The 288,358-nt window shown below is 32.6% G+C and overlaps 14 protein-coding genes across 46 annotated transcripts in view; 5 read left to right on the forward strand and 9 right to left on the reverse strand.

Annotated features, from left to right (window-relative positions):
* Positions 1–1,011: 1,011 nt before the first annotated feature.
* On the reverse strand, positions 1,012–33,993 carry LOC148630129 (dystrophin-like). Of its 2 annotated transcripts, none has more exons than XM_088561373.1 (18): positions 33,870–33,992; positions 26,646–26,706; positions 26,093–26,154; positions 25,658–25,732; positions 22,423–22,630; positions 21,500–21,585; positions 14,154–14,233; positions 12,971–13,045; positions 12,297–12,408; positions 11,720–11,774; positions 11,098–11,209; positions 9,519–9,649; positions 9,084–9,222; positions 8,359–8,498; positions 7,573–7,660; positions 5,509–5,621; positions 4,748–5,013; positions 1,012–2,584 (listed from the first exon to the last, which is right to left on the reverse strand). In XM_088561373.1, exons 1-18 carry the CDS (start codon positions 33,889–33,891, stop codon positions 2,484–2,486), a joined length of 1,926 nt encoding a protein of 641 aa, XP_088417499.1. In that variant the 5' UTR covers positions 33,892–33,992; the 3' UTR covers positions 1,012–2,483. The 2 variants fall into 2 exon arrangements, with proteins under 2 accessions (XP_088417499.1, XP_088417510.1); XM_088561384.1 differs by lacking the exon at positions 1,012–2,584 and adding an exon at positions 5,128–5,193 and having other exon boundaries at positions 4,882–5,013; positions 33,870–33,993.
* Positions 33,994–34,000: 7 nt separating this feature from the next.
* On the forward strand, positions 34,001–66,201 carry LOC148630130 (kelch-like ECH-associated protein 1). Of its 5 annotated transcripts, none has more exons than XM_088561395.1 (5): positions 34,001–34,112; positions 58,314–59,662; positions 61,571–61,776; positions 62,380–62,556; positions 63,835–66,201. In XM_088561395.1, exons 2-5 carry the CDS (start codon positions 58,410–58,412, stop codon positions 63,972–63,974), a joined length of 1,776 nt encoding a protein of 591 aa, XP_088417521.1. In that variant the 5' UTR covers positions 34,001–34,112; positions 58,314–58,409; the 3' UTR covers positions 63,975–66,201. The 5 variants fall into 5 exon arrangements, with proteins under 5 accessions (XP_088417521.1, XP_088417539.1, XP_088417547.1 ...); XM_088561413.1 differs by lacking the exon at positions 34,001–34,112 and adding an exon at positions 43,875–43,990; XM_088561421.1 differs by lacking the exon at positions 34,001–34,112 and adding an exon at positions 46,812–46,926.
* A 6,220-nt stretch (positions 66,202–72,421) lies between these two features.
* Positions 72,422–90,949, forward strand: LOC148630131 (uncharacterized). 9 transcript variants are annotated; one of them, XR_015918566.1, is made up of 4 exons: positions 72,537–72,624; positions 72,809–74,799; positions 77,504–89,077; positions 90,417–90,949. XR_015918566.1 is itself a non-coding variant. In XM_088561444.1 (3 exons), exon 2 carries the CDS (start codon positions 72,816–72,818, stop codon positions 74,526–74,528), a length of 1,713 nt encoding a protein of 570 aa, XP_088417570.1. In that variant the 5' UTR covers positions 72,537–72,624; positions 72,809–72,815; the 3' UTR covers positions 74,529–74,566; positions 77,504–90,949. The 9 variants fall into 9 exon arrangements, 2 of the variants coding, with proteins under 2 accessions (XP_088417570.1, XP_088417560.1); XR_015918567.1 differs by having other exon boundaries at positions 77,504–77,600; XR_015918571.1 differs by having other exon boundaries at positions 72,809–74,566; positions 77,504–77,600.
* Positions 74,539–80,602, reverse strand: LOC148630132 (uncharacterized). Of its 2 annotated transcripts, none has more exons than XM_088561521.1 (2): positions 80,503–80,602; positions 74,539–76,052 (listed from the first exon to the last, which is right to left on the reverse strand). In XM_088561521.1, the coding sequence occupies exon 2, from the start codon at positions 76,048–76,050 to the stop codon at positions 74,653–74,655; it is 1,398 nt and encodes a 465-aa protein (XP_088417647.1). In that variant the 5' UTR covers positions 76,051–76,052; positions 80,503–80,602; the 3' UTR covers positions 74,539–74,652. The 2 variants fall into 2 exon arrangements, with proteins under 2 accessions (XP_088417647.1, XP_088417637.1); XM_088561511.1 differs by lacking the exon at positions 80,503–80,602 and adding an exon at positions 79,129–79,254.
* Positions 83,977–102,751, reverse strand: LOC148630133 (sodium-dependent lysophosphatidylcholine symporter 1-like). Of its 5 annotated transcripts, none has more exons than XM_088561474.1 (14): positions 102,642–102,751; positions 102,131–102,301; positions 101,870–101,991; positions 100,954–101,080; positions 99,852–99,930; positions 96,783–96,913; positions 96,412–96,502; positions 95,967–96,079; positions 94,947–95,030; positions 92,434–92,517; positions 91,327–91,442; positions 90,057–90,194; positions 88,847–89,023; positions 83,977–84,294 (listed from the first exon to the last, which is right to left on the reverse strand). In XM_088561474.1, the coding sequence occupies exons 1-14, from the start codon at positions 102,663–102,665 to the stop codon at positions 84,282–84,284; spliced, it is 1,470 nt and encodes a 489-aa protein (XP_088417600.1). In that variant the 5' UTR covers positions 102,666–102,751; the 3' UTR covers positions 83,977–84,281. The 5 variants fall into 5 exon arrangements, with proteins under 5 accessions (XP_088417600.1, XP_088417591.1, XP_088417617.1 ...); XM_088561465.1 differs by having other exon boundaries at positions 83,977–84,299; XM_088561491.1 differs by having other exon boundaries at positions 88,821–89,023.
* A 5,554-nt stretch (positions 102,752–108,305) lies between these two features.
* LOC148630134 (ribosome production factor 1-like) lies at positions 108,306–129,424 on the reverse strand. Its single transcript, XM_088561534.1, has 9 exons — positions 129,251–129,424; positions 118,134–118,190; positions 117,737–117,817; positions 116,479–116,574; positions 114,321–114,474; positions 112,904–112,986; positions 111,204–111,382; positions 110,777–110,903; positions 108,306–109,167 (listed from the first exon to the last, which is right to left on the reverse strand). Exons 1-9 carry the CDS (start codon positions 129,395–129,397, stop codon positions 109,126–109,128), a joined length of 966 nt encoding a protein of 321 aa, XP_088417660.1. The 5' UTR covers positions 129,398–129,424; the 3' UTR covers positions 108,306–109,125.
* A 3,924-nt stretch (positions 129,425–133,348) lies between these two features.
* On the reverse strand, positions 133,349–140,025 carry LOC148630135 (mitochondrial import inner membrane translocase subunit Tim29-like). The gene is made up of 2 exons (XM_088561547.1): positions 139,867–140,025; positions 133,349–135,583 (listed from the first exon to the last, which is right to left on the reverse strand). The coding sequence occupies exons 1-2, from the start codon at positions 139,964–139,966 to the stop codon at positions 135,060–135,062; spliced, it is 624 nt and encodes a 207-aa protein (XP_088417673.1). The 5' UTR covers positions 139,967–140,025; the 3' UTR covers positions 133,349–135,059.
* Positions 140,026–143,443: 3,418 nt separating this feature from the next.
* On the forward strand, positions 143,444–157,521 carry LOC148630136 (protein YIPF1-like). Of its 2 annotated transcripts, XM_088561565.1 has the most exons (9): positions 143,458–143,516; positions 144,240–144,369; positions 145,427–145,451; positions 146,584–146,681; positions 147,684–147,858; positions 148,154–148,270; positions 149,147–149,301; positions 150,256–150,438; positions 155,862–157,521. In XM_088561565.1, exons 2-9 carry the CDS (start codon positions 144,337–144,339, stop codon positions 156,177–156,179), a joined length of 1,104 nt encoding a protein of 367 aa, XP_088417691.1. In that variant the 5' UTR covers positions 143,458–143,516; positions 144,240–144,336; the 3' UTR covers positions 156,180–157,521. The 2 variants fall into 2 exon arrangements, with proteins under 2 accessions (XP_088417685.1, XP_088417691.1); XM_088561559.1 differs by lacking the exon at positions 144,240–144,369 and having other exon boundaries at positions 143,444–143,516.
* A 1,929-nt stretch (positions 157,522–159,450) lies between these two features.
* LOC148630137 (small ribosomal subunit protein eS28) lies at positions 159,451–162,394 on the reverse strand. The gene is made up of 4 exons (XM_088561576.1): positions 162,316–162,394; positions 160,672–160,719; positions 160,267–160,385; positions 159,451–159,529 (listed from the first exon to the last, which is right to left on the reverse strand). Exons 1-4 carry the CDS (start codon positions 162,346–162,348, stop codon positions 159,526–159,528), a joined length of 204 nt encoding a protein of 67 aa, XP_088417702.1. The 5' UTR covers positions 162,349–162,394; the 3' UTR covers positions 159,451–159,525.
* A 5,132-nt stretch (positions 162,395–167,526) lies between these two features.
* Positions 167,527–180,369, reverse strand: LOC148630138 (spermatogenesis-associated protein 6-like). 7 transcript variants are annotated; one of them, XM_088561737.1, is made up of 14 exons: positions 180,229–180,369; positions 177,945–178,082; positions 177,574–177,622; positions 177,099–177,271; positions 176,220–176,318; positions 175,878–175,939; positions 174,838–174,922; positions 173,996–174,113; positions 173,235–173,383; positions 172,041–172,098; positions 171,289–171,494; positions 170,922–170,942; positions 169,956–170,059; positions 167,527–168,959 (listed from the first exon to the last, which is right to left on the reverse strand). In XM_088561737.1, exons 1-14 carry the CDS (start codon positions 180,274–180,276, stop codon positions 168,812–168,814), a joined length of 1,458 nt encoding a protein of 485 aa, XP_088417863.1. In that variant the 5' UTR covers positions 180,277–180,369; the 3' UTR covers positions 167,527–168,811. The 7 variants fall into 7 exon arrangements, with proteins under 7 accessions (XP_088417863.1, XP_088417872.1, XP_088417847.1 ...); XM_088561746.1 differs by lacking the exon at positions 173,235–173,383 and adding an exon at positions 172,428–172,477 and having other exon boundaries at positions 174,838–175,000; XM_088561721.1 differs by having other exon boundaries at positions 174,838–175,000.
* A 34-nt stretch (positions 180,370–180,403) lies between these two features.
* On the forward strand, positions 180,404–188,899 carry LOC148630139 (protein FAM32A-like). The gene is made up of 4 exons (XM_088561774.1): positions 180,404–180,544; positions 184,569–184,725; positions 186,562–186,615; positions 187,603–188,899. The coding sequence occupies exons 1-4, from the start codon at positions 180,474–180,476 to the stop codon at positions 187,669–187,671; spliced, it is 351 nt and encodes a 116-aa protein (XP_088417900.1). The 5' UTR covers positions 180,404–180,473; the 3' UTR covers positions 187,672–188,899.
* A 6,908-nt stretch (positions 188,900–195,807) lies between these two features.
* LOC148630140 (something about silencing protein 10-like) lies at positions 195,808–221,074 on the forward strand. The gene is made up of 16 exons (XM_088561590.1): positions 195,808–195,915; positions 201,907–202,051; positions 203,523–203,573; positions 203,822–203,966; positions 206,849–206,923; positions 207,509–207,630; positions 208,360–208,446; positions 209,930–209,986; positions 210,341–210,450; positions 210,775–210,871; positions 211,347–211,474; positions 214,844–214,952; positions 216,253–216,350; positions 217,807–217,894; positions 220,514–220,621; positions 220,919–221,074. Exons 1-16 carry the CDS (start codon positions 195,905–195,907, stop codon positions 221,009–221,011), a joined length of 1,524 nt encoding a protein of 507 aa, XP_088417716.1. The 5' UTR covers positions 195,808–195,904; the 3' UTR covers positions 221,012–221,074.
* Positions 221,075–227,444: 6,370 nt separating this feature from the next.
* On the reverse strand, positions 227,445–251,127 carry LOC148630141 (tyrosine-protein kinase Src42A-like). Of its 2 annotated transcripts, XM_088561603.1 has the most exons (9): positions 250,597–251,127; positions 246,039–246,160; positions 243,945–244,108; positions 235,557–235,725; positions 232,636–232,794; positions 231,945–231,956; positions 230,685–230,863; positions 229,972–230,128; positions 227,445–229,356 (listed from the first exon to the last, which is right to left on the reverse strand). In XM_088561603.1, exons 1-9 carry the CDS (start codon positions 251,007–251,009, stop codon positions 229,145–229,147), a joined length of 1,587 nt encoding a protein of 528 aa, XP_088417729.1. In that variant the 5' UTR covers positions 251,010–251,127; the 3' UTR covers positions 227,445–229,144. The 2 variants fall into 2 exon arrangements, with proteins under 2 accessions (XP_088417729.1, XP_088417737.1); XM_088561611.1 differs by lacking the exon at positions 231,945–231,956.
* A 9,106-nt stretch (positions 251,128–260,233) lies between these two features.
* Positions 260,234–288,358, reverse strand: part of LOC148630142 (regulator of G protein signaling 22-like) — a 50,837-nt gene continuing 22,712 nt past the window's right edge. For 3 of the 7 annotated variants that reach the window (XM_088561625.1, XM_088561646.1, XM_088561655.1), the window contains 20 exons: positions 285,364–285,594; positions 283,829–285,096; positions 281,847–282,008; positions 281,163–281,340; positions 279,216–279,418; positions 278,377–278,782; positions 278,002–278,103; positions 275,335–275,529; positions 274,897–274,980; positions 273,874–274,206; positions 273,193–273,420; positions 272,682–272,846; positions 271,897–272,076; positions 271,080–271,241; positions 268,652–268,669; positions 267,813–267,851; positions 265,974–266,205; positions 265,750–265,858; positions 264,250–264,290; positions 260,234–263,030 (listed from right to left, as the gene is read on the reverse strand). In XM_088561625.1, the coding sequence (XP_088417751.1) occupies positions 262,885–263,030; positions 264,250–264,290; positions 265,750–265,858; positions 265,974–266,205; positions 267,813–267,851; positions 268,652–268,669; positions 271,080–271,241; positions 271,897–272,076; positions 272,682–272,846; positions 273,193–273,420; positions 273,874–274,206; positions 274,897–274,980; positions 275,335–275,529; positions 278,002–278,103; positions 278,377–278,782; positions 279,216–279,418; positions 281,163–281,340; positions 281,847–282,008; positions 283,829–285,096; positions 285,364–285,594 (4,482 nt within the window). In that variant the 3' untranslated portion in view covers positions 260,234–262,884. The remainder of the gene's footprint in view (positions 263,031–264,249; positions 264,291–265,749; positions 265,859–265,973; positions 266,206–267,812; positions 267,852–268,651; positions 268,670–271,079; positions 271,242–271,896; positions 272,077–272,681; positions 272,847–273,192; positions 273,421–273,873; positions 274,207–274,896; positions 274,981–275,334; positions 275,530–278,001; positions 278,104–278,376; positions 278,783–279,215; positions 279,419–281,162; positions 281,341–281,846; positions 282,009–283,828; positions 285,097–285,363; positions 285,595–288,358) is intronic. The other 4 variants (XM_088561631.1, XM_088561637.1, XM_088561661.1 and 1 more) reach the window with 4 other exon arrangements.

Genomic DNA, 288,358 nt, shown 5'->3' on the forward strand with positions numbered 1-288,358 from the left:
CTTTTTATTTTGGCAATTTGTCTTAAATGCTATCAATATATAAAGAATGAAATTATTGTTTTGCTACTAGTTACGTTGCTACACAATTTTAAGTCATCACAACTAAAGTTTTATGGTAGTCAACATGAGAATCATTATATTTTTACCATCTTCACCATGGGAGTTGTTTACCATGTCATCATTTTTCTTTTCTCTTTCGTGACATTTCATGAAAAAAAATTGATGAGTGTACCAGTGCTCTCAATTTTTAGTGGAGTATAGGTTGATCCTTTACTTTTGTTTCTATGTATGTATTATTTCATGTATTTATTTTCATTGTAAGGTCATTGTCCCTGGATTATGTTCATTGTAGGGTCTTTGTCCCTGGATTGTGTTCATTGTATGGTCTTGGTCCCTGGATTGTGTTCTTTGTATGGTCCCTGGATTGTGTTCATTGTATGGTCTTTGTCCCTGGATTGTGTTCTTTGTATGGTCCCTGTATTGTGTTCATTGTATGGTCTTTGTCCCTGGATTGTGTTCATTTTATGGTCTTTGTCCCTGGATTGTGTTCATTGTATGGTGTTTGTCCCTGGATTGTGTCCATTTTATGGTCGTTGTCCCTGGATTATGTTCATTGTATGGTCTTTGTCCCTGGATTATGTTCATTGTATGCTCCCTGGATTGTGTTCATTGTATGGTCTTTGTCCCTGAATTGTGTTCATTGTATGGTGGTTGTCCCTGGATTATGTTCATTGTATGGTCTTTGTCCCTGGATTGTGTTCTTTGTATGGTCCCTGGATTGTGTTCACTGTATGGTCTTTGTCCCTGTATTGTGTTCATTGTATGGTCTTTGTCCATGGATTGTGTTCTTTTTTTTTAATAATGTCATAGTTCCCTCTATTTCCCTAATATTACAATGGAGCATCATTTCAGTAGATTGTTGGATCTTTCTGAATGAGAAATTACGATGTGGGATACCTAACATATAATTAAGGTAGTAAGCAAACTTGACAGTCCACAGAAAACAAAAGAAAATGTCTAATTTTATTGTAAACTCATTAAAAATTTGAAATTGTACATGTATAGCTATGCATGAATATATTAATGGCACTTAAAATATGTTTCACAAGGATTTCAAAAGTTAAGTATCTTATACCAAATGTTACACAAGGATTTCTACAGTTGAGGACCTTGTATCACATTTTATGCAAGATTTCAATAGCTGAGTACCTTATACCAAATGTTACACAAGGATTTCAACAGTTGAGGACCTTATACCAAATGATAAGCATGGATTTCAATGTAAAAAAGAAACATGGTAATTCAAAATATATAAAACTGCATCAATCAATTCTGCACAAATATTTAGGAGTTAAAAAACTTGAAGGAATAAAACTGATGGTTCATACCCATTTAATCCAAAAATAATACTTCATTTGTATACTTCAAAAGTGTGAACCTTTGTATTACATCATAACTATAAGGACGACTAGAGTTATTCATGAGGTAGGTTATCTGTAATTTATTATCTACATTCTAAAACTATGTCATCTAAAGCTTGTAATCAGATAAACATCTATACTCTGAAACAATAACAATTCAATCCAACACAAAAATGTTAACACTTACACTGGCTAAGTTGAAGCATTGAGGCTTATCTTATATATTGGGCATCCTTGGAAGTACAGTTATATTAATTTACAAGTACATGTAGTAACAAACAAAAAAGATACATGTACAACATTATGTAGATTAATCTTTCTATGAAATTCTAACTCTCATCATGATCTGTAGTGAAATGAAGGCCTAAAGAGATGTGAAAGTTCACAAAACTTGTTCATAATCAAATGAAGAGGGAAACCTCTACACTTTCTGCCCTATTTCATGACCTACAGTATGATTAAACTATATGACAGTAAGTGAAATACATCAACACCTAAATATTTACAAAAATACTCCAAAAATTAATTAATAGGAAATACATGTAATAAGTAGCAAAAGAAAATATAATAAACCATGCAACAGATAAAAATAAACACTCAAAAGTAAATTCACATAAACTACAACAAATTATACATATATTGCACAAAGAAAAAAATATTGATCACAACAATCTATTACTACTGAGATTCTTCAGAACAAACCTGACTATATATGAAAATCTTTTAACATGTGTATTCAAAGTACCTTATGAAAACAAAACAGTTCAACAATGCTGACAACACAGGTCCATTCAACACAATGATGGATACTCAGATTGATGGCATCACTAACGTCAGACATGGTTGTTCAAATGGTTGATATTCAGTAGTATGTATGGACAGCCTAACAAAGTTGGACATGGTTGATATTCAGTAGTATGTATGGATGACCTAACAAATGCAGACATGGTTGATATTCAGTAATATGGATGGATGGCCTAACGAAGTCAGACACGGTTAATATTCAGTAGTATGGATGGATGGCATCAGTAAGTCTGACATAGTTGCTCCAATGGTTAATATTCAGTAGTATGTATGTATGGCCTCACTAACAAAGTCAGACATAGCTGCCCCAATGGTTGATGCTGCTTGCAGCATGTCATCATTAGCAGCTGTTGAGTATGCTAAAGTAAAAAGAAAAACAAACTTCATCTGCCCTAAGTGAAAGATATACAAGCACTTGCAACCAAGTGGTGTAAAATCAGAATTTTACCACTCCTATCCTAAAAAAATTCTATACATTTATTTTTGATATGATGTACATCTCCTGAACATGCGTGATCTATCATGTAATAACCATATCTTTCAGACTACAAGTCATTTTTTTTTTTCAGGAAGTTATTAGTCTCAACTTATTGTCCATTTTGACTTATGTAAGGAATTTCCAAGAAAAATGTTTATCTACAATGTATTTCATTTATAACAACAGTGTCAGTCAGTGTCAGTCACGTTTTACAGACACAATTGTTTATTAAATGAAGATTATTTAAATCAAGTCAACTATGTATGGACCCAAAATTGTTTTGGAGACCTCTGAACTTTAAAATCTATTTTTTTCCTAACCTTACCATAGGACCTTGCATTGTAAATTGATATCATTACAATATACATTTATACGTAAGTTTGTGCCACCTTCAAAACAATAGCCATCATTTAAATCAGCAATTAGATAAATGATCAGTGCAGATGTCCATTTATGAATGAAAATGACAATATTATATACAATAATCCCTCAGTGCTATATCCTTATCTGAATATGATAATATTATATACAATAATCCCTCCGTGCTATATCCTTATCTGAATATGCAACTTCAAAACTGTTAATATATGTAAACAAACTCTGACAGTCAAGATATGTTAACAAAATTCTTTAATGATAAATACAAACAGTTATCGGTTCCATAATACGCAAATTATTGCCTATCTACGATATGTTGAAACACATTCACACATGGTACAAACTAAAATCACTTATAAGTGTGACCTTATTGAGTTATTGCACCCAGATTAAAAGGTACCAAGTTTTGTTTGTAGTTTAAAATACCAGGTTCTATTGTTCATTAATTACTGGTTGTAATTATGACTGATTGATGAATTTATCAGACTTATTTCACACCATAGTGCCCACACTTGACATGTTTAAAATTCCATATGCCAATCTAAAGGCTTCAGGGCAGTTGACATGCAAATGAGTAAAAATAATAGATTTAATTTACAAATTACACTTTATCAAAAATATAAACAAAGTTAACTATACTAATATGTTTTTAGGTCTATGATGGACGGATCTTAATGAATCTATACTAATATGATTTTAGGCCTATGATGGACGGATCTTAATCTCTATACTGATATGATTTTAGGCCTAAGATTGACGGAGCTAAATGTATGCCTTCAAAGTACCTTTAAGACATTCATTAAGGAATGTCCTAGATATTGACTTTAGCAGAACCTTAATCTATCATAGTTTTCAAGATATTGACTGAAAACTGTTAAGAAAAAGATCATTTTCCCCTTTAAAGCGCAATAACTCTTACAAAGAGTCATCTGACAACTTTTATCCCTGAAGATTTTTGTAGTCTTAATAATATAGATCTTTTCAGCTATTCAAAGAATTTGGCTAAACCTAACAGTTTTGGAGATATATACGAAAAACTTATGTCTGACTATGTTCTATTTTTAGTAACGGCTGCCATGTTTTTTTTACGGATAAAAAATCCCAACATCAGTTCTATGCAGGATGCCCCAAGGAACATTCATACCAAGTTTGACTCCAATTAGTCAAGTAGTGTCAGAGGAGAAGAGTTTTGAAAATTTTTTAATGACGACGACAGACGCCAAGTGATGGTACATGTAATAGCTTCTAAGCATTTGTGTGTTTTGTTACTTCCATAAGAATATTTTTTAGATTTTCATAGTTCTGGTCTTGCATTCTACATATACAGGACATGGCTGATGCTCTCTCCATATTAAATTCTTTAATTCATGGATACCAATTTTCGTGGATTATGGATGAAACACAAGTTCATGGATTTTTGAATTCGTGGTTATGAAGTCTTCAGGATACACATCAATGGGAATCTTCTTTTCGTTGGGAACTAAATTTCATGGTTTGGTCTACCCACGAAAACCATGAAATTTGGTACCCCACGAATAATAGTACTTTCATAGTATTCCATCTCTCAATAATAGGGCAGGTTTAATTTTAATAGTAAATAATATTAGTACATGTACTGCTTAATTTTTTTTTAACAATTAACAACAATATATACAGTAAAGGATACCTGAGTAAGATAAATTACTGGGGAAGACTCTCTCCATCTTCTGAACCAAGTTATCCATCTCAGCTTCCTCATCAATATATGCTCTACTGTGGGCATAGGATGGCAGTGTAAAATGTGAAGGGCTGACATCAACATCATCTAAACTATCATAGGACATCCTGTGTCTACTATCATGGCTTGGTTCTGTTACAAATGTATCAGAATATCGATGTGAAGCTTTAAAACCGGCCTGATCTGGATCACTGGGAGATGACAGAGGACTGTATCTGTAAGACAATTTTAGACACAAAATTTAAGTCTATATCATATCAGGATCACTGAGAGATGACAAAGGCCTGCATCTATAATATGTCTTATAGATTTACAAATAGTCTACCTACTGTAAATTGCGAAATTTTCATGGCGGTTTTATTTTCACTATGTGAAAGTAGATTGATCGCAGAAACCTGCAAAAAAAGACAACCAGTAAATTTCATGGTATTTAGTGACCATTGTTACAACAAATTTATCACCAATATCTAATGACATACAAGTCAGCCCTTGTTAACCCAAAATGTAAAAAAGTAGAATCTTGATTTTTTCTTTCAAAAATGACAAATGGAGCAAACTATGCCAAACATGTTGATGTTATTCTACAAAGTCCAGCAGTATACTTATTGCATCATACCTATAATTAGTATCTTTTTACCCTGTTTTACCTGGACTTATGATTTCAAAAACTTTGCCAACTACAAATAAGACTTTACTTATTGTCTACTTACTGTTCTGTACGACTGCGGTACTGAAGGTAAATATGTGACATATCAGGCTTTATAGGACTAAGTCTGGCTGGTCCTGTGTTATTTGTATTACCTACTGGTGACAAAGGTAACCCCTGGAAATAAAGCACTTCATAAAAGTATGATACATGCACCACAAAGGTAAATAACAACTAGAAATACTTAGAGTATACCTCCCCTTCAACTTAAATGTTAAAAACTTGATGAATTATCTCCTTTTGAGGTCATCCAACAGAAATCATATTCCTTTATGCACATCTACATGTGCATGAAGGAACCCATATAGATGATGGTAAATTAACAGGTGTATTATTTATTGACCTATTAAGCAAGGCCTTTGATACTGTGAATCATAAAATATTATATAAGTTGAAATCTGTTGGTATTTGTGATAATTCACTTCTATGGGTCAAATCATATATATGTAATAGACAACAAAGTGTTTCTTGGAATGGTATTTTGTCATTTCCTAAAAATATATATACAGGTGTCCCACAAGGTTTCATACTTGGACATTTACTTTCAATATTAAATATAAATGATTATCCAAAATGTTTAAAATATTCACATGTTACAATTTATGCAGATGATACATCCCAAGATGTGTCAGATAAATCAATTGATACCATTGAATACAAATTAGAAGCAGATCTGGTTAATTCCATGCAATGGATGAAAAGAAATAAATTGTAAATGAATTAAAAAAAAAAAAAAAACACAATGTATGTTAAAATTGGAACAAAACAAAAGTTGTCAAAATGCAGAAAAATATTTATTGAAATTAATGATGTTATTCTTGAAACTGTTGATGTATCAAAACTTCCAGGAGTTAATATAGATTATTCTTTGACAGGTTTCACTTTAGATGTTTTAACTGAGAAAATATTGAAAAAAACTGGATGTGTTACATACATTAAAAAGTTTTATGTCTAGTAATACTTTACTTCAAGTTTAAAACTGTAATTTTTCCTCATTTTAATTACTGTTGTACTATTTGGTCTGGTGAAGAAAATGTTCCTTATATTGATAAGATTTTTAAACTTTAAAAAAAAAAGAGCAGCTCGGATAATTTTAAATGAGCAAAATGTCATAACTCCATCTTCTGCACTTTTAAACAAACTTAAATGGACGCCTGATTATTCTTTATATAGAAAAGCACTTTTAGTTTTGAATAATAAATTTATTGGTTTCAACATGAAAAACCCTCAATTTCTTAATCTGGATTGTCTCTCATTGATGTGCTCTGACAGTAATCATATTCCTTCACACATATCTGCATATGATAACCAAACTCCCTAAAAAATTTCATCAAAATCCCTTGAGGGGTTATGGAGGAGTTGCATTTACAAGATTTTGCCATGTAAAACTCTTAATTTGTTTATGGGGGTATACATACTGAAATTATCTATAATTTACATAGCTTTACTTTTAACTATAAATGTTACAACCTAATGTGAGATTAAAATAGGAAGGAACTGCAGAAAGTGGCACAGTATAAAGAAAGAGTTTAAACTAATTGTATGAATCTCTATTTCAACTAACTACAAGATGATACATATTCATACATTACAAAAAATGAAGACTCAATATCATCCCACCTTTAAAATTTAAGAGATTTATGACTATTTTATCCATTGGATGAAGGTCAACTGGCAGACTGCTCTCTGTAACAGCTTACTTTACCACAACTTACTTTTTTTCTAGGATGATGGTCACCAACAGATAAGTTACTCTCTGTATCTGAAGATTCTCTTTAATCAGTCTACTTTACCACAACTTATTTTTTTTCTAGGATGACGGTCACCACCAGATATGTTACTCTCTGTATCTGAAGATTCTTTGTAATCAGCTTACTTTACCACAACTTACTTTTTTTCTAGGATGATGGTCACCACCAGATAAGTTACTCTCTGTATCTGAAGATTCTCTGTAAGCAGCCTACTTTACCACAATTAATTTTTTTTTCTAGGATGATGGTCACCACCAGATAAGTTACTCTCTGTATCTGAAGATTCTCTGTAATCAGCCTACTTTACCACAACTTACTTTTTTTCTAGGATGATGGTCACCACCAGATAAGTTACTCTCTGTATCTGAAGATTCTCTGTAGTCAGCTAACTGTTGATGTAATTGTCTACAAACAAAAACTCGAAAATGATGCAACAGTAATGCAAAAAAAAAAAAACAAATATAAACTCTAAAATGATGCAACAGTAATGATAAAAAATCAAACAGAAATTCAAAATAATGCAACAGAAATGATAAAAAAAAACAAATAAAAATTCAAAATAATGCAACAGTTCCACAACCTTGTGTATATATTATCTCAAGGAATCACTCATTTTTCTGTCTAGAGAATGCATTTGAATGGAAAAAAAAACTTGTTAAATATCCTGACAAGATGCCTATAAAACTTGTCTTCAAGCTACCATAAAATACAGGGCCCATCTACCATTTATGTCGCCCTATGCCTAATAAATGAATTGAAAAAAAATGTGGTGTAATGATACATAAAATCACAACTTTAAAAATTAGAATAGAAACAGATAATTTTTAACTATACTATAGGAATTGTATTCATATATGAAACTCAATAAGAAATGGAGTCACCAACCACTAAAATTCAAAGAAAGATGTCCAACAGGCAAATGATTTTTGGAATAGTTAGTTCCTCACACTATACAAACAATCATGATGAAGTTTCATACTAGATTTAATCCTCAAAAAAGGTTATAAAGCTGAATCTGATGAGTATTAAAGAGACAAATACAGACAAGTGTGAACAGCAGTTAAACTTCATGTTTCAATCATTAAAAGTTGATTGTGAAGTACCTATTTTCTTCCTCCAACTGTTTTACAAACTTTTCTAATTCATTTCGTTGTTTAATTAAGGCATCTGTTTCAATATCTTTGACAGGACTTTCTATGGACCTCCCCTCAGCATGGACTTTAACAGTGAAAGTCATATTCTCCTGTAATATAATCATTATCATCTTAAATGTATAAAAAAATGTATTGAAATATTTTAACAATGTACAATCCAAATGATTAGTCTTAACTTAACAAGAACACTTGTGAAAATAACTATTGCTAGAAATGCAGTTACCAAGCTCACAAACAGAATACTGGTACTCCTCCTGAAACATCAAAAAAAGTAAAAAATGTTTAACTCTTAGATGTCTCCCAAGCATCTCACAATAGTTCCTCCATGCACATTTACATATAATTTCTAACCTTCTTACAAAATTTTATCAAAATCCTTTGAATGGGTACGAGAAGTTGTAAGAGAAATAGTGCTTACAAGAAATGTGGAAAACGAACAAGTGCACAGACATACTGACAAGGTGATTCCTATATACGCCCAAAACTTTGTCATCTGGAGGTAATTAAGAAGTATTTAATATTTGATTTTTCACCATATATATATGCCATTGTTAAGCTTGTATCTTAGAGCTTCATTTCAACACAACTTCTTGTTTTTCTTTCCACTATATTATAGTATACAAATGCCAAATGTTTCACTTTCATTATTTTTTTTCAAACAGTAAAGTACAAACTTTGTTTTCTTCTTCTGGTGTGAGAGTATCTTGTGTAAGGTCATAAGTACTTGGGTGTCGTTCTGCTTCAGTGAGTTTCTGGGCAAAAGTGGTCATGGTAGAGTGGATATCTGGGACAGGAGGTTCAACTCTATTGTTCCTAAACAAGAATTAACAGTAATAGTGTTATTTTACAGATGATTATAACCAGAAACATGATCATTGTAATACATCTAGTAAGATTATCTCCCTTTTTTCTGACAAGGGAAAGAAGTATCTGTTAAAGGACTTTCCTGGTACACACATGTATTGTCTTATTGTTGATTTACATATTTTTTTAAGATTTCATCTTAAAGTGTCATTTAAAAATTTGGGCACTAAAAAGAAAGATGTGATGATACTCAGTTAAGAAATTTCAAAACATGCCTCTCTGTGTCAAAAACCTCATCAACTTACCATGTATTAGTAGAGAACTGATTCTCAGACATTATCGGTAGATACTTTAACTTTGACTTCTTCCGATGCTTCTTACTTAGTTTGTTTCTCATTGTTGTCAGAAATGCCTTTGTGTCTTCTTTTGCTGTAGTCTTAAATTATTTCAAACTTAGAAATTAGTACTTAAAAAAAAATAGAAAAATACTTATCATTGACTGCGTCAAGCAAACAAATATGGGTTCCTCTCTTTTTATTTATGAAATATTTACTGTAATTTTCCTATAAGAACAGATTTTTAAGAGGAAAGCTTTGATATACAAAATGTATTTATTACTGTCAGAAGAATCAATTTTTATCATAGTTGAAAATAAATATAATGGGAACTTGAATGATTCCCAACATCACTGTAGGGCAATGAACTATGCACATGGAAATCACAAGTAGGGGAATGCAAAATGTAAAACAGCACAACTGAAGAACAAAAAATGGGATTGTGCAAAAAACAAAACATAAATTTTATCTAAATAGTACCAAACAATGGTGCAAGGTTTGAATAAAATCCTTAGAGATATGTTTTTGTGTTGTCCTTTGGATAAGGAAACAAAAAGAAGGGAATACAAACAATGGCATAACTTGATCTGTACCTAGAAATAATAAACAATTTTGCAAATTTCAAAACAAGAGGCTCCCAGGAGCCTGAATCGCTCACCTAGTTAAATTTTTGCCTTTCAAGGGCAATAACTCTAAAAGAAGTTGTCCAACAATTTTGACTGCATGAAGACTTTGGTAGGACTTATCATGAGGATCATTTCATCAATCGGAAGTTTCATTCAGTCTATTATAGTTTTCAAGATATTGACAGAAAACTGCAAAAACTTTTTTTTTCTGCCTTTCAAGGGCAATAACCCTTACATGGAGTCATCAGACAACTTTTGATCCCTGGAGACTTTTGTAGGCCTTATAATAAGAATCATTTCAGCAATCAAAAGTGTCATTCTATCTATCATAGTTTTCAAGATATAGGCTGAAAACTGTAAAAAAAAAAATGTTATTTTCCACCTCTCAAGGGCAATAACCCTTACAAGGAGTCGTCTGACAACTTTGATCCCTGAAGACTTTTGTAGGCCTTATAATAAGGATATTTCAGCAATTGAAAGATATTGGGCAAACCTAACGGTTTTGGAGATATATGCAAAAATCTGCTGTCTGACTCCTATGCTCTATTTTTAGTAATGGCAGCCTTGTTTTTTAACCAATCAAAAATCCAAACGGTCGTTTTGTGCAGGATACTCTTAGAAACAATCACTATAAGTTTCATGCAAATCTATTCAGTAGTTTCAGAGGCGAAGACGTTTTACAAATTGTCAACAACGACGACAGATGACGACGACAACAGACGCCAAGTGATGGCAATAGCTCACATGGCCTATTGCCAGGTGAGCTAAAAAAGGTCAGGTTATTATCTGGAAATCACCAGGGGCAAACTTACTGACAGACAAATAGAACATACCTATCAATTGAAACTGACGGTATAAAAATACCACACTACTACATTTAAATGATTTTAATTTAGAACATAATACTCTTAGTGTTTACTTACCACCATACAATACTCCTGTATGGGATGCTTTAACTTGTGGTTCTTCTTTGTTCTGCCAGTATAGAAACAGTTCTGACACATGTCAAAGTTGAAACATTTCAGACATTTATACCTGTGAACAAAATTTTTTTAAGTCAGCAATCTGCAAACTTTCCTTATCAGAAATATTTTTACTTTGAGGAAGGCACTTCTTTTACTGCCAGAGAAGGATATATACAAGTCTTAAATAAGTCAGTATAATTGTATAGAGTTGTCCTTTTTTGGTCATCTGACCAACAATAATCCATGTAAATTTTAAATCAAATGTAATGCCACCTTTCAGGCTAAATCTTTTTCAGCAGTACCAGGTATACCTAGTTTTTCATCTTTACAGCATTACTGAATAAATTGATATTTTTACGCCTTTAACAGTTTTACATGAAATAAGATCTTCAGAATTAAACAAAATCTTAAGATGAGAGTTATGAACATTTAGTTTTTGTTAATGATACAAAACTAGTAAAGTTCCTTACTCGGTATTATAAAATAACTTCCTTTCAGATTAATATATCAGGCTCTCAGTGCATCTATTAAGGTCATAGGTCAAATTAATACTGATTACCAGTATGATGATTTCATTTACCTGAATCCAATGATAGGACAACTTTTACAGATGTTACACTTGGCTTCATGCTTTACTATAAATACATGCAAGAAAAACAAGGAGGATTATGATAACATATGTGAAACATTTTTAGTAAGAATGCACAAAAAATGTAGTTACAAAGTTTTTTTTCCCTTTTTTCGGTCACTCCATGTACATAAGAAAACAAAATGATGTAAATTAGTTAAATTAGTTAATAAATCCTTTGAATTACATTTAAGTGTGAAATTCAGTTTGTGGCAGTGAATCAGCTGATCAGTAAACAAAAAGATTACATCTAATATAAACAGAAGTTTTTGTGTTGTGCTCTAAACTTGTTGAAATGACAATTTTTCATCCTGTTTATTTTGTTTTTAGAAAATGTAGGTCCTGCTTTTTTCACCACATGGCACAGAATTTTTTGTTTTGAAACATAAACAATAAAATATTTGGACAATAAGAGATCCTGCCTTTATAGTTTTTAGAGCCTTTTCTTCTTTTTTTAATTCAGTAAAAATTTGGATCCTTCCTTTTTCATCCCAGTCCTCTCATTAAAATTAAATGGAGGTTCACATACTTGATTCAGAAGCAGCTACTCTGTGAAATGTTGGTAACCAAACCAAAGTTTGTGGCTCTTTCAGTAGCCATCGAAAAAACACGTCCTCTGAAATTCCTACACCATTACTGTTCTGTTAAACATAAAATATTACAAAAGTACTTACCCTGGAAGTCAAAGTATTAATAGATATGTTGTTACTGTTACAAACTATGGCCAAATCAGTGTTTTGGTGACTAAAATATTTTGTAGTAATAATTTGTAATTTTTGTACTTATTACAGTGCAGAAATATGTATAATATTCATTTTCAATTTTGATACTGAAAATATCATTTCAAATTTCTTGACAAGCATGTCAGTGCATGTCGAGATGTTCCACATGATACTGACAGTATCAAAATCGAAAGTAACTATTATTCTGTTTATCAGTAATCTAATAATTGCTTCGTTGATCATTTTCATGTACTTTTAGCAAACAATCTAGTAGTGAGACTACTAACCATTGGTACATGAAGTCATTTTCATTCAAAAAGAAGGTCTAATGACGTCAAAATCACTCCCAATCTTTTGACAGATATTTTTGAACAATAGAAAAATATCTATCAACATGATCAAAAGAAAATAGTACAGATTACCTGTAACGAGTTTATCACATTTACTGGGTATACAAATATTACAAATATCATATACCTACCATTTGTATGCAGTTAGTGACTGCAGGAGTTACATCTTTACCAAAAGCACTAGCTTCATGGAGAACATCAGGTAACTAAAGTTACATAATAGGATTTGATATAATAACAGGCAGTATAAAGTCACATTGTTAGAATAAACATCTATGATTAAATTATTTGTAGGGCACAGCTTTATACCACTGAAGATTCATCCTTAAAAATTGTGGTAAGTATGGACATACAACTCAAGCACTGAATTTTATTAGCAATTAAATATTTGAAACAGAGTAAGAATCAAAGTGGCTCCTTTCTGGCTCATAATTCATAAATGATTCCATTCTTCTCTTAGTGATATGGCAACTTGTAGTCATAAAAAGGGGCAGGAAGTAAAAACGTTCACAAAAGGAGTGGCTATACCTCCATTTTACTTGAAATTGCATCTCTTTATAACAATATAAAAATGATTATTTCATTCTTGCACATCAGTTTATATCAAAACTTAAGTTGGATGATCTCCCCTTGGAAGCATCTGATAATTTATATATCATTGTTTTATGTACATCTTTATCTGAACCTCATCCTTCATTTAAAGTTTAATCTAAATCCATCGAATGTAACAAGGACTTACAAACACCATGTAAAAACCCTTGAAGTTTGAATACTTTCCTTACAATTAACATTTTATTTCACTTCCAACCATCATATAAAGCAACCTCAAGACACACTGAGCTCAAACAAGGTATTATTCACAGAATTTTACTTTAATGAAATTTCAAACGAAGTTTTTAGACTAAAGTACAAACACAAAATAAATGAACTAGTAAACGAACCAGTTTTTAAATATTGACATTCATTAAGTTATCAGTTTTGTTGGTAAACATTATCTTAATTATAAGCTGGAGATGGCAGTAACTAACACATACCATTAGTATTGGTTTAAATATCAATAATTTTATTTATGATAATGCAATAAACGTACTTTAATTAAAGTGCTACCACATAAAATTCTTTTTATTTGATACTATTAGTAAATGCACTTAGCAGATTAAAATTGGTAATGTTTATTCATTTGAAACTACATGTATAAAAAAACACAGCATGTATATGCTATGGATAAGATTATTTTGTACTTTTAAAGTTAGAAATGTTTCATCTTACCTACATTACCTTTATACCAGTCTATTAATTTGTCTTCGCTCTTACCTGTATTAGATCTTCAAGAAATAATGCAAAACTAGTACTGCTTATAAATGTACTGGGATCATGGATTTCATTGTAGTAGGCTACAATTAAAATCAAATAGTATTTATAATTATTACCTCAGAACATTCAAACTTGATAACCCCCCGATTTTGTTTGTGATTAAATACAAAAAATATATAATAAACAGCTGTGCAACAAGTGCATGATACACCATCATCTTGTAAAAAAAAACATAATAAATGTTTTTGGAATAACACAGAGTTGTACAGGATGTCATGCTAATTATATCATGACTCAACCCTTATTTTTGCTCAATGAGAAGTTTATATAAGAAACTGACAAAACTAGTTAACAACATGTTTTATATGATACCAAACTGAAGCAATAATTCTGATTTTTGCAACAAAAATTTTGCATGTCAATACATAAACTGAAAATTTCAAGGTTCCATGAAACAGAAAGTTGAAATAAGAGAGAAACAAAAATTGTTACAAAATGTATCATGGTATGTTTCTCTAAAATAAATTCCCCATTTTGGTTCTTTCTGAGGGCTATTTCATCAATAAATTTATGGGAGGGTTGAAAGGCAGTTTTTTTGCCACCAAAACACTCATACATATTTTTAAGGATTAATGCACTTCATGAATTCCCCTCATACAGTGTGAAATGTGAAAAAAAAACGACCGTTTTATACAAGAAAACTTAAATATAAAATAAAAAGTCATCACTAAAAAGTATACAAATCTTCAGATTAATATAACTAACAAGTGTGTAAAGTTTTAAGCAATAATTATAGAGCATTTTTGAGATATGGTGTGAACATGTAAAACACCCCCCTTCTATTTTAGTTACAAAGTCCTGTAACTCAAAAAGTTTCAATCTGAATTTCACCAAAAAGTATACAGACTATTTGACTATCATAATAAATAACCATATTAAGTTTCCAGAAATTTGGATAAACTGTTCTCAAGTTAAGTTGCAACATGTGAAAATTAAAAACGTTGCTTTTTTTACAAAAAACTCAATAACTTGAAAATAAAATACTGAATCATCACAAAAAAGTATTCAGATCTTCAGATTAATAAAACCAACAAATGTGTAAAATTTTAAGCAATTATCATAAATGAGTTTTGAGATACTGTGTGACATGTAAAAAAAAAAACCACACACACCCTACTTTAGTAATAGTCCTGTAACTCAAAAAGTTTTAATCTGATTTTCACCAAAATGTATAGAGATAAGTATTTCTCAAGTTATAATGCAACATGTTTATGATGGACAGACGGACCATACATTACTACTAAAACAAAAAAACAGTTCAACTAAGTTACATGAAAATTGCTTGAAGCGTTTTCAAGTTATTGAGAAATTTTGAGAAATCCCCCCTTTCGTATGTCCAAAAACTCGAAAAATGGAAAATCAGACATTTATAACAATTAAAGAGAGAGCTAACATCAAAAGTAATAATCTATTTTTCTAAATTCCAGAAAATGGGTGTAATCTCTGTTGAGGTATAGTAGAAAAACTTTTAAAGTCCCCTAACTCTACATCGTTAAATAGGAAATTTACAAAAATTGCTAGAGTTTTAATACACCAATATAAATAAATAATACATCATAGTTTCATAGACAATGATAAGAAGGTTTTTGAGTTATAAAATCATCCCATTTTTGTATGAACGAAGTCCCACAATTCATAAACAAAAAAGCAAAAATTCATAGAAACAGAATGAAAGTCCACATCAAAAGAAATAAACAATTCACGAAAATTTCACAAAAAAATTGATGGCAGATTTTGAGTTTTTGTGTGAAGTGTAAACCACAGACAGATGAACAGACATTGGTAAACCATAATATGTCACATCTAAACAGAAGAGCTTATAAAAATTACCGGTAAGAAATTATCCCATAAAATTTCACTCAAAACATTTTCTATACATTAGATAACTAAAGAGTTTTTAATTTTTTTTCTTATATATAATAACTGAAAGTCTTCAATTAAAGCAAAACTTTAAAGAGGCAAAAAATCTACATCCTTTTCCATTAGTGAGTTTCCTTATTTAAAAGATCTTCATGTCATTTTTGTCATGAAACGGTTCAATTACAACAAAATAAATATGAAAGTCTTATGGAAATATTTATGAAAGTTATCATCTAATGCACAGGGAAATATTTCATTTCAAACTATATGCACCAAGATTAATAGAGTAGCTTTGTTACCAAGTATAAAATGTTAATTGATCCTGCAGGAGAATAATAATATGAGAAGTTTTATAACAGAAAAAATCCTCTGATATATATGATAACAGTAGCCTGATGTCTATCTAAACCAGAACATTATAACAAACAATACCACTTCCCCATGGGTATCAGTTTCATTTACTTTTAATTAGTTGTGTCCTTTACCAGATGTAAATATTCCTAAAAAAAAGTTTCCAAGTTAAAACTGCAGGCTGCATTTTCTTTAAAATTTTGTTTTAATGACACTAAATCTATTATCATAATTTTGTTAGTAATATAAAAAAGTACATGTAAAGTTAATCTTGTTTGTGAAGCAGAATACATGACAATTTTGGTAACTGGTTTAAGCTGCTAAAATATTTGCCATAGATATAAAACTTAAAAGTGAAGAGTGATGGACAAATTCTCTAACACAGTGGCATGTATAACTACAAAGAAAAATATCGCACAGGACTATAGATGAGTGGCTCAATTGGTCATGTGTATACAGATTATAAAAATAGAAAGTGTCACACAGGACTATAGATGTATGGCTAAACAATGTGTATACAGATCATATAAATAGACAGTATCACACATGACTATAGATGTGTGGCTCAACAATGTGTATACAGATTATATAAATAGATAGTATCACACAGGACTATAGATGTGTGGCTCAACAATGTGTATACAGATCATATAAATAGATAGTATAACACAGGACTATAGATGTGTGGCTCAACAATGTGTATACAGATCATATAAAAAGATAGTATCACACAGGACTATAGATGTGTGGCTCAACAATGTGTCTACAGATTATAGAGATAGATAGTATCACACAGGACTATAGATGTGTGGCTCAACAATGTGTATACAGATTATATAAATAGATAGTAAGTAGATATAGAAATAGGAGCATGTTCTACCTAGATTTTAAAAGTGCTTCATCTAAAAAGAAAAAAATATTAACTTCACATTTATAGGTATTAAACATTGATATTATAAATAAGGGTATAACCAAACCAAACATGAAGTTAAATCCAGGTCTGGCTATTCCACATACCAAGAAGTTGATATCCCACAACAAAAAAACATTTACACATTGCCCATTTATATAAAGCTGCATACCAATTTTAAAATCAATCCATCCATTGGGAGTCTAGACAATTGCTATAAATTTTTGACAGACAGTGATTACCCAGTGTGGAGGTAGAACTAGATTGTGATTCCAATACATTAACCAGTGTGGAGGTATAACTAGATTGTTTTAATTTGTGGCAGAGTAATCAAGGAAACCAAGATTTAAGTGGAAATCAAAAAAATATATACATTCCAAGGATATTCTTTGGGGAATGTGTCAAAGAGGCAACATCCTACCAAACAGTAAAAAAAACTGCCAGTCAATGAGCCTTCAATAAAAAATGAACTAGAGGCTCAAAAGAATCTTAAACACTCACCTGGTTTACCATTTGTTTATTTGAAAAACTTGAGGAATGAGACAGGCTAAGTTAAAATCAACTGAATTGTCAAATGCAGGAAATGCTTTTAATAGCATTTTTATGACCTGAACCAGAATTTTGCTAAAAGCAACAGTTTTTGAATTATTTAAAAAAAAACAAAAAAAAAACTGTCTTCTGACCTCTATGTTTCGTTTTTAGTATAGGCAGTCATATCTAATCATGGATTAAAAATCACAAGTCATTTTGAGCACAATACACTAAAGAACCAATATGCTTGTTTTCATTAAATGATCTTATATGGTTTTAGAGAAGATTGTCAAAGTTGTACATGTGGGAAAAAAAGTTTAAGAATTATTTCAGGAGCCATAAATCATTTCGAAAATTTTGGCATTGGTTGGTCTCATGAAGCTAAACAATATTACCCCATAAAAATTTTGCTATGTTCTATTTTTAGTAACAGTGGCCACACTTTTACATGGATCAAAAATCCCAAGAATCTTTTTGTGTGATATACCATAAGGCACAATTATGCCAACTTTCATTGAATTCTATAAAATGATTTTTGAGAAGATTTTCAAAGTTGTACAAGAAAAAAATGCCAAAAAAAACTGTTTCAGGGGCCATAACTCCTACATCAGTTGACAAATAGTTCATTATTATCCTATGCCATAATTTTGCTAAAAACAACAGTTTTTGAATTATTTTTTAAAAAATGCCTTCAGACCCCTATGTTCTATTTTTAGTAACAATGGGCATATTTTTTCATGAATCTTAAATCTCAACAGTTATTTTGTGCACAATATTCTAAGAAACAATCATGCCAAGTTTACATCCTGTCAGTCTGGTAGTTTCAGAGGAGATCTTCAAAAATTTGTCCATGACGACGACAATAACTGATGCCAAGTGATGGCATAAGCTCACTTAGCCTATGACCAGGTGAGCTAAAAAATTCTTAACACAGGGTCTGCCTGCAATTGGCAAAGTGCTTCAGCAAAAACATACTTATCATAGTTGTAAATAGTTAAGACCACTAATAGTTGACATTACAGGTAAAATTAAGCATTCCATAACAAACATTATAGGTAAAGTTGAGCATTCAATACCAAACATGACAGGTAAAGTGGAACATTCAATAAAACATGACAGGTAAAGTTGAGCATTCAATACCAAACATGACAGGTAAAGTTGAACATTCAATACCAAACATTACAGGTAAAGTTGAGCATTCAATACCAAGGCTACAGAAATTTTGACAGCCAATGTCTGTCATTTTATCAAACTTAAGCAGACATTTGTGTCAGTCTTTTACATGCTCAGATCGAGAATAGACTTTAAAAAATAACCTTTTTGTAGTTATTTAAAGATAAATATTGGAATTTGTGTTATTTCATTATATACTCTGTCTTTTCTGTCTTTTACAAAATATCTGAACGAGTGAATCAGTTGGGTAACAACCACACGTGGATGTTCTAACATGTAATCAAAACATTGTATCCCTCAGACCTTTTCATCATAGGCAAACAGCCGAAAAATCCTGAGTGATGAAAAATGTAGATTATTTATAAAATAAAATTGTGAATACATTTTGCATATTGATTTAAATTGTTTGTTGACTTCTGTCTTAAAAAGATTCAATTGATAAATTAATAATTACAAACTATGACTGATTTGTAGTTTCAGCGCCATGTGCTTTCATTACTACTGAAAGATGGGCAAGAAAATTATGGATTTGTCAATCTTTTTCTTTCTTTTTAAATTAAGTAATAAATGTATGAAAATTCTCCATGTCACTTCAATTAATTCGAATATGCAATGGTGCTGCACATGTACTGTTAATTTAACTATGCAATCAACTAATAAGTTACAGGTAATTCACAGTCACAGGTGGCTGCACATCGGCCAATATTCATGCACCCCTGTCAATTAATTTCCAATAAACAATTAAGGACAGGTAGAAAGGATGTGTATACACTAATAAATCCATGCAGACTGTAATTTATAAGGGTTGACAATTTTTGATGTCCGATAATGGATAATGATCGTCGGTTATTTGCAAAATTTGTTGGTCACTGACTGGCATTTTTTAACAATTCCGGACTCTTGTTCAATACCAAACATTACAGGTAAAATTGAGCATTCAATACCGAACATGACAGGTAAAGTTAAGTACTTTATATAGACACTGAATGTAAATACATTACAGCTTAAGTTAAACGAGACATGACTGTTTTCTTACATTTTGTTTCATTGCTTTAAAGTATCAATAAAATATGAAGGCAGTACCGCTTGGAGTTTTAAACATTGTTTACTAAAAGAATGAGTTGTTTTGAAATCATCAACCAGCTGTCAATGACCCAAGCCATACAAATTTAATTAGCCTTGTGTCATGTGACTGATGCATCATTGGTTTGCAATTTTCAGTGGTTGAAATTAAATAGGTATATCCATATCATTGCAGAAATTCTTAGAGAGCTGAGATAGTTAAATTTCCTGCTTTCCAACTTATTTTCACATTTAACCATACCAATTTGATCCCCTTAGGAATGAAAAACACATGTAATATAAATATCAGAAAAGGTAATTTTTATGTCAGTCCCTGTAAAACCCATCATTTTGATAATGTAATTTGACTATTTGCACCATCAAAATCAAGGAGAACTGACAAGATTTTGCATATCAATCTGGATCAATCTGGAGTTACAATTTCATTGAAATGCACTGAAAATGAACACTTCAAGGGCAGATAACTCTGTCAAAAAACTTAATTTTTCTAACATTCTATTGAAAAATTTCTGAGCAAAGCTAGTGATGCAGAGATTAAATAGTGTTATTTTCAAATAGATAGAGCATCCTTGAGGGATATTACATTGTCAGATCTGTGGGTTTTTGACATGCATGTTTCTGATTTTTCCCATTTTGCCTGATTCTTACAAACACTTACTCTTAATTATGTATTTACAGTAAGTTGACTTTGACCTGTGACCTTCTTGAACTGGAATAGTAAATACCAGTTTTGCTAAATGAATTCATCTCTGGACTTAGTAACAATAAATAACACTAAGCACATCTTTTATTATTTGTACATAAAAATAAGATTTACAAAATTTGCAGTAGGATGGTCACATTATCCATAATGAGTCATGATTTATTTTCCTCTTAAAATATGATTACATGTAACATAATCTTCTAGAAAACTATAACAATTGGGGAAACAGAATATTTTCTTCTAAATTAAACACTGATTTCACCAATACAGGAGTATTTATTCCAGTGTCACCTACATATGAAAGAAAAATTCTCCTACAGCAGTTTAACTGACCACAGAGTTTAAGCTCCAATGGCATTGTTACTAATTCAATAGATGAATTCATTTAGCAAAACTGGTATTTGCCTTGGGCTATTCCAGTTCAATAAGGTCAAAGTCATAGTCAACTCACTGTAATACCAAATATCACAGGTAAAGTCATTCTTCACATTTAACAGGGATGAAATAGGAGTAACAACACAGAGGCAGAAATTGGCATTTTCCGTTAAAATACAGATTTGTAAAAGCTGAAATTTGCAAATCTGAGGATAAATCACATTGCTAAACACATTATATTATCATTTTCAGGTAAAGCTAAGTATTTAACACTATACATTACAAATAAAGTAAACAAACCTTTATATTTCTCTGCCAATCTAGCAGCACACATAGTCACCAACAACAACTTGACAGACATCAACTTTATAAACCCTGTTCTGTTCCTAAAACAATACATGAGAAAGTCTATAGACACAAATAAATATAGAATTTAACTGGATGTATTAGTGGGACAAAAGTGTCCTTACCTTTAAAGTCAAGCCCAGGACAATATGGTCAATTATATGTTGTCTATATCCCTTACAGATTGCTGACTTTGGACCATTATTAGTGATTGATACAGTGTAAATTTGATTTTAGAAAAGAAACATGTAAATAGAAAAATATCCCCCATTGCAGAACCATAGAGGCCATTATTCCCATTTTTAATAGTAAGCTTCCTTAAGCAGCAAGTAACATAATATCAAAATTTCATGACATTTGTTACACTAACAACTAAAGTTATTGCACAAAAATGAAAACATTAACAATGCTGAAGACATCGACAAAAAGGACAAAGACGAAATCATAACATAAATGATTATGACCGCAATCTTTTGGGGTCGTATAAAAGCCCTTACATTAAATCATCTGCCCTTGCAATAATTGTACAATAATAATTTTTACTGGCAACTTTATTGTTTTTCCATTGTTCTTAATGCCTAATATCAGGCTACTGTCAGGATACTAAAAAATATGGGAAATTTTCAATGAGTTTTACATCAATTCACTGTGACAAAACCAATAAATTGAATTATTCACATTCTGAATGACTCAGTAGAACATCATTTTTTCCCTATCAGGCTCATTACAAGAAATTTATACAGATAAAAAAACAACAGACAGACAGATTGGGCAATTTCTATCCATGTTTACCTTACACTGATTTTTGTGAGGGGATATATAAGATTTTGAGAAGAATACAACAAACACAAGCTTGTAGTACACAACAGATACATTACACATCAAAAAGGTTCATCATAAAATTCTGCAACAATTCTCCCAATATTTCAGCCTCCTCTCTTGCCAGAGAAACTCCTTTATCCAGACAGAGATAGAGATTAATTAGAACATTGAGGAGTTCTGTACAGCTGATTGATTCATCATATCCATCACCATAACCATGGTTCTCAAAAGTTGTCCACACAGTGGAGATACATATCTGGTCCACTGTAAATATACACAGAAAAATACATTTAATGGAATACATACATTTACACCACTACAAGAAAACTTCAAATTCAATAACGTTATTAAGTATGTTAACGGTTACCATATTTGTTTACTCTTTTTAAGGGGTGGGGATTTGTAAATGAGGTATAATATGAATTTATTTTTGTTTTCTCAATACAGTTGTTTAATATAAAAAAAAAACAACTTATAAATAGGTCTTATATCTGATGTGAGTTATAAAATCAGCAAACTATACAGTTACCAAATATGTTAACCATTAACATAACCAATGATATTGTATATGAAGGTTTGGATTATCACACAATGTACTCATACTTTCCAATATAAAACTGTGATATGAGGAAAACATGCCAGAAAAAGGTCGAAATAATTTTGGAACAAATTTAAACATCAACTATCAGGAAAAATATCAAATCATTCAGGGTCTGTTCCAGAAAATGCTGTTCCCCCTTTCCCCAAGGTAGCACTTTTTTTTATAAAGGAGGTAGGGTAAATACCCAAAATTTCTATATAGTCTAGCTTACGTATTTTTTTAAATATGGGTGGTGGGAAGGCAAAGAAAACTGCTTGTCTGAAGAGAAGGGCATAACATTTTTTGAAATAGTCCTTACTTATGCAACTTTCTCTGCCTTAAAAATATCATACACTGCAAGCAAATTACATAATACAAACATATGTATGGATTAAAATTCACACTTGTTATATTATCAGCAAAGTAAATCTAGATACTTCTCACCTTACCTGTCTCGACTTAAAGTTTAAATTGATTCTTGTTTGTGTTTTGTTATGAAATTTCACATGCCATGATATTAGTTATAATTAATTTTGCAAATAAAAAATTTCTTACAATAATTTTTAAATAAAAAAGAGCATTAATCATATCTTAAAGACAGTTTTGTGGTACATGTAACTTGTATGAAGTAAAATAAAAATCCTAATCATAAGAAACTCAATACACAGATTATTGACTTTACAAAAGTTTGAATCCAATACCAAAGTTGTTTACGAAACATATCAGCAATAGTTTATAAGAAATTTCTTTTTTTTTCTGAAATATATATTCTTGAAACATCATTTTATAAAAATAAAGTTAATCATATGGTAAACAAGTATTTCAAGAATTTCTTTAAAGAAAGTATGCTCAAAGAATTTATTGAAGTTTTATATGTAACATGAATGTGTCTTCTTCAAACAGGTTTATTCTATGAGGCTTTTTTCCATTGTCTTTGCTTTGGTCCTCATTGTTTTATTATATCCTATCATTTAAAGAAATCAACATTCTTTTCTCATAATCTTTTTATTGCAGGACTTTAAAAACTTTCCATAAGTAGCTGTCTATTTACTAGAATGGAAAATCTGGTAAAGAAGGAGGCAACAATTTAGATGTAGCAGGTAAAATAGCTTCCTACTACATACTTTTGAAAGTACTGTTACAATATATGAATATATGATAACCAGTTCCTATCATGGACCTGACAGACATCTACTTCTATTTCTTGAGCTACATTTGTTTACAAAGAATGACCAAACAAGAGGCTCCCAAGAGCCTGAATCGCTCACCTGGTTAAATTTTTGCCTTTTAAGGGCAATAACTCTAACAAGGAGTTGTCAGACAATTTTGACTCCATTTGATTCATTGGACACATTGGTAAGCCTTATAAAAAGGATCATTTCAGCAATTGAAAGCTATTGGCTAAACCTAACAGATTTGGAGATGTATGCAAAAATCTGCTGTCTGACCCCATTTTTTTTTTAGAAATTTTTAGAAATGGCAGCCATGTTTTTCAGTGATGAAAAATCTGTCATTTCATTAAGGATACCCTATTAAACAAAAATGTCAACTTTCATCGAATTCTGTAGAGCAGTATCTGAGAAGATTTTTTAAGTAATAACATCATAAACAGAAAAAAAACGTCCAAAAAGGGCAATAACACCAACATAGGTCAACAAATTTTCACCAAAATTTGACCACAAATAGATCTCTACAAGCTGAATAATTTTACTCCTGTCATATTTTGGTTAAACCTAACCGTTTTGGAGATATATGCAAAAATCTGCCGTCTGACCCCAATGTTCAATTTTAGTAACAGTGGCCATGCTTTATAACAGATCAAAAATCCAAACAGTCATTTTGTTAAGGATGCCCTTTAAAACAAAAATACCAACTTTCATTGAACTGTGTAAAGTAGTTTCTGAGGAGAAGATCTTTTAAAATAATAACATTAAAAACAGCAAAAAAACGTCCAAAAAGGGCAATAACTCCAACATGGATCAACAAATTCACCAAAATTTGACCACAGATAGATCTCATCATGCTGAATACTTTAACCCAGTCAGAATTTGGCTAAACCTAACGGTTTGGGAGATATATGCGAAAAACTACTGTCTGACCCCTATGTTCTATTTTCATTAACGGCGGCCATGTTTTCAGTGGATCAAAAATCCTCACATCAATTCTATGCACGATACCCAAATAAACAATCATACCCAGTTTGGTTCCAATTGGTCAGAGGAGAATAGTTTTGGAAGAAATAACATTAAAAAAATAGCAAAAAACGTTGAAAAAGGGCAATAACTCAAACATGGCTTAATAGATTAAAATGAAAATTTGACCACATACAGATCTCATCATGCTGAATACTTTTACCCAGTCAGATTTTGGGTAAACCTAACGGTTTTGGAGATATATGCGAAACACTACTGTCTGCCCCCAACGTTCTTTTTTTAAGTAACAGCAGCCATGTTTTTCGACGGATCAAAAATCCCCACATCAGTTCTATGCAGGATACCCCAAGAAACATTCATACAAAGTTTGGTTCAAATTGGTCCAGTAGTTTCAGAGGAGAGGAGTTTTGAAAAATTGTTAACGACGACGACAACGGACGACAACGATCACCAAGTGATGGCAATAGCTCACATGGCCTTCGGCCAGGTGAGCCAAAAAGGATCATTTTAATTCTGAACATTAAATAAACATGTTTTTTTTTTATTTAGTTAACTCACACTTAAACTTCTTCTGAAGATGTCTAATTTTGAATGCAGTTCTGTAGGCAGCATATTTAATTCCACTGTAATCAGCTACAAACAGCAATAAAAAGTAAATGCAATTAGAATCAAGAATATTAAATAAGCTTCCAATAACGTTTTTTGTTGAAGATTTTTGCAATTTGTAGTGACTTAAGGTCATGACAATTTGCCTACCAGTAATTACTTAGGTACACACATCTTATTGTTTTTTGACAGACTGTCTACACTTTAATTAATCACATATTTATTTATTTCATTCATTAAATTTAACACTATGTTTTCTTATTATTATGAAAACAATTATATCTGTACAATCAATACTGTAATTGATAGTGAGATGCCACAGAATGGAAACCATCAACTGAATCTATTGAACTGATACCATAAAGCCATGTTGTATATGAGACCTACCAAGCTCTTCCATTATCTTAAGCAAGTAAGGATGGTCCCATGTAGTTCTTTGTAATTTGTGGCTAAAGTAAAATAGAAAGAATTTTTAAAATCTGCCTGTCGATCTTGTCAATTCTTTAGGCCTTTGTTGAAAGTTTTACTTGTTAAACATAAAATATGAATTTTTTTTTTTTACAATTTTTGTTCTGAAAAAAAAAAAGACTGCATATACACATGTACTATGAAAGTACTTTTATTTGTGGATACCAATTTTTCTTTGTTTAGGGTCATAGATTTTTTAATTTTTGGGTTTTATGGTTTACCCAATCTACGAAAACCACGAAAATTGATACCCACAAACAAAAAACTTTCACAGTATATATTTGACATGTTTGACTAAACTTAGTAGTATTTATGTACAAATATATGAAAATGTAAAATTTAGTTTAAATATTTATAACAGTCTAACATTAATATTATTTCATATCAATTGCTAACCAATTTAATACAAAGCAAGGGTATTATAACATATTTTAAGACATTTTTTTTGTTTTTAATACACAAAAAACTTTACCAAACATAATAAGGTACTCCTGTTTTTGTTTCTGTTCTTTCCCAACCTTCAACTATTCTTTCTGCAATTGTAAGTAAAATTTACATGATAAATATCACAAATTCACTTTGTAGTAAATAAAATGCTTCCTGGAGCACAGCTAGACAAAAATATTAGTAATTCCCCTTTATTATGAATATATTCTGGTAACTCTAAAACGAAAAATCATGAATTTTATAACAGTTAAAAATAGAGCTAACATCAAAAGAAATAAAAAAATTTTCAAAGTTTCATGAAAATGAAACAACCAATATGGTGTTAAAGTCTGAAAACTGCAAAATACCTCTATATGCTGAAATCGGAAGCTTACATCAATATAAATATACAATTCAATAAAATTTTCTTGACATGCTGCAAGGTTTTTTAGTTATAATCTGAAAACAGAAAATCATGCCAATTTTGTCAAAATAAACTCCCAGAACTCATAAACCAAAAATTAGAAATTTATAAAAATTGAAAAGAAACTCACATTAACAGAAAGAAACAATTCACCAAAGTTCCACATAAAGTTGAAGGCATCATCTATGAGTTATTGTGCAAATGAACACTGATAAACCATAATATAACGAAGAAAAGAACGAAAATATCATAGACATTCCTATGCGTTTACCGGAGTTACATGAAACTGTTTTTATATAAATGCTGATCATTTATTCAAAAAATACATGTAAGTTAAACCAGAATGACAACCTATTGATAGGTCTAATTTATAGATGGGTCTAATACGGGTATATAGATCACCATCTAATAAAACAAGTGAATATAACAATGAACAGCAATCATTAACAATAGAGACCAACAACCTTGGAAACTCTCTTATTATACTTATGGGTGATTTTAAATACCCAAAAACTAGAACACAAAGGGAGACAATAGCCAAGAGTACAAGTGAGGTGAAGCCGAGGGTGTCAATGTTTTTTCTAGGGGTAACCAAATCTATCACCCTCTTAGCTATATGTTATTTATTTTATTATACTGAATGTTCCAATGTTATTCTTTTTCAAAGTAAGTCCTAACAACCAGTTTTGTGTGTTTGTCTTTTGTTTTTATTTTCTTCATTAAAATTGTTTTATTTTCTTTCATGAAAACTGTAGATGACAGCCCTTTTTGGGACCTTTATTCAATGTATCGGTGGGGACCTTTTCTCTCCTCACAAACACAAATGTCAATAAGATGTTTTTTTCGCTTTTGTTGTTTTTGGTTTTTGTTTAAAGTTTTCTTGTATATAGCCAGCACTCCACAGTATTGTAGAACTGCCTTATTTTGGTCTTGTAATCTGATGCTTTGTAACATTTATCACTTTAAAAAATTGTCAAGCATCTGTAAATCTATATACCTAGAAATAGCTCAAGCTAAGGCCTTCATGATGCAGAAAAAATTTTCTGGAAAAAAATTACCCACAGCATATAGGGTTACCATAGAAACCATGCAAAAATATGTGAAAATTTGCAAAAAAGTTAAAAAAAACAGGTTTAAAAATATCAAATTTCCCGCAAAATATCTGAAATTTTTATTTCATCCCCTGAAACTGTTCAAACTTTTTCCTTCGAAAACCCCTTCCTCATATGGGCATCGCCGGTCAAATTTTGAGCTATTTCACTTTGTAATCCACTTATTAAATTTAGCATGGTGAAAAATTGACTTACTTTCATTTTCACAATGAAGTCAAATTGTCATTGAAAAAAAGCCCCTTCAACATTGAAAATATATTTTGTTTGGATTCTTCGTTTGTTTGGGTTTAACGTCCGAGCAGCAATATTTCAGCTATATTCAGACGATGAACATGAAGTGGATGATAAAATGAACATGAAATGATGAAATGAAAAAGGTATGGGACACAAGGGCAACAGGGTCAACAAATTTAGATTACCACCAGAAAAAGGGAGGGATGGGTAGGGTCGGGCAATTTAGCCTCCTGTGGCAGAGCGCAAAGGTTGCTACTCATATCGAATACCACAGCAGGGTTCTTTAACGTGCAAGGAACATGGCATCTTTCCCAACACGGTGCACCACTATGGTTTGCGGTCAGGTTTTCCGTATTATAGCCTGACAACCCCAGCATGTAACACGCCAGGGGTACCCCATTCCACCACCTGGGGCACACATCCCAGTTGCTCTGTGGGCAGAGCGCCTAGCCCCTGGCTAGGTTTCTGAGCACTATTTAGTCACCTTTTACGACAAGCTTAGTGCTGCTGCAGGCCTATTCTTTTGACACCCGGACCTGCACGGGGCTTGAAAATATATAAAACATTGCAAAATACTTTTAAAAGTCCCCTTTTTTCAGAAAATGTTTTATCAACAATAGATTCTTCATTTTTAATCACTATAGCAACCACCGGTTTCCATTTATGTCATTTTTCATCCCTAGCCAAAAGTGCGAAACTAAACTAAACTGTGGAGTACTGGCTTAAATAAGTTATTTTACCCAACTGTTACAGAATTAACAACAACAACAAAAAAGAAAATAAAAACAAACAAACAAATACAAAAAAGTCAAGAATGCAGTGTATGGACATTTAACAACAATGACATAAATTATCATTTGAACACTTTCTTTTCCAGTTCCAACCTCAGTCACTTTTTAATTCGACTTTACAATTAGAAATGTTAAGGTACAGGTTTGTAGTAAATTTTGCATCATAAGTAAAGCAAAATAAATAGTTCTATTAATTGATGTTATATCAGTTATTGATATGGGCGTTGCACATATTGGTTCTCCATCAAACATAAAACTGACTCAGATTGAACTGGTACCTAATTTTTACTAGAACCAGTTTAGCTTTTCATGAGTAGGTAATGGACAAAAAAAATCGATCACCCTCTGAGCCATGTGATAGAGAAGAATATTACCCTCATATTGAACCAATCAAAATTCAGCAAATTGACATAAGTATGATAATCACTATTAACATCTTCATCAGTTTCAAAGGATTGGAAATAAACCCAAGTATAAGGGTAACAAAGCACAAGCCAAAAATTACAGACCCATCAGTTTAACATCAATTGTATGCAAATAAATGGAGAAAATCATCAAGCAACACATGAACAATCACTCGAAACACAACACCTTGTTTTCAAACAAGCAACATCAGGAAGATCTACTTCCCTAAATGGACTGCAGTGGTTGGATCAGGGTCTACAAGTAGAATGAATCTATACATATTTCCAGACAGCGTTTGATAAAGTTACACACAGGAGGCTTATTAAAATGATTCAAAATTACAGCATTAAGAACCAAATCTCAGAATGGATTAAAAATTTCCTTACAAGAAGATATCAGAGAGTATCTATAAAAGGCAAGTCAAAATAAAAGAGAGGTAACATCAGGTATTCTGCAGGGATCAGTACTGGGACCTCTACTTTTTTCCCTACTTATCAATGATTTGCCACAAGCAGTGGAATCAGATGCATACCTATTTGCTGATGACAATAAGATCTTCAGAATAATAAGAGATAACAATGACAGGCAGATACTCCAAAGCAATTTAGATGAAAGACTGGAGGGATACTTGGTTGCTTGAATTCCATACTGAGAAGTGTAAATATATGAATATACATAGAAGGGGACGATGCACATTATACCCTACTTCACCACAGCTTGAGCAAATTATAGACAAAATTTACTTAATTGACAAGGAAATTACATTCGAGAAACATATCTGTGAGAAGGTGAACAAAGCAAATGCAACATTTGCACAGATAAGAACTTTTAAGTCTATGTCAGCAGATATGTTCATTTCATTGTACAAAACCTTAGAGCATACACATCTCGACTATGCTAGTTCAGTCTGGGCCCATATAAAAAGAAATACATTGACAAAGTGTGCAAAATCGAATCACTTAGCAAATATCTGGTGTCATATGATATTTTGACCCCTGCCAAATATTGACCCTGGGATTAAAATATCAAATGATACATTTGTATCTTAACTCCAGGGTCAACACTGGTATTAAAATGATGATGGTAACAAAAATTATCATCATCCTAAATTGATGAAAGGTTCGTTTTTCGTTTATTATTTCTCTTTGTGTTAGTCTTTTGTAAAAGTTCTATAGGTAAGGATCAATCAAAATGGTAGAGGAATACAGGCATTACATTTTATTTCATTCATCATGCCTTGATAGACGAATATAGCCAGATTACCAATATCACTAAACTGATATTATGGGAAAAAGGAAATAATGACAAGAAAAAACATTTTCATCAAATTGTGCATTTCTCTGAAATATGCCATGATTAAGCTTATGGTCTCACTAACTACTTTACTTTACATGTTAAAAAAAGTAATTTTCAAAGTTTTATGCTAATTCCCAGGAAAAATTACATCTAAAAGATGCATACCATTGTGGAACTAGGAAAACAAGGCTTTCAAACTCATTATGCTAATGGTACATTAATCGTAGAACTAGAAATTCTTCACAAAATTTACTTGAAAGAGTAATCAAGGAAGCCAAGGTTCTAGCGCTAATCATAAGAATGTAATCCAGGGACAAAGACCAGACATGGAAAACATACACAAAAAAGAACATAAAGTAACTAAAATAATACACACAAAGTAACAAAAGCAAATGAGCAACCCGGACTCCACCAAAAACTGGAAGCATGGACCAGGTGAACCAGCAGGGTAAGCGTTCTCTGCTTTTCTAGAAACACCTGTTGAGTTCAATTGCCCATAAAAAATTGATAAATATTAAAAATGCATATTTTTACATTTTCTGTAATTGACAGCATGGAGGCAAATTACTCACACATGCAAATGTAAACATCAATGTTGCATGCATACACTTTTGTAGAAAATTACAAATATGATTTTAAAGTACACATTCTCAGATTTATTTTGATTTTTTTTTATCAGAAAACACACAAATAATGCTCTTTTAATGCATATACCTAGGTTTAGGGTATTTTTTGGTACTACATAGGGGGTGGCCATTTCACCTGGAAGTGGTAAGAGTGACCTGTGATATTTTAATCCTCCTGCTGCAATATTTTAATCTCCCTGCTGCTATACATTAACCCTACTGCTGCAATATTTACCCTCCCCCTTCCCATTGTGATATTTTGCCTCTCCAGCTGCTACGTTTTAACTCCCCTGCTGCAATATTTTATTCCCTGTCCTGCGATTTTCAAACCCCCCTATTATGATATTATAACTCCCTGCTTGGATATTTTATCCCCCTGTTGTGATATTTTAACCAATTTGTTTCATTTAACTTGTAGCAGGGGGGTCAATATATGGTATTAAACAGCATTCAAAATCTAAGTTATGCTGAGAGACATAAAAAACTCAAATTACTAACTGTAGCATACAAGAGAATCTGAGGAGACATGATCTAGGCATACAAAATCATACACCAAAAATAAGATACAGAGGCTAGTACCTTTCTGAAATTACAGTTAAACACAGATATTAGATATAGTACCAGAACAAACAAGAGCAAAATAGTTCTCCAGATTTAATACAAGCACAAGTAAAAAGAAGCTTTGCCAGACATAGAACAAGAACGAGGAATAAACTTCCCGAATATATAACAAATGCCTCCTCCTTCAATGATACAAGCACAAGAAAAAAATAGTTTTGCCGTACGTATAACATGGACTAAACTTCCAGGACATATAACAATGTCTCCACCATGTTAGGAATTGTCTTGATAAACACTGGAAAAGTGAGGAGCTCTATTATACAAGTAACTATCACAGGCACAGAGCTGAAATCACAAATTAAACCTGAAACAAGAGAATTATGAAAGCCTGAAGCAGTGGAACCATAAGTTGAAGGACACAATTTCATGGAATCATCATGAAGCATCATTAAGAGAGTTATACATTGTACAATTTTTTTATTACTTACTTACTTACTTACTGCCCTTTGTCCCACTGGCATGTAGGGCAGCACAATTTTTTTTTATAGAGGCAGAATATTAGACTTCGTGACTTTAGAAGAGTAGATTTCCAACCTCTTTTATTGCTACTTAGAAATAGTACTAAGATATAATGGAAAATTCAACTTAACCATAACCACTTTAATGGAAAAAGCTTGAAAAGCCTTTTTCAAGGTAAAGAAAACTAAAACTTTACACAACTCATGTAAATTATTGGAAAAACTTTTTGATCATTTAATATCACCAATTCTTTTATATTGTAGTGAAGTTTGGGGTATGTTTTATCACTTAAGTGACAGTGATTCATTTGAAAATCTACATTTGAAATTCATTAAAGAAATTTTTGGAGTTAATTGCCAGACATCTAATGAAGCCTGCCGGGCAGAACTAGCCCGGCTCCCTTTTAAAACCTTAATTCATATTACAGTTATAAATTATTTAGATCACATCTATTCTTCTGAAGGTACATTGCTATATCAAATTTTCAATGCAATTAAAAATCACAATCCTTTGGTAAAAAACACTAAAGAATTACTACATGTAAATAGACTTGGATATTCATATATACTTCCAATAAGAATATGTCTTTCAAAAAAGAAAATAGAAGTGTAAAACAAAGTATAATAGATCAAAATTTGCAAGAACAAAACTTTAAAATACTTCAATCTTCAAAACTAGACTTTTTCAGAACCACATGTAAGATGGGACAAAAACCAACATATGTAGAAATTGTTGTAAATGTTTCACAACGTGCGGCTATTTAAAAAATGTGGACAAGCTCCCATTATCTTATGATAGAAAAGGTTCAACAAAGTAATGTACTTGTTTCAGAAAGTTTGTGTAGGGTATGCAATTTAAGTCATGTCGAAAATAAAGAACATTTCTTACTCCACTGTCCTCATTATGAATGAGAAAGACAGAAATTAATCGATAAAGTAAATACTTTGCTTCCTGGCTTTACAGATTACAATACCATATCCAAAATCAATATTTTTTAAATAGTAAATCACAAACTATTTTGAGAATGTCCTCCACATTTACACTGAACTGCTTTAAAATTGGAGATATAAGTCTCCAATAATATTGAATGCGACAGAAATATTCACCAATTATTATGTTATACCTTAGATTTATCATGTTTCACTGTAAAGTACATTTATTGTTGTAATAGCCAAATAGGCCATAAGTTGGCATAACCATCCACTGTAAGTGTATAAGTTTGTGCCAATAAAGTATTTGTATTTAAACCTTAAAGGAGTGTAGTAGTCGTTTGTGACATTAGAATACAATTGTTATATATACCATAAACATCAACAGATTCCATTGTTTTGAAAAATATGAGATAAAAGTTGAAATTGGAAAATCGCTTCGTCCCATATAGGTAGCCCTGATGCTTGAAAGAAGCCCATAAGTCTTAGTATTACCAAACGCGTACAAAACCCAGACAGCTCGATTTCCGGTATGGATAGTGATAATAATGTTGTGAAAAAGGTTAACAGAAAAAAGGTTCTATTTCAAAATAATTATCATGTAAACTATGTTCAGGTATGTGGTAATAAAATATTTAAGTTCTTTGCTACCACTTTCGTATATACATCTATGTGTTTGACTCCACAATCCGGCATTCGTTCAGTCTGAAAATGTTTAGCCGTTTAACATTCTTTCTCTGATTTTCCTCTTTCGTCATATTAAAGTAGATGCAACTTTTAAACATGGTGAAACATGTCGAAACTGGAATGGAGAAAAAAATGAGCTTCCTACTTGTTTAGTTCAGTCATTTTATTGTCTGAATTTCCTCTGACCCTGCAACCCTCCCCATTTGGCTTTTATATTTTGTCTTAGGATATTGATATGTCGGGTTGGGGTCAGAACGATGTGCCATACAAAAAGTTAAAGATTCAGCAGTACCGCAGAGTACCTTCAACCACTTCTAATGACTTCCAAGTTAAAATCTTGCACATCACACATACCTACAATGTAGTTTGATTAGGAATTATTTTTCTGTATGCTGGTACCATATTTGCTACAAAATTTACTTTTATTGAAGTTTTGATCATATTTCATGAGAGACCCTGCATTGTTTACTTTTTGAAGTGGCGTGAGATGAGACTTGCGGGTGTTACTTTTCTTTTGTAACAGAGCAAACAGGATTTTGAAAACCCGAATCTTATAGACAATTTCATAATTCTAGTGAAAAATTATGTGTCTGCTACCATCTGTTCTTAAAGTAACAAGCTCCGCCAGTCTCATGAAAATATGGTACCAGCATACAGGAAAACAGGAAAATGATTCTGGAATTGAACTTAGTAGGTGTGAAGTGCATGATTTTAACTTTAAAGTGGTTACAAGCGGTTTAAGGACAGAACTCTGCGGTACCGCTGAATCTCTGACATTTTGTATGGCACATCATTTGACCCCAACCCCACAAATCAATATCCAAATAAAAAAGAGGAGGGTTGGAGGGTCAGAGGAAATTCAGACCAGTCATTTTAGTGTAGTCCCTGTAACAGTGTTAGAAACTGAATTTTTTGTCGACAAAGACCCATCATAAATTTACATAGACAGCACACTACATTTTAAAGCAACTTGAGTCAATTTCATCATAGACCTGCTTGATTTTACATAGACTCGGTCCGTAGGTCTTCTGCTAATTTCTTTCATTGCCCTGTAATATAAAGTCCCTGGTTCATTATTTGAAAATTTAGAATCAAGTAAAGATGAAAGTGGTGATAATGTTGTCAATTGAAAAATTATACATGTACTGTATACAGTGCAGCTTGCAGCCTAATTTGTCATATTTTCAACAGAAACAACGAAGCGTAAATATGTAATAACTGGTCATAAGTATTCATTCATGTGGTTACCCTTAGCAGAGATTGAATTTCAGAATTTTCAGCTAAATTTAGTGAGTCCTGAAATTACACTCACTAAATTTAAGTTTTCTGGGTTATTTCTGGACTTTATGACATTTAGAATTCTACTGGCAAATTTTAGCAAGTGGAAATAATTTCTACTTGCAAAATTGAATTTTAACTTGCGTTCCCTTTAAATTCGATCACTGCTCACATGTAGTTGAAATAAGCCTGTATTTAAATTACTGGATAGATACATATGTATGTATTTGTATGTTATGGTGATTCTTAAAGCTGCAGATTGAACATTTATTAATACAATTCCCTATTTTCCCAATTTACTGTAGTCATGTAAGACATTTTTCTACAAATTTTTTCTATGTATACAAAAACAAAGATTTAGAATGATGTACAGTTTCATTATGCAAAAACTGTACATTTGTACCTCCAGTCTGCATTATAGTATACAAAATTTTTCACTTGTCCAAAACAAAAAAAAATACTTAAAAGATTTACATTTTTATTTATTCAATTAAATATATCTTATGAAAACTCAACGATTGTTTGATTACAAGAATAAGTTTCTGATTATGATCTGTCTATCAAAGCTAAAAGACATCATTAGAATAAAAAAAAAAACAGGAGGTATTTTTTCTACTAGTCCAATCAGACCAGTGGCAAAACAAAATTAGTCTGAATCAAAGTCTACTGGTCTGGGGCATCAGACAAGTGGCTAAAGTCTCTGACTGTTTCTCAAGCCTTTAAAACAAAATACTCTCCTTAGAAAGTGTTACCTTTGGCTGTTTCAATACTTAAATTTGTTTCCCCATGAGACTGCTGCTTAATTATAACCTTTAATGCTGTCTTATTATGTTTAAGTTGCATTTCATTCTATCAGATTATATGCTTTCTATATTTATGTGTGTGTGTGTTTCCATTAAGGAAGACTAGTTCTTCACAGCCCTTTTCAATAAAAGAACCCTTATCATTTGAAACTGAGTTTGTCAGAGAGGTAAATTTCAGAAGAAGTAGAATTTGATTTTAATATGCAGATGACCCCAGACACTTGGCCATATACTTGTATTTGTACTGTACATAAAGCAGCAGTGGACATTTTCTTTCAAATATTCAGTAAACAGCATGCATACATTTTTTAATCTTTTAGGCTATCATTAGGCAATCACAAGTGCAGCAATCAAATTTATGAAAAATAACATATCTTAGATATTACATTGGTCAGTTAATTTACTGATTGTTTGTACTGGAGGAAAATGGTTTTGTATATGCTGTGCAGTTGTGAAACGAGCATGGATATGATTTAATTTGAATTCAATTTCATCATGTAAAGTTTACATTTTGTACCTACATGTACAGGATTCCAATTTCCACTTTCCTTAGGAAAGTGAAACAGTCAAGTGAAAGTAATATTTGACAGATTTGTACTGTGCCTGAGTGGTTGGAAGTGTTTTCTTACTGTAAAATTTGTCTCGGAAAATGCAAATTTAAAGAAAAATTCTAGAGCACTGAATACACATGTACATAAAAATGTATATCATAAATATGGAACTCTGAAGAAAAGAATTTCTTAGGATTAAATGTAAATTTAGGATTACTTTTAAAGATAAATGTATATTACTGATATTTTTGATAAGTACTTCATCTGTAAGAATCAGGCAAAATTGAAAACTAATTAATCAGAAAAAAAAAACCATGTAAATTTGATAATGTTGGCACATAGTTTATGGTCTATTAAAGATGAATTGACAGTTTGTTCATCTTAGAAGTGTCAAAGGATGTGGAAAAGCAAGTTCAGAGTTATAATAGAGGGAAAGGGGAAAAGTGAGTTATTTCCCTTTGATTATGAAATTGCAATGCATTTGATTTAATTTTTTTATACCTCAAATTACTGACACTTAGAAAAGAAATGAATGCCATTTCTGCATTTCAGTAAGATTTCATAGAAAGGCTTGTGTTTTTTTTCCACCATGATTCACCCACTGCCAGATTCTGGTCTTTACAACTAACTTTCCTGTTCATAGGCCCAATAAATTTTTCAGAAATTTTTATATGGTGACTGCTGGCCTGTAGTAGTTAATTTTACAGGCCCACCTCCATTTTGACAAGCCTTGGGCTTCAGACTACTGCTTAACTGTAAAGACTGGGATTCTTACAGACTAATACATATAATTAATAGGGTTTGTAAGTCTTATTCTAGTTTCATTTTCCTTTCCAGAATTTCCAATGTATTTGTACATATGTAGAACATATCAAAATCAGAAGACCCATCTGCATTTTAATGTTTACTTCCTGGATCTTGAAATGCTGCATTACAATGAAAAAAATCTTCTAATTTATGCTTTTCTTTACATTTTTTGTCATGTAAAACTAGATACTTATTATTTGTAACAGTATATTTACACAAAAGGATGTTTAGCTTTTATATACTGAATTCAACAATTTTTTAATGATGAATCTCCATGCATATGAATGGCAAATGAGGATCCATTCTCACGAAAGCACAGTCACACGACAAGACTTACATACCCTATAGGAAAAATCAAACTTCCTTTAGAACGGACTTGCTAGATGCATCAGTTCACATCATGTCAGACAGTTGCTTGTTAGCCATCTCTAGTACTACACTTCATAGTATCACAAATTAACCAATGTTCACTTTGCTAAATCACAACAAATGGCTGACTCTCATATTGCTGATTATAAAAAATGTGAAATTATAGTTATTACATGTAAGACGATTCATCCAGCAAAGTAAGTACATTTTGCATTAATGTAACTACATGTTTATTGGTTATCTTTGTTATGTTCTGTTCAGATTGTTCAACATACATGCACCAAGGAGTTTCCATTAATGATTTTGATACTGTCATAATGTCATAATGTCAAGGGTAAAATTTCAGATATTGATATGATATGGAATGTCATACAACCATTGCTTCAGTCAAGATCAAAAAGTGAAGAGATAAAACATTTAAACATTTCACAGGCAAAGGTGACTTGAAAGAATTTACATACTAGATGTTGTAAAAAAAATACTGAAGTGCCAGGAGTGGGATATTTCAAATTTGTCAAAATCCAAAAACTTGGCCTAAAAGTGAAAACAGCGTTGATCTACATACACGATGTAGCAAACCAAATAAAATAGATTACTTATAAAAACTGAAGATCAGCAAGATGTCACACTATAAACTAAGGAAACTAAGGCACAAGTGATATGAACTCCCACAAATACACATTTTTTAATTTAGTATTTTGCTACGATTTTGGATTTTTTTATACTTGAATTAAATCTGTATTAATAGTAACAGTTAATATTCAGTTGTTCAGACAGTCATATCATTTGCTCCCCCTTATGGAAGTTTTTGCCTAAATATGGCTTTAAGTTATTCATAATCAGAAAAATCATTGGCCATATAGTAGTCAAAGTGATAACTTGTTTTTTTCTTGGTATTATTTATATTACATGTGGAAATTAAAGTAAAAATTAAAGTTTTGTACTATTTTTCCTATTCAAAAATAGGTCACATATTTTCCCATTTTAAGTTAGTTTTGAAACAGGCCAACAATGCCACTGGTTCTTTTTATGTTCAGGGTGAGCATCAGCATTGTATTTGTTCTTTTATTAGCTATGCAATTAATTTTGATAGTATATACAAATGGAATTACGGAAGATTTACATGGCATTATAGGAATCAACAAGAGGGGATTTTGATATCTGGTACTAGATTTTGTAATGCCTGTAGCCTGGGATTTACTATGGTTATGTTCAGATTTGTATCTTGGCTAATCATAATAGGGTATAGGATAGGATAGAACCTGGCTGCTCTCTACTCATGAGTACAGGAAGCCACTATACATGTATGTTTGTACTTGTATTTTGAAAGATCAAGTATTAGTGAAATTTTATAGGAAATTGACAATTAGACATTGAATAAGTTTTTTGTCATTTAGATTATTTGTTTAGTGACGCCAATTATATGATTGTTAAGTATACCGGTATCTGAATACAAGCTAGCTTCAACCTTGTAACTATAAGTGATGCACTAATTATCAAGTTGTCAGTCTTACCTTGGTTCCCTGTTTGATCATCAATTTTAAGAACTAATTTTTAGGTCACCTGGCCATAGGCCATGTGAGCTATTGCCATCACTTGGCGTCCATCGTCATCGATGTTGTCATTAACAATTCCTTCAAACATCTTCTCCTCTGAAACTACTGAATAGATTTGCATGAAAACTTTAGTGATTGTTCCTTAGAGTATCCTGCACAAAAGGATTGTTTGGATTTTTGATCGGTTAAAAACAAGGCTGCCGTTACTAAAAATAGAACATAGGGGTCAGACAGCAGATTTATGCATATATCTCCAAAACAATTAGGTTTAGCCAAATTCTGACTGGGTAAAAGTGTTCAGCATGATGAAATCTATCTGTAGTTAAATTTTGGTGAAAATCTGTTGGCCATGTTGGAGTTATTACCCTTTTTGGACGTTATTTGCTATTTTTGATGTTAACACTCGCCATGCTGAATTGTTTGAAAAAATGTCTAGATTTTGATATTTTGCAAACTTATGCAAATTAGTTGCATCATGGTGCTGATGCTGATTGTTTTTTTTAAGTTAAAGGTAGGTGATCACGGGGTGGGTTGGATGGCGTTAGGAGGTGGTGCGATGGTTGGTGGGCATGGGTAGGAAAATGGGTCTATTGCCTGAAAATGGTCATTTATGGTGATTTTTGGTCATTTTTCATCGGATGTGGTGCTCACCAGGGGTCCAAAGTGCAATTTTTCCAATGCTTGTTCCCTCTGATGATAATTCAAGCAATAAATTGTTCATTACAGCTGTAAGTGGAAGGTCAGGGGTCCCCAGAGGGGTCACTCATGAGAAAAAAATGAGGATTTTTTGCAATTTTTGGCTTCAGATTGGCCTTAAAATGGAAGTGGTTAGTATATGGGGTTGACATCATGGGAGTGGTGAGAGACGTCATTGTTTTGTAGAAACCAGGTGAAATGAAGCACTATGTTCTGCTGTTGTTCGAGGCCGAGAATTGAGGTCTACCCCTCAAAAACTCACAATTTTTGTGGCCTTTTTAACTCATGACCCTTTGTTCAGCTGTCAAGTCACTATTTTTGCTAAAACTCAATATAATATAGCCTCATTTTAAAGCACATTCACACTGCTTGCATATGAAATCAAATTGTGGTTTCCAAAGCCAAAAATAAATTGCCAGAACTCAAAAGTCAGAAAACAGCCCATGACTGTAATATTACGGTTTCCACATGGTAAGGGTTAATACTTTCAAAAATCTTCTCCTCAGAAAGTACTATAAAGAATTCAATGAAAGTTGGTATTTTTGTTTTTTTAGGGTATCCTTTACAATATGAATGTTTGGATTTTTGATCGGTTAAAAAACATGGCAGTTGTTACAAAAAATATAACATTGGGGTCAGACAGTAGTTTTTTGCATATATCGTCAAAACTGTTAGGTTTAACTAAATTTTGACATACAGTACACCCAGAGAGTATAGATTCTCAAACTCCCATTTTGGTGTCCAGTGGATCACAGAGTTTTACTAAGTCTACTCCTAAAATCCTATTGTCTGAATATAACTGAAATATTGCTGCTCGGACGTTAAACCCCAACAAACCTAAAATCCTACAAGTGATTTCTCCCATCTGGGAGTATTTTATTGTCTTTTTGGGAGTACTTCGGTGTCACTCCATGTATTTTATTACCATGTATTGTAATTATGTTCAACTGACAGGTAAGACAGGATGTAGATGGTACTTCAAAGGATAATCATGACTCCAGCTGGGAGTATTTTATTGCCTTTTGGAGTAAATATGCCAAGATCACTCCAGGCATTTTGAGGAATTTCCTGGAGTCACTCTGAAAAGTGACACCAAAAATTTGAGAATTGATACTCTTTTGGTGTACTGTAGGGTAAAAGTATTCAGCATGATGAGATCTATATGTAGCCAAATTTTGGTGAAAATCTGTTGAACCATGTTGGAGTTATTGTCCTTTTTGGACGTTTTTTTATTGTTGTTTTTTGATGTTATTACTTTCAAAAATCTTCTCCTCAGAAACTGCTATACAGAATTCAATGAAAGTTGATATTCTTGTTTTTTAGGGTATCCTGCACAAAATCATTGTTTGCATTTTTGATTGGTTAAAAATTATAGCCATTGTTACTAAAATTAGAACATAGGGGTCAGACAGTAGTTTTGTGCATATATCTCCAAAACCTTCAGCTAATGTCTTAAAAACTATGATAGATAGAATGAGACTTTCAATTGCTGAAATGATTCTTATTATAAGGCCTACAAAAGTCTGGAATTATCAAAATTGTCAGACAACTCCATGTTAGAGTTATTGTTTCTTGAAAGGCAAAAAATTATGTTTTTAGCAGTTTTCAGCCTATATCTTGAAAACTATAAAAGGCAGAATGAAAGTTTCAGTTGATGAAATGGTCCTTATGATAAGTTCTAGCAAAGTCTTCATGCAGTCAGAATTGTCTGACAACTCCTTGTTAAGAGTTATTGCCCTTGAAAGGCAAAAATTTAACCAGGTAAGCGATTCAGGCTTCTGGGAGCCTCTTGTTTTCCTATGCTTTAAGTTTTTTTTTATTTTGAATGTATTATTCCTGGGAATTATAGCTGAAATGGTAAAATTACAAAAGCCATGTTAAATTTTGTAGCCGTATATTGAAAAGCACCTTACATGTCCATAGCTTTTCTAATTAAAATAGGCCCATACAGTATATGTACATGTATCTATACATTCAAAATATAAATAGAAAACAATTCTTACAAGAAGGTTTATGTCATTGTTAGGTGAACTTTGCTTTCTTGAAATACCTAAAAATAAATGGGCTTATTTTAATCAGGAAAACTACGGACACAGAAGGTGCTTTTCAAAATACTTTCTACAAAATCCATGATACTACAATGCGTATGTATTCAGTCAGAGTTAAAAACCTCTTGCAAGTGCTATAAACATGGTATTATTTGAATTTGAAATTATTTTAGATTTTAGAAAATGAATAAAAAAAGATAATTTGTGAAACTTATTCCTACGATGGGAGTTAGTCATAGGGGTAAGATAAGTTGGATAACAGAAAAGTAAAGAAAACTTACTCACCCCCTTAGTCATAACGGCATGACATCTCATTAAAAGAGGTATTTTGTATATCATTTTTTTACTTATTTTATAAAATCCAAAACAATTCCAATTCAAATATCTAAAACCTTGTTAATATATACATTTTACATGTACTTCCCTTTAGTTACCTGCTAAATACATCATATATTGCTTTTTTTTAATCCATGTTCCTGAAAGGACCAATCATGGTACATGTATTTGTTCATTAAAATAATAACTTTTTTTCACAGATATAAAAATTATTGTGTAGTGGGAATGAAATATTTTTCACCTTTTTATTCAGAATTATTAAACTTTTGTTCATTCATGTAATAAGTATTGTAAGTACAGCTGTTAATTATGTGTATTATATTAGTTTAAGGCTGTTAGATTACTCCCAAAAAATTCCACTGATATTTTTGGACATGGTGTGATCATATCAAGCTCCACCTGTAGAGCATTTTGTTGTCATAAAAAGAGAGCTTGTTTGCATTAATATTATACAAATAAAGTAAAATTGAATATGAATACTGGCAAAGCCCAAAAATCCTTTTGCATCATTCCTAATATGTAGAGAATTGAAGCTCTATATGAAGTATGTGATACTGTTTGTGTCATTAGTGCGGATGATACTGAATGCTGTTAGTCTTTGTTGGAATAAGTCCATCTGCTTTTTTTCTACTTTGGCTTCAAATACCGTAAATTTTTATTCAAAGTAAACCTTGACTCTCAGCCATCATTAGGGACAAGGAATGAGGTACTTTTGATACAGTTGAAAAATATTTTACAGTTAAACCTTTATGTGGTTTAAAGGTTGTCAGTGTGGTTTTTCCTGATGCATATGGCTGATTGCATGCATGTGTATATATATTATATATTACACCAAAAGATTTTCTATACAATCAGGTATAATCTGAACCAATTCAGCAATTATTTATCATAACCTGACGATAGACAATCCTACAACAAACATTCTTTCAATTTATTAACTCTACCACTTCATGACAATATTGTCTTTCTTAATGAATTCCCAGGATGACTTGGTATTCTATTATTTTTTTAACTTTATAATATCTCACGATTATCAAATAAAACATTTTGAAAGGATTATGGATATTTTAATGATATGTTTTTGTCTCTCATTACTTTTCTATTGTAATGTTTTTATGAGATGTTTTTTTAATGAATATATGATAAAGATTGTGATTCTTTATAAAGTTGAAACAAAGCCCAAAGAAAAAAATGTCAAGTCATTGGATCTGTTAATCAGGTGTGTTGTACAATATACTACTTTTTGTTTACTTTGTTACAAAGTTGGATGTCTTTTTTTATGGAAATAATTACCATGTTAATGGACTGATTGTTTTTACTGTCTAACTGATGTATTATAATTAACCATTTATGGATTATGAAGGTAATTATTTTTTTTCTTTTTTTTTCAAACTGTATACTTTAAGCTATAATTTGCAGTTTCTTGAGTATTTATCGGTATTTCATCCTGGTAATATTTTGATTACAGTTTACAGTACACATGTATATTTTGATTACAGTTTACAGTACACATTAAAGATGCATTAAGCTTTGAATTTGCATGTTTGACAAATATTTCATGCAATTTACTACTTAGTTTGAATTTTTATTGTTTATTGTTATGACTTACTATCTTTTTGTTATCCTGTTGGTGTAATGTTGTAGTGTATGAAGATTACCAGAAGATGAGTCTCCTTTGATGTTTCATATTTATTTTTGTGATTTGGATATTTTAATCCATGGATTCATTGTATATTTTATTGGTAAAACATTCCACTAAATATACTGGTAACTACAGACTTGTGAGGTGTAAAGCATTGGCTTTGGATATTGTTTAAGGAATATCAAAAGCTATTAAAGGGCATTCAATCAGTCTTCTCCTAATGGTACTGTGCTTTACAATGCTAAATATTTTAGCAGAGTATATAATTATTAGATTGCACTATGGCAACTGTGCTTTAATTTTTTAGGGAAAGTCTTTTGAGCTGTGCTATGCCTGTATGTTCTGCCCTATCTATATTTAGGATATATTACAAAATGTATAATCATGCTTACATTTTTTATTCAGTTGTATAATGGTATCCTGTTGTTGTCATAGTAAACATTTGGTTTCTTTGACAGTAACTTGAGAAAAAGTGAATGAATTTCTTGGATTGTCTTACAACAAAGAAAGTTTTAGTTGATCTTTGTTTTTGTGACTAGAACCATTATGGACTTTTGGACTTAAAAGGGACCAGAAACAAGTATTTTCCTGATGTCCAGATATTACTCAAATGAAAGAGTATATGGTTCTCTTTGACCTGCAGTACAACACCATATTTCTAGCTGGATCAGTGAAGATATCTGTCCAACATACTTTTATAATTTAACATTGTAATTGAAGTCTTTGGTTTCTATGCCGCATCAACGATGCACTATGATTCGGCATATCCTGTTTGCACTTTCTTTTTAATCAAACCTTGACACTTTATCAGTTAAACATAACTATATCCACCCAACTCACCACACTTTTGTTTGTTGCCATGATACTAATGATATTCTTTGTAATAGTACCTTTCAACACTTGGTGCTTCAATACTTTTATTTTGAGTTGCTTCTATCATCATGTATTTATTATGTGTAAAGTTTTCTGTGTGTGTCATTGGTAAGACGATATAGGAGAGCTGTTATCTATCATCTGATACTTTCTGCTTATCTCACTCGGATTCAAAACTTAGAAAAAAAATTACATTGTAAATGTCATCATTAGAGTGCATTAATTGTAATGATCCAATAACTTATATGAATTAATATGAGATGGGTGAAACCTGATACCCTACTGCAGATATATAAATCTTTTAGGTACTTGGTCCAATCGATAATTGGTCCAACATTTCACCTGATCGGTTGTTACATTATGATATTGCTCGAGTGGTATAAAATTTATACGCTAGAAACCCCATTTCTGCCATCTTGCAGAAATTTTTTGGGCCACAGTATATTAGATCCATTTTATTTTTTTTTACTTCTTCTGATTTTGGATTTCTCTACCATTTGATATTAAAAAAAAACATTTTGTATGGCATTCATTTCAGATAGTTTCTGATAGGCTATTTTTGCATTTATGATATTTGAATTTTAATCCATGTGTAAGCAATATAAATAGACATATGTGTATTTAACAGTTGAACTAGCTACGGCTATCTTACAATTTCTATCACCATTTGTTCATTTAAAAGACTTTTAGATAGTACATAGAAATATCAGATGTTCATACATCATTAGTTGATTTGCTTATTCATCAATGTAGGATGTATTAGCAGCATGACACAGCAAATTGTTGTTTATTGATCTTCTGAAAGGAAGGCTTAAAAGGTATTATATTATTAAACAAGTGGTGCAATGCCCACATGGATAAAAGCAGCCAACCAGTGACTTTAGATTGTAATTATATTTTAATAGGGATCATAAAACAGAAAAATGTCAATAATTATAATATTTCTGTACATGTTATTGACTGATATTAAGTAAAGCTTATTGGCTTCTTTGTAACATTTTAAAGTACAGGGAGTTATAAGTTTTGAAGGTTAGACCTAAAACCTGGTACCCTGACCACAAGGTTTAACGATGATTGTGCAGACCATAATTGATTCATAAATAATAAGTTTAAGCAGAAGAATGACTTTGCCGATTTCCATGTCTTGAATTTTGTAACTTGTATTTCTTAAGGTTAAATCCAATAGTTATATTAAAACATAAAAGATTATGAGAGTGTTAAGTAGTCCTGATAAAACCATCCAGTCTTATATGTGAACGTGAGCGCAGACGGTAAAAGAATGTTTAATGATTAGTGAGTTCCTCTCTCGCTATGGTACTAAAGAAAAACCTTTAAAAACAACATGATAAAGCTGTGGAAATGATTGGGTCATGTCTACTGCGATACTTGGTCAGGGGAAAACAATGATAAAGCATTTAAAGAGACAAGATCACGTTCACACTAGTTATTACCTATACTAGTGCAAAACAAAATAATATTAAATCCCTCTACAGATGGTTAGCTTTCATGCTCTATTGATTTCACCTATTAATAGATCCACAATGATGTAGCAATGATCGGAATCATATCACGTCCACATTAGAAAGTCTGATTATATAGTAGCAAAGAATCATGATTAAGCATTTGACCCAAACTTGTCACGTCTGCAGAAATTGTCCACAATAAAATGAATTTATTATAATCAAACAAGTCGATAAGTTCCTTATCCGTTTTGTTTATTGTTTATCTTTGATGTTTGTGGATCCACATGTCTGTTATGGTCTAAGTTGGATACAATATGCAAGGTAGGATTGTAACACCTGTCTTAGACTTTTTACAGTTAGTTTTGTTTTGTCTGTGTTTACTTTTATAATTCTTTTTATGGAACAGGTCTCTAATACATTTTTATGCATATAATTTTGTTGATTTATCTTAAACTGTTGCTAATTATTTCCTAGAAACCCATTGTAGTGGCTTATTAAATTTACTAGAGCTGCTAAGCCGGTATTTTTCTCCTGTTTTATTGTCAGGTTAGATTGATATTGATGGTGTCTTGATACACAATGTCTGCACACACATTGCATATATCAATATATTTCAATGTTAAATATCTTTTTTTTTATGTGCTTTACAGCATTATAGCTCATATTGTCATACTTGTACATGTGTTTTTAGAATTGTAAAAAAAAAAAAAAGAAAATTTCTCTGTTTTGTATAAGTAATGACTTGATAATGTGTCTATAAAAAATAGCCTCTTTGGGTCTTAGAGTTTTTATTTGTTGGAAAAAATAACACACTGATTGGTATGGTTAACTGTTTTCCTGTTCATCAATGTGCTGACATTTACTGATGTTGTACCCTGTTCATTACTGTGCTTTCCTGACATTTACTGATGTTGTACCATGTTCATTGCTGTGCTGTGCTGACATTTACTGATGGTTGTACCCTGTTCAATGATGTGCTGACATTTACTGATGTTTTAACCTGTTCAGTGCTGTGCTTTGCTGACATTTACTGATGGTTGTACCCTGTTCAATGCTGTGCTGTGCTTTTGATTTTTGTCTGGAGTATATTTTATAATGTGGTTGACTGTGAGGTGTTTCATATGTATCATTGTGCTACACTGTTTTTATGTACATTGTCAAACTCTTCTGTCAGATGTATATTTTCAATCACTGCACATCATGTAGTTGACTGTCAGATATATTATGTCCACCACTTTGCTGTACTGTAGTTGACTGTCAGTTTTGCATTTTCCATCACCTTGTATCGCCATAGTTGACTGTCAATTGTACATTGTCAGTCACCTTGTATCAACATGGTTAACTGTCAGTGGTACATTGTCCACCACTGTTTCACGATAGTTGACTGTCAGTGGTACATTGTCCATCCATGTGTATCATCGTAGTTGACTGTCAGACTTACATTGTCCATCCCTATGTATCACCATGGTTTACTGTCAGATATAACGTGTCCACCACTTTGTTGCATGGTGGTGTTTATATGATCATTTCATTATCTGGTTTGACATTTATCGCCTTTTTTCTTAATTTTTTGTTTATCACTACTTAAGTATGATAAGAGGTTTTTGCAAATAATTGTACTCAAAGACATGCATAACCCAGTAAAGGTATTTTTCTAGCATGGATTTTCCAATTTTTAGAAGTTCAAAAGTATGTTTAGTATCTTCTGTTGATGTGGAGACTGATCTCTCCTTAAGCTTTCTTTTAAGTTTAAACTTTATATATAGCAGTTCTTATAGACATGTCCTAAATGTAACATAATCTAATTACCATTGCCTTTTGTGTATTTAATGATTGTGTACTAGGATTTAGAAGAATTCTAATTCAATTACAGCATAAAATGCAGACATTATTCTGTAGCTGTGGAGAAGTAGGGCAAAGTTCTCTTTAAATTAAAGAGTAAAGAAGGAAAAAAGTAACTGTTCCCATTTGCAACTGTTTCATTGTTTTGAGGAATGCATCACCTTAGTTACAATGTTATGTCTAGCTAGTTACAAGTAATGTCTATCTAGTTAGTTACAATGTCATGTCTATCTATTTAGTTACATTGTAATGTCTATTTTGTTAGTTACAATATAATGTTTATCTAGTAAAGTACAATGTATTGTTTAACTAGTTAGTTACAATTTAATGTTTAGCTAGCTAGTTACAATATAATATTTATCTACAGGGGCTTGCTCCCACTATCAAATATGCAGCCTGCTAGACAAACTGCTGAGCACTTATTATGTTGTTTGTGATAATACAAGAACACAAATTTTCCTGTGCTTTCTAGCATCCTAGTAGATCACAATTCATAAGATAAGTTCTGAGCAAACCTGGTTTGTCTAGCGATGTCAGAGGTTGCAGCAGTTTCACTTTTGGTCCAAGCAATTGCAGAAATATGGAGTTATGGATGTATAAATCCTTGTATTGATTTGATTATAAGTATTTGATGGTGATACTTATGTTTATTTATTAGATTCATCATTTGTCATGTAATTACTGAGCAGTAAATAGTAGTGTATTCATTTTTTTTTAATTGAGTTGAAGCAAGGTACCCCCATTTCTGGGATCATCCTATTCATGTTATGTACTTGTCATATAGTGTGAGAGCAAGCCGGTCTGTCCATATAAGTTACAAAATAAAAATAGTTGATGTGGTATCATTGCCAATTGGACAGTCATCCACCTAAAGCAGAACAAAGACTAATTAACACCACACTGTATTCAATGTAATGTCTATCTAGTTAGTTATAGTGTAATGTCTATCCTGTTTTGGTTTCTTCTTGCCTACAAACTACATTAGCATAGAATGTATGTAAACTCATTCCCTATTACAGTCTATTTCATATCAGAGGAAGGTGAGCTATTCTTATTGGTTAAAATTTTGTCATGTGGTGTTCATTGATATATTTAAATGTAAAGAGGGCATTATCACATAGTTATGCCCTCTTCAGATTCTTCAATGAAATAAATACAATATTTGCTTATGTATAGGGAGGGCATTATTGATAAATTGAGCATTTCAGGCAATATCACTGTCCCTTGGGCAGTCAATTTATCATGATAGTTCCCTCTACATATGCAAGTATTGTTAGATACACACAAGAACCTTCCTAATTTTGATGTCAGTCTCTGAAACTTCTGTTAACTAGGGATTTGAATGAAACTGGCTTATGCCCCACCCCTACAACTTGGAAAAATTGCAAGTTTAGGTAGATTTACCAGACTCTGTCAGTGTCAATCAGTTCACTGTATATCTGCAGTGATTTGCTATATATGCTTGATAGTATTGATATGAAACTTTGCCAATTTGTTCAGATGTATTGGGTCAAGTCTTTAATTTTACATGCAAAAAACAATAATTTCACTGTTACTGATATTGACATTTTCTCCTGTTAGCTTTTTGAGTGGGCTCTTATGATAACAATCAATTTATAAATTTTCTGATAAACCTAAAAGAAGGAAAATTGGTGTATAAAAATTGGACAAAAATAAATCTTGAAGCCATACATGTACGTTTATAAGTCTTAGAATGTTACCATTGTACTGAGTGCACTTAAATATTTATTTATTTTTTTTATAAAAATGAAATGAATGAAATCTTGTGTCATCAATCAGAATATATTTTCAGTTATAATGAAAAAGCTGAAAGGCAGTGAATTGTCGAGTCATGTGAACGTGATAGTGAAAGTCTCTGGAATGTTGGCTATGAATTTAAATCTGAAAATCAATCATAACAAGTTCTAATTCAATGATTACAATAGAAATATATATTAACTGGAAATTTAAATGTACTTTATTTTATCTATCTTAAATTTATTTTTGAACAATTTTGTTTTTTTTTAAGTTATTGTTTGGCTTTTTTACATTAATTTGCATGTAATTTTTATTTCCTTTTGAAAGAGAAGCTCTATGAAGACTACACTGTATAAAGCTTTACACTAAGTAATCTAGTGTCATTGTCATGTTTTGTTTCCTGAACCTTTCAGGGTTTTTCCAGATTGTTTTTTTTTAAGTTTTGGTAGTTTTCACCAACCATGCTTAAATGAAAGAATTTGGGTATATTGATGAAAACCAAATTGCATAATATTTGTATAGACGCTAAGTTCTTTCAAGTTTGTAAGAATCTGTATCTCTTCCATTATTGATTCCAAGAAGTATACATAGCAGCACCATCGACAGACGATTCTTAAATCCCGAGTAGTATACATTGAAAAAGGTACAGACAGACAGTCCATATATCCTCAGAAGTGTATATCACTGCATAGACAGGAAAAAAGACAGATCTTGTGATTTTGAGAAGGAAACCTCAAATGGCCTGAATATACTCAAAAGAAATTAAAAAAAAAAAACAGGGCGAGACACCGATGAACAAGGCTATTATGATGTCTTTATTTACAGTTAATGAACATTAATAATAATTAGTTATTTTGTCACTTAACCCTTCAATGGTTTCTCTTGTAACCACCAGAAAACTTTGGTCCTGTTTTGGTCCTTACTTGAGTCTTTCCGAAGCCAGGAACAGAAAGATACTTCTCAACAATAGTCAAGTAATTAATCATTTTAATTCTAGCAAAACTCAGAAAACAGAATCTTATTTGGTACTGCTGTTATTTTCTCAGTATATACTATGTCATAATATAGATTGTATTTCAAGTTCAGTATTTTCATTGTGCACCTTTGAAGGACATTTGAAACAGAGTAAAGAATCACAGAAAAAAAATCCCTTAATTGGGATAATGTTGTCAGAACATTGTAGAAATATGTACCTGTCCAATTTAAGCTTTGAGGAAGAAACTAGAAAAAAATATTTTTTGTTGAAATTTACTTGATTTAGGAGAGGAACCAGGAATGTTTGTTAAAGAACTTAGTGAAGGGAAATGATAATCGAGGTTCTGTTTCTCTTACAGAAGTTTTATAAGTTATATTACAAATACTTCTTTTTTATTTTGCTTTGTTTATAATGTTTTTTGTTTCTTCAGTTGTAAATCTACTTAATCAGCCATTGGCTACATTTTGAGAATGAGTTATTTCAAGGCTACAAAATGTCACTTCTCATAAAATGTTATACTCATGAAATACATATTTCTATTGACTTCTTTTTTTTCATGACCTTTAAAGATTTACTGCTTTGTTTTGATCTTTAGAGTTGTATAGTACACAAGTCAAAAGGTAGTGACTCCAAATTATAAGGAGTGATTGTATACTATTAAGCTGTTGAGTTTTATTGAATATACCTTGCAGGTTAAGATAGTAATTTATGGTTTGGACTAATTATGATTGAATTGAACTTTGACATTTCATGGTGATACCTTTATTGTTATGCTTTATCTTGTTATGGTTTCATTAATTCATCTTCACTAATGCACCAATATACACTTTGAAGGTCACTCTAACTTCATATGATTTTTTTATTAGGTTTAAATTGCAATTTGACTATAAATCTGCTTACTTTCAAAACACAATTCTAATGTTGACACCTGTTTATAGAATGTAATACTGATTTTTGATTATATGAAAGATTATTCTTGAGTTCTTAAAGCCCTACAGTAATGAAATGCTTTGATTGTTGTCTTATTTTGGTTGGAAAATGACATGGAGTTCATTTCAATAGGTCCTAAGTTTCATTGATTAAATTTACCTGAGACAGACTGTAGTGAATGATGATTACTCAGGTAGAAATTCGCTCTCACGTTTACCTTCCACTGAGCATGCGTATGAATCAGCAAAATATATATCTATTATGACCCACTTATATTACTTTTATTTTCGTGGTTTGCTGACCTCATACCTTTAATTGCTTTACATTCTTCCACGGAAGGTAGTCACGTTCACATAGGTAATCATCAATAGGTAGAGAATTGAGAAGACTATACAATCAAAACCAGCAATATTTACATGTATGAGAGATTATTACAACATGCAAAATAATTTTGATAGTTTTATAGGAATGATACTCAACAATTTGAATAGTTCTTTAAAACTAAGCTTTTAAAATGTCAAATTAGATAGGCATTAAATAGGGACTCTTGTACCAAATATGGAATTGAAATAACGGATAAAAAATTAATTACAGAAAGACGATTGTGATTCATTAGTTTTGGTGTGGAAGGTTATTTCAATTAAACTTTCTAAAGACTTTCTGGTGTGGTCCATTATACCAGTATTATCAGAAGTTACACACTACAAATATGAATTAATTTTTTATTAAAAAAGAAATAGTTCCTTATTTCAGTTGAGAAATAAATTAGGGTTTTTTATATAAAATTACATTTTAGGGAATTGTTTGAGGTAATTATTTATACTTTTCATGTGAATTGGGGAATTAAAGAACAGTCTGTTGTAGATTATGGCAAGTTGAAAACCAACAACTATGCTTGCAGCAAATTTATTATTTTGTACTTTTTCATTTTTAAACTCTTGTTATATTTGTTCAAAGAACTTCAAACCCTGATCTCTGATTCATAAACTATGTAAAAAAGGTGGGTACTTTATAGGGGAATTAATCCTATTTGCAAAAAATGTAGTTAGAAATATGCTGAGTCATCCTTGTCAATGAAGCTTCCTTCCCTTAACAATAAGCCTGTGGAAATATAATCTAGAAATACTTGGCTAAGATTACTATCTGAAACAATAAAATAAACCTGACTTAAGAAACTCATTTTGTCAAATATTTTAACTATCCCGATTATTATGGACTAGACATTACAAGGCTATTCAAGGCATCCCCTTTATTAAGCTGAAGTAGATAATAACATATTTGGCTTGTGGATAGGTAGATGGGTTGAAGCTGCAATTGTTTAGATCAATGATATATTATTGATAATGCAGTAAGGCAACATTTGATCAAGGATTTTTTTTGCTTTATCATACATACTAGATTGTATTTGGATTAACCAACCTAAATCTATTGTCTTCCTGGTAGATATTGTAAGTGTGTCTTCCTCTGTTTCATCAATAAATCAACACATTTCTAAAATTTGAAATTTACTTCATTATAACTTGTATCAGGTTTTATATTTTATTCTAAGGTGTATTACAGCTATAGCAGCCATTGTATTGAATCACTGATCTTCATTGTAACCAGAGGTTTTTTTTTCATTTTACTGTGTTGTGATAGAATTATGTGTATTAACAAAATGGTACGTATTACTTCACACGAAAACTGGCAACATGTGTTTTTCATGTGCTTAAGACCGCCAGGAAAAACATATGTTGAGGACTAACACTTTAATTCATGAAATATGTAAATATATAATCCTACATTAATTATCTGTAATCCATAGGACTTCCTGTAAACATGAAATCATTCATTAATTATCTGTAATCCATAGGACCTCTTGTAAATATGAAATCATTCATTAATTATCTGTATTCCATAGAACTTCATTGAGTATGTTTTGGCACCTCATACTTTACTCTATTGTACCCTGCCCAAGCTTCACTGCCCCAGGTTTACATCTCATTATTGCAAAACAGTTCTACCAAACTTCAGTAATTTAGTGAAATAAATAGAAAGTCAGGGTTTTTATTTCCTTATACAGCTAAGTGTTTGAACAATCATAGAAAAAAAGTTATAAAGCACATATATTATGAGGAGAACTATTTACTATCTGATACATAGGCAAACAGTTTAACTATATTAAGTTGTGGGCAAACACTTAATTAGAGACATGGTCATTTTTGCCAAGTCATTGTTTGACTTTTGATAGGTTATCTGTTTGATTAGCTGAATTGTTAATACATGTAAATCTATTTTATCCAAGAACTTGACTTCACTGGAGACTTTATATTTAAGTATCACCTCTGACCACCAGTATGACTCAGCTAGTTTTCACTATTGACCAGTCATATTATACAATTGATCTACTTAATCAAGCATGAAAAGTGACGTGCATGTCAATAATATCGTACTTTTCACAGTCTAGGATGTAGATTTCTACCCTGTTCACTAACCATGGATGTAAGAATGTGGTGCATTTATGGTAAGATTCAAACATTAGCATTTTGATTTGTTATTTTGACATTTGAAGGAAACATATGTAACTCTATGTTTTTACTATCAAGTTCTAAGTCATCTCTGATAAAATAAGAGTTTAGATTTTAGGATTGTTAAATAAGTTGAACCACACTGTATGTTGCATTCAGTTGATATAATACTGCTTCATAAAGGTCAGTGGACTTTTTCTACTTGGGGAATATAATGTCAAAAAATGGAGATAAGTCCAAGTTCAATGAGCCATCTTCAAGTTCAAGCAAACTTATTTAGATGCAGTTTAGGCCTTGTACAACCTGATACTATTAAACCCTAATGGAAAATTGCAACTTCATTCAACACTTTACGTAGGACATTTAAATGGTCATGTGATCTAAACTTTACGGGTAGCAGTATTCAGCCAAATCATTGAAGTTTTTACTGACAAGTTAACTTATCAAAAATGGAGTTCATTCCATGGAATGGTTGTTATCAATCTAAACAAGGAGATGTCAAATTAAAGAGGGAAATTACAGATATTTTCAGTGCTCTTTTAAGGATTTTATTTAATTGAATGTATTTTATACCTAATTCTCTTTGGTTTTATGCATCAAAATAATCATTTGTGACTAATTTGGATAAGAAACATTATCAGTAAGTATTTCATTATAATTCTTTATTATTCCTGCATATGAATATATTTTTCCAATAATTGTAATTTTCACGGAGTGTTAATAATGCTATAAAAGCAGTTTATTGTGTATCCTACTGATGTCAATGTTGTACTTCGTAACTAATGTAGTAAACATGTTTATCAGTTGTGCTGATGTGGGGAAGCATAGCAGGATGGCCACAGTGCCTGTTCTGTTGAAGCATGGCAGGATGGTCACAGTACCCATTCTGTTGATGCATTGCAAGATTGTCACAGTGCCCGTTCTGTAAAAGCATGGCAGGAGTGTCACAGGGTCTTTTCTATTGAAGCACGGTAGTATGGTTTCAGTGCTCGTTCTATAATTTTTTCCATAATTAATAGTTTTCTTCTGAATAATTCTATTCTATAATACATGTATTACACATTAACAACTTTGACTTATGTGGTACTTGTATCTGGTTTCAGTTATTGTGGCTTATTTATTTTGTTCAAGAATATTTGATTAACTGTCATGAATTGTTAGACATTAGTCTTGGTTTTCAATTTTTTTAGCATCAAATGCCTTTTTTTATTTATACTACCATTTGTGTAACTGTCATGATAAAATTCAGTGTAATCGGCTTGACAGGAATTTTTCTGTTACCATTGTGGGCACGGAACTCAAATGTGATACAAGTAATCATATTTGTATCCTTAAAATCATATATCTTTTGTTTATAGGTTTTTTCCTTGTTATGAGTCTCTTTTAAAGCCAATAAAGTTTTTTAGAAATATGAAAATTCCTGCTTTCCAAAAAACCATAAGTGGTGAATACCATATGAAAGAAGATAATATGAAATAAAAACAAAATGTCAGAAAAGAATTGCCTCTGTTTTAATTTTCTATAAAAAAAGAATTGGTCATTTCAGTGTCATAGTTTAAACTCAAACTGATTTGTGGTATTTTAATCTTGGATAAGTACACAAAATGAAGGTGTTTCTATTGTTATTAAAGAATTTATAATTTTCAATAGTCGGTTAAAGAACTTTTCCAAATGTTTTCCCTAATTTTCTCCATATCTTGTTCAAAGTTGTTGTTTTTCTTCATTTCTTCCATATCTTTTTTTTTATTATTTTCCCCTCATTCTTTATTTCTTTGAGAAATCAATTTTCATGTAGAATTGTTTTTTGTTTGTTCTTAGTCCTAAAATTAAAGTATATAGATGTCATGATTGATTCAAACTTATTATAGATTTTTAGGTCATGCAATAATATTTAATTAAATACTCCCTAAGATCTTGTCAGTTTGGAATTACAACAATAGTTTCTACCTATTGTTTCCAAGTTGTTTAGATAAAGCAACTATATAATGATTGTGACATTTTATATGTTATTTGTAGCTGAAGCCAAGAATTTGTACTATAGGATACAATAGAAGACATTTATAGCTGATAATTGACTTATTGTGGAATCATTTCTCTCAGGTTCTTTGTTGCTTGATCATCATTTTGGGGGTTTATTTTAGTATCTTTTTCACATCTGAAATTTTGAATTGTGTATGTATTACAAATTTTAATTGCTTCTCGATGTTTTGAATTTTGAAATATTTTGTAATTGACTCCATCTCACTTTGTGAGTGTTGTCTCCCTGCTGTCCTACCTCCATTTTGAGTGTTGTTTCCTTGTTATATGGACTTTTATCTGGTGTTAAAGTAAGGCAAAAAAAATAGAGTAAATGTGACAATGATGACGTTGATGTCATTGATTCTCTATAATAAGTTCCATATAATCCTGCTTATTGATATTGATGTAAATGAGATGTCATGAAACAAACATGAAGGTCTCTAATTAGCAGAATGACTAAGGTATTTATATAAAGTAAATATCTCCCAGAAACCTTCATTACCATGTCATTTAGGTGGAAAACAAATGTGCAATGTAATGATTCTTATAAGGTAGGAAAATTGAAAATGAAAATTATTGGTTTGAATTGTTTTTCATTTGGTATGAGTTAAATGATGAAGGAGCGTGAATGGGATATCCTCAAAGCCGCATGCTAGTATCATATTTATCAAACTGTCATGAGCTGAACTTTTGTAATAAAGGGAGATGTTTTTATTTTCTCTATTATGTTTTAATCCTACGTGACACTATTCATGATTTTTGTAACATCATTGGATTCTGTTCAATAACATGATACAGCAGAATTTTATCATTTGCATCTGATGTATTGATTTATTTTTTTAAGTGCAATTTAAACCATTTATATATATATAAAATTAAAACTAAATTTTTATTGATCTGGAAACAGCTGCTACCACGTAAATATTCTTGAATTATTTATAAACAAATTAACAATTTTGTGTAGATTTAGTATTGGTCATTATTTCATTCATATGCATATTTATTTTATTTTTTGCTCAGTTTTTTTTCATATTTTCAATCATCTGAGACAGTGTTATTAGCATTTTGTGAATAACTTGTGAGTTTAACATGAATTGGTAAATAAACTGCTTTATTTAGCTGAAATCTATAAGCTTCAATTAGAAAAAAAGATAAAATTATCCTGAAATGGGAAATTATTGCAACTTAATTACCTCTAAACCATTGGACACAATTAACTGTTGTATAGATTACACTCAATCTATGCTAGTGAAAGTACTAAAATTAATATGGGGAAATATTAAATAACACACACACATACAAACAATTCAGGGGTCTAAGGAGCAAGAAAATCTGTAATGTCCAGGGTCTATGGATAAATATACTGTTTTGATGTATTATGTACTTTATATAATGAGATCAGTACTTGGTTGATGATCACTAAATCTAATTGTGCCATGTCATTATCTGTCATAGGATGACATTGTTCTCCAAACATGTTGTGATATTTCTGTTCTATAATGTTCTACATAAAAAAAGTTGGTAAAATATCAAACTTTGGAAGTCAAATACATGTATATATTGAGTATGTAGTGTGTGACATTTAACTTACAGATTGTGGAAGTGTCTGAAATTTTGCTTTGTCATTTTTGAAAATGATTGATTTGTGAAATGATTATGATATTTGTCTTTTTCAGGTACTATCACAACTACAAGACTTTTATCAAATATAGACATTGTAAAATTAACATGTTGGATCCAATGTAACAAAGGGCAAGACAAAAATTACAAAAATGTCTGCAGAGGAAGTTTATGAAACAAAAATGAAAACAGAGAGTTCCTCCTGTTATCGGATTCAACCGTTAACTACAGAGAAGCCAGCAGATGGTAGTATGAACTTTACCATCATGAAACATCCAAAGGAAGCACTGGATGTTATGAGCACTCTTAGAAGATTAACCAAATTATGTGATGTGACTTTGGTAGTGGGTGAAGACAAATTTCTTGCTCATAAAATTGTCTTGGCTGCAGCTAGTCCATATTTTCGTGCAATGTTTACTGGAGGAATGAAAGAGGAAGGAATGACTACGATTCCCTTACATGGAATAAATGCTTGTACTCTTGCTGTTCTCATAGAATTTGCATACACAGCTGAAGTTCGTGTGAATGAAATGAATGTGTGTTATCTTCTACCAGCAGCTACAATGTTTCAAATGAATCATGTTGTTGAGGCGTGTAGTGTATTTTTAGAACATCAACTAGATCCTACAAATTGTATAGGAATAACAGACTTCGCCAGTGAACATGGGTGCCATGAGTTAGAAACAAAAGCTAGGGAATATATTTTTAAACATTTTTCAGAAGTTGTTAGAAATGATGAATTTTTGACGTTAAATCCTTGCCAGTTAATAAGTCTCATAAAACATGATGAACTTAATATTCGATGTGAATCGGAAGTTTTTGATGCTGTGATACGGTGGGTGCAACATGACTTAGAGAAACGAGCATGTAAATTAGAAGGATTACTTTATGCTGTTCGTTGTCACTTTTTAGCACCTCACTTCTTAGAAAAACAATTAAATAGTTGTAATGTTTTAAAGAAAATGCCTCAATGTCAGGAATATTTGACTAAAATTTTTGAAGGTTTAAAACTTCATCAATCAATTCCAGAAAAACCAAGAAAACCTTGTTCTCCTCTTGTGATATATACTGCTGGTGGTTATCTTAGACAGTCCCTTAGTAACTTTGAATATTATAATACATGTACAAAGCAGTGGTACAGATTGCCAGATCTACCAACACCTCGGAGTGGACTAAGTGCTTGTATTGTTAAAGGTGCTTTTTATGTTGTTGGGGGTAGAAACAATTCTCCTGATGGAAATATGGATTGTAGTTCTTTAGAAATGTATGATTCATTACGGAAACAATGGCTGACAAAATCTCCTATGTCAGTACCTAGAAATCGTGTTGGAGTAGGAGTTATAGACAATATGATATATGCAGTTGGTGGTTCTCAGGGACAGCAGCATCATTGTACTGTAGAAAGGTAGGTTGTAACCTGAATAGGTTGTAACACAATGGGTTGGATTAGATGGACGTACTTTACAAAACTCAGTCAAGATTCTTAACAATGTAAAGCCTACTAATAGTTGTCGTCCACTCTACTCATACAATTAATTCACACTTGAAAATGGCAATAACAAAAGGCCTTCATATGTTGTATGTTTATGATTTGTTTTGTGGCCTAAAGCAAAATGTTACCAAGTTTTGGTGACCTTTAAGTAAGCTATTGGACAGTTTAGTGATTATGCATATTGGATCAGTAGACCTTTCTGACAACTATAGTTTTTCAAAACAGAGTACTTTGAAGTATTCTGGAGAAGTGTGATAAGTTGTACATGTACTGTATATCAGCTAGGCTACATGGAGGTCATTTTGATATCATGTTACATAATATGGTTTAACCCATTAATTATTGGGTACTTAGGCATGTAGAAACCAATTCATTGGGTGTTAAATGTATGCTGGGTCTGCATCATAATATAATGAAAAATTTTTAATTAACAAAATGATACTTAGATATACATGTAATATAAACATATATATATACATTAAAAATACAGTAATGTGATATTTATGAGTGGCCAATTACAGTGGATTATTATTACAAAAAAATACAAAATTATATTAATGTCAAAGTGTGCAATAGTAGATGCTAATGATAAGAATTGACAAAAACTTTGTATTATTGAACAAGATGATATGGCCAGATTTACTGTAATAAAACCTTCTGGTAACTTAAGTAATAAAATTTCCAAAATGACTCAGAGATTTAAAAGAAAAATTACAAGGTTTCATATTTTATTTTAGTCTTAACGGTTCATGAATTACTGTATCATAGTTATTTTTTTTTAGCATTGTCATTCAGAGGCTTCTGTATAGTAATCATTGATGAACAGTATCATTAACAGTAATCATTATTTCTATATATAAAACTTTAGTCTTCTTTTTAATTTATATTTAGTACTTTTATCAAATTAATCATTTTTCATGTTAGTTCATAGTTGCTATTGTCTCTCACCATATCTGTATTTGTTCTGTAAGGTCAATGTAACTTATCATTGATCAACTGTGATTCGACAAATTTTGGATATTAAACATTTTACTATGTTTATTGTGTAATGGTACTTGCCAATGTAATCAAATATTGGACAGCTAAAGATTTCTATTGTTAATATTGAATTGTCATTGTTGGCTAAACTATTTAAAATCATAAGGGTCTAACTGGGGGTATTAAAAGGTCATATTTAAAGAGATTAATTAGAAATATGTATATGCTTAGTGAAGCCTTGTTTTTAGTATGGGATGTACATGTAAGATATTGGTATACAACTTTTGAGACAGGTTCAGATGTACTAAACATTTCACTTGATGAATTAAATTCCTTTAGCTTTCACTTTACAAGTTAACATTTTTATACTGAATTAGAAGTCTTTATTTTTTCTTGTAACATCAGAGATGTTTCAAAATTCTTGGGCTTTTTTTTTTTATTTTTGAAAATGATAATCAATCTTGTTTAACTGTACTTTGTAGTCGCTTGTAATGTGCAAGTTTGTCATGTCTATAGGACAAAAAACTGGGATTTACCATATGACAAGTTATTTTGGTGTCAAATTTAGCAGTTTGAAGAAAAAAGGTATATGAAAAATTGTGATGTTTTGTAATTTTGAGGGATGATAAGTGGTGCACAAGTATTTAAGCCATGAGTATTAATTTTATGGGAATTTATTGAGGCGTTTTTAGGCAGACCCCTAAAATGCACCAAAATTATCAAGCCACAAAAACTAGCCACTATACGGTATATACACATATGACCAAGAGAAACAAGCTAAAATACCATCTGAATATACATTCAACAGATCACACTGATACCATTTATTGATGTTTTCTGCAGATATGATCCTGACAGTGATAAATGGATGAATGTAGCACCTATGAGAACGAAACGAATTGGTGTTGGTGTGGCTGCTTTAAACCGGTTATTATATGCTGTTGGTGGTTATGATGGGAGCAATCGGTTACAGTCAGCAGAATGTTATGATCCTGAAATCAATGCTTGGTCCCCTATCGCTCCAATGAACACGGCTAGAAGTGGTGCAGGTAGGGTCTAGCTATTCATCTTACTGAATTTTGTGGCAAGAAGGCATTGTTTCTAAGAGTGAACTTTCAACAATTGAAATAAGAACATTTCAGTATGCTTATTCCTTTCAGAAACTTTGTGACATATTTGAGGTTATTTAAGTCAACATTAACAGCAAGTATCAATATTTTTTTTAATTGCTATATAAAAAAAATAAATATTAAAAACACAAGTTGTGCTTCAAACATAAGTAAAAAGTACATTGTTAAACACACTGTGAAGCAAGGTTAATCTCAGCCTTTATTCCTTTGTTTTAATACCACATGTTTACATCTTATTTAATCCCTACATATTCTGGGGACATCCCACTGTCTAAAATTCTGTACACCTTTTCTATTGTTTTAAATCCAAAACCCCATTTTCCATATACATACAAATGATGTGTTGATTCTAATTATCTCTTTTAATATCCAACAAACTAGCATAAGGTAGTGATCATTAAAATTTTTTAGATAAAACTAAGCAGAAATGACTAATTTTTTATTTTTTTTTATAAACTGCTAGAATTTCAATATCGTAAAATATTTTCACAAAGCTGATTATATTTTTTTGATTATTTTCAGGAGTTGTAGGTATGGACAACCACATTTATGCTGTAGGTGGCTATGACAGCAATTGTCAACTCAAGTCAGTGGAACGTTACAATACCTGTACTAAAACCTGGGAGTTTGTAGCACCCATGCGTAGCCCCAGAAGTGCTTTGAGTGTATGTGTCCTGAGTGGCAAGCTGTATGTTTTAGGTAAGATAGCTTTATCATGTTCCCATTGCATAATATTCAGTCCTGACATGTAAATATTAAACCCTTATCAGTATATCTAGTTCTCGTTTACATGTAATCTGATGGTAAACAGTTTCTAAAAAAGGAAATAGTAAAAAAATCACCTCTTGTTGATGGAGACAACACCCTGTATAAATAGAGTTTGTAAATGTAATGAAGATGTATTAATCTCAAGAAATGTTTCAAATAATCTTGCATGGCATTGCCTACAATCCTGTCCTAAAGACAAGATTTTACACACAAAAGAATGTAAAAAAGCAATGTTTATAAAGCCACAAAAATGTGTCGTGACTAGTTTATATAACACAGACCAGTTTCTTCCGTGAATTAATTATAAATGATGAATTAAGAATATGCTTAAGACCTGATTCTGAAGTGATGATAGCTGATTCCTATATGACGGTCAGTACTTTTATCTTAAACCTCATACATGTAGGACAACAAAATGCCAACAACTCATTGTTTTTTTTTCGTTACTTGTATATATACATATATGTCAGCAAAATATTCCTGATCAATTTATCTTGAAGCCCCATCCCCAACCTTCTGATATGACAGAGTGGACAACTCTGGCAAAAGTCACTCAGTAAATCACATTTTTCAAATAAATTTATTAATAAAAAAATTATATCATCTTAAACAAAACAATAAAGCTATAGACATGGAAGTAAATAACTGCTCTGAGACTGATAGATGACAAACCAACTTTCTGTAGATGTGATAACAGATGATATATGTGTGAAAGAAAAACAGGTGCTATAAATAAATGACTAATATTTGTACATACAGATCTATAAAGCACAAGGGGTTTTATGTGATGATGAATATTTCCATTTAAAAGAAGGAAACATTTTGAATTCTTATATGTTACCAGTAATTACTAGTTTTGTACTGTACAAAACTTTGAAGAATACTGGTACATCATTTACTAAGGCTCTTAACTGTGACTTTTGATAAACCTTAGTATGTTGCATTTTTTTGCTGTTTTGAGAAGCCACCTGTCTGCTATAATACTTGTTCTCAGAGTGTTAGGATTCATACTGAAATCTTATACTGGAAAGAGATTAAAATGGAAGTGCCCTTCATATAGTTTATAGTGTAATTAAAACTACAGCCTTAGAAACTGATATGGTATTTTTTTTTCAACAGATGTCTTTTGATAGACATGAGGTTTTTTTTTTAATTTACATGAATAAATATGAAATATGTACTTGACACATGTCTGTTTTTTTTTTTCAGGTGGCTATGATGGAAATGACTTCTTGTCAACAGTAGAATCTTATGACCCAGATAAAAATGAGTGGACAGAAGTAACTAACATGACCTGTGGTCGCAGTGGCCATGGAGTGACTGTTGGTGCAGAGCCTTATCATAGCTGATAATGGCTTAAACCGGTGCAAATATTTAGTCAGTGTGTGAATGTGATATAAATGTGCCAGTATGGACAAGTGCACTGCAAGTCAAAATAAACCATGCAAGAATATGATGTCTACCACAACATATATCTGAAGAATTATCAAGAGAAAAATCTGAAAACTTATTAACATTTGGTACTATAAAGTTTAAATTTGGTTTTTTTTCTTTCCTTTTTTATTTTGTCATATTTTTTTTTTATAATGAGTCTGTTAAACATGTATTTATAACAAATATATTTTTACTAGGTAATTAATTTTAATATGACACTGCATGGATTATTTAGTTAGGAGTGGTAATTGATTTGAGATCAACTTATTAATAGAATTTCCATTGTGTTTCCAATGCTTAACACCAACCTTCAAAATTTGGACACAATCATTCCTTTCAGATTCATATAAGATGAAATATGATTGGTAGTATGAACAGAAAGATTTGTATAAGCTGAAATATGATTGGTTGTACCTGCTGAAAGCCAATTATACAGTGATTGGTTCAGATGGGCATAATTTGTGTGTCAAATCTTGTTAAATTAGTTGTAGTGAACTCTGCATATCTGTGATAATTCAGTGAAGCTCAAGAATCAACATATACAGAACTATTTGTTTAAAGTTATTCTGTACTCGTTTCAAAACCAGGGAAAACTTTAACAATGAACTAATTACTATTACAAGTACCTATACAGTATTTGTGAAACATGGTATAAATTCTGGTATCTATTCTGTACATATAGATCCTGCTTGATAAATGCATGTTATCTTTATACGATCAAGAGGAGACAACTTAGTTTTAAGTGAAGGTTTAAAATCCTAACAACAAGATACCTCTGCTCAAAAGTCCAGAATTTGTCTCTTTTTTTTTTCAATGATTAGTGGCTTATCTATTAAAATTCCTAGGTTTGATACCTAAAGAAAGCCAACTCTGTACTGGTAACCAGGCTGTGACAGTGTTGTTTTCTTTCTAGGTTTGATGCCTAAAGAAAGACAACTCTGTACTGGTAACCAGGCTGTGGCAGTGTTGTTTTCTTTCTAGGTTTGATGCCTAAAGAAAGCCAACTCTGTACTGGTAACCAGGCTGTGACAGTGTTGTTTTCTTTCTAGGTTTGATGCCTAAAGAAAAACAACTCTGTACTGGTAACCAGGCTGTGACAGTGTTGTCTAGGTTTGATCCCACCTTTATTTCTAAGTTACTGTATAACAGCTAAAACTAACTGTCAGGGTTTCAACTGTATTTTTATTCATTTTTGTTATATGCATTTGTTATTATTTTTGTAAGAACCATAGACATAAGACAGGGCTTTCAGTATGTTGTAAATAATCAAATAATTGTGTTGTAACAATCATTGTAAATGTTGTGTGGATTATAATCAAAATGAAAACCCAATGTTTTCACCACACCAAAGGTGCTATATAGTTAAATCATTTGTGTTATTTTTTCTGATTTATTTATTCTTTCTTATTTTTATATCTTGTTTTGTTACAAATGACAGAAAAATATATTTAGTTCTGCATTTTTTTTTTGTCTGAAAACAAAATATTAATTAATTTGGAAAACAGAGGAATTTAGATTTTTATTATTCAGTGATAATCTTAGAAACAGAAAAGTGATTACTGAACCCTGAAAGGTTGTATATGTTTTCTGTCATTTAAAGGGGTATTGTCAAGTTTTTTACTGAAATAGATTTTTCTTTCCAATAATTACTAAGAAAACTTTAAAATGTCTCAAAGAGAAGTTAGTTATTGTTAATTTCCATGTTTGACCAAATTCTACTTCCTGCTTTGAATAATTTAAATTTTAATACAAAAAATTCTTTAGGAAAAATTGCGAATCATGCCTAAGATTTATTAGGTATTTTGTAATAATGTTTTAATACTTTTTCTATTTACAGTATGATAATGCAGTTTTAAAGGTGCATAATAATTTTTTCAAGGTTCTATTTAGAGAAAAAAAAATTATTTAATCAGTACTTAATTTGATTGATGGCTTTAAAAGGAAGTTAAATTTGTTCAAGCATGGAACTTCTGTTATTTAATCTCTATATTATCAGTATTCCAGCATGTAATGCTATTGTAAACACTCGTTTTTTTGCCAAATTGAGAAAAGTTGTGACTAAATGTCATTATAGGTCTTGTTCTCTACAGAGAGTCAAGTGTTCATAATTTCATTTGAAAAATAAAATATTGTTGAACTTTATTCTTCTTTTTTATTGTAACTAGTCAATCCTCATTTTAAACATTATAGAAGAAATGATCACATTCCTGCCTTCTGTAAATTATGATATAGAAAATCATAAACTTATAGCAATCAATAAAGCTAGAGAAAGTTACAGTCTTATAGCAATCACTCTAAAGATTAATAGTTTACACTAAGTCTGACCCAAGTTCATACCAAATTACACGGAAATTTCACTGAGACTCACCCAAATTCATACGAAATTGCAGGGAAAGTTCACAGACTGACCCAAGTTCATACCAAATTACAAGGAAAGTTCACTGAGACTGATCCAAACTCGTACCAAATTACAGGGAAAGTTCACAGAGACTGACCCAATTTCATACCATATTATAGGGAAAGTACACTGAGATCAGTGGTGGATCCTAGGGTATGGCTGTTGGCACCCCATTTTATGGAAAAATTATCATTTTCATGCATAAAAATGGCAAATAATGTCCTAGCACCCGCTTTTTCTGAGGTACACGGGCTGGCACCAATCCTTTTCAAGGTGTCTGGAGGCTGACTCAAGTTCATACCAAATTACAGGAATAATTCACAGGCAAGATTTGTTTATATACCACAATTTTAGTGATAGGCACATATATATATGCATACTGAACTGACAATCAGTAATAAATCAAAAAGAAAATGTCCGGCCTCTATTATTAAAAATAAAATCTTTAGTTCCCAGAATACCTCAATTTTAAACAAAACCTCACTGACAGAGAAAACCGTCATTCAGTACATAGCTTCACAGCAATTATAACAGAAAAAATAAAATCTCATGAAGTAAATGCTGACTTCTTGAAACTTATCATTCATGGGTACTTTATATGATTTAAATACCAAACAAAATGCCAGCATTTACTGCTTAAGCTTAACACAAATTGACGCACTTTACGATTTTTGACAGAATGAAATCAAACATATCTAAGTGACAGAGCTGAAAACCATAGACAACATTTCAACTTATTTAGAACATTCTTAAATTGCGCCTGAACTACAGAAACATGAAAAAAAGTATTCCATAAAAATGATGGCGACGGTAACAGGATTAAACTTTTGGCTCATATGAACGGCTATTACTAATGAGCCAAGTTTTCCTGGTTACATTATAAGTAGTTGCTCATATTAGCTAATTTTATTTATGAGTCCAAGTTAATCTCGTAGTTGTCCCGAATGCACTTTGCACGTGTATTTCTTGAGACTGTGTGAATACGAGTTTCCAGACATTTTATTTTCAGATAATGTATCAAAATGCCACTTTTTGCAGAAATTATGACTGCTCAGTAAATCTCTTTCGAGATTTGAATGCTGGCTGCTTTTTTCTCAAGTCAAATAAAATCAAATAAGCCTTATTTTAAGTCGACAAGTTCATTACAAAAATACAACATAAGCTCTTAAGAGCTTTTATAACCGACATAAGGCACACAGATAGCTATACAGTGCATGCATACATGTAAAATACATTAAAAAAGCAATAAGACAAACAGTTATTATAAGACAGACACATACAGTATACAGACATAAATAGAATTTTAAGAGGAGCAATGCAAGCAAGGAACTAAAAGCAAAACAGGCAGAAACAAAACAAAAATAAAAAAAATTAACAAAAATATGGTTTCGGGGTCTCTGCTCCAGGAGGCATAGATTAACAGTCGCCACAACCCAGAACATTTTCCCTCCCAGCTTGAAATCATGGCTCTGAACTGATTGAAATTCGAGCACTGTCTAAAGTTTTCGGGCAGAGAATTCAGCTTACCTGAATGATTGCTTCCCATATTTTGTTGTTTTAACATGTGGTATCTTTAATAAGTTGCTGTATCTAAAATTGTACGAATGATTTTGATTACATATTGAATCAGACAATACAGGTGAAGCCAGATCGTATAATATTTTAAAAGTTTATCATGCCATTACTCTGATACGTCTTGCGTGTGAAGTAGGCATCTCGATCTTTGCTATAGGCTAAAAACCACTAATTCCACTTTCCATAGGCTTCTATGCTAATTTCACAATATTCAATGGCTTCTCTGGACTTTACCTTAACTTTAACCTGCAGAGGACTATATATCAGCATGATTCTACATATGTCAGCTCACAATCCTCAGAATGGCATGTGGGGTTAGCAGACTTGCAGTGCAGTACTGGTCACCGGAAGTGAAGGGTCTATAAATAGCATGGGAAATCCCAGTGTTTTCACAAGACAGGGGTATATTTAAAAATCATTATGGAGATTAGGCTTCACATCACAAGAAGCAAAATGCACCTATAAAATGTACAGAAATGTTTTTCCTTTCAGAAATTGTTTAAATTTTTTAAATAAGATGAGAACTTTTTTCACAGCACTATGAGGAACAGGGGTAATTTCTGCGTAGGACTATTTTTGCGTAGGTTCCAAATGCTCATTGGTTGAATTGGTGGTCTGTAACCTAAAGAGTCACTTTTTGTCTTAGAAAAAATAAATAACTATACAGGTATCTTCCTACACACATACTGAATGCATTTGCAAAGTTTCAGTGAAATGTGACAAGCACTTTTTTAAATATTTGATTTTTAAATATAGGGTAACCAAGTTGTACAAGCAAAAAAGTGACAATATTCTACCATACTTAAATGTATTAAATATTTGCAAAGAACTTTTTCTGACTTTTCAAATAAAAAATATCAATCACAACTTGTTTTTTAACAATATTAATAAAGAAATAGTTTTAAAAGTAATCATTTTCTGAGAAATTGGTCTATTTTTAAAAATTTATTTCTGACATGCCTCCCCCTTTTTCTTGATCACATGTCAAAAATCCTAAATCTTTAAATTTTCACAAAAGGTGATATATTTGGCTTTAAATTTATAAATACAGTGTTTTCACATTAAAACATGACCAGTAAAGGGCACCTAAAGCAAAAAAAGTACTCAATAATGGATTTTCCATGTTGCCATAGGGGAATGCTGATATGGCCTTAACCGCAGTAATGAAAGTGAGTTTTCCTCATTTCTAACCTAATTTTTGCTCAAATCTACACAAAACTTGATTTCAAGTGCTTATTACCACCATATTTAGGTAAATATAGCCCTCAAAGTTTAATATTTGATATTTTTACTAAATTTTCTACACTTTTTACAAGATAGGACATAAAAATCAGCCAAAAAGACCAATTTTCCATAATTTGGACCTATAACTTAAAAAAATGCATATTTTGAAGGATTTTTGTAGTGTATTCCTCTCATGGCAAAGTTAACAAGATCTTCAAGTAGTTTAAAGCTATTTTTGAATCTTTGATGTGGCTTTACCACCTATTGACCTATTAGGCTATTAAGAACATCGTGACGCATGTTTCAAGACATGAAACTAACGTCTTCCTTTTTCCAATTACCTATTCTATGTAAAAATCCTCCTCATGCAAGAAGACGGGTGATATATTTTCTGTGTGACAAATACTGACGTTTATCTGTTGGTTAAGTACGTATGAATATCGGTGGCAATCGCCCCGATGTTAAAAGCATTGGGTGTCGATTTGGGATTTGATATGATGATAGGTTGTACAAAAATCAAGTACATGAAAACTACACAACGAAGTTAAAAAGGCGAAGCGAAAAGAAATAATCTTTCAAATCGGAAACAAAATAAAATTAAACTAAATTGTGATTTTTGTTAAATTTTCGAGGCTCAAAACTCTGAAGGTCCATCAACACACGTTTGAAATAATAATAATAAATCCTATATACATTCTTGAAACTCGTGTAAGTCATACCGAACTTGGCAATATTATTGTGATACGTATTGAAAATCGAGCGCTGGTTGTAGAAGCAAAGAACGAAGAAGGGTGATGATTTTATTACTAAATAAATAACTTTTCAGTTAGCAGCTATGGACCAAGGGAACCAAGATTCTAGCGCAAATCAAAAGAATGTAATCCAGGGATAAATACCAGACACGGAAAACAGACACAACAAAGAACGTAAAATAACCAAAAATGATACATACAAAGTAACAAAGGTAAATGAGCAACTCGGACTCCACTAAAAACTGGGAGCATGGACCAGGTGCACCGGTAGGGTAAGCATCCTCTGCTTTTCTAGAAACAACTGCCGAGCTGCTCATTAAAAAGTAAAGTAAAGGAAAAGTATGACACGTTGAACAAATCAGTTTTCATGGTGCAGATGGATATACAACCGTGGAATATCAAGAATGCAGGACGATGAGATAAATTGGGAAACTACTTTTGCCACAAACAGTATAGATGAGAATTGCATGAAAAAAAAAATTGCAAATAAGAGAAGATAAGCCAATACCTACTAAGAAAAATAGACAACTCGAAAAAGAAACGCCTTTCCAATAGATGAGAAAACAAGAGAGAAGGTAAAAGAGAAGAATAGACTGTCAAAAAAGGCAACCATGTGTCGAGATCCTGAAATTAGAAGGAAATATAACAGAAATCAGGTCAAAAGCCAAATAAGAAAATTGAGAGAGAAATATGAGAGAGTCATAGTAGAAAGAAATCAAAATATTATACAGAATTATGTAAAATAAAAATCGAAGGCAAGAGATGGAGTCGCCGACCGTCATATAAATCCAGCAAATACAAATTACCCAAATACAAACAATGACAATGAAAAGGCAGACATATTAGCCAACTACTTTTCAAGTGTTTTCATTTCAGAACTAGATGGTACAATTCCAAACCTTGACTTAAACATAGTACCAAGCGAAGAGCTCCAGATAAATGAGGAAAATATATTCAAGTTGCTGAGCATCCTGAAAGTAGACAAATCACCAGGACCTGATTAGTTACATCCAAGATTGCTATATAAAAAGAAATGTATAAATTGATAACAAAACCTCTGTGCCTAACATTCAAACAATCACTAGGAGAAGGGAGGCTTCCAAAAGAATGGAAAACAACTGCAATAAGCGCAGTTTTTAGAAAAAAGGAAATAAAGCATTATCACGCATTTACAAGTCAGTGAGCCTTACATCAGTTATAAGCAAGACAAAACTAGCTAATTCCTAAAGTTAATGAAAGACACTAGTTTTAGAATCAGCTAGCACAAGGCATAACACCAATAGATTCTCCACCAAATTTCAAATACAAACATGAGGAACATTCATTTGCTGTTAAAATAGTCTAAACATGGAATAGACTACCAACAAAGCCATCAATGCAACTTCAGTCAACTCATTAATAAAAAGACGAGACCAATACAGGAAAAAACAAGAAGTAGTTACAATTCAATGGGATTGTCACGTGACCAACGAATGTACGATAAAACGGAAGAGTCCGGCGCAGTGGAATTTAACTAATCCAGAACTGGAAACAGTCCTATGTATCACTATATGTGTAAATTGAATGTCATTCGTAAATTAATTTTAATCAAAGAGTTTAATATTAACAACAAGCTTGAGTAAAGATCCGTTTGATTTCGATTCCGGCTCTTTCTACTAAAAAGGGGCTTTTTAACGTCCTTGACTACCCAGTCGGGTATCGCAAGGACGGCATCCGATTTTTGCCTTCCATCCAATGTCTTTTAGAAGGATTTTTAATTTTAAACGAGGAGGGAAACCGCCCTCGAAGGCGGGGCTGCGCAGTCAAGAGTAAAAACAAAGGCATATAAAAAATATTGATATCAGAAAAGCAGGAAAAGCTACGGCTATATAACTCCTTGTATAACACCCTCAAACCAGTTCTGATCAATTCCATGGCGAATAATAGGGTTAGGAAGAAGGAGTTTTCTTAAATGAGGAGAGAAGACCGCCCTCGAAGGTGGGACCAGGTTGAAAACTTGATAAGAGATTAAGATCTCGAATCGAGATATTGATCAAAACAAAACATTAAAATAGTCTGGAGGCAACTTGAGCCGGGGGGGGGGGGGGTAGTTTAATTTTTTTATAAAACCATTGGGATCAGAATACTTAAGTTTTATCGTAATGAAATGTTGAAGCGGTGGAAATCGTCCGCCATTGACAGAGCGCGTTCAGTGGATAATCTCGCATGTTAATCCCCCACGCAACATATTCATTAACGTATTATGTAAAAGTGCGCGAGATTCCTATCCTTTTATATTTAACTCATTGCTCTATCATATCTCTATTCGGCAATTTGACGAATTTTTAGGCATAAAAATTCAAACAATCGATATAAATTGATTCAGTACATGAGTACTTCGATTTTACTATTTTACGTATCAATGAAACTAGAACAGAGGATACCTGTATATATTATTCAATCGTCGAAAATTTTCTTTTATTTCGTTTCCGATTTGTTTCGTTACGATTGATTTCATTACCTTCGTTTCTTTTTTATTTCGTTTCGCAGTCAACAGGTACGTACACACACATTTTCAACTCCTTATCATTCTTATCAGAACTTATTTAAATAATGACAACGGAATATACGTACTACGTAAGTAAATTGTATTTATTAATTTTGCTATGTTTAGATTTAAAGATATAAATTGAGTGCCGTGTACACATATATTTTTCTTCCTCGATGTTTGCGTTCACGTAAAAGGTTAATTACTATCATTTACTATGTATGTCGATCTATTTTACTAGTACCGATCGTAATGGTGTAATTATTTTTCCAGGTCCAACATGGCTTTGACAAGAGAAAACAGAGTTTGTAAAACAGAGATGAGCAGATTAGAAATTGACGCCATGTTCAAATTTTGCTCACTGGGCTCAAACTCAGGTTTGTTTTACCCGATGCCGGTTGCTGACGTACTTCGGAAAAATGCCATCATTGATGAACCATTTTACCTACACATCAGGCAATTACAATTTTCGAGATGTTCTAACCTTGTTATTTTTGAAAAAATACTCTATGAGATTATTCACAAATGTAGTCTAGAGCATCTTATCAAAGTTCTCTATGACAATGATTTTAAAGAACTAAGCAAAGGTCTATACAGAAGCTATATAGAGAGAAAAAATGCTCTGGCCATTTGCAGGGTTCATCGTTCAGATACTAGCAACAGACAGAAACTTGGAGAGTATTTCAAGCACATCAAGCAGCAGGTACATGCTTTGTGCTTCAATAATCCTTACTATGATATGCAACACATCAGCAATATAATGAAAAGCCGCATTGCCCAGGCAAAGGACCCATTGGATAAAATGCGCAAATGTGATAAATATGTAGCGCTGAAAGCAGCAGAAATGGATGCATTGACAAATGTTGCTGGCATAGTTAGCAAAGATCATCCTGGATACAAAGAAATTAGTCGATATATCAATAGTACCACAAACCCTGCATTAACATCAGTGTTGTTGTATGGGAGACAGTCCGACGTGGTATCAACTACTGGTAGATTCGACGAAGCAGAAAAACTAATGAAACTTGCTCTCGTCAACGCAGATAATACAGGATCTTGTGTTGAGGTTACTGACATGATTTATAAAAATGTGGTTGTTAAACTGTCAAAATTTGAGAAAAATCCACAAGATGAGAATTTAAAGCAATCTATCCTATATGAAGCTGACCGAGGATTATGGACACTTGAAGATGAAAAGGAAGATTTGCGAATATTTTGGACAAAACTTTTTTTGCTAAGAATGATATTTGCACATCTTGGGATTGGAAAGTTCTGTGATATCATTAAAAATTATGTTCCTACAAAAAGATCATTGAACGAAGCTGAAAGGCTGTTGGATTTAAATCCATTGAAAAACCTAGAACACAGACGACAAATGTTCATAGCCGTTGCAAGGGCAAGGCTTTTCGAGTGGAAAGGCGATATAACTACAGCTGAATGGCAGTTAAAACTAGCAAGGGTGCTAGCAAAGGAAGGAAAGTATGCTGAAGCCAGAGCATTAGAAAACTACGAAAAACATTTATCTTGTAAGGTTATTCAATGTCAAAGGATACCACAAGTAACACCAACAAGAACAGAGGAGGTTGGTATTGTTACATCGAGCTCCTCTTGTTCGTACCCAGTATCAGTTTCATCTGAAAGGTCATACATCAGCACATCTGAAGAGCAGACTGATATAAAAGGTGGTACGGATGAGACAGAATTAAAACTAGGCGTATCATTCGAAACAAGCGCTGCATTGTCAAGCCCAGAGAGAAGCGCAAGTTTTGAACATTTAGACCCATACTCATTAAGTACGAATCAGACATCATCTTGGGACGACGCAGATTTGTCGTCAATTAACCCATCGGAAACAACTGAACCCGTTTCCTCGGAGTTTGAGCATTTAGACCCACGAAGCTTCCACGACAGTCAGTCGTTCACGAACACATTTTGGGAAGTTAATGAATCTTATCCCTCTGTAGAACATTTACGACAGTCATCATTCGATTGAACAGTCGTGGTGAACGTAGATGTACTTTAATTAACAAGGTAATATGTTACTCAAGTATAGGATAGATCTGCCTACTGACCAGGATAGCGTGTAAATATGTTTGTTTTTGTTGCTGTTTTCTGATCTATGCGATGGGTCTTTTAAAATTGACGAGTTCGAATTCAGTGCCAAATTCTCCTGAACAAACTTCATCATCTGAAAAGGAGTTAAGCGGTTGAAACGGTTCAGACGAGTGATTTCCATCTCCATGGTAGGTCGACGCATTCCAAGGGTTTGTTTTTAATTGATGTTCGTACTCTTTAAGTCCTTCATTTTCTGCGTACTGTCCATCGTCAGCAAGCTTTCTTGCTTCAACTAAATGACACAGTGCTGCATCCATTTCTCCCTTCCATTGAAACAGACGAGCCTTAGCTATTTCCAAAAACATTTGTCTCCTGTGTTCAAGGTCATCTAGGTCATGGTGTTTTAACAGTTTCTCTGCTTGAACCAACGATTCCATATTTGGGATGTAGCCATTCACCATTTTACAAAATTTTCCGATGCCCAAATGAGCGAAGGTCATACGCAATAGCAACAGCTTTGAATAGAATATTCTGTTTTCTTCTTTCTGATCTTGTAATGTCCACAAAGCTATATTAGCCTCACGGAGAACGGCGTTTAGGGCTTCTATACTCGGATAATTTTCGAATTCAGACAATTTAATTACTACATGTTTGTACATCATGTCGGTGACTTCAATGCATGGTCCGCTAGCATATGCGCTGGTATATGCTTCTCTGATGTGGTTCTTTGCAGCGTCAAAACTTGAAACAGTTGATAGAACGTCTGCTATTCGTCCATGGAGTAACACACGTGTCAACGCGGGGTTGGATGAAAGGTCGACCATGCCTTGTATTTCAATATATCCTTTGTGATTATGACTTACAATGCCCTGAATATTTGTCACGGCGTCCATTTCTGCAGCTTTTAAAGCCACTAACTCATCATAAAGTTTCATTCTTTTTATTTCATCCTGTTCTTCTTTTATTTTTTTCCTTTTTTTCCTGCATAATTCCTTGAGAAAAGCATACCCATTCTCAAAAACTAATGCATGAACTTGGCTTTTGATAGTTCTGAAACGGTCGGATGTTTTGGCTTTGTCAGATAAATCCGGTCTATGAACCCTTGAAATGTAATCTTCTCGTAGACAAATAGTAAACTCGAAAGACATATCTTCGGCTAATTTTGTATGACCATTAGAAAACAAAATAGTAATGATGTCTCTTAATGAACCACCGGTTTTTATCTTTTGTAAAAGAAGGATTGAAACTTCGGTTTTGCTATTGGTTTTGTGTTTCTCTCTGAGTTCTTCTATGTCAAATTCATTGATAATGCAACCACGTCTCAGAACTTCTGCAACTTTCAACGGTTCGATATTTTGCAAGTTTGTTCTGCAGCTAAATCTACGAAGTACTTCGATTTCTGTGCTGTTCATTAATATTGGAGCAACTAATTTACTGGGAGCGATTATTCTCTCAGTCATGACTGAAAATAAACCAATACAAATTCTACAATAAAAAGCTTGACTGTTTTCTAATATTTTATATCGTGTCCACGTAGAAATCAGGCAGTTCCTATGATGGTGAATTTTATCCTACTGAATTTTTTGTTCCAATGTAATGTTTTTATATCATATGCATGTCAAATTTCAAATCAACAATGGATGGCTCAGAAAATAATATTGAAGTTCCATAAGAAAGCAACTAAATTTGCTTATAATAAAAGAGTTATCTCTCTTTATCAACGAATTTCAATGCTTCCTGTTTAATTTATTTCGCTTTAACCTTTGTAGTTAATAAAAAAAACAACATTCACCTTTGATAGGGTTGCATGGATGCAACAAAATTTAAACAAAATTTGTCGTGCCAACCATGCACTGCAAGGTTTTTGCCTGGACACCATCTTAAATGTATATTATTTATATTTGAAACTCATTTTATGGCATTAGAAATTAATTAACTTTATAATATTAAAATGCAAATTTCTTACAATAAAACATATTTGTAATACAAAGTGCATTTTAATTGTAAATGTAAGTGACACGGAAGGATTTAAGAAAATAGTTCATTTTGAGTTATGACAACAATGTAAGTAGCACTCCTTAGTGACTTTTAATGAAATAGAATATCCATGATATTATACAAGAATGTAGAAGACATTTTTAAGCACGAATTAAGAATAAAGACAAATTACTTTTTAAATTGTATTAAATGTACCCAATTCATATCGATAAGTTTATGTACCTAATCTTTGATATAATGTCGTTTTATTAAAGTTTCTGTATACAGTGTCCCGATATAGCTACAGAACCGTAGCTCTTTTAACAGATTCATAGTTCCGCTAATAAGAACCTTAAGAGGTACGATTCGGGAGCCATATCCACATGTTTTTCTTAGATCAAATGTGTTTTCTTCCATATAAAACCGTCGAACAATATGCGTCTGTGTCCACACTTGTTTGTTATATTAAAAAAAAGATATGCAGGAATTTTTGATAACACGATATATAACCTTCCGAAATTTTCTTTTAAAATATTACAAGTGTGGACACAGACTGGTTTTGCCCGAAGGACAAGTATTGATGCCGACTAGTATTGCCCGAAGAGCAAATTTGAACATACATGTACATACGTTTTGTCTTGAATGTGTGCATTGTCTAGAAAACTCCTCTATTTATTGATATCAATAATTGAATTATGCATATGTTGACAAATATCCATTAACACATGTTACTAAATATCTACTGACATCAGTAAATTCCACTATGACTTGCTATAACCATAAGACAAGTCATATACATATAACAATGCTTCTTTCTTAAATGTGTACTTGCGTGGATGTATTGAACTTGATATGTCATGTTAAGAATTGACAATTTCGCTTTATTTACGTTAACTTGGTAAAATTCTGGACTTTCAGTTTTTTTTAAATTAACAGAAACCAACAGTGTGGTACCTGTCAGTTACAAGGATGGCACTAATTTGAAAACAGTAGGGGTCATAAACTCAAAATAAACAGGAGTATTCCTTTAGTAGTAAGTAAAATCATATCAAAATCTCATAACAATTAATCACCCATAACTAAAGTCATCGCACGAAAACCAAGTGAATATGGACGACGATGAAACGGACGCCACCGACGGTGTCGCCGCGTTCAGCACCATACCAATTTACGACCGCAATTTTTTTACATATATAAGGTCTTTGTTTTTACATTAGTCCTAGTTAAACAGTTCTCTATCAAAAGAGAATAAAACTGCATAACTGTAAAGTTTTCCGACTTACAGTCATGTACTCAACAGAAACCATTCAAAATTCTTATGAATCAAAATTACAATACCGGTATATGAAGGACGTTAAGGCTAAATCCATCAACACTGGCTCACAGTTATCACTTCAAAATCAATAGTTCAACAAAATCTTGTATCAAACAATTTTATCAACTTCTGAATTGCCTAAAAAAATGCTTCCTATACTATAGTACTTGTGTTGCAGTTGTATAAAATATATCCAGAGACACTGCCAGTATTTTTTGGTTTCAGAACCAACAGAACGCATATGAACATTCAGTACTTCACAACAATGTCATTAACTTTAGAATCTCTATTTCATTAAATCCAGTAAATCTTCTTTACAATTTAACAAAACTTAGTTATTTTTACGTGTGAAGTATTAATGTCTTGATACTTTATAAATAAAAGCCCCACCCTTATAACAAATGTTCAAGTATGAATGCGACTAAAATTATATAAATATATGTACAAACTTTACTTCATTGGCATGAAGTCATAAACAAAAAAATGTTTAATTAAAAATCATATTATGAGTTTCAGTTCATGCAGTCTGACATATACATATATAGCAAAACTAAAAATCGTTGGAGCTCTTCGGGAATGTACTTATATGTACACTGTACTTTTACCGTGTACATAATGTCTATATGTATAATCTAGAGTCCCCGAAACTTCATGCTACAGTAATGGGTAGCTAATTGGACTACCCCAACTCAAAAGATTCCTCAATGCCACGTGTTTTGCAACAATATAGCTTGCAGGCAACCTCTAGCACAGCTGGAGTAATAAATAAACCATCCTATTAGGCCTAAAATATGTTATGTTTCCGGTCACCCTACCGACCTCCTTCAGACCACCTACCCGAAAGGTTTTATTTGTTATTTTGAAAAAAAAATAATTATAAAGTCTGCCGATTGTCTTTCAGAAAAAAAATTAGAAAATAAAGCCATAGATGTTTTTTTTCTATCTTAGATGGAAAAAACAATGAGAAATATTGGTTGTTTATATTTAGTTTCGACTGTACTCACATGCCATTAGTGTGTTCTTGGTCGTGGATAATCCCTTTTAGGATTCGGCACTTTAATTAAATGTTTTTTTGTTATGACCACCGCCATCAAAAAAAAAATATATCTCGAGCGCCGAATCCCTAAAGGGATTAGGCCGTGGATTAAGTCTGTTAGTTTTTGCATATTCGGTTCAATATGTTCTAAGTTTGGTGTCACTATGACGTATTCCATTTGAACAAGTTTAAATAAAAATAAATCCCTACCGACAAAATTTTAGAATGGTGGTCGGAAACATAACATTATTTTTTCTGCCTTGGAGATTTCTCATCAATTGACTGGGGTGCACCATTTTCTGTCTTCCATGCACTTGGATGTGTTGATTTTATCCTAAAAAGTATTTTGCATGATCAAAGATTCAGCAAATGCTGTAGGTTGTAAATATATAGCGTACAGATTAGTAATTGGAACATTAGGTCACGGATCGACATTAAATCACGTGATAATGCATTTAATGAATTTAATGAATGAACGTGGTCACAGGACAACTAATTTCCCCGAATACACCATGACCCACATTCACGGGTATGACTATGCTCGGGGACTGTGCAAACGTTTCAATGCTTTACACCGCCCGTGAGAAACCCCAAATGATAGCAAAGGGCAGTAAGAAACCCTCTGGTCGTCTAGTATTACAGATATCACATGTGAGTGCAAAGCGGGTCTAACAGTTTTGAGTATATATATAGCACGAAAACGAAAATCAAACCAAGTATAAGAACAGTCAGCTGATGGTCGACGTCAATCATATCGTGCAAATTATTGGCTAACACTGTGTTAAGAAAGATTTTCTGGGATTTTAGTGGTTTATTTCCGCAAAGACAGACGAATTATCAGCTCAAAGTAACGATGTCCTAGCTGTATAATGCACGAAATGAAGGGTGTTACGGATATACGGAAAGTGCTATCGTTTTCAACTTTATTGTTATAGTGTTATTTAATAAATGTACTAGCCAAAATTGACTAAACTGGGTATTTTGTAATACGTCCACTATGACAGCAGAAGAAATACAAACTATTCAATTTTGTCCACTTTGGCTTGCCATATTATTCCATAAGCGCATGAGGATGTCAGACATGCTATATTCTGACTTGGTGTGGTTCCAACCTTGGAGTATGAAGAATTGTTTCGAGTTTTTTTGCATGGACATTGTAAACTCAAACAAAACTGTTCTCTTTACTTAGTTCCTCTTAAAATTATGTGGACGGCCTTAGGACGGATTGTTGCCGAAGTTGTACTTTGAATACTTCCGGAGTCGTCTTGATTGTCTTGCGCTTTTTTGTCAATATCCACGTTGAAATCGTATAACTTCTCATATTGTAATAGTAAAAATTAAGGCATAATGGAATTATGAGAGTATGTGTATAATACTCAGACAATAACAGAAGAATTCAGGAAGCTTAAAGCCAAATATAATAACTTCATTCATCGTATTCCAATGTAGAGGAAAGACTGTTATATTCGTGTGTATCGATAGCCCATCTTCATTTCGTGTCCCATTCCCGTAATTTTTAGATGTGTATTTTTTTCAAATGATTGATATTAATTACAGACTTCTAATGGAGTAAAAAAATCCTACCTTGCTTTTGTTTCTCTTCATTCAGACAAATATCTCATATTTCATTAGAATTATATTTAAAAATTTATTTTATAATGCTGGATTTCCATTGTTACTATATTTGTGCACAAAAGGACACTTTTTTGTTAATCTTATCAACTTTTTGTAGGTTTAAACTTGTGTGGGGCTGATATAACAGTTTAACTGCTAATAGTTCTTTTTGTTTGTACATTTGTGAAACGTATAATTAATTTCTGTATTTCTATTTTAACAAGGATTGATTTTCATGCGTGTTTAATTGTGCAATATTTTTTTACAGTGGCCAGATTTAAAAGGGGGAGGGTTGTAATCACGCTTTGAGTACGTTAACCCTGTCCCATTTTTTCGCCTATTTCTGGTCTCTGCATGTATTTTTTTCACTTTCAATAATATTCACTCTTATATTGCTGAAGTATATCTGGGCAGCTATTTAGCTGTATTCTGTCCTGTTGGGTTAGGGTTTCCTCGTCGTTCATTGAAGAACCATTGGTGGTCTCAAGCTGACATGTTTCATCCCGGTGGGGTTGTTGTCTCTTTGAAATACTCACCATAACTTTCTAGTTATTAGAAGAAAATATGGAAAGATAAACTTTTTAACGATTCTAGAAAAAAAGCACTGGAACAAATTGTGTACATTTTAAGACCAATTTTCAGTATGAAACATATTTAGATTTAGAAAAATTTTGTATATATAAGTATTTTGATTGAAATCAGAATTGGAAGCCACAGTTTGGAAAATTGGAAAAAGCTGACAGAACAAAACAAAAAAAAACATGCCAATCAAAGAATATATCAACTATGTAGAGATAGTACAGAAAATGACATTCACCTCTTACTACAATGTGAATATCATAAGAATCTCAAAAAAATGTTTATGGAAGATTTGTTTAAGACTATGATGTACCCAAACTTAGTACAATGTCTGTTTATTTGGATTATACGTTATTAGGACATGAAAATACCTATGATCTCTGTAAATTATTAGATGCTCTATTGAAAGAGAGTAATCATGGGAACCAAGGTTATAGCGGTAATCCTAGTAACTAGGATATCTTTATTTTTACAGTAAGTTGTTAATGAACTAAACTGAACAGAGGGTAAAAGAGTAATCAAGGGAACTAAGGTTATAGCGGTAATCAAAAGAGTGTAATCCAGGGACAAAGATCAGACATGGAAAACAGACATACACAACAAGGAACACAAAGTAACTAAAATCATACCTACATGTAACAAAAGTAAATGAGCAACTCGGACTCCACCAAAAACTTTGAGCATGGACCAGATGCACCGGTAGGGTAAGCGTCCTCTGCTTTTCTAGAAACACCCACCGAGTTGCTCATAAAAAGTCAAGTCCGGGGTAGACAAACGAGGGAAGGAAAACTATGGCCCGTTTAATGAATCAGTTCTCATGGTGCTGATGGATACGCCATAACTATCCACGCGTTCATGAGGTAATATTGTCTTTTTAAGATGATTTTATATGGAACGCCTAAACTGTCTGATGTGATACACATTTGTTTATGTGTTGTCAATTTTATATTACTTGCAGTGGTTTTATAATTACATGTGGTCATTTTGTATTTACGTTATATAGGAATATCTTTACATTATGTCGTTTTGTCTTTACCTTATGTCGTTTTATTATTACGTTATGTCAACATATATTTACGTTATGTGGATTTATCTTTACGTGCAGTTGTTTTCTTATAACGTGAGGTCGTTTCATCTTTACGTTATGTCGATCTCTAAATACTTAATGCGCATTTTCTTTTCTTTACGTGCAGTGATTTCATCTTTACGTGATGTGGACAAAAATTTCATGATGACGTGTGACCCCGGAAGTCTTTAATCGTGTAAACAACGCCGATTAGAAAAATGCTGAACGAAATACACTTGGGTAGTCTATCCAGTCACCCTAGAGTATTTATTCTACACCTGGGATTCTGTTAATGACTTATGGAGATATTCGTAGTCAGAATATATTTTTTTAATTCCAAAAACATGGGAATTTCGACTCCCGCGAAAATTTACATAAATTCGACTCTACAAGTTATTGCGTGACTAAATTTAATTTTCTGCATTAATTTAAACTACTAAAACCAATTTTCAAGAAAGAATTTTTAAAAATGTTAAAAATATTACCCCTACCCCTAGAAAACTGGTCTCTGTATCAAACATAATTCTCATTCACAGCATACGGACACTGTGATATTTTAGGCATTCATAATTACGATAATGATTTACTCAACATATCTGATCAATTCAGGCGTTTGAATTTCTTTATAGGATTGCATTTACTATAAAATCAAGAAAAGGGGAATTTACAGAATTTCATTATCACCTGTTATTATCTTTCTACAGAATACTGTAGTTTAAACAAGTGTTTGTGTGATACAGTGCACGTATATAGTGCCTAAGCTTTCAAATGAGCCAAAGTAATTAATAATTTAACTTTTCCAAGTCAAATAAGGTGAGAAATTATTACCCCTACCCATGAACAAAAATACCACAACAAGAACCAAAATGTTAGTTTTAAGTTTATTAACGGTGTGCAATAGGCATGCTTGGTGCTATTGTTTTCATCATTGATATATCCAACATCACTGCTCATTTTATGAGCGTATTATTTTAGTTTCAAGGCGACAATAATGTGTTTTTTTAAAAAGAGGAATTTTCGGAATTTCACTTTTCTTCCATTTCACTTTTAATTGGCATATTTAAAAAAAAAACGTACTTCAAAAAAGCTTTTGTGAATAAATACTACTTTATAGTTTAGTAGCATTCTTGTGAGCCCAAGTTATAAATATTTGAACTTTTCCAAGTCAAGTTAGTACAAGAAGTACCCCCTACCCATGAAAAAAAAATACCTCAACATGAACCAAAATGTTTTATTCAGCATAAAATCGATGATAAAAAGACATGCTGGGTACTAGTGTCTACTCATTTCAGAGGCGTTTTGTTTCCAGTTTCAATGTGCAAATACAGTGTTTTTCATAGTAAAGAGGGGATTTTGTTTTTTAATTTCATATTTTCTTTCATTTTAAAACCTGTTATGTGCATTTTTTTTAAGTACCGTACTTCAAACATGCCTTTGCATATCTAAACATATTTATTTAAGGATTCTGTAAACTAATTTGCATACAAAATTAAATTTTGTCTCACAGAATTGAATTTTGTGACACAGAATTGAATTTTATGACACAGAATTGAATTTGTAACACAAAATAGACTTTTGTCTCACAAAATTGATTTTTGTGACACAAAATTGATTTCGATTACAAAAAGATCAAGTCCCATTCGGCGCCCCATAATCTGTGTCATTTTGCTTTCTCTCTATCGATACTCTTAAACTTTAATTCATTCTTCTGAATGTTATCTTCAGTTGCTGTTTGTTTTTCTTGTCAACATCCTGAAGGTTATACTACCGTGACCGTAAATACATATAAAGAATAACTATAACAATTCATACCATTTAATAGATATCTACAATTATCGATATGCACATTGGAAAGGTTCTAGATCATACAATATATATGGTCTGACTGCAACGAATGGCGAATTTTGAAGTCTTCAAATTTAACTATTGTATGAGCAAATTGAATACAAAAGAAAACAACGTCATACAGGATTACTTGTGGAGAACAAACTTCGGATTTAGGCCGGTTCAGCATCTGCTACTTGTACTGTCCATTAAGCTCTGATAACTCCTGTTGGACTGTCCCATTTCATCGGGTGGGGGAGGGTCTATGTCTTCATCAGATTTACATTTTTGTTCTATTCTGAAAATAAGGTTGTGTTGATTGGTTGCGTTTAAGACAGTAACTGGTTATTACCTACGGTAACTGGTTATTACCTACAGTAACTGGTTATTACCAACAGTAGCTGGTTATTACCTACATTAACTGGTTGTTACCGACAATAACTGGTTATTACCGACAATAACTGGTTATTACCGACAGTAACTGGTTATTTCCTAACATGCAACTCTTACATTATATCTAAACAAGACAAGCTTTTAAAAAAGCTGTGATCATCTGCGCAGTCGTTTACTACCTGGTTTAGTTGCATATAAGATTGGCAAAATTATTCAAGGAATTTTGGCATGTATAGACCTTTATGTAATTTCTGTAAGTCGTTAATATAGATTATATTATGTTTGGAAAACGCTTTCTCAGATAATCGTTCTGTTAATCAAGTTTTAAATTTAAAATGGACAGTAATATCACCTCTTAGAATTTGTTGAAAGAACAATATATAGATATAAATAGAATTAATTCTATCAAAAGAATCTATAGTTTTGATACGTAAATGTATGTGTTATTTATGATATTTTATAAGTTTCGATAAGAATTGAGGCCAACCGTCTAAGCATATGATGAATTAATTAAGACCGAGTTTTAAAAAGTAAACCGGATTTGTATTTTTAACGCTTTCGTGAAAAACAAACCTTATGTTTTTTTATTCATTGTAGTAAAGAGTAGGACCGTTAATGACCAACGTAACAAAGCGGCAACGCAATGATAATACACGCAAAGAACTGTATTAATAAATGTTGACTCAACAGAGCTCCCCAACTACCAAAAAATCATGTCGAAAAGATAGAGATGGGGGGGGGGGTAAAAAAGAGGTGGGGATTTGTTGTCTATGTTAATGAAAACATTCATGCTATCAGACGTTTTGACTTAGAAGTGCCTGAAGTTGAAGCACTGTGGATTCAGTTCAAGATTTTTCAGAAAAAGGTGCTTCATTGTACATTTTATGTGCCACCCAACAGTAACATTGAGGTATGGAAGTTGAACGCTCTTTTGAGTCAGCAGTGAATGATGTTAACTGTGATCATGTTATAATTACTGGCGATTTTAATGATAATTAATGATATGTAAATTCTAAGGTGAAACAGTTCTGTATGTCATATAGTTTGGAGCAGATGATTGATGAACCAGCTAATTTCACTGAGCATTCGTCGTTTACCATTAATTTTATCATGACCATTAGTTTAGATTTAGTCCCTAATACTGGCGTGCTGCCCCTTTTATTGGGCCAGATCAATCTTTGGAATTATAAATTGCCCCAAACCAGTTTGTAAGTCATTTAAACGTAATATATGGCTGTACAACCGTGGTGATTATGACGCATATAGACGCATCTTGTCAGATGTTAACTGGAACATTTTCGCGGTACCTATCAAATGCGAAACGAAATCGAAATGAAATAAAACGAAACGAAACAATTCGAAACGAAGCGAAATCCTTCGAAACGAAAATGTAAAAGCGAAACGAACAGTAAAATGCGAAACAAAACGGAACGGAGAAATTTTAGCAATATACATATATATGTACTTGAAATAAATCTTTAGAGGTATATAGCGATAAATATTCAAAAAGGATTCACCAAGATTAACGTATGTATATGTATGTGTGTATGTAAGGATGTACTATTATTCATGTCCATAGCAGAGTGAATGTCCTCTTCATCTTCTGCTCCGCCACAGGAGGCTAAATTGCCCGACCATACCCACCCCTCACATTTTCTTGTGGCAATCAAAATTTGTCGACTCTATTTCCTTGTGTCCCATCCCTTTTTTCATATCATCATCATCATTTCATGTTCATTTTATCATCCCTTTCATGTTCATCACCTGAATATACCTGAAATATTGCTGCTCGGGCTTTAAACCCTTACAATCAATCAATCAATCAATCTTCTTCTTCTCATGCCCCGTGCAGGTCCGGGTGTTAAAAGAATAGGTCTGGAGCAGCGCTAAGCTTGTCGTAAAAGGCGACTAAATAGTGCTCAGAAACCTAGCCGGGGGCTAGGCGCTCTGCCCACAGAGCAACTGGGATGTGTGCCCCAGGTGGTGGAATGGGGTACCCCTGGCATGTTACATGCTGGGGTTGTCAGGCTATAATACGGAAAACCTGACCACAAACCATAGTGGTGCACCGTGTTGGGAAAGATGCCACGTTCCTCGCACGTTAAAGAACCCTGCTGTGGTATTCGATAGGAGTAGAACCTTTGCGCTCCGCCACAGGAGGCTAAATTGCCCTACCTTACCCATCCCCCTTGTTCTAGTGGCAATCAAAATTTGTCGACCCTATTATCCTTGTGACCCATCCTTTTTTTTCTTCATTTCATGTTCATTTTATCCTCCATTTCATGTTCATTGTCTGAATATAGCTGAAATATTGCTGCTCGGACGTTAAACCCCAACAAACAAACAAACAAACATCTTCTTCTCATTTAGAGTGTAAATTCAAAGTAGCACCCGGGACATAGCTAAAAGCCTCGCATTTACAACTTTAAAACCAAATTATACACAGGTTAAAAACATGGCCTCTTGCTGGGCTTATTCGTCGATATAGATATGATTATCTCGCTTAGTTAAGAAAAATGTTGATAGTAAGCCGACGATTAAAAATTGGTGGAAGACCTGTAATCAGATCTCTGGAATGAAGCAGTTGAATATCGGTGTCCCCTCTGCTTAGAAACGATGCGCTCATTTTCGATGATAACGAAAAGGCTAATGAATTTAACCGGAATTTAACGGTAATTTTTTTTGTTTTGCTTTGCAAACCTTGCTCGACGACTCTAATACTGCTCTCACTGAGCGATATCTCGCTAGATAATACATGCATTTCTGAGACAGATGTTGAGGGTGGCCTGCTTAACCTGAACATTAGTACGGCTTGCGGTTCGGACCTTATAAACCCTTGCTAAATAAAAGCTGCTGTTCTGGTATTAAAAATGCAGCTATGCAGACTTTTTAACTTGTCGTTGTCTGAGGCAGCATTTCCTACTGACTGGGAAAAAGCGAACGTTACACTGGTTTATAAAAATGGAAATGCCAACGAGGAATAAACTACAGGCCGATTTCATTGTTAAATATTATTTCAAAGTGCATGGAACGATGCGCCTATAAATATGTGCACAACTACCTTTTACGTCATAAGGTTATAACAGCTTATCAATCGGGATTTACGCGCGGCGATTCCGCTATAAACCAGCTTACTGATATATCGAATACTTCGGTAAAGCTTTGGATAATGGGAATGAGATGAGAGTAGTATGTTGTGATATAAGCAAAGCGTTCAATCGCGTATGGCACACGGATCTATTGTTTAAGCTAAAAAAAATATGGCATTTCGGGGAGGCTTTTGGATTGGTTTAGTGATTATTTGAGTGGAAGAAAACAACGCGTTTGTTTAAATGGATGCTTCTGTGGGTGGACTTCCATTAATGCGGGAGTACCGCAGGGTTCAATCTTAAGACCTCTATTATTTATCATGTTTATAAATGACATTGTTGCAGACACAGATGAAACAATAAAGTTGTTTGCCAATGACACTAACCTCTTCGTATTCGCTGGCTATCGCCGCGAATATTTTAAATAGCGATCTCGAGAACACCCATCAATGGACAACTACATGGCTAGTTGAATTTAATCCACGAAAACGGAGACAATACTTATTTCGCGGAAGGCAGCCCCAGTGGTGCATCCGGTCTTGAAGATGAACAATTTTAGTATACAAGAAGTGACAAGTCACAAGCATCTCGGTTTAATATTTCAGATAACGGGTTATGGCATAATCACATAGATAGTATTGTTAAAAAAGCGTTTACCCGCGTTAATACACTTCGTCAACTGCGGGTAGTACTTGATAGATTTACACTTGAAAAAATGTATTTGTCGTACATCAGACCTTTATTGCAATATGGTGACGTCATATGGGATAATAAGAAAACGAAAGTAAGTTTCATTATTATAAGTCGTCCTCCATCGCGAATGACAATAATTCTCCTTTATACTGCAGCTTTCCTTCAGCTAAAGGAAGACTACGTTTTATTTAAAAATCACATAACCATCTCCAAAAGAGAAACCTTGTTTATTTATACATTACTATGTGTTTTTTTCTACGTGCGATTTTGGTCATCACTAATCATATTATCTGAGGGGACACGTTTTAGAGATTTTACAAAACAAAGGGGTAGACAGCACTTAACTACTTGACTAGTACTTCCAGGGACGGATCCAAGATTTCATGTTGGGTGGGGTTACATAGAATCAGACTGAGCAGAGCAATTCAAGAACATTTAGGGGTAGAATTTGTGAAAACAAACAAGATTTCAAACCTAAAAAATGTTTTCTCAAATTTAGGTGGCGTATTCCGTTTCGGCCCCTTTGAATATGCGCCTGATTGCAATGCATCTCATCAATGTAAATATATTTTTTGCGGTTCTAGTATAAAATAACAATATTAAAAAGTAATAATATGAACCAAAGAACTAGTAACAATGCCTACTATAAATCGTCTACAAGCTCTCTCACTTTAATTTTTCCAATTCTTCTCTTATTTGTCGTCTCCTATTCTCGTCTATAGGATATTTCCGTAAAATAACTAGACCTATAAGGGTAAAAAGAAATGGACCAGGCACTACCAGTATTCTCAAGGCAAGCCCAACAGATGCAGGTTGATCACATTCACCTGTCTGGTATCCGCCAACTCTACAAAAGTAAAAAGAAAATCAATTCATCATACATGAACAGGTGTACCAATCGGTGAGGTTTGTAGGTCCTTGTAGGTTATAAACGGTTCAGGCTGTATCACTCGAGTTTCTTTTGGCTGGTGCGACAAACTGTACCAATTTTTTTGATAATGATGTTATAACTTGAGTCCATCTCCTTGCTCGTAGTTGGAGTAAATAGAATAATTGGAAGCATATCTAAGGCACCAATATAATATGGATTTTATGGGAAACACAAAAGACGGATTCTAAAATAATTCAAAATCTTAAAATAAATAAGAATAGGATATTGTAAACATACATTTGTTTAAAAAAAAAATCTGCAGATATGAATTCTGCAGTGTTCACGAGGATATTATGGAAATAATTAGTTCCATCGACTATGCATAACTTTCAATATAATTTTGGTTCTACAATTTTTAAAAGAAGTTATGTACCTTTTAAAATCGATGGCTAACGAATAACAGTTTGATAGAATAGCGAAGAATACAATAGACCCTTTCGTGTTAAGCGGGGTGGTAGATGTGCATGCTTGATAAATACACTTCCGCGACGATAATTCTTTTGTTCTATCCCAAGCCCTACCTCGCGGAATACATATTACGCATGGTCATCGAGTACCCCCACAGTAATCATGAAGGGGTCTATTAAACCCTTAAACTTGTTAGTATTAGAACAAAAGCGAGAACAGGAGCCACTGATATAAAATAAACAGTAAGAACTGAACTAAAGACGAAACATTCTAAGTATTTTTATCTTGCATCAGCTATGAACTATTCCTGCTTTGATATGACCAGTTCTACTCATACTGTTAGTTTACCAAAGAGCATAATAAATCCTAACACTTACTCCCGTGCTCATGGCTGTGATACAACCAGTTCTACACACACACTGATAGTTTACCAAACAGCATAATCAATCCTAAAACTTACGCCCGTGCCCACAGCTGTGATACAACCAGTTCTACTTATACTGATAGTTAACCAAAGAGCATTTTAAATCCTAAAACTTACGCCAGGGCCAGTTGTGAAATACCCAGACCTACTCCAACTGACAGTTTACTGAAGAACACATAGAAAGAGTAAAATATAGCATCCTGTCTGGTACCAGTCTGTAACATAAACTCATCTAATACGTCTGGCAGCATCGACCTGTAACCCAACCAAATCATAGATAGTAAAAAAAATCATATATAAACACATTACTAAATAGTTGATTCGTGCAAAAAGAGTGGTTAGTGAACTTGAAAACATTTTAAATGGGAAAATGTCTCTCATCAAATGATTTAAAATTAGAATGTTCTCGTCGATTTACTAAGTCCGTAGTTTATTTAAATATTCTTACTATAATATCATTCTTTTTTTATGCACAAGACCACTTGCACGAGGCACGAAGAGGAATGCATCAATAGTAATTGTACTTCCTTAAACATCGTTCTTCGGTGCCACTTGCAGATAAACGACTAGACTGTGGTGACCTGTAGTAGTTGAATTGTTCGTTGCTTGACTTTTGGTAGATGACTGTCTCATTGGCAATAATGCGACATCTTCTAGTTTTATACAGAACAGTGTCATTCAATCTCAGTATTGCTTGTCCTATGATGGAACATAACTGTGTGGTTCCTCTGCTTCACTGGTCTAGGTTTCAAAAAAATTCTCAAACTGAGATTTTCCTCAAATCCTGAAGTTTGTCCTCAAATCTTTGACTTCGAGTGATTTGATTGGTTGATATTTGAGTTGGGAAAGGATTTGACAATTTGATATTTTTTTATGAAACCAGTCCCACTTTCTGACAAAGTACACTATCACATGAATGAACCATTTGTTAACACTTGCTATAATGATCTTATGGTATGTCTGTATACATGTATCTGTGTATTAGACCATAAATGTTGTTTTGTTCTTGACTTAGATTTTCATTTCACACCTCAATAGTCATCATTTACTTTAACTTAGATAGAATACTCAGGGCAATTTACATATAAAAAAATCCCAGTTATGTTTGACAGATATCCTGCTTTCTTCCAGCTAACAAATCAAATTTGGTACAAACATTGTAAACATACTTTAAAACACTGTTTAAGAATAAAGGACCCTAGTCAAGAATCCATATGTCTGCTTCAGGTTTCATAAAGAATCTGAAATTGAGATTTTCCTCAAATCCTCCATCAATTCAAATTTAAACCAATCAAATCACTTAAAATTGAAGATTTGAGGAACGTGTCAACTTTAAAAATTTTTTATGAAGCCTAGGCCAGTTCATTTACATCGAATATTGACTTACCAAGGAAGCAGCAACGCTACAGCGCAACTAGCTCCAGCGATCACCAATATTGGATAAAAAACCCAAACATTTTTTCCTGGTATATATAGTTGTGACAGTAATACTGGTAAAAACATCTGAAAATATACAAACACTTGATGAATTTTGAATTCTCCAGTATATTTCATTGAGTTAGACACATTGGTAATAACTAACTCATCGAGCTACAAATCTAAAGGGTCAATGTTCAAACTAAAACATTTTATGTTTAATGCTTTTTAAGTCGCTAATATTGTTAGCGACGTCTTGCACTCGTACTTTCAGCACTTAATATTCGCATATGATTTGCATAATACGCCACTTGTGCTGAAGATCCTCGCCGTGTTTACCACCATAACGTCATAGTTCTAGCTTCATACGAGATGAAAAATATACCTCTTTAGTGTCATATACGTGTGTTCTACGTGTGTTTCCTGCTTGTATGAGAACGGGAAGTTTATATGAAATGATCGGTTCGCTGTGAACATTACCCAGTGTACGATTCAGGCACTGGGGGGGGGGGGGGTTCATTACAAGACAAATAGGTCATATACATTAGCACACCCCGATATTTATGAATATTCATTGCCAGTTGCTTAATTTGGTTCCTAAACTGGTTCCCTGGTCAATATCATAAGCGACCCAGTTGTTCAATCTTGTTCCGGATGATTGAAAAAAATCCTTCAGGTAACACGGTTACGAAAGAGTACGCAATCACATCAAGGGAACCAAGATGACGTGTTAGCGGAAGTAACCCGATTTAAGAGCATATCGCATTCGTACCATTTCAAATGTTGAAAGTAAACCAAAATCAGTGACTGTAAATTTTTGACGATTAGCGACTTTGAAGACTCCAGTCTTTGATTTTAAAAATGTACGCTAATCTGCCAATCAATATGGGTTGAAAAAAAAAATTACTACAGAATACAGAGAAAAGGGAAAGCAAAAAAAAAAAATCTACTTGTGTGCCATGAAATAGCTTTGGTAAAAACTGAGAACTCATTTTTGAATGAGGAACAAAATCTTCCAAATTCGGAGACAAAAACAGACAACACATCATAAATAACACACTAATTTAATTATACTCACACTCATTCCTATTGCGAATGCTGTTTTCTTTCCTACTTTGACAAGAATAATTTGCCATATAGGTATACATATAATGGCCGAAACCTACAAACAAAACATACGACAGCCTCGTTCTTTAAAAAAACCCTTCAAATGACTACGTATTAGATGCTAATATGTGACATGATTAGTTGCATAAAGGAGATCTTTAAACAAAATATATGTAATATACGCTAAATTATGCAAAATCCCAAAGTATTTACACGGTAACTGAACGATGACAATTCTTCAAAATCTATAAAGTAATATCATGACACAAAGATACCATAATGACCAATATCTGACGGTTGTCCGCGGTGGGCGGATGCGGAGGAAAATCCATGTACATAATATAGTTCATGTACGTAAAACGGTACTATTTATTTTCCCATCGGCGACAATTGTGAAACTTTTAAAAAAAATAACCCTCTTAAAATAATGACAAAGCCGTTAACAAAGAATTTTTATACACATTGTATTACCTACCCGAATCATTTTTTACACTTACGGATACGATATTCATCAGAGATCGGAGACGGGCGTAGAACGAAAAAGTCAGACGGGTGTAAAAAAATGACCCGGTGTGTTTATAGTAGATTATAAAAATCTTTGCATAAACTGACTTTTTCAGTTATATCGTCATTTTCCTAGCCAAAAATGTGAACAAAGTCATAGCAAAACCATTTACTTTTTTTTCTATTTGAAGGAGTAATTAAGGGAACCAAGATTCTAGCGCAAATCGAAAGAATGTAATCCAGGGACAAAGACCAGACATGGAAAACTGACAAACACAATAAAGAACATAAAGTAACTAAAATAATACATACAAAGTAACACCAGTTAATGAGCAACTCGGACTCCACTCAAAACTGAGAGCATGGACCAGGTGCACTGGTAGAGTAAGCGTCCTCTGCTTTTCTAGACACTCGCCGGGTTGCTCATAAAAAGTCAAGTCCGGGGTACATGAAAGAGGATTGGAAAACTAGGACACATTGAACAAGTCAGTTGTCAATGTGCAGATAGATATACAGTAACGATCCACGAATTCATGATGACGACCATAAAACTTATGAAGAGATGAATTCAATCTTGTAGCAACATAACCCTGTTCCAGAAGCCTAATTGTAAGAAGTCTAGAGCGGTACAAAAAATCTGGCATAACGTATGAGTTGTGATATGAAAACCATACACAGGTGCTGAAGGGATGTTGCCACAGATAAAAGGAAGACTGACAATTCTGAATAAAAAGTCATCACGTTTGTCATCAAGTTTGGTCAATAGTTTTCCTTTACCATCGATCTCTAAGTGTTTGGTCAAGATATGAGGCTGACTTCACAGTGTCTGTAGTATCCTTTATCTCAAGTGCTTTGGGTAAGATGTGACGTATCAAATACGTCATCTATATAGCGGAAACTGAGATTAAAGGATCTAGATAAACGATGTCATTTCTTTCGGATCAGGTCAGCATTAAAGTCGGCCTCATAAGAGTGAAGGAATAGGTCAGCAAGTAGAGGAGCACAATTTGTTCCCAATGTTGAAAAACGCGTCCACCACGCTGGACAAATATGTTGTCGATAAAAAATTACAGTATTTTGAAAACATCTTCTGTATATTTGAAAGATGATTTCGAATTTTTTTTTTTTACAAAGTATGAAGAATCTCTACCGAAAACTATATATTTTTATTTATCCAGATGTACCATCTTTTTTTCTTGAAAAAAAAAAAAAAAAAAAAACAACGATGTGTAATGTTTTTGAGTCGGGATTTTAACTGAGTATGGGGAATAGAAGTATAAAGTGTTGAAAAATCATAGGTTTTAATGCTATTATATTCTGATAATAATCTTGAATTGAGGGTCTCCAAAAGATCTTTCGATTTTTTCAGGATCTACATTGAATTAATACCACTACAGCAGTAACAAGGGTTGTGGTAAGACAGGAGACCTTCTTTGACAGCTGTGAGTATAGAAGTTAAAAGTTTTGAAAAGGTTTGGTGGTACATTTTCCATCTCCAGCTATGTAATTTTGTTTGTATGGATTATTGTGAAGTTCAGGAATCTTGTGTTTGGGTTCAAGGTCCACCCTTTCTGCTGATGGTACACGCATTTATTCGAAAATCATAAACATTATATAAAATGGTTTTCAAAATACAAAGTGCATTTTTTACAAGAAGAATAATGTTAAAAAATAATGTTAGAATAATTAAAATATTTTGAACATCATCACATTTTGTCGAATCACAGTATCCAGAAGTATTACTGGCCAACCGAAAATAATGAGAAATAGTGCCGTTCTACCTCATGCGAAATATTTATTTCAGTGTTTCAATGATCGGTTGAAAACTGAGACAGTTTTCATCTAGTATAGTTCTAGATCAGTTAAAGATATTCTTATGAAAAATGAAAATCATACTTGGTCATTTTGTAGCGAACTGCCTCACTTTCATTAATGGATGTTTCGGCCCCGACAGAACCAAAGTGATAAATTGATACTTACCAATAACACAGTGATGAATTCATTAAAATACTCTCCTAAATCTAAACTGTGTGTACAGTATAAAGCGAGATTCCCTTGCACAATCTATAAAATAATCAATGTATATAGTTTTAAAATGTTTGTATGTGTAAGCTTGATTAGTTTCAAATTTCCGTTTGAGCACCTCCGATGAGCATTCATATCTTAAATTACTGGTCTGCACTCTAATTGCACATGGTGGAACCTCTCGTTGATGGATTTGGCTTCTTATTTCGATATAGTTTTAGTTTTGAGTACTTCTTTAATAAATTTTTTTTATTTAAATCTTCCTATATATTTGATTCTAATGATGCTGATGAGAGGTTTACTCCTTTAAACACGTGTCTAGCATAGCGAAATTTGCAATATACAAACATAATGTATATGATTGGTATTTTAATATTTCAACGATTTGGAATTGGAATTAGTAACTTTTGATTGCATGCAAAAAGAAACGTTCTTTTGCGAATAATTAAAACACATATTTTGTCCAGTTCAACACGGTCAGAAGTAAAAGCCAAATGGAAAAGTACTGTAAGATTCAGTAATGAAACATTACTGAAAGTAATAGTACTGTAATGTCACTGTAAAATACAGTACTGTTTTAGTATTCATTACAACAGTACAGTTACAGTACAAAATAGAAATGTATAAGCCCAACGTTGGTAAATTATTGGTAGTGTATGCGTACCCCACTCGTACAGGAAGTTGACATCATAGAGCAACTAATTGTTTACAACATATGTCCCATCTATATGAAGCCGCACACCAAATTTGAAATCAATCCATACATTGGGAGCCGAGATAATTGCGACGAAAATTTGGATGGACGGACGAACAATGTGATTCCAATATGCCATCCACTCGATGAGTGGGGTATAATTTGAAAGTATGTACACCAAAAAAACCTATCTATCTAAAATTAGGAAAATATATGAGAGAAGTTGTAAGTATGATTTAATTTTAGCAGAGCAAACGAAACGAACGCATTTCAATACTTACTGCAATTCCTAATGACAAAAATAAAAAAGTTAATGACAATAATTTGTATGGTCTGAAAGACAGTGTCAACTTTAAACCTTTGAGCAGTCCACCATGACTCTCACTAACAACTCCTGGAAATAAAAATACAACGTAACAGTTTTTTAATGATAAGCTGGTGACCTTATCAGAACACATGGTCCATTTGGAGTAACTTGTTTCTTGTAAAAACACAGTTCAAGCAATGATCTTCATTCTTGAATTTGGTTTTGCTTATTAATTATATTTGTTTATAAAAGTCAGTTCAAAGTGACAATTTTGAAATCGTACCACAAATATCACATTCGTAGGGTTTAATTGACAACCGTATATTATATATATCTTCAACGAGGCTTTTTTCATACATGGTCCAAGATTAATTCCAACTACTTAAGAATTGACTTCTTGATCAGTCAGTAATGATTACCAATTCGTTCCTTTGTTCCTAGGAACACAATGACAGAAGACAAGAGGTAGACAGCTACCATTACTGCAGCACCAACATTATAACTCCATTTCTGAAATAAAAAAAATACTTTAAATGCCATAGAGTCGGCAATGAACTATAATATCGATTGGTACATGTATATGCTGAGTTTAAAACTTTGCAAAAGAACAACAGCAATAACAACAAAACAACCAGAAATTATACGACAATACATGTCCACGAAACTTTCAAAAACGAGGCAATTAGTGATAAATGAATGCCAACCTTCTTATGATATTATTATGCGTGTATCCGAAAAGTTACATGCAAATAATGATAACAACAAAAAAAAAAATGCTAAGAAGGATTACTTGATTATCTAGCTGCATATTCGTGGCTTTATTTTCTCCTGCTGTACATTCCCCGGCAGTACGATACTTCTCGACAAAATAGCCCTGTATCACTGATGCTGATAGAACACCTATCGCCTCTGCACCCATCCCTGTAATATAAAATACCAGTTTTAACTACTTGAAACCGAGCATCGGACTGATCGGACACACATGAAATGATAATCATCCCAATAGTTAGCTCTACCAATCAATCAAAATGCTGTTAGCACTGTGGGTTTCTGATTCTTGTGAAAATTGTAGCATCAGCAAAATTACATGATGTAAAACAAAACTTTAATCACACATTTCAATTTCCCATGTTATTTAGACCTGTTTTTCTAAATATCTCTAAACTGCATAACAATTAATTACTGAAGTAAAAACAGTAATTCATAGTTAAACAGTATCCACACACATTACAAATTTTGTTCGGTTTCAACTTTTTCCCAACTTTATAAACCTGTCCCAAAAAGTTGATTTGCAATCATATTCCAAAGTATTTCAACAGAGTATTGTCCTACACTGTAATAATACTCAATTGGAACATTTTCAGCTTAAGGAAACAATTTCCTAGATCAACATATTAAGATTTTCAACACTAGATACTTTTTTTATCAATTCGTATTTTTCCGCCAATTTTACTTCGTTTAAATCATGCTCGTCACTTCCTGTTTATTAAACATAAAATATTAATGATAGGATGGAGATTTTAATTGATAATTATATTAAATGGAACAGGCTTAGCACATCTAATGCTTCTTTGGCATATTACTACAAGGACTTAATTCCCTACATGCTTATTTTTTTTTACTAAACATGCATCCAAAAAAGGAATCCCTCAAATCTTTAGTTTATTTGAAGACTAGGTCTTGATTTTATTTCCAGAAATAATAGAATCATTGAGATGAATAATTACCAGATACATATCTACGGGTTATTAAAGATGTACAGTACTGAGTAGAGTATTGAATGATATAAAAGAAAAAAACATTTGGACTATATTTTTGTGTATCATTTAGAAAGAGTAGGAAAGTTCCAGGTATAAACTGGCGACATAAGGTATTTTGATAACTCAAAAACCAAAAGAGCCTATCTGTCATGCAGACTCAGTAAAGAAACTGATCAATGATTTCGAAAATAAAGATGACAATTTTAGTTGAATTATAGTTAGTAACTAGGATATCTTTATTTTTACACTAAGTTGTTAATGAACTAAATTGAACAGAGGGTAAAAGAGTAATCAAGGGAACTAAGGTTATAGCGGTAATCAAAAGGATGCAATCCAGGGACAAAGACCAGACATGGAAAACAGACATACACAACAAAGAACATAAAGTTACTAAAATCTTACATACAAAGTAACAAAAGCAAATGAGCAACTCGGACTCCACTGAAAACTGGGAGCATGGACCAGGTGCACCGGTAGGGTAAGCGTCCCCTGCCGAGGAACACCCGCCGAGTTGCTCATAAAAAGTCAAGTCCGGGGTAGACAAACGAGGAAAGGAAAACTATGACCCACTGAATAAATCAGTTTTAATGGTGCAGATGGATACCCCATAACGATCCACGAGTTCATGATGACGACCATAAAACTTTCTGTAGTGATGACCTCAATCTTGTTTTTTTAATATAGTATTGGATTTAAAAAATTACGGGTATGTTTTTTTACAACATAAGCTGATCTTAAAGTCATCTGTTTTACAAACATTTGGGTGATATGCATATATTAATTAATTAATCTTATCAGTTTTCTTTCCCAAATAAGGTACAGTTGAACAAAATTTGTCAGAATGAAGTTCCATGTAAGAGACAAAATACCTGCAATATATTTGGTACCTTACAAATTACAATACGTAGTCAAAATTTCTGATATTTATTTACGGAAATAAAACTTATCACAACAATAGTTTTACATTCCTGGTCACTCGATTTCAGAAAGACATAATTTTTCAAAGATGTTTAATTTTGTGCGAGATAGAAAGCTGTTCAGTGTTTGATTAAATTAATGTCAATACAAGTAATTTCAACATAACCCTGTTCCAGAGGCATATTTGTTAGAGTTCTAGCAAGATACAAAAAGTCTGCGTGGTTTCGGCAAGCTCTGGCATTACGTATGAGTTGTGACATGAACACTCCATACGCAGGTGCTGAAGGGATGTTGCCACGGATGAAAGGAAAGTTGATAATTCTGAATGAAAAGTCATCACGTTTGTCGTAAAGTTTGGTCAATAGTTTTCCTTTACCATCGATTTCTAAGTGTAGGTCAAGATGTGAGGCTGACCTTACAGTGTCTGTGGTATCCTTCATCTCAAGTTCTTTGGGGTAGATGCGATGTATCAAAACCCCGAAATTAGGATTGTTTAAAGATAATACGTCATCTATATAGCGGAAACTGAGATTAAAGGATCTAGCCAAACGATATTTTTTCTTTCGGATCAAATCAGCTATAAAGTCAGCCTCATAAGAGTGAAGGAATAGGTCAGCAAGTAAAGGAGCACAATTTGTTCCCATTGGAATGTTGAAAAACACGTCCACCACACTGGACAAATATGTTATTGATAAAAAATTCCAGCATTTTGTAAACATCTTTCTCTGTATATTTGGAAGATGATGTGGAATTATTTCTTACAAAGTATGAGGAATCTCTATCAAGAACTTTATATTTGTATCTAGGTGTACCATCTTTTTTGGAAAAACAACGATGTATAATTTTTTAAGTCGGGATTTTAACTGAGTACGGGGAATAGAAGTATTCAGTGTTGAAAAATCATAGGTTTTAATGCTATTATATTCAGATAATAGTCTTGAACTGATTGTCTCCAAAAGATTTTTCGAAATTTTCAGGATCCACATTGAATTAATACCACTACGGGAGTAACAAGTGTTATGGTAGGACTGCAGACAGTTGTGAGTATAGAAGTTGCAAGTTTTGAAAGAGGTTTGGTGGTACATTTTGCAGATCCAGCAATTTTGAAATTAATGATTAGATACAATTTTTCAGGTTTTTTACACTAACGACACCGATAATGATTTTCACGGGTTACATACTGTATGCAGTGGCCGAGTCTCTGTCTTTCTGGTTATTACTGATCACCATCGTAAGTGACGTGTATGGCACGTGTAAACCCTGCAAGTAGTCATATAATTTATATAACAGTTTTTATTCAACGAATACAGTAGGATCGAAGATGCAGAATTTGGTTCGTATAATGACATGGAGGAGACAGCACAAAGAAAAATTACCCCAACTTCCCATCCCCAGGCAAATATTCAAGTACGAATCAACTTCGTCTTGTCGATTAGGACGAACCATATACGTCTTATTGTATTGAAAGTGACAAGTGAAGCTTACTCCGTGTTGAAGATGACACGTGAAGCCTACTCCGTGTTGAAAGTCCAGCCGTCTTATTGTATATCAAGTGCAGCCTACTCCGTGTTGAATGAGTCGTCGTATTGCATGTATCAATTGTAGCCTACTCCGTGTTGAAGGCACCGTCTTATTGTATATCAATTGTAGCCTACTCCGTGTTGAAGGAGCCGTCTTATTGTATATCAAGTGAAGCCAACTCCGTGTTGAAGGAGCCGTCTTATTGTATATCAAGTGCAGCTTACTCCGTGTTGAAGGGGCCGACTTACTGCATATCAAGTGTGCCCCACCCCGTGTTGAATGAGCCAACTTCCGATATATCAAGTGCAGCTTACTCTGTGTTGAAGGGGCCGACTTATTGTATATCTAGTATAGCTTACTCCGTGAAGAAGCCGACTTACTGTATGTCAAGTGTAGCCTACTCCGTCTTGAAGGAGCCGACTTACTGTATGTCAAGTGTAGCCTACTCCGTCTTGAAGAAGCCGACTTACTGTATGTCAAGTGTAGCCTACTCTGTCTTGAAGGAGCCGACTTACTGTATATCAAGTATAGCCTACTCCGTGTTGAAGGATTCGTCTGATTGTACTTAAATGAAGCATATACTCCGGGTTGAAAATGCCGTCTTATTGTTTTTTTAAGCCCCGGAATTATTGACATTTCCTCATATATTTGTATCTTTTTCCCCATATATTTGTATCTGTACTAAACAGATAACAAATAAGTAAACATTCATAGAGTTGGATACAAGTAAAGATGAATAACGTCAATTCTAGAAATGCTTACCGACATTAAACACTGGAAGAGACAGTAAAAAACGAAGTACCATCCTAACTTTCCTTCCTCTGAAAAGTCCGGCACATACCATAGAAAGAAATAGGCTACACAAGCAAAAGGTGCTGAGAACAATATCCTTAAATACAAATAAAATAATTAAAATACATGTATTGTATAAAATTGAGGTTTGTGCCGAACTTCTCGACTTTGGATCTAAGAAAACTTTTTAATTTGTGGTTTTTCTTGGTAGTTTTGCCAAAAAATTGAAGAGGATGTTAATCATACAGTTTGGGTATTACTCAAAATGTAGAAAATTACTTAATTATTGTTGCATCTTTATCGTGTACGTCTTCGTGAGAGAACTAACCCTGAATATATATATAGTATTATACTTTTAGTGAAACAAGTGGCGATAATATTGGACGAAGTATTTTCCCTAACTTGTAAGAAGTGTAGCTTAGTGTGGTGATATGATAGAGATACTCATATCACATGCCTCAGTATCACATTCCACTTCCGAAAACACGCTTCCTTAGTTGTTCCTGTATTTGCTTAATGGATCACTATCACAAATAAAGCAGACGATGTTTGTGATCATAAATCATACATGTCATTTTTAAATCACATGTATCTCCAGCCTATGGTCATTGTCATCCTTTCAGCCCGGTGGCTCTTGAGCTAATATGCCGTAGGGCTGATACTAAGATACGAAGTGTACAATGCAACATGCTATACATAATAAACGATGAACACTTTTTTACTTTTGTGATAACATCAAAGTTGTCAACGTGTACGAAAGTCAATTCGGTCGGGCTACATATGTAATAATGCCCCCCTCCATATTTTACGCCCTGTTGTGGCGTCACTGTCTTGAGATAGAACTTTGTTTGTAGTGAACGCAACAAGTAACTATCCAATAACTAACCATGGTCTGAACTTTCCAAAGCTGGTATTTGTCTTACTGATCAGGAAGCCACAAAGAGGATCAGTACAAGCATCCCATACCTTCCCACCAAACACAATAATTGATGCATAGGATGGCCTTATCTGAAAATGATTCAAAGTTGTCGAAAAGGTTGAAATAATAAAAAAAAAATCTTATTCAACAATCGGATTATGATTATCGTTAATGAAAAGTAAATACCAGTATAAACCTTAATTATCAAAAAATTGCAATCGCACTCACCTGTGCAACTTCTAACAGGAATATACTGAAGAAGAAATTTATGACTGTGTTGGTCATCTGGTACGGTGCTCCCCCAATGGCGAAACAAATCTTTCTCCATACTGGGAGATGGTCCTTAATATCAAAGTCGTCCTGTATCAAAATGACCTTGTCATCTTCACCGTCTTTGTGCTGCATGAATACAATGTTAAAAGGATGACTTTTTTTATATTTTGAATCCCTCTTTATGACGATGTTAATTGCATAAACGCAGTGAGGGTTAAATGAATATTTAACAGATTAGGAAGTTTTTTTTTTGGTTTTTGTTTTCATTCTAAAATTGTTAATAGTAATTTATTTTCTGAAATAAACGTTTATGTATACTTGTATCAAACATGATCTCTCATCAAAAGGGTAACAGTTTAGCTCATTTTATGAAACAAGGAAGGACAAGTAAGAAAATATTTAAACTCCTTAACAATTAAGAAAACGAAGAAATATGAAATCCAAGTATTAGTATTAAGTTAAATACCTTCCTGTATTTGGACATAGTCATCCTTTGTCACCCATCTTTCATCACATCCACTTGTTGAACTTTGGTAACTACATATTACTGTTATTATCATTCAAATACAAATATTTAGATATTTTATCACGTTATTGAGCATACAATCGCTATCAGACGAAGTTCACTGGCTTAACATTTTTTCGTGTATTTTCGTGGATTTCGACAAAGGTTATTTGAACGAAGAAAGTTTTGTTGCCATCGCATCTATTTTTGTAATCGACATTTTTAGATGAAATAGTTACAATATGTAAGACTGTGAGTGTCTAAAACGACTTTTTTTAAATGACGCCAAAAAGCATGTCAGTTACAGAAATATTTTGGTCAGATGTTACTGAAGTTCTTAAGACGGAAAGCGGAAAATGCTACGGGAATGCAAATCAAACTCACGATCTCGACTTAGATATACAAATGTACCCGTTTGTAATCGGGAATAATAAATAGGACGATTTATGGTGTATTTACACTCGTTAGATCCATTGGATTAATTTAAGCTGTACATGATAAGCACGAAAAACATAAAATGGTGCATTCCTTCGACTTGTCCAAATTCTACTCTGTGACTTAATGACAGTTAGATGGTTGTTCGAACGCAGAGGTCGAACTCTGAACAAGGAATGTATGGACACACCATTCAAACTTGATACGGCTTTGACTTTTGATTGTGATTAGACATTTGAAACAGTGTAGGAATTTGACTCCATTTTGGCCCCTAATTCCTAATTGGTTCCAGTCACTACCTCTAAAACAATCCCAACCTTTCTTAGAGGATATGGTACATTGTAGTACAATTTCAAAGAGACCCATTTACTTTTACTCAAATTATTATCCATAAATAAAAATCCATGTTTATGGTCCCTGATTAATCCGCTCAAGTCACAACCACAACAATCAATTCCAGTCTCCTTTTGAAACATGGCATCTTGTAGCACAATTCGAAAAAACGTTCCACTCATTTTAACTCAATTCGTCGTGTGGACATCGGGATAACGTTCGTTTCTCTAATTCCTAATTGGTTCAATTCATAGCCCCTAAAATTGACCGAAACATTCTTTTTCTGGTATGACACCTTGCGGTACAATTAAAAAAAATATCCAATTACTTTTAGTAAAGTTATCGTCGGGATATCAAGAAAATGCTTGTTTCTGGTCCCTCATTTCTAAATGGTTCAAGTCTTAACCTCCAAAATAAATCCACGACAGTGCCATATTCCAGTATACAACCACTTTTTTGCCGTAATTAAAAAAAAACCAACAGTGGGCTCTAGATTTAAATCACCCAACCTCCAGCGATGGTAGAATTATCTCGATGACATCGTGGAGAGGAAGTAAATCCCATAGACTTCGATAATTTAGCCGATGCGTCTTTCAAATTATTTACGTTTCTTTAAAAAAGTGTGGCTAAGACAGAGGTATGAGGTTGTAGGCCCCTTCCACTGCCACCATGAGAGAGATGAGAAGTATGAGGTTATATGCCCCTTCTATGCCACCATGGGAAAGTTGGAGAAGTGAGAGGTATGAGGTTGTAGGCCTTCTATACCATGGGAAAGTTTGAGAGGTGAGAGGTATAAGGTTGTAGGCCCCTTCCACTGCCACCATGGGAAAGTTGGAGAGGTGAGAGGTATGAGGTTGTATGCCCCTTCTATGCCAACATGGGAAAGTTGGAGAGGTGAGAGGTATGAAGTTGTATGCCCCCTTCCACTGCCACCATGGGAAAGTTGGAGAGGTGAGAGGTATGAGGTTGTATGCCCCCTTCTATGCCAACATCGGGAAATTTTATCAGAGAAACATAACACCGGTGATTTATAGTTGTCTCTTTTAGATTTCTGTTAGTACAATATAAATAGTCATTCACTTCACTTATAACTCAAACGAGAATTGGATGTGTTAATATATCTTTGTTTCACTAAAATTCCTCTTGCAATTAGTCAAGTTTAATACTAATAAAATGAAATAGGCATTTCAGGCAAATGGGGAAAATCCTACTGCCTGTTCAGCAAGACTGTCCGTAATATATATAAAATGCTTCATAGGGCACAAGACCCTATAGGTAGAACCATGAACATGTAAACTTGACATTAATTTTTATGTGATGACCCCATTCAAACCTTAATTCATATGCTATACAGCATAATCCCTTTAAATCCATCTAAACGTTCATTCTTTTGTATAGAACTTATTAGTATAATATTCATGGAGATCCATACACCTTTAATCAAGTACCTACCTAACAATCAGAATGTATATAATCCCTTCATGGATAATCAACAACAATCGCCAATTCTTGTTATTATGACTTATTATTACAGTTGCATATATAGACTTCCATACACTTAAGTATTATAGTTTAGTTATAAAATACATGATTCTGGTCAACTTCTCACCAGGAATAACCCTAAAAACCAATTAAAACCTTCCTTTTGTGGTATGGAACCGAATAAGATCAATATTCTTGTACTCCTGTCATTGTTCTGAGACCAGTAAAACTTGTTTTTTTTTTATTTTCTTCGGCCTAATTTCCAAAATGTGGAGCTAATATTCCCCCAAAAAATTATTAATTCCAGATTAGAACATTTTGTTACAATATTATAGAGATCCGTGTCCTTATACTTGAGTTTTGTAGATAAAATCTACTGTTAGCACTGGGGGGTTTTAATTCTTGTAAAAATATTTGCAAGAACAAAATTTAAAAGATTACATGATGTAAAATAAAACTATGATCACACATTTACATTTCCCATATTATTTAGAACTATTTTTCCTAATATGTATTAACTGAATGTCTGAAGTACACGTCAAACAAGTAATCATTAGTTAACAGTATCTAACTTTACACACATTTACAAATTTTTTTCTGTTTCACCTTTTTCCCAATTTTTTTAAACCTGTCCAAAAGTTAATTTGCAATCACATTCATAATTATTTTAATAGAATATTATTCTACACTGTAATTATAGTCAAACAGAACTTATTTTAGCTTAAGAGAATAATTTCCTTGATCAATACTAGACTTTTTTTTATCAATTTTAATTTTCCTGTCAATTTTACTTGATTGATGATAGGATGAAATTTTGACTGATAATTGCATTATGTAGAAAATGCTTAGCACATTTAATGCTTCTTGACACATTACAGCAAGAACTTCATCCCCTTAATGCTACTTTATTACTAAATTTGTTTGTTGGGGTTTAACGTCCGAGCAGCAATATTTCAGCTATATTCAGACGAACATACAAAAAGTAGTCCATCGAATCTATTGTTCATTTGAAGACTAGATCTTAACTTTATTTGCAGAAATAATAGAATATTATTAAGCTGAATAATTGCCAGGTTATAAAAGATGAATTGAATGATATAAAAGGAATTACTTTTGGACTATGTTTATGTGTAGCGTTTAAAAACAGTAGTGAAGTTCCAGGTATGAACAGTCAACATAAGGTATTTTGATACATCAAAGACCCAAAAAAGTCAATATCAAACTTCCCTTTCTAGTTTGGGACCTTGCTGTAAAATTTTATCAAGAACCATCAACTAATAAGTTATTGTACAAAACCACATGCTTATGGACATAGACAACAGAGCTACACCATTATACAACCACACACTGATCCAATTGTATTAGTGCATACTTTCGTTTTTTAAACACATTGCCTCAATTGCATATTTTTTTCACAGGCAGCTACGCAAATGAGAGCATGAAATCTCGGTTTAGAATCTAGTCCACATTGTATGAAAACCATGTTATTTTTACTATTTGAAAAATGCAGGATAAAAATAACTCTATTTTTATATACGTATCAATATTAATAAGTCTGTTGGATGCAGCTTAATAAACTGCAGAAGTCGAACCTTGAACAGTATGGTACTCCAATCAAACACGATACAGCTTTGAATTTTGATTATGATTAGATATTGGACACGAGATAAGCATTTGATCAAAACTTTTTGGGACGTTATTCAAAAATGGTTGAGGTAGGAACCTCCAAATTGAACCCAGATCTTCCTTTGGGGTATGGCACTTGTGGTATAATTTCAAAGCAATTCATTCTTTTTTACTCAATTACCCTTCTTCTTAACTGGCTTGCATAATCCACAAAAATTAATCCCAGTCTTCCTTTGGTGGTATGGCACCTTGTAGTAAACGTTGTATGAGATCCATTCATTTTTTTTGCCTGAACATAAAGAAAATGCATTTTCAGGCCCCTTTATGACCCCTAATTCCAAACAAAATACTCACAGGAGCCTAAATTACTCCACTGGTTAAATTTTTGCCTTTCAAGGGCAGTAACTCTGACAGAGTTGTCCAACAATTTTCAACTCAAATAAGACTATGGTAGGCCTTATCATAAGAATCATTTCATCAATCGAAAGTTTCTTTCTATCTATTATGGTTTTCAAGATATTGACAACGACGGACACCATGTGATGGCAATAGCTCACAAAGCCTTCGGCCAGGTGAACTAAAAAAGTTCTAGTCTTAACCCTCGAAATCAATCCTAGCTTTCCTTGGGTGGTATGGCACCTTATTTCTAAGTTGTTCAAATCTTATCCCCAAAATCAATCCCAGTGTGACCATTGTGGTATAGAATATTTTAGTACAGAAACATTCCAATGCTTTTAGTAGAGCTAAGAAGTGCTTGTTTTTGGCCCCTCATATTAAAACTGTCGAGGCTCATTATCAACCTTCCTTTTGTTGTTGGAATCTTTTTTAAAATTTTATTAAGATCAATCAACTAATATTCAAGTTATCGTACGAAAAACCAAGAGTCTAAGGACGACAACCATAGTGTCATACCATTATACAGCCAGGACTAACCTAAGGACGACAGCCACAGTGTCATACCACTATACAGCCAGGACTAACCTAAGGACGACAACAACAGTGTCATACCATTATACAGCCAGGACTAACCTAAGGACGAAAGCCACAGTGTCATACCATTATACAGCCAGGACTAACCTAAGGACGAAAGCCACAGTGTCATACCATTATACAGCCAGGACTAACCTAAGGACGACAACCAGTGTCATACCATTATACAGCCACGACTAACCTAAGGACGACAACCACAGTGTCATACCATTATACAGCCACAATTTTTTTGCAGTTATATAAAAATCAAATACTACTAATTATTTCCGCACTACAAAACCATTTGTTTAATTCCAGACAAATAGATACACCTTTGCCATCAAGCAATGGTTACAATATATAGCATTTTGTAATTAAAGTAAAAAACTACTTCAAGAGCATCTGACTTCCCCATCCTTACACTTCAAGAGCATGTGACTTCCCCATCCTTACACTTCAAGATCATGTGACTTCCCCATCCTTACATGGAAGCAAAATGAACAATTACTTTTACTGGTGAAGAAAAAGAAAAGATTTTCATCAGAAAAGTTATAGATTTTGAGAAGTTGAGATCATCATACTTAACAACTCTGTGAAGTTTGAGAAAATTCATTTCCAAAATTTAATGGTACCAGTATCGTATTGCATATCCATGAGCGGTGTACGTCAAAACATGGATGCTATAAAAATATAGTGCATTTTCTTTTTGTCTCTCTACAAACTAATGTTTTGTAAAAAGATATGAACAATGGCTTATAAAAAAGAGCAAACATCACACTGTAAGATGAAGAACTTTTTTAAAAGAAAATCTAACATAATATCATAAAAATGTTCCACTGAAAAGGTTGGTTTGGTGAGTGCAAAATGAAAGTGAAAGTAGGGAAAATGGCTATTAATAGTTCAAGACTACTTTTCTGTCCGATCTTCGTGGACTCACCCTATTTTCTTTGCGGGAAATTATTTTTTCACATGTCCATAGAAATGCTACATAAGTGAAAGTTTTATTGAATCAATTTACATATTTTTTAAAAAATCCTAAAAACATGCACTTCACTATAGAAGTCTATAGGAAAATTAATATGATACTGAGATCTAATGTGAAATGTGACAAACACACTTTTTTAATTGTTGATAACTCACCAAAAAGTACACAACTCACGAGACAATGAAGAATTAAAATAGCAAAAAAAAAAACCAAATTGAAACAATCTAGATCAGGTAATTTGGGTCAAGAAGAATAATAGCTATTCTATTCTGAAAATTTTTATTAAAATCTGTTGAGGAGTTAAGGAGTGGCACTTACAAGATTTGTGGACTAAAGAAAGACAGGGTGATTCCCAATAAACTCTGTTTAGTGGGGTAAATAATAAACAGATGTAACCTGAACTTTGACAAATGATTCTGTAATGACATTAATACAACAATATTGTTTTTTTAATTTTCAGCACCATAAGACACATCAGGTCTACATAAGACAAGCGCTTCCTCATTGTTTGTATAACTATTGTTTTTCAGTCCTTTAATAATAGTTGAAACCATATTACAAGGAGTGTACAGGTTCTTTACTGGGGGTCTCACAACAATTATTTATTGTTGTCTATCACAAATGGAATTTTCTCCGGCTTGAGTCCATTTCATGTCGCTATAAATAAAAAATAACAATTCATTACAGTATGTACATCCCCGTCTGGTTTTATTACATCCCAAAAGTTTTATATCAATACTGCAAGCTGCTAAGAAAATATTTTGGACAGATCAATGGAAAGAAACACAGACAAGGTGAAACTTATATACCTCTAAACTTTGTTTGCGGGGGTATAATTAAACAAGAGAATCCGAGTAGCCTGAATTGTTCACCTGGTTAAAGTTTGTCTTACAAGGGCAATAATTTTGACTCAAGAAGATTTTGGTAGGACTTATAACGATCATTTCAGCACTTATAAGCTTCTATCTATCATAGTTATCAAGATATTAGCTGAAAACTGTAAAAAAATAAAAAAAAATAATAAAAAAAAAAACATTGTTCTTCATCTTTCAAGGGTAATAACTCTTACAACGATTTGCCAGTAGTGATGGTCTCACTAACCACTTCCGGGTCAAATGGCCACCCCCCTATGTAGTACCAAAAACACACTGAACCTAGACATATGCATTGTAAGTGCATTATTTGTGTGTATTATGATTAAAAGTAGTCAAAATAAAGCTGAGAATGTGTACTTTGAAATCATATATGTAATTAACTACAAAAGTGTATGAATATTGTTTACATGTGTGAGTAATTTGCCTCCATGCTGTCAGTTAGCAGAACAGGTAAAAATGTGGATTTTCAGTATTATTTATTCAAACAAATTTTGTGAAGAATTTCTACTATCATCGTACCATTAGCATAATGATTTTGGAAGCCTTATTTTCCAAGCTTCGCAACGGTATGCAGCTTTAAGATGTCATTTGTCCTGGGAATTCACAGTGAGACTTTGAAAATTACTTTTTTAACATGTAAAGTAATGGAAACGTTAGAAGTGGTTAGTGAGACCGATCCCTGAAGACTTTTGAAGGCCTTACAATAAGGATCATTTCAGCCATTGAAAGAGTTTGGCTTAACCTAACAGCTTTGGAGATATATGCAAAAAACTACTGTCTTGCCCCATGTTCTATTTTTAGTAATTCTATGCAGGATACCCTAAGAAACATGTATATGCAAATAGACCATGAGCAAGTTAATGTTCACAATCTATAATATATAACACATATCTTTGTAAATTCAATATATATATAGAAATTAGCAGGTATTTTCCCAAGTGATAGAGACTCATAAAAATATGAGGCTGCTCAAAAGCATTTGATATCATATTTTTAAAATAGATAAAATGCAGTATTGTAAATGGAAAACAAGAACACTTGTGAGTGATACTCACGCATTCAATCACAATTTAAGGGAAATAAACAAAGCCCTCAGTAAACATGATGAATTTTTCCGAAAATAGACCCCACCATATGGTATACCTACAGGAAAAAGGTTTTAAAATTTTAAGCCACTGTGATGAGTAGTTGCTAAGAAAAGAATGATGAAAAATTTCAACTTTTAAAAAATATAAAGTAAAAAAATAAACAGTCCTCAGTAAACAGGAAGTTGTTGTAAAAGTTTAAAAAGGAGTGACTGTAGTGTGTAAAAATCATTAAAAAAGAAATTCTTATATAATTGGAGGTGTAAAATTGTACAACTGTCATTTAATCCAATTTTATAAACTAACCTTGTGTATCCATTCATATTCTCCAAACTTAGAATCAAATGTTCCTTTTTGTAAAGATCTTAATTTCAGTGTAAATTTAGGACCAAGCTGTTGTAACCCAACTCTTTTACCATTCCTGAACATATATCTGTAGAAAACAAAATCTGATCATGACGTGTCATTTCGAATTTATTTTCAATAGCAATAACAATTTTTCATTATGATAAAAAAATGTTTGAAATCCGAGTCTGCTTGCTGATTTATTTTCTCAGTTTTCAATGTCTTTCAACCATATTCTACAATTTAATTAAAAAATTACTTTTCTGCAATCAGTCATATCCCTAACAAATCAAATATATATGTTTAAAATATGTGATTAAACAAATATAATCATATATGTATACTAACTACCATTATTCTGAGGCCAAATATACTTCAGTGCCTTTACCTGTGATGCCGCACAAAGATAAAGTCTCTTTGATTGTGAAAGGTGACAACCCTACGTCCTTCGAACTGTGGATCATGTGGAAATAATGAAGCGAACATTCTACCAACACTATGCCCTAGTCTGGTGTTAAAGTTATTTAATATCAACTCTGGTCTGTGGGAACTCATTCCACCAGCTCTCTACAGAGAATTATAATAACATGCAATAGACATAATTCTAAAAACAAAATAAAAGTCATTGCGCAGAACATCATAATTCTACCGCAGCATGCTGAACTCTGTTCACTTTGGGCAAGTGTAGTCACAAAATTAGTTTTTGACAATCTTAAGCATAGGGACTTACAGTTCATCATAGTAACAACAATAGCAAAATTATAAACTTATTTGAATCCCTAACTACCCAATGAAAATGCCTTTCATTGCCTTTTTTTCTTGTACCTTATTTCTTCACAAGGATCATATACAATGTACTTTTGAAAAAAAACAACTTGGAGCCTATTTACCAACCCTATTCTGTGATGTTTGGATGGAGAGGAAAAACAAATATATTTTTGATTGTGGCCCAGTTGGTTTTGACACAATATAACACAAAATTTGAAATTCAATTAAAGCTGAAAAAGTTCAGCAATCAGGGTTACAGCACCTTGTGGTACAATTTCAAAGCAATCCATTCCCTTTTACTGAAGTTATTACCCAGAACCAGAACTCAGAAAAAATACTTCCTTCTAGCCCCCTTGTGGTCCATTATTCTTAAGTCACAACCCATAAAATCAATCCCAATTTTCCTTTTGTGAAACGACACCTTGTCATACAATTTCAAAGAGATCCATTTACTAACAGTCAAGTATAGTTTTGACATCAGGAAAATGCTGGTTTCTGGTCTCTCTTTTTGGCCACTAATTTTTAAATGTTTATGTTAAAATCAAACCATTGTGGTATAGAATATATGAACAGTATCGAAGACACTCCTAGCTTTTACAGGAGTTATGTAGTAAAATTCAAGTTATCACACTAAAACAAAGTGTCTACGACAACGATGACAACAATGCCATGCAATTATATGAACACAAATTTTCTGTGGTACAATAAAAAGCATAATTTTTTGGAGCATGCCCCTTTATCATCTTCTAATGAAAACCATTACAGATAACTGAAATCTGATTGGAAAAAAAAACATAAGGAATCCAATAAAAAAGTTTTCATAATCAAATTACCAATATACATTTCCTATCAACTCTAATGACAACATTTATTTATCCGCATACGAAGTTGAGCAAAAACCCTCCAAAAACTATAGAGCTCTTAAGGCCCTAAGCAATGTCCCTAAGAACAATGCATTCAAATATCAAAAAGGTAAGTTCTACTCATGTTGTAAGTAAATGAAAGTTAACAGCACTATTGAAAATGACAGGGTGATACCATTACATAACTTGTAATACCCTCAAAACTATACTTTAAATTACCAATAAAAGACAGAAATTAATATTTCATTCAAAGTAGCAGTATTATATTGTACAATATAATTCTAATGTAAAATTTCATATCCATTCTAATTATATTTATACCAGGTAACTTTCTTGAACATCATATTTCTAAACAGCAAGATGGTATACATTATCATCAGAAAACACCCAAACTTTCCTTGTTAGTGTTAACATCACTTTCAACTAGACTCAAAATAACAATAAGAAATCAACTTACTTTTATTTCTGTAGACAACCTCATGTTTGACAGTTTAAAGTGTGCTGTAGGACCATCAGGCAAATGTGATAACACTAAACCATCTATTATAGAGATAAGGATGTGATTCCATGGGTTTCTGATGAAAGAATACTTCTTTAACTATTACCGTTTTACCCAGGACATACAACGAAAATATCATAATCAATAATACATCAGTCAGATCAGCAACTATTTTCCTGCAATTAAACTATTGTGTAATAGGAGAGTTCGCCACTCTCATTAGTGATGTCATATTCACTAATTTGCATATCATTAAGTGCCAAATTGGTCGGCAAATAAACAACTAAATAAACAATTGACAATTTCATGATTAGAATCCCAATTTTCAAAACTTTATAACTTAGTTATTTAATATCCAATTTTGGTTCTGTAAAATGTTTCAATTAGATAAAATAATTCATATTATATATGTGAATTTATAACTCCTTTACTTGAAAAATAAATTTGTAGTGACATTTATATGTCAACCTCTGTTTTTGTATAAAATTTTGATTAAAATCTTATGTACATATAGTCGAATTACTGAACATTTATTTAAAAATTCCATGGATAAAAAGAATTTTATTTGCAATGTTGGGAACCAAAAGAATTTTTCAATTATCTTTCAAAATAAAAAAGTTATGATGATTTAAAGTTGATGCCCCTTGACAATCAATGGATATTTTGCCAACCAAAACCAAATCACAGGTAAGTGATGACATCACGAAGAACTCTCCTATTGTATACTCTGTAAGTCCTTCGTTTGGAATTTTGTCAGTTGATTTATCAGTATATCCACTACTAAAATAAAAACAATACTTCTTAAAGTATCCATATGTCCAATCCCAATCAGATTTGAAGTTTTACAAAAGCTATTTGAATCATAATGGAGAGATCCTTTGTGCATCCACACTACATTACAATGCATCCTATAAAATAAGGAAGACAAAAAAGATCATACTCTCAACTCTTCCACATTAGGGGGTGAAGGATCCCACAAAATCAGTGAAAACAAAATTTAGAATCTTCTACATAAAAATATAAGATTTATGGGAGGTCTTGGTTAGTTTTTCTTTGTGAAAATACTAAATCATTGAATTTATACATCAAAACTTTGCTTTTAGTGCAAAAATCTCTCACACGAGACAGTGTCAATGGGGAGAATCTCCCACATGAATTGTTCCAAACATTAACAAGTTGACAATGTCTTCACTACCTTGAAAACAGATCACAAAACATGTCAAATCTAATTAACAGTTTAGTATGTTAACATGTTGACATATGCATCTTGTCTATAATCAAAATAGCAGCATGGTATGCATATTTACACTTCATTTAATACTAATGTCATTCTAAATAATCAGAAAAATTGACTGAGTTTAACAGCAAAGGATACTTGGTTCTTTTCTATCCTCATTTACAACTAAAAGGTCAGTGAAATTTTTCTCTAATGCTTGTGGAATGATCTTCTTTAAATCTAAACCTCTTCTGTAGTAAATTTCTGCATTTGGCAACATCTTCTTCAGCTCTTTACAAAACATATTTGTCCTCTGCAATGAAACAAATAGATAATAACCTCTTATCTTAGAAAAGGGAAATAACTCAAAGAAAGAAAAGACTCTAAATTAGGACACACTTTGATATATCAGCACTTAATCTAAACATGATAGATTCTGATTAAATTTTAAGCACAAAGTAAGTTTCTAACACAGAATGAAATGGTCAATGAACTAAAACATTCACTTGTTGTGGTAAGATATCTAATAAAATGCTTCCAAGGCACAGCTTGATACAACCGCAAAAGTCAAACCCTGTACAGTTGAAGGAAGTATGGACACATTATACAGCTCTGAATTTTGATTGTGATTAAATATGTGACACAAAATAGAATTGACCCAGAATCCTCCCCATAAAATAAATCCTGGTCTTCCTTGGGGAGGAGAGGGGGTGGTTGGAACCTTGTGTTACATTTTCAAAGAGATCCATTTGCTTTTACTTGAGTCATTTCCTGCATATCAGGAAAATGCTTGTTTCTGTCCATATTTTCCCCCCTCAACCCTTATCAGTTCATGAGACTATTCCCAAAATCAATCCCAGCTATCTTTTTGTGGTACTGTACTTTGTTAAACAATATCAAAGAGATCAATTGACTTGTATTCAACTTATTGTCACAAAAATGCCTGTTTCTGGCCCCTAATTTATCAGTGGTTCAAGTAATAACGCCAAAACAAATCATTTACTTATAGTCAAATTATTGTTGGGATATAAGGAAGATGCTTGTTTCTTGCCTCTTCTTGGCTATGAATTCTTTTTAAAAAAAATCGATCCCAGCTTTCTTATGTGGTAAAGACACCTTGTTGTACAATTTCATAGGGATACATTCACATTTAGTTAAGTTATTGTCAATTATCATGAGAATGCTTGTTTCTTGCCCCATTCTTCAACAGTTCACATTGCCACCCTCCAAATCATTCTAATGCAGCTAATTCTTAATCCACTAAAGTCACAACAGAAGTGTCTACAAAAGACAATGATGTCGGCAATACACCAGGGCCATACCATCATGACTGCAATAGCATAAAAAAAAATCAATCCCAATCATCTTTTCTTTTTATGGTATGAAACCTTAAAGTATAATTTTATAGTTATCTATAAGTTTATACTCAAGTTACTGTCCAGAAATTAAACTCTACATCCACATGCCAAAAACATTCCATTAAGGTCTATAACAGGTGGTTACCAATAATTTAGATTATTTACTTTTAGATTTAGGACTATCAAATATGATAATCATGAATTTGGATCACAGATTAAGGTCTACCACGTTTGTAATCATTAGCGCAAGTCATGAACTTACAGACTCAAGTCTATCACAAGCAATAATCAGTATTCTGGGCCACATACTTACAGATTTGGGTCTATCACATGTGTAACTTTTAATCAAGCCCTTTACATAGAGTTGGGCCACATACTTACAGATTTGGGTCTATCACATGTGTAACTTTTAATCACACCCTTTATATAGAGTTGGGCCACATACTTACAGATTTGGGTCTATCACATGTGTAACTTTTAATCACACCCTTTATATAGAGTTGGGCCGCATACTTACAGATTTGGATCTATCACATGTGTAACTTTTAATCACACCCTTTATATAAAGTTGGGCCACATGCTTACAGATTTGGCTACCATATGAATAATCAAAAGTTTTAACCGTACCCTTTATATAGAGTTGGGCCACATACTTACAGATTTGGGGCTACTACCGGTACATGTATAATCAAAAGTTTTAACCACACCCTTTAGATAGAGTTGGACAACATACTTACAGATTTGGGGTTACCACATGTATCATCCAATGTTTAAATCATGCAATTTATAAAGAGTTTTAATATACTTTATAAGGAGCAAATGTGATATGTAGTACTCAATATTGGTTATGTACTTATAGATTAAAGTGTATCATATGTGATAATCATTAGTTATAGTATTGCAATTACAGGTTCTGTTTTATCACATGTGAATATCAGTAGTTTCAGTATTACACTTACAGAGCCAGGCCTATCACATGTGGTAATCAAAAGTTTAGGTAATGTCTCTCTGTTAAAATAGGATGCCAATTCATCTGTAGCCTCATCTAACATCACCTACAACAATATTATATGTTAGTACCACTAAACGACAAACAATTATACTGAGTAAGAAAAAAAGATAATAAATGTACCAGAGATAGGTCCGATTACTTTCAATGTAATTGATTAAATTACAATTATTTTGCCAAATGTATGATTAAATGAAATTAATGATTACATTGGTAAGTAATCATGATTACATTTGATTACAATGAAATTGCAAATAACTATGAATTAATTGAAAGGTTTGGAACATTTTGTTTGTTATTTGTATTTTTCATAAAGCCTTAAATTCTTTGAATTTAACAGGTAATATTATTTTTAAAGTATGGTAGAACATTAACCTTCACCAATTTATTAAACCACATAGATCTATAAAATATATACAAGTTCAATATAACAGACTATCCCTAATTTCTAAATGGTACGAGTCATACCCACACCCCCCCAATAGACGCCAGCCTTCCTTTTGTAGCATGAAAACTTGTGGTATAATTATATCAAGATCTATATACTTTAACTCAAGTTGTTGTCCGACTTAAGAGCCTATAGATGATTACAACAGCATCACACCATTATACCACCACTTTTTTGGGGGTTGTAAAAAAACTTCATATCCTTAATAAAAACTACTGTGAAAGTACTATTGGTTGTGGGGAACCAATTTTCATGGATTATATGGGTAGACCAAACCACAAATTTTGTTCCCAGCTAAAAGGAGATTCCTATTGATGCGTATACTGAAAACCTCAAATCCATGAATTCAAGAATCCAAGAACTGGCATTTCTTTCCTAATCCATGAAAATTGTTATCCACAATTAAAGTACTTTCACAGTAGTATGACTACACAGACCTCTTAGTCTTAATAAAAAGTAGTCAATATTACTATACATACCTCTCAGTCTCAAAAGACAGGATTTATACATCAAAATATGACTATAAAGATAGAGTCACTATGGCTTCAAAGACCTCTGCCTCAACATAAAGAGTTAGTATGACTACACAGATCTTGACCTTTCAGTCTCCTTGATAGGAGTTAGTATGACATCACAGACCTCCTAGTCTCTATAGACATAAGTAAATTTTTCTATACTTTATAGAAATAAGTCAGTGTTTCTAAACTTTATAGAAACAAGTAAAGATGACTACACTAACAGTAACAATGGTAACACTTACCTCTTCATCTTCAGGGTTGACCATGGTCTCATCATAAACTCTCATATTCTCTATTGTTTTGGGCACTTTTTTTGGTGGTGCCTAAAGATTAAGTCAAATCACCAAAGATTTTTTTTTTAGAAAACAAATATGATTTAATGACATGCATTCATTAATATGATTGTGCATATTGAGATTGTTTAATAAAAGAGAGTTGCTCTTGCCTTCTAAGAGAATCAACCTGTTTAAACAGAATAACTTGATTAGTACAAGTTTATATGATGACACAAGTTTTACAAGAACAGTTAAAGCTGAACAGTTATAAAAGGAAGAATTTGAATGTTTAAAATTGCCATACTTCATTAACATCTTTACAAAATATCAAGAAGAAATGTTTCAATATATCACAATAAAGTACCTCCTCTCCCATGGCTTCAGATTCTTGTTTTCTTTTCTTCTTTTGATCTAATTTCATCTGCACAAAATAAGTGACACAATTTAAAATTTACCTTAAACACAAAAGCACAAAACAAGCTTATAAGAAAAAATATAGAACTTGGCTGAGTGCAGCACAATATGACCACAGTGGTGTAACCCTGAACTGTTGGGGCAAATGTGGACACAATATTAGTTTTTGACACACTTAAGCACAGGGACTTACAGTTTATTATGGAAACAACAACTAGTTTGGACACAATATAGCACAAAATTTGAGAAATAATAAAAAATTACCTATATCGGACCAAAATTTAAAAAAGTTGATTTTTTTTTAAAGTGGCCTCTTTGACTGCTTATTACTCGAAAAGACAAAAGGTATCTGAAATCTGATTGAAAAACACAGACAGGGATTTCCATTAGGAATCCAATGAAAAAAATCTAATTTCTGACCTAAAATAAACACGAGGCTACTAGGAGCCTGAATCCCTCACCTGGTTAATTTTTTGCCTTTCAAGGGCAATGACTCTAAAAAGGAGTTGTACAACAATTTTCACTCAAAGACTTTGGTAGGACTTATTATAAGAATAATTTCTTCAAACTAAACTGCTAAAAACATCATTTTTTGCCTTTCAAGGGCTAAAACTCTAACAATTTGTTAAAGTTTTGTCCCGTACTCTAGGTCTACCTCCTTAAGGTAATTTGATGCTTTAGGATAAAAAAAACCCAAAAAAGGTAACAACTCTCATTGTAATTTGAAATACCTGTTCATGTTTTTATTATTAATCATTATTAATTGCCAGTCATAATTATGACCAATTCATCAGGACTTAATTTCATGCTTAGATGCCCAGGTTTGACATGTTTACAATTTCATTCACCTGATCTAAGGGCTTCAGAGCAATTGACATTCAGTTGAATAAATTTGTTGCAAAAATGCTGGGGAAACATGCTCAACTTGATCCCTAATGACACCTACAGTTTGTATACTGATGATGAACATGGCCAAATACAAGAGGCTGATCTTCATTTTTCAACAGAGGATGTGGCCACTGGTAGCATAAGAGGGGTGGCAGTTTAAAAGGGGTCAATTTGCACAAAAAGTTGTTGATGCAATTCAGATGCGGTCGCATAAGACGGTGGTCGTTGGTCAGGGGGGGCTACTGTAAATGCATTCAAGAAGCATACCAGTCTCAAGAGAACATAGCTAACTCGATGATTAAATACAAATCAAATCTTAGCCTTTTTTAAGATAGAGATGGTCAAAACATGGTACCCAAATTTTACAAAAATGACATAATCAGCTTACATTTATCAATACCAGACAATTCAACCCAAAGACATTACAAACCACGAGAACCCACAGTTACTTACCAAGCTGGACATTCTGGCCCATACATATTTCAGACCATAACAATAGGAGAATGCATAAGGACACAAAAAAACATAAACATGAATCATGACAAGTTTTACCATTTTGGAAGTTAATAATAACAGGACTAAATAAAAATATGTTTCTTCAGTGTTTTAAAGTTTCACCAAAGGGAGCGTAAATAGTTGTATTATCAACTTGGTTCTGCATACTTATGGCCAAAAAAGCATCATTTGTGTATACTTGTAAATGTGATTGAAAACCAAACCAGTCTCTGAAAATATTTGCTAGTTTCGATGATTAAATGTAAATCAAATCATAGCTATTCCAAGATAGGGTTGACCATAACAGTCTGCGGTATGGCACCCAGATATTTAGGAAAATTACGTAATCAATATTACCCTTAATTCTTTGGTACTTTAAAATTGCAAAACAAAAACGATACGAAAAGAATTAATAAAAGAAAGAATCAAAATAAAACAATTCGAAAAAACGAATCAAAAAACAAAATTTAATGATACAAATCGAAACGGAATGAAACAAAACTAAATTAAATAAAACAAATCTTTTAAGACGTTAGCAATTTATATGAACCATAATGTTTACCAGTGCCATACAATTCAAACAAAGACATTTCGGACATACCTGGTAACCTAGTCTAACCTAATTATGGGAGATCTCCTGCAATCCATCATAAAATTGCAAGAGATTTTGTGTGACAACATTATTGACATATTTTGTTATGTTATATATTAAATAATAGAGGATTTCAATTATTTTATCAATACCATAAATACATGATATATATACACTGTACAAATGAATCAACAATATGAATTATATGTGTAGTTCACAGAAGTGATGCCTGGTACTGCATAAAATAGACTTTGCCCGGTTCCAATATTCACCCCGTGGATGTCAATGATCTGTTTCCTTCTTTAAAAAAAAAATGCAAGCTAGAGTAGCAAAGAACTTTTTGGCACCCCTACTATTGCTTTCATCACATAAAATACTCAATGGATTCTGTTTACAGTTTTCAATCACTGTATGTCTGTAGCCTCAAGACTTGGTACGATAGCTTGCTCTATGATTTGGGTGCATTTAGTCCTTTTACATTAAATTTCTCTGCAATTTTACTGTCAGGGAATGTTTTTTTTTTTCACTAAGTCAGTAAAATGATCAGCCACAAGGAATAGTAAGTTGTGTTCGACCACAAAGTTCGATCATTTCTTGACATAACTAGCCATTCAAAATTGTAAATCATGGTATTTGTCAATATGAACAAAGGTAATTCTAGAAAGACTAGTATGTCTATCAGCTGTTCCAAGCATTTTGACTATAAAGTGCTTTCACGACCCAAGCGGTTGTTGAAATAAACAAAAATATGGTGGACAGTAAATGACAAAAAATTGATATATTCAATTATTGCTATTTTGTTTAAAATCCCTTTGATCTTGCTATACGATAATTTTCAATCTCTCGCCAGTCCAATGAGAATGAAAATTATCGCTAGTTTCTATGTCCTCATGTGACATACTAGCAACAGCATAGGAATATTTGATGACCCAAATAACCATCTGTTTGTATACTGCGTATGAAATTATGGCTAATTTGTGGCAATATTTTCTAGTCTACAATGGAAAATGATTAAATACAGTAACTTGCCCGATTAGAATTAATAAATCCCAAAATTATTTCACAAATTCCAAACGCAATCGTCATAGTTAACCAATTTTTTTAAAAAAATGTATATGAAACTCCCTCTCATTGAAAAAATATTAAATAATCTAATATTACAGGAAGTTTTTTTGGAAGGAATTCTTGAAAATGGGTGATACATGCATCCCACACGGGAGACTTTTTTTTGTGGGGTATAAGTTAAAATTACGGGAAATTCCCGCAAAAAAAATGGGAAGGTTAACACCTATGATTTCAGACCATGACAACCAATTATTCCTTAGTTACGAATGCTGGACATTTCAGCCAACAGAAATATCAGACCATGACAATTAGTATAATGCTTCAGGACAATTAAAACCATACATCATTACAAAATTTGCCATATTGGAAGGTTATAAGTACAATATACCAAATCACAGCTGAAAATTATCCAAGGTGTTTTTATTTAATGCAGAGTTAGAAACAGTAACCTGTCTGCCAGCCCAAGACTGGCTATTTTTTGGCAGGGCTGGCTAATTTTAGCAAAAAAGTATACAGCCATTATTCAGGACTGGCTAGGGTCTCACTAACCACTTCTAACATTTCCATTATTGTACATGTCAAACAAGTAATTTTCAGTGTTTCACTGTGAATTCTCAGGATAAATGACACCTTAAAGTTGCATACCATTACAAACCTTGGAAATATAAGGTTTTCAAAATCATTACTGTAATGGTATGATGTCCATAGAAATTCTTCACAAAATTTCACTTCAATAAAAAATACTGCAAATCAACATTTTTACCTTTTCTGCTAACTGACAGCATAGAGGCAAATTACTCACACATGTAAACAATATTCATACACTTTTGTAGTAAATTACATATATGATTTTAAAGTACACATTCTCAGCTTTATTTTGACTACTTTTAATCAGAATACACACAAATAATGCACTTACAATGCATAGGTCTAGGTTCAGTGTGTTTTTGGTACTACATAGGGGGTGGCCATTTGACCCGGAAGTGGTTAGTGAGACCTAGAATTTAAGTGAGTTCCCTACCCTGATTAATGTTTCTTCAGGAGCGTTACAAGGTTTTACCTTCATCATATTATCCAAGAAGACTTTAATAAGACATACAAGTACATTTTTGGGCTCACTAACGGCACATATATGTTAACAAATTATTTCCTAACGCATATATTCTTGCCAGCAGACAATGCTAAATCAAATGCCGCATTCCAATCTAGTTCAGAAAATTCAAAAAAATTTAAAAAATGCCTACATTTACATTTACGGTGGGCATACCTGCCAACTTTTGATAATTACTATGGGGGTTTTTAGGTGAGACGTGTGAAAGGACATTTTCAGGACATATTTTGCAAACTGCAGGGGTTTTACTGTAGTAATATAAGAGTGAGACAACTATTATAGTATTAAAGGGCCTTTTTCAGTTGAACAACATGTGCATGCACTGTAATAGATTGAAGTTTGTTAGTCCATTTTTTTAGGTGGATTCCTCCAAACCAATTTGAAATTCTTAAGTTTTAATTAAAATTTAATTGTGTTTTCACGATTTTGACCATTTGTCCCGCTAACACAATGTTTCAGGTTATAAAATAGTGGTAGATCCAAACGGGATTCATTTTCTAATTGTCAATCATCATTGATAACCCTGTTCAGCTGATGGCTCATCAGATATTATTTACACGTACACATGTACCTGTCATAAAACATACCCTCGCTTGTTTAACACCTTTTTTCAGATTTATAACTTTTCTAATCAAAGAAATGAGACTGAAACAGGAATTTTGGGGTTCGAATTCGCAGTTTTACAGGTTATTTTGACTAAATTGGGTTTAAGGACAAATTTGACCTGTACAATCGTGTTGGTGGGACAAATGGTCAAGATTAAATCGCGTAAGTTGGCAGTTATGGGTGGGGCAACATATTTTGATGCTTACCTAAGCAGCACAGGGGCTTCTGTACATTGAGTATTCAAGATTACACGACACACCCTCTCTCTAAAGAGGAGAAAGTGTGTCTAGCGATCTTGAATACTCAGTGTACACAAACCCTGTGTAAGCAGTTTCGTGGTTTACTTTTCAATTTCTCACTTCTTAGTTATCACATTAACCCTTTGCCTGCACTAGGAACACATATGTCCATGCAGGCAGACTGCACTAAGGACATATATGTCCTTCCAAAGTGGTTTTCAAGGTCTTCACATTAATGGTTATTTACCATATATTTAGAGTGCATTTGGTAAAAAAGTTGTTGTAGAATAAAATCAAGATGTTTTTCCAACAAAAATGATGACGACAATATATCTATGACGTCACTATAACAACGATGTCACATATATTCAGGAAGCGTCTTTCTTCTGGGATATAGCAATTGGGAACGACTTAGATCCCGCCTCAGACATAAGTGCAATCGAGGAGAGTAGTGATGACAATGAAGATGAAAGTGATGATGAAATTGACATTGACTTTCTATGGACTGTTAAAGATTCTAACAGCTTCGAATTCCCGTATGAAATTAGACCTCTTTCGGAACAAAGTGGACCGAGGAATACTCCGGATAGAAACGCACCTCCATTAGCATATTTCAATTGGTTGTCGTTGGATGAAAATGAAAATGTGATTGGTATTTTAGTGGTGGAAACAAACAGATACGCTCATCAGAAAAATGCAAGTAGTTTTGAACAGATGAAACCAAACTCACGTTTGAAGGATTGGATCAATGTTACAGAAGAAGAGATGTCAGCTTTCTTTGGCTTATGGCTTGCCATGGCTGTAATTTGCAAACCCACAATTGAATCGTATTGGACCGAGAACCAGAAATCTTGGCTGTATAGGCTAAAAACCACTAATTCCACTTTCCATAGGCTTCTATGCTAATTTCACAATATTCAATGGCTTCTCTGGACTTTACCTTAACTTTAACCTGCAGAGGACTATATATCAGCATGATTCTACATGTCAGCTCACAATCCTCAGAATGGCATGTGGGGTTAGCAGACTTGCAGTGCAGTACTGGTCACCGGAAGTGAAGGGTCTATAAATAGCATGGGAAATCCCAGTGTTTTCACAAGATAGGGGTATATTTAAAAATCATTATGGAGATTAGGCTTCACATCACAAGAAGCAAAATCACCTATAAAATGTACAGAAATGTTTTTCCTTTCAGAAACTGTTTACATTTTTTAAATAAAATGAGAACTTTTTTCACAGCACTATGAGGAACAGGGGTAATTTCTGCGTAGGACTATTTTTGCGTACGTTCCAAATGCTCATTGGTTGAATTGGTGGTCTGTAACCTAAAGAGTCACTTATTGTCTTAGAAAAAATAAATAACTATACAGGTATCTTCCTACACACATACTGAATGCATTTGCAAAGTTTCAGTGAAATGTGACAAGCACTTTTTTAAATATTTGATTTTTAAATATAGGGTAACCAAGTTGTGCGAGCAAAAAAGTGACAATATTCTACCATACTTAAATGCATTAAATATTTGCAAAGAACTTTTTCTGACTTTTCAAATAAAAAATATCAATCACAACTTGTTTTTTAACATTTTAATGAAGAAATAGTTTTAAAAGTAATCATTTTCTGAGAAATTGGTCTATTTTTAAAAATTTATTTCTGACATGCCTCCCCCTTTTTCTTGATCACATGTCAAAAATCCTAAATCTTTAAATTTTCACAAAAGGTGATATATTTGGCTTTAAATTTGTAAATACAGTGTTTTCACATTAAAACATGACCAGTAAAGGGCACCTAAAGCAAAAAAAGTACTCAATAATGGATTTTCCATGTTGCCATAGGGGAATGCTGATATGGCCTTGACCGCAGTAATGAAAGTGAGTTTTTCCTCATTTCTAACCTAATATTTGCTCAAATCTACACAAAACTTGATTTCAAGTGCTTATTACCACCATATTTAGGTAAATATAGCCCTCAAAGTTTAATATTTGATATTTTTACTAAATTTTCTACACTTTTTACAAGATAGGACATAAAAATCAGCCAAAAAGACCAATTTTCCATAATTTGGACCTATAACTTAAAAAAATGCATATTTTGAAGGATTTTTGTAGTGTATTCCTCTCGTGGCAAAGTTAACAAGATCTTCAAGTAGTTTAAAGCTATTTCAAGAAACTTATCATTTTGCCATGGCTTCATCTTAAGGATAAAAACCACTAATTCCACTTTCCATAGGCTTCTATGCTAATTTCACAATATTCAATGGCTTCTCTGGACTTTACCTTAACTTTAACCTGCAGAGGACTATATATCAGCATGATTCTACATATGTCAGCTCACAATCCTCAGAATGGCATGTGGGGTTAGCAGACTTGCAGTGCAGTACTGGTCACCGGAAGTGAAGGGTCTATAAATAGCATGGGAAATCCCAGTGTTTTCACAAGATAGGGGTATATTTAAAAATCATTATGGAGATTAGGCTTCACATCACAAGAAGCAAAATCACCTATAAAATGTACAGAAATGTTTTTCCTTTCAGAAACTGTTTACATTTTTTAAATAAGATGAGAACTTTTTTCACAGCACTATGAGGAACAGGGGTAATTTCTGCGTAGGACTATTTTTGCGTACGTTCCAAATGCTCATTGGTTGAATTGGTGGTCTGTAACCTATAATACACTAGAGTTCAGTAAAATTATGTGCTGTGATCTATTTCAGTTGATTTTGCAGTGCCTTCATGCAAATGACAATAATTTGCTGATTCCGCATGGAAATTAACACCATGATCCTGCCCATAAAGAAAGATTTGCTGAATAAAACTTTCAAGGACAATTATGATGCAGCACAGGATTTACCCATAGATTAAAAGCATTGTGGGACATAAAGTAAGACACTATAGGGTTCAGTACATGCCGGCAAAGAAGGCCCATCGCTGGGGTGCAAAACTTTGGGTCCTGGCAGAATCTGACACTGGTTAAACTCTTAGTATGGATCATTTAAATCAAACTTTTGATATATCAATTATATAATATGTAGAAATCAAACTTAGTAATAAAACAGTATGTTACATTTTCTTGCTATAGTGATCCATGTAATAAAACAGCTGTTACAAATTGAAAGACGGGAAAATGCATTTGTGCATTTTAATATGCCGTTTTAATTCCATTCAATGATTGGTAATGTACCCCTATTTTTTAGGGAAAAGAAATATGGCTAGACAAAATAGCACACATGGAATGGGGTATGATGTTGTAACAAGTTTAGTGGAGCCTTACTATGGGAAAAATCATCACGTATTTGTAGATAATGGATTTACAAGCCCTCTTTTATGTTGTACCATGTACGAAAATGACACATATCTAACCAGGACAGTCAGAGACACTCGAAAAGGAATGCCAAAAAGTTTCAAAAAGATTAAAGTGGCAAAAGGTGACCATTTAGTAAGACAATCAGGACAGATTATGGCATTGAGATATAGTGATAGAAAGACGGTCAATTTTTTGTCTACTATGTATACTCCAAACTTATGGGTGGAGTAGATTTAGCTGACCAGCAAATTACTACAAGTATCAAGTCTGTGAAGCTCTGGAAGAAACTTCTCATTAAATTCTTGTTAAGAATAGTTGGTAAGATTTTCTAATGTGAAGTTCTGCTATTATCCGGGTAATACTTTGGTCATACTTATCTTTGTTGATCTTCTTAATTTTTTTTAGAAAATCATTTAACATAATTTTTTCCCATCAGCTTTTCTTTTTATAAAATATATCTTTAATTAAATTGTTCACACGTACTATTTTTGTTAAATAGTCTATAACCTGTCCATCTGTTTATTTGTTCGGAAAAGTCACCTACATCTATATGAAAAAAATATCAAAAATCTACATTATTTGAACATCTGATTCTTCTTCTCGGCTTGAAAGTGTTTCACTTTCTTTTTAGTGAATAGCTACATAGTTTATCTTCAAAACAGAGGTTTAGTCAGCAAAATGAGTCGTTTAGAGTTTACATGCAGTCTTTACCAGGAGCTGATAGGGAATTACCCTTGTGAGAAGAAAAGAACAGGAAGACCAGCTGTTCATCCCATCCCATTAACATTGACTGAACGTCATTTTATACATTATATCCCAGGTACATGATTATTATAACACTATAATTTATGATATGAATGTTCAGGCAAAATAACTATAATTATAGATGAAATTGCATTTTTCATCTCAAGAATCACTTTCCCCTGTTATTATATATAAAACTACATGTAGATGACTTGTTATAACTTAAAAAACTGATTTGTTCTCCATCCATTTGTCATAACATTACTTGCCTTTCTCATCTCAAGTATATTTCTGAGTTACATGAAATATCTTAGTTTTTTAAGCACGGTAATCTGTAAAAAAAACCCAATTATACTGATGATGAACTTGGTAAAAGATCGGTCAGAAGATGCAACCAAATATCTACGGTGCTAATATGCATTCCCGGTTTGCGGAAATGCGGTAAGTTTGCCGTATGTCATATTTTATTTCAGATAAAAAGAGAAAAGTCTTTAAAGTTTGCAGTGCAAAAGTGAGAACTTGGTGCCTGGATAACCATTGTAATGCAGGACTGTGCTCAGGGGAATGTTTTGAACGATTTCATACCTGAAGGGCAGATACAGAGGAGTAAAGCAATAGAAAATCATGAATAGAATAAAATTGGCTAATTTCAGTTTCTGTTTCTTTATTCCATCTTTGTATTTTAGTGAAGAACACTTCACTTAAAGTAAGATAAAACATACATCTGAACCTACTGGCAGTAGTTCAATTCTACCTGAATTAGAAACTTCCTACCGTTCTACTGTTGAAACAGAAAATCTATCGCTTTCTGAGCTTTATACCGTAAACAAATTTTGGACGCCATTTTTTTATTTACTGAAGGAAAAAACCCGAGGGGATCGAATAATGACATTTCCAGTTGATCTCAGGTAGACAGGTGAACATGTTAATTAGGGTCATAAACAGTAATTTAGAGCTTTAGTGGTTATTGACGAGATGTAATTTAAAAGGTGTGATGATTATAAAACAACAGAAGATGATTGACAATTATCCCAAGTTTTAAGTGGCACACGCTTAAATGATTAAACAATTTATTTCCGACGATTGGGACTCATTGTGTAAATATTGATGCGGGTCATTTGAACTTTTGATGGTTACGGAAACATTGACCATGCATCCACTGAAACTTAAATTGACTCAAAGTATGGCTTGTTTTGTTATCCAAGTCAATGGAGGAACTATGTGATTTTTTCAATTTGGAGCACTCTCATCAACGGTCAAAATGCCAAAACATAATATTTCAACTTCAGCACCTCCTGCCATGAAAGCAAAGTACTATTCCAAATTCAATGCTGCATGAAGTCGAAGTTGAAGTGGTGCCAAGCCAGTAATGACTATTTGAAATGATATCATTTTGATGCATATTTATGCAATTGTAGTGACAATTTTAAATGAAAATTATTTAATTAATAGTAGCTATTAAGTAATGACACTTATTTATATTTATCATGTTCTTGTTATGTAAATATTGTCAATAATTAATAAAATCATAAAATTTTTAAAGTGTTAATCCATCAAAAGGGTCATTCCAACTATTCAAATTGAGTATTTTCTCATGGAAATAGACTTAATGCAAGGTTTTCCTTAGGTTTCACACATATTTGACTTGTTACACCACGAAAAAAAAACGCAGATAAAAAACCTCCAGTTTTCAAACCAAATCTCCAGCTGAAAAATGACAAACCTCCAGTTTTGAAGGAATGATTTTATCACATGTACATGTATGATAAAAGCAGAAATATACAATGATCATGGTAAGTGTTTTAGGTATAGATTCTTTATCCGTGTAGATTACATGGTTGTCTAGAGTGCTCAATTAATTAACAACGCAACAGGTGCCTGCCACGTTTAATTATGACGTCATAACAAAGGAAAAGTGACGCTTGTGACGTTACCGTCAAATAACGTCGTGTACGGTAAACAAACAACTTTCAAATTAACAAGGAATATCACGCAGGCAAAAGGTTAAACTAAAAAAAGTCTCACCTTTCTTTTCTCTTTTTTAAGCTTTTTATACGCCTCATTACGTAGTATTTTATTTCTTATATTCGATATGTTTCTTTGAGGCACAGTTTGGACATGTTCTTCTTCATCAGACTCCTCCACGTTTTTCTGTTTACGTTTGTCAGCCATATTTATGGTAAAATTTTCTTCAGAGGTCAAGTGACACCAACCTCAGCTCGTCCCTTTCAGTCGTGATACCGACAAAATGTGACAACTCGGTCGTCGGTGTTCATGGTCCAAGAAAGTATGCAGATAAGAATTAAATGCATGGCTTCATTTGACAGCAGATATTGAACCCTTAGAGAGCAACCATTTGATTTTATGGGGCAGGATCAAATTTGAAATAAAAAGACGATGGCGTATGAAAACTTTTTAATCAAGTCGAGGGCAGGATATAGTTTTTTTTAACTAAAAAATATAATTCGTATTTTTCATTTATTGAACACATAAAAAGCCTGACTACGCACGTTTAACCCGTTTTTTTTTATTTTATGTATTTAGCATCTTTGGTACATACCCTTGTAGTTCTCTGTTATAAAATCGAATGTAACTATCAACTATATAATAGACAAAAAACCTTTTCACATGGTTACTTCATTCATTATTCGCCAACTCCTACAAAGTGTAAGTTGTTTGAATTTTGTACCGACAAATGAAAGACGTGATGTCCAGCACTTGGTCGGACCTTTATTCCCAGTTTTCCACCCAACAGTGACTCGGGAAATGGATGGATGATTCCTCATACTTTGTGAATAATAATTCCAAATCATCTTTCAAATATACAGATATTTTCAAAATGCTCGAATTTGTTATCGACGGTCGGCATTCCAATGGGAATAAATTGTGCTCCTCTACTTGCTGACCTATTCCTTCACTCTTTTGAGGCTGACTTTATAGCTGATCTGAACCGAAAGAAAGAACATCGTTCAGCTAGATCCTTCGATCTCAGTTTCCGCTATATAGATGACGTATTATCTTTAAACAATCCTAGTTTCGGGGGTTTGATACATCGCATCTACCCCAAAGGATACTACAGACACTGTGAAGTCAGCCTCATATCTTGACCTACATTTAGAGATCGATGGTAAAGGAAAACTATTGACCAAACTTTACGACAAACATGATGACTTTTCATTCAGAATGGTCAACTTTCCTTTCATCTGTGGCAACAGCCTATGTTTTCACATCACAACTCATACGTTATGCCAGAGCTTGCCGTAACTACGCAGACTTTTTGTATCGCGCCAGACTTCTTACAATTAGGCTTCTGGGACAGGGTTATGTTGCTACAACATTGAAGTCATCACTAAAGAAGTTTTATGGGCGTCACCACGAACTCGTGGATCGTTACGGTGTATCCATCTGCACTATGAAAACTGATTTTTTTTCAATGTGTCATAGTTTTCCTTTCCTCTTTCGTCAACAAACAAATTTAAAATGGGGTAAGCATATCAACAACATGACTACAAAAGCAAATCAGTCTTTAGGCTTCCTCAGAAGAAATCTCAAAATAAAATCAGAAAAAAAGTTAATTAAAAAGCAGATGCATTCAAAGCTCTAGCATGACCAAAATTAGAATATTGTGCAACCATTTTGGACCCTCATCAAAAGCAGCGAATGGCACAAATAGAACAGTCCAAAGACGAGCAGCCCGCATCACCTGTAACCGGTATCACAGCACAAGTTCAGTCACAGACATGCGCATACTTTCAAATTTAAATTGGTATTCTTTACAAGTCAGACAATTAAGATATGGATTGATTTTCTTTCACAAAATTATACACAATATTGTAGCAGTACCAACATTAAATTTACTCATTTCATATCAAACAGTAGAGTAAGACACAGCAGTCCATAAAACTATAAGCACATTCAGATACCAACAGACTGCTACAAGTACTTGTTTTTTTCCTCACACAATTACACAATGGAATAAACTTCCAATGCAGTACAGTTCATCCAATACAGTAGAAGGATTCAAGGCGCTGGTCACAGAACCAGCCCTTATCCCTATCTTCTATCCATAACCTACACAAAATAGTTATCAAATGTAAATAGTTTTAAACTGTATATATGTTTGTTTTCCATCATCAACTTGTTTAAATTTATTACTATCATCATCATCTTTTTGAATATTCATATTAGACTCTCGGCGTATGATCTTCGACAGCGAAGGAATGCTAGAAAACTGAAAGTGGATTTAAAGAGTTTGTAATTCTTGAAAACTGATGATAAAATTGTCCTTAATATGATTCTGATCACTAGTAGGGTAATACGTGCTTTTGGGTGAAAATTGATTTTCTTTATATTGTACATCTTTAGATTCGACAGATCCTTTTTATTGCCCTGCACTCATGGGAACAGGCATCTTTTTATATACACATGGTCTTGTATTTTTTTACTTTCTTTTAATACTCTATCCTATCCTCCACTAGTAATACACCTCTTTTAATATAATACTTGAAATACTTTTTCAGCAAGGTCCCATTGCACCGTCCCTGGGTGTTTTTTGCCTTTAAGAAAATCTTTTACTGTATTTCTCATTTGCATAAAGCACAAGAGGGACCTTATTAGAATTATTTTTTTTGTATTAAACTCTTGCAAATATTGTTATGCAAAAAATATGTTTTTATAGGTCCTATTGCATCGTCCCTGGCTGTATTCTGCTCTTGGGAAACTCTTAACTGCTTTTCTGAAGTTCATAAAGCACAAGGAGAACCTTATTGTTTTTCGTCTGGTTTTTTTTTCTTTCTTCCGACATTTAATTCGACACTGCCGTTTCGTAAAAGGCTTCTGAAACAGGGTTATGTTGCTACAAGATTAAGTCATCACTACAGAAGTTTTATGGTCGTCATCATGAACTCGTGGATCGTTACGGTGTACCCATCTGCGCCATGAAAACTGATTTGTTCAAAGTGCAATAGTTTTCCTTTGCTTTCGTCTACTGCGGACTTGACTTTTTTACGAGCAACTCGGCGGGTGTTTCTAGAAAAACAGAGGACGCTTACCCTACCGGAGTACCTGGTCCATGCTCCCAGGCTTTAGTGGAGTTCGAGTTGCTCATTTGCTTTTGTTACTTTGTATGTATGATTTTAGTTACTTTATGTTCTTTGTTGTGTGTCTGTTTTCCATGTCTGGTCTTTGTTCCTGGATTACATTCTTTTGATTACTGCTATAACATTGGTTCCCTTGATTACTCTTTCAAGAAATCATTACAAAATTTGGACAATCGATAGACATCACTTGAGACTTTTACAGGATTTCATAATCCGTTATAGAAGTGTTCTCCCCTTTATTGGCGTTTTGTTTTCAACATGTCCCAGCTATTCATTTTAAAGGATATCATGATCATACTTAATTATCGTGTATACGTCATCACGATCTGTAAGCAGATGACCTTGCTAAGAATTTCATGATCTTCTTTAAGAGTTATGTCCCTTTAAAACAATTTCTTTCAATCACTCATATCTTGAAAAACCATAATAGACTATCAGTCTGAAAACGGTTTAACTACCAGGCGCGTAGCTGCCGTTAGGCAAAAAAGCTTTTGCCTGCACTTAATTTTGCCAATTTTTTTTTGGAGATAAAATACATCCAGGAGAGACATAAATGATGCTCTAAAACTCTATCTCCGCGGAGCTTCGCCCCCTGGACCTGCTGGAGGCCTTAAGCGGCCCCAGACCCCCTGCCGCAATTTTGCCTACGCTTCAATTTGGCCTCAGCTACGCGCCTGGAAAGACATGCTCAAGTACAACTGTTTGACACAATACCAAGGACCAAAATAAAAAATCAATGAAACTACAACAATTTTAATTTTTCATATTTCAGAATGGTTTTGTATATTTCATCAATATATTCATAGGTTTGATATTGCATCATTCTTTCAACTTCGTCGAATGGGATGGGGTCATGTGATAAGTTGTTTTAAAGATCTAACTGAGCACATTTCAAAAATCAAGGTTTCAACCCCGATTTTTCATACGTTTGGAGGGTAGGGTCAATAAGTGCAAATATTGAAAGTTCTTTGAAGGTAAGATTGCAAGGTCATCCGGTATGATCCGAAATATCGATGTTTTGTCCCCCCCCCCCAAAAAAAATGGGTAGGGTGAGGGTCAATGAGTGCAAAAATAAACTGTTTTACATGGTCATGTTGTCGCATATCAAATGAAAGATCGTAACATGTACTACACAAATATAAATTCCGTTTTCAACGAAAGAAGATCTGATTGGGTTAATAAGTGCGAAATGCTAAAATTCATAGAAAGTAGGGTTGCTGCATATCAAATAAAAGGTTATCAAGTGTACATAACAAAAAAAACACAATGAAAATATCGACAATTGCATTTGGAAAGGTCACCAAGTGCAAAAAGGAAGTTATGTACAGTAAACATATCACTGTGATAACACTGTTCCTTCATTCTCTTCCACAGGCTTATCGGTCCTTTCTCTCCCTTACATAGTTGTATTTAATTTAATTCTATTGAAAAAAGTGTGACGTTACCTGCACATAACCTGTAGAAGTACAGTGCATTAATTGGTCAATAAAAGAACATATACCCACAATAGTCCTGTAGAAAGAAACAAGGTCATGCCCATTCATAGGCCTTCAAACAAAAATGGATTGGATGAACCAGCTGTTTCCCGTGAACCTCCACCATTAAACTGCTTACTGTACCTAAGGACATAGTAATTACTGTGTATACCCGGCCATTGACTGCTTCCTTTTTTCTAGTTTTATTAGACTGACAGAAGGACCAAGTGACTCCAGTTTTATCTCTTTTACTGAAATGAAACCAATAGTTTGAAAGAATTATTTTATTTACATAACACTTATGTTGGATAATTTCCCTTTTAAGTGCTCCAACATTTATTGTATTCCTTCATGGACATCTACTGTTGAGCACACAATTGACCCAGCCTAATTTTGTAAAACTTAAAAAATAAAAAGGTGAAACTTGGTAGAAATATTGATTGTGGGTAGTAGAACAGTTGTACATAAATAGATGCAATACTTGTGAAGGTAAAGTGGTGTAAAATGTATGCTTTAAACTTTCCAGAAAGATTCAGGTCCTCTGCACCAACTGGCTATTTTTCAAGAATGCAATATTTCACACAAACTTTAAGAATTAAAATCATGAACAAATGAGTAGAAAAAGGTACACTTTTTATTTTTTTTCACAAAGACACCAAGCCTGCTTTCTTTTTCTGGTAGTTTTAAAGTGCCTGATATTTTAGAAAACCTGTTTTTTGACAATAAATTTTGGGAAGGCACCCAAAATTTGTTACAAAAAATGATACAATGTATACATATACTTTATTATGTTATCATGGCTACAGATTTTCATGACAAAATAGAAAAGAATATGTATCTTTTTTCATGGATCTCCATAATGTAAGGTTTTCGAAAAATATATACTTTTTACAGGAACAAATATCTGGATTTGCTTGTTCAAGTACCTCAATATAGCTTTCTTTCCACAAATTGTCATTAAGTTATCTGCAGTGACCTATCTATATAGTGGAACCTAAATATGATGCCTTACCTTCCTATAAAATTTCATCAAAATCTCTGGAGCAGTTTAGGAGGAGTTGCACTTACAAGAAATGTCAACAGACAAAGGGATGGACAGACAGGGTGTTCCCATATACCCCCAAACTTTGTTTGAGGGATATAATACCATTATACATGTATGACTGCTAAATTTTTTGGTTCATGTAAAAGAGTCAATATGGATCTGGGTTAGTTAATAATAATTGAAAGACTGACTTTTGATATATATCTTATATAAAATTAATCAGGTGAAAGAATTCTTGTTTTGATCTTAGGCTGCCCATCTGGTAACCATTCATCAGGATTCACATCATAGTCCTTCATGGCTTTGTTCAGGTATATCCAGTTACCAAAAACTCCAACATCCACAACAGATTTGTACCATTCAGTCCAGTGTGGTTTCACATATGAGCAATTTGCTTCAAACAGAGCAGAATGAATAGGATATTCTCTCAAAAATACCAGAGTGATAAACCTAAAGTTCCATACTTTTAACATGTTGTCTTTAACAGCAGTCACCATGGTAGTCACATGTTGATCTGACTGAGGGTTTCGTACTGCTTCTCCAACTGTCGATAGCAAATTGGAGCATTCTATCACTTCAGATTTAAAATTGTCTTGTGATGGATTGGTCTTCACCATTATAAACCCAGTCAACAGTAAAGATCCATAAAAAGAAGCTTTCAGAGGACGGTCCTTACAATCTTGTATGGTTTCCCAAAATACAATTTGGTAATCACTATAAATGTTGTGAAAATAATTGCCTAAAAATAAAAAAAAATATAAATAAATAAATCATCTCAACTGACCACCAGTCTTGTTATCATACATGTATATATATATTTTACTGGGGTGGGGTCTATGGTTAATACATGTATATACCACTGGGGTGGGGTCTATGGTCAATACATGTATATATCACTGGGGTGGGGTCAATGGTCATTATATGTATATATCACTGGGATGGGGTCTATGGTTAATACATGTATCTTAATTGCCCTTGTTTTGTTTTCAACAAACACAACATGATATAACTGCAATGTTGAACTCTGTTGACTTAGGGCAAATGTACTTTAAGAGTAATCAAGGGAACCAAGGTTATAGCAGTAATCAAAAGAATGTAATTCAGGGACAAAGACCAGACATGGAAAACAGACATACACAACAAAGAACATAAAGTAACTAAAATCGTACATACAAAGTAACAAAAGCAAATGAGCAACTAAAAACTGGGAGTATGGACCAGGTGCATTGGTAGGATAAGCGTCCTCTGCTTTTCTAGAAACACCAGCCAAGTTGCTCATAAAAAGTCAAGTCCAGAGTAGACGAAAGAGGAAAGGAAAACTATGGCACATTGAACAAATCAGTTTTCATGGCAGAGATGGATATACCGTAACAATCCACGAGTTCATGATGACGACCATAAAACTACTGTAGTGATGACTTCAATCTTGTAGCAACATAACCCTGTTCCAGAAGCCTATTTGTTAGAATTCTAGCGCGATACAATAAGTCTGCATAGTTTCGGCAATCCCTGGCATAATGTACGAGTTGTGATATGAACACTCCATACACAGGTACTGAAGGGATGTTGCCACAGATGAAAGGAATGTTGACAATTCTGAATGAAAAGTTATCATGTTTGTCGTAAAGTGTACATAGCAAAAGAGGATAGGAAGTTTACATGATGAGAGTGTTACATTGCATTTAATGTTGTCCCCAACTCTGGTCCAAAGACAAACAGTATTAAAATAGTAAAATTTTAGATAAATGGATGATTGCATAATTATGCTGTTTGACACATACACATACACACACACACACACACATGTAACAGGGCAAATTGGAATCCAGTAGGATCTGGAATCCCCCTGGGGGAATTTTAATTTCTCCTAGGACAAATTGGAATTCCACTTTGCCCTAGATTTTAACCAGTGCAAATAGGAATACTAATTTGTCCTAGGAGAAATTATAATTCAAATCTGCACTAGAGGGATTCTGGATCCTACTGGCTAAAAGTTTGACAATATCAAAAGTAAAGATAAAAAGTATTTTATGCGATTAAGGCAATTTCCTGGTAAATTAAAACTTTTTTTTTCATTATTTATTGCCTTTTTCATGATTTTATAAGTTAGACAGTCAACCTAAAGATTTTTGTGTATTTCATTATCTAAGGGTTTTAAACCAATTATCTTTTATGGTTAGTTTTCTGTAACAAGTGTAACTGGATTAACCTTCTGGCTTAATTCTTTGATCATATATCAAAAGTGTTACTCACATACTGGTATTAACCTTAAACTAAAATGAAACTTGACATGGATGAATACAAAAAAACTTATTGGAATATTAAAGTCACCTCATCGTGACCTGCCACAGAAAAATGACAGAAAGAAGTTTGTTCTTTCTGGAACAAAATACAATTCTAAATTAAAGTGTTTGGAGACAGAAAAGGGGAATAAAATAGCTGAAGGAGCAAAATTCAAACACTGGGCTGTAAATAACTTTAAGAAAACAACAATTGGTGAAAAGGAGATTCTACGTTGTCTAAAAACAGACTGCTACTAGGAATGAGGTTTTTATTGTTATCCATAAATGTCATCTTAGAACAGACCATTCAGGTCTAGACAAAACATGGCATGAAGTTAAAACTAGTAACACACCAACTAATTAGTCTGTTTATAGAGACTTGCTCTAACATGTATTTCTTTTGGATAAAAATAACAAAATGAGATGTCAACGTTCTGATATTTTATTGTTTTAATTTTTCATGATAAAATTTGTAGATCGATGTAATAACTTGCAGTTCATTGAATTAAATATGTCCAAAATGCAGTTCATTGAATATAATATGTCCAACAACAGTCAACATTTTCATAAATCATTAGTATCTTTTACTTTCAAAATGTTCAGTAATATCCAGAATCACCCTAACCTTTAAATCTAATGTGATTCCAGATCCTACTCAAATTTAGTAGGATTTGGAATCCTCCAAGGGCAAATCGAGATATCCCTACTTGTCCTAGGACAAATAAGAATTCCAATTTACACTGCTTAAAATATAGGTCAAATTGGAATTCCAATTTGTCCTACGAGAAATGAATTCCAGTTTGCTCTAAGAGGATTACTGATACTGATTTCTAATTTGCCCTATAACATATACATGTACAAATAAAAAATCATATATACAAGTATTAATGAGAACTTTATTTTAAATAGATATGAATAGTCAACATCCTCTGCTGGCTAAGTAGTGCTTACGCATGTGCCTACAACTATTTGTCATTTACAGTTAAACCTAATATTGGTAAAAAAGTAATGCTGTGTCCACTTACAGTATCAGTAGTGCCTTCTCCTATTATGTTTACTTGGGATATTCTTTTTTTTTTTTAAATAGAGGGCAAAGGCAAAGTCCTTGTAATGGTTAACAATAATGCAAATTTAACCTATGACCTTAGAAGCATTGACAGCCTGATTTCAGTCTGACAGGATGTTTTAAGGTGTAATACCACTATTTCATGAACCTATTACCGGTACTGTACTTCATATGTTAAATTCAACTACATGTATTTATCAGGCTCATAGGAAATTTTACATTAGTACAGATGACGCTGGAATAGACATTCTTTACCTTAACTCTCACAAAAATATTAATGTGTTCCCAAAGGGAGTGTTTATGGTTGTATTATCAACTTGGTTCTGTATACTTATGGCAAGAAAAAGCATCAATATCCAGTTTGTACCTTCATTTTCAGGAGCTGAAAAACAGCATAATGGCAGCTTTATTTGCGGATACTTGTATATGTGATGGAGAGCCAAACCAGTCTCGGAAAATATTTGCTAGTTTCGATAAATACAAAGTCGAATCATAGCTTTTCCAAGATAGGGTTGGCCTTAATAGTCTGCAGTATGGCACCCAGATGTTTATGAAAATTACGTAATCAATATTACCCATAATTCTCGGGACATAAAAATTGTGAAATGCAAAACAAAATGAAAATAATTGATAAAAGATAGAATTGAAACAAAAGAATTCATTAAAATGAATCAAACCATAATAAAAACATAATTAAACGATACAAATTGAAACAGAATGAAGTGAAACTAAATTGAATAAAAGAAATCTTTTAAGAATTTTGCTAATTATAAGAACCACAATGTTTACCAGTGCTGGACAATACAAACAAAAGACATTTTGGGCCATCATCACTGTGCGTCCTCTTTAGGGTTAATTTTTAGTCTGTCCTCTTTATTTACCTTGCCAGTGCCGTCTATTTAAAAGCCGTATTGTTTTTGAAAAGTGCTATTGCATAAATTACTTCTATTTTTGAAACATTTACACAAACTTTGTACATTGTTGAATTGGAAATATTTATACTGATGTTTACAAATGTTGATGTTCTGGTATATAAAATATGAAAACTAATAAAGTCTTGAGTCTTGAGTCTTATTGCCATTTAAAAAGCTCAGATTTCAGTGGAACGAACTAGTCTAGAATGCTGCAACATTATGGTACACACTGTCGTCGTTAACTGTTGATATAAGGTCTGTCGTCTGTTGTTTCGTTTGAAGGTTCATATAGAGTACTTTACAGGTTTTCTTTCTATTTGTTCAGACAGATATTTACAGATATAAAAAAAACAATTCTAGACCATTCTAGTACACAGGGGGTACGGATAAGCATATTGTCTGAACCCGCCCTGTTACACAAAATTTACCATATTTAAAGGTTATAAGTACAATATATCAAATCAGTGCTGATAAAAACTATCAAATTTGTTTTTAATTAATGTTTCTTCGGGAGCGTTAAAAGGTTTCACCTCCATCATATTATATGGTACAATGGATATGCCCCCAAAACCCTAGCAGGTTCAGCATGGATCACGGGCTTCACACAGAATACCTGGTCCCCTAACTTTTGATCTGGACTAATGTAGGGGCTCATGTGGCTACTAGTACTAATAGTATTAGTAAATTTAATTTCTGTCCCGTTCAATATATATTCAACTTCGTCTTCTTACAGGATACACCTGCCTCATATTAGGTTTACCTATTTTCTCAAGTCTTCCTCCCTTAAGTTTTTGAGGAACAGTAGGTTTTAACTTTAGAAATAGTCTAGTCGATGGCTTTAGTCGTGCAACAGAAGTCATATTGGATATTAGTCTTGAAAAATTCCGAGGACACTGGAGCGGGCCCTTAAAAAGTGCTAAAAAGAGGAACAACGCTCATATATTGTAATAAACGTTGTCTGTTTATGCTCACATGTAACAATAGTTAGAGCCAGTGATTAAAACGTTCAAAATTCTTATTTAATATTTTAAAGAATGATTTCCTGAGATAGATATATCCATCATGCATTTTTATGAATGCGTAGTTGTTTTCAGGTTTTATCGCTTTCATAGTAGGATCTGAAATGTGTAATCCGTACCGGTACCAACCTATCCCCGTACCCAAAATTGTATTTTCCCAATTTCTTCATTATTACTCGATATTTCCAGCTGAAATTGGTACACATGTATAAAATAATATAATGGCCAGGTTAGACTTAACCATTTAAAATTTTTTTCGGAAAACTCGATTTTATTCGATTTTCTGCCTTCAACAGGTCTAAAATGTGTAACCCGACATTCCAGTACCTAAAATCAAAGTCCAGTATTTTTGTTATCTGTACAATTTTAATGCATATTTGACATTAGTACATCATAATAATCAAAATAGTCATTGACGATAAATTAAAATCGCGTACTCTGTTTATGATAGTTTTTTTTCATCCTGGTGTTATAATATGCCAGAACTACAAACTCTTGAAATGTTTCGTGATAATAAAAAGTTTCAGTTACACAAAACACTATCACACTGTTAACCCTGGCCAGTAGATACACTAAAGATTCATTCACACATATATGATAAAGAAAATATTTAATTCTCACAATGTAAATTTTCACATGATTCATTGGCGGGGGCCAGACTGAGTTATAGATACTATGATATTTTTATGAGTAGTTTTACAAACAATGTATATACATGTATTTTGTAAATATGTTCTCTTATTGTATAATTCTAAATGTTTTGTTTTTATTTACATTTACAGACCCATTGTAAAATTTGCAGTCAAATTTTATTTTGACGGCAGGGAGCCTATGTATTGTGTTAATATTATGGGTCAGTAAGATCAGAATTGCACAAACTTTCTCATGATCATCTGTTGATTGATGCAATCACATGATAAAGATCTTCAGTTTTTATTTTGATGACATTTTATGACACTATCCTCCGTTGAACATTATACTGGTTTAATTAATTGCTTTTGAAAAGTAAATATTTTGGTTCGATTGAACTTTAGAGATTAAGTAAGCCATTGGTCAGAGTTAGAATTTTTAATCTTTTGTTTATAATTTGTTGGAGATGTTTTTGTGTGTGTTATTGTGCACATTTTGTATGTTTAGCTCTCTTACTATCATGCTCCGCAATTGTAACATGTTAATTGTAAAATATTGTACCATCAATATAACATCATAATAAACGATACTAGAAATATGGGAATACCCAGGTCCTGTTAATTATTTGGTTGACCTTTTCCAGACTTGTACTTAAATATTTTGACAACGTGTCCCTAGTTGTTTAAACTGGGTAAGGTCGTCTTCACTCTTTTCTGATATGGGGATATTGACGAGCGCTACGTACGGTACGGAATTCAAACCAATCATTTCTTTTTTAAATTAATTTCAAATCTATCAAAAATTTATCCAAAGTCTTTAAGTGGAATTTCAACCATACAATGTTTTTTAAATGTAAAATTCAGACATGAAAGTGAGAAATAACCAATATTATTAGGGCGTATGTTAACTTCCGGTTATACATGTTTTAGTCTGTGACCTTTTGAAATAGGAAAACCGATCAAACAAGAAATGCTAGGAAAGTATGCATCATTTTTTTTTAATACAAAAATGGATTGAAAAGGGTCAAATCAAATCAAATAAGCTTTACTTTAAGTCGTCAAGTTCATAAGCTCTCAACCGACATAAGGTACATAATTAGCTGTACAGTGCAGTGCATGCATACATGTAATATACATTGACAAAGCAATAAGACAAACAGTTATAATAAGACAGACACATACAGCACACCGACATAAAAAGCAATTTTAAACGAGCAAATCAAGCAATGGAACTAAAATCAAAACAGACATGATTTCGGGATCGCTGCTCCAGGCAACACAAGAACATTTTTTCCTCCCAGCTTGAAACCATGGTTTTGAACTGATTGAAGTGTGTGCACTGCCTGAAGTTTTCTGGCAGAGAATTCCACAGGGCTGGAGCAGCGTACCTGAATGATTGTTTCCCATACCTTGTTGTTTTAACATGTGGTATCTGTAATAAGCTGATGTATCTGAAACTGTATGAATGATTTTGTTTACATATTAATTCAGATAATACAGGTGGAACCTGATCATGTAATATTTTAAAAGCTTCTAATGTCATTACTCTGATACGTTTTACATGTAAAGTAGGCATCTTGGCCTTTGCTAAAGATCTTCATAAGAGGAGTTATAATCAAAATAGACCGTGAAGCTCTTTCTTGTATTTTTTCTATTTTCTTTGTATTTGTCAATGAGCAAAAGTGCCGAGAAAGAGGGCAAAAATTAAACTTTAACAATATGAATGTGTGAAAAATGGTTAATCTACTTAATTTACATAGGTTTCTGCCAATTGTTTTTTAAACTATTAAGTTGTTGTACAGCTTTCTTGCAGATAGATTTAATATGGTTGTCAAAGTTTAACATAAAATCAATATCTACACCTAAAAGTTATACAGTATCATCACAGGATATATTTATATCACCAAAAGTTGGTGCTCTATCTGCGGTCTCTCTTTCTACAGCCATCGCTTGGAACTTTTATGTGTTTGCTTGCATACAATTAAAATGGAACCAGTCTATCAAACATTTTGCTCTCTGAATCTGAAGTATTTACATGTTCATTATAGTTATTAGAAGCATGAGATAATGTGCTGTCATCTGCATAATTATACAAGTTTCCTTTATCAATAAAGTAAAAATATCATCGATAAATACATTAAAAAGTAAAGGTCCAATATTGAGCCTTGGGATACGCCTTTATCAATATCTGCCCAAATGGCTTACAATGCACCTATCTATATTTGCTGTTTTCTACAAGAAAGGTATGACATCATCAAATTACAGGCTTCCCCAGACAGGCTATAGGAGGACGGTTTACAAGTCAATATATCGTGAGGGAGGCAGTCAAACACTTTTGATAGATCCATAAGAATAGCAGCCAAATATTTATTTTGTTCCAAAGAAAGTTTCTAGCCTTCCAAAAGTTTAAGCCATGTCCTTTCCTGAATGCACAGAGAAATTTATCAAAAATATTCTCGAAAAATTCTGAAAGTTGCTCTGCCAGCACTTTTTCAAACATTTTAGAAGGAATGGGGAGAATTCTGACAGGCCTATAATTATTCTTCAGGAAAGGATTTTTGCACATCTCATGCAATCTTCAATTTTAAGCATATCGTAATAATGAATATTTTAGCAAAACATGATTTGGGTACGGGAAATGTTGGTACGGGTACGATTACGGGTTACACATTTTAGATCCTAACTTTTTCATTCTCATTCGATATCTCTCGGAAGTTATCCAATCCAAAATGGATACTAAAGTTGACGTGGAAGATGAACTTGTAAATATATACAAATTTAGCCCTTACCATCTTGTTCAACAATTGATTTACATTCAAACGTTTCAACCTTTCTCTTTTTGTTTCTATGTTTTGTGTAGTTAGTGTATCTGATGTTAATTTTTTTTTACAAAATTATATGTTCACCCATCATGGCATCATACTCATAGTTCGACAGGAATGACCTGTCTGTGCAATGGTTTCATGTGTACAACCATATTTATTGTATAGTTCGTTTCCATTGTATCACAAGTCAATCGTATCATGATGTTGCTAGAACAAGAGCTTGGAACAATGCACATTTTAATTTGTTTTTCTCAAACAAGGCACCAAGAGTCAACTCCGAAACTACATTTTTCTATAGGAGAGTTTGCCAGTCTCATTAGTTATGTCATATTCACTAATTTTCATATCATTAAGTGTCTAATTGGTTGACAAATAAACAACTAAATAAACAATTAACAATTTCATGATCAGAATTCCAATTTTCAAAACTTTGTAGCTTTGTTATTGTACATCCAATTTTGGTTCTGTAAAATGTTTCATTTACATGTACATAAAAGAATTCATATTTTATCTGTGAATTTATAAATGTTTTACTTGAAGAATAAATTTGAAACGATATTAATCAGTAAACCTCTATTTTCATATAAAATTGTCTTTAAAATTTTATGCTCATATAGTCTAATTACTGAATATTTCTTTAAAAATTCCATGGATAAAAAGAGTTTTATTGGCAGTTTAGGGAACCAATAGAATTTTTCAATTATCTTAAAAAACGAAAAGCTTATGATGATTTAAAGTTGATGCCCCATGCCACTCAATGGATTTTTTGCCAACCAAAACCAAATCACAGGTAAGTGATGACATCACGAAGAACTCTCATATTAATATAAACTTATACATAGGCACAAGATGTAAAAAATGGGGAAGAGAGGGTCAATTAGGGGTGGGATATTTCCCCCATTATTGAACATCTTATGCCCGTGACTGAAGACAGAAATTGCACAGGAAACAAAATTTTCCTGAAATGTTAGGCCATTTTTGAATTTTTCATAGGTTATCCCAAGAAAATTCTGTCAATTTCAAAGCAGATGAAATGAGAATATAAGAAAAGTTGTTGAAGTGTGTATATACAATTTATAACAAACTGTGTTAACCTTAGCCATATTTCCAGCTTTTCCTCTTAATACAATTTTGCAGGTTTAATATCATGCAATATTTCCAGCTGAAAGTTAGTAACACATTTACAAATATGACATGATGGCTTGTACCAGTAGTCAATAGTCTAATATTTCTGTTATCTGTACAATTTACAATCAAATACCATAATGTTATCAAAATATTCAAGGACGTTAATTAAAATTGTATAAGATTCCGTTTATGTGATTTTCTTTTTCATTCTAGATAGTATCTTATCTATTCTTTAATTTGCTGGTAGGGGGATCAATGCTATGTGAACTACAGAATTCAAATTCTAAAAAGCAATATCAAATATTTACCAAAAGTCTGATTGAAGTTTTAACCTCTGAATATTTTCAGAAAAATGTAAAGTGATAAATAGTGGATTATTAGTTTGGTACAGTAACTTCTAGTTATACATTTGTATCTTTTGAAATTAGAAAACCAGTCAAATGAGAATTGTTAAATAAATACCAGTAATCATCATTTTCATGACTGAAATTGAAACTGACTTTTGCATGTCTCATGCAATGTTAAGAACTTAACATTCTGTAATAATGAATAATTTGACAAATCAGTTATTTGGGAACATGGAAATGTTGGTACTGTCATTGTCAGAAAATTATGGTTAACACAATCACGGCCAGATATACATGTACATTTGGCACATATGCTATGTACAATTCAACATCAGTTTGGATGCATCAAACATTTATTTACTTCTTTTTCAGGATACTACAAAACTAGAATTTCAAGGTAATACTAGAAATATTTATGGATATTTCAAAAATATAAGGGCAGTTCCAGTCAATATGTCATACTTACTGATTTGCATGTATATAAATTGTGTAGTAGAAAGAAAAACTTATGAACAAAAATAAATGTTAACACAAGTGTACACATTGTAATCTTCTACCAATGTTTTTATGTAGCGATATAAGAAACACAATAAGTATGCACAGAACTATTTTTACTTGAGTTTCAAATTGTTCAAGATAATTTATAAAGCAAGGCATTACATGTATTTGTATAGACTTACTTACCATGGCATTTTAATTGTATGCGATTTGACTAAAAATCTACTTCACAGCTAAACTGCAAGTCTTAAATCATTTGGCAGGCATTTTGTACGGCGGTCATGTAATTTTATGATGCTATTGTAGTTGTTCTCATTGTTTGCATCATCATTGTTGTAAATTTTTTTGTTTCTGTGCAATAACATTAATTGTAGTGAATCAAATGATGAATTGTTACTTGCTGCTAGAAGAAGCTTACTATGTAATATGGGGTCACTGGCCAATAGTGTTCTACAAAAAGTGGTAAAATAGATGTTTATTTTTAAAATTGATGTTGAACGTTTATTTCTCAGCTATGGGATAAATTGTTTAAGTGTAATAAACAGACAAATGATTGTTGTCATGTATCTCTCATTCAATTATGACAATTTTTTTTATTTGTTTTTCTACAAAATTCTGCGTTGAAAATAATTAACAGATTATTACATGCATTTTCATGAAACTTTGGAAAATAGTTACTATTACTGTAATATATAAACTGGTAATGAATTTCTGATTTTTCATTTTTGAATTTTTGGACTCTATTCATAAAAAATAGGGGATTTCCCATAATTGCACAATACATTGTAATTTCCAAAAGCAATTTTCATGAAACTTTGTTAAATTGTTCTTTTTTCAATAATGTAAGCTTCTTTTTGATTTTAATAAATTTTGTGTCAGGTATTTAATCACAATCTGAATTCAGAGCTGTATCATGCTTGAATTTTATGTCCACATTTGCCCTATATGTTCAGGGTTTGACCACTGTGGGTTTCATTTGCTGCTCTCTGTAAAAGATTAAACATTTTATTTGTTGTCTATTCATATTTCAGATTTCCCTCAAGACAAAGGGAAGGTTCAGACTCACACATTTACAGATTTTCCTAATACAGCAGAATCAGATGAAGATGACGTGTATGATAAGTCAGAAGTATGTATTTGTAACTTCTTCACTGTTACTGGTGGTACATGTAACTCTATTATGTCATTTTCATTTGCTAGATTTTGCACAATTTTGTGTTGCTTCAGCTTCAAATGTTAAAGATTTAGCACTAGACATGAATAGTAATGATAATACCTTGCCCATAATGTACCTTATATACAGTGTACTAGTATTTTTACCCAAGTTGCAATGAAGTTGAACTTGGCTGTTGGTTTGGTGATGGCGAGTGGGCGGAAGGCCATGTGTCAACATTGGTTTCAGGATGATAACTGAAAAAGTTTATATCTGATTCAAAAGAAACTTTGAGATATTGTTACATACCAGGTAATTGAGATCCCTGTGAGGAAATTTCGTTTAAGATCAAGGTCACAGCGGCCAAAAAACTTTGGCATTACATAGGTTGTTGGATAAATGACTTTGCAGGTATTGCATAAGTTGTTGGATAAAGGACACTGCAGGCTTAAGAAAGGTTGTAGGATAAAGAACACTGTAATTGTTACCGAGGTTGTAGGATAAAGGATATTCCATACTAATTTGGGAGTTTTGCAAGGTCAAGTTTGCTAAAAAAAAATTACATTTTTGCATAAAAGTCAGGATTCCAGACAATAACTTAAAATGTTTAGGTCTGATTGAAGTGGAACTCTCGGATATTGTTATTTACTAGATGAAAAAAAACACTATTGATTTTTGGGTAATTTTGTTTGCAGTCATGGTCACAGTTGTCAAGAAACTTCATTTTTTTCTGTAAAATTAAGTTTCTGGATGATCACTCAAAATGTTTGCATCCATTTCAAATGAAACTTTTGGATATTGTTACATACAATGTACCAGGTAAGTGCGAACCCTATTGATTTAAAATATCTGAAATAATTCTTTCTCTGATATGGGGACACAACTCGGCTTGTGCACCTTGGTGCATTTTGACTTTTATTATAAGTAACATTAAGTAAATGTTTAATGTGCAATTTATTTTTGAATGTTGTTTTACAGCTTCTCAGAGAAGAAAAGCCAGAATCCAAGGCATCATTTTGGACATTTGAGTATTATCAACAATTCTTTGATGTAGAGAGTACTGATGTGTTCCAAAGAGTCATTGGGTCCATGTTTCCTCACCCAAACAGAAATTATCTGAAGACAAAAATAAGACCTAATCCTGATTTGTATGGTATTATATTAACATAAACAACTTATTTCATTTGAAAACAAATGTTAAAACTAAAAACTATACCAGAATATTTCTATAAAAAACCCTAATGATATTGATTGCAATTGGTATCAGATAAAAAATAAATATTTATTGACGTGGAATTTATGAATTCAAATTCTGTTCATATGTTATTTGTTGCCTTATTTCCTGAGATTTTAACCAAAACATTTCAAATCTGTACACCAATCTTTATGCCAGTGTTAAGAGGACTCTGTTTGCCACAATGTATCTATAACTATATTTATATTTTCAGGACCTTTTTGGATTTGTACAACATTGGTCTTTACAACAGCCATTGCTGGTAACTTAGCAAATTATCTCTCTGTGGGAAGCAGTGATACTTACAATTGGAAATATGATTTTCATAAAGGTTTGTGTTTTAAAAACATTGAACAAGAATACAAGAGAAACTTCAATTAGATGAATGTGTATAACCTTATTGTCAAGACACAAAACAGATGAACATGATGTTGAAATGAAAAGAAATTGTCTGTTATGATAAGATGACATTTAGGCCTCTATTAAGGTTGTTTCATTTAAAACTTATTTTTTTAAAAGCTTCTCTGAGCACAGCTTGATACCACAACCAGTTGAATTCTGTTTACTTGTGGCAAGTGTGGATACAATGTTAGTTTTTGACATACTTAAAACTAGGGACTTCCAGTTCATTATGGACACAACAACTCATTTGGATACAATATTGCACAATATTTTGAAATTCAATGCATGTACAAAGTTTTGCTTTGGGGTGCTTTCATGGATCACTTTGTACTCCAGAACAGTAAATGATAGAGTAAATTTTAGAAACTTACTTATTAAAGTTTTTCTAAAGGTTTTTATAAGGAATCCAATAAAAAATTACAAAAATTATAAGGTTTTAAAAGTCCTTATAAGCTAAAATATATTTATGTAACGATAATGAAATGGAAAAGTCCTTTTTTTTATTTTCATGTCATTTTAACTTCAAATAAAGGTAGAAAAATCCACCAAACAATTTGAGTACCAGTAATTATCAGCAAGTAGCTCAGAATGCTGCACTTTCATTTTCAGGGGAAACAAACACCTTTGATTGACTTAAACTGTTCTCCAAACTATTGCAGGACAGGTTTTCAAAATATATGTCTCAAGTCAATAATAAGTATAGGTATATGTTTTGAAACCCATCATGTCCCTGTGAACCAAGTTGTCAAATTCTGTTAAATGTTCAAATTATAGTATTAAAGACATTTAATGGTTTCTATTTCAGTTTCTTTTGCTGCTACAGCCATTTTCAGTTATTGGTGGATAGTGCCAGCTTCTATATTTGGATTTCTTTGGTGGACTGGGAATCAAGTTGGTTATACATTCCTAGAAATACTCTGTGTTTATGGATACTCTTTAGCTATTTTCATTCCTATCTCTGTAAGTATTAACTACAGATTTGCCATAATTTAGTAAACTTCCTTAATGGTGTGAATGCATTCTGTATTTCCCATTTGTGATTTGAGAAATAAGTGACTGGTCATAATGTGATCTGTAGTAAAAGCAAAGCTGAAGAAGTAGTCTCAATAGACTAGCTACAAGTCTTTCTGTAATATATATTTTATTTGATTAAATATCATTACTATCAAATATTCATTCACTATCCAACTGCTGTACTGAGAGACTTGTATAATCTGCAGAGCCTGTGACCATATTCTGGTCACCTATAAATAGACCACTTAATCTTGTCACTGCTCTTCCACAGTTCACTCATAAAATTTTCTGGCCTCAATTATGGACACTGCAGATTATACAAGTCTCTCTGTACAGCAGTTGGATAGTGAATGAATATTTGATAGTAATGATATTTTATCAAATAAAATATATATTACAGAAAGACTTGTAGCTAGTCTATATTCTCAATAGAATTGTTTTCACTTTTTTCATTATTTTTCTTACTTTAGATACAACTCTATTGGTATTTTTATCATTAATGTAACTCCCAGAAAAAAATCAATTGATCTTCTTAATTTGCATGAATCTTACGTGATCCTTAAATTAATGTTTAAAACAATACAGATATTAGATGTTATAAAACAATACAGATATTAGATGTTATAAAAAAAGATATGGTAAGAGTTGCTTGGAAAAAACTGTTTGATGAGAACACTGGAATTTCATTGACAAATTTGAGACAAGAAACATGGCATAATTTAAGGGTAATAACGTCACTGTTTACCTGCCTAGTTCCCAAGATGATTTGATATTTAAAAACAAACAAGTTTCAAGGACATCATTCTGACAGCTTGTATATTATGGGTTATTATCTCATTAATAAGTTTTTTCTGAATTAATTTGTTCTTACAGACATTTGGCTGCTTTATTATTTTGTAGATATTATGGGTGATACATTTCTCCTGGTTCCAGTGGATACTGGTTATTGTTGGTACCTTATTATCAGGAGGAGTTCTGGTTTTCATATTTCTACCAGCTGTAAGAGAATCAACCAAGAAATATACCTGGATCATAATAGTAGTGATATTTGTTTTGCATGCCTCCTTGGCTATAGGTTTTAAGGTAAGCCCTCATTAGAATTGGTATTCATTTGAAGTACTTTTCCATGTTTGTATTTTAAAGGTTTTCCTGTTTTACTAGAGTATCCTGACTAGTGCTTGATGATAAATACTTTGTTTTGTTCCAAAATAAAAGTGTACTTGTCTTTATATATTAGTGTCATGTTCCAATGTAAAAGTTCAGTAAGGAAAATGATTGAGAATGTGCAGTGGGGCTCTATGGCAGATGAAAATTTCGACATTAAAAAGTTACTCTTTGAGCAAAAGGTAAATCACAGTGACTGTAACAAGTAGGTCTTCTGAAGGAGAAAGTGTTCAACCATATGTACATATCCCTTTTCTTCACTTTTTCACATATGCAAGTCATGACTTCAATTTTATGCAGTAAAATCAGTTAGACCCTTGTAGATGCAATTGTTTTGTTACATGTAAAATCATGGCTGTTGGACTTTTTCAAGAAAAATTAGTCTGAAGCATTGTCTGCAACTCATCCTCAATGCAGGATTGTTGTGAAACTAAATGGGGTGTAAGATTACCATATGGAGATGTGCATCTTGTCACGAATTTACGTTCTGACAAAAATTGTATAAATGACGGCTGTTGGAACTGGGGCATTTTTCAGTGAAATTTGGTCTGAGGTTGCACTGTACAAATAGGATTCAGGTGCACTGTTTCGTCCACAAAACTGACCCGGTCTAATTTTGTAAAACTTAAAAATAAAAGGTGAAACTTGGTGGAAATATTGATTGTTGGTAGTAGAGCAGTCGTACATAAATAGATGCAATACTTGTAAAAGTACAGAGGTGAAAAATGCATGCTTTAAGGTGTCCGGAAAGATTCAGGTTCCCACCGAATTGAATTAAAAAAATGCAAAATTTCGCACAAACTTTAAGAATTAAAATCATGAACAAATGAGCAGAGAAAGGTACACTTTTTATTTGTTTTTTATTACAATAATACCATGCTAACTTACTTTTTCTGGCAGTTTTTAAGTGCCTGATATTTTAGAAAGCCTGTTTTTTGGACAGTTAATTTTGGGAAGGCACCCAAAATTTGTTATGAAAACTGGTGTATATTTTTATTATGTTACCATGGCTACAGATTTTCATAACAAAATAGAAAAGGATATCTTTTCTTTTTTAATGAATCTCCATTATGTAAAGTTTTGAAAAATATATATTTACAGGAAAAAAAATTGGATTTGCTTGTTTAAGTGTCTCAATATAGTTTTATTTCCACAAATTGCCATAAAGTTATCTGCAGTGACTTATCTATATAGTGGAACCTGAAACATTATCCATAACTCATCCTCAATGACTTGCAGGATTATTATGAAACTTAATTTAGTGTTAAATTTCTTTATTGGGATGAGCATATTGTCAGGATTTTATGTTTGAATAATAATTGTAGAAATGATGATCATTAGAACTTGCAAATTTTTCATTAAAACTTGGTCTGATGTGTTGTCCTTATTTCCTCCTTGAGGACTTGCAGGATTGTTTTGAAACCTAATGGAATGTTAGATCACCATATGGAGATGTGCATATTATCAGGAATTTATGTTTGGACAAAAAATGTAGAAAAAAGACGGCTGTTGGAATTTAAGCATTTTTTAGAAAAATTTGGTCTGATGGGTAGTTCGCAACAGTGTGTTCCCATTTTGCCTTAGCTGTGAATTACATGTGAAAAAGATAAGTACTAAGGCAAAATGGGGATTTTAGTTTTTTAGGATGATAGTTTTCTGTTGTAAAAACACAATGAGGTGTTGTTACAATGTTTTAGACAAAATAATTATAAAAACAATTTTATCAGTTTTTTTCCTTCTTTTTAAGCTATAAATTTAGAATATTTGAATTCTTTTCAAGTTATGATTTTTCTTGATCAAAATTCTTTTTCAAAATATGCTATTAAAATATATAAAATTTTATTGTTCATGTATTAGTACACATACAATTCAGGGACTTACAAAGAAGAAAACAAAAATTGAGTTCTAAAATGAAACATGATATTTTTTTTATGAATTTAATGAGTGTATATGCATAGGATTGGATAACAACTTTGAAGTTGTTATCAAAGTACTTAATACAAACACGTAATCTTCATATACTTTATTTATTTGCAAATCCAATATCAATTAATTGACATAATTTATTTTGGAGCATAAATAATTAATAATTCAATGAAGTAGGCTAAAGATCATTTAACTAATATTTACTTAAAGCTTTGTAACTTGTTGCAACTTAGTTCTTAAAAATCCTTTAACAATTCTAACCATTGAAGTACATGTATGCTAGTGTCATGACCAGAAAATTTTGCCATCTTCAGTCCTACTACTGAAGTGAGAAGATCTGCATCTATATCTCACTATCTTTAAGCTTTATTGATTATTATACAATTTATATGGTCTATGAACCTTCACAATTGTGCTCAGCCTGAAACTGTTGCTTTTAATTTTATTCTACAGGAATCATGCCTTTTTACTACTTTGCTCAATTTTGTTGTATGTAAATGAAGATATTGGTTTCATTTCTGTATGCTTGTAATTATGATTCAAATTGGGAAAAAAATGAAAAGGCCATTCGTAAAAGAAAATTAATAAGACAGAAAACCAACTAATTCACTTAATCACTCACAAAATAAAAAAAAATGAAAGAACCAAAAATACAAAAAAAAGCAGTGTAAAGATCTACATGTCTTTTTATATGTTTGTATAAGGTTTAATTGGTTTGAAGTCACAAAGTAGCACTTAATTATATGTTTACACAAGTTCCAATTTAGCCTTAGTTCACTCCAAATTTTACAAAGGTGAAATGGGAATAATTTGATCTATCAATAGGGTAAATTCACTAACACTAGTTTCAGCCCTACTATTTTGCCGAAGTTTCAACTTACTAATTGAAATTTTCTATTTGCCTATTTTAAAGCTAAAATACTATATGAATATTAATATACAGAAAATACAAGCTGTGGTGTCATAATTTAGTCACAAGGAGGGCACAAGATTCTGCTTCTATACAGTTTTCAAAGGATTTTCTCAAAAATGAGAGGATTAGGGGTAGTTTTTTTTAATCCAAAAATATAGAGTGCAAGCTATGAACAACAAAACTTTTGTCAGGAGTTATGATGTTACAGAAGGCTGTTTTTGTGTAAAAACCAAAGAGTTTGACAAATGTACTCTATATTTTCTATATAAAAATGTATCATGAAGTAAGCTATTTTTACACAATTTGGCTAAATTTTCTTATTTGACTTTATTTTCATCCACAGTTTTAAAGCAACACATGCATAAACAGGAATGAAACTTTGTTTTTAAAGAAGACCATATTCAACTAGTTAATTATGCAATTTTCAAATTCATTTGAAACACTTAAAAGAGTTTTGATATTTTCTAAACATACTCCCTTGACAGCTAGGGCGAAATGGGAACAAGCCATCTGCAACTCCACCTGAACTACTTGCAGGTTGTTATGAAACTTAATGAGATGTTCTATTATCATATGGAGATGTGCATATTGTCTGGAATTTATGTGCCCTGTGCAGTTCTGGGTGTCAAAAGAATAGGCCTGCAGCACTGCTAAGCTTGTCGTAAAAGGCAACTAAATAGTGCTCAGGAACCTAGCCAGGGACTAGGCGCTCTGCTCACAGAGCAACTGGGATGTGTTCCCCAGGTGGTGGAATGGGGTACCCCTGGCATGTTACATGCTGGGGTTGTCAGGCTATAATACGGAAAACCTGACCGCAAACCATAGTGGTGCACCGTGTTGGGAGAGATGCCACGTTGTCGCACGTTGAAGAACCCTGTTGTGGTATTTGATAGGAGTAGGAACCTTTGTGCTCCGCCACAGAAGGCTAAATTGCCTAACTCTACCATCCCCCCTTTTTCTAGTGGCAATCAAAATTTGTCGACCCTATTATCCTTGTGTCCCATCCCTTGTTTTCATTTCATCATCATTCATGTTCATTTTGATGAAACTTAATTGGGTATTAAATTACTACATTGGAATGATCATAATGTCAGGAATTTATGTTTCAACCAAAATTATAGCAATGATGACCTTTGGAACTTTCACATTTTTCAAACTTAGTCTGATGTGTTGTCCCAAACTTCTCCTTATGGAGATTGGCAAGATTATAGAGCATTACAATACCATATGGAGGTGTGCATATTGTTAGGAATTTGTCATATTCTGTTATTGTTTTGTCAACAAGAAATAGTATTGATAGCTGTTTTGAGTTAGGTGTTTTAGAAATGGCAGCAAATTTTGTGTCAAAAGTGTGTAGTGTATCTACCATAAAAACTGTGTCCAATATGGATTGTATGTCCTCAAATGTAGAGTGTTCAACAGGATGCAGGAGTACGGTATTAGTCTCATTAGGGACAGTTTCTAGTTTTTATGATTGAGCACGGGTTGAGTGATGCTCCAATTTTTGAATTTTCAGTTGTCTACTTCAACTTAAAAGAAATATTAGTGGTGAAATTAAAAATGTCATTACAATTTTGCAAAAACTTAAGGAAAAAATATCAAGCACTGGTCAGGCGAGTCTGCATTCAAAGAGATGAGATTGCAGTAAACTTTTCAAAAGTTAGTTGCAGAACTAATTATGTTATATCATATGATATGAACAAAAATTGTGTGCAGAACTACATATATATACACATTTAATGATTGATATTAATTTGAGGGATTTTAGTTTTAATATTATTGTTTTTTTTTTGTTCATGTGTGAGCAAGTCAATATTTAGCACTAAGGATCATTATATTCCAATTTAGTATAAAGAAATAGATACCACTTAAGTGTTTTTTTACAAAGTCAATGAATTTTAGTTTGTAACTAGTAATATTATTACAGCATTTATGTATTATGAAATGAAAGCACATGACATTTTGCTCATTCAGCATGTTAGTACATGGTCAAACCATAAAAGTGTCCTGGTAATAAAATGCTTTACATAATTGTGGTCTCATCAGACTTTATTGGGAATGTGTTAAGATGCTGTAGGGTGTGTAAGTCTCATCACATGACCTTGTGGTTTCTCAAGAATTGGTCATTTTCTGCCATTTGCATGAATACAGACTGTTGAGTTCAATATTAAAAACCAGACATCTTTCTCTGTAAAAATACTGATGCAAAAATGCCAAATATCTATTTTTACATGATAAAAATGTGAAGAAATGCAATCAATCAAAGATTTTGCATTGTAATATAGCTATTCGAGAATCCTGAAGTAAACAATAAAATGCAGATTGGTCTTCACATTTCAATATGTACTACATCTGGAATTGAATCTATAATGAAAATTACAAAATCTATACTGAATACACTATTTTGGTCTCATCTGACTGCACTTGCATTAGCTTGTCATTGTCAGAAAATAAAGATGTATTGATTCTTAGAGATAATTATTTTTTCCTTACTGTTTTTCAGCTGTACTTTTTCCACATTCCTCCAGCCTCCTCATTCAACAACAGTACTGCTATACTTACCAGTCCACAGATCCAGAAGCACAGCCCTGACAACATTCCTCCTAATATTAAACAAACCCCCAAGGAAACTGTAAAACAACCAAGTACAACACAACCAACAACTGTTCCAAAAAAAGCTGATCTCGCACAAAAGAGTGAGGAAAGTACTAAAGTTGGAGCTGCAACTAAAAATATCTTGGTCAATCCCAAAACTACTCTGAGCCAGACAAAAGAAAAGTCAATAAATCCTCAATCAAAGGAAGATCCTTTGAAGACTTGACTGTACACAGTGAATGTAGCAGAAGATGAAATCCATAAAAAAGATCTGTAAAAATACATTGGGATAATATGGTCAATCAGTGCACACATGATCTAAATAAAAAATGGCATCATTTGTTTTGTTTTAGTTTACATGATGAACAACAACTTTAATTAGTGTATCTTTTTTGGGACATTCTGATGGTTATGTATGTATACTTAAATAATGAATAATGATATTCTTGAACTTGTTAAGTTATACTTTTTTTACAAGTTGTATGCGTTATTGTCAGCATGTTTTTACTTTGATGAAATGTTTGTTACCATCATTCAACTAATTATGTTTATTGTTTGTTACTTACAAAATCTACAATATACTAAATGTTTGACCAATGCTTATTAGTAGTGTACATGGGCATTGAGTATCTTGAAAAAAGTGAAATGTGTATATTTCAAAGAGAGTTGACCCTAACCTCTGACCTTAATGAACCAAAGTAGCCAGAGGTAGATGCCAGTTTTGCAAAGTGAACTCATTTATTGATTTATTTATTTATCTCTGTGGTCATTTGAATAGACACATTGATTCTAGCAGTTAAACAGCAGAGAGTAGATTTTTTCCAACAAGGTAGGAGATTTTTACCAACAGGAAAAAGACTGGTGGTTGTCAACTTCAAAGGAAAAGAGCTCCTCATAACTTTGGGGATGAAAATTGAATGACACTGACTTTATACGGTGAATAATTTAAGCTGCATCAATATTTATTACTAGTAGACATGTTCATACAAAACTAAACAAAGACTTGGACATCAACTTCTTATCTCATCAAATTTACTGAAATTACAATACAAAAACATTTTGTGAATGAGCATGAGCTAATTTACAAAAAAACACTAAGCACTAGTGAATTGTTTTATTTGCAACAAGCAGAGTGTGTCATGAAGAAAAAATATGATTACATGTAACATAAAACTTCTAGAGAACTTATAACTAATGGGAAAACAAGATTCAACTAGCACAGGAATTTTTCTATTCTATCACACTCCAGTAATCACCTACTGAAATCCTGACAGGTAAAGGTTTCCATGTGAAGGGAAAAATGCACGAGTGAATGTGTCTATTTACTACAGAGATTACCCACAAGTTTCATTGTTACTAATTCAAGAGGAGTTCTCTTAACAAAACTGGTATTTACCTTGAGCTATTCCAGTTCAAGAGGGAAAGATCATTCAGCCAACTGGATTTACAGGATTTCACCCAAGTTAATGTGCTGTTTTTAATTTATTGATCGTTACAATTTTTGTTTTGTATGTATGTTTTGATACGTATATTTTAATGAGGGAACACAATAAAGCAATCCTTAATAATTAAGTTTTTGTTTCTTTTCACAGAATGGCAGATGCCCTGTTGTTAATTCTATGGAAATTTTTTCTTATTTCAAAATTTTATAACCAGGAAAAGTGGATGGATCAGCATCAATAGGCACGTTGTGGCAATTCCAATATCAGCAGGTCTTATGCAAATCATGAACTTTGTCATTACAGATTATTTGTCGAACCTTTCTATATGTGATAAAAATTCATTGAACATGTAGTAGGAGTTGCACTGAACCAGGTTTTAATAAATAAAACATTAATGTTGAATTATCTCCCTTAGCAGGAATAAGACAATATCTTCCGTCATGCACATCTTTTATATCTCATTTCACAGAAATCAGTCGAGTGGTATCCTTAGTTACAGTAATAAGTTTGGTGGAGGATTGTTGTGAAAGGCTGAAATAATGTTTGCAGCCTTTTTAAATGCACGATTTACCTTCACTAGTTTTAAAAGAATATCACTAACTGAAAACAAAGCATTACTTACATTCAATCAACCCATAAGCCCGTGAAATCACACTATCATCTGTTTCTTACCTAAGCCTGAACTTTTACGTAAATGACCCTGGACTTTTGAAATTGAAACTTAATGACTAAAGTAATGATTTTGAGTGCAAAATATCATGAACTCCAATCTATGAAGTATATATCACAGTTGATTTATTACTGTTATGCATGTGATTTGTACACCAACTTTCCTAGTTGAGTAAGATACCTCAAAATAAAACTTTCAGAATGAACTTGGATGAAACTTGGTGCTAACCTGACTTTACTTTGAAGTAGGGCATGCTTACCCTCATGAAACACCTGATGTCACTTGTTTTTGTTTTTTATGTTCATAGGTATTTTTTTGTTTATATTTACCACTTTAACAATTCTTTCCTGACCAAGAAATATGGTTTCTGAATTTATTTGGTAGAAGTACATGAACAACATTGTAGAACAAGTACTGGTATTTATGTATATACAGCAATTCTTTTTTTTTTTCTACCACTAAATACCATACCCCACAAAGAAAGGTTGGGATTGATTTTGGAGATTGTGACAGGAACCGTTTAGGAATTCAGGGCCAAATTATGTCAAATATCTGATCAAAGAGCTGTATCAAGTTCAAATGGTGTGTCCATATTAGCTCAAACTGACCTCCACCCAATATCAATCCTGGTCAGATTTGTGGTATAAAATATTGAGAGACAATATAGAAGTTCATATGCTTTTACTGAAGTTATATAGTTAAATTCTATGGAATGTTTGATTTTTACCCTACTTCAGGCATGACTGAGGCCATAACCATGAAACTCAATATCAACCTTCCTTTTGTGGTTTAGAAATTGATTGAAATTTCATGAAGATCTACCAACTAGTATTCAAGTTATCACACAAAACCAAGTGTCAGGCTCTTAAAATGCTGCTCTATCAAGTTTGAGCTCTGGGGTTTTGATGTCACTACTGTGCTATCTAGCTACCATCACTGTACTATGAGATCTGTTAATCTGTGTATTGTGGGGTACAAAGTCAGTCCTTCCTTTCTATCCTCTGTTTTCTTTATTATACATTAATCCTACACCACTGATTGGAAACTTTCACAGAATCTTTATTACATGTTCCTATTGTGCACTTCTTATTTTTTATTTTGGTCTGAATCAATTTGGGGGTTTTACATAGCAAAACAAAGACTTTGTCATTTATGAATGTGGGGACATTGGGGACCCATCTCCTCCTACACCACTGAATAGTATAGTATTGAATGGAGCTTAAAAGGTGCATGTTATCAAATGGGGAGATGGGGTATCATGTAAGAGAGAAATTTTTCTAGTTTTACAACATAATCTGATGGTAATTGGTATAGAATATTTCTTGCTCACTTCTCTTGTCATATTGAAATTCTTATTCCATATTAGCAAATTGATTAACGCTGTACATATTTTACATATTTATTTAGATAAACAGCATGGACTGCTCCCACCACAACAGCGAGACATGATATCAGTCTGGTTACCTACAGTATAAAATAATCGTTAAGTTAAAGATAAATTAAAATAAAAGTGGAGACATTAAATAACCTTAACTGGCATTGTTTCCTCCAGCAGCAAGTAAAATTAAAGTACATTGTTGAGCATGCTCACATACCTCAAGTGTCCACATATTGGACTCTCAAATAAGAAGAAAAAACAGCTCAATATCTGCAAGCGTTCAGATAAAAAGTCTTGAAAACTAATGATGGAATGTTTTGGTAACCGGGCTGACCCTAATTTTTTATGTTGTCAAAAAAAAAAAAATTGATTTTAGGCATTTCCAACATCAATTTTTTACTAGAATCGCCTTGCCCTCCAATGTGGAGGTTCAAAATTTATTAAAAAAATCCCTACCTACCCACCCCAACTTTGATGGAGATGTTACAAGAAACACAGTATTTTTTTTGAAGTCTTTAGAATAAAATTCAAGGCCCGTAATTTTGGGAAAAATCAGGGAAGTGGAACAAAATATAAACTTGATCTGTAACTCATCAAAATTTCATGTCATCTGGTTGACTTCAACTAAATTTATCACACACAGAGACAATTAACAATTAACTAAGATAGCACAATAACTAGAAATAAGGCCGTGAATTTTTGCAGTACTACAAAATTATGGGAAGGGCTCTGAAATACTAATCAGCTAATGTAATCCAACTTAGTAGAAAAAACTTGTCTGAGACAATATTTTTTTAAACAAGCATTAAAAATATTTCATCACCTTAATCTTCTAGCTTCTCTTTCTGATTCCAGCAAGGTCAGAATATCTCCTTCTCTGACTGGACCTTTTACATTTCTGATAATAGATCTATTGCTGTCATCTAAAAATTCCACTCGGACCTAAAATATACAGTAGCTCTTAAATTTCCTTTTTTACTACAGGTTTGCATGGAAAGGAACTTTGCGAAGCAATTTAAAAAATAAAAAAATTCATTCTTGAATACAAAAGATATTCTGGGAAGTAATGGTCTTAGGAAGACGTATGGAACATCACTTCAGAGCAAATTTTTTGCAGTTGTAAAAAACATTTAAAAACAATCAAAATGCAACAGCAATAAACAATTTCATCTATAAAAATAATGAGGATTTGAACAATTCACCACTGTCATATAATATTATGACTTACCTGTGTACATTGTCCTTGTGATCCAGTACGTCCCAGTATCTTTGTTACCTATAATGACATTGGAGATTAGTCAACTTTTTTTAATGCATATTGAACACAGGGAAATTCATATCTTCAATTTGATTTATGGAGACCATACATAGATCTATTCAAGGGGGTCTCTATATATGTAAAATCTCCTTAGAAAGCTATGAGACAAACAAGAGGCTTCCAACAAAAATTTGGTTCCAAAAGAAAAGGAAATTTTCCATTTGTTTGTATGGTAGCAGGGTAGGAAACTCACTCAAATTTTAGCCAGTCCTGAATAAAATTTTTCAATACACATACTATATGGTTATATAGATTTTTGCTAAAATTAGCCAGCCTTGCCAAAAAATAGAAAGTCTCAGGCTGGCAGGCAGGCTATTATTTCTAACTCTGATGGTAGATTTGGAAAATCAACAAATTCAAGAATCTACGAACTGATATTTTTTCCCTAAACCATGAACATTGGTACCCATGAATAAAAGTACTTTCAAAGTATGGCCTGATGATAAAAGGATGTACTGTGGCATGCCAGGCATACCCCATTCCATTACCTGTGACACATAACCCAGTTGCTCCTTAGTCCAGTCTTCGAATTTAGCCAGGGGCCCAGTGGTGCGGACCCCTAAAATTATGTTCTTAGAAAGAATGATGGACTTCCAAAAATTTTGTTGTGGTGTAGTGTTCTATTTATTTTTGGGTTCTTCGACATATCTAAATAGTCTGAATCGAATGACCGTCTGTTGTTATGTAATTTCATTATAACAGGATATTCTTATTACTAAACATAGATTCAGATGATTTAGGACTTTAAAAATGTTCCTAATGTTAAAATGTAAAGAGGGAGACAGGCCTTGGTTATGAAGATGATGATTACCCAGAAATGACAGAAAAAGACATTGACAATTTTTTTATTTAATATGTTTAGAGAATAAAAATATAACAACTATTTTCATATAATTTCAAATTTTTTTTGGGCCACTGAAAAACCATTTGGACTTTTTTTTTTGTAACTTTGAAAGTCCGAATGACAACCCACAGTTCATTACCAAAGCTTGACATTTCAGCATATACATATTTCTGACCATGGCAATAGGAGAATGCACAAAGACATGAAAAACCATATATCATGACACATTTTAATAATTTGGAAGTTCAATAACAGGACTTACAAAAATTTTGGTGTTTGAATTTGTATGTTCCTTTGGGGGCATTTAAGATTTCAACTTACTCATGTTCTTGCACAACTATAAGCATAGGCCATAGTGACCCAGGAGTCATTTTTTTCTGACTGGATGTGACTCTTGTCCACACAAGGAGTTAGGTAATCATACTCAATAAAACGTTATTTCAATCAAGACAATGACAAAACTACAGAACAATATGTGGAAGATATTGATGTTTAAGTCCTTGTCTTTCTCGTAGGTAATACGTTGTCTTAATTAGAAATTACTGTATTGGCTAAGAATAAGATGGTGCATGGTATCAGGCATTCAAGGTGGCTATTTCTAGTCACTACCAATTAATTTGAATTCAATTCTACTCAGGATAGTTTTGTTAAAGTAAATTTATTTGAAAAGAACGTATGTGCAAAGACAAAAACAGTATATTTATGCTAACTTTAGCAAGTTTTACTGGCTGTAACTTATCCATGCTTCTGAATTTTTCAGTACCGGAAGTGAAAAGGGAGAGAGCACGTGTTTCCGGTGAAATTAAAATAAAAACGATTTCGGTGTTTGACACGATATTTTTTGCCGGACTTTCATTTCTATTAAGAGACGCGGTCGGGTCCGAGGACGGGCGTCAAAATGCTAACTCAATTTCTGATATTAAAGACATATACTACATACATCTTCATAAATACATGCAATTTAACATGTTGAATGGCTGTGTATAATACATTCACTAGATTTACACGCCATTATCATTTTCTTTTTTTCAACCTATTTTTTTTTTAATGAAAAACAGAATACAACATTATTCATTTTTTAACCATTGTGGAACTTCATTTATTTTTTTCTTGCAACAGAAGAAATATTTTTTTCAATTCATTTTTCTTCAAAGTGAAATTAATATTTTAAAATGGGCGGTGCCTTAGTCTGTTCCTTTCCATTTTTTTTTCATCAAACAACGACAAACTGAAGACAGCATTAGAAAGTCAAAACCTTGTACAATCACATGAACTGACTTTCCTTAATCGAATGACAAACTTACTTTACTTATATAATTTCCCACCTCTCTCCATATTTCAATTTAAATGGTGTAAACTAAATGACTTTGACTAACTTAGGTCCGTGTGGTTGTTCCGCGCTATACATATTCTCTCAAGCCCTTTTTTCTTTAGTTGAGAGAAAACATTTATGGAGAGAAAATCTTTATCTATGCATGATAAAAGCACTGGGTAAATGACATACTAAAGAGCAACTGTGGCAGAGTCAGACTTTATGGTTTGTATATTTTAAGTAATGATTTTTAATTTCGTAACATTGTAATTGTATTCATATTATTTGTTTTTATTGCATATACTTGTCGGCAGGTTTCCACTGTTTTTAGTATTGCATTCGAACTGTCGAAATTGTTCAGTGAGTAGTATTATTTAAATTTGCCAGTCTAGTTTGTAGATCATTTCTGCATTTAATATTTGTGCATTTACTTTAACATCTTTAGCCTCACTAGTATGCATTTCTTCTGTATAAATAATTACGAATTTAGGAATGAACTAGTTTGAAGACCATTTGGCGTATGAAAAGTGCATGTTACTTTACCTTGTTTACCTTGTCCCGAGGTCAGATATCTGGGCTTGAAGCCCCTAAGACCCTTCTCAAGTTTATCTTTTGGACTTCCGGTCCGTATACATCTGGCGTAAATTTTATTGCGAGGTTATTCAAATGTTTGTTGAGGTTGTTCTTAAAGGCGTTTACTGATGTGCTTTCCACTACAGTATTTGGCAAATTGTTCCATGTATCCACTATTCGTTGTGAGAAACTGTATTTCCTTATATTAGTCCTAGAATACTTCTTCTATATTTTGAAATTATGCCCTCGGGTTGTTGTTCTAATTGGAATTTAACTTTTGCTGTCGAGTTTGTCAATGTTATTTACTATCCTTTGTTTCCGCAACATCTGATCTTAACCTACGGTATTGAAGTGATGGCAAACCTAGACACTTAAAAATCTCACACTATAACTCAAATGTTGTATATTTTATTAGCTTTGTTGTTCTTCTTTGGACGTTTTCAATTTTGATAGCTTCTTTTTTTTAATGACTCACAGGTTCTTGGAACCAGGATTTTTTTCTCTTAGAGAAGTATATACATGAAAAACTGGGCATAGTATAAACAGCATTAAATAGCAAGCGGACATGTCAGAAAACACACAGAATAACTCAAATCTAGAAACAAAGTGATTTAATGATATTTTTTAGATACAAAATTAAAAAAAAAATCCTGGTTCCATGGGCCTGTGTTCGTATTAGACTGACATTTCAAGAAGGAAAATTATATCATTTATAGCCACAGAAATTTTTTTTTCCTATGTCCCTCTGAAAGGAAAAAAAAACACCCCGAAATAAAGAAAACCGGCAGATAAGTTGAAAACAAATTACATGTACATGTATTGTCTTATTTTGGCAGATTTTTAAGTCGCTAATATTGTTAGCGACTTCTTGCACTCGTAATTTCAGTACGTTATAATTGCATATGATTTGCATTATTATATATTTATACTCCAGGTAATGCTGTACTGCATAGATCTGTGCCGTACGTGTTAAACCGCCATAGCGTCATATATAGTTATTGGTTCATACGAGATAAAAATGTACCTCTTAAATGTCATTCACGTGTGATCTACGTGTGTTTCTTGCTTGTGTGAGAACGGGAAGTTTACATGAAATGATCGGTTAAAATTAGCATTTAACATCACCCAATTTCCGATCCAGGTACAGGGGCTCGTTACAAGCCTATAAGGCTACAAACCACTAATGTCACTCCCCATAGGGTCCAATGCTAATTTCAGTAAATTCAATCATTTATGGAGCTTCTACCTTAAGTTTAACCTGAAGAAGCCTATACATCAGCTAAAAGCTGCATGTGCGACACCGGCTCCTAGGAGACAATGAACTAAAAATAGAATGGGAATTCTCCAACATTTCACAAAGGGAGTCTTCATGCAGAACTCATAAAAATATTTAATTCAGTAAGTTACAGTGATCATTTTATTTAGAAATAAAGAAAATACAATTCCCTGCTAATCATAAGCTCACTTGTGCAGATTTGATGTGCACTTTTTCCACAGAAACATAACACAAGTGCACTAAAACTTGTGTAGTACTATTTACTATTTTTGCATACGTTCTAATAGCTCATAGGCTGAATTAGTGGTATGTAGCCTAAAATAAGTCATATACATTAGCACGGCCCCGATACCTATAAATATTCATTGCCAGTTGTTTAATCTGGTTCCATGATCAGTATCATAAGCGACCCAAAGATCACTACATCGTACCTCTTTTAAAAAAATATTATACACGTCTATGTTTTTTTGCTTCTATGAGAACGTGAAGTTTACATCAAAAGATGAATTGATTGGCTAGCATTGAATTTATTCAATATTAGCCAGTTTCCTATTCAAACAGTTAATAGTTGACTATATATATATATACGGGTAATTGAAATCATTTCGGAAAAGTACGCAATCATATCAAGGAAACTAAGATTTTAGCGGAAGTCACTTGATTTTAGAGCATATTGCATTCATGCCATTTCGGATGTTCATTAGTGACAGGGTATATTTGACGATTAGCGACTTTGAAGACTTCAGTCTTTGATTAGTATGGGTACTGCCTCGTAACATTGGAAGAAGGTGACAAATAATATTGAGTCCCTATTCTGGTCTTGTTACTATTCATTCTATTTGACCGTGTAGAACAGGAGCTGTAGCTCATCAAAGAATATTTTTCGCTAGCTGAGAGCACAGGCACATGGATACTATACCCCCGCCCTTTTTTTCTATACAACCCCCATTAACAAATTTGATAGTAAAATATAACTGTAATTCAACATATCTCAGATAGAAAATGCATAAAGAGGTAGAAATTAGGTGTCAGTCACTGATATATATTCAGGGTGTCATAAGGAGAAAATAGGAGGGAAGAGTATCCATTGGAAAAAAATAAAATTCCAAATGTGGACATAAAATCCAAGCCCCATCTCCCCCCATGAGAAGAAAATGGTCAAAACTTTAAAACGAAGAAACTCGAAAAGACCAACTACAGTGTATGTAGTTCAATTCTGCATATTGTCATTATAATCTTGTATAATAAATAAGACATCATATTTAAAATGGCAAGCCATTTTCTTATTTATTCCATATTTTGCATATCTCAAATATTATATCAGATACCTCATATAGTTTATAAAATATCCAATATAGAACATTTGTATATAAAATACCTTATATAGTATAAAAGATAGCTAATATAATATATAAGATATATAATATAGAATGTGAGATATCTATTTTTAAAATTTATTGAAGATATATTATATAAATATTAGATATCTTTGTTAATATATCAGATACCTTATATATTATATAAGAAATGTTATACATGTATAATTTGTTTATAAAAAAATATCTTGCATAGTATTTAAGATATCTGTTATGTTAAATAAAATATCTTATATACAACATGTAATATATAAGATAACTGAAGTATCATATTAGATATTTGAAATATGGAATAAATATAACAAGAGGCTCCAAGGAGCCTGAATCGCTCACCTGGTTGAATTTTGCCTATCAAGGGCAATAAATTAAACAAGTTGTCCAACAATTTTAACTCAAGAAAACTTTGATAGGACTTATCATAAGGATCATTTCAGTAAATGAAAGTCTAATTCATAGTTTTCAAGATATCGGCTGAAAACTGTAAATAAAAAAAAGTGTCATTTACCCCTATCGAGGGCAATAACTCTTATAAGAAGGTGTCTGAAGACTTTTGTAGTCCTAAAAATAAGGATCATTTCAGCTATTGAAAGAATTTTGCTAAACCTAACCGTTTTGGAGATATAAGCGAAAAACTACTGTCTGACCCCTATGTTCTATTTTCAGTAACAGTGGCCATGTTTTTCGACAGATAAAAAAAAAAAACCACTTCAATTCTATGCAGGATACTCCAAGGAACACTTATACTGAGTTTTGTTTCAGTTGGTAAAAATAGTGTCAGAGGAGAAGATTTTTTAAAGAAATAACATTATAAAAGCAAAAAAACTTTGAAAAAGAGCAATAACTCCAACATAGCTTAAAAGATTAAAATGAAAATTTGACTGCAGATAGATCTCATCATGCTGAACACTTTTACCCCTTTCAGAATGGGCTAAACCTAACCGTTCTGGAGATATATGTGAAAAAACTATTGTCTGACCTCTACATTCTATTTTTAGTAACGGCTGCAATGCTTTTTGACAAATCAAAAATCCCCACATCAGCAGGATACCCCAAGGAACATTCATACCAAGTTTGGTTTCAATTGGTCAAGTAGTTTCAGAGGAGAAGAGTTTTGAAAAATTGTTAATGACGACGAATGATGAAGGACGCCATTGATGGCAATAGCTCACATGGCCTTTGGCCAGGTGAGCTAAAAATGGCTTCCAATATTAACAGAGTTTGTACAATAGGAAACATTCATGGTTTATTGTATAATAAGGATGTAAACATAGTACAGCTAAACTGTTGTGCTTGTTTTGTTTGATTTATTAGTACATCTATGACCCTATGGATGTTTAGTATCTTGATGAAAGTTTCATTAGGCAGGCCCCAATAAATCATAATATGCATTTCACATATTTTAATGATTAAATGCTTAGTACACATGGACTACTCTATAGATACAAATGTACATGATATTACTGGTACATGTGTAGCAATTGTGCATACATTGTTGAGAGGTTTATATTTTATAAAAAATGTGGGAACATTTTAGAAGAATAACAACACATACAAATGTTTCTCGCTGCCTTGGAAATATTTGAGTTTTTTTGTGAGCCATTACCACCAATTTAACAAAATTAGACAAACAAAAAGTTAAAAAAGAACAAAACATGTATAAATGCTGTGAACTCTGATGTATTTTTTTATAAATAGCCCCTGTTGGTTCCATACTCCATAACATGTATATAACCCTGAATCTAAAATGATATAATAAATATAGATAAATAACACACAATTACTGACCGTTCCCATCTTACTGAGAAATTGACTTTCATTATTTGTGCTGCTGCACATGTATTTATCTAATATCACATATTATCTTACAATCCATTAAGGAAGACAAAAATATTCCATTTCAACCAGAGGTAATCTTTAAATTAACTCAATAAACATTAAGCACACAAGTGAAACTGAGGTGGGTTATCGAATATCCAGGGTTTGTAACCCCCTATTGGTTGGAAATTTTATTTATTTTGTGCAGTATTTGGACAAAAAGTGACCAAAAATAGCCTGGATTCACCCCAACCCTTTTCAAAACCTGTAGATCTAAGACTGCATACCAATATATTTTAATGTAAAACATTACATAATAGTAAATGATTTGAAAACATGAAAATATAAGGGAGAAGTGTAGCTAATTTCTTTTAAAAAAATTTTCATAGTCAATCTAGACCACAAATTTTGTAGTGGCAAAATGTTAGTTATGCAGATTAAAAGAAAATAAAAATGGAATTACAAAAACTAATAGACACTACAATAAAACAGTGAATAAAAATGTATAATATATAATATAACATGACATAAAATGTCAAAAACTAAATAAATAAGTTAAAATATTTATCACAGTCAACTCACAGCTGGATATGTTTATAACAATAATAAAACAGTCTAATGCTATTTCTTGTAATGGTATAAAAAGGTCAGATTGTATAAATCAAGTCAATTTTCCAAACATTACCAAACCAACCAAGGATCAGAAGATTCCATTACTTAAATTTATCAAAAAAATCAAGGTTCATTCACCTTATCTATAATTAAAATATGATGTTTTACTCTTTATTCTTTCCAAAGCAAACATAAAAATAGCATAAGAATGTAACAGTCTAACTCTAGCTCATAACAAGAATTTAAACTACAATTTTCTTCTTAGCATCATTGTACATTTTACTATAAGATGAACTAAGACTTTCATTGAAAACTTGTCTGTGTGACATCCCTGTATATTCAGCTGACTTCTCTGTCCAGTATTTACCATTATCTAAATGGACCTGAGGTCTGAATAAAAGACATACAGATACAATGGTTGTTTATGCTACACAAGTTTTAATAGTGATAAAGTGTCCATTGACAAAACATATGATAGATACAATGTGAGATGAAGCAATTTGTGTGTAAGAAGTAGTTCATTAATGATTTAGGATTTTGAAAATTAAATCAAATAGGATAACTGATTAGAAATTAAGTATATTCATTTTACTGAACATATGAAAATCTTATGTAGAAGATAAGGATTTCAGGTAAACTGTCCTGTATATTGTTATTACAAACTGCCTATAATAACTGCTCCACACCATTCTCTAAAGTTGATTACATTTTAGAATGCATGTGACAGCATATAATATAGTGCAATATACCATTTCCATTAAAGAGCTCATCATCAGCAAAAAGAAAGCACTAGCATACAGCAGCAAAAATTTTGTTTTCGTGAATTACAATATATCGGTAATTAAATATTTTCATGCAACTGTTTAATGTTTATACAATTAATAATAGTGTAAACACAATCTGAAAAAGCAATATTCCAACACATCAAGTGCATATGTTCTTAACATTTTGATCCCCCTTTTTTTCATACAAATATCAAATAACATTATCAGTGTTATTGTATTCAGTGGAAAGATATCTCAGAACAGATTATAGTTATTCCCAGTCCATAGTTTTCATACAGTATAACTTTAATGTTTTGGATAAAATATAATTTCTGTTCAAATAATTTTCCCAAAAAGTTAAAAGATGATAAATGAGTGCTATTTTAACCCCTATTTATATGTCAGAAACCAAAAAAGGGAATAAAGGAAATACGAAGTCAGAAGGAAAGACTTTTATACTCTACTGGAGGGTACATTTTAAAAGACAAAACTTTAAAATGGTAGTATATAGGGTTAAAACACATAACAAAATATATCTAGCTTGAGAATAACATGGCTGTAAGGTTAGTAATAAAAATAGAAAATGACAAGTACCATGCCCTTCATGCAACTCTAGTAATACCTCCTTGTTTTAGCAATGCTAGTGTCTATAGCAAGGTCATCTAGAGAATCAATAGAAGAATATCTGTATGGACTCCTTGGACGGTAGGATGAGCCTGTCAGTGACTGCAACAGAAAATGAAATTGTTAATGAAGCAAGAATAAAATTTAAAAACTGACATGAACTTTGCTCAAACATTAATGTTCAAAATGGTCTCACAAAAAGATAAAAATATCTATAAACATGCAATGCATATCATTCTGATAAATATAGCTTACAACTACCATCTCTTATAAGGAGAATGGATATGGTGAATAAGTCAAAGATACAACAACCCCACCGGGATGAAAAATATCGGCTCAAGGCTATCCATGGATCTTCAATGAACAACACAGAAACCCTTAGCATATAAGGAAGTTATAATATATGTACTTTTTTAATATCATCAATCTACAGTATTCTTATACATTCCTGCTTCACAAAAAAATCTACCTTCAGTTGTAAAAATATAAGGTTCAAAATGTGGCCATGCCGGTACATTGTATATCATGCTATTTTTGTTCACCTCCATAATGAGAACTACAATTTCTACTTAAGTATGTTAGACATGCATTAAATCCATGAAAGACCTTATCTAGTCATATATCTTATTACATGTATATTAAAAATAAGCCTTTTAAATTCAAATGAAAGAAAAAAAAATACTTCACACTGTTTATAATAGACTTTGTGTTGTGAGTGTATCATTTGTGATAATAGTGCACAGCCACCAATAGAATTTATTTACTCTGACATTTGTGAAAATAATGTACTGTCACCAATATAATTTCTTTGCTCTGATTGATATCTGTGACAATAGTGCACTGATACCGATAAAATTTCTTTGCTCTACCATAATTGAATGTTACAATATAGAGTGCACCTCCTACAATATTTTTTTTAGAATGATCATACCAAATAAGGTCTTCCAGTGAATGTATGTCTTACCCTATACTTTTTCTTTTTCTTCTAAAATTCATATTCAAATTATTAACCTATTTCCAAACCAGTAATATTACCATGTATTTCTATATTACATATCAGTACAAATAGTTCTCAATTAACCGTTTCACACATGGACATTTTTCTCACAGAAATAACAGATATTCTACATTTAATATTCTATACATTTAATATATCTAAATTGCAAAAAAAAAAAAAAAAGCCACATTCGAAGGAAAATTAAAGGTTAACTTCACACGCAAATATTGATCTTGCTGGATTATATTTTCTTTACCCTATCCAGTATATGTAAATTAAATCACTGTCAGTAGCAGGATAAGCATTGAAATAGTTTCCCTATTTCCATCCTTACCAAAGCAGGTGACAAACAGTGAAGTCTTTCCAAAGATCTATTCCTCCTGAGAGCACTGCGAACCTGTAAGTCTACTCTCTCTGCTGGTGTAAGAGGACTATCAGTGTACCTACTCCTAAAGGATGGTTTGTATACAAAAGGACTTGGGGACCTTGACCTAGCCCTAATTCTGTTCAATGATGAGGTCAAGGCTGCTACCTCAGAATCTAAAAATAATCAAGATACTAATAGTACATGGAGTTTCTTTTACTTTAGAAAAACATAATGTCACTGACTCGAGAAGATAATCATATTAATTGTTATGTTGAACATTCTTCTTCATCTTTAAAATAATGGTTAACAGTTGGTAAAATGGTGGCCAGTTTTAAACTAATGCAAGTGTGAACAGCAAGTGCTATAAAATAAATGTTTGGTTTTCAAAGATAATTATACCCATAATGTAAGTTTTATCCATGGGGTAATGCAAATGTGCATCCCCGTGGTGGGATATCATGATACTCTAAGGCAGAGTTACAAGTTCTCTGTTCATAAAGACTGCTCTTGTGTTAAGTCTTACCATATCTCAACATTGCAGCTCTATGACCGTTTTATTCTGCTTAATAAGATGTTGGTCTTAATAAAGCCAAAACTTGAACGTTTGATTTGAATGTGTAATTTTTACTTTAATGACAGGAACAAAAGGATTTCAAAGAATGCAATGAATGGATTAACAATATATATATATATATATATATTCTCTGTATATCTTATACCTTCATCCTCACTGGCATAGGATTTATACACTGGATCATCTCCAGCATCAGGGTATTTCTGTAGCAATAAAGAAAATATATTAATGAAAAAAACATTACAATATTATTACCATGATCATCCCATAAAATTACTAATAATTACATGTTACACAATTACTCATATTGGTGGAAAAATTGATCTCAACTTCCTTAAACTATTCAAAATTCAATCTGTGAAACTTACCAAAAAGAATTTGAAGAAAAATGCTCACCAAGGTTAAAATAAACTGATGTTTAATTGTAATTTAATTCACATGATATATAAAGACGTAAACAATTTATTATGTCTCAGAAGACATTGTTAGAGTAGGTTTTTCTAGATAAGAAAAAAAGTTCTTGTGATATTACCTTATAGCTAAAGCTATATGACCTTGGTCGGCTATAATCACTATAATACCCTACAAAACATGCAAAAATCTAAATAAACTCATGCTATGTCATGATATTGACAATATAATTCATTTCCTCAGCTTCTTAAAACAGGTGGAAGAAACTAAAAACAAATGTTCTTTCATATTTCAAAAACGAAAATTTGGGGTCACCAATCTCTTTTTCTTGTAATATAAAAAAAAAACCTAAAATACCCATTACGTCTCCCACCAATTATCTCCCCTTTAAAAGAATTTTCCTGCCAATTGTCTCCCCTCGAAAGAAGCTTTTGTAATTTTTATGTCAAATTAAGTTAAACATATAATTAATAACAAAATTTCAAACAATACTAAATAATAGAAAATATATATGTCTTTATGATTTTGTAAGATGACAGAAAAGAATACCCTTTGTAATAGGTATTATATACATTAAGAGAATAAAAATCATCAATCAAGTTTTTATTTGTGAATATATTAGAAAAAAAATAAAGTTTTTCACTTAAAGTAGCTACTATTATATTACACTGTTTTCAGCTGAGGAAATATGTTACAGGTGGCAACAAAAAAAGACTGTATGCATGCTTTGAACCAAGTGTCATTAAACCAATGATTATAAATACTACTAAAATCTGCAAAACAAAGCAAATTTATATAGACTGCTGTTTTCAGTGTATACTGGGCTCATAAAAGCTTTTGTGTCTTAAGTTCAAACCATGCATTTAAAAACAACACAACAGCACATATAAGAAAACTTAAGGCTAATTCCATGCACATCAAGTAATACCTTTTTCAGTATCACTCCTGTTGGATGATACGTAGGGGCATGACCCCAGTAACGTTTTCCCATGTGTCTACGATAAGCTTTACATACAGAACATTTGTCTTCTGACATAACATAACAAGCTTTTGGGGAGGATGACCGTACACCTATAGCTATTAGTAACAATATATCAAAAGTTTATATAGCAATAATTATAGTTTCCATTCGTTATAAAGATATCTTAAAGAAAATAAAATTAAGATTCAAGAAAAACTAGGACATTGTGTTGTATAGATGCCATGTTTGTGTTCATTATATTGTCATATGTAATGTTCTGTAAACACTTAAATAAAAAAGAGGAAACATTTGGACATTGTTTGCTAACAAATACAAGTAAAAGGTGCTGAACTTTCCAGACCATAAGTTAACTGAAAAGAATATAAACCACAATGGTATAACACACATAGTGGTTTTAATTTTTGAAGTGTGTTATTTGCCCCATGTCACACACACACACACATTCATCGATTCTTTTCTTTGACAATTGATGTGTACACTTGTATCAGTTGTAGCATACAAAAATTTTTGTTTAATGCTAAAAAGTTAATAATGTCACAATGTACAATCACTTAGTTCCTCTAATGTCAAAAGGTCTTCTGAAGACAATTCTGGGGTCATTTGGAAGAAAAATATCAAATGTGAATTTAATTGGAGTGTTCCACTAAGTTCTCCAGTTATGCACCTTTTCCACACTGGTTACAGAACTAATATCAGTTACTACAAACCTGTATCAGAAAGAGCACTGGATGGTCTACTTAGTCTTTTAGATTTCTTCCTTCCTTTCTTCAACACCTTAGTTCCACCAACACCAACTGGCAGTCTACCAATTAGTTTGTCATCTAACTACAAGCAGTACATTTCTGATTAGCAGAATGCAATCACAGTCTGCAACTTAAACCACTAGTCCAATGCACCTTACTACAAGATTTCTATTTGGACCAGTATATATTTCTTTTGTCACTGGTCCAATTGGACTAGTAGAAAAAAATTTGTCCCTTCTTTTTTTCGTATTTCTTTTCTTGTCTTTGGAGGATGGATTTTAATCAACAATTTATTATTATAAACAAATAATTGCAGTCTTGTCTTGTAAATAAAATTATAAACCTTTTAAAATTTTATTTTTTATTGACTTTTAAATCAGTTTTTGGACTGGTGAAAGATTTTGTCAACTACTGGTAGTCCTGGACTAGTTGCTTAAATAGTTTTTGGTGCAAACTGAAATCACAAAAATACAAGGTCACTTAGAAAATAGGGCTTTATATATCTTTGTTACTACATAAAGAGCACCACTCAGTAAAAGGAAATTTCTGTCCAAAGTTTTTAAGGTTATAAAAGCCAAAAAGCTATAATTTTGAGTTTTCTCCACAGATAAAAAACAGATGACTAAACATTAACATTTTAAAAAAATGGTGGTAATAAATTTACTGTTAATAATTAAAAGTAGTTGCAAGATTTGTTTTCCAGACAAAAAGTGTAAATCAAGAAGAAATTGATGCCATTTTTTTTGGGGGGGGGGGGGTGTCAGATATAAAGCTCCCGGATGAAAATAATTGACTAGGGTACTTACACGTCTAACAACAAATGGTGGTCTTCCATCATCAGTAATTGGGCCAGGTGACTTGCTTCGGAGATAAGGAGATGGGGAGGGGGACCTAGAACGACAAACAGAGGAGACTGTCGGCCGTTGATAGTTTTTAGTTGCCTCCTCTGGATCAATATTCACAAATGTCCTGGGGATGAAATGAGAACTTTAGAAAAAAATATTTGTTTGGTTGTATCCATCACAATCACCACCATAACAATTTAATATCTCCATAAATTACTATGAGTAAAATACTACAAATCAGCATTTTTTACTTATTTTTGTAATTAAAGTCATTTTAACAATAACTTGTTAAAAAATAGGTAAAAAACTAAATTTCTCTTTGACATTTCAATTATAGAAGAAATTAAATACACTTTTAAATATTTTTTACTCAAATAAGACAAAATCCATATTAAATATTTATTAAGATTTGTTAAAGTTATACTTGATTAACTACAAAAAAGCAACACCACTGTTAGCTAAACTACCAGAATCAAATACATCTGTGATATAATTGTGTTCACTTGGAATGGTGATTTTACTACATATATATTATAAAAGGTGGAATATAGCTCATTGACCAAAATAATTGTGCATCCCCATAACATTGTAAGAACTGATCCAAAGGAATGATCTATATCACGGCAAAGTAACACAACTGAACATAGAAATGAATGATTATACAAACAACAATTGAATTCTGAGAATGTATATAGCATGTTATTGTATCACAGATGCTAAAACTCTAGCAACACACAAAATTATAGCACCTATTGTACATTTAGTAGCAAAGAAGGAGTCGGATAGGATTTTCATTTCATTATAGTAAAAGCATTTTAAAATTCAATACTTTTAAAAGTAGTATATTCAAGTTAAACTCTTGTAAAATTTTAAAAGCATATATAAATATATGATAGTATTTTGGTCTGGGGTGAAGGGTTTGCAGTCTGTTATCTGTGTAATATAAAACAACAAAAACTATCAAAAACATCTACATGTATTCCCCAACCGTTCCTACACACCTCATCGAGGCTCTAGATGAAGGTCTGCTTCTAGATCTAGATCTCGATCTCCTTCTGGATTTCTAAAATAAAGAAATAAAGGTTGAAGAAAAACATCTTACCTCAACATAGACATGAAATAACAATAACATTGAACAAAAAATCCTTATTTTTTCTGTGAGAATTACAAATTGACTTTTTTTTAAATCTGTTTTTACAGAAGAAAACAATTCTAATAAACTTTTGTTGAATTTAAATTTGAAATTAGAGGAAAACAGAAAGTATTGGATCTTTATCCTTACAAATTCATTAAAATGAATATTATACGCACCACTGGGAAGTGCTTTTATCAATATTACCTACCCTGGCATCTCTCAATGCCTCATCCAAAGCATCTAGTTCTGGTGAAATTGATTCTTTGATGTTTGTTACAGTCATAAATTCAAGTTTTGGAGAAATTCCCTGTACAGAAATGAGAAAAGCCTTAATATGAAGGTGAAATATGTATTAAGCATTGGTCAACTTTTGTTTATAATGAATTTTAACAAAACAAGAATTACAGTGAGCTCAGCTCAAACTTCACCATTATCAATCTTTAGAGAATACTTTTGGATCCATAGGCACAATCCATATTTTAAAGCTTTTTTGTAGATATGACTGGCCCATAGTATTTTTACCAGCCTATGCTTTAAGTATTTTACCAAAAAAGTATTTAAATCAAGAGTTTTTTTAGTTCAAAGCATTATTATTACATGATAATGTTTCAAAAGAAACAAAGTTTAGATACACTTTTGTGTCAATTGTTAAGTCCATATTCATTCTGATAAATAAATGAATTCAAATAGCATGACCAAATTATGATATTTTGAAAATGTCATTAATATCCATTATGTTGTTAGTGGAATACAGTCAGGGACTCTGCAGTGATATTGCTAGCTTTTTTTTGTTTAACTATGCCATCCCTTTTAAACTGGGAAAATATGCATCAATCTTTTTTTTTTAAATCGGAAAATTTGGAATAACACTACAAAACCTTGAATTTGTAGTTACAATGGTTACTTTTAAAGAGGATGTCAATAAAAAGGCAAGTCATAAACATTTACTAGGTAAGCAGTTTAATTTTGAGTATCCTACCCTTTGACAACCATTTTTGGAAATAATCTTATTTTTAATTATTTTCTTGTTCCAAAATATTTTTTTTTTTAATTTTGCAACCTTTTAAGAAGAAAAGAGTTTACTTACTGGGAAATCAATAGTTCTGTTCAGAAGAACTTCTCTGGCAGTGGATGCATAACAAGGAGCAAGTGAAGGGTATGGAAACAGGAAGTCTTTAGCATTACATGAGTAGGATGCAAGTCTAATAGCACCGGAACAATACTCAGAAAGTTGTAGTAGTTCAAATATAACTAACTCATCTGAAAAATACAAATTCCAACCCATAAGAACTATATCACATGCCAATCCCATTCATAACTCAATAATTTTGTGCACTTCGGTTTTACCTTTTGAACTGACAGTCATGTACTCATTTGCCAGATTTTATAATATGATCTGTAAACTAGAATACATTTCAAAATATTTTCAAGATTTTGTTGTTGTTTTTGTTTGAAATTGTTATTTATGATAATAATTAAACTTCTGCTAAAAAAATAGATTACTTCATAACTTTCATTTTTCATTTTAAAAATAGACAAGAGTTTTTATCAGAGTAACTCACCTTCCAAATAGTCAGATATGTCTGCTGGGTCTAAGGCAGTGTAGTAAGTCTACAATGTACAATTCTAATGATCACTTGATTGGAGTTACTGGTAGTTCAAGTTCTTGTGATGCCTTCTAACTACATTGCTTTTATGTGGGATTGTTATTTTTTTTCTTTTCTTCAAACCATAAAATCAACACATACATGTACAATGAAAACAAGTACTACAACTTAATTGTGTTTGATCCTCGTTTCAAGGAAAGGTGTCTTAAAAAACTATATTGTCTTGTGATACAAACAATTAATAGCACACTTGGCTTTAAGAGAGAGAGATATGATTGACATGATTTACATGTACGGTAGTATGATATAATTATATCATTATATACCTTTTCAAAAACAAAATCTTCCTTTACAAGCAATGGAAAGATGGAGGGAACTAAACTGGTATTTCTGTACTGTCCAAACAAACTGATACTCAAGTAACAGTCTTCTCTACTACTCAACCACACACCTGGTGCTGACACCTACAAAACATTTGTTCTTCTTTTGCACTATATTATAAGACAGAAATGTAAGTTTACCTATTGATCTGAAACTGAAGCTTTTTTGATTGTCTAGTCACTCCTATTCTACTTTACTCATTTGAGATATGGAGCTATGAGAATATGGAGGTCATTGAAAAAGTCTATAAGACTAAAAAGAGAATATTAAAAATATTTGATCCTTGACACCAAATTAGATATGGTTTACAGTGAAACAGGAAGATTTCCTCTGATAATTGTTGCTAAATTATAATGTTTACAAGTCAAAACTGTTACAATGTGGTCAATCTAAACTATCTGCCATTATATATGCAATTATGTATAAAATTCATCAAGCAAATATTGTTCAATTTAAATTGTTATCTCATGTAAAAGGGATATTAGATGAATGTGGATATAGCTATCTATGGTCAAGCTAATTAACACCACATACTGGTGCTATAAAAAATTTACAAAATGTACTAAAATAAAGGCAAGTAGACCAATTTAAACAGAGGCTTGTTTCTGAAATGGAACAATCTACTCTGGGTAGGTTTTATCTTACTTTTAAAACAGATTACAAAAAAGTAAAAAATACCAATCAGTGTTGTTCAACTTCTTGCAAATTCAGACGCTTTAATTTTAAATTGCCAATTTAAGTACAAAATGATGGTCACTGGCATAAAGCACCATACCAGGATAGACATTTACAGGGATAAAAATTAGCAGTCTCCCAGTAGCCCATGGCTACTAGATTTGGAGCTGGGCTACCAAACTTTTTTGAAAAATTCGTTTGAAGATATAGAAAATATTAAACAAAAATATGGTCTGGGCTACCAGCTTGTATTCCTTAATTTAATCCCTGTGACAATGCCCTTTGTTTAATTCTCAAGAAGTTAGAAATGAATATCATTATCTTTCTACTTGATAACAATGAGTTATTGGAACTGAGGAATAAATATATTATTATATACAAATGTATTCCAAGTTATTACACTCTAAACCCATCTTCCTCCAAAGAAGCAGGGTTTATTGTACATCTGTAATCAAAGAATTGTTGTAAGGTTATGTACAAATGTATATTTTTAAGGAAACTAGAAAAAATGTTTTCACTATTGGGACAAATGTGCTGGTTTTCATATAAGCTCTTGATATGCATGTTTTCTTTTTTACTTTGCAACATTGTAATATACTTGTTTATATATTGCTCTTATAGCACTTAATTGTGACTTTGTTAGAAAAAATAAACTTGTCTTGTCTTGTCTTGGTTAACTTAATCTAATGTATTATTATTTGTAAAAGACAGGTAAGGAAATAATAATTCATAATTGTGTAAGTGAAAGGAAAAACAAAAAATTAAGTAACTTCCAGTTCACAGAGTGGTTTAATAATAAAAAAAAAATGCTTCAGTAATATATAATGATTAAAAATGTAAATGTACAATGTAAAAGGGAAAGACTTAACTTGTTTCTGCGATGAAAGAATGCATTGTAGGTAATAATGACCTGACCCCAGAAATATTTAAAACGTGTCATGGATAGACCTTTAAACATCAGCAACAATTGTAGCCTTTATAAGTTGAAAATTCCAATCATTGATTTAATTTGAAGGAGTGTTAAACAAGGAAAATGCACTTAAATAAAACTTTACTAAGTCTCTGTTTGTTTGATTTATATGGAAAAAATTCAATATATAAAACAAATAAGAGCTAAAGGAAAAAACTACTATGAAAAACCACTTAAAAGGGAAAGATAATAAACAAATTAAGTATACTCTCAATGATGATGTTTAAAAGTATTTGAAAGTATTAAATTTGGTTTCCAAGCAGAATGTCTTCCTTATATTTAGATGTCATTCAAATATCTCAATGCTGTATAAGTACACTTCATGTTATTTCTGGTATTTTGAAATTGAATGGATGTTTAAAGCAACCATTTAAAAGCATAAATAAATATCAATTGACTCCAGTTTAGAATTAAAAGCATGTATAGAACTAAACTTTTTAATACACCAATGACCTTTAAATGGTAAATCGTATTTCTGAATAGAAACTCTATAGCGGGGTAACGTCACAACATGACCAAACATGCTGTAAATGTAAAACATACCTTAATTATGCAAACAAAAAATAAATCAAAAGCAATCTTACCGCTCTGATCTTAAGATCTACTACACATCTCAATGCTCTTCTCGGCATTTTAGCTGGCTATCGTATTTTCCTAACGGCAGAAATACCACAAACGGTGACAACCTCCGACTCAACTACTCGGTGTCAGGGACGCTTTGACGTTCTCAACCAGGGATGGGAGATAACTAACTAACTTCCGGTGACAACTTCCGGGGACCTGTTATTTTGAGAGAAAGAAATTGTTTTCTTCATTACCAGAAGACAGAATGTCTGCTTATGACAACGTCGCAAGGGGTTCTTTGAAACTTAAAGGAGTTTCTGATCATTCAATAAAAAAGTAGGCAATCAAGTAAAGTATTTTAACACAATAATCAATACCGAATTCTGACAGTGACATACCAACATACATAGCATCCGTTGTTCAACATGTATATCTGTGGACAAATTTTCGTGTAAATCTGTTTAGCCATTTTGGAATTATCGGCCTTTTACGACGTATTTTTGCTATTTTTAATGTTATTACTTTCAAAAAATTTCTCCTCAAAAACTACTGGACATAATTTCATAAATAGATTAACAGATTAAAAACACTTAGTCTTCCAACTCTGGAGTATAGTACTGTAGACGAGATAGAAAGGACATGCTTCAATTGTATACAGCTCTCCATGAAGTTGATGATATTAAGTGGCAAAATATGTTTTCGTTATCAACTAATCAAACTTAGGGCATTGTTTCAATTTTTTGAAAAAGAGGTGTATTACAACATAACGCCTAAAATACATTCTCAATGAGAACTAGTCAATTAAATGAAGAAAATTGGAATGAGAAGGAGTGTAATCAAACTTGACACTGTAATCTACTTGTATTATCTGATATAAAGTTCAAAGTTTATTAGATTCAAATCAATGGCCCACTAAGGACACAATAACAATACAAACATATATGATTCAATAACAATATCATATTTGACAGAAAAAAAAAGAATATTCCATTGTGTACATGAGTATGTTTATAAAGTATGATGAGTAATGCTGTAGATAATATGATAGTTGGAATTCGCTATGGGGTGATAGGCATTTGAATTGTGTACTACAGTAATTAAAGGATGATTTTTCCCTTTTAATATAATATATGAGTATTAGTGGACAATTATAGATGGAAAATATATTTGTCTTCAAACTTTTCTTTTACAACTAAATAGACATTCGTTCTATATATAAATATTTTAATTCAATAACAGATTCATATTTTATTATGTTGTCACCTTATATGGCCATTTGGAAACTTAAGTTTACAATTTTTTGTGTAAGGTAATAAAAGTTATTGTAAATCATAACAGAAGGCAACAGTAGAAGTCATTTGACTAACTGGAAAGTCACATAGTTCTGGTAAGCACTGTAAAATAAGAATTTAAACAATAAAAATTGAATTGATTGTTCCTTAAGTCTGAGCTTTAGGAATTTTCATACAAGGAAAAACACAACTACTTTTCCCAAAAAAAAAAATGGAATGTTGCAAATCAAGCCAGCCCAGGTGAGCGATTTGGGTCCTTTACAGCCTGTAGATTACAATATTTGTGGACTGATTTTGTTATTTTTTGCATTGAATTTCTTTTCATGAATTTTTGTGAAAAAGGTTCGCAGGTTCTGTTGTCTTGTGATAGTGTCATGTTCAATGGGAAGTTCATGATTTATGAGTCAAAACTTATAAAGTGTTGCAATATCTTTATCATTAAATTTATCGAAATATTTTTCTCTGCCTTGCTCCACTTGAATACCAACTTTGGGTGAACTGGTTTTGAAGAGTATTTTTTTAGAAAACATTATGCACATGATTTGACATGAAGGGTATATATACATGAAACATAATATGAAAATTATAACACAAAAGTTAATACTCAGATTAAACTAAATTCCATTACACTTACCTTCAAAGTTGAACAGTTTTGTAGCCAAAGTAGAATCTGAATGTGCCTTACAAAGTTGTTTTCATTGTTCTTTCCTTTACATCATTTATTACACATAGATACATAACTTCGACATATATATATTACTATTGCAAGGATAGATATATTCAAGTACAGGCAAGCTTAGTTAATTATTTGATCAATAATAAAAGTAATTAATTATGGCAATAAATGTTTTTACAAACAGTTGATTCTGTGGTTAATTTAATTAACGCAACAGATACATTGTAGATGAAATTAAATTTGGCAATACATGTAATACAGAGTATAGCCTGTAGGAGATGCATTGACTATCCCTAATCCTAGTAGTTTTGGAACTCACCTTGTCAACTGAAAAATTAAAAAAAAAAACAAACAAACAAAAAAAAAGAAAAATATACCTTTTAAAAATTACTTGAAGTGATAAATTTTCTATTCAATCTGCATTTTAAATTTTTAAAGTTAAAAACTTTTTTTAGAAAGAGAAAAAAAGATTAACTTTACTTGTATATTTAGACAGAATTATTTTAATTAATACATTTTAAGTATATTATTGAATGAATTAAATAAGGCATTGTCCTTTTGCACCAGTTGGATAAAAAATATAATTTAATTGCGTCAAAATTATTTTTTTCCATTAGTTGAATTGCCTCCCCCCTTAAAAAAAAAGGATTACCAATTGAGCCTGTTTACCTGTAAAATATCTTTAAAGGTATATCAAATATTTTACAAAAAATATGAAAATGAAATATAAAGTTAAGAATGTAAATGTATATCTTAGAATGTTTAAAAATATGTAATCCACAATTGACAAGATAGATCTAGATTTACCCAGTAAGTTTTCCACTGACTAATGTACATGTGTGATTAAAAAGTGTTCACTAAATGTAAGTACAATGAATTAAGAAAATAATATTTAGAGTGGTCAGTAGATGTTCAAAAGCTGGAAAGACAAATAGTTCACACAGCATGTAAATGTAAGGCTGCAGATCCGATTTTAAAGAGACTGTAAAAAATTATTTTCTCTTAAATTGGTTAAACTGGATGAGGAAAATTTGCAGAGAAAGGAAATAAGACCTGTCCGACAGTCCGTTTACAGACATGAAAGGATTCTTATCTTTTGGTGCAATTGAACTTTGAAATTTGGATAACAAACTGGTGCAAAAGAGTCCCTTTATTGTGCAAAAGGAGATCACCCATAAAACTAGAGGCTCAAGAGAGCCTGAATCGCTCAACTGGTTAACCATTTGCTTATTTGAAAAACTTGAGGAACGAGACAGGCTAAGTTAAAATCAACTAAATTATCAAATGCAGGAAATGCTTTTCATAGCATTTTTATGACCTGAAGCAGAATTTTGCTAAAGGCAACAATTTTTTAATTTTTTTCAAAAACCTGTCTTATGACCCCTAAGTTCCATTTTTAGTATAGGCAGCCATATCTATTCAGGGATTAAAAATCATAACAGTTATTTTTAGCACAATGCACTAAAGAACTATTATGCTTATTTTCATTTAATGATCTTAAATGGTTTTAGAAAAGAAGATTTTCAAAGCTGTACATGTGAAAAAAAAAACAAAAAAACTGTTTCAGGGGTTGTAACTCCTACATTAGTCCATGAATGGTTTTGAAAATTTCGGCATAGGTTCTTCTCATGATGCTTAACAATTTTACCCATTGCCAGAAATTTGGTAAAGGCAGCGGTTTCTGAGTTATTGGCAAAAAAACTGCCATCTGACCCCTATGTTCTATTTTTAGTAATGGTGGCCATGTTTTTTTTCATGAATCAACAATCCTTACAGTCAATTTGTGTGGGATACCCTAAGAAATATATATGCCAACTTTCATTGAATTCTGTGCAATGGATTTTGAGAAGAAGATTTTCAAAGTTGCACATGCGAAAATACCAAAAAAAGCTGTTTCAGGGGCCCTAACTCCTATATCAGTTGACCAATCATTTTGAAAATTTTTGGCATAGGTCCGTCTCAGGATGCTGAACAATATTACCCAGCCAGAGATTTGCTAAAGGCAACGGTTTTTGAGTTATTTGCAAAAAACTGCCATCTGACCCCTATGTTCTATCTTTAGTAATGGCAGCAATGTTTTTTCATGAATCAACAATCCGAATGGTCATTTTGTGCAGAACACCCTAAGGAACAATCATGTCAAATTTAAAACCTGTCAGTCCAGTAGTTTCAGAGGAGAAGATTTTTTAAAATTTGTCCACGACATTGACGACGATGGACTCAATGTGATGGCATAAGCTCACTTGCCCTTTGGCCTGGTGAGCTAAAAAGGTAAAATCAGAAGTAAGGATTAAACTGGGAATATAATATTACAATTTTCAAATTCATTAGAGGAGCAAAATCTTTGTCTTTTATATAGTTATTTAAACCATGTTATTCTTTGATATTACAGAAAGAAGAAGAAAAAGGATAAGGAAAAAGAAGCCAAGTTGTATGAACAAATTTCCAATGCTAAAACAAATGAAGAGGAAGATTCTACTGTCAAAAAAATTAAAGTAGATAAACGTACCAAAGCAGAAAAAGCATTTGAGAAAGCCAGTGAGAAAAGGGTAAATATAGAATCTACAACGATAATGAGTTGATTATTTCTCACATCAAGTGAAATAAATTTTATAGTTTTGATCGTGAGGCTTGCCAAGGTATTCAAACTATAAAGTTTATTTCACGAGATGTGAGAAATTCCTAATCAACAAGCTTTGAGTGTAGATTCTGTTTCTCTAATGCCTTAAAAACATAAAAAATACCCAAAAATGAAAACCGTGCAAAGCGTTATGATTCCGATTCATAGGAAACATGTTGACGTCACACAAACGCAAACATTCCAAACAAAGTTTTTTCACTTCAGAAATTCCCGAGTCCCTTCAAAATTCTTATTTAAGGTAAGAAAACACCAAAATTATCTCATTTAATTGAAATATAACTACAATGGCAATCGAAGTGATTCAAGATGGAGTCCAAGGCAATCGATTTCTAAGCCAATCACTAGTGATGAGAACATTTTTTTCCACACCGGTCACGCAGTATGAAAATTTAAGCAAAATTAGAGAAATTCCTTTCTAATATACATTTATTTGAACACTATTTATCATAAATATTACAAAATAGATCGTGATATATGTCACACTTTCACTTTTGCCTTTTACCCCTCCTTGGGCATAGGCGGCCTACAAGCTATCTCCATTTCACCCTCTCCTGGGCTGTTCTTTCCAGTTCACTCCAGTTCTTTCCCAGTCTTTTCATGTCTGCCTCCAAATCCCTTTTCTATCTGTTACAGGGTCTACTCGTGATACTTGTACTTAGTATTATTAATTTAACGTTATTTATATTTTTATATGGCCATCTTTTAAGATTCAAGGTAAAATATTGTCCTGTGTCAAACAGTTTTTCACACTCAGAATTCAGAGCTGTATCAAGCTTTAATTTTGTGTTCATATTTCCCCCATCTATTCAATGTTTGACCTCTGCAGGCTTCATGAAGCATTTTATTGCCTTTAATGTTTACCTTCAAAATAAAGCTGTTTCCCCTGTTGTCCAAAAAATGGCTCTAAAATAATCTCAAATGAGTTAATTATTGGTAGTGGATAATAAGGGTAACAACAAAATTACTGAACACTCATCGGATCCATAAGTCAAGTCCAAAAGAAATCTGGCGACAAATATTACAATACCGAAGCAGTTGGTACCACAATGGTCTTTACTTGATATACGCATTTCTCAATAGAACCTTATCTTTTTAACTACAAATTCAAAATTTTGTAAGGTTGTTCTTCATTTCCCAATTTTAAAAAAATGATGCATATTTTCCCTATAAAAATGAATGAGGTAGTTTTGAAAGAGGTCAAAAATATCACTGCAAGTCAGTCTTGATGATATTTGGGCAGAAATTGCTCAATTTATACAGAATAAAATGGAAAATACTGAAAAAGTCAACTTTGAGTTTGGCATAGTTACTGGTAATTAATTAAAATATCATTATATTTATCTATATAACATTTCCTGAACACAGTCTTAGAAGATATATAGTTCAGATTGTATTTCAGTGATAGTGAATTTAGTGTAATTCCTTGTGCTTCCTTTACTTCATGATTGAAAATGTTTTCTTTTGATATATAGATAGGTTAATATTAATCACACAACACAATAGTTACAGAATGATTAAATCAACATACAATTTAGAGAGGAAGTTAACATCAAAGCCAAGTACTGCAGATTTTCAATATTATGTATTTAAAAGTAGTCATTATTTAGTACAGTACATGCATAACAATACTCAAATACATGTGTAAGTAATGATTAACACAACAAATGTTCAGGTATTAGAGCTATTTAAAAGATATGATATATATATAAACTACATAAATTGTGTGTTTTTGTTTTTAATTCAGAAAGCTGAGCAGATAATTGATATTGCTAGTAAAACACACAAGGAAAGGATCATTGTAAGTAAATATATTTAAAAATGGTTAATAGTAATGACTGTCAGAACAGAATCCTGACAAAAAATAAAAGTTGTTAATGATAAATTTATTTCTGAACTCTGAACACCCCCATACTTTGTTTTAAACTAATTAATGTAGAGCACCAGTAGTTGGGTATAGACCTAGTAAATAATTACAGAATAAAAAATGTTTTTTAGACAGTATGTTTATTTTTTTATGGCATGATCATCTGTTGGATTCATATGTTTTAAAGCATTCACTGATTTGTAAATACATTCTCAATGTCATACAATATAACCTTATCTAATTTAGAATTAAGGAAACATTTTCCATAAAAAGCCATTATTAAAGGATGTTCACTTCAATAAAGAGTAATTCATTGTAAAAATGCAGCTATAGGACCTGTTACGGTCCATACAGCAATAATTGTAATCCTTGATCTGAGTTAACCGTTCTGTAAAATGATGATCGTTTCTATTTTACAACCAGTGACCATTGATGGTTTTTTTTTTTTTTTTTGGAAAGGCTTGTTTCATTTTTTTACAATTTGTACTTTACTTTATGTTATAAATTTACAACCTGTAAATTCAGTATGTAAGCTGTATAGACTGGAAACAGTCATCATATCTAAGTTCAAGTACTTTTCTTTTACATTTACTTTTTTTAAAATGAAATACGAAAATGTGAATTTAAATACTTTTAATTCCAAGTAAATTAACAGTGGCATTATAATAGATTTGTTCCAATGTAAATTCTGAAGTCTACATAAAATATCAAACCATGATCAGATCTGTCACCAGTCATTGGTTATCAGTCAGTCAACCATTGGTTATCAGTCACCAGTCATTGGTTATCAGTCAATCAACCATTGGTTATCTGTCACCAGTCATTTGTTATCGGACAGTCAACCATTGTACCCCAGGAATAGATGCACATACTGGTTCAGGGGCTGATTATGTAAAACTTATATTTTATTGTTTTTTACAGGACTTTAATAGGCATCTTGATACATTAACAGAACATTTTGATATTCCTAAAGTCAGTTGGACCAAGTAACTGGTACTTTTTGTATTCTCATCTGGATATAATGGATTTCAAGTTTTTTTCACTTGCTCAAAGTGTTAATGTGTAATGTTGGGGTTCACTTTAGTAATGCTGAATGAGACATATTCATGAAGAATAATGTCATTGGAGAACACTGATAAGATACAGAAACAATCTCACTACAATTATCTAAATCAACCAACCTGTGAAAGTGTTTTGTGAAGTTATTGTTTGACTAAATATGTGTTAGTGATCACATCAGTTGTTTACCCTGGTAATGGTTGAAAAGAAATTTGATGAAATATTTCATACATATTTCACTGTTAAGCTAAAACTTTTTACATTTCAGTGCTTGTTGGTTTTAGTATTGTAATTGAATACATTGGTGTCCATTTGTGGACAAGATTTGTTTCAACTATCTCAAGACTGTACAAAGTACAGAACTGATATTTTGAACACATAATAACCACCATTTGAAGATGTGAATAATAGATGTTATTCCAATCTAGGAAATCTTGAATTGTTTTGGAATTATGCAGCCCTACTGGGAAAAAAACTGGTACCAAAAAACATATTCATAAAGCAAAACAGTCGGAAACGTTCCAAAAAGATAATAATCGCTGTCAATTTTCCTTTTGTAGATAGTAAAAATATAGATAGACTTAAGGACTCTAATTTTTTACTTCAATTCCATAAAAAAATGATTTCCTGCCTGAAAACATCTCTTGCTCTTCACAGTATGGCCTACCAGTATACCCCAAATAATCTTTGCCATAAATGGTGAAAAGTCGAAATTAATGAGTTTTTCCCAAAAGTGGAATATCGTCTATGAAGTTTTGTAAAAAGGAAATAAAGATTTTTGTAAAAGCTTCTTTTCATGAAATATTGTAGACATTGTTGGTGCAAAATCACTAAAACAAAAATTTTGTTCGTTATAACAGTATGAAGATGTATACTATCAAATGTAGTTTAAATGGGTGAAGTTTTGTAGACATTTCATTTCGAATTTCTGACTATGGCTGTATAATAGTTATTACTGACTTATCTCACATTTCATTCTATAAAAAAGTGAACTAAATCATCATAGAAATAGGGAGCAAAAGGTTGAATATTTATTACAGTCAATATTTACCTCAACTGGTAAGTTATACATGTAGTAGAATTTTGAAAATTTGAATGTTGTTTTTTATGCAAGTGTAATATATAGTGTACATAATTTAAATTAAAATGTGTTTTAAAATCTAGTTTTCTTTTCTAAAAATATTTTATGCCATTATGATTAAACTAAAGTTATTATATGAAGAAAATACCTTTATAAATTGACAACTTATACATGTGATAGTTTATATACTGACAGAAGACTTTGAAAAAGTAATGTCTTTGTAAAATAAGATGACATAATAATCTTATACATTACAAAAACTTACATTTGTACCATATTTCCTGATTAAGAAGAACCTATGTAAACAAAAAGCAAGCATTATTTAAAAATTACATATGTTCAAGCATGAGAGTGTATGATGTTGTGTGAATGGTATATGAGTGGTGTTCCATAATACATCTATCAAAAGACAGATGCGTAAAAAAACATAATCCTCCATCAGCAACGATTGAACAATCTTTTCATATTGGTATGTGTTAATGTTGTCATAATCCAATCTGACTAAATGTTTGAAAAGTTTTGAAGAATTATCCAAGTGTTCAATACAAAATACTAGTAATACTGTATAAGTTCATTTGTTCATAATATAGAGTATATTATCTTTCATTTAAAAAAAAAACAAGAAGTGTTTGGGGTAAAAACTATAGAATCAGACACTGAAAGGAAACCAATTGATAAAAATTCACAAATAGTAAAATTACAAAATTTAATTCTAAAAAGTGATGTTTTTTGGGGATATACACAGATTTTTTACATGAAATTTTAAATCGGTGAAACCTAACCAAATCGGACACTGTTTCAAAGAACACAGTCCTGTCTAATTTAGGTTACAGACCACCAATTCAACCAATGAGCATTTGGAACGTACGCAAAAATAGTTCTACGCAGAAATTACCTTACCTCATAGTGCTGTGAAAAAAGTTCTCATCTTATTTAAAAAATTTAAACAGTTTCTGAAAGGAAAAACATTTCTGTACATTTTATAGGTGTATTTTGCTTCTTGTGATGTGAAGCCTAATCTCCATAATGATTTTTAAATATACCCCTATCTTGTGAAAACACTGGGATTTCCCATGCTATTTATAGACCCTTCACTTCCGGTGACCAGTACTGCACTGCAAGTCTGCTAACCCCACATGCCATTCTGAGGATTGTGAGCTGACAAATGTAGAATCATGCTGATATATAGTCCTCTGCAGGTTAAAGTTAAGGTAAAGTCCAGAGAAGCCATTGAATATTGTGAAATTAGCATAGAAGCCTATGGGAAGTGGAATTAGTGGTTTTTAGCCTAAAGCTGAAGCCATGGCAAAATGAAAAGTTTCTTGAAATAGCTTTAAACTACTTGAAGATCTTGTTAACTTTGCCATTAGAGGAATACACTACAAAAATCCTTCAAAATATGCATTTTTTTAAGTTATAGGTCCAAATTATGGAAAATTGGTCTTTTTGGCTGATTTTTATGTCCTATCTTGTAAAAAGTGTAGAAAATTTAGTAAAAATATCAAATATTAAACTTTGAGGGCTATATTTATCTAAATATGGTGGTAATCAGCACTTGAAATAAAGTTTTGAGTAGATTTGAGCAAAAATTAGGTTAGAAATGAGGAAAAACTCACTTTCATTACTGCAGTTAAGGACATATAAGCATTCCCCTATGGCAACATGGAAAATCCATTATTGAGTACTTTTTTTGCTTTAGGTGCCCTTTACTGGTCATGTTTTAATGTGAAAACACTGTATTACAAATTTAAAGCCAAAGATATCGCCTTTTGTGAAAATTTAAAGATTTAGGATTTTTGACATGTGATCAAGAAAAAGGGGAGGCATGTCAGAAATAATTTTTTAAAAATAGACCAATTTCTCAGAAAATGATTACTTTTAAAACTATCTCTTCATTAATATTGAAAAACAAGTTGTGATTGATTTTTTTTTTATTTGAAAAGTCAGAAAAAGTTCTTTGCAAATATTTAATGCATTTAAGTATGGTAGAATATTGTCACTTTTTTGCTCGCACAACTTGGTTACCCTATATTTAGAAATCAAATATTTAAAAAAGTGCTTGTCACATTTCACTGAAACTTTGCAAATGCATTCAGTATGTGTGTAGGAAGATACCTGTATAGTTATTTATTTTTTCTAAGACAAAAAGTGACTCTTTAGGTTACAGACCACCAATTCAACCAACGAGCATTTGGAACGTACGCAAAAATAGTTCTACGCAGAAATTACCCCTTTTCCTCATAGTGCTGTGAAAAAAGTTCTCATCTTATTTAAAAAATTTAAACAGTTTCTGAAAAGAAAAACATTTCTGTACATTTTATAGGTGTATTTTGCTTCTTGTGATGTGAAGCCTAATCTCCATAATGATTTTTAAATATACCCCTATCGTGTGAAAACACTGGGATTTCCCATGCTATTTATAGACCCTTCACTTCCGGTGACCAGTACTGCACTGCAAGTCTGCTAACCCCACATGCCATTCTGAGGATTGTGAGCTGACATATGTAGAATCATGCTGATATATAGTCCTCTGCAGGTTAAAGTTAAGGTAAAGTCCAGAGAAGCCATTGAATATTGTGAAATTAGCATAGAAGCCTACGGGAAGTGGAATTAGTGGTTTTTAGCCTAAACTAAATTCTTCACTCCAAAATGGGTTAGGTTAAAAAAGTAATCAAGGGAACCAAGGTTATTGCAGTAATCAAAAGAATGTAATCTAGGGACAAAACCAGACATGGAAAACAGACATACACAACAAAGAAGATAAAGTAACTAAAATCATACATAAAAAGTAACAATTTGCACATTTAAGCTTACCTTGCCAAAGGTCACGTGAGCTATTGGCACCACTTGGCATCCAGCATCGTCGTCTGTCATTAACAATTTTTCGTAACTCTACTACTCTGACACTACTTGACCAATTGGAACCAAACTTAGTATGAATGTTCCTTGGGGTATCCAGCATAGAACTGATATGAGGATTTTCGATCCGTCGAAAAACATGGCCGCTGCTGCCGGTACTATAAATAGAACATAGGGGTCAGACAGTAGATTTTCACATATATTACCAAAACCGTTAGGTTTAACCTAATTCTGACATAAGTAAAAGTGTTCAGCATGATGAGATCCATCAGTGGACACATTTTCGTTTTAATCCATTAAGCAATGTTGGAGTGACTGCCCTTCTTGACATTTGTTTTGCTATTTTTAATGTTATTTCTTTCAAAGAGTAATCAAGGAACCAGGGTTATAGTGGTAATCAAAAGAATGCAATCCAGGGACAAAGACCAGACATGGACGAGTAATCAAGGGAACCAAGGCTACAGGGGCAACCAAAAGAACGCAATCCAGGGACAAAGACCAGACATGGAAAACAGACATACACAACAAAGAACACAAAGTAACTAAAATCATACATACAAAGTAACAAAAGTAAATGAGCAACTCAGACTCCACTAAAAACTGGGAGCATGGACCAGGTGCACCGATAGGGTAAGCGTCCTCTGCCTTTCTAGAAACACCCTCCGAGTTGCTCATAAAAAGTCAAGTCCGGGGTAGACAAACGAGGAAAGGAAAACCATGACCCGTTGAATACATCAGTTTTCATGGTGCTGATGGATACACCATAATGATCCATGAGTTCACGACGACGACCATAAAACCTCCGTAGTGATGACTTCAATCTTGTAGCAACATAACTCTGTTCCAACACACACAACAAAGAACACAAAGCAACTAAAACCATACATACAAAGCAACAAAAGTAAATGAGCAACTAGGACTCCGCTAAAAACTGGAAGCATGGACCAGGTGCACCGGTAGGGTAAGCGTCCTCTGCTTTTCTAGAAGCACCCACCGAATTGCTCATAAAAAGTCAAGTCCGGGGTAGACAAACGAGGAAAAAATCTTCTCCTCTGACACCAATTGACCAAAAGGAACCAAACTTAGTATGAATAATTCTTGGGGTATCCTACAAAGAACTAATCTGGGGATTTTTGATTCACTGAAAAACATGACCTCTGTTACTAAAAATAAAACATTGGGGTCAGACAGTAGTTTTTCGTATATAGCTGATAAAAATAAAATCATTATCTAATATTAAAGAGTTAATATAACAAAATTAATTTCTGACATTGCTTATTCTTTTTAAGATTAATAATTCAATTGAATTTCTGATATTAGTTAGATATTTTTCATATTGGAAACTCATTTTATAATATTAAAAAATCATATTTATAAATCTTGTATAGAAACGTATTTTGTGATATAAAAAAATCTGCAGGAATATTTAATATCATGAAATAATTTTCAAATAGTTCTAAATTAATTACAAAAACATTTTTTTTATATTATACATGTACTAGTCCTTCCATGGAAGAATATGGTTAGCCAAAGTTGAAAATTTTGTAATTACAAAATCATTCTAAATTATTACACAATCAATTTCTAATATAGCAAAATCATTTTTCTATATTACAAATTAATTTTGTAATATCAAAAAACATTTCATACTTTTACTAAATAATATTTATGCAAAATCCATTTTTGGACCTAATAAGCGAAAACTTTCCTTTTCAATATTCACCCAACGTGCTCGATAAATCCTGTCTTTTGAAGTACTTTCAGGAAATCGTTGACATCGGCTGTCAGAAGTTAATAATACAATATAATGAGACTGTGTCAGGTACATGTTGTGTAATGTCTTGGACAGTATAATTTGCTTCTGAGTGGCGAATCCTAATGTAGAAAATACTTAAACTTATTTATAATAATATATACTATCTGTAAAGGTTCATCACTTGTTTACTATTAGATATGTTTGAATTTCTTATTATACTTTGCCAATTGATCTATAGTTTGTATAATTAAATGGTTTTTTTTTTTTTTTTTTTTTTTTTTTTTTATAATTTTAGCTCTTTAAGATGAACATAATAAAATTAATTTTTTATTCTAGAAAACCATTTTAAAATATTAAATAGTAGTTTAGCAATGTTTGACTTTACATGTACTTGATATCGAGAAATGACTTGTTATCAATTTAGATCGAAGATCAGAATTGATATAGCAGTCGCCAGAGCCTTTACATTTGTAAAGCCTTTTAGCATCTGCAATTATCTCGCACTACCGCAGGAAAATAGTCCAATTGGCTTACCTCATTAAGGTTCAAATGCAGATAGTTAGGTCCACTTTATAGGTATTGCTAATACATCATAATTAATTCGATGCTATTTACGCCAATAAACAAACCCAATAAACAACTAAATATGCTGATTAATTTGGTTTGAATTGACAACGATTCAATTAAAAGTAGTTGACATCTAACCTCTTATCAGTGCCTGTTTATTTCTATGCGTTTACCCGAATAAACCAATCGTTCACTGTCGATGTATTCAAAATGCCTATAAATGCTTTATTCTTAGTTGAAGACGCCAAGGAGTTAAATATATAAATCTCTGCAGTTTGAATATAATGCAAACTGGCGCACTGCAACGATGCATCGTGAATTTTGGTGTGTGCGGTTTTAAATGTCCTTCGTAATCAGAATGATTAATTTAAAAAAAAAATATTCAGTATGATATTAACGATTTACAACAATAAGCTTGTGTTAAGATACGTTTGAATTTGTTCCCCGAACTTTCCTTTTATACTTTGACGATTATTTGAGGCCTAAAACTTCAAACGATCGATATAAATTGATGCAGTACATGAGTACTTTGATTAATATTTGAAGGTATGTTGTAATAAACAATCTTGTAAAATCCATTTCTAATATTTAAAAATCCATTTACTTCTAATAATAAATGCTTTTTTAATATTGAAATTCGAATAGGCCAAGTGAACTTAAACGGTAATTTTTTATCCAACCTTCATAAAATATATGGGGTGGGTGGGAGGATTTTATTTTTTATTTCTCACCAGATATTTGCTTCCCTAATTTTAGCTATTTTAAGTATAGATATGTTCTAAATCCATATCCACATCAATTTCAGAGAAGGAAAAAAGAACTTGAGATAAAGGATACTACAGACACTGCTGAGTCAGCCTCATATTTTGAGCTTCACTTAGAAATCGATGGTAAAGGAAAACTATTTACCAAATTTTTCGACAAACGTGATGACTTTTCATTCAGAATTGTCAACTTTCCTTTCATCTGTGGCAACATACCTTCAGCACCTGCATATGGAGTGTTCATATCACAACTCATACGTTATGCCAGAGCTTGCCGAAACTATGCTGACTTTTTGTATCGCGCTAGAACTCTAACAAATAGGGTTCTGGAACAGGGTTATGTTGCTACAAGATTAAAGTTATCACTACAGAAGTTTTATAGTCCTCACCATGAAGTCGTGGATCCTTATGGTGTATCCATCTGCACCATAAATACTGATTTATTTAATGGTCATAGTTTTCCTTTCCTCGTTTGTCTCACCCGGAGTTGACTTTTTATGAGCAACTCTGCGGGTGTTTATAGAAAGGCAGAGGACGCGTACCCTACCGGTGCACCTGGTCCATGCTCCCAGTTTTTAGTGGAGTCTGAGTTGCTTATTTACTTTTGTTACTTTGTATGTATGATTTTAGTTACTTTATGTTCTTTGTTGTATATGTCTGTTTTCCATGTCGGTCATTGTCCCTGTATTACATTCCTTTGATTACCGCTATAATCTTGTTTCCCTTGATTACTCTTTAGTCACAAAGAAATGAAAGATTTGTGTGTCATAGTACCTCAATACTAGAAACTGGCACGAAAAAAATCCTGTTTTATTGCCACTCCAATTTCTTTATTTTTTGTCATTTTTTAATTAATTCTATTTGGCCATAGTTATATCACTAAATGAATGGCACAATTTAGGAATATGTTATGTAATTTATTGTTGATATTATGATTTTTTTTTGATATTACGAAACATTAAATTTTGTCCACTTTGGCTTATCATATATCTCATTTATAATATCAATCTAGTCTGCCTGTAAATCATATTCCGGATATAAATTCCGTTATTGGTTTAGAATTTAAACAACAGATAACCGGAAGCATCACTTCCTCAAAAATCAACAACAGCACGTGTAAACAGATTTTATCCTGCAATGCCGAAAAGGTGATGGCTTTGACTGATCTTGAATTTTTCGTTTGCATTATTATTTCTCGATCTTCCTGTAGATATTTACAATCCTCGAGTTGAGAGACTCTAACGATAAAATGAACAATCAGGGTGATTAGATCATAACATGAAACCACGCATTTTTTAAAAGTTGTAACTTGTAGAACTATTTCTACAATCTTCTGACCAACTTCAACATGCTGAAGATACTGTCACTTTTCTCTGCACATGCTATTTACACAATTTCCAAGCAAAATTATTCTAGTGAATTTAAACATTAACAATAGGAGTAAATTTGAAAAAAAAAAATCACAGTGAGTTTAAACTATATTCTTAGGTAGATGTTTAATGACTGTAGGTGTGAGTTGGGACCTCCTGTACTTGGTGATCACAATACTGATCACAATTCTTGTATACCAGTATTGTGCACAATACTAGTATAAAAATTTGTTCCAGTATTGTGATTTTTTGAAGAAAAAAAATTTTACTTGTATGTCTATAGTATTGTAGTAAGTATTGTCATGATTATTGTGAAAATTTAACTCAAGGACTGTTTGTCATCACCCATTTCTACACAGGATTAACTTTTATTGATGGAGCAAGGTTGACTTTGATCTGAAAGACTGCAAAAACTGTTGTATGATATTTATTTCGTACGTGTTAGAAGAAAATTGAGCACTATTTTAATGAAAGCACAAATCAAAATAGTATGATAAAATTACATATTAAGGTGGTGGTATATAGCTACTGTCATTAGAGTTAGTCTTAAAAGTTCAATGGTCTTAGTACACCGTGCAGGTCTGGGTGTTAAAAGAATAGGCCTGCAGCAGCGCTAAGGTTGTTGTAAAAGGTGACTAAATAGTGCTCAGAACCCTAGCCGGGGACTAGGGCACTCTGCCTACAGAGCAACTGGGATGCAGGTCTGGGTGTTAAAAGAATAGGCCTGCAGCAGCGCTAAGGTTGTTGTAAAAGGTGACTAAATAGTGCTCAGAACCCTAGCCAGGGACTAGGGTACTCTGCCTACAGAGCAACTGGGATGTTTGCCCCAGGTGGTGGAATGGGGTACCCCTGGCGTGTTACATGCTGGGGTTGTCAGGCTATAATACGAAAAACCTGACTGCAAACCATAGTGGTGCACTGTGTTGGGAAAGATGCCATGTTCCTCGCACGTTAAAGAACCCTACTGTGGTATTCTGCCGGAGTAGGAACCATAGGGCTCCGCCACAGGAGGCCAAATTGCCTGACCCTACCCACCTCTCCCTATTTCCAGTGGCAATCAAAATTTGTCAACTCCATTGTCCTTGTGTTCCCTGTCCCTTTTTCATTTCATCATCATTTCATGTTCATTTTATCATCCATTTCATGTTCATCGTCTGAATATAGCTGAAATATTGTTGCTCGGACGTTAAACTCCAAGAAACAAACAAACAAATCAATGGTCTTAGTCTTAAGTGGATCCTGTTCTTGTAGTAGTTTGACTAGGTCTTCATTTTCTTTGATCTTTTCAAGTAGGTCTTTTTTCCCCAGGGACATAGCAAACCTATCGACAGTGGATGAACATTGCTGTAAATGGGGCTGCATCATCATCATCATCTGGGTTGGTCTCTTCATCAGTGCTGTCTGATGCCACAGTAACCGTCTGTGTCATTTTTCAGTGAAAGGGGATGTTGCAAAAAATTGTTTCAGAAAAATGTATCCTAAACATATAGAATTGTTGAGAAAACAACGGAAAGGCAAATCTAATATCTGAATTACATTATTAGTATACAATACTAATTACAGTACTAGTATACCAGTATTGTACAAAATTAAAAATAGAATCACAATACTGGAACAAATTTTTATACCAGTATTGCGATCGCCACGTACAGGAGATCTGTAAGTTGAATGGCTGTTTTGAATGACTCAACTGAATCACTCATAACAGAGATTACTGGTATACTGTTCCATAATTTTATGGTTCTTGGAAAGACAGATTGTTGTCTGACTTGTAACCGACACTGAGAAATTTGGAAGGGTAATCACTATGTTTCAGGACTGTCTGAGAGATGGAATTAACCGATCTGTTTTAGTCATGGCAGTTAGGGAATAATTGATTTGAAATATTATTAATCTTGGGTCTGATCTTCTATGAGCTAGGCTTTCTTCAATTTAATTGTTGTATCATGTTGGAGACACAAGATGTATTGTGGTACTTGTTCGTCACAAACCTAGCTGCATACCTTTGAATCATCTCATTTTTTTTTATGTCATCTATAGTTTATGGATCCCAAATAGATCAGATATATTCCAGTGATGGCCTGACTAGCGATTAATATGCCTGCTCCTTTACTTTGTGAAACTGATGTTTAAATTTCTTTTTAGGAAGCTTAATGAATTGGTGGCTTTATTGCATATGTTGTTCACATGACTGTGCCATTTAAGGTCATATTGGATTGTAATGCCGAGGTATATAGCTGTATCGACATGTTTTAGTATATGACCATGTAATGTGTACATATATTTGATAAGGTTTTTGTAACTGGAAATTGAAAGAACATTACATTTGTCGGGGTGGAATGCCATGTGCCATTTTTACTCCCATTCTCCTATTTTATCTAAGTCAGTTTGTAGTGATTTGCAGTTGCTGTTATATTTAACTACTAGGTAGGTGATGGTGTCATTGAAGTTCTCAGATTTTTTTTGTAATGCTTTTACCAATTGATTTTATCTTTTGTATGTAGTCTTACTATGAGAAGTTACAGATTAAGTTCGACTTAATGGTTGAATAATTTTTACAGAAAGTTGCAGCCCTTGAACTTCTTGAACTTGATTCTTTTTATGCAAGGGACATTGGAACGCTGTACTTTTATTAGTTTTGCCTTGTATGCCTTAGTTTTTAAGTTTGAGAGTGAGTAAATTGTGACTGACTTTATCAAATGACTTACTGAAATCCATGATTAAAGGAGACGTGACACAAAAATATCATTTTTTGAACTTTTATATTGATAAAAACTATGGTATGTTTAGATACGAGTGTAACAAATGTTTTCTGATCAAGTTAGCACTAAATAAAGATAGAATGATTTATTTGTGTTATCACGACGTCCTAATTAATATGCATAAATGAAAACTGGAAGTAACACCCACTTACCATATATGGAAGGGCTACGTCATTGGTTCTCAATCTCCATTTGGGTGCATTGAAAATGTATACAGGTGTTGAAAAAACTAATAAATCTTCGAAAATAGCTTGTATATATGATGCAGAGTGGTCCAGTGATCCGCGTATGAGTGCAATAATTGTGTTTAGAAAGTAAGAAGGTTAAACTTCTCGTTTTCTGTCAGCTTTTTATTTTCATTAGGCATACATCCCCGCGTAGCGAAAACACAACTACTTTGCACACTGTTTTAAGGTCTTGAACAAGAGTGTACAACTGAAATAGTGACATTCTGTGTATCATTCTTTCTTTGCCGCTGGGTTTTATCAATTACCAAGCCCTGTAGACTGAATTATGGCCAAGAGAAAGCATGGGATTCTTTTATCTTTACATTGGCTGGCGCCTCTTGACACAGGTGTCAACGCAGATGTATGACTTTGATAATTAAAATATATTTGCATTTCTTTTGTCTTATTAATTTGAAATAAACAATTTACATGGAGAATTTGACACAGTACATAATCTATAATAGGTGACCCTAGGTGAGTTTAAGGGAGCTTTTTCATGTATGAACAATATTTTTAGGTCAGTTAAAATATTTAATTTTAGCAAAAAATATTTAGAACACGAGGAAGCTTCAGCATGAAACTCTTATGGGTTCTCAAATGAAATTATCAAAAACCAATAAAAAATAGACATATTAACTTCTTTTATCCTATAGCTGTACTTGTGGGGTACTGGTGCACTTGCCAGGAGTAACATTCTGTAAAAAGGGGTGAAATCAATATTTTCCTTTAAGATCGAGATTGGAACAGTTTAAATCTTAGAATGTGAATTTGATTTATTTAAAAAGTTCAATCTAACATAAAGTGAAACATAATGAAATATTTCTGTGTAATCTTCAAAAAGAAGTGGTCTCATCTCTATGTGGACTTCAGTCTTCATACATATAATAGTTCAATATTTCTGTCATTGTTTTTCATTTTCTTCTCGAAGTGGTTTAAATTGATACAACTGTAGGTACATATTTGCTGGCAAACCAAAACTTTCAGAATTATATTTAGACGTTTTCTTGTCAATTGGAGAGACATGTGCTGTTTTCCAGTCAGAGGTTACTTCACCAGTATTTAACGATTTTTGATAGATAAGACAAAGAAATGGTGATATATCAATACCTAGTTCTTTGAGAACACGAGGTTTGATCTAGTCAGTTCTGCAGGCTTTTGATGGGTTTAGATTCTGTAAGAGCTTGGTTATGCCTTGAACTGTAATTTTTATATCATCCATAACATGATAAGTTTTTTCATCTGTCATGTTGTTTTGATCACTGAATTCAGACTCTGAAATATTACTTAGTGTTGAGAAGACAGATTCAAATTGGCTATTTAAGGCAACAGATTTTTTTTATCATCTGTGATAAGCTGACCATTTTCTTCAGTGGTCCAACTCCTACATAATCTGTTTTTTTAAACTTAACGTAAGACCAAATTTTTTTCATAGAGGAGCAACCTCCTTGTTCTTGTTTTGAAGCGACTATATCTTCCATTTAAAGCCAATAGGACTGTCTTAACAGTTTTTGTATGTTAAGATTTTTTGTACTGCTCTCATATGTCATTTCTACCAGATTTTTTTATTTTCTTGTATAGGTGGTCTTGTGTTTTCAGGAGTTCAGGGATCTCCATGGATCAAGATGAACACATGGCTCACTCTCCTGTTGGACAAATTTTCATCACATCGATGCTTGTCGAATTGAATTTAACTCTTGATACTTTCTATACTTTATTAAATGAAAAGTTTAAAAAAAATTTATTCATTTAAATGAAACAGTAGAAATCATTCAGCTTATTTGAATTTAATTGATTTTGCCGATGGTGATTATCACCAATTTGACAGATCCAAGATTTGTTTACACACGCGTTGCACTCCCTGACACATTAAACCCCTGGAAATCACCAATCAAAATATTGTATTTCTGTTAGAATAAACACTCGTGCCAATCATATTGATTTATGGCTGGTATTGGTTATTAAATGGCAAGAGTAATTGAGAAATACAGTGCCGATTTGCAATGCATGACACAAATTTGTTTACATGGCGCACACGAAATAAACACATGCCGCTTGTTTTGAATTCATGGTGCAAGGAAATTAACACATGGCACAGCGCCATCAAAAAGAGGTCATGGAGAACCTTGGTGTTATCCAGGGGAGTGCTTGTTTTTTTTTTTTGTAAGCTTTTTTTGAGTAATATATTTGGCTATCATCTGATTTAATTGTGTTTTAAATTCTTGCCAAAGATCTTCAACTGCTAGGGTGTAAATTTTATCTTGGGCTAGCCTGGGAGTGTACATTAATACATGTATATATTGTAATATATAGTCCCAAAACTAGCATTTTGACTAAAAAAAAAAAAATTCTGACACAAGCATTAATGCGTGGTTTTATGTTATAGAACTTACTGTATCGTCAGCAGTCAGCAGTGTTCAGCCAAAATTGCAAGCTATGGCTTTTGATGTGATTTTGAAAATATTTAATTGAATTTCAAATTTTGTGCAATATAGTGTCCAAACTATTTGTTGTGTCCATAATGAATTGTAAGTCATTATGCTTAAGTGTGACAAAAACTAATGTTGTGTCCACACTTTCCCCAAATGTTCGGGGATCGACCACTGGGGTCGTATCATGCTATGCTTGGCGAAGCTTTTTATTCTGTCATTGGTGTGACTCAGCTTGTGATCAAACCCATGGCCCCACTCTCTAGACGAGTTTGCTTCCTCAAGACTTCAAAGGTGGTTCCACAAAAACCAACTTTAAAAAACTTTATATATAAATCTCTTGCATGTTTTTAGAGGGAGAAAGGGAAAAGAGAAAGTGCCAATAGTGACATATAATTCTGATGATGAAGAATTCTATAGTAAAGAAAAAAGACCAGATCCGACTTCAGAAGAGTATTTTATGGATGAAATAGATGAATTTCATGCCAGTAAAGACAAGGTAATAAAATTTTATCTATAGTTAAAGTAAGGATTGTATTGAAAGGTCAATAAATACTTGTCATGCTTAGTATACCAGATTAGATGGCTAGTCCATTTGAGCAAACCACATTGCTTTGTGTTGTCGTAATATTGTTCACTTTTTACCTGTGTGCCAATAAAGTCTGAATGAGTTAATTTAGAGATCTGTATTATTTACCAGTTTTCATGAGTTATCACATCAAAAATGAATTTCAATAAGATCTCAAATATTACATGATAGACTGTATCTAACTATGAACCAATCCTGCTAAGGTGCTGGCCTATGCCTAACTATGAACTAATCCTGATAAGGTTGTGGCCAATGCATAAAAATGAACTTATCCTGCTAAGGTGTTGGCCCATGCCTAACTATGAACCATTCCTGCTAAGGTGCTGGCTGATGCTACTGATATTTTGCACCAAGTTGTAAATATGTGAAATTGTTTGGCTATTGTTTGATTTCATTAGACATGTGAGGAGTTCAAGTTTCTTGTTTTTGGTACGACTGCATCATCTATGTTGTAGACATATAGTTTCCAGACAATAAAATAGGTAAACGTGAATCAATTACTATGGCATTGCATCACTAGGGTCCACACACAACCACAATAGGAAGATTTGGATTTATATTGGAGTTATGGTCCAAACCTTTTAGGAATTATAAGCTCAAAACAAACATTTTATAAAACTTGGTATAATTGCTTATTTCTTGACCAATTTTGATTTTTTTTTTATATCTTTAGACTCCATGGGTTCTTTGATCTTCTGATATCTGTGATTGTGTGGTTTCTATGTGATACTAAATTTAACTGTTCATTCAGAGTTTTATTTTTGGCCTTGTTTTCAAGTTGGCCAAATGAGGGTAATAAATCTTACAGGTTCTTTTAAGCTGAATCTTGTATTGTATTTAGATTTTCCATTTGACAATGTTTGTCCTTTTCTCCAATTTAATCAGATGGAGGTACAAGAGGTTAAATTGTTTGAATTCAACTAAAATTGAACTCTTTATGTTCCTTGATATGCTGAATCAACTGGTAAATGTGACAGTTTTCAATTTTAGACCATGATATTTAGTGTTCAATTTTAAATTATTTAAGTTCTTTGACAGATGAATCAAGGTTGAGTGTTGTGTCCTCTTTTTCAAGTTTTGTCCCTGTGTTTGATTTATGCTGTACATTTTTTTTTTGCAGTTTCCCTGCCTTTTAACCACACTTGACTTCATACAACAACTAAAAAACCACTTCCATAAATTTATTATTGTTTGAAACAATGGAAAGAAGCTTTCTTTTTTTCTCTAGCTGTATTCCCTATTTTTTGCTTCAAAATTATGGGACTTTAAAACATCACAAGAATAAGATTGGCATACCATTTACAACCTTGAAGTGTTGACAATAAGTACATTTTTGTAGTTCTGTTGTTGATTATATTAATTATTGCATAATTTGTTATAGGTTCTGTTACAGAAAGGTATCCCTGAAGATGAAGATGACTCTGACTCTGAGGTAAATAGTTAACAGTAATTACTGACAATATATTCTGTAGAATTCTTTTGCTAAATAGATATATAAGATACAGTGATTTTTACTTTGCATATTTTCATGGAAAAGGCATATCCAAGAGAGAAATATCTCCTACTATCTTCAAAATATGAAAAGTTCATATGCCCTTACCACATGATATCATAGTTAAGATGAAGAACCTCAGTGAATTCTAAAAAATTAATATACAAAGATAACTTTGTGTCCATTAGGATGAAGTTCTAGGCCTACTTGGTACTGATGATGAGAGTGATGAAGAGATTAGGAATTATCAGCAGCAGTTAAGGAGTATCAGACGTCTGAAGAAGAAGGATGCTATGGGCAGTGATATTGAGGAGGATGAGGACGAGGAGGCTGGTAAGGGATTCATAACCTTTGCCTTGACCTTAAGGCTTCAAGAATTGTTTAAATGTGACCTTTAAAATTGAATTATTCTTTAATCATGACAATGACCTTTAGGATTAAATTGTTGTTTAGTTGTGACCGTGACCTTTAAGATTAAAATGATTGTTTAGCCTTGACTAGGACCTTTAGGATAGAATTATTGTTTAACCATGACAATGAATTATAGCATTAAATCTTTAAAACAAATTATTTAATTCTACTTGTGTATGCCTGATCATATTTAATTAGTTTAATAATGTTATAATTGATATTTTGTTGCAATGGTGAAGTATCTACTACAGTGAGTGGGAAGGGTGGGGCAGTGGGCTATAGGTACAGTAAAGCTGAAATTTAAGTTAAAGAAGTTCTCTTGGAATTTAGAACAATTACCCATTCAAAAAATTCTTTCCTTACAACTGTCTACTGCATAAGAATTATCACTTGTGAATTTTTTGTCAAACAGCTCATATAAACATTACTGATAAACGTTTAGAAGAAATGAATAAGGGGATATTAAACATTGTAGTATTTTTAGTCTTTAAAAAAAAGCATTTGATGTAGTAGATCATGAAATTCTGTCCAAAATATTAGAAATTTATGGTTGCAATGAAATAGCTTTGAAATTTTTTTCAATCATATTTACAAAACAGGATTCAGATTGTTCATATTGGGTGTACTTCATCTGATGAAATACCAATCAATTGTGGTGTTCCTCAAGGATCAATTCTTGGGCCATTATTATTCAATGTTTATCTAAATGACCTTCCACTATATCTTAAAAACTGTAACTGTGATTTTTATGCTGATGACTCAACTATTTATTGTTCTGGTAAAAGTATTAATGATGTACAACCAAAAGTTCAGGAAGACTTGAATGAATTACAAAATTGATATTGTAGAAATAAAATGTTTGTCAGTTGTAGTAAAACAACATGTATGGTTATCGGGACTTAACAAAAGATTTAATCAAAAAGTAGTTCCCCTTAGTTACTGATAAAATCAGAAGTTCTAAAGAACTCAGAATGTGAAAAATTAATAGGAGTCCAAATTGGTCAGGCACTCAGCTGGTCAAAATAAGTAAACATTGTATGCTCAAAAATTTCCAGTAGACTTTATCTTCTGTCTAGGATTAAAAAGTATCTAAACTTAGAAACAAGGAAACTGTTTTACTCAGGATATATTCTTCCACTAATTATACCCCATGCAACGAAGTTGCAAAGGATATAATATTTTTGACCTGTCCGTCCGTCCGTCAGACCATCATCAGTTTTCCAGACTTTTTTCTAAATACTTGCAGATATTGACATGATTTTTGTCAAGTTTACATTTTGTTTTGCTCTGATGATTTTTACTGAAATTACGGGTCTTAAACTTAGCAAAATTCACAGAAATAACAGTTTTCTGGACTTATTTTCTAAATGCTTGCAGATATTGACATGATTTTTGGTACATAAATTCACCACAATATGTTACAGGTCAGGTTTATGTTTCGTTCAGCTCTGATGCTTTTTACCGAAATTACGGGCCTTGAACTTAGCAAAATTAATGGAAAAAAAGTTTTCCGGACTTTTTTTCTAAACGCTTGCAGATATTGACCTGATTTTCAGTACAGAAATTCAACATAATAAGTTACTGGACAAGTTGTAGTTGTTCTGCTCCAATGATTTTTACAAAAATTACAAGCCTTGAACTTATCTGAATTCACAGAAATAACAGTTTTTCAGACTTTTTTTTTTCTAAACGCTTGCAGATTATGACATGATTTTTGGTATATAAGTTCACCATGATAAGTTACAGGTCAAGTGTACATTTTGTTCCACTACGATGATGTACGTTTTGTTCTGCTATGATGTTATTTACTTTGGATTAACTAAAACTCAAAGAAATCACAGTCTGGAGTTTGAACTGCCATTCTGAGTAACATAATTTAGTTAGAAGATAAAGGTCTAAAGCCTAAAATACACTGTTATTCCTTTTTTATACCATCTACATGTTTTTCTCTTACAAACAAATTTACTTGAGTATCCAACATGGGGACGTGTGGGGTATTGTAGTTCTATTTGGGGCAATTGTACAAAAGAAAATTTACAATGTGTACTTAGACTACAAAAGAGGGCAGCTAGGCTTATACTTGATCCAAAATTCTGTGTCCCATCTAACCCCCTCTTTAATTCTTTAGGTTGGCTAACTTTTGAGAATAGAATTATATATCACAAGTGCCTATTGATCTTCAAATGTTTAAATGGGTGTGCTCCTTATTTAGCAGATAAAATAAAATTTGTTTCTGAAGTAATTCCATATCATTCAAGAAATGCCATAAACAATGCTCTTTTTATTCCTAAACCTAGGACAAAACTATTCAGACATACTTATTTACTCTGGCCCATCTCATTGGAATACCCTCCCACATGAAATAAGAAGTGTAAAACGAATAAGTCTTTTTATAAAGAAATTAAAAATCTTCCTCATGGAACAACAGGCAAAAGAATAATCCAGCTGTATTTACATGTACTATAGTGTAAAATGATACCTTTGTGGCATACATTTATGTATTATTTACTGGTACTCATTTTGTGGCATTGAAATTAACCTTATATTTTTGTTGTGTGATAGCCTCAGGGAAGATTAGTTGTAAAATAACTATGTGACCCTCTTGAAATAAAGTATTATTATTATTATGACTTTTTTAATGAGTTATGGTCCTTGGACTGAAAATCAATGTAGACTCATTTTCCCACACTTTTCTTTTAAACAGATACCTAAGTAATAAGTTTGTATTCTGTTTTCCTCAACAGATTTTTCTTCCTGTGGGGGACTTTGAATTGCCATGCAATGTCAGAATGATTTTTTTGTAGGTTTACCTGATGCTAAAGCTTGGGGAAAGAAAAGATCTAAGTATTATGGTGGAGATGTGAGTGATGAAGATTTAGGTATGTAATCCTATGGTGATGTAAGTGACAAGATTTTAGGTATGTAATCCCAAGGAGATGTTGTCAGTGATGAGGATTTAGGTATCTAATCCCAAGGAGATGTTGTCAGTGACAAGGATTTAGGTATGTAATCCTATGGAGACATTGTCAGTAATGAGGATTTAGGTACCGGTATGTAATCTAATGGAGGTGTTGTCAGTGATGAGGATTTAGGTATGTAATCCTAAGGAGATGTCAGTGAAGAGAGTTTAGATATGTAATCCTATGGAGGAGTTGTTAGTGATTACAGTGGCAATGTTGGTGATGAGGTTTAAAATATGTAGTCTAGGTGTAGTGGCGTTGCTGAATTGTTCTGTACAGAATTTTTATTTGCTTTGAAATATGGCTTTATTTTAAATAGGAAAGTCTGAGGTAAAATACCAAGAAAAATTCTAGATTGTGGTTTTAATACATGTATATGTGCTTCTATCAATATATAAAATCACATTCTTTCATTTCTTCATTAACCATCCTAAATATGAATGTAATAATCAAGAATAACTAGTAAACAATTGACATGGTGCTGGATATGAGTTTACATTTTAGATTTGTCTGGGTCTGAAGATGACGAGGCTGTTGCTGTTATGGAAGAGAAAGAGGCCTTAGCTCTACAAAAAAAGATGGCTGCTGAATTAGATGAGCAGGATTTTGATCTTGATATTTTTAAAGTATAATGGAAATATCAACGTTGTATTCTATAATTGGCAAAACACAATAGCTCTTTGGTCTTCACATTTTAGTAAATGAGGGCCAAAAACCATTCAGACTTCATGGAAATGATAAACTGTGAAGATAAATGTAGTTTAATTTATGGGTATCAGTTCTTGATTTCAGTGCAGTTTTGAATTTTTTATAAAAAATCTTTCATTTGGAATTTTAATTCATAATTTTACTGCATTATGAAAACCTTGAAAAATTGGTACCCTATGAACAGTAATGGTCCATTAATGGGTTTTTTATTCTACAGTACTGGCCCATGGTTTTTTATTCTACAGTACTGGCCCATGGTTTTTTATTCTACAATACTGGCCCATAGGCTTTTTATTCTACAGTACTGGCCCATGGTTTTTTATTCTACAGTACTGGCCCATAAGCTTTTTATTCTACAGTACTGGCCCATGGTTTTTTATTCTACAGTACTGGCCCATAGTTTTTTATTCTACAGTAATGGCCCATAGGGTTTTAGTTGCCTTCTTTGTTCTTGGTTCTACAGACATATGGCCTTTTTTCTATCAAGTATATTTCTGAAAACTGTTCATTAATTTTTATTTATGCACAGTTTCATAGATAATGATTAAAAAATAATTGACTCTGGTTGAATAAAGTATTAACATTCAACCGGTACTGTCTGAATGTTATGGTTTGATGGTAATTACTGAAGAGTTTTTGTTTCCTAGAAAGTTAAGGTGTCTGAAGAAAAAGATAAAGGTGAAGAAAAGATTGTGAAAGATTTGTCAACTATGTCAAAAAGAGAAAAAATGAAGGTAGGTTCAGAAAATTTATAAAAGAAAGATTTCATTAGCTTTATTATCAGGTAGGAACTTTCTCAGCACCCATTAGAAGGAATGATTAGATTTTAGGTATATGGCTTAAACATGATGACTTGTACCATGTCTCTTCTGTTGAGCTTTCTAGGTCATCTACTTCCTGTTTCCTGAGCGACTTGGAATTTTTATATGTGCAGCGTAGGACAATTTTCTGTAGCAGATTTCTCAGCACCCATTGGTAGAAATGATTAGATGTTTGGTGATATAGTGATTAGATGTTTGGTGATATTGTGATTGGATGAGCTTTTAAGATATTTCTATATACAGATTACATCATTATATAACATATCATTTAATTTATTTAAAATTTCCATCATTAGCAAGAAACCACTTTTGAATATAACAAAAATGGATTTGATAATATGTCAAAGAGACAATGACCCAACTGCACTTTTGAATATAACAAGAATGGATTTTGATAATATATCTAAGAGGCAATGCCCCAACTGGAGTAAAAAATATTTGAATTTATTGGCACTTTTAATCCCCCAAAATATTTTTTTTGGTTCTGTACCTAGCCTATATTAAAGGGAAGGACCACCTTTGCATTAGGTTTGGCTCTTATGATAAATCATACCGACATAAACAAAAATAAATAACCTTTAATGCAAAATGTGCTTTTATAAAATGCTCAAGGCTATGCAAAGTTCGAAATCTTTGAAAAATATGTAGATAGCCATCTTGCAGAACTCTCCTATCTGAAGGAAGATCATAAGCAGACTTTGTTGATTTTGACCGATAGATTCCGATTGGCTTGTGAAGTCACTATGTCGGTTTGGTACTGATACAAGTACTGCAAATAATATGTAAACAAAGAATATTCTGTAAATATTTCTACAATCCTCTTTATCTAATCACCAAGACATGTTGTCTTGTCAAGCTTATAATTGCACAAATGATAAAAGAGAAATATTCTAATTGTTTTTGACCAGCAATAAGAACATTCATTGAAAGTAGCCATTAGATTTTCCTCAAACATTCCAATCTTCTGGCTGCAAATCATGTTGTTTGTCAATGTTGTCTGACAATTGCTTACATGTTGTGCCTCAATCTCTTCTTCTGTTTATTTTGGGTTGAAATTATTGGGGAAAAGTCCCAAAATCAATTACCTATTTATGTGACGTCACAGCTCAACCGATCGTGGTGGCGTGGGAAATTCAAATTCCCTAATTATAAATCACAATTAATTAGTTAAGAAAAGGAAATTATTTTGTGTCAATTTAATTTTCATGAACATTTAAAGGATTAGTTTTGATATTTATGACTTGCACAATAACGTAGTCTTCTCCTTTAAGATTTTTGTGTATATGGTCATTTTGGGGGAAGTTGGGGTATAGTCTGAGCATTGCTCACAGTTTTTTTTCTAGTTTTTTTCATTTGTTTTAATCTTCTTCTTGTTGTAATGATGTTTTATTTTCAGTTGCTACAGAAAGAATCCCCAGAGTTACTTACCTTGATCGAAGATTACAAAGTGAAGGTAAGTCTGTCATGAGACACTTCATTATTTTTTTTATAAAACTGTGTGTCTCATTGACAATTATGTAATAAGTATCTCACAGATGTACTTATTTACCTCTTCTCACAAGTCACTGTGTCCATCCCATTATTGTGTCTTGGGTATAAGTTGTAAGAGATTTTGGTTGTGGCAAAATATAAACTTTCTGTAGGAGTGAGGGTATACCTTACACTACAACATGTGCAAATTCATGCTTTTAATTCAACAAACAATTTTTTACAATTCTCATTGAATCAGAATTTTATTATTATCTTCACAATAACAATGTAAGCTTTTTATTTTGCTTCAATTGAAATATATATAGTTGAATTTCAGATGAATGAGGTTAAAGATGTATACCACCCTCTACTAATGCTGGTTAAAGATGGTAAAATACAAGGGAAAGCTGCAGATTATGTAGATTCTAAGTTCAGACTTCTACTCAAGTTAGTTATCCCGAGTGTCAATTACTTTCATTTTTATTTTTTATTCACCCATCTCTACAGACAGGATATGTTATGGCATACTGTTGTCTTTCCATCCATCTTTCCATCTATGTGTTTGCATTTCAAACAATGACTTAAAAACACTTTTCAACAATTGCCATTAAACTTTGGTTAATTGTTAAATTTTATTGATGTAAGCTCTGTTTTGATTTAAAATTTCCATTGTTGACTTTAAATGTAATGACTGATACATATTTTGTTTAATGAAGTAAAACCTTAATCACATGGTGAAATGTAAAAGTTCGTGTGTTACTTTTTTTTCAGTTATTGTTTAAATATTAGTTTTTATATGATGTTGAAATCAAAGCAGACCCAAGTACAGAACCACCCAGTTATAAAAAGATTGGTTCAGTATCGTAATGTAAGTAGATGAAATACATGTATTTCAATTTTTTAAAATACTTTCAATAATTAAATGACTGTCAGTATTACATTGCCAACTTACAATTTTCAGTCTGTCAATGTGTCAGGATGTCTATAAACTCTTCAGACACATATCAGTCTGTCCATGTGTTAGGATGCCTGTGAACTCTTCAGCCACATATCAGTCTGTCCATGTGTTAGGATGTCTGTGAACTCTTCACACACATATCAGTCTGTCCATGTGTTAGGATGTCTGTGAACTCTTCACACACATATCAGTCTGTCCATGTGTTAGGATGTCTGTGAACTCTTCAGACACATAATAAAATCATTGGGAAACTATTCAAAGATATACATGCATTATTTGCAGGAAAAAGATAATTTTTTTTTGTCCATCTCAATAGAAAAGTATTTATTTTGGCTTTCTAGATATTTAATTCAGTCATTTTTTTTCCTACATTTTCTCCAAATAGCTTATGAAGCAATTAGAACCAGTTGATGAGCAGGTCAGAGCTGAAGTTACTGAAATTATAGATAAACTAAAGAAAGGTGAAGAAATCAAATTTGCTGCACCACCTGTTCAACAGAAAACATTTATCAGGTAATTCCTGAATCATGTAGGACAGTGAGTTATTTCTAAAACCTTCTAGGTCTTTATGTAGTTTTGTACCTTTTTATATGACCACAAAATTATTTTTTGAGGTTGTATAATGGTATTACCCTGTTGTCATCATCATCATTGGCATTCATTAACTTCCTTTAATCATGATAACTTGAGTGAAACAGATAAAATTCTTTGATTTGAAATTTTAACACATTTCCTAAGGACATAGCAGAGGGCCCTATAGTTTATTTTAGGTTTTTGAATCACCACTATTGAAAATGAGGACCTAAAAGGGGGAAAATTGGTGTTATCATTAGAATTGATAGAAAAAGTATATTGTTAATCTGATTTTTAAGATTCAGATATCATTGTGTTCCTTTTGAAATTTGTTTAAAAACTTTTTTACAGGGTAGTTTTGTCTAAAACCATTTTTGAGTTATAGGGTAAGAAATTAGGCCATCGGGATGAATCAGGTGAAATAGTCGCCCTGTAGTGGCTCACTTGGCCCTTAGATGACACCAAAAGCCAAGTGAAGTCGCCCTCTCATTTTCAGATATTGTCTATGATCGAGACTGTACTCCATCTTGTAGCGGCATTTTGACCAAAGTTATCTCTCTTCCGATAACAATCAAACAAATATGATGCCTGCTGGAGAAAATAAATTGTAAAAATCTCTGAAATCTATCAAATATTTGATTACGAGCAAGTTTTTTAATCAGCTTTTCATTTCAAAAGTTTAAGACAGTATACAGAATGAACATTCTTCACTTCAGCTTATTGTAATTCATGTTTTATCATTCATATTTGGTTAAGAAAGGTGCAGATGCAGTTTCTGGGACTTGGGTTAAATTTATCTCAATTGGTAATTGGGTAGAAAACCCAAAGTGTTTCATTTGATCTTATTTCATAACTGAACAGTAAATTTTCCATTTCATCAGAACATTTCTTAAGCTTGAAACAAGTTTATATTGGTTTCAGTTTTGATTTGTCAGTAATTAATTTTGAACATGATTCTTGATACTCTTTATCAAGTTATATCAAAAGACTGGATGTTTTGACAAAGATATCATTATGGATTAAGTGGAACCAGGGAAAGAAAAAATAGAACAAAATGAAAATTCCAACAGAGTGTCACTACCTGAAATTGTCTATTCCAGTGCTGCTAAAAATTACAAAATCAATAGGATAGTGCATTGCAAGAAGCTTTGCTTTACTTTGTCATATATTAATTTTGCTGTAATAAATTTCATAAGGTGTAGAGGTATAGAGATTCAGTCTCATGAATATATAATACAGTCAATCATTCAGTCAGCAGGCTGATCTCATTTTGTCCAAAACATTTAATTACTTACATATGTAGCTTAAAGAAAAAGTAACATTTATCACATTTAAAGAAAATAAACTTATAAAAATGCCTGCTTATATTGTGTGAATGTAAGTAATATACATTGTATAACAAATGTAAGTTTTTAAAAAGCATTTGTGAATAATGCACACTTGTGTTCTTCTCCCTGTCCACTCTAAATGTTTCCCTAGTGTCTCTCTGAAAGAGATGTCACTTCTTGTTTTTCTCAAGTAGCTTGAGCCCTGGGCAATGCCCAAGTAAATCAATTTTTATACCCCCATGCAAACAAAGCTTGGGGTGTATTGGTTTATCACCCTGTCTGTTTGTCTTTCCATATATCCATCTATCCAAATTATTTACTAAGCAGCTTGCAGCATTATTATGAAACATTGTGGGATGTAATATAACTGCATGAACATGTGCATATCTGTTGTCGTCATCATTAGGTTAACAATTAAAAAAAACTCTTCTCCTCTGAGGGGTCAGACAGTAGTTTTTCACATATATCTCCTAAATCGTTAGGTTAGGTAAATTTTGTCTGGGTAAAAGCGTTTAGCACGATGAGATCTATCTCTGGTCAAGTTTTGGTTTTAATCCATTAAGCCATGTTGGAGTTATTGCCCTTTTTCAAAGATTTTTGCTATTTTTAATATTATTTCTTTCAAAAATCTTCTCCTCTGACACTATGGGACTAATTGAAACCAAATTTAGTATGAATGTTCCTTGGAGTATACTGCATAGAACTGATGTGGATATTTTGATTTGTCGAAAAACATGGCCACCGATACTAAAAATAGAACGGGGGGGTCATACAGTAGTTTTTCACATATTTCTCCTAAACTATTAGGTTTAGCTGAATTCTGACATGGCTAAAAGTGTTCAGTATGATGAGATCTATCTTTGGTCAAATTTTGGTTTTAATCTGTTAAGCCATGTTGGAGTTATTGCCCTTTTTCAATGATTTTTGCTATTTTTAATGTTATTCCTTTCAAAAATCTTCTCCTGTGACAGTACTTGACCAATTGAAACGTATGAATGTTCCTTGGGGTATACTGCATAGAACTGGTGTGAGGATTTTTGATTTGTTGAAAAACATGGCCGCCATTACTAAAAATAGAACATAGGCGTCAGACAGTAGTTTTTCACACATATCTCCAAAACTATTAGGTTTATCCAAATTATTTCAATAGCTGAAATGATCCATATTATTAGGACTACAAAAATCTTCAGACTCCTTGTCAGAGTTGTTGCCCTTGAAAGGGGAAAAATGACTTATTTATTTTTAATAGTTGTCAGTCAATATCTTGAAAACTATGATAAATTAAAAGAAACTTTCAATCATTGAAAAGATATTGTGATAAGTCCTACCAAAGACTTCTTGAGTTAAAATTGTTGGACAACTTCTTGTTTAATTTATTGCCTTTGAAAGGCAAAATTCAACAAGATGAGCGATTCAGGCTCCTGGGAGTCTCTTGTTTATTTTTTTTTTATTTTAAATTTGTGCAATATAGTGTCCAAACCAGTTGTTGTGTCTGTAATGAATTGTAAGTCCCTATGCTTAAGTGTGTCAAAAACTAATATTGTGTCCACACTTGCCCCAACTGTTCAGGGTTCAACCACTGGAGTCTTGTCATGCTGCACCCGGACAAGGTTTTTATTCTGTTGATTAATTAAAACACCTTGTTCTGGAATAGTAGTAGAGAATTTTGCATACAAGGTGACGAAGGGTTTTAGACTCTGGCTAAACTAGAACTAAAAACCTGCCTTATATTGGAAGTTTATTTTGGGTACATGAATGTATTGAATGAAGGTTATTTTGATGAATTTATAAGATAACTAACTCATCAGCAGACTTTCATGTCATACTTAATAAAAATTAAAAAAATTTTTCTTGCACTCTGTTGAGTACAATTTCTGAAAATTGGAGCCCAAACTGGCAGCTAATGATATTTCTGGCAACAGAAATATGAAAGCCAGAGCAGCCCTAGACTTAATCAGTACATTTTATCTCATTTTTGTAGAAGAAAACCTTCCAAACAGAGTAGAAGCAGAGGAGATAAGAAGAAATTGAGTGAGTTGGTGTCAGAATCAGAGGAGGAGTTATCTGAAGATGAGGAAGTTGTTCTAAAGGTTAGAGATTTTTTACTGCTTAATAAAATACAGTACCGTATATATGCACGTATAAGTCAATTCGTAATTAAGTCGGAACCCCCTTTTCAGCCCAAAAATTCTGGAATCTAGCCTTGACATGCTTATAAGTCAGACTGATCTCAGAGTGAATTTTTGCAGGTACAACAATCAGTGAAATTGTAAGGAAGGGCACAATTTTTGGTGGAAATGTGAAGAATGATAGTTATTTTTTTTTTTTTGGTGCTGTGGAAGTTTTTACATCCAGGGCGTAGGTTGTGTCCGATCAACATAAACACATGTATGTTTTTTTTTTTTATTAATTTTTTTTTAAATCAAATTGCTCTGTACATATTTGAAATGATATAACAAGCCATTTGAGTTGTCATCATTCAATGTTTACCGGTGACCCAAGCAAGCGTGACTGCCATTTTACGATAATTTGTTTATACATCTAATGACCAGATTAGAATAAGTAAAAACTAAGAACTGTAGAGAAAAATTTTTTGACACAAACTTGGACATCTATTAAGATCAGAGAATTTTAATAAATTAATTACCCATTAAGGTGATCTAAGAATTGATTGCCCATTAATGTTATAACACCTTTTCACCTAGTAATCATCTTTCATTGTTTTCTTTCTAATCAAGTCCATCAAGCCGGTTCTCTTTGACATATAAACCATACCTATTATCGTTATTTTGTTATGAAATTACCAATAATGATGATGTTAATTTTCTTTTTTTTACAATTTAAAATTCAATTTTAATTATTTCTTAACTTGCTAATATTACTTGTAAACTACGGTACATCGCTTAGTCATGTTTGATACCAGCTTTTTGGTAATCGGATATATATAACAACCATGTGACATGCAAGTGAAAATAACAAGAAGCCATACAGGAAATAAAACTGCAAATATTCATTTATTTCATTCACAACAATGACAAATATGACGTATAGGTCAACTTTTACAATACACAAGTACGGAGCCGATCTGACTGTTAAAGGTAGATGTCATTTTCGTGTCAATACATTGATTCTCCCACTTGCTCCAACTAGAATTTTTAACCCATGGCCAAGATCTCACTTATAAGTCGAAACCCCTCTTAACAACTCAAAATTAACTCCCAAAAATCTGACTTATATTCGAGTATATACGGTACTTTTTTTATATGATTTTATATGTAATGAACATTTTTTATCTTTTTTTTTTAATTTTCTTTCAATGGTTCCTTTTTGTTCAATTTTCAGACTTGAATAAAACAGCTTGTTTTTTAAATAATTTGTCTTGATCTTTAGAAAAAGAATAAACTGGACAAGCGATATGAGACACAAGATGAGAAAGAAGCATTGGAATACTATAATATGATGAAAGGGACGAAAAATGAAGATATGAGGTAAAAGTAAAAAAAAAATATGTTCAGGAAAAAAATCTTTGAAAAAAAAAGACTTGATTATCAAAATGTTTCCTTAAGGTTATAAATGGAGTAGGGACAAAAAAGGGTTAATGGGTTATGATGGTTTTCAAATTTTTTTTTTAAACTCCATGATCAAAAGAAGAATAGGTGTTGATGAAAAAGATATAGACCTATTGAAGATTTCAGACATATAGTCACAGTATTAACGGTTCCCAAGAATTTTCTGAGATATAATTTTTTCAAAGGTTTTAGGTTTTTGTACATATTTATGTGTAGAAAACATCACACATTTTTAGCTCACCTGACCAAAGGCCATGTGAGCTATTGCCATCACTTGGCGTCCTTCGTAATCGTAAGTTGTTAACAGTTTTTCAAAACTCTTCTCCTCTGACACTTCTTGACCAATTGAAACCAAACTTGGTATAAATGTTCCTTGGGGTATCCTGCATAGCACTGATGTGGATTTTTGATCTGCTGGAAAACATGGCCACTGTTACTAAAAATAGAACATAGGGGTCAGACAGTAGTTATTCGCATATATCTCTAAAACTGTTAGGTTTAGCCAAATTCTGACATAGGGTAAAAGTGTTCTGCATGATCAGGTCAATCTGTGGTTAAAATTTCATTTTATTCTGTGAGCCATGTTGGAGTTACTGCCCTTTTTCAATGCTTTTTGCTATTTTTAATGTTATTTCTTTCAAAAATCTTCTCCCCTTAAACTACTTGACCAATTGGAACCAAAGTTGGTATGAATGTTCCTTGGGCTATTCTGCATAGAACTGATTTGGGGATTTTTGACCAGTCAAAAACATGGCTGCTGTTACTAAGAATAGAACATAGGGGTCAGACAGTACTTTTCAACTTATTATATCTCCAAAACTGTTAGGTTTTGCCAAATTCTTTCAATTGCTGAAATGATCTTTATTATGAGGCCTACAAAAGTCTCTGAGGGATCAAAGTTGTCAGGCCACTTCTTGTAAGAGTTGTTGCCCTTGAAAGAAGAAAAATGACATTTTTTATTAACAGTTTTCAGCCAATATCTTGAAAATAGATAGAAAGAAATTCTCAATTGCTGAAATGATCCTTATGATAAGTCCTACCAAAGTCTTCTTGAGTTTTGAGTCAAAATTTTTGGACAACTCGTTTTTAAGTTTATTGCCCTTGAAAGACAAAATTTAACAAGGTGAGCGATTCAAGCTCCTGTGAGTCTCTTGTTAAAAATACTTTCAGCACAGATTCATTACATCTGTAACAGAAAAATATTTTACATTTCAATATAGTTCTGAAAACCTGTATTAAACTGTCAATCCTGGCATCTTGTCCTACACAAATTTTGAGTACAATGTAAACTCTTACAATATTTTTGGGTAGCTGTATTATAACCTATTACTTTTTACCTAGACAAAAACCTAACCTTATTGTCTGTGTTATTTAGTGATGAAGATGAGGCTGGTGATGTTTTAGAAGAAGTAAACAGTGATGAAAACGATGATGTTGAAGGCAAGAGAGCTGTAACTTATCAGGTCAGTACATACAGAGCTGTAAGTTATCAGGGCAGTATATACAGAACTGTAACTTTCAGGTCAGTTCATACAGAGGTGTAACTTTTCAGGTCAGTACATACAGAACTGTAACTTTTCAGGTCTGTACATGCAGAGCTGTAACTTTTAGGTCAGTACATAGTGAACTGTTACTTTCAGGTCTGTACATACAGAGCTGTTACTTTCAGGTCAGTTCATACAGAACTGTAACTTATCAGGTCAGTATGTACAGTTATTGTATAAGATATGACGGTGTATAAATGCCGGTGAAAATGCGGGTGAAATTGTGTCATCGTTGTTAATGTTGGAAACATTTGATATTCTGATCAGTAATTTGATAAAACTGAAGTAAGAGGTGTACTGGTTTATCATATATACTCATCTATAAGTTGGATTTTTATACCCCTTCTCCAAACAAAGGAGAAGGGGGTATACTGTTTTATCCTTGTCTGTTTTTCTGTGATTCCATTTCAACTTTTTCTGTCAATGTTTTCTCAGCAACTTCTCATCACAGTGGCTTGAAATTTTGACACATTCTTTCTGTAGGTAAGCCAATATACTGAGGACTTTTTTCTATATATCATGATTGAAAGTTGGGTATCACTAGTGAGCCATGGCCTGATGATGAAAACACCCCAAATAAACACAAATGACAACAGACAAGTGATCAGAAATACAAGGAGTCATATTCAAAATAGTGGCCATGTTTGACTTCTTTGAAACGTGGTGATCGCATGATGTGCTGCAATGTGTGTTCATGTGTTCAGGGTAAAAATTACTTGAATTTATGTTTTTTTTTCAGTCTTAAATCTGTCATAATGCAGGATTTTGCATCTAATTTTCAAAATTTTTTTGAGAGGGCATGCCACCAGACCCACCTAGAAGATTCTTTCTGCTTTGCGGTGCTCACCAGTGATACTACTGAAAAATACTGACAAAAGATTTTAAAATACTGATGGAATGAATTTGGGGTAAAGATTTCTGCATGGCTCACAGATTTCTTGTTGGGATTAAATTTTTAATAGCTGGGAAGAGTTCCGACTTATACACCAGATCTAGCTTATGATTTATAAATTTTAGCTTTAAAATGTCCAAAGCTTGATAATTGATATGAAAGTGACACCAACATTGCACAGCCAGACCAGCACCATTTTAATGCCCAATTTTAATTGTAAACATAATTTTAGGGAGACTGTTTTTATCTTCTACCTTTTACTTCTAAAAATATGAAGCAGTAAAAGAATATTTACTGTTTAGTCTTTATTTTGCTACAATACTGGTCTTTTATGACTTAATTCGTATTTCCCACTCTTCCATTTTGTGTATTGAATTTTACCTGTGTACACTCATATAACCAAACACCCAAAGATTTAATAGAAACATGACCCATTAACATACCATAATTTGTGACAAAGTTATTCAATAATTTTTTTTATGAAATTCTTTTTATACAAGTGAAAAAAGTTTGTGGTTGTATAATGGTATGACATTGTTGTCAGGGTCTTCTTATGTGTCATTGTTAGCTTACACTTGAATTCATGTGATAACTTGAATGTAAGTTGGCTGATCTCTATATAAACAAGGTTCCAAACCACCAAAGGAAGGTTGGTAATGATTTTGGCCAGTAAAAGCATAAGAATGTCTATGATATTGTTAAACAATTTTTTTGTACCACAATGCTCAGGCTGGTATTGATTTTTGGGGTTAAGACTTGAACATTTTAGAAATTGGGGGCCAACAAGCAAACCAGAAATGTTCATTTTCCTGATGTCCAGACAATAACTTGATTATTAGTGAATGGATTGCTTTGAAATTGTATTACAAGGTACAGTACCACCAAAGGAAGACTGGGATTGATTTTTTTGGGGGGTGGGGGTAAAGACTTGAATCTTGTAGGAATTAGGGGCTAACATGGAGCCTGAAACAAGTATTTTCCTTATGTTCCTATAATAACTTGAATAAAAGTGAATGGATCTCAAATATTTTTACTACAAGGTGCTTTACAACAAAATTGATTTTTTGGGGTTGTAACTTGAATCTAGTAACAATAACGGGCCAGAAACAAGTTTTTTTTCTGATTTATGGAAGATTAATTAAGTGGAAGGAAGTAACTTGATTTGAAATTGTACCACAGGTGCCATTTAGGAATAATGGCTAAAAAGTGACCACTTTGGTGATTATTTCAACCTGTGCCCTGCAAAGCATTTAATTTGTCTTTATTTCACAAAGCATAACAAATAGAAGAAAAGATTTACCAGGTATTAGGCTCTTAAGTCCAATGAGATCTATCTTCCCTGCAATTTCAAGTAAATTTTTTTTACCAGTTTAAGAGTTATTCCCCCTTTTATGCCATTCTTACCATTTTTTTGTATTTGTCAGTTACTAACTTGAAAATTCTGGCATTTTAAATTAAGCTTTACATGTTCCCAAACATAATTTTTGTACAAAAAATCTACCAATTACAATTAATATACATGTACTTCATTCTTTATATATGATTTGTTTTACATATAGTAGAAATGATGCACACATTGAAACTGTTGACTAAAATGTTCTTATTTTTCCCATGCTTAGATGTTTTACAAACAATATTTTTTTTAGATTGAGAAAAACAAAAATGTACAAATCAAGAAGAAAAAAGAAGACAGAAATCCAAGGGTGAAACTGAGGAAGAAATTTAGAAAGGCTAAAATCAGGAGAAAGGGACAGGTAAGAAACTCAGTAATATTGACATGGAGATTGAGGGACAGGTTAGAAAGACAAAGACTGTCGTGATAAGAACCTCAATTTCTGAAAAAATGTTTTGATTGTATATGCTTTTATTTTCTGACGATAAAAATAATTTTAAAGCAGATGCAGGTTATTTTTGTTTTATAATTCTATCAATTTTAGTTTGACAATATTTGTGACTATAATTTGTAACATATTGATTCATATTACTGCCTTGTGATAATTATTTTTCAACTAACACTGCTTATCAAGGACTAATCTGAACTATTTTTTCAGATTCGAGAAGTACGGAAAGAAATGTCACGTTATGGTGGAGAAGCATCTGGTATACGAGCTAGCATTAAGAGGAGTGTTAGGATTAAGACATAAGGGACTCACTTTGAAATACCTCCTAATAGTTTTTTTTGTTTCATTAAAATATCACTTATACGATATTATTGTTACTGTTAAGCCTTTTATTGGGTTTCTTTTTCACTTAAACCAACTTCATGAATTTGGTGATAATTAATCCTGTCATGGTGTTGATTGGTGAAAAAAATTAGTAGCCAAGTACTCTGATTGCATTTCTCTCATTTAGAAATTGGTTACAGTCATATTTTGTGGTTGTATTCGTGGTTTCATACATTACAAAGATGATTACTAAAAAAAAATACAGTTGCAGTGTGTGAATTTAAAACTCATGTTTTAGAAACAAAAGGAAACACCAGTTTTATTCAGCAAGAAATAGTTCATTGCAAGTTTCACTAAATTCCATCAAACAATTCAGATGGAAGGGCTTCTGAGAAGCAGACAGACATACCAGTGCATAGTTCCTGTCATTATATATCACCACTTGAAAGTCAGGAGGGATGTAGAATTTCTTAGCAACATTTCAAGTTTATTCCAAAAGTTCTCTGTAATGATCTATGCGTCTGTTATTACAATGAACTTTACAATTCACATTCATTGAATTCTTATTTATTACAGCTTCAGATTTACTGTTTAGATGGTGTTAAAATACTCACTTTCTGTATTAAACCAAGGAAAATGTGCTCAATAACACAAACAAATGATTTTTCATGAATGACTAAGAAATTCAGCTAACTGAATATAAAATCTGATATGCAGAAAAAATTGATAGTTTTAGATCCCAACAATCTAAAATGTTAAAGGATTTATCGAAAGAGATATGTTTCCAAAAAAACAACTTTTGTTTGTACTGTTTTGTCAGATGTAAACGTACACTTGAGTTGTTTGAATCTTAAATTGCTAATGGAATCTAATGTTACTGTTTTTTGGTAGGGCAAAAGAATGTCTGGGCACATCTTCCAACTTTTGTTTTTCAGTCATCAAGTGTATTTGAGACTTTTAAAAATGTCCATCCTCAAATAGAAAATGTCCAACCTCAAATTGAAAATGATGTTGATAGTTGGCTTGTTTTTTTTTTAACTATTGCACTTGCAGTAAAAAAAAGTTACTTAAAAGATTCAATGTCAGTTCAGCGTGGCATTCTGTCCATTTCTCATAGGTATAAATTCTTTGAAAGTGATAATTTTCAAAAGAATTGGGCAAAATGTGAAACAAGAGGATCTAAAGAGCCTGAATTTTTCATCTGGAGAATTGAAATCATTTAGTCATATTTGAACAAAAAGTTAATCAAAGATGCCTCTATACCTATAGTTATGCCCTTTGAACTTAGAAATTTGCCAAAAATCTTCATAAATTACCTTGTCAGCGCAACTCCTCTGAAACTATGTAACCAAATTTAACGAAAAGTGGTATGTAGCAAGAACATCATATGTCAGTGTAGATTTTACCAGGAAATTTTTATCCCCTAATATTTGTGGTAGTTATGCCACTCTGAACTTAGAAATTTGCGTGCTCTTTGAACTTAGTAATTTATCAAAAATCCTCATAATTACCTTGTCAGTTCTAATTCTCTGAAACTACTGAACCGGTCAGCGCAACTTCTATGCAGCCTCTCAACAGAATTTAATGAAGCTGTTCTGTGGACGTGTTGTATCATGCTAGTGGATCCAGTTTGCGGGATGGGGGGAGACATGCTTTTGCTGACAAAAATAAACATTAACTTCAGCATAGTCCTATCTCAACTTGCTGATCAATTTTGCCCCCTGCATGATTTTTACTACACCCAAACATTTTGGATTTATATGCAAAAATCTTACTGGACATGTGTGGTCTAATTTTGGTGAAATTGGCCTTGTTTTTTGCTGGACGAAAAATCCCCACACACAGATGCTAAAGAACATTCATGCCAGGTTTGGTTACATTACATCCATTAGTTTCAAAGGAGAAGACTTTCTATAGTTTGAAATTTGGGGAAAAAATCCATTTCAGGACCCACAACTTCAGTTTATGTCACCTGATCTTTCTGAAAATTTTGGCATAGGTTCATCCCATCATGCTGAACAATTTTACTCCTGCCCGAGTTTAGCTAAACCCAACTGTCCTTGACTCAAACCAGTTATGTTCACAACACCCTAAGAAACAACTTTACATAGTTTGATAAGAATCTGTATTATAGTTTCTTAGAAGTAAATTTACTTCCATGAAACTATAATACAAATTCTTATTAGGAAAAATCTCTTATGGTGTAATTTTCGTGAAATTCTGTTGACCCGTGTTGGAGTTTTTGCCCTTTTTTTGCTATTTTTGTAATTATTAAAAAGAAAAGGCAATAACTCAACAGAATTTCATGAAAATTTCACCATGAATAGATTTCATCTTGTTGAACACTTTACTCGATGTCAGAAATTGTCTTAACCAATGGTTTTAGAGATATTTACAAAAAAAAATTGGTACATGTATTCTCAACCCTTCAGTCTATTTTAGAACTGTGGTCATGTTTATTGATTGTTCTAAAATCCCCCCAATAAGTTCTAGGCAGGGTACCTGAAGGAATATTCATACCAAGTTATGTTACAACTACTTGTAGTATGATAGTTACTGAAATTTTTTTAGAAATAACATCAAGAAATAACTGGTAGTAAAAAAAAATCAAAAATTGCTGTTTCAGGGGCCATAACTCAATTTGACGCCTTTCAATTTTTCTAAAATTCTTACTGATCAAAGGTGATGTCCTGTTCATGGTGGAAAATTAATCTCATTAAACTAACTGTTATACTTTTTGGAGTTGGTTAGTGAATATGCACCCAAAAAAAATGGTAAGAACGGCATAAATGGGGGAACAACTCTTTAACTGGTTATGATCTCACTAATCACTTCCGGATCAAATGGCCACCCCCCCTATGTAGTACCAAAAACACACTGAACCTAGACATATGCATTGTAAGAGCATTATTTGTGTGTACTATGATTAAAAGTAGTCAAAATAAAGCTGAGAATGTGTACTTTAAAATCATATATGTAATTAAGATGTCATTTGTCCTGGGAATTCACAGTGAAACTTTGAAAACAATTTTTTAACATGTAAAGTAATGGAAATGTTAGAAGTGGTTAGTGAGACCATAAGCTAAATTATGGCATATTTGAGAGAAATGCATAATTTGAGGAAAATTTCCTTTCCTGGTCATTATTTCCATTTTCCCATAAAATCAGTATAGTAATATTGGTAATCTGGCTATATTTTAAGAGGTACATTGTGCAAGGTATTTTAAAAAACAACATAACAACAAGATTTTTATCAGTAACAGTGACTCATATCTTGACGTCATCTATGAAATACATAACATCACTGCTTTGGATATTCAAAGTACTCAAATAGTCACACAGCACAGACTTAGAATCGCACAGTAATGAAATAAGTATGATATAAATTGTTGAAATCTGCAACTTCTTGAATTATCATAGGTATCAATTTGGTTAAAATTGTAATTTTTTAGTAATTTAGGGAAAATATCACTGAGGGGCATGATATAAAAATGACCATTTCTTTGTAGTCCAAATGTCTGATTTTGATAGTTTTGATCTTATTAGACTCACATTACCACAAGCTTTCATAAAATGTAAAAAAAGAAAAACATAAAAAACATAAAAAATGTTTTTAAGGTCTCACTAACCACTTCCGGGTCAAATGGCCACCCTCCTATGTAGTACTAAAAGCACATTGAACCTAGGCATATGCATTGTAAGTGCATTATTTGTGTGTATTATGATTAAAAGTAGTCAAAATAAAGCTGAGAATGTGTACTTTAAAATCATATATGTAATTAACTACAAAAGTGTATGAATATTGTTTACATGTGTGAGTATTTTGCCTCCATGCTGTCAGTTAGCAGAACAGGTAAAAATGTGGATTTTCAGTATTATTTATTCAAGTAAATTTTGTGAAGAATTTCTGCAATCATAATGATTTTGGAAGCCTTATTTTCCAAGCTTCGCAACGGTATGCAACTTTAAGATGTCATTTGTCCTGGGAATTCACAGTGAAACTTTGAAAATTAATTTTTTAACATTTAAAGTAATGGAAACGTTAGAAGTGGTTAGTGAGACCTATAAGATTTACTTGAAAATTGCAGGGAAGATAGATCTCATTGGGCTGAAGAGCCTTATAAGTCTTAGTTTTCTTTTATTTGTTATGGTTCATAAAATAAAGACAAATAAACTGCATTACAGGTTGCAGCCTGATACCACTGCAGAGGTTGAACTCTGAATAGTTTGGGCAAGTATGGACACACCATTCAAACTTGACACAGCTTTGAATTTTGATAATGATTAGACATTTGACACAGGATAAACATTTGGTCATTACTGAAGTGGTCACTTTTTTACCCTTATACCTAAATGACTGCAGAACACCTGCTCCATCCCAAACTTCCTGTGGGGATATTATGGCACCTTGTGGTACAATTTCAAATCGATCCATTCCTTCCACTGATGTGTCAAGAAATTGGAAAATTTTATAATGAACCAACTAATATTGCAATTATCACATGAAAACCAAGTGTCTATGGGCAACAACAACACAGAAAACCAAGTGTCTATGGGCAACAACAACACCACAGAAAACCAAGTGTCTATGGGCAACAACAACACAGAAAACCAAGTGTCTATGGGCAACAACACAGAAAACCAAGTGTCTATGGGCAACAACAACACAGAAAACCAAGTGTCTATGGGCAACAACAACACAGATGGCTGCAATGACAACAGCACCTCTATGGTATATATTTTAATAAAAGCTGCCACCTTTGTCCATGAATCAAAAATACCCGTTGGTTTTGGGCAGGATACCTAAGGAACATCAAGACCAAGTTTGGTTCCAATTGGTGCAATAGTGTCTTAGGAGAAGATTTTTGAAAATTTGTTGATGACGACAGGCCAGTAGAGCTAAGAATGAAACATGCATATAAAGAACAAACCTATCTGACAATAGACTTTCACTCAAGGGAGTACTCTTTATTTGAAATTACCACTATTTGATCTCTATCATCTGAGACCTCGAAAAATATATTTTGGAAGAGTTTATCTGTCCTTGAAATGTTTTAAATTTGCAGCATAACTCAATGACATTTAAACTCATTTTACCAAAATATGGAAAATATTGTCTTTACGCTTTGATTTGTTAAATGGTAGTTTATTTTGTATCATTCATACACTGCCAGATTCTTACTGAGACGTGGCACTTCAATGCTTAAGCTATTTACTTTCTATGAATTAAGGACAGTAATAACCTAACCATACCATTCACTACTATGGCAACTCAGTTGACTGATTAAGTGGTTGTAATCACTAAAAAGTACTTTTTATAGATTAAGATATTTTCCAGTCCTGATTTTAATAATTGTGTTGCATTGTCACCACTGTTGTTCATAGGAACTTGACATTTGTGTGATAACTTTAGTTAAAGCTGCATTAGCTGCCAAATTTGTTCAGTTTCGATTCTACAGAATTTTGCTGATTCATTGAAATATGTTTGTAGTAATGCAATTGAAGCAATAAATGTCGTTAATATCTACAGAATATTGTGAAAACGTTTTTTTTAAATCAGAGAAGATCAATAGCTCTGATCTAATTATTTTTCGCTATTACTTCCGAAGATTGCCGAAAGGACATTCACCTGGGTTAAAAATACTTTAACCTTTGTAAAAAAATAACAATAAGGGATACACAGGTAAGCATGTGTCTTGTTTTCATTTCATTTCATCTACTTCTTGATTAGTTTTCAAATAAATAATGACCATATTTGAGTCACATTATGTCACAATAGGTAAATTTCAAAAGGATACTTGCGTTATATTCAAACTTTTTTCTTTTACGGCTTGAGTCTGTTGGTCTTCCTTACCGTTGAATAACCACTTTCGCTTTGCAATCAGATTTGTTATTAAAGAAGCGACCTTTACAGCACATGCGCGGATTAAGGTAACAAAAAGTCACATGCATACAGATTTATCTTGGTCAATTTTTTGTCTTGCAAGACAACAAATATATAGACAACTATTCCATGTATTTAATCATTTTATTTGTGGATATCAAATGAAGTTATACAGGAAAAGTACAATTTAGTAGAAATAATTCTAAGTTAAGGTATATTTCAACAGGAACCAAAATTTATGAAATGACAGCTAATGCAGCTTTAATGGATATTAGTAAAAATGTCAAATTAATTGGAAGCATCCACAAATTTTACTGTATTTCTACTTTTCTGGCTCCATGCACATATACTGTTACTATTTTTTGGGGGTTTGTTGGTCGTAAGTGGGGATATGCAGAGTGCAACATATATGAAACCAATTATATTTAACAAAATAAAAATGTATGTTTTGACAATGAGACTTCTGAGGTGATAAAACTAATTTTTATTTGGAACTGAAAAATAATTGCAGGCCTGACAAAAACTAAATCATTTAAATATTTTTATTATGAATTATGACAGATGAGTATTCATGATCAACCATAAATCAATACAATAAGTTTAATGTAAAATGCACTGAACAACAAAGTAGCTTCAATATACAAAGCCACATACATAAATCTGATTTAGGGGCTTAAGTAATAATTGGTAAGGAAGAATATATGATAGCTAATATTCAGAAACCTTAATTCTATGATTACTTAGTGAAAGCACTGTAAGGGCAAGAAAGCAGTGCTTCTGATCTAATACACAACACCTAACCCTTGAATATATTACTGCTCTCTTGTCTGACCACGTACTTGACTAGATAAATAACAATCAGGAGAAAATTATCAGAATCTTATCCTTGTTACACTTTAAAGATGCATGTAACTTAAAGCAAAATCGAAATAAAGGCTTCAATAACTATTTTCCTTTCTAAAATACCGCATTAAAAGGAATTTAAAAACTTCTTTTCTGAATTAAAAGGCAACTCTGCAAAAATTAATAGGCTAAGAAAGGAAGGTGCATTCTATGTTCATGCAATAAAATTTGAACAGAGAATACTGAACCATCCAAGATATCTTTAAAATTGATGAAAAAATGTAATATCTTGACACCGGATTCCTTATTTATATAAAACGTATATAATTAAATGATGAGAAGTGGATGTGAAATTTAAGAATTTATCTGATATTAATTGAAGTTAACTTTCATATCTTAATTCGATTAATTTAAAAACATATAGATGAAACTTCATGCATGATATTTGAGTGACATTGCAATGTTTTATTTTTCATTAATTGCACAACTCCAGTCCATTAGTATTCATGATAATGTTGCAATATCATATTGTTACAATGCCCAAAATATTGTATTCAATCTTTACAATTAAAATTTTCTTCAAAACCTAGGCATCTTAAAAAGTGATTAAAAAAATCATAAAAATGATATTTTACTGACATAGTACTACAACCAAAGTAACAAGGTCACAACCATATACATGCACATGTATAGCACTTAGAAATCTTCTCCACATATCACAAAGAAATGGAGACAAAATTCTCTTGAACAATTACTTTGACTATTTTTGCAGATAAGAAAAACTAGAAATTCTTACTGTATCAAATTTCTAACTGTTGGCAAAAAATATCCAAGTTTAAATTTACATACACTTTAATGTAAGACATTTCTTTACTTATTACCTGCATGTTGTTTAATATTAAAAATATAGGTACAAATTACTTCCTAAACTCTATATCATAAAAATGACAAGTGAGAAGCTTAAATACAGGTCTTACATGTTATGGCATATATACATGAATAGAAAACAGAGATATCAAGTTTGTATCCCAGAGAATTGGATTTCTGTGATATATTAGAGCTTGTTTTAAGACACTGCCTTGGAAATTTTCACAACATATTAAAAAAAAATGTATTACAACCATATTCAGATTTTCTTCTTCAATATTTCTGAGATTGTTCAACAACTCTGACCATGTAGTAAAAATATGTGTCATCAAAATAACTTACACAGATACACAACACAATATAGAAAAATCTGCCTTCAAGGCATGAATGGTTCTACAACCTGTCTTGAAACACAACCAGGCTGCCAAAACATACCCTGGTCAAGTTTGTGGCACTGGTCCCCACATGAATAGAACTTGCTCAGAACACATAAGAAATGAAACAGATTTAATATGACACTATCGGATACTTGAAGCTTCTTTATAGTCATTGCCTTCTAGATTAAAGAACTCTTCTAGTTTCCATTGTAAAGTTTCGAATGTAGGTCTTTCCATTTCTTCTTTCCTCCAGCATTCCAGCATGATTTCATATAATGCTGGTGGACAGTTAGGTGGAGCTGGCATTCTATACCCATGTTCTACTTGATGTAATACCTCTGCATTGGTCATACCTACAACAGAAGCATATTGTTACACATACAATTCTGAAAGGAAACATGTTTTAAACAGTAGAATATCAATTTCAGTGATTGTACAAACATTTGGGTAAATATGACCAGCTTCAGAGAAAGATCCACTATCCCATGGGAAACACTGGATGAATATCTCTCTTTAAATATGATAACCTCAACTGATTATAACTAATCTCTGAATCAAGATTCATTGAAATCCATGGTAAAATTTAAGAGGATTTGTTATACCAAGCTACCAACAAACAGAAAGATAACACTCATTATTATAAAACTTATTAATGTTCAACTTGCAAAGGTTAATACTATGGAAGGACTTCTTTTCATGGAATATCAATTTTTGTGGTTTTTATGGTTTGGTCAAACCAAAAATTCATTAATTTAAAAGTCGACATACTTCAAAAATATTAAAAACCACAAAAATAGAAACCTACAAATAAAAAAACCTTCACAGTTATGTTTGTTTTCATTAAAGATGGTACTAAGTGCTTCAGTTACTGTTATTTTTATATTTTTCCAAGAAAATATTTTCTTTTCCTTCTGCACTGCAGTATATGTAATGCATCAGACATAAAATTAGAAAGAACTGTGACAAACCTGGATAGGGTATTCTACCATAAGTGACTATTTCTGTTAAAAGTATACCAAACGACCAAACATCTGATTTGATTGTGAATCTGTTATAGTTAGCTGCCTCAGGAGCTGTCCACTTTATTGGGAATCTAGCACCAACTCTGGCTTCATACTCATCTTCCTGTAATAACAAAAACAAATTTTAAAGGTTTTTGATTCTTAACTTTGAATGTAAAATTAAACCATATCAATATCATGTAGGTTCAAATCTTGTTTATGCATGGTCATGATACTTTCTAAAGACTGGGCAAGATAGGTCATAACTTGGTAAACACTGATTTGTCTGTAGTCCACAATTCAAATAATTCTTAACTAAATAAGGCTTTGATGAAGCAATAAATCTTCATTTTGACTGAAATTAAGCAGGAATTAAATTTCAAGGAAACATGACTTTGATCAGCTGAGAAAAAAGCTGAAAAGATATGGAAAAGAGCAATAACATCATTTTCAAGCTGCTCATACAAAGTCAGCACAATTTGATTTTATATTTCTGAGGCAACAAAGCTGAAATCAGCTTTAAAGCTTACTATAACAAACATTGGCAAAAATGGGGGAATAGAGGACCAATGACAATCCAGTACTAATGCTGAACTTCCGAACAAGTTCATATAATAAATACTAAACTTCTCAAACCTTACACAAATCTTTTTTCAATTGGAATTTAATTTGTTATTTACCTTAATAACTCTAGCTAATCCAAAGTCAGCTATCTTAACAGTGCTGTTATCTCCCACTAATATATTCCTGGCTGCCAAGTCTCTATGGATGTAGTTCTGAGATTCTAGATATGCCATACCACTAGCTATTTGGGCGGCCATGTCGATTAACTGAGGAAGCTTTAAAGTCCTCCCTTTACCTATAAAAAGACAGTAATGTTATATCATTCATAAACAAATGGCTGTCAAAGAGACAGCAAACCTGATTTTCCTACACATATATGTTTGCCCCTGTAAGTTGGTTGATATCACCTCAATGATAATATTTGTGTAACATGCCTTCCATGGTGATTTGTGACACAGAAACTGTCATACAAAAACTATTTATATTGTTAAGTCATTAACATTGAGATACAATTTCTTCTAATACCAGTAAGTAAAGCAAAGTTTGTTTTTAGGTTCAGTCCCCATTTCTGCAATCAAAATGGCTGCCACTTGGAAATGAAAAAACCTATACTTGTGAAAATCAAACGACCTTTATTTTGTCATCCTAAACATCATATTAAAATTTGAAAGAAGTCAACTAGATACTTCACAAGTTATTGAGTGGACAAAATTCAGTCCCCAATGGCCACCACTTGGGAAAAAAAAAACAAAACAAAAAACAATATTTGTGAAAATAAAACTTGTTTTTATTTGGTCATTCAAAACATCATATCAAAATTTGGAAGCTATCTGCTAAAAACTTTTCAAGTTATATAAAGGACAATGTTTTGGCAGCCACTCAACCAACTGCTGTATATCCCCAAATTAATAACCTTAGGAAAATCAATTCAAAAAGCAACAGACAACAAGTAATAAGTCAATACTTCAATTTTTTTCAAGATTTTATGAAATAAAAGCTTACATAATACATGTACAAATGCTTAACAGTGAAAGCTTTTAAATGATCCATTACTAATTACAATTAAGTAATTAATTACATGAATCAATATATTGGATGAGGATATTGTCATTCTATTGACAGTTGTGGAAATAAATACTATACCATGCTCTCTTCTAGCATCATGTTGGGAGTAAATTAATCAAATTATTTGTCAAATATATAGCAGTAAGTCACAACTGGAATGTTTGGTACAGTGAATACACGTCTAAGAATGTGTCAGTATGGTATGATCATTTAACAGCATGTCATATTAATTATGGGAAAGTGCTACACACCAGGGTGTGTTATAACAGTAAAGGAAGCAAATCATTAGATTAGTGAAAAATCAACATTACCCAGTTTGTCATCTAAAAATGACACAAAACAATCATTTAAAAAAATTGAAAGAAGAACATTTTCACTTTGATATGAAACACTTAGATCTAGTCAATATTTATCTCCTAAAAATTGATACTCTAAAAAGAAGACTAGTTAAATCCTATACATCATACAAGAAAATTTTATGGGTGTATGAAAACTTATTTTACATTCTCTTCATATTTTCGTTCGTCTAGATGAGGAAAAGCCTTAATAAAAAAAAATTCCTAGATTCTTATCCACGCCTGTCCTGATTTTTTTTTATTTTCAAATTTCTGCAAATATTCTGTGTCTCATTGCTTAATAACTTTTGGTGGGTAAAACTGCAACTTCTTAGAAAAATGGTTCCAAATTGATGTAAACTGGTACTTGTGCAGCAATAGAGACGCATATACTTTGAAAAAGCTGTATCTATATGTTTGTGCTTGTTAAAACGATTGCCAAGCAGAAATAGTAGATGATGACAAAAACACTTGGTTTTCGTATGAGTGGCAGATAAATTAGGAAAAATAAAAAATTAAATTTGTTCTTCCACCCAAATTTTTCATAAAATTTTATAAGAATCTAGAAATTTGTTTATTATGACAATAAGAAATATGTAGTTGTTGAAGATTACACTGTAAGTCTACAAAATAAAATATATCATAGTAGCTATATACTGAGCCTTACCTTGAAGATACTCCAACAAACTACCATGTCTCATCAGCTCTGTCACAATAAATATAGGTTCATCTTGTGTACATACAGCATACAGTTGTATGAGCTTTGGATGTCGTAACTTTTTCATTATCTGAGCTTCGGCAAGGAAATCTTTGGCATCCATAGTACCTTAGAAATTCAAAAACACATGCAATATTTCACACCAAAATTTGTTCATGAATTTTTATTATCTTTGTATTGTCAATCAAAGACACACTAGATATGACAAAATCCACTCATCAATCAAATACAAGAAAGCTGCTTTCGATGGCAAGTCTTTATAGTGTCAGGTTCTAGCCCTACTACAGCAGCCCTCCAATGAACACCACAGGGAAAAGGACCAAGAGGCAACCAAAGATCACTTGGTACAGAACTGATTGAGAAGACAGACATGACTGAATACCATGCCAAGGTAAATGAAGACACCTTGTGGTAACCAGTAACCTTATCAAGAGGATACATGTATTAATGTAAGTAATATAATATAAAAACATGTATTTTATCCCATAAGTGCAAGAGAAATAAGAAAGCAGGGCTCCACTACAATTTTAGGACAAGATATTTTTCCATATTTCATCATTTTGCTAACTTCTTTGACTCGCCCTCTCCCTACGTTCTACGAAGAAAATAGTGTGAAAGAGAAACCACAATTCTAAATTATATTACACTTTTTTAATACATGCAGTGTGGGAAACCACCGCTCGCCAGCACGCCAAATACAAGTAGATGTGTAATTTGGCAAGTTCTCATTAGCTTACACTTGTCAATTTGGCGACCATCATTTGATTGGCGAGTTCAAAGGAAAGTTAACCAGCCAACAGCTTATTTAGTTAAACATCCCTTAACATCATACATTAAAAATATGTTCCTTACATATTAAGAAGTTTAGCTTGACTATGTCAAGTGAATTTTGCACAATTTTATTGACTTGTAAAGCATTGTTTACGATCTGCCATTTTAATATCCGGTAAACGGGATGTGCCAAAACCTACGCGACGGTCCCGATCTCGTATTGGTAGTCAAACGAAATTGTCTTGGTAATTTATGAAATGTTGCCTTGCAAATTAGTTGTTTATTGTCAAAATAAAAATGAACAAGAAGCAAATGATTTTCTTGTTTCATAATGATGAATCTGTTGAAAAATAATTTTATTTTTAAAATATAAGTTCAGAAATGGAGTACTTTAAGTACTTGAAAAACTTCAACAGGAGGGAATATTCGAAAATAGAAAAGTTTTTGATAAATTTAGAAACAAATGAAAAGATAATTGAAGAAAGAAAAAGAAAGGCAGAAGATGGTCAAATCCAAGAGAAAATAGATGATAGTACAGACAAAAAACCCCAAAAAATTGGCTAGTTGAATTTCTTTTCATTGGCAAGTTGTGAAAAAAAATGGTCTACCACACTGTACATGCAGCAAACAATAAAATCTTAACAAAAAAAAAGGCAGATTGTATTTGACTGCAAACATTAATGCTCAGTGTATCAATGTCAGAATCAAGGGAATAATTTGGAAATAGAATAAGTAAAAAGCTTTGCTAAGCGAAGCATGATACAATTGCAGCCAGTTGAACTCTGTTCACTTGGGACAAGTGTGGTTTTTGACACTTAAACATAGGGACTTACAGTTCATTGTGGACACAACAAATAATTTGGATAATATTGCACAATATTTTGAAACTCAATTTAAGGTAAAAGTTCTGCTTACAGAATGCTTACATACATCACTTTCTATCCAAAATCTAAAAGTGCTGATAGCACAGGAAGGTTTTTTATTCTTGTGAAAATTGTAGCATGAACAAAACTTCAAAGATTACATGATGTTAAATAAAATTGTGATCATACCTTTGCATTTTAAAAATGATTAAGAACTATCTTTTTTCATATGTAAAAAGAATAAATTTTACTGTGTCGGCTATCTTTGTTTAAAGATAGTACTTGTTTTTAATATGTATAAACTGAAAGTCAATCCATACTACTGATCCAACTTCACACACATATACAAATTTTGTTCCATTTCACCTTTTTCCCCCATTACATTATAATTATACTTGAATAAAACTAATTTCAGCTGAAGAAAATAATTTTCTTAACACACAATTTATATAAACAAGACACTTTTATCAATTTGAATTTTCCCGCTAATTTTACTTGGTTAAACTTACTGTTTATAAATGGTAAAATGTTAATGATAGGATGGAGAATCTGACTTATAAGTGTGTTGAAATGAACATGCTTAACACATTTTATGCTTGTAGACACATTAAAGTCCCTAAATGCAAATTTATTACTAAATATCTTTCAAGGCCAAAAAGGTGTCTAATAAATCTTGAGTTGATATGGAGACTAGATCTTAATTTTATTTGCAGAAATGAGCTGATTAATTGTGATAATATACTGGTTACTGAGAAGTATTGAATGATATAAAAGGAATAACATTTGGACAATATTTTTGTGTAGTGTTCAGAAATAGTAAGTTCCAATGTTGAACCGGTGACATAAGGTATTCTGATGGATCCTAAAGCTCTCCTAAAGAGTCTTTCAAAAAATGATGTTTTTGGCCCCTTTGACCTCTTATTACTCGCCCCTTTGACCCCTCGTTACTCAACAAGAAAAAGAAATATTCCAATATTTCAATATTTCATGATTTAGACCCGCAATCTAATAAAAAAAAATATTTCAATAAAAAAGTTGATTTTTGAACCCCACTTTGGCCCCCTAAAGACTGAAAATGCTATTTTAATACAACAAACGAATTTGTTGTGATCGTATGAAAAACAATGGCTTAGTCAGATTCCTGGTACACTGCAAAACTTTTTCTTTAAACTATAATTTGGAAAAATCAAAAGAGTTCTTTATTAACTGTTTTCAAAGATTCCCAGAAAAGTATACCTGGTTTAAGGGTTTTGATAGCAACAGGTGTTGTACTATTCCACATTCCTTCCCAAACTTCTCCAAACTGGCCATGACCAATCTTCCGTAAAAGTTTTAGAGAGGACTTTGGAATTTCCCACTGGTCTTTAGTGTTGTAAGACAAACCAACTGTCTGAGGCTTCTCAATCTGAAAAAAAAGTCACCAGAAATATTTACACATGATGGTAATCAATTTTAGGTCTAATAAATAATTAACTATCTGGACTGGATATTGCCATATTGTGCCTAATGCTGTTTTTGTAAACTGGTACATTTTGTGTGCAAACACAATCTACATGTTATCCATGTTAAAACAGGATAAGTTTACCAATAACTCCTGAACTAAGTTTTTTTCCATATAAATTTTATTTATTAGATACCAGTATTCTGCTACTGAAAAGTAAAGAACACAAAAACACTTCATGAATATTCAATGTGTATCGCTATTTTATGAAAAGCCATGCTTCAATATTTTATTCCAGATCAAAACCCAGAGTATTTTGTGCTTAGAGCACTGTAACTGTGTGCAACTGTTGTTCAGTAGTGGACTTCAATCAATTCATAATCAAGTGAACACCCTTTATCAGCATTCTAGCTAGACTAATAAATGCTTCTTTTTTTTGTTTCACTTGACTATATACTGTTTTTCTCTATATTTTCGTTTCACTTGACTATAAACTGTTTTTCTTTATATGTTTATGTTCAAATTACATAAGTATGCTTACCAAGTATTTACAACAGCATTTAACCGTAATTCTAATGCAACATTCATTGATACATTTCCATCCCTTGTTTACACACAATGTGAAAATATGCTTAATTTTGACCCTAGCCCCTAACAATCATTAAAGTACTGTGAGAAGAAAAAAAAATTCGGAAAAGGCATATTTCAAGTGTAATCGGGCAAATTATAATACAAAACTTGATCTTGATACAGCTCTCAATTTTGATTGTGATTTAATATTTGACATAAATATGAAAAAACCAAAATTTAGCATACATTAATCAAAAAACGAAACAACAAATGTCCACAAAGTTTCATAAAAATTGCTTGTATAGTGCAATTATGGGAAATCCTTCCATTTTTATGATTAAAGTCCAGATTTTCAAACACAAAAAATAAAAATTTCATAACAATTAATGGCAGTTTATATCAATAGTAATAAAATATTTTCCATGGTTTTGTGATAAGGGGTGCAACCACTATTGGACTGTGAAACACCCTTTTTTATGAACTAAGTCCCATTACTGTAAATCGTAATGATGGAAATTCACTAACATTGAATAAGAACTTACATTAATGTAAAAAAAAAACAATTCACCAAAGTATCACTGACATTGCTGCAAGGGTTTTTGAATATAGTCTGAAAACAGAAAATCAGCCCATTTTCATATAAATAAAGTCCCATCACTCAAAAAAAAGGAAATTTATAAAAAATTGTAAGAGATCTCACTTCAAAAGAAAGAAATACATGTAGCTCACTTAAGTTTCACAAAAATTGTTGGCAGCATTTCCAAGTCATTGGGCTAAGTGTGACCAGACAGATGTACTGATACCAGTATACACCATAGCACATCATATTTAGAAAGATGGGTGCATAAAAAAAAGGAGCTGTCATTCACATATTTACTGTAATGGCTTTACAATTTTTAAAACAATGATGGTTTACAATCATTGTAAGATTTTTGTTTGTTTTTACAAGGAATCCATTTGTTCACTAGATAACCCTTCAAACAGTATCAACACAGTTATAGATAGTGCACTTGCTGCAAAGATAATGAATTGTTTTCCTGGTGATACATTTATTTACTGTTTACACCTACAGGTTTCCGCCAGATTTTTCCTATATGAAAAATTTATTAATACTTCTTAATAATTTATTATGCTGATCTCAGCTTCAGTAGTTACTGAAGTTGTTGAATCATTCTGAATTTCTTATTCCTTTTTCCTCTCATTTATTTACACATTCATAAAAATTAAGATATTTTCTACTTATTATGTTTTGATAGCTATTTAAAACTATGAAAAATTTTCTATAGTAAATTGTGTTAAAATAGGAATAATATATTAAGCATCTTATCCATCTCAAATACACATTAAAGTTGTAGAGTACTGGTGACTCTCATAAAGATGTAGTGTACTAGTAACTCTCATAAATAAATACTGGTATACATTCTACATGTAGTGAACTGATACACATTCTGCATGTAGTGAACTGGTACACATTCTACATGTAATGAACTGGTAGCTCTCACAAATAAATACACATTATATATATAGTGAACTGGTAGCTCTCACAACCAAATACACATTTTAAATGTAGTGTACTGGTTACTCTCACAACCAAACACACATTCTACATGTAGTATACTGGTTACTCTCATAACCAAACATACATTCTACATGTAGTGTACTGGTTACTCTCACAAATAAACACACATTCTATATGTGGTGTACTGGTTACTCTCACAACCATACATACATTCTACATGTAGTGTACTGGTTACTCCCACAACCATACATACATTCTACATGTAGTGTTCTGGTTCCTGTCACAACCACACACACATTCTACATGTGGTATACTGTTTACTCTCATAACCAAACACACATTCTACATGTAGTGCACTATTACAACTCAGTAATTCCTTTAAATTCAAAATGGTTTACTATCAGCACACAATATGTCACTGTTAGCTCCTCATTTTTTTTAAAAACAAGCTGACTCAAAGAAATCAATAGGAAACTTAGAGACAACATGATTGGTTATGTAACATGGGAATGACTAATCCCTGAATCACTGATCTGACAATCAATATTCTGTCAATATCAACAAAATATTTCCTTAAGATGACCTATAACAACAAAGTTTGTGGTTTAAATACAAAACATCAGTTTTATTAAGGAAGATCTATATTGGAATTCTCAATAAAAAGCACTCTTTACTCTAGTAACCTCAATGTACATTTTCTGGAAAATCCAAGAAAAAACTAATAAGGCACAAATTAAGAATTCATGTATAAAACCACTTATTTGGGCATACCAAGGCTGCTTGAAATAGAAATGCTTAAATGTTATTCAGACCTTGCAGTTGATAACAAAACTGGTCAAAAGACACACAATTAATATTTTTCAAGAATTAAACAGAATAAAGAATAATGATTAACAATTTATGACAGGAATCTGTTCATTGAGTATGTCATCAGGAAAAAAAACACTGATACATGTATTTGAAACCAGGGTAATTACTGGTAAATATGAGTAACGAACAGCTGCTTTTACTACAGAACTATGAAGTGTGAAAGTAACTTCTATGATGGTAAACACACTATTAACATGTACAATATGGGTTTTATTGTTCATCTTAACCAGGCTTTTTAATGCTTACTTGTCATTTAAATTCCTCAATGGTTATTAAATTACATAATCATTAATGAACAACCTTTTTGTGATTGTATACTTTGAAGTAGTTAAGATTTTTATCATCAATGAACTGTTGAATTTGCAGAAGAGTGCATGTAAGTCATGTCTAGTGTTATCTGAAAGGATGGACTAACCAACCTATCTCACCATATCTGAAAGACAGACAGGATGGACTAACCAATCTATTTCACCATATCTGAAAGACAGACAGGATGGACTAACCAACATATCTCACCATATCTGAAAGACAGACAGGATGGACTAACCAACCTATTTCACTATATCCGAAAGACAGAAAAGATGGACTAACCAACCTATCACACTATATCTTATCTTTGTATAAAGTACAGGAATCACGATCTCAATTCTTTTATTGTTTAACTTCATAATATATGTACAATACTCCTAATATAATACTTATCTGGGAGACTCACATTGACTGTAGAATTTTACAATATAATGCTTTTATGTACATGTACAAAGGTGTGTGAACTAATAAAGACATACAATGCCCTAAACACCTTTTAACTTGACAGGTGTGTTTACCTGCCACCCATCTAATTACCTGCAGATAAATACCTACACGACAATGTCAAAACAACAATTAAGTGAACAATTATTACTTTATATGGACTTACATATAACAAGACTAATAATAGAGGGGAATTGCTTCCTTTTGTTGTTTCACTCGACTATATACTGTTTTTCTCTATATTTTCATTTCACTTGACTATATACTGTCTTTCACTGTATGTTTATGTTCAAATTACATAAATATGCTTACCTAATACTTGGATGAAGAAATTGTAAAATTACAACAGCATTTAATCATAATTCCAATGCAACATTCATTGATACATGTAGGTCAAATTTTATTGAAGAGCATTGTTAATTCCAAGGTTAAACTACTAAAAAGTACTTTTGTTATTTTCAGACATTTTAGTCAAATGTATTAGGATGGAGATGAATGTGCTGTATTCGAAAATTTGGAGGCATCAATTGTCAGCGAAAGCATCATCAATAAACTCAATTTGCCATCCTCAAATCCATAATTGATACCTCAATTTCTTCAAATACAATGAACCCTAACCTCTACATGTATTCCCTTATGACTTAAGTTTGAGCCCCTCTATCCTAATTATCTAGCTAGTTTAAGGGATACATGTACATGAATGTTGCAAAGGATAATTTATAGTAAAATTTCAAATAAATCCTTACTGCTTAATTTAAATAGAAAAAAATACTACTTAGTAGTTAATACAACTCTTCATTCTAATATATTTCATTATTGCTTTTGTTTTTCAAGTTGTCTGTTATATTATAACATATAACAAAAGCATAAAACAATGTTTTACAAATTCCATATTTGGAATAGATAGGGGATGTGATGGGGTTTAGAATTTTCTTTAATTAAGAAAATAAGCAAGTTTTATTCCCCAAATTTACATGTAAATGATTAACAAATGCAAGAAGCACATCTATCCTATTCAAAATGCTGGTTTACAAGATAGGGACTTGATACGTTTCGATTTTATGTACTGGTACATAAAAAGTCATTGAAGGAACTGTACTGATTCATACCCAATACATATCTGACAGTAGTGTTGAACAATACTGATGAAGAAAATTAGACATGACATACATATAACGTGCTACTTAACTAAGGTGTACGCCACATGAATAAGATTTCATTCATGCAATTACACCCAAACAAGTACCAGTTTCCAGGAGCTGTTAAAATAAAACAAACTTCCATCAATTTGTACCAATTAGACACGTTAGTTGAAAGGTGACCTCCTTACATACTTTCTACAATCATTGAATCAAAGGATTTATCTATGACTTGACAGGATATTCTTTGCTGACTACATATGATCAGTTTTGCAGGAGTAGAAGGTATCTTTTGTTTGATTTTACCTTGACAAGTCTGAAAGTTTTAAAACTAAGTCTGATATTTACACTGATTTATCATTTGTTTAGCCTATCAAGCATATTTTAGATGGAGACTGTCTCCACAACACATTGGGTCAAGCCTTCAGTACACTGCTGACAGACATGTTGGCCTACAATTTGAAATTCATACAGGACAAACCTGGTGTTGTACACATTTAATACATGCACAATGCTATGTAAAGGTATCTGAACTTCTGTCAAATTATGGACATTTAGGAAAGCTGGTTTACGGACATATACATTTTCAGCATGTTGCCAGTATAAGTAAGAAATAGCATTCCATTCTAACTTGCATGACAACTTGAATAATATTTGATAATCAATGCATGACAGGATTATGTTGTCTGAAGATTGTCTGCTAACTAATCTGCTTAAACTCAGGATTTTCTCATGCAATGAGCCATTTTACAGTCATTCAAAGCTAAAATTCTACATTGTATATTACACAAGGTCAAACATGAAAGATAATCATAACACATTCAAACTAAGGGAAATAAGGTTTTGTAATTTTGTATTAAATGCCTACCACATTTTTCTGCAAAGACAAATAAATTTGTGTATATTCCTAATAACACTTTAGAAAAACCAATTAGGCCAAAAAAAATAATATGTGTGTTTCCTATCACCTAAAAATTTTGACTGCAGGTAGGTAGGTCAGAAAAAGTTTTTATTTTACAAAAAATTTTTTTTCTTGTATAATGTTTTCTTTAATGTCTTAAGTTCCCCGATCATCATGTTCAGATAGCAAATGATCAGCAGTGTCAAAAGACATCTTGATACAATTTTATATGTTAAAGTAAAGTCTTCAATAAAAGACTAACACCTTGTCTTAGACAATTCTTAAGACATAAAATCATCTCAAGATGTCTTGAGAAACTTTATGAGATGTACCGGGTAGTTTTATGTTTGATCTGTAGCTGAAACTAGAAGTTTTGTGTCAGAATTGTGTGTTTTATATAATATCAATAAAAAATCATTAACTTATTTTAAATTTACTGAATTCAAACAAAAATTAAGCCCATAATCAACGTCTTGCCTCCCCATAACTCTCCAGCTATTTGAGTAGTTTTGATTACATTATTTATTGTTCATTGAACTTCCTCAAAATAATTGGTATTAAATACATGTACCTAAAAATCTATTAGGTATCCTTATCATAATTTATTGTTTGCATCAATCCTACACTAATCTAGTGTTTCTGCGGTAATTTATGACTGCTACTATGTAGGTCATTCACATCAATTAATTCAATGCACATATAGGCCCGCCATCATCAGGAATTGTCCTATATGTTATGAAAACAACTCATTCTTTTATTTTTGTTGATATTAGCAGATCTGCTAAATTCTTGTGCCTTTTATAAGCTATCATTGGCTTTTCTTTAAATACATTTTTGCAAACCATATCATCGCCAATAAGGTGCCAATATTTTAATAAAGTTTTGTGCAACTTCTTTATACAAGGATTGTATTTGGTTGTCATCACCAATGGAATTTCCTTCACCTTTGACCTCTCTTTTGTTTCTCTTCTCTATTAGAGCATCAGAAAAACAGTTTTCAATTTCCGATTTCTTGTAACCTCTTTCTTCTTAGTTCAATCTGAACTTTGAAAAAGCCTCATGTAAATCATTGTCATTGTCTGTTGATCTTTGGTACCAAATTATTTCCCAGCTAATGAATGCACGGAAGACGTGATTTTTATGACAACTCTTTGAAGGAGATACATAAATGAGTTTGTAGGTTTAAAATATGTTTTCGTGTCTAATACATATTCATGAAGAAATCTTCTTCCCTTGATTAGTCATACATCTATGAAAGTTGTAGCAGAATCAGATATTTCGTATGTAAATTTGAGGAACTTATGGTGGAGGAGTTTGGGTGGTAGCTGGTATAAACATCTGTTAATGTTGTCTTGTCATGAAAGCACAATAATAAATTTTTTTGCATCCATGTGATGGCATTTCGCCATTTTAACAGCGATGACCGAGCTTGACGCTGTTAAGCAGGCCATCATGGTTTTTATATTCGAGATTCTCTTGACTTCACAAGGCAAAAATCGTTCGGAGTAAATCAGAACGCTCTTCCACTTTATTATAATGATATCAAGTCTGCTTCTACAAAGCGCTTTCGGAATTACGTTTTAAGATCCAACAAATAACCACGACGTAATTATGATCACAAGGAGACAAAATGTACCCAAAAAAAATTTGGTTTTTTGGTGAAAAAATGTTTCAGGCCGGCGCCATTATTTTAAGGTCGGTCAGGTGACCGGAAACACACATATAATTTTTTTTTGGCCTTAAACCAATTCACAAAATGTATATATGTGACATGATATTATACAGTTGATCTTGCATAATCTGCTGATTATAACTATTATGTACATGTAGCTTCAATATAAATTCTAAAATATTTCCTAGATTTTATTTCCGCAAAATTCTCTTCATAAGTCTAGATAAGTGTAAATCAATTCCAGGTAAGTTTTTATGAGAATTAAAAAAAAGCTTTTCAGATCAACTGCTAGACTTCACGTAACAACTTGAATTTAAAGCTATAAATAAAATCCTGAATAAAAATATCTGCAGGTTCAAAAACGACAAGAAAAGATAAAAAGTTCAGTAATATTTTACCTGGAAAACAATTCCAGTCTTGTTTGAAGCGTAAGATTTGTAAAATGATATTCTTCCTTTAAGATCAACGTGTAATGCTGATCTATAAAGTTTACACCATACCGACATTCTCTCTTCAAGTATGAGATGGAAATCACTTAAAGGTGAAGAAAATGAAATAGGCCAACTCTATATCCAGCTTTGGGATAATTCAAAGTAGACTCTTTTCTAGGAATATTGAAAAGGACAATGTTTACAAACCATGAAGATCAAGAAAATGCTACATCTTTATCATAAATGCAGCTTTGCAGAATCTAAGGAATACAAAAGCAAGTAAAATTGATATAGGTATACAAGAACAATAAAACTTGCTACAAATTACCTGTGTACATGGCTTCCTAAGGTTAACACATAATCCATCAGGTTCAGTTGAGTAATGGTCAACTAACTCAGACAAAGTTCTGAATGTTACTCTCCTGGCAATGAAAAATCCTCCTTCATCAAGCTGTCTAATTCTGTAATGTTTTACAGTATCTCCATCTCTCACTGAAATATTAACATAGACCACATTGTATAACAATGTAAATTTAGTTTACAAAAAATATGTCAATGTGACATTTGTTCACTGACCACTTTCGATAAATGTGTAAGACAACTCTTTAATTTCATGATGAGGATGAGCCAGTGGGATATGTTTCAGGATCATGTGACTTGAAACCTGAAGTGTGGTACACAAATGGGCAGATATGTTAGGCCAATAAAATCCTCAGAATGGTGCAGCTTGATAAGACTGCAAATGTTAACACTGACCAGTGGGATATGTACATGTATATTAAGACACTTTATCAAAGCTTGACAAATCTATCAATTTGGATTGGGATTATTTGACAAACCATAGGTTTATGTTAAAATTCAGAAAACGGTTGACCACCTCTTCCCATCTATATTATTCGCACAATTTCAAATATTCAGTCAATGTACAAAAATATTCTAGGTTGTGATTCTGTTCAGGCTATAAGGGATCTAATCCAAAGAAGTTGAGAATTAAGTCTGTGAATTAAACTGAATATGATCGCTTTCAAAGAGTGGGCTACAATTTAAAAGAGATCCATTCACCTTTACTCGTTACCTTTTACAGTATCTGTAAATCAAGAAAATGCACGGTTTCTGGCCCCTTTTATTGACACCTCATTCTTAACCAGTTCAAGTCAAAACCCAAAAATCAGTCCTATTTAACAATTTCAAATTTCACTTCAACTCAATATATTGTCATGACATCATGAATATGCTTGTTTATGGCCCCTATTTTCCTTCCTAATCAGTTCATATCACAACTGTAAATATCTAAACCAGCCTTCCTATGGTAGTATGGCATCTTGTGATACAATTTTAAAGAGATCCAGTCGCTTATAGTCAAGTTATAGTCTGGATATCATGAAACTGCTTGTTTCTAGCACCCGATATCTTAATGGTTCAATACACAACCCCAATATTAATCCTTGGTAGAATGGCACCTTGTGGTATAATTTCATAAAGATCTTTTTACTCAAGATATTATCTGGACATTTCTATTGATGACAACATATTATCATTCTAGAACCACTAAATATTTTGCAGTTGAATGAAAATAAATGAGCCAGTTACTTGAAAGTAATACTTTTGATATGAAAAATATTTTTCAGGTGATCCAGTTTAATTCTTAACAGATAATGTATAAAATTCTAGTTCTAAAAATGGCCAGATGCATTGTGTAACATCAGTTTTTTGTGTCCTCTTTGTCACTAAAGCATCCATCTATACAAGTTTCATTCAAATTCATGATCCCCGTGCAGGTCCGGGTGTTGAAAGAATAGGCCTGCAGCAGCGCTAAGATTGTCGTAAAAGGCGACTAAATAGTGCTCTGAAGCCTAGCCAGGGGCTAGGGCGCTCTGCCCACAGAGCAACTGGGATGTGTGCCCCAGGTGGTGGAATGGGGTACCCCTGGCGTGTTACATGCTGGGGTTGTCAGGCTATAATACGGAAAACCTGACCACAAACCATAGTGGTGCACCGTGTTGGGAAAGATGCCAAGTTCCTCGCACGTTAAAGAACCCTACTGTGGTATTCTCCCGGAGTAGGAACTGTAGGGCTCCGCCACAGGAGGCTAAATTGCCCGACCCTACCCACCTCTCCCTATTTCCAGTGGCAATCAAAATTTGTCAATCCCATTGTCCTTGTGTCCCATCCCTTTTTCATTTCATCATCATTTCATGCTCATTTTATCATCAATTTCATGTTCATCGTCTGAATATAGCTGAAATATTGCTGCTCGGACGTTAAACCCCAACAAACAAACAAAAAAACAAACAAATTCATGAAGACAAACTTATGTTGTGTGTGTTCAGTGGATGGGAAGATGGAAGGACTAAAGGCAAAATTCTATAGTCCTTTGCTTCTAAATGAGTCAAGAGCCATTAAATTACAATTAACATTGTACCTGAAAGAGAGAAGTCATTTCTTCTACTTTCACTGTCTCGGATTAAAAAGGCTCCATGTTCATTCTCTGGTAGCAACAATTTCTTCTCTGCTTCTACACGCTTTATCTTTCCAAAATACCATCTAGAACAAAAGAAAAAAGTAATACAGAAAAACTTATATAGTGTGTACAGTACTTATCAATGAATAATAACGCATTTAATCTACATGTAATCATACATCTAAGAGAAACACTGTGCATGTATCATCACACTGATACATGAAGATGCCTTAATCTTTACAAGTTCTGCATATGGTAAATTGGACCTTGTGGTTCTATAATAAAACCATAATGAAGCCCCAATAACAATTACATGTATCTATATGAATTTAACCGATGACATTTGAATCACTGGAAGTCTTGATTTCAGTCTGACAGGAAATGAAAAAAAAATACTGTGCATGTCTGAAAATGACTACATGTACATGTAGTCATGTACCATGTACATTTTGTACAAAAATATATGTTCGTCATGCAGGAATTTGAAAACCTGAGCAAATGGCTTTCAGCAAAAGTAGTAATCAAATTTCAAGTTACACAGCAGAACAACTCAGAGATTGACATAAACTTTTAAACCAAAGTATCCAATTGGACAGCTAAAAATTTTACTTAATTTTACTACAACATGTACTACTCAAAATGGTACGTGTTCCCATAGCATGTTTGGATATCACCAAGAAATATCATACAAAATGTGAACTAACATGCTGCTATCTTTTATTATTACATTATGAAATGCTTCCCAGGATGCAGCTTTATGAGAGTAAAGGGGGTTTAATCCTGAACAGTTACTTGTAAGATAAGAATGGACACACCACTCATTACTTGAAATCTGATTACATTATAAATGTTTGACACAGGACAAAATTTTAAACTGGAAAACAGACAAATGAACACAATCTGAAAGTGGTTGTATTTGGCCTCAATTCCTAAATGGTTTGAGACACAACCCCTAAATCAACCAAAGCTTTCCTTTACTCGTGTGGTACCTGGTGGTATAAAATCATATAGACTTATTCACTTACATGTACATGTATACTATAGTTATTGTCTGGACACCAAAATGTCTACTGATATTGGTCCACAACAGTAATTATTATATCTTACATAATAAAGGATTAATTGGATGAAATATAATCACCTGACATACATTAATTTGGACATCTTTTGTTTTAATCGCAAGAAAGGTTGCATAACCCCAAAAATTCATGCCATCATTAAATAACCCTATTATTCACCAGTGAATAACCAATAAAAAATACAAGAGCAGGTGAATAACCCATCTTTGCAAATTACAACTGGCCTAGCACATTTGAAACCATGCATTTTTTGTCAGTCCTTTGTTTGTTCCGTATAATAACACAATTACGGTACTCTAATTTGGTGAATATCCAAAATTGTCAACCTCACTTCAGGTTATTCCCTTCATGCTAAAGCCCTCAGGGAAATAACCTTAGTTGGGGTTGACAATTTTGGATATTCATCTCCTCAGAGGGCAGTAATTGTATAATGTATGTTCCTATATGTACCTTTAATTTTTTTCTCTTTGCAGAGCTTGTACAATGTACTTTGGAACATAACAAAACAAAAATGAACCAGACACTTTTTTTAAATCTTAGAATCTGTTAGGATTTTTCATAATTCTTCTGGAAAATTGCATGTCTGCTTCCATTCCATTTTAAATGTAACATGCTCCATCCAATTTGACATGCACTATTTCACATATAAATAGTTCAAAATGTCAACAAAACATGTCCAATGATCAAAACTTTAATAAAAAGCTTGGTTTTTGTGATGAATACGATACATTTGTATCAGCATACAGGAAAATGAATCCAGAGTCTAACTTCATGTAGGTACAATGTTGGTTGGACAAGCACATTTTCAGCTGGAAAGTTGTTCTACTGCAAAAAAATCCTACTTTATGTTTGGCACATTGTTCTCACCTCAACCCAACATATCAAAATAACAAGGGGCTCCCAGGAGCCTGAATCTCTCAACTGATTAAATTTTTGCCTTTCAGGGGCAATAACTCTAACAAGAAGTTGTCCGACAATTTTGACTCCATGAAGACTTTTGTAGGCCTTATAATAAAAATCATTTCAGCAATTGAAAGTATTATTCTATCTATCATAGTTTTCAAGATTTAGGCTGAAAACTGTAAAAAAAAAAGAGTCATTTTTCACCTCTCAAGGGCAATAACCCTTACATGGAGTTGTCTGACAACTCTGATCCCTGGAGACTTTTGTAGGCCTTATAATAAGGATATTTCAGCAATTGAAAGATATTGGCCAAACCTAGCAGTTTTGGAGATATATGCAAAAAACTACTGTACGATCCATATGTTCTATTTTAAGTAAAGGCAGCAATGTTTGTTAACCAATCAAAAATCCAAATGGTCATTTTGTTAAGGATACCCTACAACACAAAAATACCAACTTTATTGAATTCTGTATCGTAGTTTCTGAGAAGATTTTTGAAAGTAATAACATCAAAACCAGAAAAAAAAAACATCCAAAAAGGGCAATAACTCCAACATAGGTCAACAGATTTTCACCAAAATTTGACCACAGATAAATCTCATCATGCTGAATACTTTTATCCATGTAAGAATTTGGCTAAAGCTTACGGTTTTGGAAATATACATGTATACAAAAATCTGCTATCTAACCCCTATGTTCTATTTTTAGTAATGGCAGCCATGTTTTTTAACCGATCAAAAATCCAAACACAAAAAGTCATAACATGGAAACGAAAAATATGAAATTTATAAAAATCCAAAGGGAGCTTACATCCATAGATATGACCAATTCACCAAAGTTTCATAAAAGTGAGTGAAATTATTTTTTTGAGTTATTGTCCGAAAACTTAAAAATCCCATTTTTTTTTAAGTATAAAAATATATTACATGGAAACGAAATATCAGAAATTTATAAAAATCGAAAGGGAGCTTATGTCAATAGATATAGACAATTCACCAAAGTTTCATTAAAGTAGGTGAAAGTGTTTTTGTGTAATCGTCTGAATGAGAACATTTTTTCCGATTCAAACACAGGAGCTCGTTACAATTGACTATATCTGTCATATACAATATCAGGGTCCCAATATCTATATACATGTATAGCCATTCTCAGTAATTTAATCTGGTTCCTGGAAACCCGAGTAGTTTTGATTGAAAGAATAATAAAGGGAACCAAAATTCTAACGGAAATCAAAAGAATGTAATCCAGGGAGAAAGACCAGGCATGGAAAACAGACAAACACAACAAAAAACTAAAAAGTAACTAAAATAATACATACAAAGTAAATGAGCAACTCGGACTCCACTAAAAACTAGGAGCATGGACCAGATACACCAGTAGAGTAAGCATCCTCTGCTTTCCTAGAAACACCTGTCAAGTTGCTCATAAAAAATCAAGTCCAAGGTAGAGGAAAGATGAAAGGAAAACTATGACATGTTGAACAAATCAGTTTTCATGGTGCAGATGGATACACAGTAATGATCTACAAGTTCATGATGACGACCATAAAACTTCTGTAGTGATGACTTCAATCTTGTGGCAACACAACCCTGTTCCAGAAGCCTAATTGTAAGAAGTCTAGCACAGTGTTTATTTCAGAAAATTGCAAAAGGGGGCCAGTGGTGCCCTTGACAGCAAAACAGGGAATCATTTTCAGAATGAAGGGGGCCAATATGGCAGTATTATATGGGGTCATTTTTACATAACAGGAAAGATTCAACCAACAAATAAGTTAACCTCAGGTTTGTATACACCCAACAGTTTCATTTCAGGTGTGAGGTTTCAGAGATACATAGATACATAACTCCAACTGAATAGAAAGAAATACTAATATATTAAATCGTTTTTGACCCGCAAAAAGTTTTAACTTTTGCTTCTCATGTTTACTAAGAAACGGTCAAGGCCGTTGACGCTTTTAAAGAAGGGATACACATTCAGACAGGGAACCAGAAAAAAAAAAACAGAAACTCGGAGATCAAACTAAAGAATACTGTGCACCAGCTGGGCCCACATGCCACATTTTTTATGCGCCATGCATAAAATATCTGCGCCAATGACACAAGAGCACGGTCTGGAATGAATGAACACTGCTAGCGTGATATAAAAAGTCTGTGCAGTTACAGCAAAATCTGGAATTATATGAGTTGTGATATTAAAACTCCATACGCAGGTGCATTCCGGTCATTATGGTTACTTAAGAATAATCAAATTATAGAATCAAGATTCTAGGGGCAGTCAACTGAATTTAGAACATATCCAATTTGTGCCATTTCAGATGTTGAAAGTAAGCCAAAATCAGTGGGAGAGAATATTTGACGATTAGCGACTTTGAAGACTTCAGTCTTTAATTTTAGACTGCACCTGATCCAATATTGACCTGTGCATGTCATTTGAAATGTAGTGTAAACATCTACTTTATATAATTTTTTTGTACATTTTGTGCTACAGATTTAACAGGCTTATAATTAAAACAACTGATATTAAAAAAGTAAACTTACGGCTCAGATTCTAAACTTTTCAACTTGGCAACATAGTTTGAAGGAATATATCCTTCTTTTTTGGTAGTTCGTGATCTGGCATACCACCAATCTCCTTGTGTGTCATTAAGAATTTCTAAATGTTCACCCTTCTTAAAACTAAGATCCTCTGCTGTTCTGGCATCATAGTCATATAAAGAAACAAATATTTTGACATTGCTAGTGGATGCTTCTGGGGCAGCCGGTTCAGTTGGCTGAGAAGAAACAACTGACACAACAGGGCTAGCGGGCTGTGGCGTCGTTGTAATAGATATCTGATTCGGTGACACTACAGCTCCATTGTGTTCTGATGGTTTTTGCAACGGGACAGATGCAGCGGCTGCAGATGAGGAGTTATTGAGGTTCGAGTTGTCTGGACACAAACAATTCCCCATTTTTTAAAAAAACGTACACAAAAATAAGAATAATCCCGGTTTCATTCTGGCTACATTATGGTTTAGATTTGTATACAGATATTCGATTACTTCCGGAAATATTAGTAAGAATGGGATTGATCCATTGATGATGAGGTGCCTAATTACAACCAGTCAATAATATCAATCCGCATTTTTACACTTCATCGTAGTTGACTGCAGAGAATATTCAAACTAAAATATTTGTTGTGATGATATATCTTACCATTTCTTTTTTCAAAAACTTTGATTAGCTATACAAATATTCCGGGAAGACTATTTTTCGCAAGGTTGCGGAATAATATTTCAGTGAACTATATTTTGCAGTTACCCGATGAAGATGAAGTGTTATAACTGATCCTATTGGTCAAACTTGCGTCATAAATTAACATAAAAAGCTCTACACCAATCAGAAATATCCTTCTAAACTGAAGAGAAAAATAAAGACATGTCGCCCTACCATTTAGTCGTCCATTTCCAATTAAGTAGCAGCTTATCGGTTATCGCCTTTTCAAAAGCGGTTTGTTTGTTTGTTGGGGTTGAACGCCCGAGCAGCAATATTTCAGCTATATTCAGGCGATGAACATGAAGTGGTCGATAAAATAAACATGAAATGATGCTGAAAGGAAAATTGGGATGGGACACAAGGATAATGGGGTCGACAAGTTTTGATTGCCACTGGAAATAGGGAGAGGGGGGTAGGGTCGGGCAATTTAGCCTCCTGTGGCGGAGCCCTGTGGTTTCCACACCGGGAGAATATCTTAGTATGGTTTTTTAACGTGCGAGGAACGTGGCATCTTTCCCAACACGGTGCACCACTATGGTTTGCGGTCAGGTTTTCCGTATTATTACCTGACAACCCCAGCATGTAACACGCCAGGGGTACCCCATTCAACCAACTGGGGCACACATCCCACGGCTATGGTTCTGTGCACTATTTAGTCGCCTTTTACGACAAGCTTAGCACTGCTGCAGGCCTATTCTTTTGACCCGGACCTGCACGGAGCTTTTCAAAAGCGGGACATGATACACGAGTCAATGATACTCAATAAAAACATACCGTTATAATAATAATAATAAACGCCTTGCTATTTTAAAACTGGGGAGCTGGTACCAGTATTCAGAATTTCCCCAGTCCTAGTGTACAACTAATGAAGGGAAACAGGTTTTGACCAAATTCCCCACATACAGCTTTAAAGGATTTTTTTTACTCTTTCCGATAAAAATCCCAAAGAAACTTCTAAGATGACAATCAACCGTACGTCTTCTCAACCCAAGTTCCACTTATACACTGTACAACATTTACTTAATTGTATTTAAGAGAATCTACTACATTACTTTGGGATTCCAGTCTTAAAACCGCTTAACCCAGATAATTCTTATTATAGAATCCATATTCGATTCATGATAACGCATATAAGAGGGTAGGCTGACGCAGTATTACTTTACATTGGGATTAAATATAACTAACCGGCATCCCTGTTGTTTTATTAGTCCCAGTTTAACATTGTGAAATAATGATGACTTGTATGTGTCCTTATGTTTGATTATATGGATTTCGCCATCGTCGCCAACTGTTGGCCACCATCAATGGCTTCATGAAAGCCTGCGACACAGAAACACAAACCGACATTGCCATCCGCGACTTCTCGAAAGCCTTCGATATAGTACCACACAACAGGAATCAGAGGAACCGTCAACAAGTGGTTGCATATTTTTCTCACACAAAGGACAAATAAGGTGGTAGTCGAAGGAGTACATTCAGAAGAAGTTAAAGTCGACTCGGGTGTCCCTCATAAGCATAAGCCAGAGACTTATTTTCTTGTACAATATGGTTGAGGGAATGTCTGCCATCGAAACAGAGGATTATTTTAAACCAGTCAGGCAAAAACGCCTCATAATACCTAAGATATATAGTGACCAAACCCAAAACATCGTATGCAAACAAGTGCGGAAAGCAAAACACAACAATATTCGAACGCTTATTTTGCAAAAAAAATCATAATTGAGTGAAATCAACTTGACAACACCATAGTAACTCCACCAGCGTAGAGGGCTTCAAATCCGCTCTCACCGGCGACAAATTAACTGGTTGCTCTCTCTCCCTTTCGAGTATATGCCAGATTTGGATTGATCGACGTAAAAATACAGACACAAGTTGCACGTGGTATATCATTATTATAATTTATCCAATAGATAATTTTGATTTTTGATCGGTGAATCGGGTTCTTATGTACCATGAACTCGTTGTTCAAGTGCTTCGTGAGTCGTGAAGGACAAGATAACTTCTATGAGATAAACCTATTTATTTGTGTCAATCTCTCTGGACAGACGAGAGGGAGAGACGTCACACCGTTTATCAGATCCCTGCATCATATCACTTACACCCCTTTATCGCATGGTTGAACCTTATCGCACCCCTACTCGGAGTTATCTTTCCTTACGGGATCTTGGACATTTTATAGACATGTTATACTCCGCTATATTGTATTATATTTTAGATTTGCAAAACCGATGGAAATGTGTTCTGAAGAAGTACAACAAAACTTTGTTTTTTATTTAATCAGCATGTTAAACCATGAACGTAATTCAAGACTTCTTGTGGGGGTAAATATACCGAGAAGACATCCTATCCCTTTCTTGAGAGAAGAAACAGATCTGCCAGCTGCGCTGCACAATTTGTGCTCATCGGGATATTTTATTGTCAGTAGTCAAAGATTTTGATATGATACCTGTAGCCATATTATTAACGGAGACCTAAACATTGTTGAAGAAGTTTTTGAAATTAGACATAAATGTCGTCCTCCTACTAAAGTTGATTGGAAAGAGTCGCAACACCACTGGAGAGTCAATAAGTGCTCATTGCAAACCGTGGATTAGAAGAGAAAGGTCAGATAAAGATCCCTGGACAATTTTATCAATAAATTCATGATCATCGTAGATATAAGAGTTGATCATCACGACAAAAACTATAAATCATTCGACAATCAATTACCAACTTCTAGAATAAGATATAAAAAAGAACCAGGAAAGAATTTTGGTTCGCGGCGGATAAACCGGCTAATAACGTAGTTATTATACGACGTGGATATTATACAGAAGTACTTCGTAACGAAATAATTAACTCGAGTTATTTCCAATTCATATATTCTACAGAGGGTGGAGTAAATAAAGAACATCATAAATCAGCTGCTTTGTTGTGACATGACCGTTCAATTCACGTTTTAATTTCATCGTCTAGCAAATGTTCTAATACTGTTAAAAAACTTTTATTTTATTAATTATTGCAATAAATCGGAGACATATAACACACAATAAATGATATGAAAATTATGGTGTAAATTATTTTAGGAATGTTAAAAATCCACTTCAGGTATTAGATCGACTTCATAAATTTCAAAAATACTATACATGTAATTCTGTTGATATTTATAGAATTCTACCATATATATAGGTCCGGATGTCAAAAGAATAGGCCTGCAGCAGCGCTAAGCATGTCGTAAAAGGCGACTAAATAGTGCTCTGAACCCTAGCCGGGGGCTATGGCGCTCTGCCCACAGAACAACTGGGTTGTGTGCCCCAGGTGGTGGAATGGGGTACCCTGGCGTGTTACATGCTGGGGTTGTCAGGCTATAATACGGAAAACCTGACCGCAAACCATAGTGGTGCACCGTGTTGGGAAAGATGCCACGTTTCTCGCACGCTAAAGAACCCTACTGTGGTATTCTCCCGGAGTAGGAACCATAGGGCTCCGCCACAGGAGGCTAAATTGCCCGACCCTACCCACCTCTCCCTATTTCCAGTGGCAACCAAAATTTGTCGTCCCATTATCCTTGTGTCCCATCCCATTTTTCATTTCATCATCATTTTATCACCCACTTCATGTTCATCGCCTGAATATAGCTGAAATATTGTTGCTCGGGTGTTAAACCCCAACAATCAATCAAGTCAACTAACCACATATACAACGCTGCCACATAAACTTGTGTTGTCATATTCAGTTAAATGGTCCTTTGATATTCACTTAGTGTAATGATTACAGTGCATTTTTCTGTGATTGAAGACACATTAATTGGACATATTTAAATATGATCAATGCTTTTATTTTTTTAATTGACAGTATCTATATTCGATTTGGTAATACTCTATACAGACAGATGTTGGTATTTCAATGTGGACTAATTGTGCTCCTTCAAAACATGGACTGTTGCATGAATTTAATAACACTTTAAGATATCTTGATGATCTTTTGGCAGAAAATAAGCATAACTTCGAAAACTATGTTCAAAATTTCTACCCAAATAGAACTTAATTTGAGCAAGTCTAACATTGATAGTACCCATACACATTTTCTCCATTTAGATACAACACTAGAAAATGGCAACCTTCATACTAATTTTTTTGACAAAAATTATGATTTTTGATTATCCTGTTCTTAATTTCCCAATTCCTAGATGGCGATATATTCCTCCTATGGTATTCACATTTCACATCTGCTCCGTTTTGTTCTGCTTTTGTACCAAGGGTATCGATATCACAAACCCATAGAAATATTTACTTTTTTTCCTTGTTACAAAACTTTGATACACAAATATTATAGCCCCTACAGGGGTACTCAGAGGTAGACGTAGAAAATAATAGCAGTGATACGACCTACACTGCTACCACTCTCTCCAAAGAAGATATTGTGGAAAACCATAAATCTGTGCTATCCTCTTTTGGTCTCTCTACCAAGGACGATGATTGTGATTTACCGTCTATGTACTGGATTCCTAAACTTCACAAGAATCCATACAAACAACGTTTCATAGCTGGATCTGCAAAATGTACCACCAAATCTCTTTCAAAACTTTTAACTTCTATACTCACAACTGTCAACGAGGGTCTGCAGTCCTATCACAACACTTGTTACTCCCGTAGTGGTATTAATTCAACGTGGATCCTCAAAAATTCGAAAGATCTTTTGGAGACAATCAGTTCAAGACTATTATCTGAATATAATAGCATTAAAACCTATGATTTTTCAACACTGTATACTTCTATTCCCCATACTCAGTTAAAATCCCGACTTGAAAACATTATACATCGTTGTTTTTCCAAAAAAGATGGTACACCTAGATACAAATATATAGTTCTTGGTAGAGATTCCTCATACTTTATAAGAAATAATTCCAAATCATCTTCCAAATATACAGAGGAAGATGTTTACAAAATGCTGGAATTTTTCATCGACAACATATTTGTCCAGTGTGGTGGACGTGTTTTTCAACAAACGGTCGGCATTCCAATGGGAACAAATTGTGCTCCTTTACTTGCTGACCTATTTCTTCACTCTTATGAGGCTGACTTTATAATAGCTGCTTTGATCAGAAAGAAAGAATATCGTTTGGCTAGATCCTTCAATCTCAGTTTCCGCTATATAGATGACGTATTATCTTTAAACAATCCTAATTTCGGGGATTTGATACATCGCATCTACCCAAAAGAACTTGAGATAAAGGATACTACAGACACTGTGAAGTCAGCCTCATATCTTGACCTACAATTAGAAATCGATGGTAAGGGAAAACTATTGACCAAACTTTACGACAAACGTGATGACTTTTCATTCAGAATTGTAAACTTTCCTTTCATCTGTGGCAACATCCCTTCGGCTCCTGCGTATGGAGTGTTCATATCACAACCCATACGTTATGCCAGAGCTTGCCGAAACTACGCAGACTTTTTGTTTCGCGCTAGAACTCTAACAAATAGGCTTCTGGAACAGGGTTATGTTGCTACAAGATTGAAGTCATCACTACAGAAGTTTTATGGTCGTCATCATGAACTCGTGGATCGTTATGATGTATCCATCAGCACCATGAAAACTGATTTATTCAACGGGTCATAGTTCACCTTTCCTCGTTTGTCTACCCCGGACTTGACTTTTTATGAGCAACTCGGCGGGTGTTTCTAGAAAAACAGAGGACGCTTACACTATCGGTGCACCTGGTCCATGCTCCCAGTTTTTAGTGGAGTCCGAGTTGCTCATTTACTTTTGTTACTTTGTATGTATGATTTTAAGTTACTTTATGTTCTTTGTTGTGTATGTCTGTTTTCCATGTCTGATCTTTGTCCCTGGATTACATTCTTTTGATCACCGCTATAACCTTGGTTCCCTTGATTACTCTTATAACCTTTCACTAAAGGGGGTCACCGCGCGTGTTGCCCAGTCATGTTCGATGTTAAGGCCTTATAAAACTAGTTTAACCCGACTGCAGATCCTCAGTCAAAAGATGATGATCCTTAATGATCTTTGTGTCGTTATAGTAATTTTTAGTTTGATTTTGAAGAAGTACCATCGTTCTGTTACCGTGGATCTCACCACCTTTCAGAGCTTACTTAAAGGAGTGTTTACACTAATTGAAGACTTTTTGGTGATCTCTAGAAGTATTTATTATTTTGTATTTAGGTTCTACGTTTTTGCATTTCTTATGTTTCTCCAAGTTCATTCTTCTTATTCCGATTGTGACATGGCATAAATACCCTGTTAATGTAGTTCAGATATTACAACCCTGTATTTGTGTCATTTCTTTGCATTCATCAGCCACAAAATGAATGTCGAACTGGGCGATTACTTATTACTCTTTCCTAAACTTAATTGATAGCATGTAAAGCCTCGACTATTTTGAACACCGAGAATAAGGTAGAAACTATCTTTTGGTTACTTGTTTCTGTGAAAGAAATACTATGAAAGTATTTAATGTGTTTTTTTTCCAAATATGGTTACTACGTTACTATCTTAGATTCGTCTATGCAAAAGCCTATAACAATAAAATGGGTAAATAAAAGCATGTTTATCCCAGTGGCTGATCCAGGGGGGTCTTGGTTCGAAAATTTTGTTACCTTCTTTTAAAAATTTGACAAAATGAATGGCACTGTGACAGAGATTTACGCTAGAGGATTGAAAGCCGAAAAAAAGTGTTCTGCGGTGGGTCATCCACATATGCAAGACGTGCATGTCCACGAAAACTGGACGCATGACCCAGATGCACCGTTCGGGTGATGACGATAACCACCGCATGTGTTGCCCTGTCATGTTTGATGATGTTGTCCGATATATAATTGCCTACACGGAATATATTAAAGCGCTACATATATGGATATGGGTAAGTCTCTTCGTAAGGTGGTGATTTAGAAGGCACATGTACCCACAGATCTCACTAACCACTTCTAACGTTTGAAACTTTCCATTACTTTACATGTTAAACGTTTCACTGTGAATTCCCATGACAAATGACACATTAAAGTTGCATACCATTGTTAAGCTTAGAAAATAAGGCTTTCAAAATCATTATTCAATTCATGGTACGATGACCATAGAAACTGTTCACAAAATTTACTTGAATAAAAAAATACTGAAAATCAATTTTGTACTTTTTACTCGGAAGTCACGTGAGTGGCTTCGAGTATTCTAAGTATGAGACTGACAAAAGGGCTTCCGGCAGATAACTTCACGGACGGTAATGCTGTCTTCAAATTAATGCGTGATTCTCTTTTAAACTTTAAATATTTCACCGATATAGCAAATGAATGATATTTCAGACATTTTTAAGTGTTAATTTTCAGCTAAATATTGTCGAACTGTTAAATCGAGACGCCAAACTATATTTTGCCTCTTGGTAATTAAAAAAAAAGATAGTTAAAAGCTATCCTGGTTCCCGGGACTACTGAATATTGCGGTCGGGAACCAGGCTAGTTAAAAGCCAATACCATTTAATTGGGGTTATCTCTTTTTGGGTGGTGTTGGATTTTAACTATGCCCCGTGGATGGTATTATAATCCAAATCATTTTATCAAGAAGCGTCACAATCAACATAGTCATATTCTTTTTTTTCAAGTTTAAGGTCTCAAGAACGTAAACAAATGCAATAACCATTTTCACGATGTTTGTGTACATCTTTATTTTGTTTTGCTGCAGGTTGCAAGGGAAATATGGGTCCAACACCAAAACAGTCTCAAACCTTGGTCCATGTCATAACCGGCACTCTAGCACATTGCTTAAAAAATAAACATCGGGAACCTATCTTGCAGGTTGCACGCCAAGCGACTTCCGAGTTTCAGCACCTTCGGTGCTTTGATTACTTTTTCATACACTTTCGTAGTAAATTACAAATATGATTTTAAAGTACACATTCTCAGCTTTATTTTGACTTCTTTTGGTAAAGTAAATGCACTTACAATGCATATTTCTAGGTTCAATGTGCTTTTGGTTGTACAAAGTGGGCATTTGACCCGAAGTAGCTAGCGAGACCAGACATTTCAATGGTATACAGACCCGAATAAACGTCACATCGTGGCTATAATGGTTTTGAAGGTTCGTACATTGTCTAGACGTTACACGCGGCTTGCAAACCCGTTCCAATACTTTGCCTACGTTTCTGTCTACGTTCGTGGAAAAAAGACAATGGTTGTTTTAAAACGTGCCGATGGAATAAGGAGACTTTAACTTTTTTTTATTATTATAATGGTCGTTTTTAAAACGTGCCGGTGGAATACAGATATTTTAACTGATTTATATAATCCAAAGGGGGCAATCCAAATTAAAGTTCAAGTCCACTTGCTCACAGAATTTCTAGTCAAGTCGCCGACCACAAAGTGGCGGTCACTTATTGTTTTTACTGTGTTTCTTCTTCTTCTTATTATTATTATTTAAATTTTCCTGTCATAAAAATTGTTGAAAGTGTCCGCCCTTTTTCTCGAAAGTGGCTGGTCCGATTGAGATGAAACTTTTCAAGAAGTTAAAACTACTCTTCGACGGATGCAGAACTTCGGGCAAAAAAATCCAGCCGCCGGACTAAACGTACCTATTTTTTACACCGGAAATTGGAACATCAAATATCTTAAAAACTGCTGATCAGAATTTGACCAAACTTGGTATATATACTCAGCTCATTGGAGCAAAGAAAATTCTGAAAAAAATCGCGTGCGCCTCGGCCACCATTTTCAAAATGGCCGCCAACGCGGTCGAAAATTCAAATTTGTCAGATTTTGATGAATATTGATATCTAGGTTCTTTGAGTCGTCCAGATCAATAATCTGTGGCTATATTTCAGTCTTAATTGCTTAAATTATATGCTAACTTTTGCTGTTTCAAAGAATTATAATTTGCTTACTATCACAGTCTTTATAATTTATTGTATGCTTTTAAAAATACAGTTACAATGACTTTTTATATACTTACTATAAATTTCCTCCCATAGCTTGGAACTAATACTTGTGATTCCTTAAGGAACATTCAAGCAAGGTTTGGTTAGTCTGTTCATTAGTTTCAGAGAACATATTTGAAAAAGTTTACAGAAGACGAACATAAAAATTGCAATAGCTCAGGCCATGTGAGGGGGGGTGAGGCCCCTTATAACTGGAAAACCTTGAGATGTCTGCAAGCTGATTGCTGTATGCAGGCAGGGATTTTTGTATGGAACCCCCCAAAAACATTTTAAAATTGGGCCAGAAAGTAGAGGCTATAAAGAGCCTGAATTGCTTACATGACTTGATAAAGCAACATTCTATTTTTGTAAGAGTGGCCAAGTTTTTCTTAGATAAAAATTCCTAATGAAACACCAAAGGAACAATCATATTAATTTTAATTGAATTCTGTCCAGTAGTTGCTGATGAGAAGATCATTTAAAGTAATAACATTAAACATAGCAAAAAGATTTTGTACAAGGGCAATAACTCCAACATGGCTTAATAGATTTACACAAAAATTTAACTACAGATAGATCTCATCATGCCAAACATTTTTAATCATGTCAAAATTTCTTTAAACCTAACTGCTTTGGTGATATATATATGCAAAATGCTTGTTTTATCTTTATGTTCTGTTTTTAGTAAAGGTGGCAATTTTTTTTTTACATAAAAAATCTCCTCATGAGTTTTACGCAGAATACTCTAAGGAATATCCTACCAAGTTTGGTTCTGATTGGTTCAGTAGTTTCAGAGGAAGAGTTTTGAAAAATTGTTAACAATGACGACAGACACCAAGTGATGGCAATAGTTCACATGGCCCTTTGGATCAGGAGAACTAATAAAAGTTATTTTTTGAGATGTGGTCCAATTTTGTACCCCTTTAACTCCCACATGGTTAAAGATAAGTTTACCCTATAAAAAAATTTAAAACGAAATTTTGAAAGAACAACACTGACACCTGAATCATAAAAATTGGATCAAGGGGTGGGCAAAAACCTCCAAAAACTATAGAGCCCACTGCCATATCCCTAGGAACAATCTGTTAAATTTTCAAAAAGATCAGATTAGTTTTACTTGAGTCACAATGCTTATAAATAAATGAGAGTTAATAGATGCCAATGACAGAGACAACATGGACTATGACAACAGGATGATACCATTCACAACCAAAAACAAATCACTTGTGGTCCAATAAAACCTCATTTTGAAGTCTAATCTCCTGAGAACAATTGCAAAATCTCCCAATATGAGCTTCAATGCTCATTAAATGCATGAAATTGGATCACCATACCTTCTATCTGACTAAATTGAAAAGAAAATCATTTGGTTCAATAACAAGTGCTGGATATTACCTGTTCATCAATCCCTGTAGGTTTCATAAAAATCCACCAAGCAGTGTCTGAGAAAAAAAGTATGCAAAAGAATGACAAATACATGGGAAAAAAAAACTGAGGGGTGGACTTCCTGATCACTCTCCTGTTTACATAGGGGTTGGTATGGTAACAAATACAAAATATGACTATCATAGAAATTTCAACAGAATGTTCAAAGGATGCTAGCAATGCAATTATTCAGGAAAAATACTTTGTAAAGTAAGAATGGACTACCATAGATTGAGTAGGTTAGTAACCAATAATTCATGTCGTAAACGAATGGAGAGGTGTGAACTAATAATGACAATGAAAAACACAAAATAATATTTCATAAGGATTCTAGGACCAGATAAAACATATGCTGATCAAGTGTACATCTCAACTGATGAAATTATAAATAGAGTAGAAAGAGTTGACTATAGTTGAAAGATAGAAGTAAAACATTTATATAAACAGTTAACAGTTTATTGTATAAATATATATCATCATAATCTTGTAATAAACAAAACATCACAGAAAGCTTGAAAGAATACATATTGACACTAAAAGTTCACCATACTTAAACTAAATTAAAATTATTAGTTATGTACATATCTTCAAATTTCATCACTGTTGCTTTAAAATTTCATTTGTAGAAATAAAGTAGTGAATTTTAAATACTTTCTCAAAATGTACGAAAGATGCATTCAAGAAAAATAATAAAAAAAAAGAACAATGGAGACTTAAAAATATTATTAAAATATATAAACATAAATAAATAATTGAACAATGTAAAGCAACTACTTTGACAGTTTGTAAATAATGGAATTAAGTAAACATCTAGACTACATTGTAATATCACAGATAAAACATCTCCAAGCTTTACACTCTCCATGAAAGAATTGTCACTTTAATTGCTACATAAAAACAAACACATAAAGAACAATATATGACATGTTCTAGTTCCTGGATACTTTTGTAAACCACCAAGAGCTCTAACATCAGAATCCTAGATTAATGATAAGTAGTAAACACAATAACCTCAGGAACTCATCCTTTAAATTTTAATCTTTTTTGTCTAAAAAGAATGTGAGACAAATTATGAACCAACAACTTTAAATAACGTATACTTTGTTACCTTGTCTTTTGTATGACCTTTCCATAATATGCTCCTAAAACAAACGCTTGTACAATATATCTTACTAATACAATAAAGATCAATCACTATTTTTCAGCCTAACTGCTTTCTAATCAACATAATTTAAGTTTTTACACTATCTTTTGTCTGTAAGTAGCTGTTGACCTTTAGCCTTTGACTTTGCCTTTTTCTTGGTATCTTCTGATTCAACCTCTTCCTCAAGTGCTGCCATTTTCTGAAATTCTACTGATCCTTGATGGGCACGAGCTTTTTTTATTCCACCTAAAAATTTATATTATCATACATCAGAAACTTCCTTATTCTGACGTCTAATAATTCTTAATTCTTAACTATTTGATAGAATTTAAAGCTAATCCGTACAAAAACATGAAGTTGCATCTGTAGTCGTGCTGGGCAACATAAACCCCATTTATATGAAGCCACACACAAAATTTGAAATCAATCATTTGGGAGCCGAGATTTTTGGACAAAAACTTTCTCTATTATTTCATAAAGAAAAATGGCAAAGTCCCATGAAACAGAAGTTGGTATCAGACAGCAGCAAAAATCATTTGCAACGTTTTCTTCATCTATATGAAGACACACGACAAAGGAGAAAGTTCGGTAAGGACCCCTTTTGGCCACATAATTTGGCCAATTTTTGAAAATTTGATTAAAGCTGATTTCTAGGTAGTAGTAGTATAGTAAAATGGTTGCAAACAATGAATATAAGATGTTTTTGATGACAATTATGACGTTATTCCAGAAATAACAGTATGCATTTATGTAACTTTTAAAAAACCTTTAACTATTTCTGAAATTTTTAAAATGGTTTTTGTGTGGAATGTAAGTGGCCACACATCTGTTAACTCAAGATATTTTTACATGAGTTGTAACTGACAATTGTGCACAAAAAACATGAACCATGAGATTCAACAAGCATGTGGCCATTGTTAAAACTGAAAAACTGCACAAAATTTGATGTTTTCCAGCCTTTTTAACATATTTTCCAAATCTCAGCCAAGTTTGAAGGGCATCTACATCCATTTATATTCAAATTATAACCATAAACCAATCAAATCAACTACAAAACACATTAAAGAGCTGGAGAAACAACATAAAATTTTCTTCATGTAGACTTTGTTTTTGTGACAAAGTTTTGCCCTTACTGAACCAACTTCTTTGAAGTTAACCCATTCATAGGAAGCAGAGATTCTTTAGAGACGAAGTTTGGATGGACATTAATGGACATATAACTGACAGACAAGGTGATGCCAATATACCACTTACTTGTTGAGTGGGTGTATAATATTGTAGTTGGTTCCTTGTTCCATAGGCCAGAAACAAGAAAGTTTTTAAATGCAATGGTATTTATGCTGCACTGTTTGAAAGTAAATTCACATTATCAAGTGGCATATCGTTTACATAAATAAATCTGAGACATGAAAAAAATAAGTATGTAGACAATCATATTGATTATATAGTTATAGTTAGAAATTACCTTTGTCAGAATCTGGGCTAGGACTGGACTTTGAAGTTTTCCTGTAAAAATAATGTGTTCAATCTATACATAACAAAATTATTGATGTATAAAGTCTAAAATCATTTATTTGAAGCATTATAGTAAACAAATCATTATATAAAAGAAAACCATTTCAAAAGGCTTCTTATGTTAACGAAAATTAGAGTAATACCTAAAAATGATACGTCACTCATTATCATAGAAATACAAACTCATTTGGTAGAACTTTATAAGGGAATTAATACTGACATAACTTGATGAGAATTAACCTAGCTTTGTGAGTCCTGCTTTAACGAAGTGTTGTTAGCATTGGAGGCTTTTTATTCTTGTGAAAATTGTAGTATGAACAAAATTTTAAAATATTACATGATGTAAAATAAAATTGTAATAATACAATAGCATTTCCCATATCATTTAGAACTGTTTTTTCCTAATGTCTATTAACTGAATGTCAATATTAATTCTTGTTTCTGAAGTATAAAATGTCATCAATAGTTGAACAGCTTCACACACATTTACAAATTATGTTCCATTTCACCTTTTTACAAAATTTTTAAACCTGTCCAAAAATTAGCATTCACATTTAAAAACTATTTTAATAGAGTATATCCCACACATTTCCTTGATGAACATAAGATTTCCAAACCTAAATACTTTTTATCAATTTGAATTTTCCCACCAAAAAAATATTTGGTTAAAATCACTGCTCTTCATTTCTTGTTTATTAATCATAAATAATAATGACAGGATTTTTGACTGATAAGTGTGTAAAATGGAACATGCCTAACAAATTTAAAGTTTCTTAACACAATACTGCAAAAACTAAATTCCAAAAATGCAAATTTATTACTAAAAATCTTTCAAGGCCAAAAAATAGTCCCTCAAATCTTCAGTTGATTTGAAGACTAGATCTTAATTTTATCTGCAGAAAAAATAGAATATTTTTGAGCTGAATAATTGCCAGCAACATATTTTCTGAAGATAAAAGAGGTATTGAATGAAACAAAAGGGATTACATTTTGACAAAACTTTTGTGAAGTGTTCAGAAATAGTAGTGGAGTTCCTGATATGAACAGGTAACATAAGGTATTTTGATGCTTTAGGATCAAAAACCTCAAAAACTTTAGTGAAAAATTTATAGACAGACTGATGAGAACCACATACCAAATTTCTAAATACCATTATAAAAGACAAAACAGTTTGCAAGGACACAATTTGTTACATAAAGAAAGCAAAAAACAAAAAGAAAAACAAAACAAAAGTGCATACTTTGTCTACCATCATGCCAATTATCAATGTTTTAATCTTAAAAAAGACAAAACAGTAACAGCCCAGATTAGAGAAGCAAACACAACACAAAATTTGACCTGAAGGTAAAAGTTAGAGGTGAAAGGTCACAACCTTGGTAATTTAATTTTTAATTTTAATAATTTGTGCAACAGAGATCAGGATTGAAGAATGTAGGCAAATAAAACTTACTTTTTATCAGTTTGTGTTTCCTCTGAGCGTGTCTCCTTTTTTGAAGCATTATCTGTCTCCTCCTGTTTACTGACAGATACATCATCACCATTCTCACTGCTCTTCTCCCCTATCAAATATCATAATCTAATCAAATATATCATCAATTTTAACACATTTTTATGTATAAAAAAAGTAGAAAAGAAACTTAAAGAATTCCAAATGTCTTATGTTAATAAACATACCAAAGTTAAGTAATGATCCAAATGTACTCTCGTCAGTATTATTTAGAATATCCTCTTTCTCCAAAGCAGCCATATAACCTGAGTATGACCAAGATATTTTATTTTTCTCTGACCCTGTCCCATGTTCCTCTTCCTCATCCTCATGGTGACCAAAGTGAGCTATCTGATCCTGTAACTCTTCCTCTTCTTCATTTTCAGGAGGCAAGCCCAGAGCAGCTCTTTCTTCAGCTCGCTGTAATGATATAAAAATAAACCAAAAAAAAACATATTTCTATAGTTCTGTTTTATTTTTTAATTCAGATGTGTTCAAAATTCAAATAATTTCAGAGGCAATTTTATCAATAAAGTCTCCCACCAAGCCTTGAAGTTTGTAACCCTAGGCATCACTTGAAATGTATGTAATGTTCTTTCTTGAATAAGTTTAATCAGCAATTCAGTATAACTATCTTTACTTTGGGTATTCTAAAAGCCTTCCTCTGTCTAAAGATGCCCATGCTTTCAGCTGGTGATTCTATCATGTCTGGCAAAGATAATATATGGACTGGATACATGCAACTACACATGCATTACACATAATTCATGCACAAAATCAATCTATCCCTGTCATGCATTAATTGTCAAAATTTTCTAAAATACTTCTTCAAATCTGCAATTTCCTGCATGTCTTTTTCTATCATGATTCCATAAATTCTGTTTTTATCTTAGCATTTGACTTTTAATTCAACAGTGCTTGTCAATCTGTTGTATTCCACAAAATTAATAAAAATAAGTTTTCAATATCTATCACTTAAGAAGAAAAGTTCAAATCCCAAACATGTTAATTTTTCTGCAAGCTTCCAATCACTTAAAATTCACAATTATTGGAGTAGTTTTCCAGCTCTGCATTTCCCAGTTCTTTGTGTACATATTGAAAATCAATGCACAGTGAATCTTCCTAAAGTTTGTATAATAGCCAAATCATTTAAAAGGCTTAAATTAGGTATTGGATAATTTCCAAATCATAATTATTGCACAGTAAATACAAATTAATAAGTGAGAAGATGGTCATCAGAGATTGTTGGCCTCTTATTTCTTGTAATTCAATATCCCCTTCCTATATTTCAAAAATAATTTACCCTGACAAGTTGAAGTGTTATAGTATTTTAGTTTAATTTGCAAATTTAAAAATATTGCCAGAAAAGGTCAAAAGTCTTAAATGTTTGATTGTTCACACCCCCTTTGAACAGAATACTGGGTGATATTTATTGTATGCATTCTAAAGCCAAATACTAAAATACTTTGAGTGAATATAGATATTACATGTACAAATTATATAATGGAAACACAAAAGAATATATCTTTTTCCAAACAACTCTGGTTATTCAAACTCTTACTGCAAACTGTACAAAACTTCAACTTCAAACTGAATATTCAATATTAGTATATTGTAAAAACAAAAGAGTATAAATTCCTCAACTTGGAACTAAATCTAGATTGCCAAACTTACTACCATATATAACAATACAATTTGATGTGAAATGCTGTGCATAAATTACTTGTTCTCTACTACATGACAACACATTAAATGGTTAACCCCATAGTAAAACTAAACTTGGTTTCCAACACATTAGCCTTCTTAAATTAACATTTATTTTATTTCCCCCAGTCCTTATTCAGATCATAAAAAGCCTGAATATAATTAAAAATCTGTTAAAAAAAAATATTTGATAAAAAGCTTGGACCATGCATGCTTATAAATCAAAGTATCTTTAGACTGGTTTAGTTTATACGAAGCCATGTTTTAATTGTGAAGCAACAATAAACAGCCAAGGTTTGGGTTATTTTATAACACGGACTTACAACCATTCCTAACTTCTGTTTCTTTTTTCTCTGAGCTTGCTGAAATAAATTCTTTAATATGACAATAGGTCTTATTGGCGGCATTGTTTGATGTGTCTTTGTTTAAATTGATATATCTTGTCTAAAAGTATGGGCTTATTCCTGCAGTTCTCATATAATTAACAGCAGGGTGCAGGTTCCATCTTCTCCATTTGATTTAAAGGTTTCAGCTTGAGTAATACTGATAAAACATCACTTGGATTTCACTAATTCTTGTGGTCAGTTAATTTTTTTTACACTAAGTAAATCAAAATTACAATTACAATACATTGTTACTGGCATAAGAAGTAAATAAAAAAGTATCATATAAATCATTTGATTGGAAAAGTACAGTGTTCTATTAGATTTCGGACTGATCAAGAGACAATAAAGTTGGAAAAAAAACAACCTTTATTCAAAAGTGTATAAAACAGATTACATAAAGCCCCGTATAAACCAGGCAAGTTAAGTGATGGGTGGTGATGTATGGTAGACAGTAATGAGGTTTCATTCTTTGTCACACAAAGCATATGAGAACTTGGAATCCACACAATTTAACAGAACTGAACATTTTAATTGGTTTAGCAAAGAGGGGGTCTGTATTGTGGAGTAGTTGGTTCACACAGGCATAAACAATCAAGTTTTTTTTCCAAAGTATCTCAAATTAGAACAAATAAATATAAAATAAGTTTATCTAATTAACAGTTATCTAATAGAACTTTATTCAAAAAGCAATTTAATTTGAAAAGAAGGCATACAAACTAATTAAATGAAAATGTGTAAGGTTAAAATGTGACACAGTCCTATGACACAATTATTACCTTTTTATCTTCAGCTTCCTAAGAAAAAATAGCTCATTGACATCAAAATGCATGTCAAAATGAATGAAGTATAATAATGTCAGAAAACATATAAATATATGGTCAATGACAATGTCAAAAGGTATGAACCATGACAATGTCAAAATGTATGAAGCATGAGAATGTCAAAATGTATGAAGCATGACAATGTCAAAATGTATGACCATGTATGACCCACAACAAAGTGCATGATGCATGACAATGTCAAAGTACATGATCCATGACAAAGATTGATTGATTATTGTGGTTTATCACCTGAGCAGCAATATTTCAGCTATATTCAATTGATGAACATGAAAGGGATGATTAATGAATATGAAATGATACGATGAAATGAAAAAAGGGATGGGACACAAGGATAATAGGGTTGACAAATTTTGATTGCCACAAAATAAAAAGGAGGGATGGGTAAGGTCGGGCAATTTAGCCTCCTGTGGCGGACTGCAAAGACTCCTACTCCTATCGAATACCACAGAAGGGTTCTTTAACGTGTGAGGAATGTGGCATCTTTCCCAACATGGTGCTCCATTATGGTTTGCGGTCAGGTTTTCTGTATTATAGCCTGACAACCCCAGCACGTAACATGTCAGGGGTACCCCATTCCACCTCCTGGGACACACATCCCAGTCACTCTTTGGGCAGAGCGCCTAGCCCCAGGCTAGGTTTCTGAGCACTATTTAGTCGCTTTTGACAACAAGCTTAGTGCTGCTGCAGGCGTATTCTTTTGACACCCAGACCTGCACGACCTCCATGACAAAGTGTATGAAGCATGACAATGTCAAAGTGTATGACCCATGACAATTTAAAATTGTATTAAGCATGACAACATCAAAGTGTATGACCCATGACAATTTAAAATTGTATGAACCATGACAATATCAAATGTCTGAAGTTTGACAATGTTAAAGTGTACGAACCTTGACAATGACAATTTTTTAAAATTTGACAATGAAAAATTACAAATTGTTTGAGGAATTAAAGTCAATATGTATAATGCATAAATATGGGGTGTGTTGTTGTCTCTAGCATTATTGATTAGACTTCTAAATTGATTTATTCAAACATGTATAAAATATTTTATGAATTATCTCCCCTATTCATGTAATGTAAATAATTTTTGAAATAGGTTTCCACAATGTAGATCTAAATAAGCAGTATCTTCACAAAAAGCTTCAGCTACCAGTTCTTTGAATTCAGAATGTTAAAATTGAAAATACATGGTATGCCATTATGTACAAGTAACAACAAATACAACACTTTGATTCCAAATACTTATATTAACAAGCATTCTGACAGTATTGCTGATGCAATACAGTGTCAACTTTCGGCCTTTGAACTTATGCCTTTATGAGATTTTTTTTATATATGTGAACTAACAATGGATGGTGTTATTTTTTTAAAAATCAAGAGAAATTAACTCTTGAACAGCAAAATGCAAATTCCATCAAAATCAAACCTGAGCTTCATTTTACAGTGGATAATAACATTTTTGCATTACAGAAAGCTGCATAAAGACATTCTCTTTCTATCATCTGGAAAGTTGAAAAAAACTTTGTTATTATGAATTAAAGGGCAAATAACTCTAGAATGACAGCAGCAATTTGCATCAAAATGATGAAACATAAAATTTTACGTAATTTTCTGTCAGAGGGCCATAAGTTCCATATAAACCATTTTGCTGCAATAATATTTATATTTAATTTGTAACTTGTCATGATAAGACTAGCTAACAAATATGAAATCAATTGGATGAGGCATTACAAAGAAAAGTCTGGAAAACATAAAATTTTATGAAATTTTCTATGTCCAAGGGACACAACTTACGTAAAAATCATTCAACCGTAACATCATTCAAACTTAACTTGTAACTTGTCATGATAAGACTATATACCAAATATGAAATCAATTGGATGAAGCATTACAAAAAAAAGTCCAGAAAACATAAAATTTCATGAAATTTTCTATGTCAAAGGGCCATAACTTCCGTACAAATCACTCAACCCCAAGGTCATTCAAACTTAACTTGTAACTTGTCATGATAAGACTATATCCCAAATATGAAATCAATTGGATAAGGCATTACAAAAAAAAGTCCAGAAAACCAAGTGTGACTGACGGACTGACGGAGAGACGGATGGACGGAGTGCAAACCTGTCCCCTTCGGCATTTGCCGAAAGGGGACAATAATTAAGTACCATTTTCAGATGAGACAGCAGGTATATTTCTTTACACCATAAATTTGAACGAAACAGCAGTGTAAAGAATAATTACCGATGGAACTCAGTGTTAGAAAGAAAGTTTCCAAACCTTCATCTTCAGAGTGATAAAATTTATGTTTTCTACTTCTAGCCAAACACAATACTGTTATATCAATAAATTCAATCTTTACCTTTAGAGCCAATTCTTCTGCTTTCTGCTGCTCAGCTCTTTGTTTTGCCCTTTCATGTTTACGTATTCGCTCAATGGTAGGTAAGATCTTTTCCTCAGCATGGTTAGCCCGAAAACTACAGAATTTGTCCCAATATTTGTATAAAAATCTAAACACTGTAAACTGAAATAAACAAATGGGAAATAAATTTGTCACATAGTGAACTGAGTAGTTATCAACATTAGAAAAATTAGAAAAATGTAAACCAAAATTAGAACTATCTTAAGAAAAAAAACCATTTAAAATGTGTATCACAAAGGCATGACTTGCTACATTAAATCCAAATGTACATAATTATGATGATCTACATTTCCACTGAAATTTTTAGAATAAGTATAAATTCTACTTCAGGTTAGAGTGAATAATATTTATATCTAAACTTAAGAGAGATAGAATCTTTATTTCAACTCCCAAGAGTGAAGAAATATTGTTTATTTCACAAGAGATTAAAGTAGAACCTGTTTTTTTTGTTTTTTGTTTTGTTTTGTTGTGTTTTTTTTTTTTTTTTTTTTTTTTGGGGGGGGGGGGTTAAATACACTACTTCTTATAAATTATTTCAACACAATTTTAATTTCTCAAAGGATTTTTTTATCATTAGTGTTAGAAAATAGAAAACACACCTCATCATGAGGGAAAGAAAGAATATCAACTTTATATGTCAAGCATTTTATTTAAACATTGAGAATACTATAATTATTCTATTATATTTCACACCACAGATTATTTCATTGATTTACTAAACATTTTTAAAAGTTTATACTACATTGATGATACAAACCTGAGCCTCCCTGAAGAGGTAAGGAGTTTTCTCATACTTCCTCTCAACAATTTTCTCAGCCATGTCATTGGGTATATCTATCTGTATACTAGGAGGTATACTGGAGTCAATAAAGCAGCTAATGATCACACCCACTTTCTCCTGGATCAAACTCTCATCACTGTGTACATGGTAAAGTTCCTGAATGAAGTGGACAGTAAAAAACAGTGTAAGTGATGAATTATCTCCCTTTAAAAATTGCAAACTACACAGATAATAAGTTTTTAGTAATCAAACAAATTTATTAAAAAAAGCTTAACAACAAAAGCAAACAAAAAAATGTGATAATGAAACTTCATTAAAAATTATATGCCATCTCTAGCTTTCTTCAAGCTTGTAGGATTTTCAAAAGAATGTGTAAACATAAAGAGTAATCAAGGGAACCAAGGTTATCACGGAATTCAAAAGAATGTAATCCAGGGACAAAGACCAGAATGGAAGAGTAATCAAGGGAACAAAGATTCTAGTGGAAATCAAAAGAATGTAATCCAGGGCCAAAGACCAGACATGGAAAACAGACAAAAACATCAGAGAACATAAAGTAACTAAAATAATACATACAAAGTAACAAAAGTAAAGGAGCAACTCAGACTCCACTAAAAACCAGGAGCATAAACAATACCTTAAAGGCTTGAACTTCCTTCCAAAAAAGGATGTCATTTTCAAGGTTGTTACCAAATATAGAGACCTGTCATCTCTAGCTATCTTCAAGCATGTAGGATTTTCAAAAGAATGTATAAACATACCTTGAAGGCCTGAACTTCCTTCCAAAAAAGGACATCATTTTCAAGGTTGTCACCAAATATAGAGACATATCTCCTGAACTGTAACTCTGTCACAGGGTTCAACAAGGCTTTACGGAAGACAATAACATCTTTGGATGAGGAGATAAACTTGTTATTATCCAAATTCTGTCAATAAGAAATAAATAACTTCAAAAGCAAACATATACACTAATAATTTCATGTGTCAGAAACTACTTTGTTTTGAATTCAGAAGATAAAAAAAACATACACATATATCATTCTTATTTACAGGACTTAAGAATCTGTTACATGTATTTCTTCCTGGCATACATGCTACGAAAGAGCAGAAATTTCAGAAAGCTACAATATCAAGGAAAGTTTCAGGAAAAAAAGCAAGCAATGTATAATAACAATAAGATTTAGATCCCATTTCATTTTCATCATAAGACTTCATTTTAAAGTACATAATATCTACCAGATTTCTGTTTTTAAAGATCTAAACAATACATACCCTCTGGATATTATGTGATCTCTTTTTCTTTATAACTAAGACATCATCTACAACATCATCCATGCCAGCTTTAGGCCTCTGTCTATCAGCAAATTCAGATGTGGCTAAGAACAATGGAAGCCATTTTTTTTCCAGTCTATCCCTGATGTACTTTTGTGCCTCAGTCATCACTTCATTGGGAGGTCTTTTCTTAAACAACTGACTATATCCTCCAGCAACAGCCATTACCTACAACATACCAATTACATTTATCCTGAAATTGTTCAATTTGAACAACCAAAATGCATTAACAGGATATTTATTGATCAAATACTGTCACTGACAATATATAATACTTCGGTTCCACATACTTTCCCATTATTTCATGAACTACCCGTTTATTATATTGTCACTTTTGGGAGCCACTAGTGGGGAAGAAATGTAATAAATGAGACAGAACCAATCTCTATGGATATGATCATAAATCATTTATGGTGAAGACAGACTGATGGTTACTTTCATGCCAAATTTGAAGGTCCTATTATGAAAGACACAAAATGTGAATCTGGACATATTGTTCATGAAATATCACTGATTTGACCTTGAGCTCCAACCTCCAAAACTTATCAGTGATCATAGGGACTACAGAAACCAAGAGATTATCAAAGTCAGTCCAAAGAATAAGTATGCTAAAGTACAAACCTTTTCTTGTCCTTTCTTGCCTGCAGGACTGTTAGGACCAAAGAAATATTTCTGGTTAAGATATCTATCTCGTATAGAGATTGCTAGTTCATCTCTTGCTTTCTCATCAGTATATGGAATGTTACGAAATGTCCTAATAGCCATCCAGCAAAGAAGGTCTGTATCAGCATAATTCTCCTTCAAGAAAACCTGGAAATTTTCTAATTCTATCCTGTTCCCTACTAGCTTCTCTAATGTGTAGTCCTTATACTCATCAGGAATCTTTTCCAGTAGTGAGGGATCATAAACTGGGTCTTCATATTTCTCCATTGGGTCCTCAGGGGTCAGTACCCTCTAAAGTTAAGTGGTATTATGTAAATTTTGGATTTGCTTTAACATTTTAAATAATTATGAATAAAAAAAATAAGATTATTGATATTTATCAAGTCAATATCTACCATATATAGAAAATTTAAACACCGTTTATAATCGTAACAATGATACCCAGTGGAAGATATAGGGGAGTATAGGGGTAGAAATCCTGTTTTCTTGGAAAAGGTTAAATTTGGGCAAAAATGAACAAATAAAGGGTAATATAAAAATTATCATACATATAGGGAAAAACTCCAGGCAATATTCAAAATGAATTGTCAAAAGCAGGAAAGCCCACCTACCAAATGGCAATATCAAAAAAAAAAAACAGAAAGCTGGGAACAACTGGAATGTTTCTGACAGGTATTTGTCATGGAAATGGTGGATTTAATCTGTTCTTTTAAGGTGCAAAACCTCCTGTTTTCATTACTGTTAATTGTTTTATGGTTTATTGTAATCCAAATAGGCAGTACACAATATCCACAAGCTAAGTTGGTAAAATCAGGAGCCAAAACAGTACAGAAAATATATTGACTGGAATCCCACCTTTAAAAAGTTTCAAGATTGGAACTCTCCCTTTTATAACTTTCTGGATCTGCCTAAGAAACCATGTTTCAGATATTTATATTCCTATATGTCTGAATGTAGCATAAATATTTAGAAAAATCTTACCTCTTTTATAAGACCTCGTTTTTGAAGGTTAAGGACATACTTAGATCTGGTCTCTAAATGCTTTACAACCTCGATCAGTTCAACCTGTCAAAAGAATAAAACCATAATCACCACAGTTTTATACATATTATTTTAGTTATTTCAAGTTCTTTGTTGTGTGTGTTTTCTCTGTCCGGTCTTTGTCCCAGGATTACATTCTTTTGATTGCAACTAGAATCTTGATTACTCTTTAATTTCACACTATTATAAAAATTCTGACCCAACACCTGATAGACTTGTCAACAAATAGTGAAACTATAGGAATTTCATTAACTGACTCTTTTTGATTTAAGATGTCAAGAATTATAGAATTTGGGTTTTGAAATAAAATTTTTTTGTTATCCTTTATTGTGTGTCACAAATTGTTTTTCTATGAATACATGATTTTGGAAAACTAACCTTGCCATATGTTTTCATGTCCACAGTGATCATCTGTGTCCAGGCAACATACAGCTCTGTAATTGCATATTCCTCAGCAGAGTCAAATAGCTCTTCAAATGGTGGCTGAAGACAGCGTGCAATTTCACGTCTGATGGCATAGTTACATTGGATGTTACGAGGACCTCCAACTACTACGTACTTGGAATATATTGTCTGAAAAATAAAATAATGTTAAAATCATATTTGTGTTTGCTTAATGAGTTAGAATGACATGGCTATTGTCCAAAAACAAAAGTATATTTGAAAGACTATATTCTAGTACATATGTATTTATTTAAATTGTTACAGTGACAAAATCTATGAATAATTGAATGGGGTAGAGTTTTCCTCTTCCTTTTCATAAACAGTGAGGGAAAACTTGATATCACTGAGATGGGCCTGCTGTGTGCACATCAGTCCTGCACAACACATTCAACTAATCATGTAAAACTCATTACAGCCGAGACACAAAAGTTATGCACAAATCATTTATTTGACCTTGAGAGCAAAGTTCCAGTTCAATGGTCACCAAATATGGTACATAACACATGGTCTTGAGCTTATCTATCATCATGCAAAATATAAAGTGCCTCCACCAAAAGACAACAAAGTTACAGACCAGACAAAAATCTGCATTGCAAAATAATTAATTTGACCTTGAGGTCAAAGTTTAAGGTCAAATCTCATCAGCCATAGTAAGTGTTACATTGTCTTGAGCTGGTCTACCCTAATGCCAAATATCAACAGCCTACACCAAAAGAAAACAACCTACACAAGATTTGTCACAGATGGATGGACACACAGATGGACAGACTGATTACTATAGGGTGTGGAGGGGTCAAAATAATCAAATAGTTCTTTAATATAATAACTGTTGTTTCCCCCTAATATCTTGCAATCAATTAAGTATGTACTGTATATACTTGCGTATAAGTTTTTTGGGAGTAAATTTTGAGATTCTAAGAGGGGTTCCGACTTATTGTTTGTTTGATTGTTGGGGTTTAACGCCTGAGCAGCAATATTTCAGCTATATTCAGGCGATGAACATGAAGTGGATGATAAAATGAACATGAAATGATGATGAAATGAAAAATGGGATGGGAGACAAGTATAATGGGGTCGACAAATTTTGATTGCAACTGGAAATAAGGAGAGGTGGGTAGGGTCAGGAAATTTAGCCTCCTGTGGCGGAGCCCTATGGTTCCTACTCAGGGAGAACACCACTAGGGTTTTTTAACGTGCAAGGAACATAGCATCTTTCCCAACATGGTGCACCACTATGGTTTGCGGTCAGGTTTTCCGTATTATAGCCTGACAACTCCAGCATGTAACACACCAGGGGTACCCCATTCCACACAACCCAGTTGCTCTTTGGGCAGAGCGCCCTAACCCCTGGCTAGGGTTCTGAGCGCTATTTAGTCGCCTTTTACGACAAGCTTAGTGCTGCTGCAGGTCTATTCTTTTGACACTCGTACCTACATGGGTCAGTTCTGACTTATAAGCAAGATCTTAGCCATAGGTTAAAAATTCTAGTCGGAGCAAGTGGGAGAATCAAGGTATTGACATGAAAATGACATCTACCTTTAACAGTCAGATCGGCTCCATACTTGTGTATTGTAAAAGTCGACCTATATGTCATATTTGTTATTGTTGTGTATGCTTATAAAGTGATGAAATAAATGAATATTTGCAGTTTTATTATTAAAATGCCTTACAACTAAACTATCTATAATAAAATTTGTATTTCCTGCATAGCTTCTTGTGTTTGTTATTTTCACTTGCATGTCACATGGTTGTTGCATATATCTGAATACCAAAAAGATGGCACGAAACGTGACTAAGCGATGTACGGTAGTCTACAAGTAATATTAGCAATGCTAAGAAATAATTAAAGTTTAATTTTAAATTATAATAAAAAGACGTCAACATTATCTTTATTGGTAATTTCATAACAATATAACGATAATAGGTATGGTGTATATGTCAAAGAGAACCATCCTTTAATCACATTAATGGGTAATTAATTTATTAAAATCCTTTGATCTCAATAGGTGTCCAAGTTTCCGTTAAAAAATTGTTCTTCACAGTTCTTAGTTTTTTTCTTATTCTAATCTGGTCATTAGTTGTATAAACAAATTATCGTAAAAATGGTGGTCACGCTTGCTTGGGTCACCGGTAAACATTGAAGAATGATGACAACTCAAATGGCTTGTTATATTTATTATGTAAATCATTTCAAATATGTACAGAGCAATTTGATTAAAAAAACAAAAAAAAACATACACATGTTTATGTTGATCAGACACAATGTACACCCTAGATGTAAAAACTTACACAGCACACACACACACACAAAAAAAAAGAAAAAACAAACAATTGATCATTCTTCACATTTTCCACCAAAAATTGTGCTCTTCCTTACAGTTTCACTGATTGTTGTACCTGTAAAAATTCAGTCCGAGTTCAGTCTGACTTATAAGCGGGTCAAGGCTAGATTCCAGAATTTTTGGTCCAAGAAGGGGGTTCCCGACTTACATGCGTATTGACTTATCCGTGAGTATATATGGTACTTATCTTAGCCTTCTTCTGTAGAAGGATGTGTGCAAACTATTTAGGAAAAAAATAAGTGATAATTTTTGTACTTACCTTGGCTTTTTTCTGCAGTATATAAGGATCTATGAAATCTGTGTAGAATAACCAGTGATAATCTTGTACTTCTGTCCAGAAATTCAAACAATTTATCCATAACTGAAAAAAAAATCTAAAATGTTGAATTATCTCCCTTTACACAAAGTATAATTTCGATCCTGATAGTTGACCTTATCTATAGAGTAGCTTGACTCTAAGGTTTACCTACTACAATAAAATAGTACTATTGGAATCTTAGATAGTTAACATTTTCACATAAAAAAAAGTATTAACTGTACTTAGTTAGAAAGCCAGATTTGCAAAGTGAAAATAAAAAGAATACCACTACTTATTTTATCAATATGATAGCTTTATAATATTTTTAAAGCAAACCCTGTTTCCACTTCTGTTGATAAACTTGTTAAAGAAGCCTCCAGCCTCTCTTTCATGATGTAAAGCCTGAAGTAGTGCTTCCATACGATTTCCACCAATAAAATCAGATTCATCAGAATTCGTAGAATCAGATCTTGTGTATCCAGCTGTATGGGGACGTTGTCGTGGTTGTGTTTGTGGTGTGCTGACAGATGATCCTTCTCTACTCCCCAGATGGCGTGCTGATATTGGACGAGTTGGCAGGGTATCAGGCTGCAGAGTTTTAGAGTCAGGGCGAAACCCTGGATGTCCAGAAACTGGACGGGATCCTGGTTGTGCGGTGTTTGGTCGAGAGGATGATTTGCTGGTAGACAAGGGATGAGTCTTGTTGCCTGATACTGATCGTGATGATCCAGCGGTTGATGGCCTGTTTAAAGAAAATTGGTTTATAATGAAAGAGAACTATTTGAAAATTTCTTGTATTCTATATTTGTCTGTACTTAGTGCAGTGAAACCTATCATACATCTGGTTATCTGTCAATTTACATTTGTTTCTATGCTTTAGATTAACTACCTGATGCTAATGTAATATTTGATGAGAGGGCTACATTTTACAAAACAATTCTGGTTGACTATTAATGTATATTTTTTGATAATTATTTTTAAGTTATCAAGATGTTGTAAACTGTGAAATAAACATTTTTTCAATTAAAAAATAAATGAAGATTTTTTGGAAAAATAAAGTATTATGCAGTCTTTATGTAAGTCCATACACTGTCAAAAAGAAATTTATCATATTTTTTTCCTTTTTTTATCAGCAGAGCTATGTTTGGAATGGAAGAGTAAATTACAAATGATACCTTGATTTGATGCCAGATATTTTAGGTTTGTTTTTCTGTACAGATATCTTTGGTATTAAGGCTGCCTTCTCCTCCCTGGAAAGCTTACTGCCATGAAGTTTTTCATAAGTAAATGCAGATGATGAGTAGCTTCTACGGTAACCAACTGGAGGGGATGTCTTACACAAAAATGTTTCATCATGGGTAACAGTTAGAGGTAAATGCTGGAATGCAAATGAGACTACAAATGATTTATGAAACAAAATGATTTTTTTCGTCAACACTTTATTGTAGGTAAAATAAACTAAATTATAAATAGTTTCACTTCATTCATTATGGGGCCTTTCACAGCTTGCTTTATGATGTGGGTTTGGCCCATCATTGAAGAACACAGGGTAACCTGTAGAAGTTTAATTGTTTGTTGCTTGGCTTTTGGTGGATGACTGTCTCATTTGCAAACAAATCACATTTTTATATCTTTCAATAACTTCCTACTTTAAATTATTTTAATCTGTACTGAAAGAAAGAATACTGCAACCATTATCCGACATCAATAGGGGTACTTGATATGGATATCATGACATCAATAGGGTACTTGATATTGTGACATCAATAGCAGTACTTGATATGGATATCGTAACATCAATAGGGGTACTTGATATGGATATCATGACATCAATAGGGGTACTTGATATCATGACATCAATAGGGTTACTTGATATGGGTATCGTGACATCAATAGGGGTACTTGATATGGATATCGTGACATCAATAGGAGTACTTGATATCGTGACATCAATAGGGTTACTTGATATGGATATCGTGACATCAATAGGGGTACTTGATATGGATATCCTGACATCAATAGGAGTACTTGATATGTATATTGTGATATCAATACGGGTACTTGATATGGATACCCTGACATTAATAGGGGACTTGATATGGATAGCCTGACATCAATAGGGGTACTTGGGTCTCACTAACCACTTCCGGGTCAAATGGCCAACCCCCTATGTAGTACCAAAAACACACTGAACCTAGACATATGCATTGTAAGTGCATTATTTGTGTGTATTATCATTAAAAGTAGTCAAAATGAAGCTGAGAATGTGTACTTTAAAATCATATATGTAATTAACTACAAAAGTGTATGAATATTGTTTACATGTGTGAGTAATTTGCCTCCATGCTGTCAGTTAGCAGAACAGGTAAAAATGAGGATTTTCAGTATTATTTATTCAAGTAAATTTTGTGAAGAATTTCTACAATCATCGTACCATTAGCATAATGATTTTGGAAGCCTTATTTTCCAAGCTTTGCAACGGTATACAACTTTAATATGTCATTTGTCCTGGGAATTCACAGTGAAACTTTTAACATGTAAAGTAATGGAAATGTTAGAAGTGGTTAGTGAGACCTTGATACGGATATTGTGTTAAGAAACACATGCATATTTTCTTTTACACACTCCTGTAAGGTATGTAAATCATAGCAATATAACAACAGATATCATTAGACATGTAATATCATGTATTTTGTCCTGATGTTCATGGTATTACAATAGATATCATTAGACATGCTATATCATGTATTTTGTCCTGATGTTCATTGTATTACAACAGATATCATTAGACATGCAATATCATGTATTTTGTCCTGATGTTCATTGTAGTACAACAGATATCATTAGACATGTAATATCATGTATTTTGTCCTGATGTTCATGGTATTACAACAGATATCATTAGACATGCAATATCATGTATTTTGTCCTGATGTTCATTGTAGTACAACAGATATCATTAGACATGCAATATCATGTATTTTGTCCTGATGTTCATTGTATTACAACAGATATCATTAGACATGCAATATCATGTATTTTGTCCTGATGTTCATGGTATTACAACAGATATCATTAGACATGCAATATCATGTATTTTGTCCTGATGTTGATATTCCTACCTCTACTGATTGTTCTCTAAACTTTGGAAAACATGACTTGGGTCTAAGAGGCAGTAATTTAGCTGCTGGTCGGGTAGGAAATACATCTGGTCTAGACTTTAAGTACTTAAGGTTTAGATACTCAGCATGCTTAGCTGGGTCTGTCTTCCTGAGCTGTGACAATAAAAATCTTGGTGCCCTAAAATCAAATAAAAAAAAGAACAGAAAGTTTAAATAAAGATGCTTTTACTTGAAAAGTATATGATGACATGCGTAACGAATCACAAACTTCAAAGATAGAATCACATTGAAAGGACTTTTTTCAATGCAAATCAAGTTCAAGGAATACTATATTTTAAGGTAAATCATATCTGGTTACTTATGCTAACTGCACAAGCTTTCCTTAGAAAGTAGAACACAAATTGGTACATTAGAATGTAAAAAATTGTTTTAATGACTAGAAATCTTCTCCTTTGACCTTAACCGTTTCTCTCTTAAAAGTATCAATATCAAAAAAATAATTTGAAAAAAAGGGTTAGGGTTAGGGGTAAGGGGTTAGGGGTTAAGGTTAGGGTTATGTCTGTAACATTTCTTACATGATCTTGAAAAAGTTACAACATGTGTTTACAATGTGGTGTCATTTCTTATGTTTATTTTTTGTATTTTGATGTAATTTATACAACATTACACTCAATGTAACTTTACCAGTATAGGACCAATGGTTCAGCTATTTTATTCTGAACTTCAATAAGATGTTCCTTGGTCCATGATGAAGGAGTAGTAAGTTTGAGGTCAGTCTTTTGTTCTGTTGTCAGCTCAAACAATGATCCTGGGATGAAATACTTGTCTCTCATCTCTTGTAAGTGTCTGTAATTACATTAATTATCACCTACTCCATACATAAGTATCAAAATAAGTAGGGACTAACAACACAAAATTAATTCAATAGATTTTGTCATTATAGAGATTCAAGTCATGAAAACAAGAAGAAAAAGCAATAAGAAACTTGTATCTTATAGAAACAAGATTTAGTGAGCAAAGGACACACCTATTCCACTTGGAATGAAAATGTTAAATCTTAAGTTGGATTATCTCTCTTTGCAAGCACCCATGTAGGCAGCAATTGTATTATATGTATGTACTAAAATCATTATGTACTCATGATTGGAAAAGAACTACCCTCCACTACTCCAAATAGGTTTAGTGTCTCTAAGTTCCTTTCTTACACGAGATAGGTAATGCCATTTTGTGAGTTCGGTAATCTATTTTAATCTGGTTTTAATCATCTTGACACAAACAAATTAAAATTCTACAACAATATAATAGAACTTTATAAAAACATTGACCAAGACCCTATTGATAGATTTTTGATTATCAGTGGGTTGAATCAGTGTTTTGAATTTAAACAAATAAACTGACAATGACCAACAATGTAAAGAAATGGCAATGTAAACTATACATTGGCAGTATAACTATACATTCTGACATGTTTTAATTTAAGTTTCAGGTCCTACTGGTTTTACCTGATCTATAAAATTCTATACACAAAAAGTGTCAAAAAGTAATGAATGTTCACCAATGTGTGATTCTGTGGGGATCTCAGCAGAGAGAAGTCAGTGATTCTCATTATCGTAACTTTGTCATGGTTTGGAGATTATACTGCTGATAAAACTATTGACATTTCTAGTATAAAGCCTTCTAATGTATCCAAGTCTTAATTTCTTCTTCTGACTGTTTACTTAGTCTATTCTAGAAAAAATTTAAACAGTAAAAGGTTTAAAAACTGTTTATGTCTTAGACAATAATACAGTATCTTATTTGAAAATAAAATAATTCAACAATTTTAAATTTTGTCAAAGTGGAAAGGTTCAAGGGTTACCTTTTACCAATATTGAAATTCAAAATTCTAAAAGACATATTGAAAATAACACTATCTTAATAGGTTTATAAAACTTGTATTACAAAAAAAAATTAAATTAGCTTTTGTCAATGCATTTATTCAACCAAGTTTGCTGAAGGGATCTATTGAGAAATACAAATCGTAAGTTGTCAATGAGTCAACAAAAAACAAGCAGATTACAAAATTGAAAAAGTGAAATGAGAATCTATGTCAGTGTTTGAAACTAGATTTATTTAATCATAGACCTACAGCAAATTTTTGAGAATTTTTCTGTTGAATGAGTATAATAAGTTACCAATAGATATTTTAGTTCATCATTTATCTATAGAATTGTCTTTAAAGAATAGCATTAACCTCAATACACATACTCTTTCATCTATAGTCATATTTGAGTGATATTTTACATTCTGTTATAGTACATACAGAAGCCCAAAATAGTCTTCAATCTAAGTAATGTTAATATCAGTAGGTAAAATCACGTAATTTGGACTTTGCAAAATTTTGTTCTCATTTAATGACAACATAGTTCAAGGAAAGATGCGATTAGAAGGTTGGAACAATACTTATTAAGATAGTTGATTGTTTACTAGTACTTCTACAGCCTAATTTAGGAGAGGTTCATTTGACCTACAGAAAAAAACGGTCTTACATGACCTTCAAAGGGAGATCAATATTGTAGTCTTTGTATACAGATAACTGGGTAATTTTACACAGAAAGTACTAATTTTACATGAGTATCTTAAGCTAAATATTGATACAGGTTTTTTGTATTGCTGGTTACACTTACTTATAAACAGCATCATTATCTGTCATGAACCTGGTTTTATCAATGTCTAACCACAAATTCCACTGTCTCTCTCCCATGGTTCCATTCAAAAATGTCTTAAACTTTTCTATTCCTTTCCTATTTGTAAGTTTGTACATCTTTCTTCTATTTTTCCTGAAAAATGTGTCGCTTTCTTCATAATCTTCTTCACTATCCAACAATGAATCAGCATCACTTTCCTCATCTTTTTTCTGATCATCTTCTGTCTTACTCTCTGTTACCTTGGCAACCTCCTTATCCTCTTCTGACAATTGCACTTCCTCTTGCAATGATATTTTATCTAAATTTTCCAAGGATAAACTCTTTGAGAGTTCGGAGCCTGGTATTTGCTCTATAAGATTAGCAGGAAGTTCACTTTCCAATACATTTAACATGGATGACAAAGTTCTCTTTAAGACAGCACCAACAATAGCAGAGCCAATGTCATCTATATTTTTAAATACTAAACTATCAGAACTTCCTTTCCTGGATAAATCTGACTTTTCTTCCTGTGAAAGATCTATTGTTTCTTCTTCCTTATTATCTTTAGAATCAACAGAGTCTGTATCATCACCAACATCAAATCCTGATTCACTATCACTATTATCTACTTTTGGAGTACAATATACAGTAGAACTGTACGGTCTTTTACGCGTATCACTATAATCCTCAGTAACAGCACAAACAGAGTCTGTAGGTCGTGGGGTCATAGGTTTGCCATCAACAGCAAACAATTTACTGGAATAAACATCATAGTTATCTTCCTGATTTTGTTTTAAGACACTGAATGAACTCTTCATTGAAGATCCATAACCACTTTCTGTCCTTCTATAACTGTCTACAGAACTATATGCACTTACAGGTCTTGCACTTGTTGGTCTTTTTGTTTTAAGTTCAGCACTCCTTGGCCTATCTGATGATGAGGTAACACTGGTTCCTGTTGCCATGGTAGCAGCAGTGAACCAGGCTTCAGTGTCAGTTGTTGATGCATTTCCCATGCAGACATACATTTCTTTCATCAACTGTTCCTTTGGATCTATTTGAACTTCATCCTCAACAACTTTCTTCCGAGACTTTAAAGTCTTAGGTTTGAAATCTATCCTCATCAGAATATATTCCCCCTGGTCACCGGTTATTTTGGCTTGAGATACCAGATTAGCAATTCGGTACTCCATGTAGAGGTCACTTTCCAAAAATGCTGGCATTCTACGTTCTTTTACCCAATGTATTCCTTGTTCCTTGTTTAATGTCTACAAACATAAATTTTGTATATGCATGAGTATAAAGACACCATCAAAACCATGTATTATTACTAATATTTATATCAATGTCATATTCAACTCTTGGGTGTTTCCTGTTTGGTAATGACGTATCAAAGCATTAAGCTTGCAGCTTTTACAACAAATGTACATTAGTTTTGTGTTTATCATAATAGCCTACACATTTAGCAGATAGGGTTTATGAAACAAACGACAGAAAGTGTATGACAATGCTATGACTGAGTATAACAAACTCACTGTAACAGTATATTTGGTGTTAATCTCAATTTGGTCTGGTCCTTCAGGGTCTACTATAGGTATCAGGGGTATATCAATGTAGCTATGGTTCTTTACAACTTTATAAATCTTTGACTGCTTTTTCTGTGACCTTATGGCGGCCTTAATCTGTTTGGCAATTTCTTTTCTAGCATCAGTGACCACTTCAAATCCTGTCTTCTCTTTGTTAAAACACAAAGGAGTCGGAAATGACTAAAAGAAATAAAAAATATAATTTAATGGTGATTTCAATGTTTTTTTTTTAAGATTGATTGATTACATTTTCCTAACACAATCATTACCAGAGATAGGTGCAGTTTCAATTGATGATGTAATGACATACTGGTTGTGACAATTTATTTGACAATGTAATGATATACTGGTTGTGACAATTTATTTGACAATGTAATGACATATCAATACTGATACAGAGAATCTTTTCATTGGTGATACATCACTGTCAGTACATCATGCCAGTAGTAAAGTATCACCAGTGACCCCACCCCCTTTTTTTTTAATCTCATCCATCACCCTTTAGAGTTGGTTGCAAAATCCTTGTTTTTACTTGAAGCTGTCTTGCTAACTCCACCACAAAATCATAATTCAGTTAAGGTAAATATCTAATTATCTTTTAATTAAATCTTTTTTTTTCCATCTCTGTCATCTTACTCTTTTCAATTTAAGAAGGGTGCTATGATACTTTCCACAGAGTAGCGCCATTAAAAGACAGATAATGAAAATTTTACTTTAAAAGTTGTAATTGCCAACAAGTTAGTCAACCACTGCACTAGGTATGTTTCATGCAAGTCTTGGAAAACAGCTATAAAACCAGCATCTTGAACATTATATTGGTTTTAAATGTTCTTATGTTTTGAAGGATTCTGTCAGGAATAAGAAGAGCTTAACAAGTGCTTGGCCTTGATTATTAAATTTTAATATGTTTTAATGCTATCAGATTGTCATCTGATTTCCACCTTTCATACTTCTCAAAGACTAATTGCATGCTGCTTAATCAAAATTTCTGACTTTATTGTTATGGTAACCAAGTAAGATGTTTAATTAAATCATCTTTTTCCAATAAGGAGAAGTATTGGGAAAAAATTCTGCCACTTGGCTAAGAAATAATGTCTCTTAACATGATATTTTTTGTATTGAATGATATCTTGTCATAAATACTTGTACCTTAAATTGACACATGAATAAATTACATGTATATGGAAAGATGCTACCCCAACATTATGATAGATTAAAAGGAATTGAAATCATGGGATAAATTTTCATGATAGTATCTTGCTTTTGTATATAAATTTCTTCATGTATTATAAATGAATCTAAATGTGTGTTTCTATATTCCTGAAAAAAAAAACAATGTGATTGACAAATATTCACAACATTATATCATCAATTCAATTTTCAGTATACAATGTATAGCAAAGTCATAAAATGAAAAAAAAAATGAAATTCATAATAACATTTTGCATATTACATTCTGAGAAAGTTGGTTAAAACAATTTGAATGGATATAAGCTTGCATGGACTTTTGGTTCAGGTGAGTTAAAAAGAATCGAACAAATGAATAGTGCCCCCTGTCCTCATATAGTCTATTTTTTTCAAAAATAGGGGAAGTAAAATAATATAATTAGTTTGCATGATAAATTATGTAATGGAGTATAGTGTAACATATTTTCTTTAAGGTAAAATAACATGAAGAGACATGCAAACATGACAAATATATATTGCCAAATATTTATATTTTATACCCTTATAAACTTAAATCAGCTGTAAATCTTTTCATATTCATAAGCTTATGAAGAGATAAAACAGTTTGAACCCTTTCAGGAAAGAATCTAACTTTTACAAGTACATTTCATGTATACATTTTATGAGGCAATAAAAATTCAAAAGCACATCTACTACTTGACATTTTTTTAATCTCCAAACATGAGTAAAGTAAAACCGACAGAGCATGAAATTTGAATTAGGATATCTATCAAGGTATAAAGCCAATATCATGAATGGCCATCATAAAATCATTAACAGGTACCGTGTCTGCAACAATACCTACCTAATTTTAAAAGGATCTTTTGTCCTAAGAAAGTGTTAAAAATCGTAACGTGGTTTAATAAAAAGGGGCTCATTCTAATTTAAACTAAAGTGTCATTGGCAACACATGAGACAACACTGTCAACAAGGATATACAAATATGACTTTGTTTACAAGCCCTCCACAATACCCACAGAATAACCCTGTAATATTTGATCGGTCAAGTAAGGCTTGCACGATCGGTCTTACTTAAGCTTTGATATGGTCTTATCTAAAAGATTTCATAGGAATTAATCCATCATTCAGGATAAAACAGATCTTAAACCTATTATAACTACTGTAATATACATTTGAAATGTGAAGTGGTGGGATGAAATTGAAATTGTCAAACTGATTAAAATAAGTTAGCTATATTGGTATTATTTGTGGAGTATTTCTGTTATCTAATAAAGTAAAGTTCTAGTTTGATTAATTTGCAGAGAAATGGAACATGTCTAAATTCCTGGAGCAGAGACATATACAGTGATAAACTTTCATGACAAAAGCTGAAAACTAATTCTCAAATAGAACTACACTTATCATTTACAATAAGGTCAAAGGTCAACACTCATCTTCAACTCCTTAATGTTGGCTAGACAAAATGCCAGAAAAATAACTTTCCCATGTAATAGAAAAGTTGTTTAACTCAATTTGGAATTAGAATTGAAGAAATAATGTTTGCAAATAAGTTAGTAACGAAAGTTAAACTCTATATTTGTTCCGCCTCTTCTGTTACCATAAAATAAAAGTAAACTCCCTACTATACAATAAATTGAAAGTGAACAAAGCTGAAATAGTGTTTCGTTTCATGTATAAAGTTTTCTATTTTATAATGTTTGTTCAGTACAAATTACTTGTTTCCTCATTTCAATAAAAGTATCAATTTCTGAAAACA

Source organism: Perna viridis, chromosome 1, assembly GCF_037379345.1.
Source record: "Perna viridis isolate PV_CMFRI_1.1 ecotype Kerala chromosome 1, ASM3737934v1, whole genome shotgun sequence".
Lineage (NCBI taxonomy): Eukaryota > Metazoa > Mollusca > Bivalvia > Mytilida > Mytilidae > Perna > Perna viridis.

What these genes read in the sequence shown, in the direction of transcription:
- LOC148630129 (XM_088561373.1), bottom strand. Translation starts at nt 33,891, where the DNA reads ATGGAATCTGTTGATGTTTATG. An exon ending in TACAGGAGTATTGTATGGTG is followed by an intron (nt 9,650 to 11,097) that starts GTAAGTAAACAC and finishes AAATAATTTAAG; the next exon opens with ACTACAGCAAAAGAAGACAC. An exon ending in TACCGCAGTCGTACAGAACA is followed by an intron (nt 5,014 to 5,508) that starts GTAAGTAGACAA and finishes ATTGTCTTACAG; the next exon opens with ATACAGTCCTCTGTCATCTC.
- LOC148630130 (XM_088561395.1), top strand. Translation starts at nt 58,410, where the DNA reads ATGTCTGCAGAGGAAGTTTATGAAACAAAAATGAAAACAGAGAGTTCC. An exon ending in CATCATTGTACTGTAGAAAG is followed by an intron (nt 59,663 to 61,570) that starts GTAGGTTGTAAC and finishes TGTTTTCTGCAG; the next exon opens with ATATGATCCTGACAGTGATA. An exon ending in TGGCAAGCTGTATGTTTTAG is followed by an intron (nt 62,557 to 63,834) that starts GTAAGATAGCTT and finishes TTTTTTTTTCAG; the next exon opens with GTGGCTATGATGGAAATGAC.
- LOC148630134 (XM_088561534.1), bottom strand. Translation starts at nt 129,397, where the DNA reads ATGGCTGACAAACGTAAACAGAAAAACGTGGAGGAGTCTGATGAAGAA. An exon ending in CATGTGATAGGCCTGGCTCT is followed by an intron (nt 114,475 to 116,478) that starts GTAAGTGTAATA and finishes GTTTCATTGCAG; the next exon opens with AGGACAAATATGTTTTGTAA. An exon ending in ATCTTTGTGCGGCATCACAG is followed by an intron (nt 110,904 to 111,203) that starts GTAAAGGCACTG and finishes TGTTTTCTACAG; the next exon opens with ATATATGTTCAGGAATGGTA.
- LOC148630138 (XM_088561721.1), bottom strand. Translation starts at nt 180,276, where the DNA reads ATGCCGAGAAGAGCATTGAGATGTGTAGTAGATCTTAAGATCAGAGCG. An exon ending in CATATCTGACTATTTGGAAG is followed by an intron (nt 177,272 to 177,573) that starts GTGAGTTACTCT and finishes TGTATTTTTCAG; the next exon opens with ATGAGTTAGTTATATTTGAA. An exon ending in CTATGCCAGTGAGGATGAAG is followed by an intron (nt 171,495 to 172,040) that starts GTATAAGATATA and finishes GATTATTTTTAG; the next exon opens with ATTCTGAGGTAGCAGCCTTG.
- LOC148630135 (XM_088561547.1), bottom strand. Translation starts at nt 139,966, where the DNA reads ATGACTTCTGTTGCACGACTAAAGCCATCGACTAGACTATTTCTAAAG. An exon ending in AGGAAGACTTGAGAAAATAG is followed by an intron (nt 135,584 to 139,866) that starts GTAAACCTAATA and finishes TTTTATTTTTAG; the next exon opens with GCAATTATTTTCACAACATT.
- LOC148630137 (XM_088561576.1), bottom strand. Translation starts at nt 162,348, where the DNA reads ATGGATAAGTTACAGCCAGTAAAACTTGCTAAA. An exon ending in AGCCAGTAAAACTTGCTAAA is followed by an intron (nt 160,720 to 162,315) that starts GTTAGCATAAAT and finishes ATGTCATTATAG; the next exon opens with GTAACAAAGATACTGGGACG. An exon ending in CACAAGGACAATGTACACAG is followed by an intron (nt 160,386 to 160,671) that starts GTAAGTCATAAT and finishes TGTATATTTTAG; the next exon opens with GTCCGAGTGGAATTTTTAGA.
- LOC148630131 (XM_088561444.1), top strand. Translation starts at nt 72,816, where the DNA reads ATGGCTTTGACAAGAGAAAACAGAGTTTGTAAAACAGAGATGAGCAGA.
- LOC148630141 (XM_088561603.1), bottom strand. Translation starts at nt 251,009, where the DNA reads ATGGGGAATTGTTTGTGTCCAGACAACTCGAACCTCAATAACTCCTCA. An exon ending in TTAGGAAGCCATGTACACAG is followed by an intron (nt 235,726 to 243,944) that starts GTAATTTGTAGC and finishes CTTTTTTTTCAG; the next exon opens with ATTGAGAAGCCTCAGACAGT. An exon ending in GATTAGCTAGAGTTATTAAG is followed by an intron (nt 230,129 to 230,684) that starts GTAAATAACAAA and finishes TTGTTATTACAG; the next exon opens with GAAGATGAGTATGAAGCCAG.
- LOC148630136 (XM_088561559.1), top strand. Translation starts at nt 143,484, where the DNA reads ATGGATACTAAAGTTGACGTGGAAGATGAACTT. An exon ending in GAAATATGATTTTCATAAAG is followed by an intron (nt 148,271 to 149,146) that starts GTTTGTGTTTTA and finishes TTTCTATTTCAG; the next exon opens with TTTCTTTTGCTGCTACAGCC. An exon ending in CTATTTTCATTCCTATCTCT is followed by an intron (nt 149,302 to 150,255) that starts GTAAGTATTAAC and finishes ATTATTTTGTAG; the next exon opens with ATATTATGGGTGATACATTT.
- LOC148630140 (XM_088561590.1), top strand. An exon ending in TCGAAGATTACAAAGTGAAG is followed by an intron (nt 209,987 to 210,340) that starts GTAAGTCTGTCA and finishes GTTGAATTTCAG; the next exon opens with ATGAATGAGGTTAAAGATGT. An exon ending in ACGAAAAATGAAGATATGAG is followed by an intron (nt 216,351 to 217,806) that starts GTAAAAGTAAAA and finishes TGTGTTATTTAG; the next exon opens with TGATGAAGATGAGGCTGGTG.
- LOC148630133 (XM_088561465.1), bottom strand. Translation starts at nt 102,665, where the DNA reads ATGACTATGTCCAAATACAGGAAG. An exon ending in TCTTCCAGTGTTTAATGTCG is followed by an intron (nt 99,931 to 100,953) that starts GTAAGCATTTCT and finishes GACTACTTGCAG; the next exon opens with GGTTTACACGTGCCATACAC. An exon ending in CATTCGCAATAGGAATGAGT is followed by an intron (nt 91,443 to 92,433) that starts GTGAGTATAATT and finishes GTATATTTTCAG; the next exon opens with ATGTTTTTACCAGTATTACT.
- LOC148630132 (XM_088561521.1), bottom strand. Translation starts at nt 76,050, where the DNA reads ATGACTGAGAGAATAATCGCTCCCAGTAAATTAGTTGCTCCAATATTA.
- LOC148630139 (XM_088561774.1), top strand. Translation starts at nt 180,474, where the DNA reads ATGTCTGCTTATGACAACGTCGCAAGGGGTTCTTTGAAACTTAAAGGA. An exon ending in TCTGATCATTCAATAAAAAA is followed by an intron (nt 180,545 to 184,568) that starts GTAGGCAATCAA and finishes TTGATATTACAG; the next exon opens with AAAGAAGAAGAAAAAGGATA. An exon ending in AGAAAGCCAGTGAGAAAAGG is followed by an intron (nt 184,726 to 186,561) that starts GTAAATATAGAA and finishes TTTTTAATTCAG; the next exon opens with AAAGCTGAGCAGATAATTGA.